We start from the raw sequence: 288,358 nt of genomic DNA, 5'->3' as shown, positions 1-288,358 counted from the left end.
GCAGTGGAAGAAGTTGGAAAAGTAAGGGGCAGCATGATACTCAGAAGAGATTCCCTCTCTTCTAAAATACTTTCCTCCCCTACCAGAGAGCACTCCCTCCCCCTAATTAGTCTTAATCGAAGTAAATAAATATAATTTGCAATGCAATCTGGAGTCTCTGCTCTGAAAGTCCCTATGCCAAGTGAAAACTGTCAAATACAGTTTAAAACAATGTTTTCCAAAAATAGGCCTTACATAATTCATGTTTCTTATACCAAGTTGAGAATTCAGAGACTCCTCCTATATCGCATGATGTCATCATGTGAAACCAAAACAAATATGAAGCTACTATGCTGTGACATTGTTTACAAAACTGTAATATTTATCCTCAAACACAGCCAAGAAGGTAATATGGGGTCAGCAGTGAATCCGAAAAATTAAATGCTATTCTTCCCAATTCCATGTGTACCTTATATTAAATATAAGAAAAATTTGGTATGTTTCTACTGTGATCATTGTGCCTTGAAAGAGAGTAGTTAAGTGACCTCAGTTTTATTTCAATTAGAAGGCTGGCTTGGCCAATGTGGTGGTATTGGGGGAGCCACTTATTCTCTGCCTCACATCTTACCTATAGGATGGGTTAATAAATTCTCTTCATAACTCATAGATGTCCTGAAGACAAATTTGTAACAGAGTCCATCATCATCATTTATTACTCAACATGTAGATATATATCAGACACTTACCAAAAGGCTACATAATTATCATCAGCCTGGACATTTCCTTTAAAAGAACTTCCTCATCCTAACTTTTCTGACAGCACATTTGATTGCCTTTGTTCTCTTTGCTATGAAAGGCAAGAACACCAGCCTGTCCCCACCACATAGATCTCTTAGGGAATGAGACACAGATCCAGACTCTCTTCTGCCTCTCTTTGCTTTGATAACAGTCTGGGATGCAATAAATGTTGGGCTGAAGGTACAACCAGACTGTGTCATTTCTCACGATAGGTTTCCCTCTTTATAACTGTGGGAGAAACAGACCCCAGGCTGTTCTGGGGACTGCTGTGAATTCCTTTAGCCTTCGGTGAGGCCAACCCGCAGGGCTGAAAGGGACTGTGAGAATGTTATTGCAACTTCTTAATTCAAAACATCGCTGAAAAGAGACTTCCTGGGATGGGGCTGGAGGAAATAGGGCTGCTCGCTGGGATGAATTACTGAGACTGTTGGGTTAGTTTTGCCCCCTAGTGGTTAGAGGTTTAGGGACCCCAGGAGCTAAATGGCTCCCAGCATTGAATAAAGGAAGCAGTTGGGTGGAGCAGGGGGATACCACATGAGGTAACCTGAACCTTTAACTAATGGTGTGACCTCAGCTCTCAAGAGCCCAGTCTCCACACCTGCAAATTGAAAATGATGGACTAGATGATGAAGAATTCAATTCTTCTGTCTTTACTGATAGATGACACTAGAAACATAATCCGCGATTCTGCAATTCCCCCACATATTTCCTGAGGGTAACAGAGATAGAGTTTTAAGGTCCTGATGGTTGATCAAGGGGCCAGTAACATCTAAGTGGGGGCTAAGAGAGCTTACTCCTCAAGTGTCTTTGAGAAAAAGACTGCCCAAGAGGATGAATCCATGGTGGCCTTTGGAACAAAAGTTTCTCTCCTGCACGGATACCCTTTGTGCCCTTTCCAAATTTCCTGAAAGTGACCAAGAAGCAGCAGCAGCACAGGGTACCACTTTCACATACACTGCAAGACTTTCTTCCATTCAATCCATTGAATCTCAATGGAAGAATGAATTTCTTCCATTCAATCTCATATCTCAATAACACAGAGATCACAAATTAAAAAAAAAAGTTTCACTCTACCCCGGAAAGGATTAAGGCTACCCTCAACTCCCGCAACATGGGGGCAATAGTGTTCTCCCCTTTAAAGTTATGGACTGAGAAATAAAACAGTTGTTTGAATTGCTGGGCATCAGCCCTATATTGCTCTGTGTAAGAATGAGACTCCTTCAAATGTGATGTTGTATGGCTTGTCTCTCCTTTGTGTAACTTACTCACTGCATCTCAGAACATTGCACAATACATGAGCATGCCATTGCTTCTTTTCTTCCTGTGTCATCTTTTCAGATTTTCTGATGCATTCTCCTATATTAGGCAGATAAATCTCCATAGCATCTGTACAATTTAAAGATTTTGACCAAATCAAGTTGCAGACATGCATTTTTCTGGCTAGTGTTTCCTAACTCAGGGGCTTGTTACCATTTCTCCTTATGTTTTAGCCTAAAAAGAAATGGATGGCATCTTCCTTTCTGGGGCTGTGTCATGTTTGAATATAGTTAAGGGTGCCATTTCATCAAATCAATTAGGTTGAGAGGATGAAATGAATTTGGGGTACATTATTCAAAGAAAGATGATAGTTAATTTTTCAGGGCAGGCAAGTGATTCTGGGTCACCAAGGATCATTAAAACAAACAAACAAACAAAGGAATTCCAGATAACTAGAAAAAAAGAAAAAGGATGGCTCTGTTCAGTTAAAAGTGGCAGAAAAAAGAAATCCATAAACTCCTTTACTCAAACTTGTTTCTGGCTAGAGTGAAAATGGAGACAATGAAATCATTTTCAGCAAATTATTAGTGCAATATATTTTTTTTCCTTTCAAGAAAAGGAAACTAAAGAATGGTTGTGGCCTTTTGTTGTAGATAGCTTTTCAGAAGAGTGTAACGTAAACAGATTATCTGCAGTGTTTATTCAGTGTGAAAAAACAGTTCCAAGAGCCCCAGGTGCTTGCCAAGATCATAATTGTACCTTCTTAAATACTTTCATTACTTGGAAGTACAATAAGCGAAGCAGGGACACATGCTTTCCATTTTCTTGTCAACAAAACACCTCCAAGAAATTAAGCTCTATTTTCTCTAGAAAATTTCTCTAGAATTGTTCAGGGCATATGAAAAGGGAAGGGAGGTGGGGCTTCGGTTTAATTTCCTTATGACCTTGAAAAGAAGCATGTAACTCGTCCCCCCACCCCACCCCACCCTACACAAAAGAAAGGTGGCTCGAGTATGGGGTGCAGGATGGCTCAAAACCAGAATGTTAAATCTATAATGGTTCGTATTTGGTTAAATGTGGATATATGAGGAGAATAGAGTGTTAGGGAAACATGATTTCACACACAGATTTTTCTTTAGCGGCAGCTGAGTCATTCTGGGGTGGGAGGAAGCCGCAGGACAAAGCTCAGCTCATCTATGTGAACATTTGCAGGGCCAAGTCTTCACAGTGGGATGAAAAATACTTGTTGATCCTTCTAGACGAGCTGGCCTTTGCATGAGGGGGAGGGAGGTAATCCACCTCTGCTTTTACATTTTAGTAACTTTTAAGCCAATTGGTCATCCCAAACACAGGTTCTCGGGATGAAATGTCAAATTGGCATGTGTGCACAGGACCTCAAAGGAAGTTTCTTTCACAGGAAGAAAGGCCGTTACGTCTGGCTCTGCTCCTACTGTCTTATCCTTCTCTGTTCTTTCACTCACTGCCTTTTCTCTGAGCTTTTGTCCGTCCTGCCTTCTACTGTGTCCTTTCTCCTTTCACCTTCAGTCACTGTGTTTTCACCAGTTTCATCAGGGCTTGAACCTCCTGGGGTATGTCACAGCTGCTCATATATATGCAAACATTTACTTTCCTGTAGCCTCTGCTACATTTCTCTAAACTTGATCGCCTTATGAAAGTGGGGAAAGTCCTCTTGGATCTGGAGCAACCAGAGAAGATACAGATCAGAAAAGCTGCAAGTCAAAAATTCAACAGTTTCTCTTCAATTTTCCTATGTGTCTTTTTCTCCCTTTTATTAGGCTTACCTCCAAACCACTGCTTGGGGGGATATGCTGGCAGAGAAAGAGAGTGGGGCGGGGGGTGGGGGGAGAGAGAGAGAGAGAGAGAGAGAAATAACTGGAATATCTCTAACCAAAATGGTAAATCAATTTTAACCTTTCTGCACCTGAATTTTAGGAGAAATGTAAAGGAACACAAAATTGTCAACATTAAACTCTTCTGCTAGACACTCCTGTATGCATTATTTCAGTTCGTCTTTATACCTACCCTTCTGGATAGATTTTTTTGAAGGTCATTTTATGGGGAAGGAAACTGAGGCTTAAGAAGTTTAAAATACAGATCTGCAAATTATGGCCTATGGACTAAACCTGACCCACTACCTGCTTTTGTTTAAAAAAAAAAAAAAAAAAAAAAAAAAGTGGCGTTAGAACAATGACTCCCATTGGTTTGTGTCCAATGGCTGCTTTCATGCTACCACAGCAGGGTTGAAGAGTTGCAGCTCAGCAGTATGACTCTTTATGGCCTACAAAGCCATATTGACTATCTACCCTTTTACAGACAAGGCTTACTAATCTCTGGTTTAAATAGTATCTCTCTCTTCAGGTACGTGATAGAGATAGGGGTTGACCTTTAACTCAGACCTTTTTGGTTGCAGAGACCACTGGATTTTAAGACGTGAAACAAGAAGTTACTGTGATAGGATTTTTATTAAATAATCACAATTTCAAACAGCTATTTTATTTGTAGAAACACAAAAACAACTACACTTGGAATGCTCTCAGGTCAGTTTTAGAGTAAAGGCAATCTTTACAAATCACACATCTGTTCCTGGAACTCAGGAATGACTTAGAAATGCTATACTATCTCCCCAATCTTGCAATCAGCCTTAACCTTACTAAGGCAAGGAAGTGGATCCCCACAGTGCTTTCCCAACCTCAAGGTAGACACAATTTACCCAAAATCTGCACGAAATGCAGATTTTAATGTGGTACTTCTGGGGTGGGGCTGAGGATTTGTGTTCATAACAAATTCTCAGCTAATGTTTATTCTACTGAACCTTGAACCATACCCTGAGTAGCAAAGCATTAATATACTTATGGCAAAATCCTGAGTCAAAAGATTGCTGGGTCAGACCTAAATTACCCAGAAAAATCAAATAACATCTACATGTTCCTATAATCCCCAAGTCAGTAGTCAAAAGTGATAGACTCAGTTTAGTTTACACCACTGGTTCTCAAAGTATGGTTCTATGGTAGAGCAGTGTCAGTAACTCTTGAGAACATCTGTGCTTTGTGTTCTACCAACCCGTTCAGGTGATTCTGATGCATGTGACAGTTTGAGAACCATTAGTTTATGCTCTGAATAATTAATCAAGAAGTTTTTTTTTTTCTTTTTTTTTGGTCTGTGAACATCCTAAAAAGTCTATCTTTGTAATATGTGTAGTCTCTGCTTATACAGTGTATACATCCTTACATAGTAGAGAAGAGAGGAAAATGGTAGAATGAGGAGAAACACATTCTGACATTATTCTGGATCTTTCTCCTCCCTTCAGTATGGTACAAAGCATTCAATTTATTTCCCATAGAATGTTAATTGATATTAAATAATGCAGAATGGGAAAGTTTCTCATTTAATTACCAAAGCCTGTTATGTCTACCTGTCCTGCATTTGTTAAGATAAAACATGGCTCTAATATCCCAGTGAAAAACCTGTGAGGGTAAGGAAAGGTGCATTTTGACGTTTGGAAACTTTTGTTCAATGCTTTATTGCTCATTCTTCTAGTACCATCTTTTCTGTATAACAAATGTGCTATTTATTAGAAATAACTTCTTCATTAAATTCAGAGAAAAATGTTGTTATATGAGTCAGACACCTTCATGTGCCACTTCAGATTGTCTTAGTTTATCTGCAAAGCTTTTGTCAACACAATTACTGCTTCATTGACAGTTCTGTGTGCATTTTCTTCCTCCTCCCCCACAGTCCTCTTTCTTGCTATTGGGGATGTATACCATGCTACAGGACTGCCGAGAGCTTGTAAATGCACAACCTCAAAATGTGGGGAAGCTAACGTCCCATGGAGTGAACCTTTGATCAATGGAAGGGTTAAAGCCAGCAGATAGATGCTCCCCCGCCTTTCACTAAGTATTGTGATACACAGCCACTACCCAGCTTCCTTTTAGAAAAATGTCTACACTGCAGAGCAAGCTGGCATCTTTGAGGCCCAGCAAAGCCCAACTCAGTGATGCACTCTCTTTCCCTTCCCCTCCCCTTTTACCTCACTCCACTTACCTGGTCTTTCACTCTCCAATCAAACAGAAGGACATATGATATTGCTCCAGGCTGTTTTCTGTGAAGCCCAGGTTAAGGCATCATTTTACACTACAACAGAGGCCAGAAACTCCTTTTTTAGATTCATCTCAGTCTGTGGTCAGTAGAAATTTTAGGTTATTGAGAACATTTGAAAGGTTGGGGAGGGCACTTGGGTGACGGTAACCAGATTATTTCACGATGGATGCAATAGCTTCTTGTGGGTGGAAGGAAAGTAGTATAAGTCAAGGTGAAGTGCAGAAGTCCACACTTCCTAGGCTTCAGAAACATCTGTGGAGAATAGTCCAAGTCCCTGCCCAAAGATACCGCATCAGAACCTCCTGGGGGTAAATTATGAAATATTTGTTATATTTTTATATTTTATAACATGTTTCTGACGGGCAGTTAGGGTGGTCAGTCTTTAAGATAGGATGGTCAGCCTTTAAGATAGGATAAAAATACACACTGGAATAAACATGTGTTTTTAAAATACTTTATTGAGGTATAAGTAACATACAAAAACTTCTATGTATTTAATATATACAATTTGATGAGCTTGGAGATGAGTATATGTCTGTGAAACCATCACTACGATCGATGCCGTAAACATATTTGTCACCTCCAAAATTTTCCTCCTATACTTTTTATTATTATTAATTGTATGTGTAAGTGTGTATGCATGTGATAAGAGCACTTAAAATAAGATTTACCCTCTTAGCACAATTTTAACTATATGGTACAGTATCATTAACTATAGGCACTACACTGTATAGTAGATCTCTGGGACTTACTCATCTTGCATAGCTGAAACGTTGTACCCTTTGACTAATACCTGCCTCCCCCTAGCTCCTGACGGTCACCATTCTACTTTCTGCTTCTATGTGTTTGACTGTTTTAGATTCCTCATATAAGTGGTATCACGTAGTATTTGTCATTCCATGTCTGACTTACTTCATGTCCCTGAATGTCCTCCAAGTGCATCCATATTGTCACAAATGGTAGAATTTCCTTCTCTTTTAAGGCTGAATGATATTCCATTGCCTGTATACACTACACTTCCTTTATCCACTCATCTATCAATAGATGTTTTGGCTGACTCCATGTCTTCACTATTGTGAATAATGCTGCAATGAACATGGGACTGCAGACATCTCTTCAACATATGGATTTCGTTTCCTCTGGATATACACCCAGAAGTGGGACTGCTGTATCATATGGTTGTTAGTGATACGTTTAACTTTTTGAGACATCTCCATACTATTTTCCATACTGGTTGCCATTTGCATTCTCACCAAAAATGCACAAGGATTCCCTGTTCTCTACATCCTCCCCAGCACTTGTTAACTTTTGTCTTGCTGATAGAGAATGGATGTGGTTATAAATTCCTGAGTCTTTCACTTACCTGCCTCATGGTCTTGAGTGAGTTATTTACCTCTGTGAACATCAGTTTTCTCATCTCTAAATAGGAAAGATGATAATACCTACCTTAAAAAGTTATGATTAAGTTAGCTCATAAAGCACCTGGTGCACAGTCTATGCTCAACAACTGTTGATTTCTTTGTTCCCTCCCGCTCTGTTCTTTTTGGTGTTGTTATAATGAACCCACACTGAGTCCTATCTAAACACAAGTTATTACCCAAACCCCTGTTGCACGTTCCTGGCTCCTCATCCTGTATCCCTCCTTGTTCCATTGCACCTCACTGCTTAGAATTTCCATCCTCTGGTCCTGCCCGAATTACACTCCTTCTATGAGATCCTGTCCAAATTCTGCCCTGCCCATAAAGCCTTCTGTTACCGTTTCAGCTTGCTGTGTTCTCTCCACCTCTGAAATTTTCTGGCATGTATTATCTTTTCCACTTAGCACTGATTCCTTCCCATTCTTGTTATAATTTAGTGTATCTCTGAATTATTCTCTAACAAAATTCTGCTACTTGAAAGAAGGCACTTTGCCTCGTATTCACTGGTTACCCTCAGAGTGGCCAGCATGGCACTTTCAGCTTTGTTTGCTAGTTTCAGTTGGAGAGTTCATTCTGCTTTTTGGGAGAAAACTGAGTGAGTATGAGACAAATGCTACCAATAACATATTCCCAGGTGCCAATCATGAATCAAGCCAAACTGCTTAACAATAGAAATGTGTCTGTTTTTCCTGGTTTGGTTTAATGATTTTCCTGTAGATCCACATCTCTTTCTATCACAAAGAAATCACTTTATCCTGCTGGGTAATTAATACGATTGTACAGTATGGCAAATATATTCCTGTAGCCTGTTTATTTTGCTGGTAAATTACAGGAAATCCTATACAGTACACCTGGGATACCCTGCAGTTTGAAATTAGAATATAAAGTGTCTCCCAGTTCCTCCTACTTGGCCAGGATACTGGTCTGATTGTGAAAATCTTTCTTGTTAGACATGTAATAAACTGGGATGATAGCAAATTCATTTATTTCCCTTTAGCTTAAAATTAATAAAGATTTTAATTCTGAGCTTAAAAAAATTCACCCTGTTTACAGCCTTCTGAGTTACTAAAAGGGCATGTGATATGGTGTTGGTTCCCAGTTGTGGATTCATTCAAAAAACATACACCACATACAAATTTGTAACCAAATCCTTAGAGTCTAAGGTATATTGCCAGTAAAACTCCTTGGCCAAGCTTTAGTTCTGCGTGATGTCACATCTATATGAGCCCTGCGATAGCATTAAACTGGCCACAGCTGTTTCCGATTGAAGCGCTATAGACTTCTTAAAGGCAGAGCTCACCTCTTCCCCTCCCCTTCCCGCCTTCTTCCTGAGTGGCTTTCTTTAACAAAAGGGCTTCTTTATGAACATGGTCATTGAGCTCTAGCTGGTTATTGTCACAGCAAGCTTTTCGTGATTTGGTTCAGCCTTGGAATGGTTTTGTACACAAGCACACAAGTGAGTATGCACAGGCTAGCATACACACACATACACACACACACACACACACACACACACACGTGCCAATAAACATACGTACACACAGAGATAGCCCAGAAAGGTTTTTCTTTTTGATAATTGATGTGTAAATCCTCCCTAGGCCTGTGTGCTGTGTGCTGAATTTCAAAACAAATGCCTTGCCATCTTTGTTTCTGGAAATAATAGTGTAGTCCAGTCCAGTCCAAGTAGCTAGTGGGAAGTCTCAGACCTCATCTATCCTTGGAAGGGAGGAAATAGTGTGAGGGTGGTGAGTGGAATAAACTTTGCTGAACGTTATTTCACTTTTTTTGTTACTTAGAAGGCTCTAGTTCAACAGAGGTTCACAAACTAGTTCTTAAAGGGCCAGATAATAAATATTTCAGGCGTATAGGCCAACTACTCAACTGCTGTGATAGCATGGAAGCAGCCAAGGACAATTCATAAGTGTCCCCATCAAATTTTATTTACTAAAACAGGTGTCAGATGGGATTTTGCCTACTGCATAGTTTGCCAACTCCTGTTCTAGTACAGTGTTACTCAGCGCACAGTGGCCCGGTGCCAGTTTGAAACTACTTAGAACTGTCCCAAGAAATGGTAAGTGTAGAAGTTAAAAGTAAATTGATAGAAACTTATAGCAATGACATTGCCACATCATTCGAGTGCATGAGCCATGCCTTTATCCCCACGAAGAAGAAATAGAGCAGTTGAGATATCAATCTTGTGTAGGGTTCTTGCACATAGTAAAGCTGCACACAAGTCCTGCTCAGTAAGACACATAGTGATTCAATCACAAAAACAATGAATGGGTTGTTTACTACAGGCAATTTGAGAGGCTGCTGTAGCAGGCCCATGAGTGAGAAAGATCTCAGCTTTCCAGTCCCAACATCTAGGCGTGCTCCTCTCTCTTGTGAAGAAAGGTTTTGGATGGCGGTCTCTACTTGGCCTACTTGAAATCCTGAAACAAAGGATCTCCATTTGCCTGTTCATACTTTAGAAATAAAGGAGAGTTAGCCCAGTAGCTGGAACTCCTGCTGTATCATGAAGAAAGTTGGAATTTTTTTCTTTTTTGGTCTTGTGATGAAAATTATTGGTCAGACCAGACCTGAAGGCAATGGGAAAGGAGGTGCAAGTTGCAGAACCTGGCCAAAAAGGAAAAAAAGAAAGCATTCCTGCTTGAACCCAGACTGTTTTGTCTCTTTTCTACTCTCCGTCTAACCGCCCTCCAGTCAAAGCACCCTACCAGCCAGACCTCTTTTATAAGGTGCTATTCATAAGGTTGGCCTCACAGTTTGTAAACACATAGAAACTTATCTGGATGGAGGGTTTAGTCTTCAAAACCCAAAGAAAACTTTGGAAACTTAAGGTTGTTAAATAAAGTACCAAATGCCAAATTTTGGTGGGTTGGGAACATTTTAAGATACTAGTGCCATTGGATTCCTATCTTTAAAAACTATGATGTCACTGTAGAGGAATATGATGTCAGGCTGTAAAAAGATCAGAAAGCTTTTGAAAATTCTTAGGCTGTGTTGGGAAGTTTATACGCAATGCTGAACAGAAAATACAGTGTTCTTTTACCGCTTGCCTCCACCTCCTTCATGAGTACTCTGCCAAAACACGAAGGTGAGGCAAATGCCGCTGTTCCTTTTCTCTCCCTGGAATTGTAGCTGGCTTTTATTACCGGAATTTGTTCATTCTTTGACAGAGTTGCAGTAAAAGTTTTTAAGAAAAGTTTCTTGGTTTAACTACTACATGAAACACTCAATGGTTGGCCATCCTTTTTTAGGATGAAGTAGGGAAGATACTTTCCTCTGTGTTGACTGAAAGCTCAAGCTCTTGGTAACAAGGAAATAATTTGTGCATTTTCATTTAAGAAGGCTCTGGAATTCTTGCCCTAGCTCTCATTAGGAATATATTGGGGCTCTCTCACTTCCTTTCTGTTTCCAAGGACTCAGTACTAATAATGATTTTTTTAAAAATAACTTATATTGATATACTTTCAAGACAATAATCTCACATTTAATGGTAAACTATTGGGCAAATCATCTGTCAAGAATAATTAAGGAGCTGGACAGACTGATTTATGAGGAAAGATTAAAATAACTAAATGTGCAGAGCTTGGCGAAGCAAAGATTGGGGGGCATCCGATAGTCATCTACTAAAATCAGGAAGGGGTGGGAATGCAAGAGGAGGAGAGCATTATCTTACCTAGAAGCTGGCTCTAACGAAGAGTAATGTGAAGAAATCAGGAGCTGAGGATATAAGATGTGTATCACACAAGTCATCCTGACATTGAGATCCATTAGAGGGTGGGCTCATCTCTCAGGAGAATTGATATGAGAATGCACATTAGGGAGCAACCTGGACTGCAGGGAACAATCAGATCCCAGAGTATCTGTGAGACAAGAGGCTTTCTTTTGTTCAGTCCTTTGCATGATTTTCGCAGGGTTGTTGTTCTGATGCCTCAAGTCATTGCAAAGCAATATATAGCAACAGTAACAAGAGTAAAAAGGACGGGCTGAGAGGTGGATGGACTTGGGAACTGTATCTAATGATTCCTTCAGGTCTTTCTTCTAAGAGATTGTCACTTTTCTCAGCTTTAGTCTCAGTATCCCAAAATCTAGTAGGTGTACAATGTGTTCTTCAAGTTTAAAATAAAATAAAATAAAGGTAAAAGTGGAGGAAGAAAACACCCACTTTGCATACCGTTTAAAAGGTGAGAAAATAAGCATTTTTGGAAAAAAGAAAAATAATCACCTGAAATTTCATGGACAAAAATAAATAATGTTATCAAGTCAGTGTGAAAGTCATTTATGGATTAAATAATTTTTCCCTACTCATACTGTTTTAGATTATTTCAAGTTTGGGCTACCTATGCTCTCCTGCCATATTATGTGTTTGACCACCACAAATATAAGCAGAGTGTAAAACTAAGGCCTATGTGATTGCTATCCACCACTAAAAAGAGCTCTTGGTAAGTGGTGGAATTTTAGCAGACTCATTAGGAAAATCCTGGCCAGATTCTGTTGAAATTATTTACATATCAGAGAGGTGAGACCACAAGGTTTTAGGATAACATTTCTTTGAATATTTACTATTTGCCATTTGTTCTCTCCTCCCTGAGTGTTACTAGGGAATTATAAAGGGCGGATGAGGTTATGGAGACACGAGATTAATAGGGGGAGAGTGGAGAATTAAAGAATGAGGAGAAGGAGGAGCAGAGAGAGGAAATAAAACTGATTTCAAGAGATGTACAATCTGGTTAATATTTTCATCCTCTCAAACCCCGAAGTTTCATATGTATTTTTCCCAAGAAACGTAGTATCAGCATAAGGCTAATATTAATTTGAATCTGTCTTAGCAGTAGACATAATATCCAAAAATTGTGATGCTACTTCAACAAGGTCAAGAAAGAGAAGGGCACATATCGATGTGACAAGTCACTTTGAGAAATATAAGATAACACAGAGAAAAGATAATACCTGCTTAGGAAAGAACCTACATTTTCCAAAGTTTGGATCATTCTTCATGCAAATGTTATTAAAAAGTCAAGAGAGTACAATATGAAGACAAATATTCAGCAGATTTTGTGTGATCTATATACATAAAAATGACCACATACATTTTCTGATAAACTGATATTTTTAGTATTAATTTGAACCTCTGCTATTACAAATGAAACAATCAGTTGTTTTCCTGAAAAATCATTTTATGGATTTTAATTACCCAAATACTTAAATTTTTGTTGGAGTTTTAAGCTCTCAGCAAAATTCTTACTATAATGAAGACATAACCTGTATGCCCTTTGTAAGACTTTTCCATAAAATTGTGGAACTAATATCTAAATCGAAAATGTATAATTCCTTTACCAAATTTTTTTCACGTAGGTGTAATATGTAATTAGTGAAGAGAAAGTGCCCAGCTGCACTTTGTCCTTGCATACTAATGCTAATGGGAATAGAAAAATGAACTCTTTCCCCTCCCCACCCTCTCCAAGGCCAGCTGACTTTTGCGCATTTCCCTTCCACATGCATACACCTATGATAAAAGGAAACCAAGAAGATAGATTGGAATCTTGCTTCTGTTTTTTCTGGATTTTCAGTTTCGTTTTTCTCTGCTGTTTGTCACTTTTGTGGATGTTTTGTGTGGGTGAGAGTGTGTGTGTGTGTGTGTGTGTGTGTGTGTGTGTGTACGTGGTTTAATTATATGAAAATTATACTGGAGGTTCAGTAACCAGTGGCTTGAAAATTAACTGAATTATGAAAGCTGAAGTGTTGCTCATAGCATCAGTTAATGACAAGGTCGCCGCCACTGTCATATTCAAAAGAAATGTCACACTTGAATGGGGCTGAGATGGCTGTGTTGTCCCAGGGTCCCAGGTAGAGACAATGAAACAGGGCCTCCTTGGGTACTGTTTCATCCCATGTTTGAATCTAACGCATTCTTCTTTCAGCTCATTTTGGTTCTGCTGTGTTCCCATAACATATGGAGTCCCTGGGTATTCTGCTATAACATGGAAACTTTTGAGGCTGGGAATAACAGATCATGAATAGATTGGAAATTCTCTCTAAGTGCCCCCTTGGGTGGTCGATGTAAAGGCTCGTTGTGTATTGTTTCTGCCTTTTACAAAAATCAAATATGTCTAGAATTATTTGAGTCCAACAGGCTATATTAGAGATCTGAATTCCAGCATACCCCCATACACTACCAGATAAATGATGACAGATGTATGCCCCTAGTATCTCCTCCTATCGCCCCAGCTCTGGGCAACTGTAGTTAATTGAAAAAGAGGAAAGAGGAAATTGAGTTTGGGATGGAATCAGTTGGAGATGAAGGAAAAATCTAAATAATAGACTTTGATGTTTAGCCTGTCCCAGAGCAGTTGATGGAGTTGGGGCAAGTACTGCGTTGGGGCGGCTGGCAGGGTAATAAATTTGCAGAGCAGTAAGCCAGAGAAGGAGCCTGACTGATGATGATTTGGAACGCGAAAGGAGGAGAAGCCCCGGAAAGATCAGAATGGGACTTCAGGAAAAGGGGAGGCAGCTGCCCTCCACCCCCAGATACAACAACCTCCTCTTCACTGGGCGGGAATATATTGAATCTGATATTGTGCATGCATTGTTTATTTTCTCTCTCTTTTGTTCTCAAGATGAGGGGTTCATAAGAAGTAAGACTGGAATACATAAACATGAATATAATTTTCTTCTTTCAATTTTTTCCTTTCCCATTTGGAGCCCAAACTCAATGTGTCAGCTTAGCAGTCCTCACACAGGGGATATATGGTTAACGGCTACTGTTTCCTGTCACTGTAGTAAGCCCTCTATTTATACTGCCTAATTGAAAGTTCACAGAAACCCCTAAGGTTAATAATGTCATACCCATTTTCAAGATGAGAAAACCAGAACTTGGAGAGGAAAAGGAGGCAAGTTGCCAAAGCCTGCCTGATGAGAAAGCAGCACAAACCAGACACAAACCCAAGTGTGTCCAAAGCCAAAGCCCGTGTACTGAACCCGTTTGTGGTCAGCCTCTAAGCTACTGTGGTGCATAGCTAGGGTAACCTTCATTCTTGCTTTGCCCAGGGCAGTCCTCCTTTACACTTTCATCCCAGTTTCCTGCCTGCTTGCCATTTGCCCCAGAAAAATGTTTCCTGGCTTGGATGATGTGGATGTTCTGCACATAACCCAGCTCACTGATATATTGATAGGGTTCACCCCACTGTGGTTCCAGCATCAGGAACAGAGCTGTAGTCCTGAACCCAGGTGTCCAGGGAAGAGACAGTGGCAGTGGGTAAGGTGGGATAATTGCTTCTGGCTGAGCTCTGAGTGCCCACAAGACAACAAAATGATATGCAGAATGTATGGCACCTGCTCTCTTCTCCTTGGTGTCTATTAGCTCAACTTCTCCAGAAATTGGAGAAGGTAAGAGCAAGGAGAGGTAACATGAGCAGGGATGAGAGCAGGGACTCTTGGTTGAGAATTAATCAGTAATTCTGTCTAATTAGATAACTAGGCAATATGTTGCAATTTTCTCTGATTAGTCATGCTGAAACAATAACATATTGGGGAAGGACATTCCTTAGTGTTTATAGTTTGTAGAGTGAGAGAAGTTGTGAGGAACATTTTTGCAACTCTTAACCTTGGCGGAGAAAATGTATAAACATCTGAAGATCTGTCTTAAGGTTTCCACATCAAAGAGTGAAAGCATGCCACATACTTGGGATGTACATGTTGCTCTGGAAATTTGCCTCTAGGGCAGAAAGCAAAAAGGAAACACGGTCTAATCAGAAATTCCATAGGTCTGAGTCTGATGATTCAGATAAAGGTCATGGGTATCTTGTGGGGATAGAGGTGCATTGGGGGTCCCCTCCACTTACCAGCAAAGAGAAAAGAACCTGTACCTGACTCCTAAGTCCCACCCTAATAGCCATACTGGCTGCTCTGGATCAGTACATCAGTAAGATCATGTATCTGGGTTTAGTACAGTTTTTGTTTGTTTGTTTGTTTGTTTGTTTGTTCATTTTAACAGAAATAGTGGATGCTATTTCCTGAGTTGGGGGTAGTAGTGGGTGGCAGAGGTGGCAGCTACATTATATCTTTGAACTGGATTCTATGATAGAGATAAGTCAGTCACTTTTTCAGTGTTTGGAAGAGCTAAGATAGCTAACCTTCTTAAACACTTGCAAGATCATGTTCTGTTACAGGGGTTTTACATGGGTTAATTGATTGAATGTCCTCACTCCACACTCAAAGAGGGTAGGAATCTTGTACTGTCTTTAAAGCAGAGGAAACTAAGATTCCAGTTGGAACATCACCCCTAGAGTTACATCATTCTACATTGCACAGAGTTTGACCTCCCCTGTGGGATAGGTCTGAATAAGATGAGAAATACTTTGAGTTTTCTTGGGCTCAGTTGGGTAATTATTCTTTTAAAAAAATTTTAATTGTACTCAACATTTTGTTTCTAAATTTCCATCATATCTGCATTTCTACTCATACATGTGTAAGTTAGAGGCGTAGTATTGACACTACCTAAAAGTGGAAATAATAAAGAGATTATGTACCAGGAATGTGGCAGAAACTTCTTGTTGCCTACCCAATACACATTCTATTTTCCTTCCTTAGATCACTCACTTGGTTTTGGGTGACCATATGCTCAAGTGAAATAAAATAACAAAAATACAAGTCTACATTTCTCAGATACCTTTGCAATTACATGTGACCACATGACCAAATTCTGACCAAGAGTTATAAATAGATAATTTAAGATGGGTTTTAAGGAAAAGGGAGGCAAGTGCTGCAGGGACATATTCATTATGTATGTCTTTCTTCTTCCTGGTGGCTGGAGTCATCCCAGCCAGCCATCTTACAACTGAATGTGAGGGAAAAAGTAATAGGACTGCAGAAACCTAAAGCTTAGGGTCATTACATCAACCGTGGATCTCTTCAACCTTCAGATCTCTTATTACAAAAGAGAGGATGTCACTAGGGTTAAGTGAGTAAATATTTAGCTTAAGACGATACCTTACACAGTAAGGCTATAAATGCAGCTATTATTTGTTTTATTAAAAGCACTGTCATATAGGTTTCTTATCATGTATAGCTGATATGGTTTGGCTGTGTCCTCACCCAAATCTCATCTTGAATTGTAGTTCCTGTAATCCCCACATGTCATGGGTGGGACTTGATGGGAGGTAATGAAAACATGAGACACTTACCTCCATGCTGTTCTCATGATAGTGAGTGAGTTCTCATGAGATCTGATGGTTTTATAAGGGGCTTCCCCAACTTCACTCTGCACTTCTCCTTGCAGCTGCCATGTGAGGAAGGATGTGTTTGCTTCCCCCTTCTGATATGATTGTAAGTTTCTTAAGGCCTCCCCAGCCATGCTGACCTGTGAGTCAATTAAATCTCTTTCCTTTATAAATTACCCAGTCTCAAGCAGTTCTTTATTAGCAGTGTGAGAACAGACTAATACAGTAAATTGATACACAAAGTGGGGTGCTGCTATAAAGATACCCAAAAATGTGGAAGTGATTTTGGAACTGGGTAACAGGCAGAGGAATGATCTGGAGGGCTCAGAAGAAGACAGAAAAATGTGGAAAAGTTTGGAACTTCCTACAGACTTGTTGAATGGCTTTGACCAAAATGTTGATAGTGATATGGACAATGAGTCCAGGATGAGTTGGTCTCAGATGGAGATGAGGAATTTTTGAGAACTAGAGTAAAGGTGATTCTTGTTATGTTTTAGCAAAGAGACTAGTATCATTTTGCTCCTGCCCTAGAGATGTGTGGAACTTTGAACTTGAGAGAGATAATTCAGAGTATCTGGCAGAAGAAATTTCTAAGTGTCAAAGCATTCAAGAGGAAACAGAGCATAAAAGTTAGGAAAAATTTGCAGCCTGACGATGCAGTAGAAAAGAAAAACCCATTTTGAGAGGAGAAATTCAAACCAGCTGCAGAAATTTGCATAAGTAATGAGGAGGCAAATGTTAATCACCAAGACATTGGGGAAAATGTCTTCAGGGCATGTCAGAGACTTTCATAGCAGCCCCTCCCACCACAGGCCAAGAGGGAAAAATGGTTTCCTGGACCAGGTCCAGGGACCCCTGTTGTGTGCAACCTTGAGACTACGTTCCAGCTGCTCTGGCCATGACTAAAAAGGGCCAAGTTACAGCTCAGGTCATTGCTTCTGAGGCTGCAAGCCCCAAGCCTTGGCAGTGTCCGTGTGGTGTTGGTACTGCAGGTGCACAGAAAACAAGAATTTAGGCTGGAGAACTTCTGCCTAGATTTCAGAGGACATATGAAAATGCCTGGGTGTCCAGGCAGAAGTTTGCTGCAGGGTAGAGCCCTCACTGAGAATCTCTGTTAGGGCAGTGCAGAGGGGAAATATTGGATTGGAGACCCCACACTGAGTCTCCACTGGGGCACTGCCTAGTGGAGCTATGAGAAGAGGGGCATTTTCTTCCAGACTCCAGAATGGTAGATCCATGGAGAGCTTGCACCATGTATCTGGAAAAGGTGACTTTTCAATACCTACCTATGAATGCAGCCTGGAGGGGGGTTATACCCTTCAAAGCCTTAGGGGTGGAGCTGCTCAAGGCCATGGGAGTCCACCTTTTGCATAATCCTGCCCTGGATGTGAGACACGGAGTCAAAGGAAACCATTTTGGAACTTTAAAGTTTAACGACAGCCCCATTGGATTTTGAACTTGAATGGTGCCTGCAGCCCCTTTGTTTTGGCCAATTTCTCCCATTTGGAGCAGGTTTATTTACCAAATACCTGTACCTCCGGTGTGTCTAGGAAGTAACTAACTTGCTTTTGATGTTAGACTTGCCTTGTCTCAGATGAGACTTTGGACTTGGACTTTTGAATTAATGCTGGAATGAGTTAAGAGTGTGGGAGACTGTTGGGAAGGCATGTGAGGAGCAGATTGATATGATTTGGCTCTGTATCCCCACCCAAATCTCATCTTGAATTGTAGCTCCCATAATCCCCACATGTCGTGGGAGGGCCCCAGTATAAGGTAATTGAATTGTGGGGATGGTTACCTCCACGTTGTTTTCATGATAGTGAGTGAGTTCTCATGAGATCTGATGGTTTTATAAGAGAATTTACACATATCCACCTTCTGTCTGCAATCCTCCTTGCTGCCACCATATGAAGAAGGACGTGTTTGCTTCCCTTTCTGCCATGATTGTAAGTTTCCTGAGGCTTCCCCAGCCATGCTGAACTGTGAGTCAATTAAACCTCTTTCCTTAATAAGCTACCCAGTCTCGGGTAGTTCTTTATTAGCAGTTTGAGAATGGACTAATACCATAGCTGAACCTATTAAATGCATAATTTAATATTAGTGCTAAGTGTAGCTAAACAATTTACTAACAATCTAAGAAGTGCTCTGAGGGCAATAACAATGTGTTCTGTAAAAAGATAATTGGTGTTACATGGAAAAACCATTCTGTGGTCAAATAAACTTAAAAAGTCCTGGAATACACACAAAAAAATTATTAGATTTCTCTGTTGCAGTACTTCTTAGAGCTTTTAGTAATTTAATGTGCATTAAGAACATCCAAGTACGAAATTAAATAAGCAGCATTTTCTGAATTTCTTAAGGCAAAAAGCACTCTTTCTGCACGTTACATGACTGACGTTCTATACAACATCCTTTTTGGAATACTAACTTGGATGTTTTAAAAGATGATTTCCATTTCTAATATGTGCTATCTTTTTTTCTGAGAATTCCTCTACTTACAGAATTCCTGAATGCACTGTATTATTTCATTCCACCATTTTGTTCAAACTGCTCCCTTGGCTTGAGATGCAGATTAAAAAATTTAAAACATTAATTGAGTGCTAGCATTAAATGTGTCCAGCATTATAAGAATATACTTCTAAACTGTTCCTGTTAACTAATGAATAGGATATGCTAGGTCATGATGTGGTAGAAACAGCAGACAATGACCCCCAAATCAATGGCATAATTCAATAGGTATTTACTTGCTCATCATACACAGATATATCTGGGTGACTCTTCAAGACATCTGTTCTCTATGTGATGACTCAGAGACACAGGTGGCTTTGAACTCATGGCTTTCTCAACAGGAGGCTCCCTCCAAGTTTGCCATGTCAGGGAAAGAGACTTGCCTCAACCTGGAAGTGAAATGTGTCACTTCTTCTCACAGTTCATTGGCCAGAACTAGTCATAGGGCCTTGTCTGACTGTAAGAGAGCTGAGCATTTCAGAGATCCATGTGCTGGGACATTGGTGAGCCCACAAAAGATCTATTACAAATTCTATAATTTAGCTGGTATTTATATATTTTATTTTATTGTAAATGAGAAAACTGATGCTTTAAAAAAAGTAAGGTAACTTTCACAAGACTACACACCATAGCTCAGGTTTTAATCTAGACCATCTGCCTCTTGGTATCACCTGACCTCATGTTTATCAAGGCTGAATTCCTGTAAAAGGCTCCTCTCTACTCATCTCCCTCTTCTGTGAAGACTGTTCAGAAAAGAGCCAAAACATCTAAAAGAAGCAAAAGTGTCTGCAATCTTCTCCCACCCCTACTTCTGTATGATGCCTCTTTACTTTTCACCAACACTTAATGCACATCAACCTTAAAAAAGAGAAGAAAAAACTGCCCTCAACCCCAACACCTCCCAAGCAGAGACAAGTGACATTCTTCTGCTGCTTTACAGAATAGAGAGAAAACAATGGGTCCCTGTGTAGAGAGTTCTAAGTCTTTTATCTTTCTACAGATTCAACCACAGTATTGATTCTTTATTGACCTAAACTGTCCTAAGCACGGCTGTGGTTTTTTCTCATATAGTGTATGGGAGAGTTAAGGCAGATACTACTTTAATATTGATTTTTGTGAAAAAGATGCAGGAAAGAGGGCAATTTGTGTCTGCAGTTGCTCTTCACTATAAAAGATACCATTGTTAGGAGCTTATAGCATTATATCAAGGGTCTTAATCTGTAGCAATCTTTTTTTACAACTTAGCAATAGGCTTGGGCAAATGTGTTATTGGTGTTAATGATATTTTGAAGTGAAGCAAATTTGTCAGCCTTTCTAAGTAAACTGTTCAACTTAACTATTTGAGGACTTGCCAGATTGACGATGAGTGTGCATAAATCTTACAACTTATTTATTTATTTGAAAGTTCATGAAAGAATGTTTTGTTGTATAAACAGTGACAACAATGTTTGTTCAATGAATCTTTGAGGAATGAGAATGATTATATAGGGCTGAAATAAGCCATGCATCTTTCCCTAGGAGACTATTTCTTCTTATTGTAAGAATCAAAGCATTCTGGTTTTTGGAATATCGTTCTGTAATTCAGGAGAGAAAAAGAAAAAAAATCACTCAAGAACCGGGAATTTTATTGGTCAGAATAAAATGGCAGTTAAACTCATGGGTGGGTTTTCATGTTCTTGAATGAATATCTATTTTTGGAAACTGGTTCTATTTATGTAACAGAAAAGCTTCTGAAAAGGTTTCAATAAAGCCATAAGAAATGGCAGATTTTCTGAATCTGACCAGCTTAATTTGTCTTATTTTTAGCAAGTACATTCAAAATGGGCATTTACCACTCTAAGTTCAGAGAGTTTTTCAGCTATAATTGTGTGGTTTTATTGGAATTATTTGCTTCTCTTCAGGTGGGAATGGCCAGGAAGTCAGTGAGAAGTATGAATTGTGTATCTACTGCACGCAGAGCATTCTCCAAGGTAATGGAAATAGAGGGATAGAAGACAATGATGACTTAGAGTCATGGTCCCAGAAAATGATGACGAGGGACTGGTATGGGATGCCAGAGCACCAAGCTCTTTGGGAATACTCTTCTTATGTATAAAAGCTCAAAGGGTTCAACATACGCAAATCAGTAAATGTAATCCAGCATATAAACAGAACCAAAGACAAAAGTCTAGCTAAGCCTGATCATATTAATTGCCAATTCACCTAACTAGCTTCCTTTGTTATGAGTCCATGTCCACCATGGTTACATTTCGTTCTCTAAGGAGGAAAAAGACTGGTTATGTGGAAGAAATCTAAGTTGTGGCATCATTTTTAGAGTCAGTAAATGTGTTGGCAATCTTTAAAACAATTAAATATATTTCTGATTATGGCTAGGCCTTTTCAAGTAGCTTGATGTACAGATCACAAAGTGGGAATGAGTTGATCATCCAGGCAAAATTACTTTTCTTCCAAGCAACAAATATTTCCCTTTGCAAATTGATGCATCAACATTCTGATTAATTTATATACAATTCTAAGAGATAAGTCCTCCATTAGTGCTCACCAGTTTCTGATTCTGCAAGCCTGAGGTGTGTGGTATGAACAGAAATTTCCCATAAGACTGTAAACTCCACATAGGCAAGTATACTTTCCCCATGGCTTTATTCCCAGTGCCTGAGAGTTCATGGCATATTTTTTGAATGAATGCACAATTCTCTGGAGGAGACAAACTTCTAGATACTCTTCAGGGATGTGCTCCATCTCCACCACCATCATCACCACTGGTTTCAGTCACATCTGTTTTCCTGCTGTTGTTAGCACTCCTGGGACTAGGTGTCCTGACTTTGTTTTTCTGTCCTTTCATCAGACCATAGCATCAGCAGAAAAGAGAGTGAATGTGCCCTGTAGGCTTGTTCAGACTCAGAAACGACAAAGAAGAATGAGGAAATGAGAAGTTCCTGAGTGATTTGGCCTATGGCAGAACTGAAAAGTGGGAGGAATGGGAAATATAGCTATAGGAAAACAAAAATGTTAAAGAGAGTTTTCTCTTCTATTTATACTTCTTTTATTAGTTTCCACCTGGCATTTGGCAAATAGAGATATAGATCATTTAGGCTGAATCTTATGAAATTGAAATTCAGGAAGGAAGATAAGTATATGAAAAACTAAAAGATATCAATTTGATTTGGTCATACAGTACCTTCAGCCAAATGCTGAGGACCTTAAATAATGACTGCTCTTTGACGAGAGAACAAGTGGTGAGAGTATACAAACATTTTTGCTAGATGTATGAATCTGAAGAAAATGAGAGAAGGTTGGCCAGGCACAGCAGCTTATGCCTATATTCCCAGCATTTGGGGAGGCTGAGGAGGGAGGATTATTTGAGGCCAGGTATTCAAGACCAGCCTGGGCAACATAGCAAGGCCCTGTATCCACAAAAATATTTTTTAAAAAATAGCCTAGCATGGTGGCACGTACCTGTAGTCCTAGCTACTCAGGAGGCTGAGGTGGGAGGATGGCTTGAGCCAAGGAGTTCAAGGATGCAGTGAGCTACAATCACACCACTCATCACTGCACTCTGGCCTGGGCAACAGAGCAAGACCAAGACTCAAAGAAAACAAAAAAAGGGAAAAAGAAAAAGCTCAAAGTCAAACAAGGTAGGAGATAGTTGAGCATGCTTTAGCCTTGAGCCTAGATGAACAGCCACAAAGAGTTTCAAATGGAAGATTTATTAATAGTAGAGAAGGAAGAATTCATGTATCATTATTCTAAACTAAATGATAGAGAAGAGTATCTAAAATATATTCTTCCCAAGGCAACTAAGAGATGATTTTCTTAAGATAATTTCAACTTGTTATATACTGGAAATCTCACAAAAATTCTCTTCAAAGGGACATCATAACATAATCTTGCAAAGGAGTTTCATATGTAGTGCTGAGACAGAGAGATGGAGAGAATTCAATCTAAACTTACTTGTGTTACATAACTTCTCTCAAATAAACAGCCTACTTCATATCTGACTTAGTTCACAATATGTAGAGAAACAATGGGAGCAAAATGATCATTACTATTCTTACTTCTTGAGAACAACCTTATTTGTAGAATTGTTTCATACTAATGTTATTCTCCTAACACTCAATGTTATTCACCTAACATTACACTGTGGTGTTTCTGTTTGCTGAAGCTGTAGTATGGTGAAAATAAAATTCTTAGACTTGGTTGAAAAAAAAAAAGGAAGAGTACCACCATGGATGAACCCTTACATAAAACCCTACCATTTTATTTGGGATCTCAGAGATCCCAAATAAAACTCAAAGAAAACAGAAATAACACCCAGGTGAGACTGGCAAACCCTAACAATATGACTACATAAATGCTTAAATTCTTTTTTCTTTGAAAAAGTGACAGATTCTCAATAATTATGTGTCAATGAAAGAAGGAAGGAAGACTTCAAACACATCCACCTAATGTACATCTGCAATCTAAATATAAATATAAAAAGAAAGGGATACAGATGTCAACCATCATGTAGAAAGTCTCAGATATTCACTCCTAACAGCTATTCTGTAAACAAGTTCTCGAACACAGGATCAAAAGACATTGGTAGGCCATTAGTTTGTGAAGATAGTTATGGAAATAGTCTTTATCCTTAGCATATGTGCCTTTCAATTAATAGAAATTTGTAGAAGAATTCCTTTGGGAAATTGCATATCTCAATTCTGTAAAGATATAATTACTAGCATAATACACGAACACTTCTGCTTACAAATATTTCATCCATCTAAAGAGATAAGTTTTAAAAGATTTGAATAAAAATAACTTGCTAAAAATAGTGATTCTGTTCATCTGTCCTTACTTGTTTTTTATTACAAATGTGTGTTTACATATAGATTAATGAAAGCAGAGTAAATCTAGGGAAATAAAAGTCATTCGTACTCCTAACATCCAGAGATACTATGTTACACACAATTTGTAGTCTGATTTACTCACATCATATAACCCATTCCCCTTATTCTATTTTTTTCAGAAACATATTTAACAAATACAAAATAACCTATTGCATATATTGGACTCAATCATATCACTTTGCTATGAGATTTCTAGCAGTGACATAATTGAGTTGATGATAAACAGCTTTATGTACTGTAACTTATATTAGAAAACTCTTTTCAAAATACTGAGGAAAATTTACTCTGGTCAACAACATATGAAAAAGCCTCCTTAATCACATGTGTATAAACATTAAATTTTTTTCTTTTCTCATTTTTTTTTGTAAATTTAATAGAAATGCAAACAAAACAAAACAAAACAAAAACAAAATGATAGTCTACCAACTTGTTTAAATTTACCTTTCTTCTTTAATAGTCAGATAAAAATTTTTCCATGTTTCTTGGCCATTTGAATTTCCTCTTTGGAAATTGCCATCCCCTAAATGTTGTATTTGTTTTGATGACTCAGTTTTCTTTCTAGTTTGAGTTGTCATATTTGTGGGCCTTCCTCTCTTGTTTGTTGCTTGCCTTTGACTTTGTTTATTTGACATGTAAAAGTTTTATACCTTTTGGTTAGCATAAACATTTATTTTAAGTTTTTAGAAGTCATGTCTGCATAGTTCTAAGTCCCTTGAAAAATAAAGAAAAAACATATTTATAGTCAAAAATTTGGATTCAATAATAATGCTATGTCACAGATCACAGTAGTAAATATCATGGGATTTGGATTAAAAACTAAGAAATCCAGTTTAGTCTTTTATTAGCTTTTTGATATTGGCCAGTAACATAATATATAATTTAAAAGATATTTTTGAGGATTAGGATGCTACATGCAGATTATCTAGCACCTGTGTAGCTAGTCTATAGTAAGCATTCACTGATTGACCTACATTAAAATTATTCTTAATATTTAATGAGCTTTTTCTTCTCATGTGACTAAACATTTACCTTAGAAATGATGTCTCTCTACACAGTGAGATAGCCAATTCAGGACTTTCTAAAGAAATCTTTCACTGAATAGAAGATCATTATTTCAGATGGAGCAGGCAAATAAGCAAGACCAATATTCCTCAGTATCATACCACTATATTCTTGTGAAGATAAATAATGCACTTGGTGAAAAATACAAAAAGTAAATCGATTTATAATGGCATTTTATGTGTTATCTTCTTCTATATATCATGCTTCCATATTTCTGCCTCAGTATAATCTAGTTGGAAATAGTAATGTAATAGTAGTAGTAGTAGTAGTAGTAGCAGCAGCAGCAATAATAATTCATTGATTTCTAAATACTGTATATGCCTGATGCTGTTTTAAATACTTTGCATGTATGATTTTCTTAAATCCTCATAACAATCCCATAAGGTATATAATTATGACTCTAGTATACAAAGGAGAAAATGTAAACAGAAAGGTTCACACAGTTAGTAAACTTCCTGTACTTGTTTGCTAGAACACCGTAACAAAGTACCACATGCTAGGAGGCTTAAACAATAAAAACATATTTTTCTTACAGTTCTAGAGGCTAGAAGTTCAATATCAAGGTGTCAGCAGGATTGGTTTCTTCCAAGCCTCTCTCCTTGGCTTGTAGGTGGCTGTTTTCTCCCTGTGTCTTTATATGGTCTTCCCTTGGCATCCATCTGTGTCCAAATTTCCTCTTTTAATTTAATTTAATTAATTTATTTTGTGAGACAGAGTCTAGCTCTGTCATCTAGGCTGGAGTGCAATGGCACCATCTCAGCTCACTGCAACCTCCACCTCCCGAGTTCAAGCAATTCTGCCTTAGCCTCCTCAGTAGCTGGGATTACAGGTGTGTACTACCAAGCCTGGCTAATTTTTTTATTTTTAGTAGAGATGGGGTATCCCTATGTTGCCCAGGCTGGTCTTGAACTCCTGACCTCAGGCGATCCACCCACCTTGGCCTCCCAAAGCGCTGGGATTACAGGCGTGAGCCACTAGGCTCAGCCAAATTTCCTCTTTTTATAAGGACACTCATTATATTGAATTAGGGTACACACTAATGACCTCATTTAAACTTAATTACCCTTTAAAAAATTGTGCCTCCCACTACAGTTCCATTCTGAGATCCTGGAGAGTAGGGCTTCAATATGTAAATTCTTAGGGCACACAACTCAGCCCATAATCCTTCCAAAGTAGTCAACTTCATATTCACATGTCAAATAATGGGCACTCTGGCTCTCGGGCCATATCTTTTTCTTTTTCTTTTAGTTTTGAAAAAAATTCAGACTTATTGAAAAAGTTACAAAAATTGTTCAAATAATTCCCATATATTCTTCAAAGAGATTCCCCAACATTGTCATTCCATCATACTTGTTTTATCATTCTCTGTATATACATAACAGTACAGTTTATCAAAGTTAAGAAATTTTCATCAACACAATACTATTATCTAATTCTCAGAATGTAACAGAAGTTTATCAATTATCCCACTATTGTCCTTAATAAAGAAAGAAAACCAAAATTTTGTTATGATCCAAATTACCATATTTCTTAAATCTCTTTTGATTTTAAACATACTTTCAGTCTTTTATAATTTTTGTTTATCATAACTCTAACAGTTTTGAAGAACATATGACTAATATTTTCTAAAATGTTCTTTGATTTGAATTTGCTGATATTTCTTCATAATTAGATTTTGGTCATGCATTTTCGGCAATAATTTTACAGATGAGATGCTATATCCTTCTCAGTGCATTGTATCAGTAGGCACATGATATTAATTAACCCCCATACTGGTGATACTAACTTGACTACTTGTTATGGTATTATCTGCCAGGTTTCTGTACTGTCAAATTACTATTTTCCATTTGTAATATTACTTGATAAGTGTCTTGGGAAAGATATAGACAATATATAAGCCCTGTTTCTCATCATAATTTCACCTTCCAGTTTTGGCATTCATTGATATTTTCTGTCCAAAATAATTATTATGGTGAGTTTTAAAATTCTATAATTTCTTCTTTATCTATGGATTGGAATTCTGCTGTATGAAGGATATCCCCCTGCCTTTTATTTATATCAATGTTTATACATGGATTATTATTTTAGTCTATGGGGGATAATCTCTTACTATCATTATTTTGTTGTTTAAATTGTCTTGAATTTGGCCAATGAAGGCCACTTCGTTTCTTCTATATAGTTTTACATGTCTCATTATTCTTTAGAACTTTCACAATTTTTTGCACAAAAGATGCCCCACAATCATTTTGTACTCTCAGGTGTCAGCCCTAGAATTATATTTATCTATCCCTTCAAGGACTCATAATTTCCTTTACTTATTTAAAGAAAGATCTGTTACTGAGGTGTAACTGATTCTAAGCCCTCTTATAAAAGAACTAGAAAATATGTTTGCATAAGCATATCTATACTGATTGTATCTATCTATCCATATCTATCTATCATTTGTCTAAATTCATAAACATTTAAATATCTGCATTTTAAGTTGTGAAGACTGTCATTACTTTATAGTTCTGCTAAATCTATGCTTAAAATAATTTAATATCCTTCTGCTAAAATTGTTCAACTTTAATTTCCAAGATTTTCAGTGTGTTTTCCTGACTTTTAATCCTGGAGGTTAATACCAGATGGTGACATCATAAATCTAGGATTACGAGTACAGAAAAGCAACATTTCAAAGGGACTACAGAGGAAATTATTGGAAAACCTATAGAAGGAATCATAGTCTTTTCAATCCTTTTTGATTTGCAATTATGTAAGTATCTAGGGCATATATATTACTACCATAATCATATCAAATCTGATATTTTAGAATTACTAATTCCTTGGAGGCATAGATGGCTGAGGGTCAGGTTCTGTTACAGATCTGATCTCAATTCCATACTCAATAGAGCTTTATGCACTAGATCAGGGATTGGCAAATTGCAGCCACACACATTCATTAATGTATTGTCTATGTCTGCTTTTCTGTGACAACGGCAAAGTTGAGTCATTGCTACAGACTGTAGGACTTGCAAAGCCTGGAATATTTATGGCCTGGCCCTTTACGGAAAAAGTTTACTGACTCCTGTACTAGATATTTCTGAGCCCTAGCATTGATAAGGTTTTTGTTGTCATAAATATGTACACACGCTCATGCACACCACTGCAAGACAATGACATTAAGAGATACTTTATACATAGTGCTAGATGAGAAAAAAATACTGCCAATGGCTGGCTCCATATAATATTGATGCATTGAGTTGGCATGAAGGTCTCTTCTTAGATTTCAAAGTATGCTATACCAGACAGTTCATCAGATTAGTCTGCCTATTCATTCTGTGTGGCATGCAACCTCTTTGATAATTGGGTAAATAAATGTGAGCGTCCATATATGGAAGCCCGTGTCAATTCTGTATGACTTATCAGTTTGACTTTGTGGTGCTGTTAGAAGTTGAACTTTCGTATTTTTACAAATATGTCTGCATTTCTCATTAATTATTTTGAGACCTAAAGAGGAAGGGAGACATTCTTTGGAAAGACTATGAACACAATGCTAAGTTAAAAGCTGTGTGGAATGGTGTGATGTCTGCTGGTAGTGCCAAATTACTGCATGGTTGATCCACTTGCCAAAGTCAATATGAATGCTGAAGCAACCCAATCTCCCTTTGTTCCACCCAGAATCATACATAGAGAGCTATGAATGCCAGCAATATACATTTAATGCTGGTTTATTCTTATTTATATCGGTCATTCAAAGGAAAGAATCTTGATGCTGACTTTTTTTTGGGGGAGTACACATTTTACTTTATGGTGAATTAAAAATATTGAGGCTACGCCTCCAAGCTTCCATGACCCCAATCTTTGTCCCATGTCTCTCTGAACATTCTATGGGTGCTATGAAATAGTCTTTCTGGAGTCAAAATATTCTGTGTCAAAAATCTATCCTTCTTTGTTTTCTGATGACTCAGGTTGCTGCTTACTTTGTGCACCTATTCAGATGTATTATGTTTTTATGTCCATTTCTTTTACCTGCCATAAAGCACCATCACTGTGCTGCCGGCTAAGCTTTTTGTCTTAGGGGTGGTAAGAAGAACACACACAAACACAGGCATCAAGGTTAACTCTTTGACTGCTTGAAAGCAACACTTTCTAGACCTGTCTGAGATTCACATTTAGAAAGTGACAATCTCAGTTTTACAAAACAAGACTTTTTAATCTGTCCTTAGGTCAGTTCCCAAGAACCATGAGTTCCGTAGGTGAAAACTTTGTTTTCTCCTATTATACATTATTAATCTTAAAGGACTGCAGCTTTTAAATAACTAGAGGCAAACACCGCAAGACTGTAAGAAAGTAAGAATGCTACTTTTTTATATAATTGTAGTGGCAGTCTTCCAAATATATTTTAGCATGCAGATATCTATTATTAGCTCTCTTTTTAATATTAATGCTATTGCTATTTTCTGTTTTGTGCTTTGCCCACAAGTCTTAATACAAAATACACACTATCCAAATCATCTGAGTGTCTCTATCTGCAAGTCCACTAATACTGAGTGGCACTTATCATTCATGGTCTTTCCACTCCTACTTAATGAACCTCATACCCCTGAGAATGTTCAAAGATGAAACCTTTTAAAAAATGTTATTTTATCCCAGAGTTTTTGCACCTTTGAACCACCAAATCTAATCTGAAACACTTGAGGCCAGATATTTTTCAGAATTAAGGATATTTTAAAGTTTGGAAAAATGCATACAGAATGTACTGTGTATATTAAATATTATAATAACTTTGGTAGGGTCTGGGACAACTCCCTGTAATCAAAGAAACCAAAATTTCTGTAGTGAATCATATAAATATTTCCTAGTGGTATAAATAAATAGAAACTATAAATAACCTTATATCAATTCAGACAAGTTTATACCATTGAGGCCAAAGGATTTCAGGTCAGTTCAGGTTTTGCTGTCAAATACTTTTCAAAAAACTTTAGATTTGGGCATTACAAATAAGAAATTATTGATCCATACCAGGGGTCAGCAGATTTTTTATATAAAGGGCCAAATAATAAATAATTTAGGTTTTGCAGGTTACACTGTCTCTGTCTTAACTATCAAACTCTGCTGTTTGTCCCTTAGATAATATGTAAATGAGTGTGACTGTGTTCCAATAAAACTTTATTTACAAAAACAGACTATGGGTTAGATTTTGCCTGTGGGCCAGATTTTGCCTGTAGGCCATAGTTTGCCAAGCTGTGATCTAGACTATCTTTATTGTTTTTAATTATGTACCTTGTGTATTAAATACAGTGCCTACTTTGTAATAATTTCTTTGAATTAACATTTTTGAGAATGGGAAGACTTCTTTGAAAAGGGGAAGAGATTTCTATGGCTTGTCATCTCTATTCAACTACCTCTTCTTAATTTCACAATACAAAAGTGCATAAAAATAGTACATAACTCTGGAATAGTACCTAGATCTGAGTGTGATCTAGAATTTAATTTGTCATTGACTTCATTGTTAATATTATGTGATGTTAACATTTAAAAACATGGAGTAGCTAGGATCTAGTGGTGTCTGTGATTGCTGGGTTAGTAATCCTAAAGAAAAATGAAGGTTTTCAAGCTTGACTTTAACTTTTATTGTTCTGTGGCTGAAAACACCAGATTGAGCATTTGTTTTCTTAGTATTCTGCTTGCTTTGTTATGTGTTTATTCAATTACAAATGCCAAGAGAAAGTATATGGCTGAACTAAAACAGATGAATAAATTGTAAACTGTTCATAGGAGTTTGTGTTTTTGTCAACATAATACGGAGCAAGACTTTGCTGGGTCAGATTTGAAGGGCTCCTTTGAATAGGCTTGTTCTCTTGGTGTATGCTATCTGGAACTTCTTAACAGAGTGAGATCAGATAATACAGCAGTATTCACTATAGATGGCCTCCCAGGGTGTATTAGTCTGTTCTCTCACTGCTATAAAAAATCCTTGAGACTGGGTAATTTGTAAAGGAAAGAGGTTTAATTGGCTCATAGTTCTGCATGCCTGGGGAGGCCTCAGGAAACTTATAAACATGGCAGAAGGGGAAGCAGGCACATCTTACATGGCGACAGGCAAGAGAGAGGAGTGGAAACTGCCACTTATAAAACCATTAGATCTCATGAGAACTCACTCACGATCACAAGAACAGCATTGGGGAAACTGGCCCCATGATCCAATCACCTCCCACTAGGTTTCTCCCCTGATATGCGGGGATTACAATTTGAGATGAGATTTGGGTGGGGACACAGAGCCAAACCATATCACAGGGTGCTAATAAATTATGGGCTCTCAATAGCTGATGGATTGATTATTTGAATGAGATTCAGCTTAAAGGACACAATTATACATCTAAGAAGTGGGGAAAAAAAAATACTCTCAACAAACTCAACCATGAAATGCTGATTCTTTAGTCCAGATGTGTGAAGGAAATAATTGAGACCACCTTAAGGATATGATGATATTTTTGCCAGTTATCTGCTAAAGCTGACTGAGCAATGACCCACACTAAACATGGTGTATATTTAGGCATCTTTTCATAACTGTTGCATATGCTTTCTTAAGATGACTTGCTGCCTGCGTGTGGGAAGCTGGCTTCATGACTGGTCTTATGAGAATCTGGACCAGATTTTATAATTTGAGGGACAATAATTTCTCCTCATTGTAGTGATAACCTTTCAGAGCTTGATAAAATTTAAACAATCCTTAAGGGTATTTTGTTCTTTAGGAGCCCCTTCTGCATCTTGAGGATATTTTTTTCATAGTGCTCCTCATATGGCTTCATACTTTGACTTTCATGCTAGAAAATTAGCTTTTTGAGAGCAGGAATAGGGTATTTTTATGTCTGTAATCTCAGCTTCTCTGCTGGTACCTGACATAGGATACACACTAGACTTTAGAATAAACAAATATGTATTATTAACATCCAAACATATTGTAATGACAATCAAAAGATAACCTAGATTAAGGCAATGAGAAATAATATTGGCACTTGTAATTGGAATGGTAGTAGGGAAAAGGAGGACAGTTTGAAGGATAAATTCATTTCTGTTGCTTTAAGCAGATTTGACTTGGCCAACTGTAAAGGAAACTATAACAAGAAAAAAATGATTATGGTAGTAATTTCTGCTTAATTTATCCTAGATTTAACCTGGTTACTAACTGATTTGATTATATAAAGAGACAAGAAACTTACATCATCGATTTATCTTTAAGGACTTTTTACTTAGCAACTGAAAAAAAGGAGAGTCACTTGAGCTTAGCAATCACCTGCTAAGGTACAAAAAGAAACTGGAGTTAGGAGGACCAAGCACAAATAAAGAAGACAATGGGATGTTTCTACATGATGTAATTATTGGCTGAAACAATAGTCTATTAAGATTCTACAGGTATAGATTGTACTATATTCTGTTTCCTTTTCTAGTCTGAACAAGTCAGAGAGACTACCTCTCTTCCATCCCATCTGGAAACAAGGCCCATGTAGCAAGCAGACAATGACATCTACCCAGCTGCCAGGACTGTGCAATGAATGAAGCAGCCCCTCAAAAAACTCTGAATGGATTGCCAATTTTTATTATGTTTAAGGCAGGCAGTAATTTCAGTTTTCAATTCTACTAACTAATAATAGTTATTAATTAGTAAATTAGGCCACTGGGTTCTAGAGGTGAGCTAACAGAATGATTAAAAAGGAGAGAGAAAATTCACAGATAATGCTCAGGTTTCATAGAAGCCTGCCACGATTGAGAGTTTATGTTTGTACATCTCTTCAGAATGGATTGCTGCACTTAAGAGCAACTTACATTGCCTACAGTGCTGTCTGTTCAGTAATTGCAGCAAAGTGAGGTACTGCACCATACATTGTCATAAAGATGTCAAGAAATGAAGGGAGATGTTCGAGGGCTCAGCTTCTAATACTTACATTTTAAATCTGGGGGCATTAAATCCAGGGAGGAGAATCCCTCAGATTTCCCCCCACCCCACATCAACAAAAGGCTTAGACATTTCCTGAGTAAAGGCTTGACATCAACCCTAGGGAGGATTTCTGGACTCCAGGTAGGTCTAATTCATTTTGTAGGCTAATTTTTGAGCTTTATGTCTCAAACATGATAGCCTTCATAGAGGTTTGTGGACTATGATTAAAAGTACTTTTCATGGCTGTACCTGGATAATAAGAAAATCCCTGAAATATCATTTAAAACTCCTTAAAGACTTGAAATGCTAAAACTGAAGTTTATCTTGCAGGGCTCCAGATGGGCAAAAATGCAGGTAACATATCTTATGGCTGTTGGAGTGAATTTCTGATACTAAAAGAAGTAGTTGAAAAGTGTGAAAATGAGTCCAACTCATTCTGAAGATACAAAATAGTAGCAATTTGCTGGAGTTAAATGTGATTTATAAAAAACTGTATGGAGGCAAACCAGATCTATGTATGAATATAGACTATTCCTATAATGGCAAAGTGAATTAAATCATTAAGACTGATCCCTGGCTACTCTTTTTAAGAAAAATAGCATATTCTTATTCTTCTATTAAAATTAGCTATCTGCATGAATTTTGTTGAAATAAAAAATTGATCTATTTTACTATGCTTTTATAGGAATCAGAAATAGGTATTTCTCAAGACTTTAAGACAAATTTCTCATCCAATTGTTCTTTCCTTCTGAATACCCTCTCTCTGCCTTATCATTTTTTGTTTCCTCAATAGAGATTGGTGGTTGAGGGTTTTTTTTGTTCTCCTGCCCTGATTGTTTTCCTTTTCCTTCTGCTTTTAAAAAATTTTCTTTGAATACTTGCCTTTACAGTTAAAAATAATACTTGAAATAGTGTTTTTTTAGTCCCACAGAAACTAGATTAAATGTTTGGCGTCACTACTCACTAGCCATTTTCAACTTGGGAAAATTGATCAACCTCTGAGTTTTCTTTTCCTCATCTGTGATGGGGGAAATGTAATACTTACCTTACACAGTGGTTTTGAGTTTCTCTGATGCCCAAAAGACTTGTTCTTGGAGTAAAGAAAGGAAAAAAAAAATGGAGCTGCTTAGTTGGCACGTAGACAAAACCTTTTTACTGGTATTAGTATTAAACTAGATCAACTAAGATGTAATCTTTCTAGAGGTAGATAGATTTAGTAGCTATGAACATGGAGATTGAGTATTTAACTGTGAAAGTTGGCACTTTGTAAGTATTCGAAATATATTAATTTCTTTCCCAAATCCCTGACCCTATTCTCATCTCAGACGTATACACACATACATGCGTGCGTGCACACACACACACACACACAGCCTTACATCTAATCTGTGACTTTAGGTGTGGGTGGCTTCAGGACCTCCTGTCTATGCTTACCTATCTCTACTTTCTAGATAAGGTGTAAATTTCCATCTTATGCCATGTGACCCCATTCTATTATTTTCTTTTTTATGTTAATTCATTAGGAAATCTTATTTGCCATGACAATGAATGTTAGGCTATCCCCCTGAGTTTTGTTGTTTGGAGCCTTCATCTGATTTTGAGTCTAATATACAAAGAATGTAAGAATCAAACAGTAAATTTCCATTGGTGGAAGACAAGATTAAACACCTACTTAGAGAGAATGTTTTAAGATGTACTGGAAAGTGGCAGAGATTGGGAAAAGAAAGAGGATTGACAGTGTTAAATGGAAACAAGATTTTAAAATAAGATTTGAAATAAGTTCATCCATGTTCATCATAAAAGGTCAATCGAATTTTGTTTTTGAACAACCAACTAACCAACCAACTAACAAAAAAAAAAAAAAAGAAAGAAGAAAGAAAGAAAAGAGAGAAAGAAAGAAGGAAAGAAAGAAAGAAAGAAAGAAAGAAAGAAAGAAAGAAAGAAAGAAAGAAAGAAAGAAAGAAAGAAAGAAAGAAAGAAAGAAAGAAAGAAAAGCAACACCAAAATAATTTGTTAAGGAGATCATGAAACTAGGAGATCATGAATATTTGAACATCAATCCTCTGCTCATCAACTGACAAGGAAAAACAAATGTCTCTGTTTTTATCTAAGGAGGTGACATGTAAATTTCTAATAATTCACACAAGGCTGTGAAGGAAAGTTTAGCAAAGAACATGACTAGATTGGAAAAGCATTTGAAGGTTAAGATACTCTCTGGGAGTTTCTTGTTCAGGCATCGCTATCACTGAACTTTTCTGCCTTTAAGGGTTTGTAATATTTAAATTCAAATTATTCCATCTCTAAAGATACTCAGTGATATTTCTTTTTTGACCACCAGCACAAGGCAGTTTTCTTTTTCCTGTCCCCTCCCATCATCACCTATAACACAGCAGTGAGCACAGAGCACAGCCTGGAGCTTTCATTCAAGGTCATCTCACACCCACCATGGTGAGACATTTCGATAACTTGGAATTATTTTAACTAGATATGTTTGTAGCTGTCAGACTCCAATCTACATGGTTCATGGAAGCTCAGTTTCTTTTCTCTATTAATAGCTCATTGAGCAAACATAGTATGCCAGACTATATATATATATATATGTATTTTTCAATAAACTCTGTGATCCTGAATATCCAATAAAAAATGTTTCTATTATCTTTGCCTGTTTGCATTTCAAAACCTGTAAAAATGCATTGATTTTTAGACAATTATTGGGGCTTATAGAACTTATCCTCTTGCTTAGATATGACTTTTAGAATTAACAGGTTCATCATTTGTCCCAGGGGGAGTTTTCATGTTCCTGGACAGAAAAGGGATATTATGGGTTATGAAAATAACTCTGTCAAATGCAATACAAAATACTGGGTGAAAATCGACAACTGCAGCCAAATATCTGAAGGTGTGATCTACATGAAGTCATGTATAAAACATTCAAGAATACTGATAAGCTGTCTTCTTAAGGTTTCTTTATATTTCATGACTTGTATCCGGTACTTGATTATATTATCAATTAAGCTATTGCACCAAGTAGAATATGTACTCAACCCCTTATAGACACAGTGGGCAAAACAAAGACATTTTGAGGCATTTGCCATGTAACTGAGAAAATAAGCTTTACATAGATGAAACAATTAGAAAATTAGTTAGTGACTAATTGGTATTGGAAGGGATAAATCAAAGTGGTATGTTAATAACAGGGAATAACTTCATGAAGGAGAAGGATTTAAAGTAAAGGGCTTGTATTTAAATAGAGATAAAAAGGGATTTGGCTACATTTCATTGTGGGCAAATAGCAAGAGAAGTATAGAAATAGAAATGGACAATGAAAGTCAGTTTAACTAAATGGGAAGTGAGAGTCGGCAAGAAGTAGGAATAATTTGGATAGTTAAGAAGAAACCAATTTCTGGAATATCTTGTAAGTCAGCTAATGAAATTTGAGATTCATAAAATGGATAACAGGAAGTCTTTGCAATACATGTTTTTCAGGAGTGATGTGCCATTCTATAAAAGTACTATTTCTGTAGTATTGCTCTGACATCACATGCCAGTGTGTTAGACTCTCATCTCTGGTTCTGGGCAAATTATATGGCAAGGTACAGAAAGAATGCAGAAAATATTTACGGAACCTTCACTATTCTTTGGAAAACTTTGTGGAAAATGAGAATGGGAATGGGAATCGTACAAGAAAATAGAAAATCATAAAATGTTCTGGGAACCAAAAAAATAGGAAATGAGAATTCTGGAAAGTACACGTTGGTAATCTCTGTATCAATTTCTTAGAAGTTTCAGAATCAATTTCTAAATTCCCAAGTTGTGAACAAAAAGAAAAAAATAATCTGAGTATTGACATTCACACAGGTCCACTAAAAACAAGTGATGACAGATGAGACATTTTCATTTTTGATAGCATTCATGTCACAGAGTGAACCCCAAAATTGGGTTTCAGCATTGGAAACCATGTGGGTTCTTGACCTTGTGTGGAAGGAATTCAAGAGCAAGTCTATAGAGTGAAGTGAAAGCAAGTTTCTTAAGAAAGTAAAGGAATAAAAGAGTAGCTACTCTGCAGTCAAAGCAGCCCGGTTGGCTATTTTTATGGTTGTTTCTTGACCACTTGCTAAACAAGGAGTAGATTATTTATGAGTTTTCCTGGAAAGGGGCTGGTAATTTCCAGAACCGAAGTTTCCTCTACCTTTCAGACCATAGAGGTTAACTTCCAGATGTTGCCATGGCATTTGTAAACTGTCATGACCATGGTGCTGTGGTAGTATCTTTTAGTGTGCTGATATTATACTTAACACATAATGAGCAGTGAGGAGGACCAGAGATCACTTTCGTTGTCATCTTGATTTTGGTGGGTTTTGACCAGCTTCTTTACCATATCATGTTTTATCAGCAAAGTCTTTGTGACCTGTACCTTGCAAAATCAATCCTGCCAAACTCCTATCTCATTACTATGGCATTAGGTCTTATAATTTTTGTTAATCTTGTGTTGTTGAAAAGGGTCTGATATGTGGTAGGTGCTTAATAAGCAAATGTTGCATTGCTGTTTAAATATATAAGTCAGAGGAATAGATTTGTTTAAGTCTAGATTTGTCAAAATTTCTAGTAATACTCTGTGAGAAAAGACAAAGAAGTGTGTAGAAAACAATGCTATAGTTAGATTGACTCATTCCTTGTTGATTAGCCATAATGTTTTGGTTAATAAATTGATACCAATTGAGGAGGTCATCTTCAACATCTTCAGTGCCAAAGAACAAACTATGTTCTTGCTTCCATCTCCCAATATTTCTATTAAATCTTTCTATGTTGCTAAAAAATGGAATGTATATCACATTTGTCTAGGTGACACCAACTTGTGAGGCATGGCTATACATTTGTTGACAGATTCAGGATGAAAAAATTCTAAACAGGTTGAAGCAATGACTGCCCTGCTACCGCCACCAAATAGTTAAATATATAACTTGAAGTGAAGAGTATGATTGGGCTGCAAAAGCAAAGAGAGGAAGGAAAGCTTCAGGGTGGGCAAAAGGATTAGCTCAGAAAGTTACCTCCCAAGTCAGGGACAAGTCTGGGATTCATATAAGGGCTCACACAGAAAGGAAGGAAGATTTCAGATAAGAGACATGCCAATTAATTATGTAGTATCATTCTTCTTTCTGGAGATGGAGGTGGAGAACCCAAAATTGTCTCTATTAAAGTGGCCACTGTGACTTGTTGCCATGAAGCCCACTTTACACCCTGTTCATTTCTTAAGTGGAGTTGTTCTCTGTTCAGAATTGATTACTATATAAATAATTGAAGCTCCCCCAATGTGAGGATTAAGAGAAGGAAGCTCCAACTGTGTCCCTTCCCATTAGCTACAGGAAGGCATACGTTAGAGGCATGAATTGGTTGAATACAAATGAAAGCCATTTGCATTGACTCCAGGCACTCTTTTTCTATCCCTCTATAAACAAGGGTTGGTTCCAGGCTGTCTTTTAGCAGGTGAATGTCTTCCCAGGGTGGTCGAAGGAAATTTGTCTTTTCCTGGTGAACTAGCGCTAGGTCATCCTCAAAGCCCACTCTCCTGATTGAGAGTCCATTGTCACATTACCGGATAGTCTATTCAAATGTTCTCCATTCCCCTGTAGCAGCACTCCCTGTCATTTTGGAAATCTTTCCCTAGAACATACTCTGCTTCTGAGTTCCAAAGATGTCCTGAGTTTCCTTGTATTATGGCCCATCTCAATCTGCCCTTTAAGAAATATCTCAGGACTGTGCTCAGTAACTCATTCCATTATACCAAATCTAACCATCTTCTCTCATTCTCTCAGGGTTTCATGGGTTGAATGGCTATCTAATTTAAAAAAGTAAATCAATGAAATCCACCCTCTCCACATATACCATTCTCCAGTATGCTCTGCTTTAGAAGAACAATGATGCAGCTCTGCGTGGCAGGACGCTTCTTTATAGTCTTAATAAGCTAGCCCTTTAACAAGTTGTGCTGTGGGGATGGGTATCAAGAGGGGTAGCAATACCTAGAACAAATATGGCACTTGGTGAGCGCTCAGTAAATATTTGTCCAATAAATGAATTATGATTCCTATGCTATTCAGCCCCTTCACCCATGTGAACTGTGACTAATTTCCTTACTAGTTTTCCTAATAATCGTTCACACCAACATAAATCTTAATTTCTTTTTTCAGAAAAAGCTTTCTCCTTAGAAAGTTATCGTAACTTTTATCTTCCCCAATGTGAAGCAGTTGCCTAAACATAATTTTTCTAAAAACATTTGACTATTTTCTGGGCCTAAATAAAATTTCAAATCTATAACACATTCAGGAGAGATGGTCTCACCTCCTTGCTCTGATGGAAGGAGTGCTGAGGCGTCCAGTCTATCCCACTAGGCTAATAATGGTGGTCATTTATTATGCCCCACTCTGTGCCAGTTACTGCACAAGGTGCTTTATACACATAATTGATTTAACCATTAAAACAATCCTATTGGGTAGGATTGGGTAGCATCCTGATTTAAAAGATAAGGAAGCAGTTTTCTAAATGCCTCACCCAAGTTCACATAACTAGGTAAGCAACAGAGTAAGGGTTAGAAACAAATGATCTGACATTTTGATGTTCCCAAGAGAGCAGTGGATCTAAGCCAGGGTGCCTGGATTCAATCCTGGCTCTGCCACTTACCATCTGTGAATTCTGTCAACACATGTAACTCCATTGCACCTCAATTTTACTAAGAGTAAAATGTGCAGGGTAATATATTTATCCACAGAGTTGTCCTAGGATTAAGCTACTTGCTTCATGTAAAATACTTAGAATAGTGTTTGGAACATACTAAGCACTTAATATATATTGAATATTTTAATTCAAATTTCTGTAGAACTAGCCCTCAGTATTTTGCAATTTAGTGCTTAATAGTTTAATACTTTTTGTTTTATTCTCTGTGGTGTTACATCAGGAATTAAATGACTTCATGAAGGAATCATTTAATAAATTGTAATCTCCTTAAGGGCTGGGTCCTTGGTGCACTTTCAAACACTAGAGGATTACACAGTGAATATTAGACAATTAATACTTCCAAATAGGGCTATAAAAATATAAATGATCTAATCCACTACACTTTCCAAACAAAGCCTTTCTTACAGTTGTGTAGAATTTTCTAGTTTGCAAAGTGATTCCCACACTTAACAAGAAAAATTCCTACATTAACGTCTGCAAAATGCATACCTTTATCCCCCATATTATACACATGAAATCTAAGGCTAAGGCTGGTCAACAGATTAAGCAGAATTGGTGTGTGCTTTTCTTCCATAACAAGGAATGCAGAGAAATGTAGTAGCCAGCATGATTTCTCTGACTTGACGAAGTTAGGTCTAGTTCTGCTGTCATTTCCTTGACTTTTCTCTGATAGTCACAATATAGCCACTTCACTTCAAGCCAGGATGTTGGCATTTAAGGCAGTGGGAAGGTGATAATTTCACATGAGCCTCCTTCTTCATTGTCCTTTAATATGAAGGAAGAAAAGCTTCTTCAGGGGCTTCCTAACTCCCCAGAAAACTTTCTTTACATGTCCTGGGCCAAAAATACATGATATGGTAGCCCCTAGTTGCAGGAGAGCCTAGAGGGGGAAGATGCTTGGCTTTTTGAACTAAGGAAGGGGTAGCAAGAGAGAGGGGCTTCACATAGCTTTTGGTGGTCTCTACATAGTGTTTGCCAAGAATCAATTTTTTTTTTTTTTTTTCGCTCTGTTACGCCTATCACTCCTACTCCTACTTCTGGTGCTAAGGATCTTGCCTTAGTAAATATAGTATGCTCATTTGCTATACCTTCAGTTCATCAAGAAATGAGAAATGACAAGACTTTTTCTAGCAGCGATGAACATAAGTTGGTATTTGAAGGTAAAAATAAGTGTTTTCAATCCCCCTGCTGCCCTTTAACAGAAGACATTGATGACTAGTATCAGGGGCCTTTAAGAATACTCCACTCCTAATTTGTATTCAGTCAGGAGACCAGTGTTGTGGCTTGTATGTTTATGAGCTACTGGTTATGTGATAATTGGAATAAGCCATGGTTTGACATATCAAGCTCAGATGACACACGGAGGATTCCTAGAAGATTTGGTTGGGCTTAGATGGGGCTTGAGCAATGCCTGAAAAGGAGAAGGATAGAAAAAAACTTAAAACTAAGTTGTGGCATTACCAGTCACAGATCTTTTACTTTGGTTTCCTGGGAAATTAGCAGAGCCTCTGGGACCAATCTCCCTAAATATAAAAACACCTGTCCAATCCCAGCCCCAGAGGTAGGGCCTAAAAATACTGAGGAGGGAAAGTAACTGAAATATTTCTGTTTCACAAATAAAACAAACTTATGTAGATGAATTGGGTAGAAATACACTGGCATTTGGTCAAAGGATGAGCATCAGATAACTTTTGTCTTATGAACCTGTCATTTCCCCTCACATTGTGCACTAAAATGACACAGCCTAGAGCAGTGGTTGTCAAACTTTTTTGTCTTTCCCCATATTTCCAGGAAGATGATTATATAGATAAGGTCACTTTGGGAAGCAAAGAGAATCCAGGACACAAGAGAAGTCTGGAGGCTGGGGAGGGGTGGGTTAGACAGCTCTGTATTAAGTGGCTTTGTGTCCAACCTATCATGTGCTGGCAACAGAGGCCATTTTGAATCCAATATTCCCCAAGAATCCTGCAGCCACTTTGCTATTTGTTCCCTAAGTCATCACCAGTTTTGGAAGTCAAGATTGCATATTGGAATTGGACAGATAAGGAGAACTTGTCTATTAATTGAATGTTTGGGAATGGGAGAAAATGGAGTGAACACACAAAGGCTCTTTGCTGTTTGGAAAGTTGGAAGGACAAAGGTCATGTGTCTGCATCAGTTATGGTGCCAGTAGACCCAGCTAAACTAGACCTACTGCACTTTGTCTTTAGTGTACATATGAATGTATTTGCAAATAGTTAACACTTGGGAAAATGATATTTGGCCAAGCTTATTTTTCCTTAACATAAAACAACAGTGACAGAGAAGGAAGAAAGAAAGGAACAGGGGAGGAAGAAAGGAAGGAAAGAAGGAAGGAAGGAAGGAAGGAAGGAAGGAAGGAAGGAAGGAAGGAAGGAAGGAAGGAAGGAAGAGAGGGAGGGAGTATGGAGGGAGGGAGGAAGGAATGAAGGAAGGGAGGTAGGAAGAAAGGAAGGAAGGAAGGAAGAAAAGAAGGAACAAGGAAGGGAGGGAGGGAGGGAGGGAGTACGGAGGGAGGGAGGAAGGAATGAAGGAAGGAAGGAAAGAAAGAAGGAAGGAAGGAGCTTATTTAGGGCAAGAGGAAGGGAAATTTAATCTGATCCATCTGCTTTATTTATACTTAACTCATCAAAATGATCAAAATGGGTTAGTGTTTGGCTCTTTACTGTCTAAAATGTAGTGAGCATCCATGGACATTCCTGTTCCCAGACAATAGGCCAGTTGTGACATGACAATATATCAGGATATTGGTTCCAAAGCTAAGATGCACAAAATTTGTCTGAAGGCAAAACCTATTCTCCTCTGCTCATTATGAAACACTTAAACTGCATGCAGTTAGCCCTTTTGCTGCCTTCTAATACCTTGCATTGCCATCTTATAAATGCTGCTGCTTTGCTGAAACACCTGCAGAGTTTCTTGGTTTATAAACACTATTTGATCACATACCAGGAGTAAGGTAGACTCATTTGCCTCTTGGCCAAACAGTTTAAGACTTACTAAGCTGCTGTCTGAGCCCTGTACTGCCCCTTCTTTTAGCATGGCAGTCCTGTCAGTGGGGTGCTTTCTTGCCCTTGGCTTTAGAAGGGGAAAACTAGCAGCTCAAAGCAAAAAGAAGTCTATCACACAGCTGCAGGGTCTATTACAAGTAGACTACTCACTAGCTTAACCAGTCTTTCTTTTTATCTCAATGATGCTACCCCTTAAATATTCTTTCTCCTTGACAATATCCATCCCACAACATTGTCTCCAGACCCCTATGCATTCTTAAAAATGACTGAGGACCTCAAAGAGCATTTGCATGTGTGAGCTACATACAACAAAGTAAAACAGAGAAATTTAGACTCTTATTATTGTAAAACAACACCACAAAGTATACAAAGTTCTTGTTGTGCTTCAAAAAAAGAAAGAGAGGATATATTTCCAAAGAAAATTCATTTTTGGATTTCAAATTAACAGTACTTTGGATTAAAAACAAGGTTTATAGCTAATAGAAACAAAGGTAAATGGCAAGAGCTTGATGTAAATAATAAGAAAAAACTGAGTTAATCTCTGAAAACTCACATTTTTTTTCCCCAAAAACTACTACCTTAAAAAATTTTGGAATATGTGAGTACACATTCCATTAGTCATCAGAATGATACCATCACTATCACTCTTCATGTAAAATTCTTGAGTAATGTACACTTATGAGAGAAAGAGTGAAAAGGCAAAAAAAAAAAAAAAAAAGTAAAGGACAAATTATAGTTTTATTGTAAAAAGAATTTTAACTTTGTGGATCCTCTAAATAGGTCTTGGTAATCTCCTAAATTGACCACATGTTGAGTGTTGCTGGGCTAGAGGATCAATGCACTGAGATGAGTCTGAGATTCGCTATTAACTAGCTGAAGGGCTTTGAATAAATTAATCACCCAATTTCATCACCCGTAAAACCAGATGATAAATATCAGAATGTGAATATTTAATTTGTTTTACTTTGGAAAACTAACTGGAATTGCTCCCTGCTTTCCCCCGCCCCACCTATCCTTCATTTGTTGCATTAAAAGAATTCAGAAGTTTGAGAGTAAATGGCCACTTCTCCACTTCACTCTAACCACTTCAAAATGACTTTTGAGGCTTAATTGGCACCACTCTCAAGTAAAAGTGGGCTAGTGTTCCTCTTGTTAATAATTGGGACTATGGTACAACTGATTTTAAAAGGATTAGAAAGGAGAAAAAGAAACAAAAGTTTCTTGTCTGCAGGAGTAAAGGTGAGACGATGGTAACACTGAGAAAGGAATGGTTATAAAGTGTCAGGGCTTAGAAAAGCAGTTAGGGACCCTGCTTTGTTTGTTTCAGGCAAGTGTTTTTTTTCATTGTTTGCAATTTACTTTAATATACATTAGCATATAGATCTCAAAATGTATGAGTATATATGTGTGCATGTATATAAGATGAGCCTGGAATATCTTATGTAAAAAAGAAAGAAAGTGTTCATAGAATGAAGAAAACATGTTAAAAGGACACAAGCTCTAGTTTGAAGGGGACTTCCACAGGCCAACTCCAGGATGATTTGAACATCAAAATAAATAAAGGCAGTGAGAGATTATAACTTACTGGATAAAGTAAGAATTCCTGAGTTCCCAGTAATACAGATGTATAAAAAGGAAGAGAAAGCTCTCCCTTGTAGTAGAAAGCCAATTAAAAACTGTTGAAGGAATGATGAAATTAGGAATCACCATTTGTAAATGTTAATTTCCCAGTTATACAAAGTTATGTTTTATGAAAATGCACTAGAAAAGATTTTGGGGTAAAGATAGAGATTGAGAAAGAGAGGAAAGAATAAATTAGGCTCAAAGATATGGGTGTCTGGGGATTTTCTGCATTATTCTTGCAACTTTTCTGTAAGTCTTGAAATTATGTCAAATTTAAAAAACCCTGAAAACACTAAATTAATAAAATAAAGTACTTCATCATAAACTGTATAACATATGATATGTATGGATTTGTTGATTTCACCTGATGCCCTAGGGACTGGTGATTAACATCTAAATGCCAAACTCAAGTGATGAGTTTACACTTGGAAGATTCAAATTAGAAACTCATATAGAGACGGCTGCATACCACTAATTAGTACAATGGATATTTAATATTAAAACCTTTTAATCGTAACGAATATAAGTAGTGTTTAGGATGTGTAGATTGGCTAGAAGTGCTCTACAGCACATTAACCTTATCATGCACAGGGTATAAGAATCTAGTCAGTCCTAAGTAACCCATTGTAACAGGACCTCAAGCTGAGGATTCCAAACAGCCTCTCATTGTCTCCAATTCAGAATCCAGTTGAATCCCGCCAATATATAAGACATCTACATGTCTCATCTACATACTTGATCCTTTCAGTAACAACTTAAAAGATTCCATAATTCTTGAATTTATAGCATACATTGAATGACTACTCTTGTGCCTACTTACTGGAAAATATTTATTTAGTTGGCAGTCCACTTTTACTGTAACACACCATCTGTATCATACCACCCAAGAGGAAGGAGACTGCATTAGTTTTCTAGGGCTGCCATAAAAAAATACCACAGATTTCATGGCTTCAACAACAGAATTTATTTTTTTCTAACATTTCTAGAGCCTTAAAAGTTCAAAGTAAAGGTGTTGGTAGGTTCGGTTTCTTCTGAGGCCTCTTATAGCCACTTTCTCTCTGTCTTTACATGGCCTTTCTATGTGCATGAGTACCCTTAATGTCTCTTCCTCTTCTAACAAGAATATATCAGTCACATGGGAGTAGGACCCCACCCTACAAGGGCTCATTTTAACTTAATCACTCTTTAAAGACCTTATCTCCAAACGTGGTCCATTCTGAGGCACTGGGACTGGGACTTCAAAATACGATGTTGGGGGGACACAATTCATCTCCTAACAAAGGCCTACAACCCACATTTTCCTTTAATTGTTGAAAGTGCTATATACCATCAGTTAAGATAATGGTTACTGTAAACTTTCATTACAAATACTAAATTCATGGAATTTCTGTGATGGTTAATATCCCTGGCACATAGCTTATGCATCATTAATACTACATACATCCTGATACTATCTAGGAAGGCTATTTAACCCTCATTTTGTATGGTCAAAGCTCACCAGATCATCCTGTCATCTCCCTAAAACTGAATTACTGTTTATAGCATTGATAGTAAAGTTTAGTTTAACAACAGGTATAGTAAATATTAATGCCAACATTTGGAATAGTCAAAGGTTTTTCAATGTCAAGTTCCTGAGATCTCAAAATGAGCACATTTCCTATTTGTATTTAAAGATATGTAATTATTCCAGGAATATTGAGTGTCCCTGAAGAAAGCAATAAGAAACTCTAAAGACCGGATATTTAATAAAGACTTTTTAATTATGCCCGGTAATTTTACTTTTGAGAAAAAATTTTAAAATAATGCTTTTGTAATTTCCTTATGAATCGGAATCCAACTGGCATAATATCTGCTGAGATATATATACAATGCCCATACACAGACACATATTCATAGGTTCTGATATAAAATGTTCAATTGCTCATAAAGTATACATCAAACATATGAGAGGCTCCTTTCACAGCTATCAAAAGGAACAGGTAGATTCCTGAACCTAACATGTTCTATGCTCATTATAACTTTTAATTCCTGGTTGAGAAGACCATGGCTTCCAACTTTCAGTGATGGATGAGTTTAATCCCAACTTCAAGATGCTTATAATTTTTGTTGTTGTTGTGTTTTGCTTTGCTTTTTGGAAAAAGTGACTAGTTAGATGGGGACTGCGTTGTATGAACCCTCATCCTCAACCCTATCCTTGGCTTTAGGGCTATCTTGCCTCCCAGACCTGTCTTGCCTCACATTTAAGGCTGTTTTGCCTCCCAAGACCTCATAATTGCTGGTGCCACTTTCTATCTGGGAGATCAGTCAAACCCATTTCTGTTCATCAGCACAGCTGTCTTTAGTTCTCAGTTCTATGGCACTCACTCTACAAGCTTTGGGTATTTAGGCATAGTCACTGAGGCTTGTGGTATACATGGAGATGAGTTGCCCAGATTACCCTTCAAGGAAGAACTTGCTGCCCAGCATTGGGGAGTGCAGTGAGCAGACTGCCTCCAGCTATGAGCAACTTCAGGTCCTGTTCAAGTGGCAAGCCCACCTTGTTGAATATCCTGCTTCTCTGATGGCAGCTCACATCCAGTGACTGAGTGAGGCCAGGGCATCAAGGGCCAAGCAGGTTGGTCTAGGACTCATTGAGCCTGCATAACAGTTAGGCTTCTGTCTCTGCCCATTTCTGCATCTTCTCCCTTCTGTTCACAGGCATTCACTCCTGATAAACACTTTGCACCCAAACTTCAGTTAGGATCTACGTCTGGAGAACCTAACCTTTGTCAGCCTCTCTATCTAATCTTTCATCTTACTCATCTTTCCCTCCCAGATTCCCTGGAGCAGTGGAGATGAGATGTCTGCTAATAGCCATCAAGTTAGTATCTTAGAATTAATGTCATAGAATTTGTAAAATGTACAAAGATTTTCATGTGTAACTTTTCTCTTCAAATTTATTCCGTCAACAAACACAGTGGGGTAAGACACACTTCCTGTTAGGAGAAGGCTAGCACTCAAGTGGGGCCGCTGGCATCTGTCATGGGGCATTGGGGCCATTTCATAGATTTTGAGGGTGGAGATGCCAGAGGGCAGTATCTAAGCCAGAGCCCATTCTGTTTCTGAACCACGGTCAAGGAAGAACAGAATACAGAGAAGATTTCAAGGACAAATGGGAGGGAGGTTGAGGAAAATGTACAGCCTTTGTTTTTTTTTTCCCTCCACTTTCCCTGGAGGAAAGAAACGATGAGATTCCAGCAACAGAGATTTGTTTAGGGTGACAAAATGGCCTCTGAATTAAAGCTCTACTGCATTGATTTAAAGAAAAGACATATTGTCTTTCTGTGAATATTCTCTCATACACCAGGCACTCACTGCCAGACACCTGTCTGTTTTTGAGGCATTGTCACCATCCGCTATTGCCACATGTGTTAATTTCCACTCATGTGGGCTGAATCTGTGTTTTGAGAGGTCAGGACCATCTGACACATACGAGGAAGTGGCATGCGTTGTACATGAGGCTTAAATTCCTGTGAAGGAATGAGTGGCTTTGCCCTTGATCTGTTCCGAACTATTTTTAATATTAATGTGCTATTTAAAAAGGCATCATCTGCCTCCAGAGTATCTCGGTGGGGCAGCATAGAGCCCCTGGGCAGGCTATGAGGCCCAGAGTGAAGGAGCTGATTGCTATTTATCACACATTACTGCTGGCTCCCAAGGATCAAAACTTTAAGTGCAACTTGGTGGGGAAGAAAGGTTTCCAGCTATTCCCTGGTATTGAAACTCTAAGATTAATATGACCTAAGCTACCTAATTCTTGGAAAGATGCTAATATAATAATACTTCTTTTTAAAGGTAAAAACTCTGTATTTCTTTCATTAGCTCCATCACGTGTGTCTCCAAGTTGAACACACCTCTGTGGTGTCTTTTCAAACCAGCACAACCATGTTTTGTGGCAGGCTCAAAATACTCTTTTTGTTTCTAAAGAGGCAACACACTGAAAGACACATTTCCAGCCAAATTTACAGACTGCTTCTATCCCACCTTTCTTCTATGCTGCTAAAAAATATAGGATTAGAGTGCAACCAGACAGATGCTATAACTACTGTAGGCAAGAAATATAGATTCTAGGTGGGAAGCTACAGACACCGAGATAGAACCATGAAAATGTAACTTGAATGGTTGAGCTTTAACTCAGCAGAAATACTTGTTCTATTTAGTGTTTGTTACTCTCAAATGGTAAATCTTAGAGAAAACAGTGCTAGAGGAAGTGAAACCAGAGGTTTATTATGAAAATGAGCACAGAACTGAAGACGTGTTACGAGTCCCATATAATTGCCTGACGGGGGCATAGCTAATCCAGCACAGCATCAGGCTGAGGCTAGAAGCTGGATTCAGCACAATTTGGTCTGTTTTCTTCCCCAAAATATTCTTGTAGTGTTTTGTTTGGGGTGCTTCCATATCACTCTAACATGAATAGTGCCCAGGAATTCTGTTGTTTTATTTAGAGTAGGAACTTTTCTGAGAGAGATAAAAAAAAGTAAATCTGTTTAGTAATAGAACATAGTTATTTCCCTCTGCGCTATTAGACTAAAGTAAGTACAATTTTTCTCCAAAAAGTAGCAAGATAGCCCAGCCTACTTCAGAGTGGGACTGCTATTCATTCAGTCATGTATCTTCATTCATTCATGGATAAAGCATTTATTGAGCTTATATCACAGGGGCTGAGATTATAAAATGAGTAAACTGCAGTTGAATTCCTCAAGGTGCTCCATTGACTTTGTAGAGTCAAAATCTCCAGTGGTTGATTAATTCCCCAGTTATTTACCCTCCTGTGTCCATGGCTTTTCCATGTGACTGTGCAGTAGCTTGCCACTCTGAGCCCAGCCATGTGACTTGCATGGCCAATGGGATAACCACAAATATGGAGCAGAGGCTTGAGAAAGGTTGAATGATGGGACTTGCCCATTCTTGCCCTCTGTCATCAGCAGGAGAACATGTCTGGGTCACTCTGCTGGAGGATGAGAGACTTGGAACTAAGCCAAGCTACCCCAGACATCTATGCTGATGTAGATCCTAGATCAGTCAATAGCCAACCTTCCCCCAGACATATGAGGAAATCCAGGCAAGACCAGCAGAACTACCCAGCTGATCTATAGATCTCTGCAAATCCATGAGTGAATACAGTAAGAACAGCCATGTTCAGTCCAGGCCTTACAGATAATGAGCCAAAGTAATATCATTATATACCACCAAGGTCTGTGGTTGTTATGCAGCAATACTGCAACTAGGGCTAACTAATGGACCACCCCAAGGGCTCAGTCTAGTACTCTTCTTGCTGTAGAGGCCTCAGCTGACCTTCAGATGGGATTCTGAGTAGATCTAAAGCTCTTTACAAATCCTGATATTTTTGCCTTTGAAGCCATCCTGGATTTAAAAGCATCTGACTCACATGTGTTACATATACCATATGCTGCCAAATACACTAAGGGTGTTTTCTCTGACCAGTATGGTTGTCAGTGAACACTGGCATCTCTTTGTTAGTGGATTTTCAAATAAGCCTTAGCATACAGGACTCTTTCTTAACTACAGGCATTGGAGGCGTCCCCCAACCTATCTACCTCTATCCAGGTCTGGCTCCCGGCCTCAGGCAGCCCTTACCCAAGGGTTTCCTAGAGATCCCCCAGCTTTCATGATGTACAGCAATCTTCTCAGGCTGTCTAGATGACTGAAGTAAAGTGCATTTGATTAGCTATGAGCTATTAGTGATCAAATCACTTCACCTCTCTGAGCTTCAGTTGTTTTATCTATAAAGAGGATGATAATGCTTAACTCAGAGGTGAGAAATAAAGAGATAAGTATATGGAGCGTATACTGCAGTGCTTAGCAAATAGTAAACATCTAAAAGATGATAGCCATGTTAATTCTCTCCACTCTGCCTAATCTTTAGTAATATTGTGCCCATGATAGGCTGGGAGAGGACCCTCGGCAAATTATAAGGACCATGGAATTAAAATACATAGAAATGGCCTCCTGGAAAACAGCATAAAAGCAAAGTGAGCAAAATTCCCAATCCCAGAACCCCTCAAAAGACTTCATCACCATGTTAGAAAGAGGCTTCATTGTGTGCTAAAATGCCGCAAGAAGGGTGTTGGAGGCAGAAGATTTTCAGCATCTGTTCTTCAGAAAATGCCTTACTTAAAAAAAAATAGATCTGTATCTCTATGAATCTTGAAGCCATAAGAATACAGCTTCAGATTCCCTCCTTCACCCCAGACATATGTACTTAAAAGTGTGGAAAAGGTTATGAGTATTACAAAGGCATCTGTTTAAGAAGTTATGAGGGGTGTGTAATCTGGGAAGGTGACCTGGTCAGGACTGAGGTCAAAATTATGATGTGCAGGTAGAGAAATTCTAGTAGGAACCCAAATCAGTTTTTGATCCTAACAGGACTTTGGGATTTGTGGGTGAAGGTTAACATTTGGCTAACAGTGCTGGGCCATAAAATTATATTTCAAATGTTGTACAAAGGACAATAGCACACAAATCTAAAATCCAAAGCTTGTAGTTACTTTGGAAACTAATGTCTTATAATTTCTTACTGTGAAATAAAAATGGAATTTATGAGTTAATTTTGGTTTTGTTCTTGTTAGTTTGTTTGGTAGAGGGAATCAATCATGAAAGTTATTCCAGAATTGGTTCATATTATTTACATGAAGATAGAAATGACCTGGACTCTTGGTGTCTGTCAATGTTCTTATCAAATTGCGTGGGGAGAGTCACCTTAAGGAATTAAATAGCCACTAAGACATGGCATAAAACATGAACACACAAGCTCATTTCTGTAACAGTAATACATTTGGACACTGCATTATCACCTAGGGCTGCCATAACAAATTGCTGTCAGCTGAGTAGTCAAAACAGAAATGTATCCTCTCACAGTCCTAGAGGCCGGAAGTCCAAAATCAAGGGATCAGCAGGGCTGCACTCCATCCAAAGACTCTAGGGTAGAACCTCCTTTGCCTCTTCCCAGCTTCTGTGGTTTCTGAGAATCCCTGGCATTCCTTCTCTGATAGCTACGTCACTTGAATTTCTGCCTCCATTCCCAGACGACCCTCTTCCCTTGCGTGTGTCTCTGGTTCTGTTTGTCCTCTTCTCGTCTTATAAGGACACCAGCTCATAATAAATTTTGGGCCACCCTAATCCAGTATGACCTTATTTTAACGAATTACATCTATAAAACCCCTATTTCTAAATAAGGTAACATTCTGAGGTTCAAGTGGACATGAATTTTTGGGGAACACCATTCAAACTAGTATAGACACCAAAATGGAGATAACGGACAACAGGTTTTCTATATTGCTTCAAAACAGCCAGGAAACAAGTCAATATTTCTTAAGTGCAGTGCATTGTTTGTAACATTATTTATTATGTGGAGAGCTGAGAGTTTCCTTGGTGGATATGAAATGCCTCTGGGTTTTTTTGCTTGTTTGTTTTCTTTCCTCTCTCTCTCTCTCTCTCTCTCTCTCTCTCTCTCTCCCTCTCTCTCAATCTTTCCCCTCACCCCACCATCTGTTTTGTAAACTACATTGACATCATTCAACTTTTAAGTTGGTGAAAGAAAAACAAAAACAAAAACATATACTTAGCAGAAGATAGAGGCATTTGCTATTTATTATGTCTCAAAATAACAGCCAAAGCAAAGTTTTAATAGAGAACACATGTAACAGATGTTTTATTCATTTCTTTAATTCATTATATTGTGATATTTGTTTTATTACCAAGGAATGTGTTGGGTGATGAAGAGACTAGAGAGAGAGAGAGGAAAAGACTGGGCTAAACAGAGTTAACTTTAGATGAAAAAGTTTTTAAACCCATATATGCATACACAGTTTATGTGGTTGAGTTACTTAATAGAAAGTAATATATGCCAAATATGTCTGCTTCCTTCCCATAGCTGGTGTAGAAAGCAGTTCTGAGTGATTGTAAGTGCCACCACTGGATGTCAATAATTTATCAACCTTTCTATATCTATAAAATGGGGATAATTATACTTGTTCTGTCTATCTTTCAAATTCATTATGAAGATTAAATGTGATCATGGAAATAAAATGAATTCGAATTCTAAAGTAAAAACATATTCTCATGATTGCTGTAATTACTGTTGGTGCACTTGAATACTGAATAGATATTCTTGGCAAAGCCTAGGATTTATTGTCTTGTCCAGTTATGTAACAAGAGTGACCACCATGTATTGAGCAACTGCTATAAAGTGCTGTGTGAGTCACTTTATAAAAACAATTTCTACTGCTCAGAATGACTCTGCAAAATAGACTTTATTGTCCCCATTTTGGACAGAAGTAATTGAAAAAAGGTCTAAGTGAGTTCTGCCTGGTCAACTCAAGTTTTAGCTTCTGAGTAGCACAACTTGCACATGGCAAGGCCAGGAATTTCTGCCAAAGGCAAGTTGGTTTTTCTTTCTCTCCCCTCCAAGATTCCCCTGGGATTTCTTTACACAAACACACACACATGCACACACACACTCACACTCATCTGCATCTTTCTCCCTCTCCCCCATACCAAGGATGTTGAGTAAATTAGTCATTTTTTTTTCAAATAAATCAATCTCAACCATTATTAGATGGCACTTGGGCATAATCAAAAAGAATTGTTTGAGACAATTTTTCGATTTTCATCTGGTTATTAGTAGGCTCTGAGTTTCTGTGGTTCAGTGCAGATGGAATCAAAATGAACCAAGAGTGTTCCACATACAGTTTTGCAAGTCTAAGTACAACCATTTCCCCCCGCTTAATCCTCGGCTTAGTGCTGGTGTTCGGTGGCGGCAAAAGAGGTTTTCCACTTGCATCTCTGTTCCAGTTTAGCTAGACCCAGACCACTCAGGAAAACCTGGGGTCCTGCCAATTTCATTTGCCTCTCCTCTGTTGAGAATGGAGTGTGTTAATCTTCTAGTTTACAGAAGATAGAATTCAGGAAGATAGCGTTGATTTCTAATTACTTTTTATCCTGTCCTTTAACATTTTCTGTTTGATAATGCTTTGTAATGTATCTAATCTAGTAGTACAATTGCAGAAACACTGGAGATGTGTGCTGAAAAATATTTTACTGATGGACAATATTATTTAAAACAATTGTAAAACCACTGAACCAGAGCAGTAGAAGCATTTCACTCCATCTCTGGCTTGGATTGGTGTTTTTAGAATCCTTGGCATGACCTATTTTCTTTGTAAACTCTGTGAGATAGTTCTTAGGGTAAAGAAGGCCAGAATGGTAATGGCATTGCATTTTTTTTTTCCTTCCTGACCGTGTAGCTGGTTTTACCTATGAAAATGAGTTAATGTACTAAATGCCCCATTGCCCATTCTTCATGGTTCACCCTAGTCATAATGGTGCAAGTGGGCTTTATCTAAATGATGGAGGAATTGACAACAATCAAAAAGCAGCTCAGCCTCAACTCTCCTTTCTCATACGGCAACCAAAATCACAGCACAGAATCACAGAAGCTCGGGGCAGGTAACAACCAGACAATGTCGAAAATTTCACTTAAGCTATTATTTTTTATTAAATCTAAGTAATATCTAATAATAATTGAGATGAATTTATTTAAACCAAATGACTAATATTTAATGCTCACTTTTCTAGTTAGTCACCATTGTGACTCCTCATGTGACCCTAAGTCACCTTGGATTCACCTTAATTTCCTAAACAGGCATGCAAATTCTGTGCATTATGCACAAAGCTCTTTTTGCAATGGTGAGCATTGTCTCACCTCCTCTTGACTTTTGTTAATCTGACAGCTACACAGTCCTTTCTTGGGGAATATTGCAAAGCGTCTTCAATTCAATTGCATTTCTGTGGTCGTGGGGTTTTATGTAATTACAGAAGTTCTGTAGTTGATTTGAATGTTATATCCCTGTTGTGGAATTATGTTTGGACTTTATCCTAAAGGACAGGGAAGGGATGGATTGTGTTTGTTTTGTTTGAACATTTCTTATCACAGAACTATGTTGGAGACAAACCCCAATGACACAAACATTCAAATACCACCTTCAGATGTAATATTGATTTATAAAACAACAGTGCACAGCTGCCAAGCTTCACTCTTGAATACAGAGGGTCTTCAATTCCCAACAAATTACTGGCATTTCTACCAATTTACAAATTAGAGTTTCCTCAGAATATCTCACAGTTCTTAATATTCCAGTCACCTTCCTTTTCAGCCTTCTCTCTTGAAATCTGTGTGTGGGGAGGAGGGAGGAGGGAGAAAGTAGAGCATTTGTAAAATTGGAGTTAAAAAAATCTAGATCAACTTTTATCCTTAGGCAAATTATGCACAGAGTTAAATTAAACCACTATATGTACTTGTAGATTGAAGAATCAGAGGTGGAGGAGGGGTCAGAGACACTGAGATCAAAGTTTCTGTTCTTTGAACAAAATCCCTTTGAAAAGCCCCCCATGCCACCTATCCTGCTTGTTAATGTTTTGACTGGGAGTGTCTAGCCGTGTCATCGGCAGCCGAATATTTTTAGTACCATATTTTGTTTCATTTTCTGTGTGCAGCTAGCTCTACTTAGCAAAGCACCAGATCCTTTGCCAGCTCTGTTCTATGTCTCTTAGGGGAATATTTTTGTTAATTGCAAATATTTGATTGACAAACATAGGATGCAATTAGTAGTCAGGCACAGTAGGAATGTGCAGTGAACTGGATCCCTGAACCAACGGATCTCAACTCTCTCAGCTTGATCTGAAATCGACTAGAGCATTTCAACCATATGTTTGCCTCAAACTTTCTCTTTCCTATGAATGTTGCTTATTTCCCCAAACTAGCTTCTTTTCACCTTGGCTCACTGAGGGAGCTAATTCCTCTATGATCAAGCCAAATGAAGAAAGAAAATTCTTCGCAAGTTTCAGTCTAGTGGGGCTATTTGACCATGGCTGTAAAAATTAATGCGGACAAAATTACACTTGCCAGTTGTTTCTCTCCAAAGCCCTAGGTGGAAAAAAGAATCTAATCTCTTCTGAATTCACACATTTTATTTTTCATAGCTATTTAAAACAACCTGGCATCATCTGATTATCTTTATCAATTACATTTTGCTTCTTTATACATACAGCAAGATGAGCTGTTTGTTCTGTCTTACTGCAGTATGTGAAATAAATTTCTGTTTTCAAAATATACCATTTATTTTGAAGGTATACTGTATGCCACAAATCAATGGGAGGTACTGGAATCTGATGCTATCAGATATTCTAAACTTCCTTCCCCTGTGAGAAATTAATTGCAACTCACAAAATTTGAGGGGAAAGAGCAAACTTCAAAGCCTTAAGTACCAGCTTTAAAAAGTCTTAAGAAAATGTACGCTGTTTTCCCAGATACATGATGTAAAAAACAAAGTTGAAAACAAAAAAAAAACAATGTAGTCAAATTGGGGTTGTGGCTCTAAAACACCAGTTCTCAATTTTTTTTTTTTTAACTCACTGATGCAATTCACATGTTATTTTAGGGGGATGAGTTATACAACATGAGTTGCTCTCTCTAAAGGATAAGCAAGGAGTTACCAACATTGTGGGTGAAGAGATAAGACATCTCTCAAAGCTGGAGGAAAGCATACTGTACGCTTATGAACATTCTGCAAGTTCATGGCAAATGATGTGGGGTCTTCAACGAAGATGGGGAACCTGAAACCCAGGGAGATTTTAAATTAGTTCAAGGACACACTGGAAGTGCTCGGTGATATGGAAATACAGGGCAGGAATCCTGACATGCAGCCCATGAAACCAGAATGCTTGTCAAGTCTGTCAATTATAATGTGCCACATTCCAAATAAAGCTTTAAAAACGGGTGTCACAAGGCTGCAAGGCACGGCTGTGGTTCATCTTGACCATCCTCCTGCCTCTAGAAAAGCTGTGATTAATTTTTTAAAACTAGCAGTCTGCTTCAAACATACAAATAAAAGGTGCTCTTCATGTTTAGAATTTAAATAAAACCATAGTAGAGCAAACTAGGAATTTGGAAAAATAAGAAAACAATCTCATGTTCTCTTGTTTTTCTCTCCTTTTTTTCCCCCTTCTTGGAATGATGATCCTAAGCTCAGTGACCATGAAACTATTGGGATGAATCTGGCTTACTGCATACAGCACTGACACAGTAGCTCCTTGGGTGTCTGTGTGCCCTGTGGCTTTTGCCATTAGTCAAGGCATTATCTAAACTGACCACATCAGCTAAGGCCCCCTCACTCACATAAGCTCACCATATGCCTGGATGCCATAGATCCTTGGAAATAGACAAGTTTAGAGGTGGAAGGGATCAGGAAGGAAATGCACCCATTCAACAGATGAGACATTAGAGGCTCAGCAAGTGGTGACTGTTTTGAATAACTTGAAGTAATACCAAAGCCAGCTTCTGAATTCTTTAATGGTTTGAGCCCTGCAAGCCTGGAAGAGTATGAGGTATGGGGGAGAAATCAATAAGAAGAATAAATTGAAGCAGCTACACAGATAGATTTGACTGATCTAGTGACAGTCAAGATGAACATTTTGTATGTGGGGAAGTGGGGCTGGTGAGGGAAGGACGGTGTATGTTTTTTAGATTAGAATAAGCTAACACCTCAGGTGATGAGTCCATAACCTCAAACTTTCTGATAGGAAACCAGATAATGCACTGGATACATTTTTAAGGTATATATTTCCCTAAATGCTGCCTTCAGAGAAAACTAGTGGCCCTCAGACAATCAGGTCTCTTCTCAGAATTTTCTCATTTGTCTCAGTTTGCAGTTCATTTGCTAATGCTGTGGCCTGTAAGTGGGCTCACATCTAAGATTGTAAAGGCTTGTGTATGGGGACTCTTCTCTTTTTTTATAACTCTTAGTAAGTACTCTGCCATTCTACCAGAGGCTGGCAAATGTAAGGGTGCACCAGAAGCACCTTCAAGGCCTGTTAAAATGCAGATTGCTGGGCTCCATCCTCAGAGATTCTGTATAACAGGTTTGAGGTAGGGCCCCAAAATCTGCATTTGTATAAAAACTCACCGATGCTACTAATGCTGCTGTTCCAAGGACCACACTTTGAGAAACACTGCTCTTTATACAGAAGCAATCTTCAGTGTATGTTATTGACTGAAAAATCCTTATGTTAACCTGTATAAAAATAGATAATAAAAGAGTTGGAGAATAAAATAATATTGGCATGTACCAGTTGCTCAATAAATATTTTTGACTGATTGAGTTGAGGATTGATGTTACTCTCCATTTACTTATACTGCTCAAAACAAATTATGAAGTTGAGTAAATTCCAAAACTTTTTTCTCTTTTAGCCATATCCCAGACTGGGTTCAAATACCTTTATCTAACATTTTTAAACTTTAGTTTTCTCAGTTTTACATTGGGGGAAATAGGGATATTGTAGAGGAGTAAATAAAATAACTTTTGTTGCAGTTCTTCTTAGCAGCATGCTTTAGTGTAAACATCCCGCTTTATCTTATATAACTATTGGTGAAAATAAATTTGCCAACTGGGAGGGGCCCTTCTTCTCTTTGAAATGAATTGGGAGGCATTCTTTAAAATAAGAAGTACATCTTAAATTACGCCTCAATATCCAATGATCTAAATGCGTAGAAATCTATAGGAAGCCTGTTATTAATGTGATCTGTGTGAAAAAGAGTATAGAAATCCTCTGTACTAAAAAATATTTTTATTAGAACATTTGAAGCCATTAATCAGTTTGTTTTAATTTATAGGGAATCACTAAATGGTTTAATGGGCTAGCATATAATGAATAAACAATGGGAAACCTTAAAAATCAGGAGACTAAGTGGCCCAGATGTTCATCAGCTGTTTTGGAAGCATATACACCTGTGGCTTAGTATTCAAAAGTTAAGAATATTTTATGTACATTTGTTAGTTTTCTAACAAAAATATCTTCTAAAAAATGTAAACACAAGTAAATAAAAAGAAAGCAATATGAAAAAACATTTCAGAACAGATTTACATTTCTTTATATAAATAAAAATGAAGGATTCTTATATTCCAGATGAGTTTTTATCTTCACATGAAATTAGAAGTAGATGACTCAGTTCTAGATAACAAATATATTATTTACATATTTATTTTAATTTAACTTACAAGAAAATTTACAGAGTTCTTACTATGTTCCTGGTGTTATTTTAAGTGCTTTATGAATATGAAGTCATTTAATCCTCATACCCCACGAGATGGGTATAATTGGGATCACCTCCATTTAACAATTAAGAAAACTGAGGCACAAATAAATTAAGAAAATTGCCTATAGTCACATAGCTAGTAAATAGCATAGCAAAGATTTGAACCTGAGTGAAGTGGGGCTGTGTTCCCGCTCATCCTACACTACTGTCCCAGTGACCCCAGTGATAAATGCTGGACTGGGTGATATGATGCAATGTATAAGTGGCACACCTTCATGGTTGTGAAGACTCAAGTGCTAAAGGACAAGTGCCAATATTTATGGTGTATAGACAGGGCCACAAACTAGAGAGCCCAAGATACAATCTGGCTTGTGGATATGTTTTATTTGCCTCATACAACATTTGAAATTTTTCAGCTAATGGGTTAAAATGAAAAATTATATAAATATTCCAGATTTTTCGTCATTTAAAAAACACAAAACTTAAAGAAACATTGACTATGCCCAAATTTGGCGTGAAACAAACAGATGGCATTCAATTCTCTCCTATTTGCTCCAGTCTCTGACATTCACACAATGTGTATATATGCATTTCTATCAGATGCATGCCGTTCATTTATTTTACTTGCTGAGTCCCTGAGTTGACCTATGTATGTGTGTCCTGAGAAAGGGGTGTTGGATGTCCTGGGACAGGTATTGCCTGGGATACTTGGAGAAGTTTCAGGAAGAAAAGTTATTTGCACTAAACTTCAAAAGAGGAGGACAGGTGGTTGTAACAAGATTGCAGTGAGCCTTCTGATTTTTTCTGACACCCTAGAGTGTATCCATACAAAATAACTCTTCTAAATTCAGCCAAAATAATGAGGAGATGTTGCAGTGTTCTGACACTTATTTTTGTAGTGACTACCATTTGACTAGTCAAAATATTCTTGCCTCATTTTTTATTCACTGTAGTAGTATTGCTAGTCTCACTTCTCTGAATTAGAAAGAAAGCTCCTTCTAAGAAACACACTACACGGAGACAGGGATCTGTTTGTCCTGATCAATACTATATTTCTAGAACCTAGTGCTGTGTCTGGAACGTTGTAAAAGCTCAATAATGTTCTAGGAAAAAAGACACTGGGAAAGACAAAATAAAAGAAAGAGGAAAGGGGGAAGGGAAGAAGGAAGGAAAAAAGGAAGGGAGGAAGGGAGAAAGGGAAGAAGGAAGGAAGGAAGGAAAGAAGGAAGGAAGGAAGAAAGGAAGGAAGGAAGGAAGGAAAAGGAAGAGAGGGAGGGAGGGAGGAAGAAAGGAAGGAAGGGAGGGAAAGAAGGAGAGAAAGAGCAAACAAAGCAAGGCATCTGATGACTTCTCTGTGAGTTCTCTCCCTCACTAAGTGTTAGTAACAGTAACGGCTGTTGCTGATATACATCTAAGAATAGCACAGGAACTTAGTGGGAATTGTAAGATTGTACAAGCTCTTTCTATGTTTGATAAAGGTCAAATTTGCAACTTATTTAAAAAATCAGGTAAAGCCATGATGTATCAAGGCATATTTCCTAGATGGCCCACATTGGGAAGGCCTGCTTGCTGTGAATGTAGACTCCCATGTTCCCCCCACCCTCTGTGATCTAATGACACACAGGGATTATGTATTTATACATGCCAGGTAATTCCTTTGCACATTCAATTTTGCACACCAAATTTTGGTGGAAATAGCCTTAGGTGGAGAAGAGGTCTTAGCAACCTGTAATTTGAGCCTGAAATCACAAAGTTCACACAATCCAATTAAATTCAGTTGAGTTGAAAATTATACAGTTAGTTTTGAATAGATGCTAAATCAATCTGACACTTCTTGATTAAGCTGAATTTTTACCTGACTGGTGGGTGCTTCGTTAATGTAAGTTTATGTGCTGCCATGTATCTGCCAAAGTGTCATTAAAATTCTCTAGACACAGAATTTGGGAATTGGTTGTTTTATTTATTCATTTGTTATTTTAACTAGGTTGATTTAATTACGAAATATGCAAACTACAAAAGTAACAAAATTTTATTTTGTTTGGTTGATACTGTGGTTTAAACAAGTGAACGTGGCCTGGGCGCTATGACTCACGCCTGTAATCTCAGCACTTTGAGAGGCCTAGGGGAGGATGGATCACTTGAGCTCAGGAATTTGAGACCAGCCTGGCCAACATAGTGAAGCTCCATCTCTACTAAAAACATAAAAATTGGCTGGACGTAGTGGTGTGTGCCTGTAATCCCATCTACTTGGGAGGCTGAGGAATGAGAATCACTTGAACCGGGGAGGCAGAGGTTGCAGTGAGCCGAGATTGTGCCGCTGCACTGCAGCCTGGGTGACAGAGTGAGACTCTGTCTCAAAACTAAATAAATATGAGATGAAAAGAAAAGAGTGAATTTAGATGTCCTTATGAACATGCTTTGCCCAATTTGGCCACAGGCTCCATCACTTCCCATTATATTTCACCAGGTTGTATTACACATTGATGGTACTAGCTCAAGTATTTGGGCTTGCAACCTTAAAAACCAAAATAAAACAAAACAAAATTATGAGCTGACAGTCTAGGACATAACTCTACTCTATATGGGATCCCAAATCCAACCATCCCTCACCACCTCCACTACCACCACCCCAGTCCAAGCTATTATTATCTCTCATCTAAAGTAATGTTATAATCTAATTATGGGTCTTTCTGTTTCTCTTACTGTCATAGCTCTATGTTCTCTACACAAAAGCCAGCTCAAACAGCTCGTAACCCTCTCATAGCTTCCCATCTCATTGGAATAAAATCCAACAATTTTACCATAGGATTCATGAATGCTGTTTACAAAATATTTATAGGTCTCTGCATAGTGGACACATGGTAGAATTGTGCTCCCTGCCCACACACACCTGTCCCTTCTCTCCTCCTCCGCCATCATTGCATGTGGTTATATGACTAGAGCTGGCCAGTGAGTTGTTTGTGGAAGTGCTATGTGTCCCTTCCATGCTGGAACATTAATTGCTGATATGAGATCTTTCAGAGATGTCTTTCCTCTGATAATATGTTTGGCAATGATTTTGACAGTGGTTTCTCTGTCCATCTGTTTCCCGGGATGAGGCTGACACAGTACAGAGCCCCCAACCTAACTGTGGTAGACATGATGTGAGCAAAAAATAAACCTTTCGTGTTTTCAGCCATCAAGATTCAGGGTTGTTTGTTACCATAGCATAATCGGGCATATGCTGACTGCTACTCTGACATTTGTCTACAAGGCCTATGTGAGCTAACCTCCACCTATATCTCTCTGACCTCATCCCCAACCTCTTTTATCCTCTCCCTTTCTGTTTGGCTCTATTTGCTTTCCTAGTGAATTCCAGCTTTCTGCCCAATACTGGGCCTTTGCACTGTTTAAGCTACTTTATGGATGCATCTTTCCACGTTCCCTTACTTCATCAAGATCTTTGCTCAAAAGCCTCCTTCTTAGGGGGAGAATCCCTGACTACAGATACAAAACAGCACCCTTTATTATTCTATTTCTATCCTGTTTATTTTTCTCTATACCTGGGATAGTTTTCCTTTATTATTTTACTTTTCTGCTTCTAAAACTGAAATATGAACTCCTTGAGGGTAGGGACATTTTGTTCACAGGTGTTTTCCCAGCAGCATGAGCAATGCCTGGGGTAGAGTAGATAATTAATAAATATTAATATTTGATGAATTAATGAATTACTCATTCATTCTTATCACACAACTATCAGTTTTCTCATCTGAAAGTATGGCTTAACATGACCCTCAACCTACTCTACAATGTTATGTTATACTTTTAGAAGTAGACAGTACAATATATTTTATTTTCTCACCACAATGGTAGGTTAATTCACTTAAGTGTTCCCGTCTAAGGTGTCAAGAGGAAGCATCCAATAAATAATGCATTTGAGGCCAATGGGTTTGACCTTTGGGTTCCTCAAGTAGTTTACAGTCTTACACTTTTTTCTTATGTTAAAATAATTTCAGAAGGAACTATGAGAACTGGCATGCAATGAAAGGCTGCACATACAGTTGAAATCCTTCACTCTTCTCAAAAGTGAATCTGGGTATCATTTATCTTGGAGGCATTGGCAGAGTTTTGCTTTGTCATACAACGTCTATTGATTCTTTTCTAGCAGCCTTGCATGAAAATTAATATGGAATTTAAGCAATGACCTCTTCTAGAAATAGTGAACATGTAATTTTTTATGCTGAGCCTTCTAAATGTCTAGTAATGGAGTATGGGTCACACTGAAATAGAAGCTTCACTTTCTAACCTGAATTTTACACAATACAATTTTACCTATAAAAGCATATCTCAGTAAACTCTAGAAATATAAATTTGTAATTTCTTCCTAGAGTCAGCCATACAATACAATTACCATGAGAAGATTGATTTAAACATGCAATTATAAACTTGGTATGATTCTATAAATTACCTGTAATTTATTTATAAATCTGCTGCAAGGGCTAATGTTTAACACACGCAGATATTTTTTTATGCTCCCTTTCCCTTCAGTTCTGTCATATCATTAGATAAATATACTTAATGAGGGTTTATTATGGAAGTAAAATAATCTAAACAGTATTGTATGGTCTACTGTATTATGAAAGAGTGATTTTAAAAGCCTATTAAAGTCCCTGCTTAGTCTTGTCCAAGTTAGCATAAGTGAGGAATGATAACCTAGAAGAAAATTCCTATTTTGATTATTCAATCAAGTATATTCTCTTGTATTATTCAATCAAATCAGCATTTTTCTCATTCTGCTACTCGATGTCTATAAGTCACAGTCAGATAAAACTATAAAAGTCAAGAGAGTAATTTCTTCTTCATGGTCTGTCTATGGTATTAAAAAGACCAGGTTTTGAGTCAACTTTTTCACCCACCAAAAACACGGGGGAGAAACACAAAACCCTTACAAAAGATTACTGTAAGTTCTAAGCATCAATTTGCTTTTTAAAAAGAAATATGTTAAGTATTAAATATTTGTAGCTAGATTTTGCAAGTTCTGTATATAACAGGCAAATTTGTTGTGATATTATAGTCAAAGAGATATACGTTAACCTTGCTGACAATGACATGCTTCCTTTTGATTGGTAAAATGGGATTCCCCTAGTAAGTGAGACACAGAGGGTAATTCATGACATTTTTGGATCACAGAAAGGTCTTACATATCTAATCCCAATCCAGGTGACGAAATTTACCCACTCTACTATGCTCTCCAAAGAAAATAAACATTAATCAAGCTCTCCCCAATAAATCTCCCCAGAACTTGAGTTTTGGGGTCCTACCCTAATCATCTTTAGATCCTTAGCACTCAGCTGCACCCTTCACCCACTAACTACTTGAGGTATGCTATATAAAATGATAACACAAGTAAGCCAGCACCAGAAAGGTGTTAAAACAAACATGGAGAACTGAAAACAATTCTACCAGGATCCCACACAATATGTATGTATTTACATGTACAAATACAAATGACCAGAGAAAAGTAAGGAAAAGGCAATGCTGGAAATGCTTTATCATTCTACATAAATAACACCGATATGTGTATCATCGAAAAGGTACTGGGCACCCCATAGTTATAGCATCTGGACAGGTGACTGTATTTTTCTGTTACTTTTCTCATAGTCTTTTGAGGGCAACCTAGCACAACAGTTTTCAAGAAAACTCCCCCTTCCTTTTTTATTTTTAATATTTTTTTAAGGAAAATGCTGCACTACCTCCCCCGAAATAAATTATACTAACAATTTCAACAACCTCAATATATGAAGAAGATAAAAGTAAAGGTAGAAGAGTCACTGTGCTGATTTCTTTTTACATACCACATATGGCAGCCATCATGGCAATGTTTAAGGCCATTACAGAGAACTCGAGGGCTCCTAGTTAGGAAAGCAGTGACCCAGATCCATGGGAAATAGATATTTTTCAATTGCACTAGACAGATGCATATGTATCGATGTTGCATGCACTAAATAAATATATAAAGATATAAATTGACTATATATGTATATATATACACACGTATACTCACACACACATATATATATCTCTATATGATAGAGACCATAATTTGGTTCCATATTGTGATTGTGGAAAACAAGTGGTGATATATTTTTCCTCTATTGGACATATTTTCAGAATCATGCCTGGGGATTTATATGCATACCCTGTGCCATTTATAACAGTGCTACAAATAACGAGGATTATGCTCATTAGCAAACATTGCCACTTTTTTGAAGGGGATGCTAGGCAGACATGGCTGAAATGAGAGTCTTTTTTAGACAGAAGCGACAAACCTGGAAATAGGAATCTATATCTTGGTCCTGTGACTGTTTAGTGCAGTGTTTCATGAGCTAAAAAAGAGAGAGAGAGAGCACAAGAGAGAAAAATGGTGCTTTGTATAATATCTTACAAGCACTGCAAGGAAATCTGATGTTCATCTTAAACAGGCACAGCTCTGATTTTGCCATCGAGTTTCTCAGAAATATTCACCGTATCTAAAGAACTTCTGCCTTGAAAGAGGGGAAAGGGGAACTTAACCAAACAGTTCTTTTGAAAAATCTTTTCTCTCTACTGGCAAGTTTGGACAAATAATGGACATGAAGGAAAGACAGCTTTTTGTAAGAAATTAAAACTTCGTTATCAAGTTGCCCTTTGATATTCTCAATCCCCGTCTTACCCCATTTTCTCATCTGTGTAGCCTGTGTTGCGTTTGCAGTTGTTTTTCTTAAGGATAATTTTTGCTTCTAAATACTGAGAAAGAATAATCAGGTGCTTGAGAAGTGGTGTCTCTGCTCATCTCCCCACACGTGACTGCTTTCTCTCTGGTGCTTTGTCATGGTGCCTCCAGAACAGACTTCCTCAGCTTCCTTTGTTATCCTCGCCTGATAAATAAACAGCACAAAATTACCGAACTTATTATGGTAATTGAGAGAAGGGAACGGAATGCTGAGCCTGCCCCCCTATCTGTTACGCTGCCATTGCAAAAGTTGGGCAAACCTGTGCCAAACCTCAGCTGATAGTGTAACATCAGCCCCTCTCCTGTGTGCCCCCCTTTATTGCCGTAGCCCCCCACCTTCCACGATGATTGCTTTCTGTCCATCTTGAGCTGGGTGTCAGTTCATTTAGATTTACATCAAGTAGTAAATTAAAATAATCACTCAGCAAACACTCCGAGCTCAGTTTTCCCTTTCAGTCAGGAGTTGCGCGAGCTGCTCGAAGCATTCAAGCAGAAAATATTGCTGTCTAGATATTTGTCCTCTGGGTGATAAAGGAGGCATTGTCTTGGGACCCACTCAGGCCTCGGAGCCGATCGTGGCTGTGCATCACAGCTGTGAAGTGCGCTTTGTTATGTGTCTGAGGATTCGGGTTCAGGACCTTGTTTTTCTTGAAATACCAGACTGATCAGAGCTGCATATGTTCGGGGGAAATCAGGGGTCGGTGGTTCTCTGTCCACATTTTTACTAGATTATTCTTGGACAGAACTCTGGGAAAATACCCTGCAGCATAAACCATCCCAAGAGTTTTGCTTTGTTTTAATTCATTTTCTTTCTTTCTCTTTCTTGCATCTTTATTTTTTTTTCCCCCTCCGTATTCTGCATTGTTACAGTCCTGGAAAATGCTGGAGTTTATCTGCATGAGTCAGAAACAAAGGCTTACGGCATTGCTGCTTCCTTTTGCGTGGAACCTGGTGCCATAATGTACCGAGTTATAAACCTGCTTCTTTGTGTTCTCATTGCAGTACATCTATCTGCCCATTTAGAAATCAAAATGCAGAGTTCGGTCACCTGGGATGAAATATAGAGTGGGCTAAAGAGGCTTTTCACCATTTGCAAATGATCAGTGGGATCTTGAAACAAAACAAGGAGTCGATAGGAGAAAACAAATTGGAAATTTAGCTCCCAATGAGAATGTTTTTAAAAAGATAATTATCACTTGTAAATCTTAAAGTCATCACATTTTTATTTCAGCTATTTTGTAGGTATGCTATTGCTAAGGGTGTGAAAGAGTGAAATATTTACTACTCTAAGTAGTGATAGAAAAACATTAAATGATAAGGAGCGTGGTTGCAGACATAGGAATAAAAATTGAAATTTTTAGTCAATTATCTAAATTTTTACAAATAGTTCTGCGTGCTTGGCTTATTGACTACCCTTATCAATTTTTGGCTAGAAATTTGGCATCTTTCTATATTTAAGCCAAGCTAGCTACAGTGAATGTGCTATTTGATATATTCCTTATGTCTGTGCTCTGGCTAAATATACATTTTTCAATTATAAAATTCTCCATTCCTACATAGAAAGAGCATTACTATTACAAGCCAAAAAGAAATAAAGGAATGAGATGGACATGTATGTATCACAGGCACATATATATGGTCATGTGCGTGATGTGCTCATGAATGAATGATTTCATGTTTTTGAATTAAGTGAGTTCCCCTTTGGAGTATTTTCATGGTGACCTCACTGTAACCAGCTGCAAAGCTTACCCTTTCGACCACTGTATCTATAGGAACCAGAGGTGCCATTAAAACCAGCAATGCTAAGTCCTTAGATTATGCCAATGAAAATAAATTGAATCGCCAGAGTAAAATCATAGATGGCTTCCAGTCATTTATTGTGGTTTGTGATGTTTTATGTCCAAGTCCCAATCTAGTTCATAAGTATAGGTAAAAGGAACCAAACTAGAAAATTTGGTTCTGATTGGCTTGGGCTCCAGAGCCAGAGTCTTATTTAATTCCCCTCTCTATCACTGGTAGCTGAGTAACCTTGAGTAAATTACCCAGTCACTCTGATACCTCAATTTTTCCATCTGTGCTTTGGAAATATTATTAATGTGTACCTTATAAGTTTGTTAAAATTGTTTAATGAATAATGCATATTAAATGCTTAGAATGATGTCTGGCACATAGCTAATATTCAGCAAATATTTTATTAGTGATAATGATGATAATAATGATAATAATTTCTACAACAAGAATAAAGGTAACACTTATCTAGGAAACACAACTAAGGTGGAATAGATTTGTCCTACTTTTCCAAGGTTGGTATACACATTAATATTAGGTTGTCCTGGGGCTGGGTGAAGTGGCTCACACCTGTAATCCTAGCACTTTGGGAGGTCAAGGCAGGTGGATCACCTGAGGTCAGGAGTTCGCGATCAACCTGTCCAACATGGTGAAAACCCATCTCTACTAAAAATTAAAAAAATTAGCCGGTGCAGTGGCACGTGCCTGTAGTCCCAGCTACTCGGGAGGCTGAGGCATGAGAATCACTTGAACCCAGGAGGCAGAGGTTGCAGTGAGCCAAAATCTCACGGCTGCACTCCAGCCTGGGTGACAGAGTGAGACTCCATCTCAGAAACAAAAACAAACAAACAAACAAACAAACAAAAATTAGGTTGTCCTGAATAACAGTCACAGTTTAACCATTTACTAATTGTGTGCATGGGCAAATTATTTTATTTTCTATGTAATAAGATAATAACTGGTTACTGTGGCTATTGTAAAGATGCAAATAGACTGTACACATCACTTGCTTAGTACCTGTGTGGCCTGAAGGGCTGCTCCTAAGTCGTATCATTCTCCAGGCCAAAAAATAAAAAAAGTATTTTTATATAACCAATTTGATATAAAATAATATTACAAACTTCAAGAGCTAGTTATTAAAAATTTAGAAAAAAGGGTAGAGAAGAAAATCTTACATATTTTTTTCTTGTGTAATTAATGTGTGTGAAAGCTTTTCAGTGTCCAGGCACCATCTGTTCAGGTGCAAGAAACTTCTCTTTATTTTTTTTCTTTTATTTTTTGATTTTCAGAATTACTGGGTCTGACTAAATCACAACTCCCACCATGAAAAAAGCTAGCAATGCTGATATTACTTACTCTGCCATGACTCTTTAGAACTTGTATATATTGATATAATATTGATCTTCTTACTTCTGAGCTTCCCTAGTACTATTTTGTAAAAGTCTAGTTATAATAGGGCTTGTATCACTTCATCATCCATTGTGCTATTCATAGATATTGGTTTCCAGTAATTCTCTCAAAAGTTGCTTTTGTGCTTCATCGATGATGACTACAATTGTAAGTCTTGCCCAGAGGATGCGGAAAATGTGAGGAATAACTTATTCCCTGATCTTGTTAAGTTTACCGTTCAGAATTCTATAGTATTCCAATAGAAACAATATATCTTCAGCCATGCTTTCTCATGAACTAATTGGGCTATAATCATTGCATTTCTAGAATGTGATCTCTTTCAATGTTGTCTGCATCCCTACCTTCCACTCACTTCCACTTTCTCTAGCTAGAAGGGTAGAAAAAGAGGAAGGCATTGAGTGAGAAAAATGGTCCCATTTATACAATAAAGTCTGTCCTTTCTCCAGCATGGCCTAAATCTATCCAGAATTTCATGATGTGGCCACATCAGTTGGAGGCAATGAAGAACATTAATGGGAAGGACCCCTTGTTGTGTGGAGCAGTGGTCCGGGAAGCCTCAGGGGTGATAGTTGCAGCCACCTGGTAGATTGTCTAAATATGGTACAGAGCCTGCAGAAGGAATAGGGTGACTGTTTTGAATGCCAACAGTAATGGTCCCATGAGTAAGTGATGTCCGGGGTTACCCCCACCACCCTCAGGTGCTGTAGCCTAAAGCCAGCACTGTGATTGGTCAGAACATGGGTGTATAAGCATGGATCACACATAGTTCAAGCTCAAGGCTGGCAGAGGACTACAGGTAGTCCAGAGTCCTAAACTCTTCCTGTGTCTGATTTGAAAGTCATACAAAATCAGCATGTCAGCACCATTATGACATGATATTCCTAAAGAAATACTGCACCAACTAGCAGGAAAAATGCATTCACCAGGTCACTTTCCTGGAACCAGATGGCCATGTGGCTCCAGGACAACCCCACAATGATCCCACAGGCTCAATCTCCAGAACTCTTGGGGCATCTGGTTGGCCCTATAAGTGCTGAAATGAAATGGGGTGTCAGAGCACCCCAAAGGAAAAGGATGAGTCAGGACTCACAAGAATCTGTATCTGAGTTCTGTTAGACCTGCTCACACGCTACCTGTGCCCAAAGAGAGACTTAAACAAATTTAAGAAAAATTTGATTAAGAAAAATTTGAGACTTAAAATTTTTGTGACGAATTGGAGTTTCTTTTGGCACAGGGAAGGAGAAGGAAGGAAAGAATAGGTATACAAAGCAGAGGCAATAGCCTGAGCACAACAGAGTGGAATGCAAATGGTCTAGTTTTTGAGGGAAATGCAGGGGCTAGTAGGGGCACTGAAGTAGGTGCAGATAGAGATTAGAAGTGAAATAGAAAAGTTAGGTGGAGATCAGGTTTTGAGGAGCTTTGAGTACAAACTATACCCTTATATATTTAAGGGGCTTACTTTGTGTCAGGCTCTGAGCCTTAGAGACATTATTCCAGGTTTTCGGGGGAGACGAGTAAATTGTTGAAAGGTTTTCAAGCAACACGGTGATCTGTGTTTTTGAAAGATTCCACTGGTAGAACTTTAAGGGTTGGATAACAGTGGATGAGACCATGAAAAAGGAGATTAAAGGGCTATAAAGTTTCTTCTGGAGAGTGATGAAGAGAACCTCAACTAGGATCACAGAATGAGAATGGAGAAGAGGGAAGAATTCAATATTCTTGTAAAGGTAAAGTCAGCAGAATTTGGAGACTAATTGAATGGGTGCTGGAGGAATAGACTGGTCACTTGATATCTCTATAACTATGGTATCTGTTCATTAATTTAGTTCATGACATCTTGTGAAGCAATGTCTCTCCAAGTGCCAGACCCTGTGCAGGAAATACAGAAGATGGAGCAGGCCTGGTCGTGATGGACTTTCAGAGGTGGGATCACTTCCATGTTAAATATGCAGAGAGCTGGCCCTCTCCCTGAGCAGGCATAGGTTCCAGACTCCAAGAATTTGTGTTTTTAACAATCACCCCGAGTAACATGTTTCATCATGAGAGTTTGGGAAATTCTTCACAAAATAATGCATTTGGTTTTGGATGTGTTAAGATAATCTATATAGAGAGAAATTATACATGAATGCAGATACAGGAGATTCTACTACACTCACATAAGCATCAGAGGCAGAAGATGTTAAAAGGAGGTTTGCTAAGCTAATCTATGAGGTAAAACAAATGGAAGAAGCTAAAACCATAAGGAATAAGCTCTCTGGACAGTGTCCCTCTCTGGAACTGAGAAATGGAGCTGGAAACCTCTGCCAATAGAAATGTCCCATTCGTTGACTGAAAGATTGACTCAGCCTCCCATCCAAATCCAGCTTCAGGCTTTAGTATCAATTATGGTGACTGATATTGTGATTTTTTTGTTTTACAGTGGAGTGCCTGCTATGAAGCACACACAATGCTTATCTGCTGCTCCTTTGGAAAGTCAATAGCAAAGAAGGGAAAGGATCTTCTGATTGGAGAGTGGAGGAGTTAGAAGACGGTTTTATGTTTACCGCAATGCCCTTTGTCCTCATCAGAACTGTGAAGTGGAATTTGATTTTGATGCACTCTTTAACAAGGATGCTGTGTGTTATCCATGTGATCCCCTACTACTCTGAACCACAACATACACACGCTGCATCTCGCAAGCCAGAATCCCCCAAAACTGGGTTGTTCCAGGTTTCAGCTTCTAATATCTAGCTTTCTTTCTCTCAGAGTCTCATTTATCCTTTTCTCCCAAAGGCAAAGCTGTTTTTATCTGATTACTTGCTTTCTATGAAAATTTTAGTGCATTCTATTGACTTAGTAGTTTATCTGACCCAGGTAGCATGCACTTTGATACAAAACTTTTAAAGAGAGTGTCTTAACCAAAAGAATGACTTAATGATGAAATTTCAGACAGAAAGAGATGTTTGTTCCGATTGAGAGAGGCTAACTAACCAAGTCAAGAAGAGGATGAACAAGGTTTAGGGAACAGTTCTTTTTACAATTTAAATTTTTAGATTTTAAATATAAGCTCTAAATATCAATGCAGGCCATATCAACTTCTTCATTGGACTACTTAGGACATTTAAATGAGATAACATATATAAAGCCCCAGCTCTAAGACTTGGGATTCAATAAATATCAGTTTTTCCCTTACACCCTCATCCCCATATGGGTGAGTGTGGGTTGCCCTGTAATCTTTTGCTGCAAGTTTCTTTTTTTTAGATTATTCAGTTAAAAATTCTATTTTATCCGGAAGAGATAAGGTTGAAAGAACGAACTAGTATTTATTGAGTGCCAAGTTTTAGGACTGGGGGTTATATGTGTATTACTTCATTTAAATGCTGGCAAATAGTCTTGTAAATAACTTATAAAAATACAGTAGAAACAATTGCTACATGGCACGATTAAGTTGGGGATTCTGGAACAATAATCTTAGGGGAGTGCCATGCTGTTCCTGTGCAAAATAAGTAACTTGATGATTATTAGAAACAATATGACTAGTTTGCCTTAATTTTTTTATATGTACAGAATATTTAAAAATGGATACTTTCTGCTTAGGTACTCTACAAATTGGCACTCCAATTTTGCCAGATGCTCCTAATATCTGTTACTCTGACTGAAATAAATACACCATGAATAAAATGCTCACGTTTTAGAGTATGGATATTATGATATCGTTGTGGTGTCTCAGATGCCTTTCCCTTCTTTCACTTTCCCTTGCTCATGGGTATTCTGAATAGTAGAGGGTTGTCAAAGAACTGTGTGCTGGTGGAATGAAGTTGAGTTGCCATGCTTTCCTATTCAACCCCGACTCAAAGTGAGTGCATATGCTGTGCATTGGAAATGCTGTCACCAGTGTTCTGGCCGTTTGTAGGTATCAAATCACTAACCTTGCCAAAGAATAAGTTTGTGAACCTTCTTTTCAGAGGTTCTGTCTCTGATATTTCAGAACCATTCAATTATAATTCTGATGCTTTCTTTTATGTGGCAGTCAAGGGTTGTCAGCAAGGATAGAATTAAGAGAGGCACGTGAAGTGTGTTACGGCGGCTCATGCCTAAGGATCTCTATTTCTTTTGTTCATGGTGACAAATGACAGCCTTAAAGATATTTGTCCCGATTCCTGACTGTCCCTATGCAGGTAAAAAACTTTCATTGAAGTCAAACAAGCTTCACTGAAGTTAATGGGAAGTAATGCCCTTGTAGGGAAGGGAGAACTAGGGTGATTAATTTTAATTAGCCAAATATAAACAAGCATGTGTCTACAAGTAGAGACAGGAAAGTGATCTGTGACTTTTAACTTAGCTTTGGGGAGCTAGGTATGGCCATTTTGTACAGAATCAGATGAAACTATTTCAACTCAGAAACATAAGAATGCCCATAAAAAATAAAATCAATTTTCCCCAGCTGTATCTCTGAGATTCACCTTCAATACATAATTCAACAAAACTCCTAAAATATTACCACACATCGAACATGTTCCAGGCCTTTGGGAGAGAAAGACGACTACAACTGGCACCCCATATGGGGCTCACTTTTAGGTCATGGAAATACCTCAGTAAACAGTTGTGGTACAAGTCAATCATTAGTGTCTCCATCATTCATTTATTCATTGATTGATTCATTCAAGAAATATTCGGCACAGACTTCCTAAGTATTTTGCCTCTGTTCCTATAACAGAGCATGTGCAAAGTACTATTAGAACCAAATGGGATAAAATTCTTGTTTTGCATGAAATGGTGAGTTATAATCATGGAAAGATTCTTAGAGAGAGTGTCACTTGAGCTTAATTTTGTTAGCATTTAGTTAGGCAAAGTAAAAAGGGAAAGATATAAGAATAGGGGAACTATATAAGGAAAGGTGTTTATTAGGGAAATGCAAATCAAAACCAAATGCAATACCACCTTTCTCCTTCAAGAATAGTCATAGTGAAAAAATAAAAAAAATAGATGTTGGCATGGATGTGGTGAAAATGGAACACTTTTATACCATTGGTGGGAATGTAAACTAGTATAACCACTATGGAAAACAGTATGGAGATTCCTTAAATAACTAAAAGTAGATCTACCATTTGATCCAGCAGTCCCACTACTAGGTATTTACCCAGAGGAAAAGAAGTCATCATACGAAAAAGATATTTGCACAGGCATGTTTATAGTAGCACAATTTGCAATTCCGAAAATATAGAACAAGCCCAAATTCCCATTAATCAATGAGCGGATAAAGAAAACATGGTATATGCATACCATGGAATACTATTCAGCATAAAACGGAATGAAATAGTGGCATTCGCAGCAACTTGGATAGAATTGGAGATCATTATTCTAAGTGAAGTAATTCAGCAATGGAAAATCAAACATTGTATGTTCTTTCTCATAAGTGGGACCTAAGCTATGAGGACACAAAGGCATAAGAATGATACAATGGACTTTGGGGACTTGGGGGAAAGGGTGTGAGGCGGGTGCAGGATAAAAGACTGCACATTGGTTACAGTGTACACTGCTCAGGTGATGGGTGTACTAAAATCTCAGAAATCATCACCAAAAAACTTATCCACATAGCCAAACAACACCCACTCCCTAAAAACTTATTGAAATAAAAAACAAATTATAAAAAGGAAAGGTGTGGAAGCACAGAAACTCATAGCATGTTCAGAAAATATTTGAAAATGTTCTAGTATAAGGGTCAGCAAACTACAGCCCACAAGCCATACCCAGCCCACCATTTGTTTTTGCACAGCCCATGAACTAAGAATGTTTTAAAATGTTAAATGGCTAGGGGAAAAAATGCAAAATAAAAAGACTATTTCATGGCATGTGAAAATTAGATGAAATTTGTATTTCAGTTTCCATGAATAAAGTATTATTGGAACACATCAACAACCATTCATATGCATGTTGTCTATGGCTGCCTTTGTGCTACAAAGGCAGAGTTGGGTGGTAGTAACAGAGAATGTATGGCCCACATAGCCTAAAGTATTTACTATTTCCCGATTAATTGGAAAATTTACCAAACCTTACTCTAGTGTATGAGGTGCTGGTATATTGAGAAAAAAATTATGAAGGTTCTTAAATATTATTTGAGTGAATATAAACTTTATCTTGTGTGAACTGGTGAATACAATAGTTGAAGGATTTATCATTATGTTAAAAAATAACATTTTGGTGAACTTATCATTCATTTGATAAAATCCTCCATTCAAATGTAAGTGCCACATGACCACTGAGCCATACTCAGGTTACTTAACAAATATTTACAATTCCTAAAGAGAATTAAAAGGTAGTTCAAGTATGTCTCAAGGCTTATAGGTCAAAGAGAAAAAATGAGTTTTAGGTTTAGAAAATCCCAAAGTGGTCATTTGGCACAGACAGTTTCCTGAGGAAAAAAGTCTGACTTTAGAGCCCAGTAGCTAAAGACTAAAAAAAAAATTGTCATTTTATTTAAGCCATTGTTTCCAATATTTTTGAACAAGAATGCTCCCTTTAAGGCCAAAAAAAAATTTATAGGCTATTTTGCAACAGTAACAGTTGTACACATGTTGTAAGAAAATGTATAATGAAATCATGCATTTTAAATTAATTTTAATTTAAGACGCTTTTGTATACACAAAAATAGTAGTACAAATGTATGTAAACCTTATTCAATCTTTTGAATAATATTTGGAGCATGTGGTTTCAGAAACTCCTTAAAAAACTAGGGGGAACCAAATGTCCATGTTAAAAAGGCTAGGAGTCAATTGATGTACAATGCCATAGAACTATTTTGACTGAACTTCTTAATTAATTAACTGATTTGCATTTGTTTGTGTGATTCCTTATAGCCTGCTCACGTTTGTTTTAAGCCAAAGGAAAAGAAGTTTATTATTAAAAATATCAAAATCAAACAATTTGGTTAATCATGTGCTAGATAATTTCTGAACCTGATTGGATGATTTCTTCTACAATTATTTCCTCGAACAGCTAATTGGTTTGTTACCACATAAACAGAAAAAGGTCATGCTAAAATCCAGTCATACCACATGCTCCATTTTGGGTTCTGGTACTAACCTATTCACTTACCTTTTATCCAGATAAATTCTAAATTTGACTCAGAGGTAACTTATAGAACAGGTCAGAAAATACTAATCTTTTGCATCGTAAACAACAAAAAGAATGTAGGTATCTCTTCCCTTTTTCAAAGTTTTGTTTTTGTTATTTTTTTTTAATATTTAATGGCTTAGGAGATACATGAAAAATAAAAGAAGAAACACTCCTTGGCAGTAAACTGATAAATTGATGATATCATCAATGCTAATCATGCCACAGAAGCCTTCAACTACAAGATTTAAAAGGCACCACTGAAAATACATTACTCTCTGACTTTCTCTTCAGAAAATTAGGCTGAATTCAGCTTAAAACTGCATTTGGTGACTCCTTTAACATTTTGACTGAGGGGTGATCTGGAGGTCAGTGTGGAGGTCAGGAGTAGGGCAATGTGATGAAACGTCCATTTCATTGTCAACCATGCATTTGAATGAAGTTCTTTTTTATAGGCGGAGTAAGAACTAAAGGCCAGTAGGGATAGCCTGGGTTGTCAATTACTGTGTGTTTTATGTCTTGAATCATTGGCCCTAGAACCTGAAGAACTCTTTCTGTTTGTTTGCTAAGAATTGACCCAAGATCCTTTCTCTAACCCCTGAATATGCAGTAAACTTCAGAGTTACTATGTTTTTTATAATTATGATTACTACTCCCAATGTCATTCAGTTTACATATTGCTTTTAACATTTTTATTACCATCACCTCTAATCCACTTGACTTTTCACAATAGTCCTGTATTGGTATTTCCAGTTGACAGATGTAAAACGTACTTGGTTGTTTATTTTAAAAGACTAAGGCAGACATTTTCTCTATTTCAGCGTAGGACATTTTTATGAGTTCATAAAAATCCAACTGTTCTTAGTTATATCTCCTCCTATGACACATCTTGTAGCCAAATAAAAGGACTATATTTGGTCACATCATACCCCTACCTGATCACCATACTCCTAACTGAAAATTAGGTCAAAGACGGACTAATAATAGTTTGCTTGGTTAATAGGCAGTTTTGTCCAAAGAAATTAATATTGTTTATTAATGAATGATGAATCCTAGATGATAAAGGATAAGGAAACTGAATCAAACACACAAAATTAGAAATTCAACAAATATCCATTAGGAGCCTAAGGCATTTATGCTAGACACTGAAAGATATATATTAAATAATATACTTCATTCATCTTCAAGATGTTTTACAAATCCATTGAAAGAAATGTATTAATTTATTGAAGCTCGTAGAGAACCTTGTCACTGAATCTTCATTCTAATCCAAGCATTTTCAGGGGAAAAAAGTCAAAACAATTGCTACATTGAAAGATAAACAGAGACTATATAATAACTATGATAAATATGTAATTATAATCTTCTCTAAATTAAGCTTACCTGAAAAGTTATGTACTTTCAAAGGCCCCAAGTCTTGATCATAAAATACTCATGGAACCCCATAAAAGGGGCTAAAGATCTTTTGGGTAAAACATTTTATTCAAGGCTATATAGTGGAATAAGAACTAGTTTATCAATCAGAATACCTGGGTCTAGTCCTGGCTTTGTATGAACTACTTGGATCTTTGAACTTAATCAAGTTACTTAATATCTTCTTTAAAACAGTGGTGGAGTTTGAGTAGAAGAACTAGGTTTCTTTTACTTTAAAACCTCCATTACGTTAAAGTTTTGAATTATGAACTGGTAAATAGTATAAGATCTATGTATATGCCAGTTTTATCCATGATAAATAAGGTCCCCACTACTTATTTTCCACTACAGGAGGCCAAAAATGTAATACAGAACCATGGCTTGATTTTCCCAGACTTGCTGAGAGTTCTTCTCTACCGTGGTAATGAGTAGAAGTGACCGGCTTTCATTATTGCGTAGATTAGAATAGATGATGCTAGAAATAGTGGAAACTATAGCAAAGTAGAAGAGGAGGGTAGAGAAGTGAAGAAGCTTGCATAAAAGTTTTGTTTTTCAGCCTATAAAAAGACAATTTTAGCCACTCAGCTGGGCCTTTTACATCAAACGTCTGAATCAGAGTAACAAATGCATATGTACTAATAAAAAACTTCCTGAATAGAGGACCCACTACATTATTTCATTAAATTAGAAATACAAAAATAGCTATTTAATAAATTAAATCACAGTTTTAACAAATATCTACTAAAGAATCATAAAGTATTGCCTTGGCTTCTAAGACGACTAATAGGGATTTTCAACTTCGCTAAGCTTAGTTCTTTGTTAGAGGCAAAATCTTAGTGAAATATCAGCAAGAACGCTAACCCTTGGAGTTCGAAGGGGTCTTTATCTCAATTGCTTTTAAACAGTGTTAGGCATGCCCAACTGGAGGAACCAAGGTGAAGAAGGAGCTTGTGTGGATTGACTGTCGGGCTGACTGATAATTCCTACAGAGATACACTTCAATGCCATCCCACAACAAGATGCTGGGATTGGATTTAGAGCCAATGTAAGCTCTAAATGGAGTTTTACTGTGAAACAAAACACCTGTCTTTCATCCCAAGCTAAATTGACAAGCAATAATTTAGTTGTCTAAGCTGAGAGCTTTCAGTATTCCAAACTGTGTAATGTCAAAAGACAATGTATAAAGTTGCACTTGGAAGTTCAAAGGTAGAATTCCATGTAGGCAAACATATTAAATGACTGGTCTTTTCCTCTCTCTTTAGTCCTTTCTTCTGTCCTCTCTCCCAGTTTCCTTTGCTACTATTTTTGGGGTGGTGGGGGGCTGGTGAGGAATGTGGGGGAGAGAGACTGTAACTAACTATACAAATTTGTGAGAAGGTGACAACAAAAGCATTTTCTCTCTTTTACTTTCCACAAGGTGAGCACTTCCTGTGTTCAATTGAATTAATCAGAGATTGCATCTGCCAAAATAGAAATACAAGAAAAGAAATAATACTTCAGCAAGATTACTAAATTCTTCCCTACATAAATGTAAAATAATATAGCCTGGATTTTGTAGCAACTTTTTCCATACAAATTATTCTGTTTCTTCTATCTTCCACTTCAGTTGCATTTGTTAAAACCGCAGTAACCTGACATCAGAAAGGCTAACTTTAGTCCCCTACACGTGACAACATTTGACACTTGTCCCTCAATAATTTCTTTTTAGGATAAATAGTAAAAGTAACCATGGCCTTTGTTTCTCCAAACTAAAATCAATCTCTTTCTCTCTCATCCACACACACACACATACAGGTATTTCTTTTACTTTTTTTTCTTCTTTAGAGGTTCACAAGCTATCTTTTCTTTCGTCGTCTTTCCCAAAAGAAAAAATGAGGGAAGCAGGGCTGATTAGCAAAGTGAAACAGATGCTGATTCAAAAGTAGTCAGTTAGTTCTGATTGGACTTTGCCAGCTGTCAGTGAGCATTTCTGCATTTTGTTAATGAAGTGGTATTCACTTTTCTGGACTGGCATTGGCTGACATGTTTAGTGTAATGAATGCTAAACTGAGCCTAGATCATTTTTTAAATCATAGCTTAGGGCTTAACAGTCCTTTAAATGAATTCTATAAACAAGATAGTTGTTAATTCTCAATCAATGTATCACTAATCATCAAATAGTATTAAAACAAGAGACTGTCTTTTACAAACTCAATAAACCATATTAAAGTTACCAAATTATCCATTCAGGGGTTATTTTCTCATTCAGAGAATGTCAAGATTTGAACAGAAATATATTTGAAGATACGTATTTCTGTGAGTTAGTAAAGGAGATGTGTGTGTGTGTGCGTATAAATATGTGTGCTTTCATAAACTAATATGGCCTCAAGAAATGAGTAACTAATATAGCCTTAAATCTGAAGTCATTAATAAAAATGTAAACTATATATCACAGTGAGTTCCATGTGTCTTTAGTTTGCTAACACCCACTAGCAAGCATTTCATTAGAGGAACCTAAGTGTGGTGACAACTAGAAAAGTATATGTAAGCTATTCTTTACAACAACAACAACAACAAAATTCTCCCTTTTACTGTCACACTATAACAATATAGTCTATATTATTTTGCAGTTATGTGCAGTGTTTTAAAATTTATCTACAGTTCCATAGACTCAACACTTGGGGAGTAGTTTAGTGATTCTAGCTCACCCCATCTCTTCTACTGTACTACAACTCTGCTTTACTTTCTCATGGGATACTAAAATAGTGCCTGGCATATAGTACATGGTAAATATTTGTTTCATAAATGAACAAATGCAGGTAGAAGATGAAAAGACACGTCAAGGCAAATGACATTTATTAACTCTCTTTTATTCTCAATGTCAAGGTGTGTTTGGGACCTATTATTGAACTCTAATAGCAACCTCATTAGGTAGGTAGTATGATTCTCAGGTGTAATATTTAATTTTGAAATTTAATTATATATAAACTTATATGCAAACACACATGTAATATTATTCTAAAATGCAATTTCTTAATTGAATTAATTTAACATAGTTATATGATAATATTTAATATTTTATGTATATAGCTTTAAAAGTCAAATGATGCTCCAAAGCTTACAATGATAGTTTTCACTCATTTCCCCCTCTTCCTCTCCCTCTGAGGCCAGTTTCTCCAGAAAGGTATTCTTCAGTTTCTTGTCTAGGGATATTATGATGTTCGAAACGCCTTACAAAGGAGTGACAAATTTAGAATATGTCTCCAGAAGAAAGGTAATACTGGAAGTGTGTTGAAGGATAAATGAGATTTATCCCTAGTTAGATGAGGATAGGGAGGGACATTTGTAAGTCAAGGGAGAAGCAAGTACAGGGATTAAAAATTTAGAAGTTTCTGGTATGTTTGTGTAGCTGAGAGTGTAAGATGCCTGTATCTGTTGGCTAGATCAAGGAATACGGGCATCAGGAATGAAGCTGGAAGGATAATCCTTGACTGTTACGTAAAGAACTTAAAATGCTATGCTGATAAATTTGTATTTTGTAATGTATGTAGAAAGCCAAGCAAAAGCTCAACAAGGCACCACATCCATATTTTAGAAAGATTTGGTAACATTGTGGAGAAGGGATTGAGGAGTGCAGGAATTAGAGTTAATCCTGCTAGTCAGGAGGCTATTGCAGTCACCCATGCAAGATGTATCCAAGACCTGAATTGCAACTATGTACTGATTGTGGTCACTGTTGAGGCCCTGGCAGACAGCTCAACTCTCACCCCTTCATTAGTAACTGAATTCCAATTGTGTTTCTGCATCCATTTCTCGATGAGGCACTCATATCCTCAGTTCAGGGATAAATCCAGATTAGTCCAAGGAAATTTCAGAAAATCCACTGAATTTGTTAGTGATTGGCTGAGGGGCATGCATGTGATAGTCTGATCAATGGGATGTGAGGATAGTTTTGTTGAAAGTTTTTGAAAAATATTTCTTCATTTTTTAAAGACACACTGATCTAGATAGTTTTTTTTCTCCCAATGGATATATTCATGCTCAGATGCAATATTTTAAACTATGACAAAATATCTGACCATGTGGGACAGCAGAAAGAAAGAACCTGGACTTTTAATTACATTGTTGTATGGCTGACTGAATTCTTATTCTTTCCATAGCACAAAATTTTCCTTTATCCAAACTAGTACACCACTTCTCCTCCTCCTCTCCAAATAATACCTGGCATTTAGGGAATATTATTATGTGTCACGCATCACCTAAGATAGCCCTATAAAGGACATTCCGTGGTTATCAAGGGATACTAGTAGAGAAAGACAGGGTGCAAGTTTGAAAAACGTATAAGAAGTAACATCAATAAGTTTAGGGACTTCACATATTAGATAAAAGACAAGATATCAAAATAATTACACAAGCATTTGGTTTTTAATTGAGTGACATTGGTGAAAGGTGCTAAGATTAACTGAGCCTGCAAATAAGAGCAGAAGTTTTGGGTTACAAATTAGAAACACTATGTTGTTGAGTTTAGGACTCATTAAGAATGTCTGGAATAAGTTCAATTGTTGGAGATGTGGGATCAAGATTTTTAATTACTGTTTCATCGTCATGTCTGTAGTGGGTACTTAGCAAATGTTTCTGCAATAAACTTAATTAATAAATAAACTATTTCTGAATATATATAGAAAGAAGCATTCTCTTTCACCTACTACCAACTGCCACCACCTCACTCAGATGAATATATAATCAAACGTGAATGGAACAAAGAGTGAGAATATAAAACATCACTGAAGCAGGCTTAATCTGATGCACATGTACTTAATAAATAGCAATGATGAAATCTTTTATTTTTCCAGAGATCCATTGGGTGTATTTTTTACCCATACGAATTCATATGGGTAAATATTCATATTCAAATATGAATTCAAAGTCAAACAGAAATCATAAATATTTTTATATCTTTACTGGTATTTTCAGTTAGCCAACTAACAATTAAACCATCCCGCAAGGTAGTTTTTTCAAGTGCTTTGTGTATTTTCTTCCTGGAAGCATTAGCAGCGAGGGCCAACAGTCCTATGATACTTTGGGGATGACAACTAAGGAACAACATGGTGCACTGATTAATCTGTCACCATCCTTATGTTTTAGGTGCTTGTGGCAGAGATGTAGGTGAGACAACCAAGAAAGGTACTCTTGAAAGTAAAGTGTTTTCTTAAAGTGAGCTAACTTATTACAGTAAACGAGTCAAATTGCCAAGGGAAAATAACTTACTTTAGAAGTGAGACACTTACTCAAGCCTCAAGGGCAGATACAAAGTGAGAATCAACTACTGATAATCAATAATTCAGTTAGCCAACTACTTTGTCCATCTACTCATTTATTCAAATTATTTGTTTATTTGAGTATCTTTACTGATCATTTCTAATGTGCCAAGCACTCTGCCTATGCACAGGTTTGCTAAACTAAAAATGATTTGAAGATAGGAAATATCTCCCAAATTCCTAAAGTGTTATAGAGGGTAAACAACTTTTTAGGGTGAAGTGAACTGCCCTAGACCTAGGGAAGCGTGAAATAGCAAAAACATACATGGTCCATGGGATTCCTGTGTTGCAGTCCACACAAAGTACATGTAAATGGCCCCTCAGTTGAATGACCAGGTGACTCTAACAGAGTTGGTTCTCAAAAGTACTGACAGTTTATTCAGGTAATCAGTAAATAAATTATTATTATTACTGTTGTTGTTGACACAGAGCCTCGCTCTACAACTCAAGCTGGAGTGTAGTAGCACGATCTCAGCTCACTGCAGCCTCTGCCTCCCAGGTTCAAGCAATTCTCATGTCTCAACCCCCCCCCCCGAGTAGCTGGGAATACAGGTGTGTGCCACCAAATGAGGCTAATTTTTGTATTTTTGGTAGAGACAGGGTTTCACCATGTTGGCCAGTCTGGTCTTGAACTCCTGGCCTTGAGGGGTCCACCTGCTTTGGCCTCCCAGAGACCTGGGATTACAGGTGTGTGCCACTGTACCCGGCCTCAGGTTATCAGTAAATAAATACCCAACCACTGGTTTGACAGTTGTTTCATTCAATTAGTTGGTTTTAATGACACTGAATATCTTTGTGGTTAAAAAAAGATCCAGATTCACACCCTGGCGTGACACTTTCCATCTGCATGTCTGTGGTTAAGCTTGCTATTATATTTAGTTACTATACCTTCTCACCTTTAAAATGATGATGAATATGACAACCACCTAGAGTGATACACAAATTACATAGTGAATGTGAAAGGCTAAGCATAGCATGGAGTACAAGTAAGGGCTCAGCTAAAAGTAATCCATGTAATTAGTTCTGTTTTGTCATAAGGTTGGTGCAGTCTACCTTAAACATGTATATACATAGTATTTGACCAAGAATGTCTGGAAGCAGTCTACTTTTGTTTTTGTTTTACCTTAGAATTCACAGGCAGTTAGATATTACCAGTGGTGTGGATTTTCACTATGGCTTTTTCAGCTATTATTATTCTAAACAAGCAAGAACTCTGAAAAAAAAAAAGGCTAGAAATTATTGATTAGTAAAAGTAAATCCTAGGTGATCAGTTTCATTTGGTGGGTATTTCATTTGCTCTGTTTCACAGCCATAGGCAAGATTATGAGTACGGTGCCTTGATCAGAAATATTTCAAGTATGAAAAAAAAAATGAGTACAAAAAAATCTAATAGCAGATTTAGGTAGTCTAAAATTAGTGCTGGAGTTGAACTATATTATTATGGACAAAAGCATTTTGTTTCTTTGTGCTGTGTCATTTTCTTTCTCTTAGCTTTGGGACTTGAGTCTGACGGTTGTGCCTTATGATTATAAGGTGGCTGCTACAGCTCCAGGCTTTATTTCTGCTTTCCAGACAAAAGAATGACAATTCTTTTTAACATTGTAAAGTTTTATATTTTTGTTCCAGGAGTCTTATCCTCCTTGGCAGCCTTTCAATTAAATCTTGTAGGCCAAAAGTGGGTCAGTCAGTATGACCATCATTACATTATGAAATTTCAAAAATTAATTTAGACCAAGGGGATAGGTAATGGCCTATCCAGGGATTGTCACTTACTACCTGAACTGAAAGGGAAGAAAAGCAGCAAAGGGCTATTGGGAATTGGGATGAGAACAGTCTTCCATACTCCCAAGAGAAATTATGTTTGGTTTAAAATTAAGGACAATTAGATCACTTACATTACAAATGGGATGATCTTGGATAAGCTATTGAGCCACTTAGAGCATCAGTTTTCTTATATGTAAAACAGAAAAAATAAAAGGAATCTGAGAGGTTTGAAAGCTTCTGGGCCCATCCCGGCTGATAAATAGTTTCTCAATAAATGTTGGTTGTCCACTGTGAAATGTTGATCAAGTTTACTTTGAAACTCTAAAACTCGGTTTCTTCCTCAGTAACATGGGTTTGATAATAGTGAGGCAATCTTGGAAAGCATTCAACACAGCTTCAAATAGTACAGCTCAATGATTGTTAATCATGATAATGGAAGATGATCAAGATAATGATCCTGATCTTGGCTGGTTAGTCTATTTTTGTGCTCTTTGAAAATCCAAAGAAAAATACTTGGCTGAAAATAGTTCCACATCTTTGAAGCCCTACTCCAAGGAAGATTCCTTGGGGCTTTGAAGGATCCTTAGTCATTGAGAATTTTTTCGTTAAATTCAAAAGTAGCACTGAAGGTAGGTAGTACTTAATTTTGTTGGCTGCTATCAGTGAACACTTTAAAAGGGATGAGTAAGAAGTATTCGAGTCCTTTCTGGAACTATTTATTTACGAGTTTAGTAAAGAGACATGGAAAATATCTTTTTCTCCCTACTGTCTTTCCACCACTCACTCTGACTGTAGATCTAAGAAAATTCATTTACAGGAGCTCCAGTTCTCGTGAAACAAACTCCTTCAAACCCAATTTTTCTCTTATGATTTTAAGAATTTGTTTCAGTAGACCCAGAAGGACTGGCTTCTGCCTCAGGCTAGACAAGCCCACCCAGAATTGTCACAGGTTAAGCTCTGGACTGCCAACTTTGCTAACATGGAATCAAGGAACAATGTCCTCCTAAGGGATGCTAGGAGAGTTCCTCTTGTCTTACTTCTTGGGAAGGTCTGGAAAGTGTTTTGTTTCTTCTCCTTTTCCCCTGGTCTCCTTTTCCTCACATTCCAACAATTATGACACTTTTAAAATATTTCAAACAAAAAGACTCCTTTCATTCATCATGGTGCCTTCATGGTGGGGAGCTCTTGAAGCCTGAGAATTTGGTAGAGGATTTCTCTGAGTGAAATCTGAGAATATGAAAGGATCCCTTAAACTCCAAGCTCAGCTGCCCAGGACTTCTAAAATTGGAGGAAGAACCAGATGGAGTGAAAAAAGGAAAAATGTAGCAAAAAAAAAAAAAAAGACACTTGGGCTTTTTAATGTCCTCAATCTGCTTCTTGTCTTGTGTTTCCTATTTTGCTTTCTTTAGCTTCTACCTTTCACACCCCTCCGCAGGCCTGCAACCCAAATGGTTACTGTTTGTCAATTCTATCATAGTAGAACCACACTCAATCTCTATAGCATTGCTTTCTGGCTGCCTCTCCCTTAGTTCAACTGTGGAGAGAACCATTGCAGCCTTCCCTACTTCCCATCATTCTGCCAGCCCCAGGGCCCCCACCCTGATGGAAGGCATTTTCCTACAAGTACAAGGTTATCCCCAGTCCACAATCTAGATCCTCAGCACCTCCCTCTGCCTGCACGACTGAGGTTGCTGAGCACTACATGTAAGGTTTATTACGATATGTCTCTATCCTGCTTCTCTGTGTTTATATCCTGCTCTTTCTCCAACTTACTTCTACGTATAGCCACTCTCATCTTCTTGATACTATAAGACTTTCCCTGTCTGTTTGTTCTGTTGGAGTCCTGTGCTTTATTGCCTGCTTGGTTCCAGGGATCACCAATCCAATTTAATTTTGAAGTCAGTCTGAGCTCCTCTTTTTATCTAACAACCTACATCCAGTCCATCAGGAAATAACATGAGCTCTACCTTCATAATATGTTCAGAATATGAACTCTTCTCAGAGCCAGAGCAGTCGCCATAAGATGGGCTCCCCCGTCCCACTCTGTCCCCCATACAACCCACATCTGCTTGACCCTCTCCTGCATCTCTTCCCACTGTTCGTTCCAATGTCTTCTCAACGAGCCCAGCCTGACTGACTGACCATCTCATCCCCCATCCCCACATTCCTGATCCCCTTATCCTACTCTACATCTTTTTGTTTCCATAGCACTTGTCATCTTATAGCATCTTATATAGCATTCTATATATGCTGCTTTTTGCCTGTCTCCCCACCCCCTAACTTAGAAGATTATTGACTTTTTGAGGTTGGGAATCTCTGTATGGGTTGAATGAAGGATTGTGCAGGAAGTGATGATAGATTTTTTCTTTATTTAACACACATTTCTATGATGCTGATCATATGCCAGGCACTATTCTAAACACTTGCCAAACTTAACTTATTTAAACTTAATACCAAACCCATAAGAAAGGTTATGTTATGATCTCCGTTATACAGGTCAAGAAAACAAGGTATGGGGAGGTGATGTGGCCTGCCAGGACACATGTCTGGCCAGGACCACAGCCAGGATGTAAACACAGGCAGTCTGCATCCTGAATCCTTGCTCTTCACAATGTCGCCATTGGCCACACATGGTGCCATTCTGAGTAAATGAATGAATGGATGCTACTGTTCACTACTCTTTTCCTATTCAGGAAGAGTTAGCTTCTCCGCCTTAGCACTTACTATATTGTATTATAATTCCCCTCTACCTCTAGGCAGTGAGCCCCTTAAAAGTGAGGACTGAGTTCAGGAATTGGCCCAACAGAGGACACCCATGAACATTTGCTGTCCCAAGTGGAGCTGAAGAGTCATGAATTGTTTGCAGTGTGAACTTTAAAGAATATAAAATGCAAAATGCTCCAAAAATTGGGATCAGCTATTTGGAAAGGCAAAACAGAGTTTTGCTGTTACTGAAGGAGAGACATTTCCTTGCCTGTCTAACAAATTTTTAGACAGATTGTATTATCCTAAACACGAGTTGTTAAAACTTGAATATACTTGAATATACCTAAATAATGAGATTGTCAATGATTAAAAAGACAGGCTGAGTGCAGTGGCTCACGTCTGTAATCCCAGCATTTTGTGAGGCCAAGGTGGGTGGATCACTTTAGCTCAGGAATTCCAGACTACCCTGGCCAGCATGGTGAAACCCTGTCTCAACTAAAAATACAAAAATTTGCCGGGTGCAGTGACACGAGCTGTAATCCCAGCTACTCAGGAGGCAGAGGCAAGAGAATTTCTTGAACCTGGAAGGCGGAGGTTACAGTGAGCCAAGATTGCATCACTGCACTCCAGCCTGGGGTGATACTCTATCAAAAAAAAAAAAAAAAAAGGTTAAAAAGACAGAATGAAAAAAAAAAAAGAGTACATTTCTCCAATAGTACCTGTCTTATTTTTTTTTATTATTGTAAGTTACTGACTATACTAAGTGACTATTTGATATTATGAGGAAATATAATCATGAGATGGGCAATGTTCATTCACTTTTTCACGTTCTTAGCCACCCAATAGGCGGATGCAAAGGGTACAAAGAAGGCTGCTGCACACTCTATGAAAGTGGTAGCCTTCTACTTGGGAAGGTGGAAATAATAGGCATTAGAAGGGATTGAGGAACTCCAAGTAATTATATCAACAATAACAATAATATTTGCAGTCGCTCTACTAATAGCTAGCACTTTAAAACTCTTTTGACTTATCAGATATTGTGCTAAAATCTCTAGATTCACTTTTCCATTTAATTTTTATAGTAATCCAGTAAAAATCCTATTAATGTCCCCATTTTATAGATGAAAAGACTGAGATTCTAGAGAACTTAAGTAATATACTTAGTGACACAGTGTCTGAGCTGGGAAATGACCCAAGATCTAATGGACACAAGAGTTTATGCTTTAAGATTAAATGTATTAATGGAAAACCCAGGAGCAGGAAGAGGGAGGGTTGCTAGGTCATGCAATATATCTCAAACCTAAGCAAAAATAAATAGTTATTAAAGGAATTAATAGAAATAGTCTGAAACCATTATGATTAATTATTACTTTTTTCACAATGATGATAATGTTGAAATAGTGAACCAGAACTTTTTATATTCTTACCTATGTAAAGAAAAGGTATTTGGAGTCTTAGTTGGAGATTATTCTTTTGGATTCTTTTTTGTCCATTTTCCTCTAGCTTTCCTCTTTCTTTCCCTTTTGCTGTCTAATGTTGATGCATTGTACTTCCATATCAGATCAAAAGCATATGGGATTTTGAACTTATTGACACTGTTCTGTTAAAAATTACATTTAGAAGCGTGTTAAAAGGTCACCTCTCTGGTTACTTATTTCTTGACACTTTGCTAGCACGGACTGTAGCCTTGGTTCATTAGTCAAGGATATTAACAGCCAGGGTTCGGCTTTCTGAGGTCATGTGGTACAGTCTGGGCCCACACATATTTTTAAAGCTTGTTAGAGTCTTTATTCTTTAAGAATTTCCCATTAATCTCTGCCCAAGAAGTGCAATAATAGGTTAGTTAGTCATCAGATACAAATCAGAATCATTTCTACAAGTACCTTTAATAGCATTCATTAGTTCTGTGCTTATGTTTTAAGGGAAATGAAGGTAGAGAAGGAAAATACCCCTCTCCAATACAGAACCTTTTCCTTCTTTAAGAGCATCTCATTTTGGAATCATTGAAATTAAGACACAGAGAATGTGCCAAATCAAATGCAGAAAATGTGCTTTTCCTGTGGAAATGAGGGCTCCTACAATTCTGACTTTTTTTTTTTTTTTTCCCAGAGAGGCATCATCTTTGATCATTATCAGATTTTACAACTCATTGTTCCCTTCCGGTCCACAGGGTGAGAGAATCATGTAAATGGTCAAACAAACACTTGGATTATAGAAGGCACTTGATGTTAATAATGACAATAAAAAATGTTTACCTAACTTGGATAGCTTTTGTATATAGATTGGATGTGTGTGTGTGTGTGTGTGTGTGTGTGTGTGTGTACTCCCCCCTCACTGGGAAAGAACATATCAGAAGATCAGGAAATGCATTTTACAATTTTTGTATGCAATATTAGTCCATTTCTTGGCAGAGACCCAAATCTATTGTGGCGAGAAAGTAATAGATGAACTAACTAGGGACTCAGACTTACTGGCTAGTGTCCAAGAAACATTAAAAAATTGAGTACTGAACATAACAAGTAGGATGGTGCATGCAAATTTAGATGTCTTATTGAAAAGAGCACATTTATTAATATATTAGACTTGTAGACGTGAGGGTGTTTTAATACCTACTCAGAAATTACTCATGGGTCGGTTTCACAGAAATATCACTTGCATAAGTGTGAGCTTTACAGAAATGGTGCCAGGCATGAGTGATCATGGCTGGACTATTCTAAAGAAAACTGGAATGCCTGTAGTTAATGATATTATATTTTACAGGTAAAAATTTTTAAGAGGGTAGATATCATGTTAACTGTTCTTATCACAATGAAATAAAAATTTAAAAATAAAACTGAGTAATGGGCAAAATATGTTATTGTCACTGTCAAACTGTCATCTTTCTTCCTAATTCCTTAGAAACTACTTAACATAACTTTATTTGATGCCTACTATGTGTCAGGCTCTCTTCTAAGACACTAGGAATATCCAGATAAATTAAAAAGATTAAAAGCTTTATTATACAGGAACTACATTTTTTGTCAGATTTATTTAAGATAGAATTCACATACAGTAAACTGTACCTTTTAAAATGTACAGCTTGAGGAGTTTTGACAAATATATACAGGCATATGACCATCACTACAATCAATATACAAAACTTTTCCATCATCCCAGAAAGTTCCCTGCTAATCTCTGTAGTCAATGCCTTCCTCAGACCCCCAGCCTCTGGCAACCACTGATCTGATGTTTGTCCCTGCAGTTTTGCCTCTTCCAAAATGTCATATAAATTCATTCATATGAAATATAACCTTTTGTGTCTGTTTTCTTTCACTTAGCACAATGCTTTTGGATCCATCCTAGTTGTTTATATATATCAGTAATTCACACCTTTTTATCACTGAGTAGTATTTCATCTGTTTATACATTATTCAGTTGATAGACTTTTGAATTGTTTTCAGTTTTGGCAACTATGGATAAAGCTGCTGCAAGTATTTGTGTACAGGTCTTGTCCTTTGTGTGGGCTTATATTTTCAGTAGGCAAATACCTGGAGTGACATTGCCAGGTAATATGATATGTTGAACATTGTAAGAAACTGTCAAAGAGTTTTTAAAATGATTCTACCATTTTGCTTTCTCACCACAATGAATGAGATTTTTAGTAGATCCGCATCTTGTTGACATCACCAGTCATTTTAATTTAAGCAATTCTAATCAACATGTAATGGTATCTCATCACAGTTTTCACCTGCATGTTGCTAATGACCAATAATGTTGAATACCTATGCATGTGCTTATTTGTCAACCAGGTCTCTTCCTTGGTAAAGTGTGTGTTCTAATCTTTTGTCCATTTTTAAAAATTGGGGTTTTTGTCTATCTTACTGAACTCTTCTGTGAATTTAAATATTGTTTCCTAATGTGTTAAATGAAGATTATGCCTACCTCCCTGTTATTTGTGTGAAAACAAATGAAACATACGTACAATTGACCATTGAACAACTTTGTGGGTCCACTTGCATGCAGATTTTCTTCCTTCCCTGCCACTTCTCAGACAGCAAGACCAATGCCTCCTTTTCCTCTTCCTCCTCAGCCTTCTTAATGTGAAGATGATGAGAATGAAGAGCTTTATGGTGATCCACTTCCACTTAATTAACACTAAATATATTTTCTCTTATAATTTTCTTAATATTTTCTTTTTGCTAGCTTACCTTATTGTAAGAGTACAGTATATAATACATACAACATACAAAATATATGTTAGTTGACTATGCTATCAGGTCAACAGTAGGATATTAGCAGTTAAGTTTTTAGGGAGTCAAAAATTGCAAGTGGGTTTTCAACTGTATGTGGGGCCAGTGCCCCTAATTATCATGTTGGTCAAGGGTCAACTGTACACAAAAATCTGTAGAACAGTGTCTAATTGTAGATGTTACATAAATAACTTTTACTCTGCTTCTATTATTGTAAAATATAATTCCATTTTTAAGATACATACTGTCTAGTTAAAATCAGTATCTTTTCCTTTCTTCCAGGTAGTGTCCCATCTCAAACCATTCAGCATATTACCTTATCCTCAACTAACCTTTAATAAAGTACTAAATGTTAGCTAAGACATTGCATGGTAACAGATAATCCAATAATCCCTGCAGGGTGATCTTCATCATTCACAGACAGAAATGTCATCTAAAACCTTGAGGAGTGGGGCTGTGTTGGTTGAATGACCATTTGGTGCAGTTGAATTGTAGTGAGATGACTTCAGCAGGTGAATGTTTTTAAAACTGATACACAATAATTGCACATATTTATAGGGCACGTGATATTTTGATACTTGCATATAAAGTATAATGATCAAATCAAAGCATTTAGGTTATTCATCACCTCAAACATTTATTATTTTTTGCAGTGGTAACATTTCAAATCTTTTCTTCTGCTATTTTGAAATATTCAATAAATTATCATGAACTGTAGGTACCCCACTGTTCTATCAAATATCAGAAGTTATTCTTTCTATTGGCCATTAGGGCTTTCCTTTCTTTTTGTTGTTGTTAAACTGCTCCATTTAATTAGTGATTACAGAATTAAAACAACTGCTCCCTACCCTTTTACAAGTTTTAGGCAGAAATTAAAATCTGATAACAAAGTGTTCTTGAAAATGTAAGAAAGTGGAAATTTCTATGCCTTATTGATAGAGGTGTTAAATTGTTACAACAATTTTGGAGAAAATATTGTCAATGATGGAAAACTTTGAAGATGTCCATTTCCTACCACCCATTAATGTCATTTCCAGATATATACTTTGGAGAAATATTCTCATACTATAAGGAGACATGTTCAAGGGTGTTCCCTGAAGCATTATGAACATGAAAAAGCATTCACTGATTTTGTTGCTACTAATATGTTAAAAAACAATTTATATCTCTAATTAGACTTTTAGCCTTTCATTTTTCTGCAAGTTACTTTCCAGAAAAATCTGCCGGGCTCTGTTATGAACTAGTCTTCTTATATGTCATGTTTTGAGACAATCAGGATCACCCAGGAAGGTTTCTACTATCTAAATAAATTCAGCGTTGTGCACAAGAAAATCTGCACTCCACAGGCAAATTTGAAAAAGAGTCTGCAAGAAGTCTTTAAGGAGCAAATTGGGAAATTTAGATAATTTCTTGCTGAAGTGCTTAATATCTGGTAACATGAGTACTTGAAATATCTTTGAAATGCCAGTTGGGAAAGGAAAGAATTAGATTTTATAGAGTATAACCTTGAGTCACCAGGGCCCTCAAATAAAGAGTTTGCACCCTCTGGTTCCCTTTCAGAAAGAGAAATAGTCACATAGTACACAGTAAGTTCATGTTAAGTACTGGTCAAACAAGTGCATCAGTACACCTTCAGAAACATCTTCTATATCTTCCACATTTCCACATGGAGTCTTATATAAAAATTATTGGCATTTAGTGATTTAATAATAAACCTCAGGTCTTGAAAGCGCCTCAATGATTTAAAATCTTTGGTTTTCCCCAATGAGCTAATTAAGCAAAATTTTGAATAACATAGTTTGAGATAATAATTACTGGATTTGGGGGAGTCAACTCTATGTTATCAAGAAAATTTTATACATGTCCATTTAGCACAACTTCAAAAATATAGGTAATATGCATCTCTGGCAAGGTTATCAAACCGATATACCCATACATTGCTAGAATCAAAATATACTGTGATATATTATTAAATATTATTGCCAAGAAATAGAAAATGTGCATGCTATTTTGCCCAATAATTCTACTTGCATGGCAAAAAAAAAGGAACCAGCTATATTCTTCAATATGTTTATGCAATATTATATTACATAAAAAATGTTATGAAGAATATAATGCCACAATATGGTATTAATTAAATTATTGAGCACATCTAATTTCTTGAATATTATGCAGATCTTCAATATAATAAATTGAAACAATATGTCAACAAAAGTGAAGGACTTGATATATCTAAAAATGCTGTTCTGTACTATGATTAAAATTATGCCAAATTTATGAATTCCTGTGGACAGAAATTTGAGAGAAGATGGTAAATAGTAGTTCACTTTTTGGTATGGTTTAAGACCATTGATAAAGTTATTTCTTTTATTTTTAACATTTTATTACTTTCATTTTTCATGCTATTTTAAAAGAAATATCTTCACATACAACACCTTATTCCTTGAGCATATTGGTTTATTTAGAGCTACGCCTCATCCCTCCACACAATGGCCAACATTAATGGGAATTTTCTGCAGATACCCAGAACAGCATAAATCCATACTCTTTGCTTAAATAAATCACATCATTTTTAAATAAAAGGAATATTTTTCTTCTTTTCTTTTGGGCTCCAGCAGGTGGGATCACCTACATAAGATATATCTGCCCCAATGTATTCCCCATGACTTTAGTCAAGCTTTCCCTGAGTTTATGTAATCTGAACAACCTTAAAAACTAAATAAATAAAAATCTGAACAGGTGGACTTCTGAGCAGGAAGAGTTTTCTTAAGCTCTCGTGGCTCTAATTGTTACATGCAAATTGTTCAATAAATAACGTTGGCCATAAAAAGAAAAGATATTAATTAAGAAGAGGATTTAGGCTGACTCAGTCTCATACATGAGACAAAAGGTTAAGTAAATGCCAAGGCCGCTGTGCCTCTTCAAACAATGAATATTAGTTTTAGAATCATTAATGTCTGCTTAGAAAACAGAGTCATATTGGAGAATTGTATGCCAAAATAACCAAGGCCAGAGCTGTTTCTTTTCAATCTGAATTGAAATAATTCTGCAACCAACGGCTAAATGTATGCAGTTAAGAGTGTTAGGCAGGACAACGGGGACCGGCACTTTGAATATGCAGCCAAATTGAGATCATGTTTTTCTTTGAATGTAATAATATGCATAGTTAATACATATCAGCAAAATCTGATCAACTTTGCTGAGGAAAAGCAGGGCTAACTGGTGACAGGAAGCCATTGCATTTTCTGACAGGAGGACAGTAGATTCCCCAGGGCAGGCCAGTGTAGGACAGGATTGAAGACCTGGCCCAGATAGGTCTGCCCACAGCCAGGCAGGTTTCCTCTAAGAGCAGAAAAAAAGTGTCTGCAAAGCAAGATCTTTTGTAGACTCACTTCTATTTCCCCAATAAGTTGAGCCTCTGGTGCTTTCTGTATTGATCTAGAAATTCTGCAAGCCATCTTGCAGTAATCTTTTCACTGGGGTTATTCTTCAATCACTTTCCTACCTTCTGGTCAGAGAAGCTGTCTAGTAAAGTTTATAAACTAACAGACCTGGTGAAGTGGCTCATGCCTGTATTCCCAGCACTTTGGGAGGCCGAGGCTGGAGGATCACTTGAGGTCAGGAGTTGGAGACCAGCGTGGCTAACATGGCAAAACCCTATCTCTACTAAAAATACAAAAATTTTCTGGGCATGGTGGCTCATAGCTACCAGCTACTCGGGAGGCTGAAGCAGGAGAATTACTTGAACATGGGAGGTAGAGGTTGCAGCGAGCTGAAATCGCACCACTGCACTCCAACCTGGGCAACAGAGCAAGACTCTGTCTCAAAAAAAAAGTTTATAAACTAATTTATATTAATTTATATTTCTTCTATTTCGATTGAGTTTTCCAGTTACCATGTAGGATTCTGACATCTCTATTAATTCAAAATAAGCCCTTTAAGATTAATACTTCCCAAATGTTGGCATAAAGTATTTGTGTTTACAAATCTGGAGAGGTGAAGTATACATTCAAATTCCAAAATTTAGAGGGGTAATTTTGGTGATAAATTATTTTATAATTATTGCTAATGTTACTTTGTATAGAATATATATTTAATATGTGGTTTAAAAATTCCTGTTAAATCCCTGCTGTGTATAATGTCTGGGGTATTAAAAACAATTGGGATTCAATAAATGTCTTTTGCCTCTGCTCATATTTCTCTAAATGTCTACATATGAATATTCACTTAAAAGGTATTCCGATCCATTACATCTAATGCATTCATTTTTATGATATTGACTTCTGGAATCAGATTTTTTTAGCTAAATATGGAAAATGTGACTTATAATTCCAGCTTGAACACTTAGTGATTAAAGTGGATTCTGAGGTTTGTATTTCTGAGTTTGGAGGATCACTGAAATGAGGCAAGAAATGCAGATGAAAAGTGAAGTGAGAGGAATTGAAGGAGGGATGCTGGTTAGCTTGCATCCTTGGCTAAGGATGCTTAGCTAAGGCTGCTCGATGGAGCAAGTTCAGTTAGCAGTTCCACCGGGTCCTGCTCTCATTTCTCCACCTTGAAACCGTGTGATGCAACCTGCCTCCCTCATGCCCCCTCTACTACTTTTCTCATTTCTCAGAAATATTTGATGAGGTTAAAGGAAATGTCTAAAGAAACACATCAACACTAAAAGAGTCAGTTGGTAGAGATAAAATCATTAAGTGTGAGATGGCTTAAATATCTTCAAAGCAGGATAAAATTTCAGAGCATTGTTAGTTTTTATTCTCTAAATTGCTAATCATGAATTTGAAAGAGACTATTTTTTTCTTATGATAAGCCCCTTACTGAATGCTTAACTCAATGACCAAAATTTCAACTTACATGTATATATAAAATACACATGAGCACTATGTAGATAATGCATATATACACATTATATACATATATGTATTATGTATATAAAATATATATGTATTATGGATATATAATGCATATATACTTAGATACATATGCTTATATATAACTCATATAAATATGTATATATGTGTGTATATATACATACATGCACACACACATATGGTTGGAGAGTGAAGTTACGTGTGTGTGTGTGAGTGTGTGTGCGTATGCCTTCCAGACAGCGTAGAAACAGAGACAAATTTGTCCTCTGAAAACACCTCCTGAAGCGGCTGACAGGCCATGAAAACTAACAGGTCATAGACAGGACAGTCTTAAATTGGGTCCCTTTGTTAAAATCTGGGTTGAATTTCAAAACCAATTGTTTCTATGCCAAGTTACCCTAACAAAGGTCAGCAGTGAGGTAGGCATGGCCATAGAGGTGGTGAGCGCAGGGAACTTTGTATTTGACAGAAGTTCCTGAGCCCCTGATGTTATAGAGGCAGGTGGGTAAAGAGTGAAGTCTCATGTTGGTCTTCCTCTGTCCTGGAAGGGGTGAGAGGCTTTATGTGGACAGGGATAGATAAAAAGCAAGGTAATTTATCAAGGATGGGTGAAGGGTGTGGTACAGAATGGAAAAGAGTGAGTGAAGTACCCAGAGGAAAAGATAAAAATGAAGACAGTATATGCATGTAGAGTGAAATAAACAAGAGAAAGCACAGAAGGTGGCAGATGCAGAGGCACAAACAAACAAAACTAGGAACCCCAGTTAAGGAGACAAACGGGACAAAATATAAAAACATAGAAGAGGTTGGAACAGAGCCGAAGTATGAGAATGTGAACTGGGGTGGGGAAGGGAAACAGAAAAAGCAGCGGAGTAACTGGTTTAAGGTAAAGATACATACAAAGAAACTACATCAAGTGAGATAGCAAGTAAAGGCAAAGGGAACACTCTGAGGGGACCAGAGAGTCTGATGGCATTGGAGAAGTTACCAAAACGGCAAAGACATTATGGGAGGAGAAAAAAATAGAAGAAACTCTATGTTCAATACAAAGGCAAATTAAGTGTATTAAAATTCCCCTTTACTAAGTAAGCACAGGTACCTGGAATGGGATAGAGGAAAAGGGGACACAAGAATGGATGTCATGTGTCCTTCCTTTTAGAAATCCATAGTGAGAAATGCCAGTTCAGTATGTAAGAATCAACTGTTGAGAAAAGTGAGGAAGTTATTTTTAAGTACTAAATGTTTCTTGGGGACAGTAAATGTTATAGGAGTTAAAAGGTTAGAGAAGATGATCTTGTCAAGTTATTGGCAAAATTTTGATTACAAAAGCCTTGAGCTGGAGCTTGATGGAGAAGCAACTTTTTGCAATGATGGACAGATGGATGTTCTACACTTAGTCCCTCTAAGCCTCCTGCTGGGTTTGATATTTGTAAGAGAAGTCTTGTACCCCAACCTCCATCACTGCTAATGCACCCAAATTGCTCTTCTCTGACCTGGCCCTGGCCTCAGAAGCTGCAACCCCACCTCCAAATATATCCTTCCCTTCCATGCCTCTGTGTTTGGGGCAGCAATACTTCCTCCTATGCTGATTTATCCTACTTGCTCTATTCTAAACGTCTTCATCATAAATCATCTACTCGTCCTCCTAAGCTTAAGTCAAACACCATCTCTAATTAAATAAAATAAATTAAAGTACTGCAGTTAAAGTTTCTGGGACATTGTCTAAACATAGAAGGCTGCAAATAGATGCTAGTTTCCAATCAATACAGATGATTGACCCACTCAGTCTTCGTTCGATCTTTCCTCTAATTGAAGAGATTAGAAAACTAAAACTATTTTCCCAGTTTCCTTGCGGCTAGAGTTTAATGTGAATTAAATTTAGCCATATTTATACCTACATGACTTTGAATGGTGGAATGAGGTGGAGGCTACCTCCTTGCCCCTTTGGCTGTTTCCACAAGGGGACAATGTTCTGAGGAGATGAGGGTCTTCTATGGTGGCACTCCTGATCAATTTTTCGGTTTCCTAAATGTGCTGAGAGGCACTTAGGATGGTAATAGTGGAAGTACCAGCTACTTAATTCCAGTCCCCCTTCCAGCTCCACTGGCAGTCTTAGAGGGAATAGCTCCTTTAGAGGGTCCAAGTCATTCTAGGAGATATTCCTGACAGCTCAGCCTAGAACCTCAGCTCCCAATTCTTCCACCAATTTTTAAGAACCCAATTCCCTGTATTAAATTCCTTTTGCTTAAAATATTTTGAGAATTTTCTGTGTATCCATTGAAATCTGGCTGATATAAGTTCCAATATAAACAGCTATAGCAATTTGAAGACTTGTAAGGCAACAATCATGTACTCTTATGTGCCGCAGTTAATTGTTTATGGATTACACATGCTTTCTTGGCCTTGTATACTGTAAGTCCTCAATATCCCAAAATATATAGCACAGGATCAAATAGGATATCCACAAAAGTGGATTAATCACTGCATTCAGTTCTCAGTATCAGGTCCCAGGCAGCTTGGGGAGTATCTTCACTGTTTATTATTGTTCTTCTCCTGGACTGTTCTTTCTGTACTCCTAAACCAACAATTAGACAGGGAAAGTAAAAAATTCTGACACATCATACCATTCCCAATTTGCTAATATGTTCCTTCTGAATATGCTTTAGTGTCAAGGTTGGCGGTGGGGTGGAGAGAAACAGAGCCTTGGCTCAGTATTCACTTAAGGATTTAAAATATCTTTGAGGTCCTTTCTCCAAAGACTGCAGCTACCTGAAAATGGGATTTCATGTAAAAATTTGCTGGGAGAGAATCCTTAATGTTGATATGAAACAGGTACACAAGAATCAGGACCTGAATTCCGAAAATAGTGCCAATAAAATGAAGCATTAAAATAATGCTAACTAATGTTATTGTTGGCTTTCTGCGAGTCTCATTGTAATTTCTGTAATTAATATATTTATATTTATAGTTAAAACATAAAGCAGAATTAATAAGAGATCACAAGTTTGAGTTTTATAAGCTGCTGCTTTCTACAGCCTTGGGAATTTTGAGATGTTTTAGGTATTTTATGATGCAATTATTATCTTCTTCAGGCTTCAACTCACAAATATTGAATTTGGTTTCATTGTCCAATTTGTAAATTATCTTTGTCTGAACCAACATCAAATAGAAAAGAAGGCAGCAAAATATGTGTTATTACTAATTTTCTTTCCACCATGTTACAAAATTTCTAGTTCATTCCAAGTACTTGCCTAAGAAATGCAAGAACAAAGTACTGAACATTGAGAAAGTTAAAACAATTAGTACATTAATTCATTGTTAAATACCAGTCTTAAAGCAAAAACAAGAAACAAGGTGGTGTATAAAAATACTAGTCTTGAATCTTGTGTTTTTCAAAATGAATGACCAAGACATGTTTATGTGATCCCTCCATTTCTCTTCTTCCCACTCATTTCCACTCTACAAAAGTCCACACATCATTATATTCAACAAACATATGCAACCACTTGGAAAATATATATTTGAGTTTTTCACAAATGCACCAATGTCCCTGTCATGTAGATGCAAGTGTCATTAGAAGAAGATATGTAATGCATTAAGTGCTTTGACATTCTGGGCATGTTGACTTAGCCTTTGGATGTCATTAGTACTTAACTTGCTACTCCTCTAGCTCAAGTCCAATTTCTTGAGCTTGGCCTTTAGTGAGGGTATTACTGAAATTCACCAATGTTACATCCTTTCCCTTAACTGAGAAGCTACCATATTTGCAATTAAGAATCAAGAAAATATCAGGAGGAGTCAATCATTTCCAGATGCCTCTTGCTTCTTTCACAGAGGAGCTAAGCCCATCAAAGAGAAGCCAGACTTTTTTTAACCAAGGAAGTGCCCATCCCACAGACACACGAGATACACATTTTACTTGTTAATTCATTCTTTCACTTTCCATGTGCTAAACAAGAGGATTATTTTGAAGAAGAAGTCTAGTCTCAGACTTGGAAAGCTCATAGTCTCCCGGGGGAGACAGACACATCAATAAAATTTGCCCAGCTCAGTGATGCTTCCTGCCACAAAGGCATCAACAGTGCCCTCTGGGAACACTGGGAAGGGGCAACCCAGAAAGGAGCCCTGAATACATTCTCAGTAAATATGCAAACTTCTTGCTAAATGTGTTGTGGTGGCAGTGGAGGACAAGTTGATGTCATTATATTCCTTTTAGAGAGAGAGAAAAAAAAATTCTGAGATGCAGGAAAAAATGGAAGTAAACTTTTCCACAACCATCATACAGAGCTGAGATTAGAACCGCTTCTGATGGCACAGTGACTCAGCCCAGCAAAATAGATGTGCTGTTCCAGCATTGCTTGGCAAAAAGCCCTCCCTGCCATGGGTAGAAAAGATGCTACATTATGCTTCATATTCAAAATATGTTATACAATCCAGTTGGAATTCACTGAAGCTGAAGTGTTTCTCACTTCATTCTAGACCCTTAAGGGACACCTGAAAGTAAATGATGGGTAAAGTACCAGCTATTTTTCTATGTGTCTTCTCCTTTACAAAGTCAGCTCTTCCTCCTTACATTCCTATTCATGTTAAAGTGGCTACTAGTTCCCTGTTATGCAAAAACAAAGAGTCAGAATTAACTGTGAGCCTTTTCTTTTTCCTTTTTACTCCTATTTAATCAGAACCTAAGGTTTACCCATTTTTCTGAGTATCACATGACCATATATTCTTTTATATTCCCTGTCGCTCCATTCATGTCATGACACCCTCACTCTTCCAGTGGTACTCCACCTGCCTGTCTGTCTCTAAGCTCTTTGGATTAACACCTCTGATTTGTCTTCCTGCATGTCTCCTATGATCAATTTACCATGCACCGAAGTCCCAAAACTCTAGTCTCTCTTCTGCCTTAAAGAAAAAGGATGTTAGCTTGGTCGCCACCACCTTTCTAGACTCAGGTTCACAGGTCCCCTTCTCGCTCCCTGACCCAGCCAACCACTTCCTCACTGTTGCTCAAATTCAACTGGCATTTCCACTTTTTCATTTTTGCCTGGGTCACTGGGAGAATGAAATTCCTGGATTGCCCCTTTCTTTATATCTGCCTTTCTTAAAATCCCACCTTTTGGCAAGGTTCTACTTCATCCCCTTGAAAACTTTCTTGATCATCATAGCTAATCACATTTTCTTTCTGCTCTGAACTCTCAAAGACATTATAAGCCAAACCCCTACATTGGCCCTCAGCATTAACAGAGCTGGTCAGGAAACACTGTATTTTCATGCCTGCACATCAAGTTTTCTCAGATATTTATTGAAGGCCTAATATATGTCAGTCATTGTGAGAAATGCTTTTTTATATCATCTTAATAAAGTCTTCCAAATACCTCATGCATCAGTAGTCCATTTTCAGGTGAGAAAACCAAGTTCCAAGAAAAAAAAAAATCCCTGAAAGACCTAGAGCAACAAAGCTAGCAAGCATCCAACCTGGAATAGAGCTTGTCTGTCAGATGGCGGGTCCATTAGATCTCCATTGATACTATTCAGTAAACACCTTGATAATAAGGACTATGCATAGGATCTCTTTAGAAGCCACCAGTGTTAACGTAATGCAAATGCTCAATGGATATGCATCAATTAATAGCTTTGTTTCATAGATGCTCTGCAACATGTGTTTTAAAAGAGTAACAATGGAGTATAAGCCAACAGCCTCTAAATGTCCAACTATGTTTATATTCTGCAGAAGTCTAAATACAAACCTATTCTCATCCCTCAAGGAAACTACAAGAAAGCAGATTTGTTCATCACTGAGAAAGGGAAAGTCTTAGAAATCACACCTGTCAGTGAGCAAAGAGGCCTCAATATGTCCTGGCAGCCCTTTTGTCTTCACCATTAGATTTGGGGTTAGGGTAATGACACAAGTCCCCTAGGGTATATTTTGACATAGAAGATGGTGACACCAAGTCTGTGAATTTACATCACTCTGCTCTTTGGTATTTGGTCCTCCACAAAAACCTCCCACCAGTTTGCACCAATACAATTACGTGCTCCCAATGGCCCTAGTGAGAAGTGGTGACCTGTTATTTCACCACGGTGCCAGAGGAAAGGAGTGGCAAGTCCTGGCTGGGACAAGATTCCTTTGGATATAGAAAAGTCTTCATTATAACCAGGTTAAAAATAGGAGAGTCGAGCTTCTGAGATTCCTCAAAACACTGAACAGAGATATGACTTGCTTTAAGTTCAAAAAGTTCATGTCTGCACAGCCAGTGATTAAGGAAATTTTTCATAAACCTCAGAGGTTCTGTGAAGATGCTGGCTTCTAAGAATGTCAGTCTCTGTGATGAAAGAGAACTGAAGTCAGGTTAAAGAATAATGTTTGCATCTTAACTGTGTGGGTTCAAGAAGCTGTACCCCACTAGAGTTAGCTAATATTATGCAAGCTTTGAAAAGAGAGAGATGTTTTTGTGACTAGGATAACCTAGGGAGAATAAAAAGTCTGATTTGATGAAAAGCCTCTGGTAAAATTAGAACCTGCTTCTATGCTTATTCAAAAAAAAATGGAAAGTAATGAAAATTAAAAGAGTGGCAAAGGAATCTTGCAAAAATCCTGACAAGATGGCAATCTAGAATTCAATAGAGTTGATTTTGTCTTTCTCTATGGTTTCATCAGATTTTTTTTCTCTTCCTTTCCATTTCTCTCTTTCTGTCTCTCTCGAATAGCAACACATGCCTTCTTCTTAGCAAATTTATTATATTCATAAAAAAAACAATTTTAGAGAGTGCATGTAAGCTTTTAAAGAAGTTTTTTCTTTAAACAATGGGGAAACTATGCATACCAGCAATCTGACAACAGTTACCTGATGCAAAATTAATTCAAGGTGTAGTGTAAGGTTCTACAGAGACAGAAAGTGGCTGATTTTAGGCAATTCTTCAATCTTAAAAATTTAGCCTGGAAAAATGGTATTTTTCTGGAATATCATGATTTGAAAACTGCTTATTTTATCAAGAACCAGGAATAGAACCTGGAACGGGGATTGGAGACATGTTTAACATAGGGGGCCAGGAAGAGGCTGAAGGTGGACGCAAACAAGATCTAAGTGTGTTACCCGCAGAGAACATCCACACGGTTAAGATCAAAGTCAGGAGACATGGAGTTAGCCAATGTTAACCAGCATAGTATTCATTAATTGATCAAATATAATGGGTGCCATAGTCTCTGCTCCATAGGCTTCAGAGTGTGAATACAGTCCAGACCTATGGGACAAGCCAGACCCTGAAGTCAAAGCTGCAAGTACAAGAACAAGAATCGAGAGAGCAAAGTGAACTATAGAAGTCTAAATCCCAGGACATTCAGTAAAACACCATTAGATCACTGTTGAGCCAACCACAGTAAACAGCAATCTGCTTATTGCCAAGGATTAATGATGAATGTTTTATCCCTGGGCAGGGTTGGAACAGGCCAGGGGTTCAGTCTGATCCTGGAAGTCAGGGGCATCCCAGGTGCTTGGGGACCTTTCCTCTTGTTGCCCAGCCTAGCACACAGAAAAGAAATCATGTCATGGAAAAGGTATGGACTACTGAGACTTTTTCCCAGTGCTGATGTAAGAAGTAGTGATAATTACAGACTGGAAGCATATAGGACAGTGCCTGGCAAATACTGGGCTGAAATCTTTATCCTTCAGTGTCTTGTTAGGTGTCCTTGGGTAAACCACACAGCCTGTCTGAGACTCAGTTTCTACTTGTGTAGTGTGGGCATCATGATACACCAGCGCTTGTCCTTGGTCTGCCTGTTCTCACATCTGTTTTCTGCCTTTTCTCTGCTCTGCTCTATATTTCAGGATACAGACCCTACAAAAAGTATTTCTCTGTTTTCTGGCCAATGAGAGGCACTGGGGTGGGTGGTATGGAGGGCAACGGAATGAGAGATTTCCCTCTTGGTCTCACTGCCTTGCATGGCGTTTTCAGAAGTAACTGTCTTTCCTCTGTGGTTCTCTCTGGGCTCTAGGAATTCCACTTCCTTCCCTTTCCTGCCAATATGAGAGTGCCTCGCCATTCCCGGTTTGGCTTCTCAGTCTTATATCGCCTGTGTTAACCATTCACTGTCTTAAATTCTCTGGATTACCAATTCTCTGTATCTAGTCTTCCCTGTTATAAATATTTAGAGGTTTCCTGCTTGGATCCTGACTAACACACTTTCCTCATAGTGTTGTTGTAAGGGGTAGTGATAATTACAGACACGATGCATCTAGTACAGTGCCTGGTGAATAACAAAGTTCTCATTCACTTGCCAAATGTGTGGTTGTAGAAGAAAGACTTGCTGTATGTGAACCTCTCCAGTTCCTGTTTCAGACTCTATCTCTAGTTTGTCTTCATCATGCCTATACTCTCCATGGCATTTGCTTGGTAACAAGACATGCATGGTTTTGCATGTGAGGTTAGTACTTTTAAATTAATGTTTTATTCCATTTATGGCCATAAATGTGCCAGAAATGTTCAGGCTCAGCAGAACCTCCCAGCAGGTTCTGATTAAAGCCTGTTGCTGAACATCTGAGTGTTCACATTTACTTCCCCCTCCCCTCTTAGGGTAGTTTGTGAGAGTGCCCAGTGCCCCAGGTGGTCTCAGGCTGGGCACTCCCTCCTGAGCCCAGCTGATGTTTTCTCGCTTAGCTTGAGAGGACCATACATGGGCCCATGGCAGCTGTGACAGATCCTGGACAGCTATCACAGGCCAGGTTTTCTTGGCCATGGGGTTAGGCATCTGTGTGCTCACCTAGTGGAATAAGAGCAGTGCAATGTCATTGTTGCTTACAGGTGTCTTTTTAGCTCCTACAGGCTACCACGAAACCCTTTTCCTAGAAGTACAATTAGTATCTCTTTCCTGCATACTTCATTGTTAAAACTCAGGAGTGTGGAATAGGCCTTTTAAACCATAAGTTAGCCTCAAGGTCAACACTCTTTTCTTTAGAATTTGGATCATGACTAGGGACATCCTCTGTATGTCTTTGGCATGATATTTAACCTCTTTGAGCCACAGTATCCTCAGCCATAAAACTAGCACAACAGAACCTTCCTAAGACTTTTTTTTTTTTTTTTTTTTTTTTTCAAATCACAAGTATCAGCTGCTTAAAAATCAAGGGATCCCTGAAGTAAACAAGCCATCTCATCTATGTGGATCTAAAGAATCATAGATTGTTTAGATGCAGAAGGTTTAATCTCAAGACTGTAGGACAGACAGAGTCACTTTGATATCCAGTGGCTCCTTGAATAGCCTTTGTCCTGTTTCTTAACTCATCTAGATAACCCAAGACTTACACCATTTTATGTTCTGTGGAAGCTACACAATTAGAATAAAATATGGCTTTTGTCCTCAAAAAGGTTTTAGTTCAGTTGAAGAGAGAGCAGTATAGTTTCTCTTCCATTCTGCTTAGCTGTAGTAAAAAGAGACTCATGCCTGGCAAAGTATGGCCCATTTCTTATAAGATGAGGCCTGGAGATCACTGCTCGCAACTGTCTCTCCTGATAGAATGTTTTGAATAATGGAAGAAAACTAAATTTACCAGTAAAACAAATCCCAAGCTAAGTTGTGAGCCCCCAGGGTATCTATTACAAAAGCTCATTTCTTAGGGCTAAGCTCTCTTAGACTGGCTCAACAGAAGAGTCTCATCATAAAGTCAGGCATCTTTCCTTTTCCAGAAATTAACTCTTTTAAATCTTCCAATTTTTCCCTTTGTGTTTTTCTATGTAAAATCCTGATCTATAAGGCTATGTTGATAAATGTTGTTTACAAATTTCCAATTTTCTTTCCTCGAAAAATTAAGGTAAATAATTTATGAGCCCAGCATCTAGTGTTTCTTTCTATCTTTTGATTCTTTCCTCCTCCAAATAGGAAGACAGGAAACACTTGGACCAAAGGCAGTACCCAGCCCATTATCCATGCTGGTCTTCCTTTAAAAGAAGGGACTCCAGAATCATACTTAATAGAAATCAATGGCAAATGGGCATGGTGTACAAACTACAGAGTCTTAATTGCTGGGTTATCTGATCTGGGGAGCTCATGCCTAGATTCATAGAAATTTGGAGCATTCATGGAGTCATCAAGATAGTTTAGTAGGTCAGGGAATGAACAAGAGTGGAGGGGGTGGGGTGAATGTATTTTTCCCTTTGGCTGGCTCCATAGCATTTTCTTATCAGAAGATTTAGTGATGTAAAGTTTCAATGGCTTTCTCTTCCTACCACACCATCATTTCCCTTTTCCTTTTTTCTTTCTTTGCAGGTAGCTCCTATCTGTAACGTCAGCAATAATCACTGTGGTATTGTTGCTTAGGCAGTTTTGAAGAGTCAGAAGTGGGCTATAATTGAAGAGTTCATTACCAAGATCGGTTGGTTCCCTGATTACAGTGGCAAGGTGAAATATTTATCCTCCCCAAAAAGCTCCTGCACAACTGTTCTCCAAGTCACCCACTTCTCACTCTTTTTTCATTTGAACCCGGATGAGCTTGTCAGCAAAATTAAAGGTATGTCATTCACATCGTGCCTGCATTGCAAAAGACTATAAACCTGCCAACCTCTTTGATGAAATAAAAGGATTTTATTTATGATTCATGTAGGAATATGAGGTTATTTTTATTCCGTCAGTACACTAATAATCAGACGAGGGCTCGGGAAATGAGGAGCCCACTGACAGGGAAGGTTCTGATAAAGGGGAACCCTCTAGGGTGTTTGCCCCTCTTTGTAATATCCTTTCTAGTGTGAGGTTATGAGCGTGGCAGAGTGTGAGCCAGCTATAAGGCTTGGCTGCAGGAACAAAGACAGATGCAATCCAGCAGGACTTGGGATGCCATCCGTTGAAGGGGAAATAAAAAAAGCAGTCCCTTCGACGAAAAAGTTTTTGCTCCGGCCTCAGGTTAGCAATTTGGAGCCTCCCCAGTTTCCTGTGATGTCTCCAGTTCAAAAGACAGCCGATCCTCCAGTCTGCACTCCTACTGGGCATTCTAGCCTAAGTTAAAATAATAATAATAATATGAAAAGATAAGTAAAAGAAAAAGAGAGAAAGAAAAGCCAGTTGGCCAGGTTCCTTCCACAATCATTAACCATTTGTTCTTGTCACCCGATGTCCTTGGTTAAGGTGATCTGACTTAAAGGCAAACAAATGTGGCTGAGTATATTTCAAAGGACACCCTTGTCTTGTTATTTCAAATACTCCCATAATTTGGGGCCCCTTTCATCTTTGTTCCTACTCTAGGAAGTGCTTGAAAGTTATTTTAATTCAAGTTGGGGGTAAATTCTCATTCTTACCCATTACTCCCATTGAGATGACCTCAAGCAATTCTGAATAAAAAGTTATCACGGCATGAACTGGGCAGCATTAAGGCCTGTGATTTTTTCAGCAGTGACATCTTGGCAGAGAAACACAAAGACATACAATCTATTGAGAATAAAGTGCAAGAAAGTTCACTGGAGGAAGGGAAATAATACTAATCCTTTATTCAATAAGCAGTAAGTCAAATGAGGTGCTTTTTTTTTTAAGGTTTAGTAAGTGAAAAGTACATTTAAAAGGCACTGTCAGCTCAGATGGGGCAGGAGTAGTTATCTGATGGGGTCCTGCCAAGAGATTTGTTTTTATGACAAAGTGTCAATGAATGTTATCCGCATGTATTTATGTATTTGCATCCACATATCTTTCTAGAAAAGACACACTGGCAGGAGGACCTGTCTGAAAATCAGGAGTCCTGACTAGTTTTTCAGAATCAGGGGTTCACCGTTTGCTTTCCTCATTCTATCCAGAAGGGTGCTTTTTTCAATGATGTTATTGCATCTTTGACTGAACATGCGTTAAATGACACCAGAACATTCTTGCAGAATGACCTAATCCCTGGAGGTGTTATCTCCAGAAGTAAAGCCCCTGGCTTCACTCCAGAGTAACCAAGGCCTGAGCCATAGATCCTGTGAGAAGGCACGCACAATGCTTCACCCCAGAATCTGTCTACTTGGGCACTGACTGGTTAAACTTCACCTGTCACCCTGTACTACCAGAACAAAGTAAGACAAAAAATGTCTTGCTTGGGAACTATATGGTCGAAATAATTCATCCCTTTAGAAAGCCAAAAAGTAATCTAAAAAAAAAAAAAAAAAAGTTTTCAATGCATAATCTGATAAAGTAACCTCTTAGTTTCAGAGAAATGGCATGTTTAGAAGTGCCCTTTGCTGGAAGCCTTAAATCTGCATTCTAGTCTGTATTCCACACCTAAACTTTGATATGGCTTTAGCAAGTGACCTTACATCTGCACGCCTCTGTTTCATCATATCCAAAACATGACTCTCTCAGCCCCTTTCTCAACTGTGTGAGCAGTAAAGGATATGTTGGGTGTGAATGTTTGGGAAGAGATAAACCTTGATACAGAATCAAGCTATTTTAACTGTGAAATTCTACATTTGGAAATGGGCTTTGTAGTAGTGTGTACCAACCAGTATCTTAGAGCTGTATTCTAGAAATGGTTTCTACTCTAAGACAGGATCTGTCATTTTCTCTTGCCACTTGGTGGATGGAAAAAGCTGGGGAATGATGGGGCCTAGGGAGGCAATTGTTGGGTTATGCTTGGCACTCACTACAGACTTTCATCAGATAAATCAAGGGCCCAGTGGTCACTGTCAGAACAAGGTGGGATAAATCTTGGGTCCCTAAACGTCGTGGAATGATCTAGTTCATAGGATCCAGAGATCCCAAGGTTTTATTTATGTTTTTGTTATTGAAAGAGCACAAAAATGAGGAGTCCTTTATCTAGTTAGTAGTAGGGAATTGACAATATTATGGAGGAACTATTTGAGAAATTATAGCATCTCTCTAGTCCCGTATCATGATCTTTAAATGCAGCCTCTTTCACCATGACAGAGAAAACCCTGAGAGGTAAGGGAGGTGGCCTTATGCCTTTATTTCCCACAGCCACGAAGCTCACCTCTCATGCCTACCCTAGTGCCAGAAGGTAGAGCAGGTAACTACTGCATGGCCCTAGATTTCATTCTCATGGAGCAGCGAGGTTCATTATATTCTCTTTATCAGCAGTGAGGTTTACAGCTGAAGCCATAAGAGAGATCTGTGTGAAACATGAGCCGAGAGAGAGGCACCGCGTCTCACCATTAATAAGCCCTCTTCTGGGATCCGGCATTAGTGAGATTCAGCGGATCATGGAGCACAGGGGTATCATTTTTACATGATTACTCTAAATTCTTAAACCAGAGGCTTAAGAGAGAGGCTTCTCACAAAGGCAGCCGTGGGAATTGTTGACTGATTGGTACAACACTTGCAGTGGGTTAAACCACTTCAGGTAGCTCCACCTGTGGGGCTTACAGTCAGGTATTTAGCAATCTGCTTTCCAAGCAAGGGGAGAGGGAGCTGAGGAAAGGGAGTGATGTCAGGCGATAACAGGTGAGCTTGACTCATTGCTAGCCATGGTGCACTCCTTGTTAGCAGGATCTGCAGCCCCACCCGTTCCCTCCTTCCACCCCTGCTGGATTTGCCTGGCTTCTCACCAGTTTGGTAACTGCGATTATCTGCTTTTTGAACACTAATGCCATTACTTGTCTTTGAAAAGGACTGCACCCTCTTCCTGTAAACTCACCCTCTCTCTTCTTTGCAGAAGTGGGAAGCCTGGTTGGAATGACTGGTTCAGACAACTGGGAACCTGCCCTCTCAGCCCAAACATGCTTCCGTTTTCTGAAATAACAATCATTTTCAGGAAAAAAAAATACAGATGCTATTTCCTGTCTCCCTTTGATCCAAAATTCCAGCAACTCCTGTAGTCTCTAGAAGGACTCTTTGAAGGTAATGTACCTAAATGTGTCTGGATCAAAATCTACTGGGCTTCTCTGTCCATGCATCAAGTAAAGTTTGATTTTTTCAGCTCAGAACAGGGTTACCTGCTTCCATTCAGAACAAGTTAACACTCAAACAAAGAAGTTTTTGCAGGAGAAATTTGATGCTACTTTCTGCTTTGCCTCCGAAGGTGGTAAAAACCCAGAAAATGGTCTCAGCACAACTTTAGTGTTTGAACTCTAAAGATGCATTATTATCTGATTAAGTAGGAGCATTTTTTGAAGCCCACAACTTGCCCTTAATGATATTGGGTTGTGTACTATTCTCTTATTGTTTCAGAGGTTGGCCTCACCTCCTCAGCAATGAATGAGAGGCTATGCCATTGAAGAGCAGGGACTTTGCTTACATACTACTCTTGAACAAACAGGGCTCCAAGCACAGCCCTGGGCTGACTTCCATACAAATTGGCTGACTTCAATGGAAATGCAATCTGCATTTTTCAGGCTCCTTTTCCCAAAGTCATTGACATTTATTTGAAATGGTGTTCATAGTGTTTAAATCTGTATGAGATCTAGATACCATATTGTTATGGGCTGAATTGTGTCCCTCCAAAATTTGTGGGTTGAAGCCCTAACCCCTACTGTGACTGCATTTGGAGACAGAGCCTTTAAAGAGGCAGTTAAGGTTAAATGAGGTCATAGGGTAGGGCTCCAGTTCAGAAGAACTGGTGTCTTTACATGAAAAAGAAGAGACAACAGAGCTCTCTCCTCTCTCTCTCTCTCTCTCTCTCTCTCTCTCTCTCTGCATACACATAGAAGAAAGGCCATTTGCAGGCCAAAGACAGAGGCCTCACCAGAAACCAATTCTGCTAGCACCTTGATCTTGGAATTCCAGAAGACAGAACCGGGAGAAAATAAATTTCTGTTGTTTAAGCCACCTAGTCTACGGTATTTCGTTATACCAGCCGAAGCAGATGAATGCATACACTCCATTTTACAAAAGATTGAGAGAGGTGAGTTCATGGCAGAGCCAGGGTTGAAATACACATGTGTACTCTCACAGCTGATGCTCATTTCACTTTACCACGTTATAGTTGTGAGGTGCAGAAAACACTGGCAGAGAATGGAAGGGAACCAGAGTATACAAATAAAATATTAATATTAAATCACAATGCGTATCTTCTCCTTTTACTTGTCAATTTATCTGAGATGCAACAGCCTTTGGAAACCTATAGATCTGTAGATAGTGAGAAGGAATGGGAAGGGAAGGCTGATGACTTCCTCCAGAAGTGACATATATTAGGAAGTCCCCAAAATCCACTCCAACAGCAAGTTTTCCATGGAGCTAGTGTCAGGGAGCACCCTCCTCAAGAGATGTTTTGCTTCATTTCATTTCTCTCAGACCATGCATATGTATGTAACTGAGATAGCTGTTTAGAACTTTTCTCTCACAGAAAATGAGATAACTATTTGGACAACAGGCTGACAATATGAAAAATGAAGTTATTCTTCCACACACAAAAAATTTCAGATGAATCTAAGATCTAGGTGTAAAAATAAACTACAAAATACTGGAAGAAAATTTGAGTGATTATTTATATAATTTTGAAGCAGGAAAGGTCTTTTCACATATGACATTGAATGGAAATTCTAAAAGAAATATTGATACATTTTTGCCTTATAAAAGGCAATCATACTTGTACAACAATAAAAGCAAACCAGTTAAAAATACTATCAACAATTATTTAAAATGTCTGGGAATATTTGCAAATATGTAGCCAATACAGTGTTAATATATTTAATATATTTGCACATATGCAGTGAACAAAGTGTTAACATAAAATGTTGTTAACAAACTGTTAAGTGTTAGTGTAAAGAGTTCTTCCTACTTACTAAGACAAAGACAAATGTTTCAAAAATATAGTGGACAAAGCATATGAAAAAGCAGCTCATAACGTAAGAATCTTAGGTGGCAAACATACGGTAAGAAAGAAAAGAGTCATTCTCTGAGTCAAATAACTGCACATTAAAACAAAAACAATTTTTCTATCAAAGCATATGGGAATAGTTTTTTTTTTTTAAATTATAATATCCAGATTGGCAAGGGGTGTTTCCTCATTTTTATTAAGTGCTGCTGAGAGAGTAAATCAAGAAATGTTTCTTGGGGACATTTGGCAATTTATCAAAACCTTAAAATCTATTATCCTTTGACTTAACGATTCTGCTACTAGGAATTTGTCCTTAGGAAATGATTGAACAAGTAGGCATATGTACAGAAATGTTCATCACAGGGTTTGTTTATAAGATAGAATTATTGGGAGAAAATCTAAATATTCAATGCTAGGGCACTGGCTGATAACCATACATCTGTTTAATGGAATAACCATTAAAAGTTATGATGAAGATATTATGGATTGGCCAGAATGCAAAGATATTTATGATTTATTAAGTGAACTAAACAACCTACAAAGTATAGACATATACACCAATATGTTATATTATGTCTGTGTGTATAAATTTTTTAAGAATACACACAAAAAATTAACAGTTTAGCATGAGTTATTTCTCTGGATATGAGTTTAATTTTTCATTTTTATTCATCTGTGTTTTCTAATTTTCCAACAATAATCTAATTTTCTTTCAAAGCAGCAATAGTAAAGAGGGTGGGATAAATGAACAGAAGACCTAATTGGAGAAACAATTTTTGGAAATGAAACCTTTTATTCTGCTGCCTTCTCTCGATGTTCCTTAAAGTGTGGTCTGAGCATCATCTGTATCAGAACCATTCAGAGGCTTTCTTAGAAGTGCAGATTCCAGAGCCCAAATGTGAGGCATAAAATGGATTCCTGGGACAGCGCCCAGGAATCTACCAATTTAACAAGCCAAGCCCCAGGTGCTTTCTACGTATTGGGAGGACTAAGAACTATTGGCTGCGGAAATTACCTGGATCCCTTAGTTTCAGTGTTACTGAATGACGGTCAGTCATATTGAGTGATAATTCTGTGCTAAGTAGTTTCTAGTAGCTTCCTTATCAATGCAATAACTATTGGGTGTCCATTAAGGTGTTAAGTGATGCAGCTCAAGGCATTTTTGATCCAAGGAGAAAAGCCACTTCAGTATGCACTCTTTCCTTTCTCTCCCCAGAGCATCCCCTTTCATGATTTGTGGGCCACAGAAATTATCCTGGTCTCTAAGTCTTTTTGCATGTGAATGCCCCAGGGCACTGTCAATGGACAACAAAGTAGACATTATTCTTAGAAAATGAGCTCCAAGAGTTGGAGAGAAAGAGCCCACTCAGGAACTTGCCAAGGAGGCAACATCGGAGTAGAGTGAATAGAGAGGCGTTCAAAAACTTAAGCTCTCATAAGGCTGAGGTTGAGTTGGAGTGGATTGAGGAAAAGAGGAGAAAGCGTTCTTTTTTAAGCTAGCCAGTTTTCCAGGAGTGTGAGATGCCAAAACTAAGTTTTCCATAAGTTTCAGCGCAAGCTCTGCATCTGTCAGCCCTCCAGACTCTGATGATAAAATGATACTCAAAAGTGTGGTTGCTCCCAAATACCACAGTGAGGACGTCAGTCCCTGTCTGGCATTTAATTGCTTTCCTAAATTACCAGCAGGTGGTGCAAGAGTTTCCAAGTCAGTGAACTTCCCCTTCACGTGGCTTCTGCTCTGGGAAGTCTGGCAGGAGCCCACCCCTCCTTCTTGAGTTCCTCTCATAATCCTTACATGGCTCCTCTGTGCTCCAACAATCACAAGGGATAGGGAAGCGCCTTTAAAACGCATTTTGTACCTTTTAAAATGTGTTAAATATAAATGTAGAATCAGAGAAACATGCATTAATTATAGAACTGTGTTAAGGAAAAGAAAAAAAAAAATCCCATTACTAGCAAACCCAGCAGAAACACAAGCCTTCCCCTGTTGGCAAAAGAGGAATGGGGAAAATTAGCAGAAACCTTTAGGATTTAATGCCCTTTACCTCCTACTAAGAAGACTATGAATATGGATTTGGGAAAAGGGGTTGTTGGTGGGGAAGGGATTAAATTAGCTTAACTGGAAAAATCGAAAGGAATGAGAGGATATAAAATTGGCCACATCCTGAATGGCATTGGTAGCTTCACTGGTTATATAAGAAGTGAGGAAGAATCTCTAACTGGGAATTCCCAGAATGTTGTTTTGGAATATTTCAGGCCAAGGAGGAGTGGGGAAAGTCTGTTTTAAGAAAACACCAGGCAGTCAGAAGGAAGTTCATCAGGGTTTCCAGACCTAGCTAAGGAAGAACTGAAAGAAAAGGGGACTGAGGCTTGAGTTTACTTGAAGTGGAATGGAAAACTACATCTCTAGTTCAGAGTGAAACTCTGACAAGGTCTCAAGCCAGGGATTCTATGGGGTTCTAGATTTCAGGCATCTATAGCAAAGTGGTAGCAAATTTGGGACTGTGAGTGTTCACAAGTCACATGCAAGAATTCAGATGGAGAGACATATTGCATCATCAAATAGACACGGTATTAATGCAGTTGTGAGTATTTGTATATCTCTGATTAAAGCTTGGAAATGACACTACGGTCTTGCACAAATAGAACTCCAAAGGAAAAAGAAGGAAAATGATAGGCTTTGATTCATGAGGCAGAATTTAGTTCAGGCTGAATGGATCTGCTTTTTCTAAAGATCATCCCCTTTTCTAGGGAACTTGTTCACAGACCCTTTCCAGGCCTGCCTTACTGTCTCTAAAATTGCTAACTACTCTAGAGAACCAACCTATAAACAACATGACCAAGACCTTGATATATTCTGTGACTTTGGGCAACCTATTTAAACACTATGGGCCATTATGTTAAGGCCACAAATGTAAAGCCCCCAACTCATAGTGAAAAGTTTGATGTTACTCGTTTGATGTTACTCTGGAAACAATAATGAAAATACATATACCATATACAAATATGGGGTGGGGAGGAAGGGAGGACATGAAATCAATTCTATTGCACTCAACTACATTTGCTGAAATCATATACATAAATGTGCTCTAAAATGCAGCTGAAACATAGATTGCTGCTTGAGATTAGGGCTTGTATGACAATTTAGGATACAGTGATTGTCACTAAAAGATGACTGCAGTCACATAATGAAGTAAAATGTGCTAGTTGATAGGTAGGTGCAGGTGACGTATGACAGCTAATGAAACAATATAATGTGTAATTGAAAAATGTACTACCTTGGTTACTGTGAATTTTATTGCCATCTATAATAAAGGGACGAAGATTGTACATCAACAATTAATGTTCCAACATGTTGCAATTCCCGCATAAATATAGCAAGAGAGGTAGGAGCCCAGTAAAGTGTTAAAAACATATGCTAAGACAAGTATTAGGCAAAAGCAGAGTAAAAGGCCACATTCTCTACAAAATGGCTCAATTGTCCTATCCCCTCCCTCCATTTTTGAGCGTCTCTCTAGTATCATCTGACATTTTTACCATATTTCTTGGAGAAAGTGGTATTTCTCCTCCTCATAAGGCTGAATATTGAGAATAGTTCTCTTCCATAACACACATCAGCATCTAAGAAATTTTATGCTTTTCTTATTTCATTTTCTGTCTCTTCCTACTCTAATGTAAACTATGAGAGGCAAAGATCTTTACCTTTTGTTTTTTTCCTGCTACTGCATCTCTAGCACTGAAAAGAGTGAGAGATACATAGTAGTTACTCAATAAATAATTTCACATCTTCCTATACCTCTCAGGATCCTTAGACTTGCCCTCGTCCTAGAGATAAGCCTAGAAATTTATGTTATAAAGATAATAATTCTCCATCAAAGCTACTGTTGTAAATTTCTTTTCCTTTTTTTCCTGCCAGAAACCCCAAATAAGTCTGCTCTTGACCAACATCCCCATCCACACCACCTAAAGCTATGTTTTATCCATTGCCCCTCACTCAAAGACTTTTTCAAATTTTACTTCCAAGTTCAAGGGGTCTTTTTATAGCCACTGCCCTATGCAACTTATCTGCCACAGTTAGCCTGTGAAGGACTCTCTTCCTCTTGAAGTTTCCTCTCTCTTTTGTTTTCTACGACACTGCATAATCTTGTTTCTGTTCCTATTTCTTCAAAGGATCTATATCTGTCGGCATAAGATACCTATCATGTAACAAATGACACCAAAATTTAACAGATTAAAACAACAATGTTTATTATCTCACAGTGTCTATGGCTCAGCAATTGAGGCATGATTTTGCTGGTCCTCTGTGACATGATCTCTACACTCTACAAACAAATTCAAAACCAATACTCTACAAGACTGCCATCAAGATGCTAAAGGATACACAGTAACAGATAGACAGGAAAAATAAGTTCTAGTGTCCTTTATCAATGTAGGATGATGATGGTTAACAATGTAGAGTTTCAAAAAGCTAGAGCTTGGATATTGGGCTGGGCACGGTGCCTCATGCCTGTAATCCTAGAACTTTGGGAGACTGAGACGGGCAGATTACTTTAAGTCAGGAGTTCAAGACCAGTCTGGCCAACATGGTGAAAACCCATCTCTACTAAAAATACAAAAATTAGCTGGATGTGGTGGCGCATGCCTGTAATCTCAGCTACTCAGAAGGCTGAGGTAGGAGAATCACTTGAACCTGGGAGACAAAGGTTGCAGTTAGCCAAGATCACGCCATTGTACTCCAGTCTCTGGGAGAGAGTGAGACTGTCTCAAACAAACAAAACAAAACAAAACAAAAAAAAGAGGAGGATATTGAACTTTTCCAACACAAAAAAAAGATAAATATTTGAGATGATGGATACACTAATTACCCTGATCTGATCTGATCATATAGATTATATGTATAGAGACATCACTAGGTATACTATGAATATATACAATTATTATTGGTCAATTAAAAATTTAAAAAAAAACTTAACTCAAAGTTTTAAAAAGGATATTTGCCCAGGATCTGTGGCATTATCTGAAGGCTTAATTAGGGAAGGATGTGTTTCCAAGCTCACTCATGTGGTTGTTGGGATAATTGAATTCTACAGGACCTGTTGGACAGCGGTCTCAGTTCCCCTCTGGCTGCTGGCTGGAGGCTGCCCTCTTTTCTTTGCCAAGTGTCCCTCTCCATCATGACAATAATGTGAGAAGAGGCAGAGAGAGTGAATACCAGAAAAATGGAAGACACAATCTCTTATGACCTATTCTTGGAAGTGAGATTTTCTCATTTTTGCTGTTTATATCAACTAGAAATAAGCCACTACTATGTCCTGTCTGCGTGCAAAGGGAGGAGATGACAGGAAGGTGTGAAAACCAGGAGACAGGAATTCTTGAGGGCCTTTTAGGACATTGAGTACCACAGTCACGTTCATTGACTTCTTTCCGTGCTTCTACTCCATCAAATGGACAGTCTTCAAGGTTCTGTCCTCACTTCTCTTTATTCTAACAATACTTCCCTGTTTCTGGCAAATACTCATTAATACCATAAATACCCATGCCATAAAGTTTTTATACTCCTCCTGTTCAACTCAGATGTCCCATAGTCACCTAAAACTCAGTTTACATAAAGTCACATGTATTAATTGCTTTGACCTTTACTTTTCTTCATGATTATTACAATTATTTTAATCACCTACCTGAAAATCAGTTTTGGTGTGTGAATGTATCGTAGTCTTAAAGAAAAAAACACAACACTTTATTGAGTTTATTGAGATTCCATTGACATGTAAAAAGCTACCTACAATATATATAATTAAGTGTATCAAATATAATGTGTACAATTTGATATGTTTGGGAATAAATCTATATCTGTGAAACCATCATCACCATAAAGTCCATAAACATATCTGTCTGGGATTCTTCACAGCCCTTTTAAATTTTTCTGCCTTCATATTATATATCAAATACGTCCCCAAACCCTATTGGTTCTTCCTGTCTTACATTTCTCACATTTGTTACTTATTCTTCATCTTCACCCTAGTTGGGGCTACAATGACTTTACCTTCAGGATCTCATAATAACCATGTGGTGCTTTCCAAATTTCTTTTTTTTTTTTTTTTTTTTTTTTGAGACAGAGTCTCGCTCTGTCGCCCAGGCTGGAGTGCAGTGGCACGATCTCGGCTCACTGCAAGCTCCGCCTCCCGGGTTCACGCGATTCTCCTGCCTCAGCCTCCCGAGTAGCTGGGACTACAGGCGCCCACAACCGCGCCCGGCTAATTTTTTGTATTTTTAGTAGAGACGGGGTTTCACCGTGGTCTCGATCTCCTGACCTTGTGATCCGCCCGCCTCGGCCTCCCAAAGTGCTGGGATTACAGGCGTGAGCCACCGCGCCCGGCCAAATTTCTACCAACAAAATGTGCTCTGCGCAGCCATCCTAAAACATTGCTCTCATGGTGCTACTGTATTCCTTGAAGCTTTGTATTTTAAAACAAATGTAGCTTTTGAAACTTTTTGAAACAATTTTAGACTTACAGAAAACTTGCAAGAATTTTACAAAAAATATCCTATATAACCTTCACCTAGACTTCCTAAACATTAACATGTTGTCAATTTCTTTTATCATTCTATCTATATATATCCACATTTCCTCCCGAATTTTAAATGTTCTTTAATTTAATTCCGAATAAAAGGAAACTTCCCATCTTGGCTTTCAAGGCCTTATGTATCTGGTCCCAGACTTAATACCAAGAAGTACTCTATGCCTAACTGATCTGGTTTCTGTCTCCTTAACAGTCCTTGAACATTCCCATTTTTATTATGCTTTGTGCCACTTGCTTTGCAGGAAATGTCTTACTTATACATATTTCTACCTAGCAAAATCTTTCTCATCTTTTAACTTCTGATTCAAAAGGTCACTTATTTATGAAACTCAGAGGCCAGAAGTGATATCTTCCATCTCTGAACTTCTGTAACATTTTGTTTTTTACCATACCTTCTTTTCTTGTGATTATTTGTACAAATGTAAAGTATTTTGTAAGCTTGATTTATTTATAGCCCTTATTATATACACCATCATTATGCTGACATACCCTGGTTTTTTCATTCACTTAGACCTGGTTAAAAGAGAAAGATTTTTAAAAGGTTGTTTTCTTGGATTTAAAATATATAATCAACTTACAATGAGGTTATATGAAATCAACCTAAGGGTAACAGATAGTCTCTATGAGTGGACCATATTTTGAAGATACTAGCATACATAAAGGAAAATATGTCACTCAGAATGGAAGCTGTTCTTGTTAGACATAGAGTGTGAGAGAGAGTCTGAAACAATTATTGGCAGTATCTAAGGAAGCACTGTCCTGGGTGTGTGGGTGGACCTACATTCTCAGCACGGGAGGATACTGTAACAGCTTACTACACACTGTGCACTTGGCTAAGGGCTTTTTAATCCCAGCCTGATTGACTTATCACCTTAACCATATTTAAAAACAAAACAAAACAAAAAAAACCGTACAATTATTCCCCATCTTAGAAAATTGTAGCCATTTACTAAGAATTCTCTTAGGCATGAACATGAACTGGTTTAATTTTCCCAAACACAACTCTGAAAGGTAGCAAGTATTTTCATGATGTATCAATCAGATTCTAAACCTTGCTGGTTAATTTTACTTATTAAAATCGTCCAGTTCAGGCTGAAATAGCAGTTTCATACCAGATTCAGGAATCTCCCCCTCTCTACCATAAACCAAACTGTATGAGTTTAATGATGGTTTATATCTGCATGTTTATTTGTGTACATTTGTGGGGCGGGGTTGAGGGGTGGTTGGTGTTTCCTCCTTTTTTATGTCTTCCACGCTTCATTCTTCTAAGGTCTGTCTCCTTTGTTGTTGGGCACAATGAAGAGCGAATTTTTTTCTAAATATCTCACTTTTTTTGTTTCATATTTGAAGGGAAATGGCTAGCAGTTGATTGCTCACATGGAGGGCATACTGTTAATTCACTATAGCAGTGGTAGGATTTGTTCCTCACAATTATTTGTACTGTTTGATTAAGAGTGTGAGATCCTGGACTTCTCACTTTTTAAATCTCTAAATAATTCAAGGACAACAAGAAACCACCCTCTCAACATTGTTAAAATGATGTGCCCAAGATCTTACAGTTATTAGGTAAGGGGGCAAGAATTTATCTATACCACTACTAAATATTCAAGTCAATATACTCTTGCACATCTGCATAACTGCACATCTTCTCATTGTGGTGGTTCCTTTTTAGATCTGCCTTTAGGAAAAGGGTGGGTCATTCAAGCCACTAGAAATACTCTGATTCTTGTGACAGCTATTATTCTCATTGAAAACTGATCATTCTGGTTTCTTTATCAGACTCTGAGCTTGGCTGACGCAACCCTGTTCCCAAGAGACGGATTCATTATTTCTGTGTTGATAATGTAAACATTTAAAGCTTATAAGGCTGAACAACAGATTCTAGAACTGTGGTGACCTTTCAAAGTCAGAAGCACATTGTGCCGCTTCGTGGTGGTACCACTTACAAAGCCAGCAAGCAAACAAATTATCCAGCATCATCAATATCTCAAGCCTTCCACAATTAAGATCAATAATTGTGTAGGTTTACCAGGATATGATTGACAATTAAAATGAAAATAGCCTTTAATTGAAATAAAATGTATTTTACATAACATATGTGTCTGAGAAGGTCAAAGTCTACTTTAGGTTTCTTTTTTCTTAAATTAACTTAATACTTAAACCTTTAACAGAATGTTTTCTGTGATGTAAACATTTTTATTAATTTATTTGTAGATTACTTTTAATTATCAAGACCTATTTATAATGAAAAATACATTCATTCATCCTGCTAGGTGGCAGTCATCTCTAGTCTTTCATTAAGACAGTTATTAAATGTCAGCATACACAGACATCATGTTGAAGACCAACTTCTTGATACATGTCATATACATTTTTTTTAAGCAATTCATGTCACAAAAACATCCTCAGACTGTCATTAACTATTTGATAAGTGCAATATGTTATTGTAATTTATTGAAACCCAGGTTTATACTTCATTATTCTGGCCGAAATAGAGTAAGCCCATTATACCTATCACTCCCACTGATTTCAACTAAAAACTGGACAATATTTAAAAGGCAACTATCTGAAAACTCTGAAAAGTTAGCAATAGCAGACAAACTAGAGAGAGAGCCAAACTTGAAGAATGACCATAATAGAGATAAATACTTTACCTGAACATGAGGCAGTAAAAACTCTAAGGAGAAAAGAACTCCCTGATACTAGAGAGTATTATGAGAAATCTCAGAAAGAAGAAAGCTGGAGATGACCCCCACTTTATATACGAACTGACACAAGTCCTGGGCTCACTCCTAAGCTGTGTGTGTGAGTAATAGGCATTAACATGAATCAGCATAGTAAAGGCTTCGGGAATTGAACTGTAATATAAACCACCACCCAAGTCTCAGAATTACCTCTGAGATATATGTGCAAAACAGCCAAAACAATATGACAAAGACTTTGAAACTATAGCTGACATTGGAAATACCACACACAGAAGGCAAGAAATAATTTTTTAGTTTTAACCTAACTGGGTTGATGGTTTGATAAATTAAAAATTTGACATTCAACAGAAGGTTTTAACGGCACCCAGAGTCTCTCAAGGTAATATTTAAAATATCCAGGATATAACCCAAAATTATTAGAAAAATAAATAACTAGAAAAATATGACAAATTCTCAAAAGAAGGATAAATAATAAGACTTAAAGGAATAGAAATAGACAAATTCACGAATATACTTGGAGACTTTAGCACTCTTCTTTGAATTATCAACAAATAAGTAGATAGGAGACCAGCACGGATATACAAGATCTGAACAACACTATCAAATAATTTTACGTAATTGATATTTGTTGAACGCTATATCTAGCAACAGCTAATACATATTCTTATTAAATCCACATAAATAATAACCTAGATGAGCTATATCATGGCTCTTATAGCAAACTATAACATATTTTAAAAATAGAAATAATACAAAATATCTTATACGATCATAGTGGAAATCAAAACTAAAAAGATATTGGAAAAGTACCAAAATATTTGCAAATTAAATAGCATACTTCTAAACAGACACAGGTTAAAGAAAAAGTCTGGAGTAGACGATAAAATATTTTGAACCGAATGAAATTGATGAGAATGAAGATAAATTTGCGGAATGAAGCTAAAATAGTGCCTAGAGGAAAATCTATAGCATTAAATGTTTATGCTAGAAATATAGAATGATCTCAAAATAATGATCTAAGTCTTCAACTTAAGAAGCTAGGAGGAGTGGCCGCTGCCGCCAGGGCCTGTGCTTCATGAGGAAGATGCTCGCCGCCGTCTCCCGCGTGTTGTCCGGCACTTCTCAGAAGCCGGCAAGCAGAGTGCTGGTAGCATCCCGTAATTTTGCAAATGATGCTACATTTGAAATTAAGAAATGTGACCTTCACCGACTGGAAGAAGGCCCTCCTGTCACAACAGTGCTCACCAGGGAGGATGGGCTCAAATACTACAGGATGATGCAGACTGTGCGCCGAATGGAGTTGAAAGCAGATCAGCTGTATAAACAGAAAATTATTCGTGCTTTCTGTCACTTGTGTGATGGTCAGGAAGCTTGCTGTGTGGGCCTGGAAGCCGGCATCAACCCCACAGACCATCTCATAACAGCCTACCGGGCTCACGGCTTTACCTTCACCCGGGGCCTTTCCGTCCGAGAAATTCTCGCGGAGCTTACAGGACGAAAAGGAGGTTGTGCTAAAGGGAAAGGAGGATCGATGCACATGTATGCCAAGAACTTCTACGGGGGCAATGGCATCATGGAAGCGCAGGTGCCCTTGGGCGCTGGGATTGCTCTAGCCTGTAAGTATAATGGAAAAGATGAGGTCTGCTGACTTTATACGGCGATGGTGCTGCTAACCAGGGCCAGATATTCGAAGCTTACAACATGGCAGCTTTGTGGAAATTACCTTGTATTTTCATCTGTGAGAATAATCGCTATGGAATGGGAACATCTTTTGAGAGAGCAGCAGCCAGCACTGATTACTATAAGAGAGGTGATTTCATTCCTGGGCTGAGAGTGGATGGAATGGATATCCTGTGCGTCCGAGAGGCGACAAGGTTTGCTGCTGCCTATTGTAGATCTGGGAAGGGGCCCATCCTGATGGAGCTGCAGACTTATCGTTACCACGGACACAGTATGAGTGATCCTGGAGTCAGTTACCGTACACGAGAAGAAATTCAGGAAGTAAGAAGTAAGAGTGACCCTATTATGCTTCTCAAGGACAGAATGGTGAACAGCAATCTTGCCAGTGTGGAAGAACTAAAGGAAATTGATGTGGAAGTGAAGAAGGAGATTGAGGATGCTGCCCAGTTTGCCACGGCCGATCCTGAGCCACCTTTGGAGGAGCTGGGCTACCGCATCTACTCCAGCGACCCACCTTTTGAAGTTCGTGGTGCCAATCAGTGGATCAAGTTTAAGTCAGTCAGTTAAGGGGACTAGAATGGGAGGTTATACCTTCAGGGGGCTACCAGTGTTCTCAACTTGGTTAAGGAGGAAGAAAACCCAGTCAATGAAATTCTTGTAAACTTCCATTAAGACTAAGTGTGTAGATTGAGCAGGTAGTAATTGCATGCACTTCGTACATTGTTGCATTAAAAGATTATTGAGTGCTAAATAAAATAAAATAAAATAAGCTAGAAAAAGAGAAACAAATTAAAGCACAAGAAAAAGAAAAGGAACAATAAAAAATATCTGAAATTAATAAAAAGAAAAAGAAATAGAGAAAATAAACGAAACCAAAAGCTGGTTCCTTGAAAAGATGAATAGAATTCAAAAATATCTGGATGGACTGACCAAGAAAAAAGTGAGGATATACCAATTTTCAGTATCAACCATAAAAGGGGGATATCATTTCAGACCCTCAGAAAATAAAATAGAAGGAAATCTGAAATAATAAGAAAATAATAAAAACATTTGTGTGCCTATACATTTGGCAACTTAAATGAAATGGACCCAGTACTTACAAAGACGGAAACTACAAAATTTATTCAAGAAGAAATAGATAACTTGAATAGCTTTATATGAGCCAAAGAACATTATTCATAATTAAAACTTTGTAGCAAAAAATTCTAGGACCAAATTGCTTCACTGACGAAGTCTGCCAAAATTTTAAGAAATATATAAGCTTTATACAATTTGTTTTTCAGAAAATAGAAAAGGAAATATTTTGTCATTTTGTCACAAAAAAGCCAGATAAATGTAATACAAGAAACAAGAAATTGAAAACCAATATCCCTCTTACACATGGACATACAAATATTCAACAAAATATTAGACAAAAAATACAGCAGTACATGAAACAATATTAATACATCATGACTTAATAGGGTCTATCTCACTAATGAAGAACTGGTTCAACATTCAAAAGCTAATCAATATAATCCATCATAATAACAGACAAAAATGATTATTAAAATAGATAAAGAAAAATCATTTGACAAAATTTAGCATCTAATTTCCTCATAACAAAAGATATTGAGCATTCTTATATGATTATTTGACATCTGTATATCTTCCTTGGTGAGATATCTCTTCAGATATTTTGCCCATTTCTTTTTTGGGTTATTTTCTTATTGTTAAGAGTTCTTTGTGTATTATGAATACAACTGCTTTATCAAATATTTGTTTTGAAAATATTTCCTCCCAGAGTGTGACTTGCCTTTTTGTTCTCTTAACAATGTCATATCAGAGCAAAAAATCAAAAGGCGTATTTTATCATTTTTTTTCTTTCATAGATTATGCTTTTGGTGTTGTACCTAAAAACTCCTTGCCAAACCTAAAGTCATATAGATTGCCTCCTACATTTTTTCTAGAGATTTTACAATATTGTATCTTATATGTAGGATTATGATTGATTTTGAGCTTTTATGAAGGTGTGAGGTCTATGTCTAGATTTTTTTCTTTTGCATATGGGCATACAATTGTTCTAGCAACTTTTATTGAAAAGACTATCATCTCTTCATTGAATTGCCAGTTTTCCTTTATCAAAGATATTGTGTTGGTCTATTTATGAGCTTTCTATTCTGTTCCATTGATTTTTGCCTATTATTTTGATATCTTAGCCTGTCTTGATTACTGCAATTTTTTAGTAAGTTTCAATGAGTATTATTACTCATTCAACTGTGTTCTTCTTCAGTATTATGTTGGCTATTTTGATATTTTACCTTTCCATAAAAATTTTAGAGTAACTTTGTTGATATCCTCAAATTATCTTGTTGAGATTTTCATTGGGATTATATTGACTCTACAGAAAGTTGGGAAATTGACATTTTAACAATATTGAGTATTCCAATCCATGAAGATGGAATATTTCTTCATTTATTTAAAATTGTTTTGATTCTTTCCTTAGATTTTTAGAGTTTTCTACATATACATTCTATGTATATTTTGTTGGGTCTATACTGTTTTATTTTATTTTATTAAATTCTGGGATACATGTGCAGGACATACGGGTTTGTTACACAGGAAAATGTGTGCCATGGTGGTTTGCTGAGTATTTTTAAAATTATCATTTCAAACCAATAGTACTTAACTTTTATCTTTCTCCTTTCTAAAATAGGTGGCACACTTCCTACCATGAACATAATTCTCTACTGTTCCTTCTTCTTGTGGATACTGCATAATAAAAGAAGAAAGTATGAAACAAGATTTGACAATCCTCTGTTTAGAAGAGTACGTTAATGACTCTAAGGCAAAACCTCAGAATAGGAACTTGGTGACTACAGAGGTCTTTGAAACTAGACAATTAATAAGGGCAGGCCTTCAAAAGCAGATCAGAGGGAAAAAAACAATCCAAAGAGAACTTAGACACAAATACCCAATAGCAAAAGAGGTATAGCTATAATAGCAAAAAAGCACCTGAAGATGATTATTTAATGACCAGGAATACTTCCCATTCCAATATGTACAACCTTCGGCAATGTGACATTGGCATGCCTCCTATCCAGAAGTAAAATTTATTTTTCTACCCCTTTGAATCTGGGTTGGTCTTGTAACTTGCTATGTCTAATAGAACATGGTAGAAACAACTTTGTGCAAGTTGTGGAGGCTTATCCTTAAAAGACCATGCAGCTTCCATGTTTACCCAGTTGGAGACCTGCCTTCATACCACCATAGAAGGAAACCGGCCTTGTCTACCAGAGGATAAAAGGCCACATGAAGGAGAATCAAAGTACTGTAGAAAACAGCATTAAGAAGTGAGTGAGGTCTTCTTGGAAATTTCAGCCCAGCCAACTCTCCAGCTAACTGCATTCACATGAGTGAATCCAGGCTAAACAAGAAAGGATGCCATCCAGCCAAACCACTGACTGTGGGAAGCAATAAATTGCTGTTATTTCAAGATACTAAAGTTTGAGGCTATTTTTTATGCAGCAAAAGACAACTGATAGAGTACCATAAAACAGAAAATATTTATGTTTTAAGGTTCACCAAACAATGCAAGAGCCCACTTGTAAGCTCTGAAGCCCTGTTCCTAAGGTCTGTTGGCTTAGAAATTAGATGATAGAATAAAATTTAGATAATTGAATAAAAGAAAGGAAGGTGTTCCAGACAGGTAGAACAACATGAGCACAGGCAAGAGGCAGGACAAAAAGAACAAAAGGAGTCATTCTTTCATGCATTTTTTCTTTACAAAAGAAGTAATTCTGTGTTCCTCTTTAAATCTTCCAAGATTTTCCCCTTTTGGGTTATATTTAGTGTATTCATCTAAAATAGTAGAATTAGATTGCAAGGTCTAAAGGAGCAGGGAAACAAAAAGACCAACACTCAGTGAGCATTTACCATGTACCAGGAACTTGACATTGCCTAATCTCATTCAATCATCACAAAATAGTCTTATGCTACAATTATTTCTCCCCATTTTACAGAAGAGGCAACTAAAGCTCAGGGATTGTAGGTAATTTGCCCAAGTTCACTAAGCTAGTAAATGGTATTACTTTGCTTCTTCCTCTTTCAAAATATATACCACTTCCATAATCACCTACTGCCTCCCAGACTCTTTATTTATCTCACTATCAGCAATGCTTAGTTTATTTCTTCTCACAATGAAGGCACTCAAAATGTGCCTCTGATAGAATTTAGGGGGAAATAAACTTACATGAAACAAAGTTCATTAATCTGACAGAATGTAGAGGAAAACACATGAAATAAATTTCATTAATCTGATAGAACTTAGAGGGAAAAACTTACGTAAAATAAATTTTATTAATCTTTGACTCTAGTGACATTAACAGATAAATAGTTTTCTGTGTGAAGTTCACTTCCTTTATGTAACCACTAAATTCATAACTCAATCATTCACTGATCCATTTAGCAAATAGGTATTAAGCATCTCATAAGTGCCAGCTTTTTAGGCACTAGGAACACAGTGGTGAGCAGAGGGACATCAAACACATTCATACTCACAAAGTCTCTGACCTCTAGATGGAGATTATTGGTCATATTTGTGTCTTCCCTAAAGATATCCTGGGCATGGGTGTCAACCTTGAGCAAGTTGGCTTCTCAGTCATTTGTTTTTATTTCTACATGTCCTCCTAACAAAACAATAAGGGGAAAATAATATACTCCACTCTCTTTGATCCTTACAAGTGAAAAATGATTGAGTACCCCTTCCCAGAAGGAGGAACAGAATTTACTAATGCTTTCTTGTTTATCTTTAAGAGTTACAATGCTTAGAACAACTGTTTGCTCCTTGTAAGAAATGTACATGTTGTCTAGTTAGAATGGTTTAAAATTATATTTAAAAAATTCATTATTCTGTCCAAAGACCCTGGAACTTAAACTTAACTGAAAATGCACATGTAAGTCAGACCACAGTGTCTTGAAGTTTCTATGGCAAGTTTGTCAAAGTTGGAGAGCGTCACTTACTCCCAGCTGTTTCTAAGGTTCACAGCTTCCACCCCCACCCCCGCCAATACTTGTCTGAGATTCTTGGCTGAGAGAGCTGTTTGTTTCTTTATTTAGCAAAATCTAGCACAGCTCTGCTTAGCAGAGGGACAAACTGGAATTTGCAAATTTCTGCATTATCACTCAGAAATTGCCAACTTGTCACAGGTGTACAGCATGCGAATAATGGGAAGAAGAAAGCCGGGGACTGCCATGGACCTGAACGCCGGGGGCTCCATCTGCAATGTCCCAGGCACATTACTGCATCTCGTAGGGGAATCCGCTTTTCGTGGTAGGCAGAGGTGGGGAGTGCAGGTCCTACTCACGGCTTACAAGACATTTTAAGTCAACAATTATAAGCAGAGCTGTTAACAGCACGCTGCTTGATTATTATGTCATGAAGAAAAGAAAAGAATGGCAAGGGTAACTTGAAAAAATAAATGAAGAGCAGTGAGTTTTCCGAGAAGCAGAGAATGAAACTGAGAGATTCTTGTTATTTTTTAAAGCTGCTGAGTTGCTCTCACTTCTTTGCTAAGTCTCTCAAGTACTTTTTTTTCCTCAAAAGGCTTGAATAAATATCTGCCCTGCACTGAAGGGGAAATGCAGAGGCTCAGCTTACCGACAAGTGGACAGGTGGCGAAACAGGTATGGGCATTTCTGTTTCAGGTCAGCTTTTCATGGGACTTAATTGAATAATATCACCTTTCACTTTTTACCTTTTTCCCCCTCATTGATCAAGCTGCTTTTGAGAAAAGTGATACTTTGCATATCTGGCTAAGTACTGTTAACAGCCTCTGCCTGCGGTTTGTTAAAATTAAAAAAAAAAAAAAAAAAAAAAAAAAAAGTGTGATCTTGCCGGAGAAGTAATTTGCTTCTCTCCAACCAATGATGGCTTGTACTTTATGCAAATTGGTATCTAGGGACAACAAATCCCATTTAATACATATGCATAGTTCATAAAAAAAAACGACGTGAGAGAAAGAGGAAAAAAGATAAAGCAACGAGTCAGCAAAAGAACAGGTTCCGAGGAAATTTATTGTCCCAAATTGGACATTTGTAACAGATGATGTGAACAAGTGTTAACTTTGTTTTCAGCAGCTCTTCACGTACGTTCACTAGACATCACACAGATTATGTTTTAAGGATCTGAACTGTAATAAAAAAAAAGTGTCTATGGGCTTTAGAGTGTTGTGTTCCATATGGTTAGGGAAGTACGGAGTTATTGCGACAAGCATCTTGTGAAGCTCATTACGCGCGGTGGTGTTAGATGCGAATTGCCGCGCATAGCTATAGGGTACGTACATGACATCCCACAGTCAGCAGATAGCAACTGGAAATGAAAGATATGAAGGCACAGAGTACAGCTTCAGGGAACATGTTAGACAAAACATCTGCTGGTATCAGAACACTGCATTATCAGATCATTGTGGCCATGAATTTTTTATAGACAGTTTTTTCCCCCAAACCGCAACTTTGAAAGTGACATTTTGTGCAAAAAGTTTTTGATTGAAGTGTGATGTCAGGAGGAAGTCCAGTGCTGTAAGTCATTGTACAGAGAGCCGACACTGGCAGCCCAAGAAAACTCCTTTTTGCAAAGTGGGGCAACCTCGCCTAGGAGAATGTGTGCTGCAGTGCGTGCACATGGGAAGGCATAAGCAAGAAAGTTTTCTAAGCAAAAAAATATGACTGAGATGCTTTGGTCTTTCTATGTCACTCAACATGTGGACAGGTTCATATCCTTCATATCCTAGACATTCACTTAACACTGCCTTTCTTCATGCGGAGAAAGGGTTGGTCAGGAACTCCAATTAAGTGAGGAGGCAATATTCCATCAACTTATCTCTTGTACTCCGCTTGTTAATGGCAGCATTTCTCTTTTGCCACTTCTGCCTGAGAGTGGCTCTTGTAAGAGGTTCCTTCATTGCAGGAAACTTGCATGGATGAAAAACTAGCTGAGTTCTGATTATTCGAAGTGTACATTAGCGGCCCCACAGTCCTTGAGAGACGGTGGCAGGAAGGCCTGAAGAAAGGGAGGCAGTGGGGAGATGGTCCTCACCTTGAGAAAAGTTAATGGTCCTGATATTTAGGCCCCATTCCAGGATGCCATATACTTCATCTTGGAAGATAATGAAGCTCATCTAAAAGTATTATGACTTATGGAAGAATCCAGCTATCGACAGCCACCTTTCTGTTAACATGGTTCTGAGAAATGGAATGATTTCACAGGCCATGGGGTACAGGGATAAACGTATTTCTCTTAAAAGAGCTAATGCAAAAGAAGAGTAGAGGAGAAAGAGCTCAAAGACAAGTGGCAGGTCCTTGAAATGGATTCTGGAGAACTAGAGGAAGTGCTTTTCTCTATAATGCAACCAGTATTCAATTTAACATTCTTTTCAATAAACCATTGGATTCCTCTCTTAGCCCATTAGAAAAGTGACACACTGGATAAGATCAGAGTGTGATGCTCAGAAACCCTCAAGAGAGACTATATTTACTCATGGCAGCAGATATGAAGGAACATCTGTACAATAATTGGCAATAGTTCCAGATATGAAAGAGAAAAGTAAAAGATACTCATGAATGAGTAAGCACCAACTACAGAGATCTGTACTTCACAGCTCCAAGCTGTTCTCTTATCATTCTACATATTTTTTTCCATTTTCTTTTTGTCTTATTTTCATCTTTCTTTTTTATTTTCTTTCAGCGAAAGCAAAGTGAGGAAGAGGATTTCTTTTCATTTTTCATAATTCCTTTTTTCTACTGCTTCGTAGAAGAGATATGAGTATAGAGAAATACCCTCTGGGTATATATTCTCTATTATATTCCCTGAAAGTTTTGATGAGCCATCAACTGTACACAGAAAGATGTGAGAATTCGTTCACTCAATAAATATTTACTAAGCACCGATTACTGCAAGTGGCCCTTGTGCTAAGAAGAACTACGATTTTCAATAACTGTATTTATTTATTTTTAATATTATTTTTGAGAAAAGGTCTTGCTCTGTTGCCCAGGTTGGTGTGCAGTGGTGCAATCATGGCTCACTGCAACCTTGACCTCCAGGCTCAAGTGATCCTCTCACCTCAGCCTCCCAGAGAGCTGGGACCACAGGTGTGCACCAATACACCCAGGTAATTTTTTCATTATTTGTAGAGATGAGGTCTTGCTATGTTGCCCAAGCTAGTCAGGAACTCCCGTACTCAAGCAATCCTACTGCCTCAGCCTCCCAGAGTGTTGGGATTATAGGCATGAGCCAGTGCACCCGGCCTTTATTTATTTTTGAAAAATATTGTAAATAAAAAAATTAATAAATAATACTCAGAGTCAAACATTAAGTAAAAGAGGGGAAAGAGAGAGTTAGGTAACCTTCAACCTGGTTTTGTCTTGAGAACATTTGCTGTTCCAAGTAAATTTAGCTTTGTTTTCCTTGATCTCTAAGGGTATGGAAAATACAAAGTCTAGGGATCATTCTAAGTGAGAAATATAGATGGAGATATCCCTACATCTAATTCCTCCAAAGACTACATGCTCAGTGTCACATAAAACACAAGTAAGCATGTCCTAGTCATCAGCCAATCACCAGCACACACACACACAGCCAACAACACAATAAGACAAAGACTTCAGAAAACATATTTATCAGGTATAAAAGAAATATGTCTAATGAATGCTAAGAAGGTGAATAAGGGACAAATCATAAAAAATAGTTAAAGGTTATACAAATGTAAAAGCATATTTAAGTAAGAAAAAATAGAGCTTATAGAAAAAACATATAATTCATTGGATGGATTTAACAGTTGAATACAAATAAAGACAAAAATTTTGTGAGCAGGAAGATATGTCTGAAGAGAAGCAAAGAGATGCAAAATGTTTTAAAAGTTAAATCATGATGGGGAAGAAAAAAGTTTTAATATACGCCTAATTAAGTTTCAAAAACAAGAGAAAGGGAGCTGCAGTAGTATTTGGAAGCATAACAGCTTAGAATTTTCTAAAATACCAATTCTCAGACTTATGAAGTCTGAGAATTATAATACCAATTCTTTTGGTATTATATGAATATATTATATAATACCTATATAATATATAATTATATGAATTATATAATATAATACCAATATTATATGAATTATAATACCAATTCTCAGACTTATGAAGCTAAATGAATCCTAACCAGGAAAATAAATATCTAGAACACAAAACTGCAGACCACAAAAGACATAAATGTATTAAAGCACCAAGGCAAAAATGAGAACCTTCAATGTTTGATGAATTGACAGCGAACTTCTCAACAGCAACTATGAAAGCCATACACTGTGGTAACATCTTTAATGTGCTCAGAGAAAATAACTGTCTACTGAGACTGCATGTTAATCAAAGTGATTTTCAAGAGAGTGGGTAAGATAGCGATATTTGTTGAAACGAAATTAATAGTTCACTATCAACAGATCTTCTTTGAATGAACTTTTAAGAAATGAAATTCACAAAAAAACGCAAGTGATCCCAGATGTTAGCTTTGAGTAACAGGAATATATTAGGAGCAAAGAAAATGATAACATGTGAATAAATTTAAATAAACTTTGGTGGCATAAAATTATAGTGATAAATTCTTCATGAGGTTAAAAAGCAAATAGAAAAAACTAATAAAAGACACAAAAAAGGTAAAAGGAGGGCATTGTTTTTATTAAGATAGTCTAGGCCAGGTATGGTGGCTCATGCCTGAAATCTGAGCACTTTGGGAGCCCAAGGTGGGCCGATTGGTTGAGTCTAGGACTTCAAGACCAACCTGGGCAACATGACAAAACCTTGTCTCTACAAAAAAAAAAAAAAAAAATTAGCTGGGTGTGGTGGCATGTGCATGTAGTCCTAGCTACCCGGGAGGCTGAGGTAGAAGGATCACCTTAATCCAGGAATTCAAGGCTGCAGAAAGTTGAGACCTTGCCACTGCACTCCAGCCTGAGTGACAGAGCAAGATCCTGTCTCAAAAAAAAAAAAAAAAAAAAAAAAGTCCACAATTTCTGGAATGTTTAGGTTGAAGGGAAAGGTATCAATTTAAATTTGATAAATAATGTTTGCATGCTAAAATAATTAAGGGAACCTTTAAGCTAATACAAATAGGGCATAATATTTATTAATATTTATTTATTAATTTTATATTTATTTATAACATTTCTTAATTTTCCCTAGCCTCCCAGGTAGCTGGGACTACATGCACATGCCACCATACCCAGCTAATTTTTTTTTTGGTAGAGACAAGGTTTTGTCATGTTGCCCAGGTTGGTCTTGGAGTCCTAGACTCAACCAATCTGCCCACCTTGGGCTCCCAAAGTACGCAGATTTCAGGCATGAGTCACCATACCCGACCTAGACTATCTTAATAATGGAAAAATGGAAAATATGGAAATAATGATCAACCATTCCAAACAGAAGCAATAAGAGAGAGGAAATGTGAAACAAAATTTGAGACAAGTAAGAAGCAGAAATTAAAATGGAGTATGTACATTTACATAAATTACAGTAAATGTAAATGGTCTTCATGGTCTAGTTAAAAGATCAAGATTGCCCAATTGAGAGCGAGAGAGAAAGACAGGGAATGAGAGAGAGAGAGAGAGAGAGAGAGAACAGAACAGACAGAAGTAGAGGGAGAGAGAAAGAGGAAAAACAAGAAGAATAAGGAGGAGCAGAGGAGGCTGGGTCAAGAAGAGCAGGAGATTAAGAAGAAGAAGAAAAAATAGAGGAAGGGAAAGGTAAAAAACAAGGATAAAAACAAGAAGAAAAAATTTAAAATATTTTTTAAAAAAGAGAGAAAAGATCAACCAGGAGATTATTAATTGAAAGAAAGACAGTATATAAGGCAAAATAAATATTATTATTATGAAAAATAAAGAGGGTCACTATATAATGATAAAATGTTTAATTTTAAACTTGCATGTATCTAGTAATAGCTTAGAACATGTAGAGTCAAAACTGACCGAACAGTGTAGGATAACTTGACAAAGTCACTATCATAGCAGCATATTTTAAGGCCCCTCACACAGTTATTGATAGAGCAAGAAAATAAAAAACATTAAAATTTGAAGTTTTTAAGCAATATAAAGAGCATGCATGATATAATAGGCATATGTAGACTAAGGTACCAATAACTGCATACTATTTTTAGATACTCATAAACCATTTACAAAAATTGACTATCCTGAATTATGAAGCATGTATTAATGAATTATCAATCATGTATTAATGAATTTCAAACTTTTAGGTACTATATATTCTTTAACAAAAATACAGTTAAGTCATAAATAAATAATTTAAATTTTAAGTAGGGAAACTATTTATTTTGGAATTTAAAATCACACTTCTAAATATAAGTGAGAAAGTGGAAAAGCATTGTGGAAAATAGAAAATGTTTAGATTTGATAGAAATAAAAATACTGCTTTTCAAAAAACTATAGAATACAGCTAAATTGTAGGTTTGGACATTTTATTAGAAAAGAATATATTTTAAAAATTTCACTACAAAATTGATAAATGAGATGATAGATATGTTAATTAGTTTTGTAAATTATTCCACATTGTGTACATATATCTAAACATCACATTTTACCCCATAAATGTATACAATTATAATTTGTCAATTAAGAAAGATATTAATAAAAATAAGAGAATAAAGGCTAACAATTAATTAGTTAAATACCTATTATGGTTAACATTAGGTGTCAACTTGATTGACCTGCAGGATGCCTAGATAACTGCTAAGTATTGTTTCTGGGTGTGTCTGTGAGGGGTTGCCAGAGGAGACTAACATTTGAGTCAGTAGACTAAGAGAGGAAGGCTCACCCTCAGTGTGTGTGGGCACCATCCAATCTGCTGCCAGCTGGCTAGAACAAAGCAGGCAGAGCAGCTGGGATAAGCTGTCTTGCTGTGTCTTCCGGCTTTCATCTTTCTCCCATGGTGGATGCTCCCTGTCCTTGGACATGAAACTCCAGGTTCTTTGGCCTTTGGACTCCTGTTCTTACGTCAGTGATTTGCCTGGGGCTCTCGGGCCTTCAATCACAGACTGAACACCTGCACTGTTGGCTTCCCTACTTTCGAGACTTTTGGACTTGGACTGGGCCACCATACCTACCTCCTCAGCTTGCAGATGGCCTATCATGGGACTTCATCTTGTGATGGTATGAGTCAATTCTCCTTAATAAATTCCCTTTCATATATACACATATCCTATTAGTTTTGTCCCTCTGAAGAACCCTGACTAATACAATACCCAAATAAACACATTCGAAAAAAACACCACTCCCTAAATAAATGGCAAAGGGTGAAAATAACAATAAAACAGTAGAGATTAAGAAACCATGTAACAAAAAAATCCAATAGAGCCATTGACAAATCTTTGCTATTGACAAAGATTGTTTTTTGAAAAGTAAAATGTGAAATTCCTGTAGCAAAATTCATCAAAGAAATGAAGAATAAATTAAAAATATTGGAAATAAATGATCCATAATTCTAGATATTAAATATAGTATGAGTAACTTTATGTCAGTACACTTGAAAATATAAAATGGTCAACCTTTCAGAAGAAAAAAAGGTAGAACTTTAAATCCAGAATGAGAAAGAAAAAAAAAAAATCTGAATAGTTTTATTACCTCTAAAGAAACTGAATTATACTCCGAAAGAAACACCAAACCCAAGTGATGTTAAAATTATGTTCTACCAAACATGCAAGGTATAAATAGTCCTAATCTCATATACAGTATCTCAAAGTTTAGATAAAATGGGAGTAATATGTCACACAATTTGGTGGGCTAGCTAATTCTTAACACTGTAACCTGACAAGGACAACATAAAAAATCAGATTATATCTATAACTTACTCTGGAATAGAGGTGTAAAAATTCCAAACAAAATATAAAATAAACCTAGCATTGTAATGATTTTTTAGATCTACTCACAAATATGCTTATACTGTCTTTTCCTGGGCACGTAGTAGGATTTCACTTTTCTACATACTGATGGTTAGATTTTTCCATGTAGTGTTTTGGCCAATAAAATGTAAATAGAAGGGCTGTGTGCCAATTCAGATCAGATGCTTTCAGAGCCAGAATGCAAGGTCTCATGTTATTTCTCTCTCCACAACACACACCCCTGCCACTTCCATATACTCCCCAAATGGTGAAGATACCATCAGCCTGAGTTCCTGTCAAAAACTAGATAGAGCAGAGACTCCATATGACTCACAATTGACATTTAACATTATTGAGAAATAAACCTTTGTTATTATAAATTACAAAAATGTAGAGGTTGTTTGTTATAGCATTAGATCCCAAACCATTCTGCCTGATGCAAGCATTGTATAAAAAATGAATTTACTTTGTGACCGAAATGAATTTATCACAGAAATATAATTGTTGCTTAACACTGGAAAATCAGCATGTTAAGAGTTCAAGAGAAAAAAATATATAATCTTCTCAATAAATGAAGAGAAAGGTTTGATAAAAATAAAAAATGTATTTATATAAAAGCTCTCACAAGACTATTGATAAAGACAAATTCCTTCATGAAAGATGTACATACACCTTTAGAAAGCCTGAAACCTACATCATACTTCATAGTAAATGTTGATAGTATGCTCTTTAAGGTCAATACAAATGGCAAGCATGCTCTTCATGATCATTTCTAATTGGCATTGCATAGAAGACCTTAGAGCAGTAAGGCAAGAAAAAGAAATAAAAAGTGAAGGATTAGAAATAGAGATACAAGGCCCGGCGCGTTGGCTCAAGCCTGTAATCCCAGCACTTCAGGAGGCTGAGGTGGGTGGATCATGAGGTCAGCAGATCGAGATCATCCTGGCTAATACAGTGAATGAAACCCCGTCTCTACTAAAAGTACAAAAAATTAGCCGGACGTGGTGGCGGGCGCCTGTAGTCCCAGCTACTCTAGAGGCTGAGGCAGGAGAACTGCGTGAACCCGGGAGGCGGAGCTTGCAGTGAGCCGAGATCGCGCCACTGCGTTCCAGACTGGGCGACAGAGCGAAACTCCCACTCAAAAAAAAAAAAAAAAAAAAAAAAAAAAAAAGAAAAAAAAAAGAAATGGAAATACAAAAATGTATTTACTCACAAATGAAAAATCATATAATTATCTTGGTAGAAAATCCCAAACAATCAGTAAGTAAATTATTAGAAATCATAAGATAGCTTAAGAAGACCTCTGAATGTAAAATCAATTCAAAAACTAACTAAAAATCTATTCAACAGAAAAAAAGTGTGTAAAATATGATTTTAAAGGAGATGCCATTTACAAAAACATCAAATATACCATATATATGGATAAATCTAACAATGTTATGAAGAAAATTAAAACATAATTGGAAAGAATCAAATAGATCTCAGTAAGTGGAGAGTAATGTCATATTCAAATATAAATATTTATGTTCAAATATTGGGGAAATAATAATTGCAGATTTAAATTCAGTCCACATTGATTTATGGATTCAATACAACTTATCTAAAATTTAACTCTGTGTGTCAATGAACAAGCTGGTTCCAAAGTAATTTGATACAAAAGTAATTGCAGTTTTTGCTATTACTTTCAACGGCAAAAACCGCAATTACTTTTGCACCAACTTCATATAAAGAGCAAAAAGTCAAAAACAGTCAAGATATTGTCAACTATCAGGAATTGTCATAAAGCTACCTATATGTATATGCCAATGTGATATGTGATTTATTTTCCATTGCAGTTCAATGGGAAATAGTAGATTTTAAAATAAATGGTGCTAAACCAATTGATTTTCCACATTGTAAAAGACATAATTTAGACCCCAACCTCACACTACACATAGCAAGACCCTGCCTCTAGAAAATAGCAATAATAAAATTAAATTAAATTAGTTTGAATTTAAGACTAAAATGGGAAAGACAAGCTTATAAAACATTTTTAGAACAATATAAGAGGTAGCAAAGTCATTACCTCAGGGTAGAGAATAAAAAAGTAGAAAGCACAAACCTCAATGAAAAAGCTTCATAAATTTAATTATACTGAATTAAGAATTTAGATTAATTATAGAGAAACCAGAGAGTGAAGGAAAAGTCTATAAAAATGAAAAAAAAATACATTTATGACATATGTAATTCAAAAAGGATTATTTTGTAGAACAGCAACTAGATTAGGAATCAGGCCCCTCCCTGGAATATTCCCGGCCCCACAGTGATTCCAATCAAGCATACACAAAACACTTCCTAAAGTGTAGGAGCTTATCTTGACATTTGGGGTTGGTATATCTTGATTTTGGTGGCTGATAAAGAAAAACTGGGGATTCATGGACAGAAAAAGAATTCTTCCAAGATCCTCTTTGGGTCAGAGAAGCTGAAATAGTGGGTCTACGAGAACAATCATGCAAAGGAGTCAATTACACAAGAAGCAATGGGAATCTGGGTAGGGCAGCAGAGGAAGAGACAGTCTTTAGGATATGAAGGTGAAAGCTGACCCTGGCCCATCCTCTTCCATAGGTATCTCCTGTAAGATATGTGCATAGGTCATTAAAGGTCTTGCACATGTCATTAAAGTTTATTCCTATGTATTTATCATGCCTGTTGTTATTGTAAATGGAAATTTTATTTTACATTTCTAATAGATTGTGCTTTTTACATATGAAATATGTACATTGTTTATTGTACCATTTTACTACTGAATTACCTTTGTTTGGGGTATATTTTCACTTGATTCTTTGGAGTTTATTTAGATGTTCAATCATGTTATCTGTAAATTGGAGTAGTTTACCTCTTCCTTTTCAATGTTATCTATTTAATTGGCTTTTTTCTTGCCTTTTTCAAGCTTAATGTTAGTAATTGTGATAAAAATAAGCATTCCTTGCTTTTTTTTTTAATTTCAAAGGAGACTCCACTTACATTTGGGCAGGGAGAGATAAGTTTTAATTGTTTTAAAGTATTATCAATAAATTTCTATTTTAGTAAATTTTTTCAAAAACATTAAATTTTATCAAACATCCTTTGGAGTCTGTGAAGGCAATCATATGAGTTTTATCCTTATGTTTATTCATTTATTTCAAAAAATTTTTTAGACACAGGGTCCCACTCTGTTGCCCAGACTGGAGTGCAGTGGTACAATCACAGTTAATTGCAGCCTAGAACTCCTGGGATCCTGGGATCAAGGGATCCTCCTGCGTCAGCCTCCCAAGTAGCTAGGACTACAGGCATCTGCACAATACCAGGCTAATTTCTTTTAATTTTTTTGTAGACATGGGGTCACGCAATGTTGCCTGGTCTTGAACTCCTGGCCTCAAGTCATCCTCCCACCTTGGCCTATGCAAGTTCTGGGATTACAGGTGTGAACCACTGCACTTGCCCTATGTTTATTTATATAATAAATTATATAATTAGATTTATTGGTATTAACTAACCTGCTTTCCTGGCATAAGAGCCACTTATTTATGAAGTACTATTTTTTAATGTTATTCTGAAATCTGTATGTTGATATTTTATTTAGTATATTTGTATTAATATTCATGAGTGGCTTTGGTCTGTAGTTTTCTTTCTTAATAAAATCATTTTTAGTTTTGGTGTTAATGTTACACTCAGTACATATGAATACATAAATAAGAAGAGTGTCAACATATTGGAATTTTCCACTCCTTAAAGTTTCTTGTGAACATGTCTGGACCTAGTGCTTTTGGGATATGGGGCATGGACACATGTTGAACAGGAAAAAAGATATATTTTATTTTTTTTTTCACTTTTAAACAGCTTTGTTGAGATAAAATGTACATACCATAAAGTTCACCCACTTAATATGTACAATTCAATGATTTTTAGTGCATTTGCAGAGTTATGCAACCATCACCATAATCTAATCATGTAATATTTTTAATATGCCCAAAGGAAAACATAAACCAATCAGCAGTTACTCTAACTTCCCCATTCCCAGTTCGCGATGACTACTAATCTCTTTTCTATCTCACTAGATTTTCCTATTGGGACATTTTCAGTAAAAGGTTTCACACAACACATGGTGTTTCATGACTAGCTTCTTTCATAGCATAATGTTTTCATGGTTCATCCATGTTGTAGCATGTATCAGTACTTCATTTTTTTATATTAACAAATAATATCCATTGTGTGGATACACCATGTTTTATTTATCCATTCATCAGTATATGGGCATTTGGATTGTTTCTACTTTTGGCTATCACGAATAATGCTAATATGAACATTGGGGTACAAGTTTTTCTGTACACATATGTTTTTATTTTTCTTGGTTATATACCTAGGCAGGTGTAGAGAATTTGAAGAGCTTGGTGGAAGTTCAATGGGAATTTTAGAAGTTAAGATCCTTTAGGGAGAAATTAAGAGATTTAAAAACACTGAATATCAAAAAAATTTTTGAGGATACACAGAAAGATATCAGGTGGATCACCTGGATTATATGATAGCTCTAAATTTAACATTTCAGCCACTTGAAAACTGTTCTCCAAAGTAGCTGCACTACCTTATATTTCTTTTAGCAGTGTGTATTTCTTTTAGCAATGTATTTCTTTTAGCAAAGTATATAAGGTATATGTATACCTTATATTTCTTTTAGCAAAGTAGCTGCACTGCCTTATGTTTCTTTTGGCAAACTTCAACCAATTTCCCACATCCTCACCCATACTTGTTATTATTGCTTGTCATTTTGATTGGAGGTTTTGAAGTGGTATCTCATTATGATTTGCTGTCTACCCAGTGACTAATGGTATTGAGCATCATGTTATGTTTATTCACAATTTGTATATCACTATATCATCTCTAACAATATCTATTTAAATATTTTGCTCTTTTTAATTGGATCACTTGTCTTTTTAATAAACACTTTTTAAGTTCAGGGGTACAAGTGCAGGTTTGTTACATAGGTAAACTTGTTTCATGGGGGTTTGTTTTACAGATTATTTCATCACCCAGGAATTAAGCCTAGTACCCATTAGTTATTTTTCCTGATCCTCAACCTCCTCCCACCTCCACCCTCCACAAGACCCAGTGTGTGTTGTTTCTCTCTATGTGTCCATGTGTTCTCATCATTTAGCTCCCACTTATAAGTGAGGATATGTGGTATTTGTTGATTTGTAAGAGTATTTTATATATTCTGGATACAAGTCCCTCATGAGATACATTATTTGCAAATATTTTCTCAGTACATAGGTTATCTTTTTATTTTCTTTTGAAGTCCTTTAAAGAAAAACATTTTTAATTTTGAGGAAGTTCCATTTGTAATATTCTCTTTTATCACTTGTGCTTTCGGTAGCATATCTAAAAAGTCATTGCCAAACCCAACATACAAAGATTTACTCTTATATTTTCCTCTGAGTTTTATAGCTTTAGATTTTATATGTAGGTCTATGATCTACTTTGAGTCCATTTTTGTGTATGATGTGATGCAGGGGTCCAAATTCATCTTTTGCATGTGGATATTCATTTATCTCAGATATAAGTTTTTGTTGAATGTTAATATTTAAACTATGAGAATGTATTCAAAAATATTTGGATAAATGAGCAGGAAAGAGAACCACCCTATTCAGAGAAAATGCCGAGAATAAAATCCTTATTCTGTTGATATTTGTAAGATAATAGATACAATCTGGTGATCCAGAAGTAGATTTTATTATTTTTTTCAAAATCCCAAAACTATCTATGAAAGGAAGGGTTATCTGGTGATATAATTTTTTAAAAGCACTTATAATATATCTGTACAATGAAAGATTCTATAGCTACTAATAAAAATAGCTTGTCTCCACATGCATGAATATGGAAAGGTTCCAAAATACATTAGGTAATAAAATTAAGTTACAGAAATGTGTTTATATCTTGTAAACATTTGTGTAAATACACACAAACACACACACACACACACACACATCGACTGCAGGCAAATGTATAGAACGTTTCTTGAAGGCTATATCTAAAACAATAGTCAAGAAATTGACAAAATGTTTGCACTAGATGGAATAGTGGGTGGTTGGGTGGTCAAAAGAGAGATGGAAACTTACTTTTCACTCAATGCCTTTTTCTGCCTTGTAAGTTTTGAGCAATGCATATGTCTTACATATTTAAAACTCAATAAAAATAATAAAAATGGCTTATTAACTTTACTAAATTTTCCTAGAAAATGTCTTTCTCAAGTTGCCTGTAAGATATTGACTGTAGAACTCTAATATATTTCCTGTTAAATAATATGACTATACAAATGATTCCACAAAAGTTACCAATCCAAATTCCTTGATCATGATAACACTGCAGCCAGAACCCACTCAATATGAAGCAACATTCAGAAATTACCCAGAAAGAATTTATTACATAGTATTCTTCTTAAAGAGAATGTGGCACATTAGCATATATGACATTTGATTGTTCACAAATCTCAGAACATTCAAACAAAAAATTCTCCTTGAATTTTGAGAAAGGTATAACTACATGACACATATGAAATTTATAGAGGCCAGGGAGTCATAAATCACATTCTTTATCAAGAAGATATTAGATAAAGTTGTTGATTTCAGTGAAGGGATGCTATGGATGTTTGGGAGAGCATTTTCTAACATTATTTTGATGTTAATGCCAGAGAACAAATCATTTACTCACAATAATATGCTTTACGCCCATCACTATCCCTTTAAGCCAATGGGTCGAATGGACTCACAGATCTGACTCTACGTGGCATCCTCTGATGTTCTCAAATCAGCTTAGAGATGGTGTCTAAATAGTCCTTTAACCATGGCCATTTCATGTGATACCTCTGTTACCCTTCTGAAAAAAAGAATCCAAATCTTGATGTGTTTATTACAGTGCCTTAGCTGCCTCAGGAGATTTAATCTGTCTGACTGACTGTACATGGAGAAACATTCTTTGCTAATCTGCATTTTATTTTAAAGTTTACAAAACATAAAGATTAAAATGTCAATGTAAATTGAGCATGCTTGGCTGTAAAAGGCCAGTTGTGTCTGTTTCAGACATTCTTATATTTTGTTATCAATTTGTTCCAAAGTCCAAAAATGTTCATATATCACAGTAGATACTTAAACAACAAACGGCTAATTTCTTTCCATTGGAACCCTGACCTCCTCAATGGCAGATTGTGGGAACATAGGCTTCTTAGTTTTAAAGAAGCAAATAAATTTACAAATGAAGTTACCTGTTGGTAAGTTCCATGGTGGGAACAAAGAGAGGGCCTCTGTAAATATTATTCACCCCACTGCTGAGTCTATCCATCTAAAGGCCGTGATTGATGATGTCACCAAAACAAAGGAGTGCATTTAGTCTAATAAGCCAACATGATGAGACATTGAAAGGTTGGAATTATGTATGGCAGAAGACAATTATGCAAGCCAAACGATTCTTTAATTAATAATGAGATCCCTCACAGACTGAAGAAAAAGACTCACAGGATGGAAAGCATTGTGATTTACTCTGTGTGTGTCCATATGTGTCTGCAGTGTATATATTTTGGGATATAAATGATATATGCACAGTGTGGGTGCTGTGGCATCTGAATCTATGTGCTTATTGTCTGAGATCATGACTCATTTGTACACTGGGTAGGTGGCTGTCTAGAATGTACCAATTGTTTCTTAAGAGATAGAAGGCTTTGCCTGATTCCTAAAGCCATGTGGTTTAATTAGAAAAACAGTTGAATTTCACTGATGTCATGTATGTTCCCCTATTTTCAGAATATAAGTAGTTGCCTTATGCTGTCCCAATTTAATTTTGTTAAACATTAAACCAAACCATGGAAGTACCAAAACATCAATATCAATGTAAATGCATAAATTAACAAAATGCCATTTAGTTCATTTTTAAATATTTCCCAGTGTCCCACAGATTTTGCTGTGTCCCATCCCAGTCTCACCTTGAATTGTAGTTCCAATAATCCCCATGTGTGTCATGGGAGGAACCTGGTAGGAGATAATTGAATCATGAGGGTGATTACTTCCATGCTGTTCTTGTGATAGTCAGTGAGTTCACACAAGATCTCATGGTTTTATAAGGGGCTTTTTCCCTTTTGCTCAGCAATTCTCTCTGCTGCCGTCATGTGAAGAAGGACGTGTTTGATTCCCCTTCATCCACAATTGTAAGTTCCCTGAGGCCTCCCCAGACATGCAGAACTGTGAGTCAATTAACCATCTTCCCTTTATAAATTACCCAGTCTCGAGTGTGTCCTTATAGCAGTGTGAGAATGGACTAATACATTCAGTCTCTGGATTAACACATGCTTCTAACTAACTAGTGACGTTTGTTTTAAAATTTTAGATATTTTGGAACAACATTGGTTTTCAAACTGTGTTATATGGAACACTAAGTATTCAATAGAGCTATCCCCCTCTTCCTCTCTGCCCCCATAGAAATGACAAAGTGTGGGAGGTAAGGGAAACAAAGAGACAGAACTCTAACCCAAAGAGCTGCAGTTTTATTTGGGGGAAAGGGGGATTTATTTTATGGTTTTGTATAAACAAAGATTTCTATGGCTATAAACAGTTTTAAAACCATCATTAAAAATGCATTTGAAATAAAACTAAAGCTAGTTTCTTAATACTATATATGAGAAAATTTCACATAAAACATAAAACTCATACTATGGAAGTACAAGAAAAGATATCTGGAGAATTTTTTAAATAATTTTGAGTTATTAAAACAAAGCCTATACCACCCACCAACATGCATACATGACACATACACACACACATATCTGTGTGTTTCTAATCTGGCCTTGCCAGATTAGAAAAAAATTAAACTTCTATAGAGCACAAAACAGCATTAAAAAGTTAAAAGAGAAAGTTATAATAAAAATAGCATACTGGAGGAAGTATTTGCGGCATTTATAACAGACAACAAATTAGTATCCATAGTAAATACAGAATTCTTAAACATGTATTCAGAAGTAACTAGATTTAAAACAACAAAGGATATTAATAAGAAATGTGTTAAAGATTATAAATGGGCAATAAACATAGATGCTAAATTCACCAGTAACCAGGAAAAATACAAATTTTATAAAATGTATTGTTTTTACCCTATTAGACTGTCAAAAATATAAAAACAAATCTGCTTATGTCAAATGTTCATGAAAGTGTAGAAAAACAAGCAGTATCTAAGGTCTTTGTGGAGTTTTAACAGACTTTTTGAAGGACAATATGGCAATACCTTTCAACTTTTGAAATATGCATAGGCAGTTATTCACCAATTCCATTTCTAGCAATGTATCTTAGAAATACTTCATGTCATTTACTTATTTGTTTACTTGTTTTTTTTTTTTTGGTGGTGGTGGTTTTAAAACATTTCAGCAAATTATTTGACACTCCTTCATTTAAAAGGTGAAGTGTAATTCACTTCTCCTTGAATGTTGGCCAGACTTTTTAAATTGACATATAACAGATGTGCCTATTTCCAGGGTACATAGGATAATCTGATACATTCATATAGTCAAATCAGGGTAATTGGGATAACCGTCACTTTAAATATGTATGTTTTCCTTATGGTAAGTACATTTGAATTATTCTCTTCTAGCTAGTATGAAAGGTGCAACAGAGTCATGTTAACTCTAGTCACCCTATTAATTCCCTTCCCCTTGAATGTTGGACAGAGTTTGTGACTTGCTTTAACTGAGAAAATGTGATGGTAGTGATGTGGGTGACTTCCAAGGCTAAGTCACAGAAAGGATAGCTTCTACCTGGCTCTTGCTTTCTTGAATTGCTCATGTTGGGGACACCAGCTGCCATGTCATGAGGACACTCAAGCAGCCCATGTTGGAAAGAAACTGAGGCTCTATGGAGAGGTGTATGCTAAGAAGAACTGAGGTCTCCCACTAACATCTTGCATCAAACTATCACCATATTAGTGAGCCACCTTAGGTCCTCCAGCCCTAGTCCAGTCTTCAAATGACTGTAACATCTGGAATGCACCCTAACGAGAGATTCCAATCCTAAACCAGCCAGCTATGCTGCTTCAAGATCTCTGACCAGCAGGAACTATGAGCTAATAAAGATTTCTCATTATTTGAGGCCACTAACTTTTAACATAATTTGTTATGCCCGAAGTGTATGATTGAATTAATTGTGGTTAACCCATATCATGAAACACGCAACTGTTAAATTCATACAGTATCTCTATGTATTCTAAAATAAAAATATCTTCAGGAAATATAAAACAAATGATTCAAACAATATTAATTTTATTAATTTTTCTTATTAAGATACATTTGGATATATATAGTTTACATACACACCTCTATACAGATGTCGTAACTTCTTATGTAAATGCTTTCAGAAACCCATGGAACAGAGGATTGGACTAAGAAAGAGAGCAAGGGAACTTGTACCTTATGAATTTCTGTGTATTTGAAATTTTTAAATTATAGACATGTTTTATGCATTCATATTTACTTTTATAATTTTATTTTTTAAATTTTAACTAATGAAAAATGAATGAAGTAGTATACTCTTCTTTGAAGGGCTTTCATTGTTGATATTAGTGAATTATCAGGTAGTAGAAGACAAGAAAATAGGATGAGTTAAAATGCATAATTTAATAGCTTTGTGGCTGAGAGGAAGCAAGTAAAATGATTGTTATAGTTTTGATTCAAGGCCAAGTGGCTTTATGTCATTCTATGGCCACAGCCTACCTGTGTGTCAAATGGGACAGTGAGTGTGGAGAGGTAAGCTGGGGAGGCAATGAGGATGACTTAGTCTAAATACACCCCTACCAGTGGACAAAGTCCAGAACCCACACCAGATGCCAGATGAATTTTAGGTTGATAGCGACATCTGCATGTACAAAGGACAGCACATTAGAGAGGGGAATGAAATAGATATCTACCTGTGGGAGCTATTGATTGGATTTAATGCTAGGGCTTTTATCCCATTATGCTGCATGTAATATGCTGAGGATTTCAGAAAAAAATAATACATGGGCTGTCCCAAGAACTATAGGTCAAAAGGGAGTGGATAATAGAATTTGAATAAAAAGGAACAATTGATTAGCTGATAGTGATTATTAGGCAAGATTATAGAAGGCAATATTACAACTAGCAGAGCATCACTAAATGATGCCTGTACCTTAATACAAAGCCATCTGAATCAACCTGAAGTACAAAAGATGAAGACTCAAGTGACCAAGGCAAATTTTAATTGGAATTACAAATATCGCTTGGCAAAACGTGGCAAATAAAAGGCTCCTTGAGAGTATTTATGTAAAATCTTATGTCTTTCTTTCAAAGATTTCTTAAGAGGAGTTCCAGAAAATATCTTTAATTCCAGTTTATAGGTTTTCCTTATTTTAATGTTTGCATCTGTAGTGTAGGCATATTATAAATGGAATTAACTACATTACTAATGCTTTTAATCTGATTTTACTGGTGCGCCTAGGGCTGATGACTAGGAATCAGCATGTGTGTCATTAAAAATATATATAAAGTTATATAGAAACTAAATTACGTGTCCAAATAAACACATTTATCTGTGTGCTTTATTTATTATCCCAAGTAGCCAAAGCACAGAGTCCTGACTGCCTGTCTTCAAAAATAAAGTAGCTACAAAGCAGTTAGTCTGGCTGCTGGAATAAAAAACTCTCACTGATGAAAGAACTGGCACGAATAGTCCACTACGTTCTGATGTATTCCTTCGTTTATAACTCCCGGATCTCAGGCCTGGAACTAGACATTTGTGGGGCACTGCATGCATTTTTGTAAGACTGTTTATATGCAGGAAATAATTGGTAGTATTTTAGTCACTCAAATCGATTGCTGAGCAATCCATTGGATTGCTACTCAGTCAATCTAAGTTGGCTCTTCAGACAAGTGAAGCTTCAGCACTTACTGGGTACTGTTAATTGAAAGTCCTCTCCATGAGCCTATGATTTGGACCTGATGGAAGATACGTACAGAAATGCTAGAATATGTGGGCTGAGACTTTTTTATGAAATAAGTAAAAGGGAAGTGAGGCACTGTCCAAAATGTCAAAACTGATTCCTGAAATCCCAGGGGACTTTTTTCTCAAGGTGCATGTGATTATATTTACTTTGGAATGTTTTTAGATTCTGTGCTATGTCAATCATAAATCAATGCATGGCTGCCCCTTCTGCCCACTGTCTACCAAATCTACTGCAAAGACTTCCCAGTGACCTTGCCACCTGCTAAAAACCCGCCCTGACCACCTCTGGCTGAGAGGCGCTGGTTGTCTTCTGCCCTCTGATTACAATTACTTTCTGAGCAATTTAATGGGAAGCACCTCCCTTTGTTTAGTCATTGTTTCTGATGTTATTTTGGATTATTATTTAAATAGGTGTGCTGTCATTTGACTTTGTACATTGTTTATAACTCAGCTACCTAAGAAGCTTTCAGAATGCAAATGATTGCATTTTATCTTGTTTCCTTTTCTTTCTTTTTTTTCCTTCCTCACTCTTCCCTCCCCCAAACAACCACCTGTGCCTTCCAGGTCTATCATAGTGCTGTACACTTAGGAAATTCTTGTACACATTTGTTGTTTTGCAATTTGAAATTCATGAGACATTCTGCCCTCAGAAACTTCAGATCTTAGTTGTGTCAGGACAACATGTACACTCCAAAAAATCTTTATTACCAATTATAGAGACAAAGGATTGGGAAATATATTTAAGAATAAGAATGTTTTCACAGTACAATTTACTCTTCCCAATATCTGCATAATGAGGTGGGTATTATTGTCATTTTTACTTTACAGATAAACCAGGCTGATAGATCTTAAGCAATTTGCCTAGCCGAACTGATTTTAAGAGGCAGAGTTGATTCAAACCCAGATCAGCTGGGTTCTATCCTCTGGACCAGTTCAACAATAAACAACATTAAAGAGGCTGCACTAATATCCCTACAAAGCAGGGTAACCACTGAGGGAATTCCTTGGAAGAGTGAGGGAAGCATGTTGTTGTGGAATTGGAAATGGGTGCGTCATGAATTTGGGCAGCAGGCTTCATGGCCGGGGCGGTGAGGAGGTGTGATCAAAGCAGGGTAACCACTGAGGGAATGTGGAGTGAGGGAAGCATGTGGAAATGGGTCATGAATTGGGAGAGGCTTCCTGGGTGAGGGAACATTGAAAGGAGCGAGAGAGAGGGAATACAGCTCTGAAAAATAGAGGATGGGGTAAGTGGAGCAAGGTAATAACGAAAAGAAAAAGCCTTTGCCATTAAGGCTGTGGAAATATTTACAGTTGGTTTCCAATTTCCTCATATTTTTCTATCTAGCCAAACAGCAATAAAGGTATGTGGAAAAAACATATATATTAAATTACTAGGTGTCAGATTTCTGATTTGATAACACTTGGTGTAAAAATAACAGTTATTATTACTCTTCATTTATCTAGCTCTGAGAGTGTACACAGCACAGTATAATAAGTAGAATTTATCAGAAGAGGGACAAGATTGGTGCCCTGAGGGCTTTTCCACTTGAGTAGAGGCTCAAGTGGAAACTGTGACACCCAAGAATCAGGGCACTGCCCTCACAGAGATGTGGAGTCTCCTGCTCTCACCGGCTGCAGCTGAAGATACATGGTCTTACTGTGGGTGGCATTTTTCTTTTGTGGGAAGATATGGAAAGAAATTTTAATGTCTGTCTTCTAGACAGAAGATGTTAATTGAAATCTTTTTCTAACGTTATATGTCTCACATTACTACATGTGAAAAAAAAAAAGAGATGCATTTTTTTTTTTTTTTTTCTCTAAGAGCCTGCTTTGTGTATTCTGAGCAGTGGGCAAGGTTCAATCATGATCCAGTGAGACCGAACACCTGGGAGCAAGGGCAGATGGACAGCTGTCTTCCTCAGGGTGCCCAGGAATAAAAATTTAGACTCATAACAATTCAGTGTTCTAATTACAGAGGATGCACCTGTACTAGTAAATATGTACACAAAAATATCTTGCTTCTGCACTGTCGCTCAGACATCCAGAAGATAATCAAGAAATAACGATTAAGCAAAACAAAGATAAGAAACCTAAAGTTTCTTCACTCAAATTTGAGCACAGAGTCTCAATCTTAGCTTGTTAACTTTTACTCTGGACACAAGTTTAATAACTGTTGTTTATAGTTGCCTAGCTCCTACTCAGTACTTTAGCAGCAGCAAATGAGAAGTATGGGGGACATGACAGAGAGCTGGACGACAAGGGAGGAGACATAAACGCTGAAAACGTATAGCTAGAACTGGGGAGAGGTGGGGAGGCCACAGCATAGAGCAGACAACCCTATAACATCAGTGGTTTCTGAGGGCATCAGCACTTCTGCAAAGGGTTGTAACTCAGAATTCAGTGTGTTAGTTCCAAATGCTATCTATTACATATTATCTGTAATAAGATAATTATATCTTAATTGAATAAAAGAATTGTGATATTCTGCAAAAACAAACATGAAACCAACTACACCATTTGAAAGAGAAAACTAAAATAATTGAAATATATACATGAGAATATAGAAGTCATGGTGTAAAATAGAAGTGGCAAGTAAAATTTGGATTTAAGTTTAAATCATTGTTGTTAATTGTTATGAAGATTTAAGGTAAATGTTATTAAAATTTCTTAAATTAGCTTGCAAATGCAAAATTCTAATGACCAATTGGCAGAAAATTCAGGTTATTCCAAAGACATTATGAGGTAAGAGATGTCAGAAACTAAAATCATATTAAAGTTTATTTAACATTGAATAAATATTTATTGAATCCTATTTTGTGTCAGAAGCTATACCAGGTGCTAGGATCTTAGTACAAAACAGTAGAAATTTACAAGCATAAGCATGACATTCCATATGTGAACTGGACAATAAACAAATAAACAAATATGTAAATATATAATTTCTGCTTGTGATACATGTAATGAAGAATAAACCAGGGTAAGAGTGTCAAGGGACAGGCAAGTGGAGGGACTGCTACTATGTTAAATGTGGTATTCTCAGAAATCCTCTCTTTGAAGGTCACATTTGGACAGAGCCTGTGAACACAATATGGCCATCTAGAGGAAGATAATTCCAGGAAAAGTGCTAGGTGAGTGCAAAGGACCTGAGGCAGAGTTGAGTTTGATGTATTTTGCAAGCAGTAAGAAGCAGAACAAGAGGGTGCAAGGAAGTAGACGACTTTGACAGCACAGATGGTATTCCAGAAGAACAGGACCTACCATTGAATTAGATGCGGGACATAATGAAAGGGGAGAGGAATAAAGGAGAGAATTACATATTCTCCCTACTCTCACCATCCCCATCACCCTGATCCCAGATACTGGGTAAATAGGGAAACCAATTGCTGTACTGAAGAAAACTAGAAAAGAAGCACATATGTGAGGAAGTTGAGGGGTTTGGACTAGAGGGTGATTCCATTGGAGATCTGAAAAGAGGTTGGAGATCTGGAAGGTGGATTCCTGGGATCCATCAGAGTACAGAGGATACATAAAGCTAGCAGGCTGGATATGAGGGCTCAGGCAGAGGGCATAGATACGAAGACAAAAGGTCTAAAGACTGGCTCACAACCCATGCATTTAGAAATCAGCAGAGAAGGAGGGTGCAAAGAAGTAAGAAGAAGTTCAAGCATCCATGAAAAGATAGAGACTTAATCCTAAAAGTGGAAAATGAAAGTATTTAAGAAAGGGTGAGTGATCAGCTGGGGTATCACCTGAGAAGATGAGGAAGTCGGATGTGCACTGAGAACCCAAAGCTTGTCAGATTGGGCAATCTAAGGCCATTGGCAACCTAGAGATGGGGCCTGGGAGATGGATTTATAACTCATACATAGTTTAAATGCTCGAAAATGATAGAGGAATGTTGTACAAAGTTTAAAGATAAAACAAACTTCTAAAATAATAAATAAACCTTAGAGGGATGACTTCTACCCCACCCTTCCCTGGTGACCCCCTATTCCTGATAAGAGAATGTCACATTCTTGTATGTAACGGGGCACAGAATTTAGGGCAGAATCATCTCTTTTTGTTACAGTGAGTCATCAATGGGAGCTAAAACCACCCATAAATCAGAGGAGAGCTAATTCAAACAATTTAAAGAAATAGAAACATTAAGAACCTCATATTGGATTACTGAGTCAAATGCAAAGGCATAGCTGGGGGATTGGGGGGAACCCTCAGTAGTCCACCCATGACTTGCCTGAAAGAAAACCATTTCTAAAAAATAATGGATTTGATTTTATTGTTTTTGATTTACGCATTTTACTTTTTTCTTCATCAAGTGAAATAAAATAACAGAGAAGCTACACTGCCTGTTTGGAATTTTGTAGGAAAACAGAGGAAAGAGATGTGGGTGCTTGTGGGACAAGGAGTGGTGTGGGGCCGCTCCTTTACAGGGAATGATATTTCCCCTGCAATTGTCAAAATTTGATATAATTGCTCATTGGGAGAAAATCTAACCATCATCACCATGCTTTTTCTTTAGAGCCACCTATGTCTTATTGTATGTAGTTGTGGAATTGATGTATGGTAACATTCCTTTTTCTTTTTTAAGTACACCATGAAGGAAAAAGAAAAGAAAAGAAAAAAAAAAAAAAGAATTCCATTGTGATAGTGAGGCAGCCAAGATTTAAAGGTTGTGCTGGACTTACAATTGAAATGCAAATCACTCCTTGCAAACAGCCTCCTGCTGAGGCCCAAATTTTTACAGATCAGGTTCTGCTGTCCTGACGAGGAATCATTGAACAGCATTTCCCAGGATTCACAAATTAGTTGCCGTCTAAGGTATCATTTTCTACGTTATAATTGTAACTTACCAGAGGAAACTTTGTCACAAAAGACAGTACCCTGTGCTTCCATTATTTTTCCAGCTGCACCGCCACTAAGGATTCTTTCACACACAATAAAAATACACACATCACGACCTCCCTCTCTGAAATATACACTCCTTGAATATAAACATTTTGAGAATATTGGTGTGCTTTTCTTCCCCTTCTTTTTTAGATGTGCAGGTGGTAAAATACTGGTTGCCATGAACTGCAGACAATAAATAAAAATTGCCAGCTTCTTATGGCTGCCTGATAGAAACGTGCCAGCCTGGAAAAGCCTGATTCTCCAGGCACAATCATTCTCTGGGCAAGACATCTGTCACTAATAAGGCCCATTTGCTGGGTGCTCTTGAATGTGCAGGTAAGGGTGGTCCAGTGCAGACGTGCTTAGTGGCCCCCAGAAATAGGAGACCCTTAAAACCCTGAAATGTTACCTTTCCTCTCCACATTAAAAAATGCTAATAATACTCTAAGAGGGGGCAGAATTATACACAGGACAGGGAAAACCAACACACAAAAAAGTTGAGAGTTTAAAAGCCGAAGGTGAGAGATGAAAACAATTCCAAGAAGTAGAGCTGTACTGTGGGAGAATCAGTAGCTAGTACTCTTACACTTGGTCTTGTCATTGACCCTTGTTAGCTGAGTTATCTTGGCAAATCCCAGAAATGTCCGTGGACATCACTGTCACATACAAATGTTCTGGATCAGAATTGCTCAAAGAGAGGTCTGAGAATCACCTGTCCCAGGAGTACACAGAGAATTTGCTCTGAAAAAAGGTTCAAGGGATTCATCTCCAGAGATTCTGATTTATTATATCTGGGATAGGCTCCAGGAATTTATAATTTTAACAAGTTCCCCAGATAATTTTTAATAGATTTTATTTTTTAGAGCATTTTTAGGTTCACAGCAAATTTGAACAGAAGGCACGGAAATTTTCCATAGTCTCCCTGCCCCTACACATGCATGGCCTCTGCTATTATCTACATCCCCCCCAGAGTGATATGTTTGTTCCAACTGATGAACCTACATAAACACATTATCCCCCAAGTCCATAGTTTATATTAGGGTTCACTCCTGACACTCTATTTTCTATGGATTTGGACAAATTTATAAAGATGTGCATCCACTATTCTAGTATCACACAGAATAGTTTCATTGCACCAAAGATGCTCTGTCCCCCTCCTATTCTCCCTTCCTCTCTGCTAGCCCCTGAAAACTACGGATCTTTTTACTACCTTCCATAATTTTGCCTTTTCAGAATGTCACACAGTTAGAATCACACAGTGTAGACTTTTCAGACTGGCTTCTTTCACTTGTTAGTATGCATTTAAGTGTCCTCCAAACCTTTTCATGGTTTGAGAGCTCATTTCTTTTTAGCCATGAATAATAGTCCATTGTCTGGATGTACCACAGTTTATTTATCCAGCTCCAGAAGACATTAATGCACACTAAATTTGAGAAGAACTGCAGTAGATGAACTCTGAAATTCCTTCCAGTATTCAGGCTTGATAAAGTCATAGGTTAGTCGAGCATACGCACCATGAAGACTGAACCCCTTAATCAGAAATCTATGTGTCTGTATGTCTGTCTGTCTGTCTGTCTATCTATCTATCTATCTATCTATCTATCTATCTATCTATCTATCTATCTATCTATCTATCCATCCATCCATCCATCCATCCATCCATCCATCCATCCATCCATCCATCCATCTATCTATCTATCTATCTATCTATCTATCTATCTATCTATCTATCTATCTATCTATCCATCCATCCATCCACCCATTCATCCATCTGTCCATCCATCTGTCTATCTATCAATCTATCTAAAGAGAAATAGAAGGCAAAAAGCTCGCTCCAGAAGAGGTTACTAGCTACATCTAGAGAGAAGCTACTAGAGGTCAATTCAGTCAAGTATGTGCTAAGAACATGATCAAATCCCAGAGATCACTTTCCACATCCTACTGGTAGATGAAAAGAGATGATTCTTACAACAGCAGTCTTCCTCCTGCCAGAGCAGGAGAGACTCCTGAGGAATAAAGAGGGGCCCGAGGAGAAATATAGTCCTACCTCCAGTCCCTGCGGTTTGGAGAGGAGGAGAAAAACTGAGGAATGAGGTTCCTACTCTTCTCCCAATATATGTTTTTGCCTTCAGTTTCATTACGGAAACTGCGGTTCAGTTTCTGTGATGAAATTGGAGGCAAAAACATATTGGGAGAAGAGTAGGAATTAAAGATTGAAGAAAAGGGGTTTTGGGGTTATTACTGAAGGCAGTGCATGTGAAATCTGTGCAAAGTGAAGAAAAAGTTGTGGTGAGTTAAGCGCTTGAGTCCCAACTGTGGTGATAGCATGCTATGGTCTTAACGACCCCCCAATTCATAGGTTGAGACCTAATCGCCAATGCAATAATATTAAGAGGGGGGACCTTTCATGGGTGATTAGATCACCAACATGAAGCCCTCATGAATGGAATGAGTGCTCTGATAAAAAAGGTGTGAGGAAGCTTGTTTGACCCTTCCACCATGTGAGAGAAAAGGAACCATCTGTGAAGAATTGGCCCTCATCAGGCACCACATTTACTAGCACCTTGATCTTGGGCTTCCCAGCCTCCAGACTGCAAGAAATAAATTTCTGTTGTTTGTCAGTAATCTTGTTTAGCAACAGACTAAGATAGAACCTTTGGAATTTCATTAATGCTAATCAGCTGAATTGTGAGATTGTTTATATCAACATTACATTCTATGAAAACTAGGGAAACTGGATATTTCTTTACATCTTCATTGATTACATACCATTTTTATGCATGATGAATTGTTGATTAATGTACTTAGTTTATATGTTTTCTTATATTTTCTTCTTTAATTTCTTTGACCATTTCATGTGCTGAATAAAGTAACCCTTCATTCTATGTGCTGCAAATAGTTTATTTTATTGTGTTTATTTTTAAAATGTGCATGTTTCATTTGTATTTACCCAAATCACTGAACTTCTTTTTTATATTTTCTTCCATTTCTATCAACCTTATTGAAGAAAGTCAAATATTTCTAGGATTTTTCATTTTTTTTTTTGCCTTAATTTTTGGTTCATCTGATATTTTTCTTTTGTGGTGCCAATCTTTATCTTTTTGTCCTCCAAATGGCTAAGGAATTGTACAGACAACTCTCAATTATTCACAAGTTAGGGAGATTGGCATAACATGCTTGGTTATAATACTATTAATTCCCCCAATGAGTACAGAAAATTCTCTGTTTTCCTTCTGTAAAGCTTTCACTTCAATAAACTCTTGACCCAAACCATCAGCTTGCAATAATAACACTTATCTTCTTTGCAAAAAGATAAAACTGGTTCCATTGGTTGACTGTGCTTTACTGGGTCTTAGTCTTTCCACCCATGATATAAGACATGTTTTAGGGGATTCTCAAAGACTATCTCAACTTTGAAATTGTGTTATTCTTATGAGCACAGTTGACATCCATCACTGTATTAACTAGAAACATAAACCAAACTGCCTTCCTGAGAGCAGGGGTCAACACGGCAGCCCTCGGGCCATATGTGACCAGTAGCCAGTTTTATAAGGCCCTTGAGCTAGTTTTTACATTTTTAAAGAGTTGCTACAGCAGCAACAATAATATTTCATAGAGATCCAGAGATCATATGGGGCCCTTTAGAGAATCATCTTATTGACCCCTGCTTTAGGGTCAGCAGTTATGTCTTTTGTTATCACCAGGACCTCTTCAAAAGTACCATTGGCAGAGAAGGGTATGTGCGCCATTCTTCCTTTTCTTCCTGGTCACAGAATTAGAACCTATTTCCCAGCATCACTTGCAATTAGGGCAGGCCACTGGCTGAACCTTGCAGAATGGGATGTGGGCTGGTGTGAGGAATGCCACCTCTAGACCTCTACTAAACCTATGCCCTTCTGGAGATGCATCACACTCCCTCTTTTTCCTGCAAGCCTGTTGTATACAGAAAATTCAGCAGAAGAAACTAGTATTTTAGAAGATGATGGAGACATAAGGTAGAGGGAATGTGAGTCCCTGACTGACTTCATGGTAGGTTATATACTGACAAAGAACATCCCATCTGACTCAAATATAAACTCATGTTGGTAGAGACACTGAAATGTGGCCATTAATTACAACAGCTGCTAGTATTTAGCCCAGATAATCTTCCCACCACAGCTCAGCTACTGTGTTACTTCTGTCTGCTTCCAGCTTGGAAACCAGAACACCAATACTGTTAAAAACAGAATTGTGACACTAAGGACTAGTCAGCGTCTGAGTGAACGAGTCTATTACATTAATTAAGAACCGAGATTTGGGGAGATGAAAGACCTTTGTCGATTTCCAGTTAGTTTGAGACCATTTTTTTCTGAGAGATAATTTTGATTAAAGAGTGATCTTCAAACAAGTAGAGTGTCAGGCTGTCATCATTATCTGTATTGAGTTTCCCTTCTTCCTACCTTAGGGCTGGTGCTAATCACAGGTGAATGGCTTAAAGTGAGTATAAGTACATTGTAACTAACCACTCACAATGTTTAGTTCTAAAGAGATATGAAGAAAAACTCTGTTTGAAGATATTCATATTGTCTGGGAAGGTCACAGAAATAATTCTAGTAAGTTTCTAAAACAGAGTGCCTCCATTACAGTATGGGACATACTATATCCAGAATATTTGTACATCACAACAACAAATAGGTGTTGACTAGTAAAGCGAAATTGTCCTGTTTGGATGAATTAAAGAGAATGAAGGAAGTTAGCCATTCTAGTTTTGAATTCTTGCTGCCCCCTTTAGTAACTGTGTGCTTTTTTATGCACACAATCTCTCTGTTCCTCTGTTTCCTCACTTGTAAATAGAGAAAAAGTATAATAATGATATCTACCACATAGGGTTGCAGTAAAGATTAAATATATTATTATCTTTAGTTTAAAACAGTGCAGGCACATGTAAATGTTCATTTATCCTTATTATTGCATGGATGCAAAATAAAGGAATTAGTTCTATGTGTGAGATCGAATGTCACACTTTGAAAATCTCCATTTCCTTTCAGTCATGCATTTCTGTGAACACCTCCCTAGTATTTCACTTTTGTCTAAATTATCCAGGAATTTGTTCCAAGCCAAATTTTGAGATTAGGCTTGAGTTATAGTTATAGTTGTAATAAGCGGACAGGAAGTGAAGGATATTCCACTTAGATGTAATAACAGGAGAAAGACATAGAAGTCGGAAAGTGGGGTGTGCTTGGTTAGATTAGTTTTGGTGGCTATCTTTATAGTACAGTATATTTTTCTGGTGGTCCGACGTTCTAAAAACGAGATTTAGAGACCAAAAATACAAACAAACAAAAATCCAATTATTTTTGTCTTATCTGAAGAAAAGAAGAAAGTAGTCTTTCTTTCAAAATGCCGTAAACCCTAGATACCTTTAAGACTTCTTTACATTTTGAATTGGAAGAAAAGAAGGAAATTCATGATCAAAAGAAAAAAGTCTAGTTTGAAGAAAATCTTTAAGTTGCTACTGGATATACATTATTTCATTGCTTGCAAATGAACAACATTTGGCAGTTTGGATTATCTTGAGAATCTGGGTCTTTGCACATTTTTTAAAAATAAGGGTATCTGTTTTTCCTTTGCTAAAATTTATAGTTGCTCGGAGAGCAGTATGAGGAACTCTATTCTTATTCAGTGCATTTTGAAGGGCTTGCTTCGTTTTCCTCAAGGAGAGGGAGATACTTTTTTTTTTTTTTTTTTTTTTTTTGTCAGAAGGCTTGAAGTCACCTTGTTTTCAGTCTCTCAAACAAGTGATAGTTTATCGTGAAGAAAAATATATTCAGATACCATATGCAATATGAACATACTAGTTCCTACTATTAATTCATTATTCTTAGTCCATGCTGCATGCTTCATAGCCTAACATAGTGAAATGAAAGAAATTTTATATATTTTAGTTCTGTCCCTCTACTGGCAGTGGGAGTAAATCCCAAAGTATTTCAGCAGGTGCTATTAATATGCAAATAACAGAGAATACACTATTTCTAATAGACCTCCCAACTGCATGGGAGGCATCGCTGTTGCAGCAAATTAGCTTTCTGTAATTTGCATGCTTTTCACTACCTCCTGGGATTATATTTTAGATCAGAGACAATAAACGCATATGCAGTTAGCTTAAAATGTAACTAATTTTAGACTTTGAAACAATTTTAACCTAACTTCTTTGTGGTGTTAAACAGTTATTTGCAAAGAAACTTTTATAACAGTCTATAATTTTCATAGCGTTGATTTGCCATGAATGGTCCCATTTCTCTAGCGTAAAAACAAATGTGGGAACAGACCAGGTGTATGCATTTCCCAATTGACTGAAAAGACACAAGAGAGTGGTGAACTGGAAGCCTGAAGTATGGATTGTTTGGGCAATTCCAAATGACAGTATTAAATTAAGAGAGAATATGAAATCGGCCCAAATTGAGTAATCAGCCATAATAGTTTATGGCCAGAGGAACAAGCCATAATGATGAAGCCTATTTAGTCCACCCATGAACCTCACACTGTCTATATGTCTAAATACATTAATCAAAATCTCAATAAACCAATAAATATTAAATTAACTGATTTTAGTGATGCCAACCTGGATCTTACAAATAATGTATTACTGGAAATTTTAACCCATGTTCCAACACCCCTTCATGCTAAAAACTCTCAACAAACTAGGTATTGAATGTATCTCAAAATAATAAGAGTTATTTATGACATACCCACAGCCAATATCATACTGAATGGACAAAAGCTGGAAGCATTCCCTTTGAAAACTGTCAGAAGACAAGGATGCCCTCTCTCACCACTCCTATTCAACATAGTATTGGAAGTTCTGGCCAGGGCAAACAGGCAAAATAAAGAAATAAAGGGTATCCAAACAGGAGGAGAGGCAGCCAAATTGTCTCTGTTTGCAGATGACATGATTTTATATTTAGAAAATCCCATCGTCGGCTGGGCACAGTGGCTCATGCCTGTAATTCCAGCACTTTGGGAAGCCAAGGTGGGCGGATCATGAGGTCCAGAGATTGACATCACCCAGGGCAAAATGGTGAAACCCTGTCTCTACTAAAAATACAAAAATTAGTTGGGCATGGTGGCATGCACCTGTAGTCCCAGCTACTGGGGAGGTTGAGAAAGGAGAGTCGCTTGAACCCGAAAGGCGGAGGTTGCAGTGAGCTGAGATCATGCCACTGCACTCCAGCCTGGTGACAGAGTAAAACTCTGTCTCAAAAATAAAAAAAGAAAACCCCATTGTCTCAACCCAAAATCTCCTTAAGCTGATAAGCAACTTCAGCAAAGTCTCAGGATACAAAATCAATGTGCAAAAATCACAAGCATCCCTATATACCAATAATAGAGAGCCAAATCATAAGTGAACTCCCATTCACAATTGCTACAAAGACAATAAAATACCTAGGGATACAACTTGCAAGGTATGTGAAGGACCTGTTCAAGGAGAACTACAAACCACTGCTCAAGGAAATAAGAGAGAACACAAACAAAAGGAAAACATCCCATGGTCATGGATAGGAAGAATCAATATCATGAAAATGGTCATACCTACCCAAAGTAATTTGAATATTTAATGCTATCCCTATTAAGCTACCAATGACTTTCTTCACAGAATTAGAAAAAACTACTTTAAATTTCATATGGAACCATAAAAGAGCCCATATAGCCAAGACAATCTTAAGCAAAAAGAACAAAGCTGGAAGTATCATGCTACCTATCTTTAAACTATACTACAAGGCTACAATAACCAAAACAGCATGGTACTGGCACCAAAACAGATATATAGATCAATGGAACAGAACAGAGCCCTCAGAAATAACGCCACACACCTACAACCATCTGATCTTTGACAGTCCTGACAACAAGCAATGGGGAAAGGATTCCTTATTTAATAAATGATGTTGGGAAAACTGACTAGCCATATGCATAAAACTGAAACTGGATGCCTTCTTTACACCATATACAAAATTAACTCAAGATGGATTAAAGACTTAAATGTAAGACCTAAAACCATAAAAGCACTAGAAGAAAAACTAGCCAATACCTCAGGACATAGGCATGGGCAAAAATCATGACTAAAACACCAAAAGCAATGACAACAAAAGCCAAAATTGACAAATGTAATCTAATTAAACTAAAGAGCTTCTGCACAGCAAAAGAAACTATCATCAGAGTGAACAGGCAACCTACAGAATGAGAGAAAATTTTTGCAAGCTACCCATCTGACAAAGGGCTAATATCCAGAATCTACAAAGAACTTAAACAAATTTACAAGAAAAAAACAACCCTATCAAAAAGTAGGTGAAGGATATGAGCAGGTACTTCTCAAAGAAAGACCTTTATGCAGCCAACGAACGTATGAAAAAAAGTTCATCATCACTGGTCATTAGAGAAATGCAAATCAAAACCACAAGGAGATACCATCTCACACCGTTAGAATGGCGACCATTAAAAAGCCAGGAAACAACACATGCTAGAGAGGATGTGGAGAAATAGGAACGCTTTTACATTGTTGGTGGGAGTGTAAATTAGTTCAACCATTGTGGAAGACAGTGTGGCAATTCCTCAAGGATCTAGAACCAGAAATACCATTTGACCCAGCAATTCCATTACTGGGTATATACCCAAAGGATTATAAATCATTCGACTGTAAGTACACATGCACATGTATGTTTATTGCAGCACTGTTCACTATAGCAAAGACTTGGGAGCCAACCCAAATTCCCATCAATGATAGTCTGGATAAAGAAAATATGGCACATATATACCATGGAATACTATGCAGCCATTAAAAAGGATGAGTTCATGTCCTTTGCAGGGCCATGGATGAAGCTGGAAACCATCATTCTTGGCAAACTAACACAGGAACAGAAAACCAAACACCACATGTTCTCACTCATAAGTGGGAGTTGAGCAATGAGAACCCATGGACACAGGGAGGGGAGCATCACACACTGGGGCCTGTTGGGGGATGAGGGGCTAGGGAAAAGATAGCATTAGGAGAAATACCTAATGTAGATGATGGGTTGATGGGTGCAGCAAACCACCATGGCATATGTATACCTATGTAATAAACCCGCCTGTTCTACACACGTATCTCAGAACTGAAAGTATAATTTAAAAAAAATAGAAAAGTTTTTTGAAAAATACTCAGCCAGTCAGGGGGCATCCCAAGTCATTGGGAATTTAGCATAATTTGTCAGGACCACATTTTTCCATTACTCTCATTAGTGAGAAGATGAAAATTGTACCAACTAATGCATATTTCACTGAGAAAATAAGTTATTTTGATCCCTCCTTGAGCTTGATAATCCTGTTTTTTAAAATAAAAGTATTTAGATGATTTTTTAGCTTTTTTGCTGCCTTAAATCCACATATGAAAATTAAATTGAAGAAATAAAATAATTAGATGTTTAAAGCTTAAATGTCATCTTTGAGTATGTGATTTTGATTTGGAGCACAAATTATCTAATGACTATATTATTCTGCATTTCGTTTTATTTCTATAGACACCACTATATCAATTTAAAACATATTCATATGAGAATATCTCATAAATGGGAATTACTTATGAACATGTACTGTCTAAATATGTTCCTACCCATCAGTCCAGTAATGAGTAACTTATGACAAGTAAAATCACTTAGAGAAAAAGAAGAAAAAAAAAAGATAACTTTCCTATGAGGAAAGAATATAATGGCCATTCTAATATTTCTGGTTACATTGTGGACTAATGCAATTCAAGTTATTTCTGTCCATTAATTTTGCGGATATGTGTGAATCAACTTGTAATAAATAATTCAACCATTCAACATACTCTGAATCTGCAAAGTAAAAAACTATTAAATATGTCAACTTCGGCTAAATCATTAATTCCACATATGCATATATATTTACATGTGAGTATAATATTATTTTTATCTATGAATTAAAGCTTTAAATATGTTATTTTGTACTCAATGATTACATTTTGAAAAATTATTCTTCCATGTCAAATGGAAAGATAATTCATGTATGGGATACACAAGAAAAGCAACACATTATGAAAAGAAGTTATTTGCAAAAAGACACTGAGAATAATAATTTTGCAATAAAACTAAAATCTTATAATATCAAACAATTATAAAAAGTATAATTATATATGCATAATTTTACTCTATTATTTGTATAATTACTCCCAAATACGGCACAGGTTATGTTTGATATCATGCATCTTCTTCAACTTCTGTCCCTCCAAATCAACCCTCTTAAAGCTGTGCCCCGGCCCATCATTTTTATCTTCCTTGTCTAATCATATTACCCAATGAATAGCTCTCTTTTTACCTTTCTATTGATAATACAGTTATTATGCTTTCGGTTTTTCTCTTAAGCTGAAGATTTGAATTCAGTCTATGCATTAATGAAAGTCTAACTCAGATATGGACTCTACCAATGAAGTTTCAACATTGCTGCTGACTCAAATCCCTCTCTCATTCTCGGGAGTCCCAGGAAGATTTTGACTATGGGGTCCTCAATTCATCCTATTCTTAACATATGTCATGTCCTCCATTTTTAAATTGTATTACAAATGTCTTATTTCATTTGACTAAACTGTATGCATCCTGACAGCAAAGTGTGTTATCGTGTGCTAAGACCAATTCCTTAAATATAGCATGAACTCCAGAAATACTTGTTAAATAATGTGTAAAATCTTTATCAACATCAATGTATCCTCTTACCCACTGTGTTAGATATGGGGAGAGCTTTATATTTTCTATCTCCCTCCTCTTCACTTCTTTCCACAGGTATTTACTCTTCCCATGGAGAGTGATTAACTATGTAAGCTGAGAACACATTTTGAGACTCAACTGAGTTTGTATTGCTTAAGTGACCTTAGGTACATCATTTACCTCTATTTGTGAAATATTAAAGGTTTAATCTATCAACCCCTCTGAGTTGCTGTGAAGATTATCTAATGCAATTTGCTTTGCACAAACATGTTCTGAAGAAAGGTTTTTATAAACAGACACTGGCGGTTCTTGGTATTCCAGTCAGGGCCAGCAATGCCTGAAGTAGTTGAGGAGCCTGGCTGCCTCTCCACTGGGACAACATCGGAATGTCCTCACTTTTAGTTACTTGGCTAGCACCTTCATGAAAAGAAGTCTTTACGGTCTCTGCTTTTCTCACAGAGTGATTGTTTGGACATAATCTCCTTACCGGCTGACTTCAAGTCACGGAGAACTTTTTCGGCAGCTGATGTGAAACATTCTAGTCAGACATGTTTGGGGCCTCAAGTCACAGACCTGTGTTTATTTTTATTGAAAAAGAGCAGACCAGGGAGACTTGGCCCCATGGCCTTTATTTTAGTAGCACACAACAGCAGGGCTCTGAGTCCAATGATAGAAAAATGTTTCAAGTTTTTTCACCAAAGAACACAAGAAGATTATTAGGTTTTAGTTCAAGCAAAAGATTGCTCTTCTAGGTACATTACACAGATATAAGCCAATGAAGAGATTTCTTTTATGAAAAAGGTCATACTTGTTACTCTTAAAAATATCCTAAACACATTTTAGCTTAAATAGTCTGGGAAATTTTGCCTTCTTCTAGAAATAACTGACTCTATCCCCCATCCCCAACCCATGCCTTACCCTTTACAAACACCAGAACTTTTCTTTTTTAATGATATTTTGAAAGATGATAGTGTGGAATATAGGTTTCTTTAGTGAATTTTGCGTATTTTTTCATGTATATTCATGGACTATATTTGATACCTCTGATTAATACTGGTGACTCCTTTCTTTGTGACAAGAAATGAGTCTTCTTACACATCCTTTCTTAGGCCTTGCTCATGCACTGATCATTTTTATTGTCATAAAGAGATGGGCCACAGGTTGCACATATTGACCACTTTCTGTGAGCTCTTCACTATGCCAGGAGCTTTACATCACCTCCTTTCATCTTCACAACTACCCTCAAAGGCAGATAGCATTATACTGATTTTAAAGATGAGAAGATTGATTATCTACAGGCCCAAAGAAAAACTGCTAAATAACAATGAAGCCAACATTTATATTTAAAGCAGGCTGATTGTAGTTTTCACATTCTTTCCATTATACAACAAGAATGAATAAATAAATACCCATAAATAACACACAAACACACATATGTATTTCTACACACAGAACACTTGTTGAGACTTCACGGCACATAAAATAATCTGATATTAGACAAAAACCAATTTGTCATTTCAGTGATTAGCAGATGATGTAAGTACTACTGAAACAAAATATTTGTCATATTATCACTGGCTGTTTTTTAGAAAGTCATAGGCACAGATTCATATACAGAAACATTTCCATGGCTCGTATATACAAAGGAAGACCTGTGGAAAAACTATTTCCCCAGTCTGCTGATTTAATCTCTTTTCTTTCATATCTCCAGGTGGCTCTAATCCAGCAGACTATGGCACTAGAATGACAGGCTGGCAGATGCTCCATGGGCACAAGTGTTCAGGCTGAAAGATGTTGAGCAAGCATTTGGAATGGAGATGGGGTAAGATGTAGTTACTGTCTTTGAAGGAAGAAGATGAAGTCGCAGATTCTGGATGGAGAGGCTCGGTCCCAAGCAGAACTAGCAGCCATCCTGACCAGTAGCTCAACCACTGATGGACTGGAACAGGGTAACTGATTATCCCTGACCAGAGATTGTTTGCACAGTCTACAGCAAAGTTGAGCCTGTAGATGATTAAATGCTCACAGCTTCAAAGATTAGAGAACTAAAGGGTGCAGGAGTAATTCAAGGAACACCAATCCTGCTCTTTGCTATCTGTATTTTAGCCTTGATGTTTAAGCCTTCCAGAGCATGATTACTCTTCAGCAGACCATGGTAATATGTGCTTGGGAAAAAACGAAATTAAACTAGTGTTTCAGGAATTCTTTCATAATGTAATCCGAACCAGTCCTTATTAATGAGCCCAAAGTACTTCCCATCCAACTGAAGTCCTGCAATTATTTAAGTGTGTAAGTGAAACCATTCTTTATACCTTCATTCACAGTCCATTTAAGTCAGAAACTGAGTTTACTTGGTTTACTAACTGGGCATTAGTCACCATTTGAGCAGCTTAAGAGCTATCAACAATTGCAATGGCCCATAATAAATATATATACAATTATATCTATATAGACTGTCCTTCCTAGTTAAAAATGATGTTGCTGATTCAGTTACTAATCACATGCCTCAATATAACTGTACAGATAGAATTTAGTGTATATATGCATGAGGATTTACCATTTATAGAGCATTTACATTATCTCATTTATTACTCAACATAACCCAGGTAATTTGGTGGTGTTGTTATTATTACTACTATTTTACCATGAAGGAAACATGATTCAGAGATACATACTGATAATTGTGGGTTATTTGAACTCAGGTAATGTGAGATCATATAATCAGGAAGCAGGAGACCAAAGTGCTTTACATACAATGTATGTATGTGTACCATAAACAAGCATGATTATTTCTTTCATAATTACTCTCCAAAATTCTGTGTTCGCTATCATACTTGAGTATCGGTCATTTATATGAAATACAACGCCTATTTTAAGAATGGTTATTTTATGTCATTAAATCTATATGTAGATGAATTATTCTTTTATCAATTCCTTCATTGGATTATTTAAGTTATTTATTTGAGGCATTTAATTATAACTTGTGAATATAATAGAATTTTGCAGCAAAGGATATAAAAATAACATTCTTCAAGAGTCTAATGTGATTCACATTTTATTTTAAATTTAATCATATGCTTAATTTAAAAATATACTATACAGTACATGCATATCAACAGAGTTTTCTTCAATTCACAGTATATTAAAAGTAGGCATTTTAATTTAAGTGTATTCTTAGAGGTTGAAAAATACTGGAAAACTTTAATATTGTAATTTCATACCTTGATGCCTAGTATTCAAAGCCTTGTAGATTTTCACTGTTATAAAAGAGAGCTCATGAAAATTATTTGATTATGTCATTTTGGACAGAGAAGAAGAAAGGTTTTTATTGACTTCATTCCTTTCAAATCACTTTGCCTTGGAAATATTTCTGAAAGATTGCTCAGAGTAATTAATCTGAGGGAAGAGTAGACTATAGTACAGCAGAATTGAATAGAAATTCCTAATGCAGCCTCTCCCCAAATCCCAATAAAGATCCATAAAAGCCTAAAAAAGGTAAAAAGTCACAAAACTTTAATAACTGAAAGTTAAACTATTGCCAAAAGTTGGGAGCATATTATATTACCCACAAAATCTATGTAGTTGTATGAAACAGCACAATTTGCCATTATACATATGGTGCTAAAACAAGAATCCTATAGGCCTGATAAAAAAGAGAAACATAATTTCTCCCTCTATCATTGCTTGTCTTAGAAGCAGAGAGCCCTGCCCTAAGAAAGCTTTGCTCCATAGGTAACTTATTTTGACACAAGTTACTGTTTATAATTTTTCATCTTTAAATTTCCCCTACAATTCAGAAAGTAAATCTCCAGAAAACAAAAAGGCAAGAAATAGGGAGATGCTGATGAAAATCTATTTTATCTTTGTGTTATAACTACAATAAATTTAGCACTGTAGATGGGAGCAGTGACAGGAGGATGTTTGTTGGTGGGAAATACTGATAATTGTAGGTTATTTGAACCTAAATGGTTTCATGTCAGTGAATCATATAATGAATGCTGGAGACAAACCTAACTCAATTCAGCAGAGACATGCTTAAAATCTGTTCTACAGGCATAGATTGGGAATGGGATTTTAGTGATATTTAAATATAAGTGGTACCTAAGAAAGTTGTGTATCTCAACTGTTAGAAAAATACTGAGTGTGATTCTATCACTTACAATTTCAGAACCCGCAGAAAATGTTAGGCTACTGTTTGGTATTGAAACAATAGGCAGGAATATGTGATTTATGTCAATCAAGAGAACAGAGAGTCATATAAGAATCATACTGAGTTGTAAAGAAAGTAAGATAAGGTAAAACATGAGATCAGTAACATAAGAAAAGGGAATAGGTAAACTAAAATTAACAATAGTCAAATTAAAATCTGGACTGTGAATATTAAAGCAGAAAACTGGCTTACTATGTAGGAAGCAAACTTTAAAAGTTTTTCTTTTTGGAATAATAGAGAAATTAAAAAAAGTATTACAGAAGTTGATGGAAAAAAGATGACACAAACATGGAAACTAATATTTTTGAGAGAGAGAGAGAAAGACTAGGAAAAACACATATCAGAAGCAATAATCAAAATGTTTTAAAAAGAAAAAAATGCTTTTTCAGACTGGAAGTACTTCATGCTTAGAAGCATTATTATAGCTAAAATTTAAATTAGAGTTTATAAACATCTCCAAACATCTAAGCTAAAAAAAAAAAAAAAATGGTTACCTACAGATAAACAAAATTAAGTCTTGCCTGAGACTTCTCCTTCACATTATTGAACAACACAAGGCCCTGCACTTTAATAGTCTACAGCAATCTTTGGGGAAATATTTGTGATTAAAATTTGAATAACATTTCAAGTTTATATTAATGGGTGAAAAGAATTCATTCTCAGATATTTGGGGAGGATAAATTTAGCATCCATTTTACTTCTTGGGAAAAAATTATTTAAAGACTTATTGGAGACCTATTTCAGGCAATTGAGCAATGAATCAAGATTACAAAGTCAAGATAGAGAGAAAGGATATTGGATTTTTCTTAAATGTTATGATTCTGAACACCGAAATCAGTATTGCAATGATTATGAGTCAAAAAGTAATTCATGCTACTATAACAAAATACAAAATATAATGCAGGAGTCAAATATTTTTGAAATAAAAATCATAATGCAAAATATAATAATTGATATTAATCTGTCTAAAAGTATAAGCAACAAATTCTAAAAAGGAATTGAGAGTAAAATTTTACAAGGCATCCTTCCCCATATATATCATGGCTTGGGAGCTGTTAATGAAATTTTGTATTTACCAATCTTAGACAGTAAATATTTAGTTTTATTGAGGAAGCCGGTGCAATGGATAGTAGTGATTTTTATTACAAATCCTTATTACAAATATCCGCAAAATAGATGAGTAAGAACAACTATAATTTGGAGAAAATGTTTTAAAAATTATAAAACAAACAATAGAATTAAGAGTAATCAGGCTGAACCATGATAGAAAATATATCCTAAGAAAACAGATGTAATGTAGGAAATAAAATAATTAAATTTATGTCCCTAGAAAGATTCAATGATTCATTACAAACATAAAGCAAATGTATGCTGATATGAACCTCAAGCATACAAGAAAAACAAAATATAAAACAACATGGTCATGAAACAAAATAAATAGGGGTGCTGAAAAGTTGAACTAATACTACTTGATATTACTTAAAACTGAAATAATAATGTAGATTCACACTGCAAGGGACAATAATAGCCAGATATCAATCAATACAAGTTATAATTAACTCTAAAGAATATTTAATGTCTGATATGATTTGACTCTGTGTCCCCACCCAAATCTCATCTCCAGTTGTAATCCCCATGTGTCAGAGAGGGACTAGGTGGGAGGTGATTGGATCATGGGAGTGGTTTGCCCCACGCTGTTTGCATGATAGTGAGTGAGTTCTCACAAGACCTGATGGTTTTATAAGTGGTGGTTTCCCCTGCTCTTCTCTCTCCTGCCACTTTGTGAAGAAGGTGCCTGCTTTTCCTTCTTCCATGATTGTAAGTTTCCTGAGGCTTCCCCAGCCATGAGGAACTGTGAGTGAATTAAACCTCTTTCCTTTGTAAATTGTAAATTCCTGAGTAATTTACAAAGGAAAGAACTTCAGGGAAGTTCAGGGAAAGAACTTCAGGGAAGTTCTTTATAGCAATATTAAAATGAATTAATACAATGTCACAATTATTAACTGTCAGTTTTAAATAAGGATAGGCATAACATGAAATAAGTTTTACTATCTAGGAAAGAATTTCCAAATCGTTTCCATAAAGCTGAACAATGAAGAAAGTTAAAAAACGGGGGATGGGGATGCAAATAGTACTGTCTTCATTGAGGAAGAAATTATAGATACTGATTAACTTCTTTTAGTCAATTTTATTGAGGTTATAATTAACATACAATAAGGTGTTCCCTTTTAAGTGTATTTTTTGAGAATTGATAAACACCTGTGCAACCACCACCACAATAAAGATGTAGAACATTTCTTTTACAAAATACGTTCATTTTGTCCCTTTTGAACCTCCACTCATACATCTAACTCCAGGAAACCACTGACCTATTTTCTGCTACTGGAGATTTGATACCTTTTCTACAGTTCCCCATAAATTGAATCATACAGTATGTGTACTCTTTTGTGTCTGGCTTCTTTTGACCAGTGTATGTTTTTGAAATTCATTGATGTTTTCGCATCTATCAGTAATGTGTTTATATTTATTTCTGAATAATAATCCATTGTATAGATATACCACAATTTGCTCATTCCCCTCTTGATGGGCATTTGAGTTGATTCCTATCTCAGGGCTATTAATAATACTCAAAGCTTCTATGTAAAGGTGTAAAAACATGTGGTCATTTTCAGAAGAGGAGGACACAGTTTTACCAATGGGTATAAATGGTGGATTATAGGTATCCTATTTATTTAGCTGTTTTTGAACATACCAAACTTTCTTCCAAAGTGGTTTCAACTTTTTTATTATCATCAGAAATATATGGGAGTCCTGGTTGCTCCACATTTTCATCAACACTTAGTATCATTAGTATTTTTAAATATAGGCATTCTGATAAGGATTTAGGGTCTACATATCTGTTACAGTATGACCATAAACATCTGTTATAGTATGGCTTATTAGCCATACATATATCATATCATCTTTGGTGAAGTGTTTAATCCAATGTTTTGCTCAGTTTAATTGGGCAGTTTGGTATTTTTAAGAATGAAAGAGTGTTTTATGCATTTTTAATTGAATTCCTTTGTCAGATAAATTAATTATAAATATTTTCATTTTCTTAAGGGCTTCTTTTGTAAAGCAGAATCTTTTTAGTTTAGTGAGGTCTAAATATTTTTTTCTTTCATGATTCATGATTTTTCTATTTTAAGAAATTTTTGTCTACTCCAACTTTGAAAGATTTTCTTTTTTTCAAGAAGTGTTTTGTAACCATCATCATTATATTTTGTTTTAGATTACATTTTAAGTTTTGTAGAGGTATGAGGGAATAGTCACAGTTTATTTTTCTTCAGTATGGGTATCCAATTTGTTGAAAAAACTGTATATCCTATTGAATTGCTTGAGCAGATTTGTTGGTAATTGATTGACCATATTTGCATGCGTTACAAATATATTGTCTTTCCATTTATGAATATGGTGCATCTTTTCATTTAATTAGGTTTTTCTTGACTTCTCTCTGCAGAATTTTGTAGTTTTCATTGAACAAAACTTATTTACATTTATCTCTATGAATTTCAAGCCTTTGGATAGTATTTAAAATGATTATGTTATTTCAATTTCCAGTTGTTTGGTGTAATTATATAAAATAAAAATTGAGTTTTGCATATTAGTCTAATGTCCTGAGATCTTACTAAACTCACTTATTAGTTCTAATAACAGATTTTTTATAGTTTCTTTAGGATTTTCTATGTATACCATTAAGTTATCTATGAATAAAGACAGCAATACTTATTATCCAATTTCATATTCTTTATTTTTTACTTATCTTGTTGCACTAGCTAAGACCTCCAACTGAATGTTGAATAGAAGTGGTAAGAGTGGACCTTCTTGGCTTGTTCTTAATCTTAAGGAGAAAGCATCTCATCTGTCCCTGTGAAGTATGATAGCATAGTTTTGTTTTGTTTTTCAATAGACGCTCTTTCAGGCTAAGGAAGTGGCTTTCTCTATCTAGTTTCTAAATGGTCTTATAATAAATGAGAGTTGAATTTTGTCCAATGCTATTTCTGTATCTATTGAGATAATTTTTTTTGTCTATTTTATTCTGTGAGTATGATAAATTACATTCATTGATATTTGAATGGCAATTCAAAATCACATTTTTGGGTTAAAATTTAGCTTGATTTGATGTGCTAATAATTTCTTAAAGATTTCTAGGTATATGTTTATGAGAAATATTGACATGTTTTGTAATATAATTGTGAATTTAAAATATAATGGTGAGTGTGACTTCAAAAAATAATGCTAGATTTTTTGAAAATCTAAATTTTTTGAAAATCTAAATTATTTGAAAATTTTTTTCTATATATATTTGAAAGCTATCACCCAGGAATCAGACATCAGCCCTCATGTCCTCAGTTTTCCATAGAGTAAATATTTCTGTCATGGCAGATTTTAAGCTTCTAAAGTGACATCCCTGAAGGCAGAGCTGCAAAAATACGTGCAGTAGCATATACCATTATATAGTGTTTTCATCATATACAGAAAACAGCTATAAATAATGTTAAGAGGATTGATAACAGAAAAAATATATTAAGGTAATTAAAAGCTAATAACACTTTTTGTATTTCTTTCCTTTGGCTTCAATATAATCTATTTAAGTGTAGTTTATATAACTTAATTATTAAAGATGGTTATATTTAAACAATCAGCTTGCACAATTTTTGAAAATTTTCCATTATCTGTCCCGAGTTGCAATGCTGAGTATAGAGTAGCTATATTAATTACCTATTGCTACTATTATAAATTACCAAAGTTTGGTGACCTAGAAGACACAGTACTTATTTTCTTCCACAGGTTGAAACTCTGAAATGGGTTTTAATAGGTTAAAATCAAAGTGTGAACATGTCTGTACTCCTTTTGGAAACTCCAGGGGAAAATCTGTTCTCTTACCTTTTCTGACTTCTAGATGTCATCTTCTTTTTTAGCTTGTGGCCATTTTCAAAGACAGCAGCAGTGAATCTTTCAATTTGTTTCGTTTGTTTGTTTTCTGATTGAACTGTATTGCCTCCTCTTTCACTTAAAGAAAGCTTCTGGACCAGGCGTGGTGGTTCACACCTGTAATCCCAGCACTTTGGGAAGCTGGGGTGGGCAAGTCACCTCAGCTCAGGAGTTTGATACCAGCCTGGCCAACATGGTGAAACCCTGTCTCTACTAAAAATACAAAAAATAGCCAAGTGTGGTGGCAGGTGCCTGTAATCCCAGCTACTTAGGAGGCTTAGGCAGGAAAATTGCTTGAACCTGGAAGGTGGAGATTGCAGTGAGCCAAAATCGCACCACTGCACTCCAGCCTGGGGGACAAGAGGGACCCTCTGGAAAAAAAAAAAAAAAGGAACTCTGGTGATTGCATTGAGCCTATGTGTCTAATCCAAGGTGATCTCCCCATCTCAGAATCTTTAACTTAATCTTACCCACAAAGTTTCTGTTTACCTCGTAAGGTAACATATTCACAGATTCTAGAAACTAAGACATGGGCATTTTCGGAGGCCAGTGTTCTACCTGCCACAGCAGCCTTTGCTATTACTATGTTTAATTCACTGATATCTCCATTCTGGCAAAGGAAAATTTGAATAATTCTCAGCCCTCTGTGAGTTTTTACAATATTTCTGCTTATAGTTCTCTTGTAATATTCTTCTTCCACAAGTTAATTTTTGTCTGGCCTCATGGAGTTTTATGGTATGCGTGTACAGATTAGTATTCAGCCAAGGATTCAAAGGAATACCAAGCAGCTTTTGGAATCTCTTTATTTTTGTAGTCAGCTTCTTTCTAGTACTTTTCCTCTCAAATTTTAGCTACCTCCACATTCCTGAATACTAATCTATCTCCTCAACTCAATGAAGTCTCTGAGTACCGTTTGAGATTCCTCTTCCTTGTGGCCCATTTTGGAAACTGACTTCAGACAGAAAGCTGAGGCAATGATAGGACTAACCTCATTTGTTTGCCTTCTCTTTGAAATCATAGTCCAACTCTGCTTATAAACTAATGTCTAAAAACAGTTACTTCATAGATTTTGTCTAGCTTTTTGTTTACTACAGGATGTTAAGTTTGGATTGTGTTACTCTCTTAAGCGAGGAAATGAAAGTTGATATAAATTTTTAGTTGAACATTTACTTCAAGTTTTATTTATACATTTAGAGAAAATTATTAGAAAATAAATTTAAACTATTATTTACAAACACTAGAAGAAATGAAATAGAAAGAAAAGAAAATTCAAAATACAATACATTTAAAAAGTCAGAAAATGAAAACAAAATAAATAGACGATAAATGTGAAGTGAACAGATTGAGTTATCTGAGAAAAGTCAGTCATGCTTAGATTGGACTTAAAAATAAAACCACATGTTCTTTAAAAGATATAATGGATATAATCAAAATAGTAATCAAATGGTTTGAAAGTAAATGGTGAAATAATCTCATTCTTAATTTTGCTACATAGAAATATAGTCTTGTGTTATTTAAAAGTTAACAGTAAATTGAACAAAAGTCATGTTAAAACAAATAATATTATTGGATAAGATTAAAACTAAGTTACATTTCTCATAATACAATATACAAGACCCTTATCTCTAAAAAATAAAAGAAAAAATATTAACAAATATTAAGAATTATAAAAATATAGCAAACATACCAATTATTACAATAAATGTAAATGGACAAAGCTCAAAACATCTGTGTTTGACATTAATAAAAGGCCATGCATATGCTACCCACTCCTAAAAGATGCCACAGTAACTAGAGGTGTATAAAAAGAATGTTGGGTAAAAATACACCAATCAAACAAAAAATTTTAAATGGCAATATTAATATCAATAAATAGAACTCTAGAGAAATCAGGACAATAAATAATAAGTCAGTAAATTGCATGTAATTTCAAAAATAACAAAGATAGGGCTATTGCATTAAAAATATTAAAACTATGATGCTTTCTTTTTTTAATATTTATTTTAGGTTCGGGGTATATGTGCAGTTTGTTATATAGGTAAACTCATGTCACAGGGTTTTGTTGTATAGAATAGTTCATTACCCAGGGACTAAGCCTAATACCCAATAGTTATTTTTTCTGATCCTCTATCTTCTCCCACCCTTCACCCTCAAATTGGCCCCCGTATCTGTTATTCCCCTCTTTGTGTCCATGTGTTCTCATCATTTAGCTCCCACTTATAAGAGAGAACAATTCATGATGCTTTCTAATTCAAAATACAACCTTACTGAAGGCCAAGGGAAGGCAGATATAATACACTGCAAACATTAATAAATATCTAATTTCTATACTGTAAATTTATACAGTACTACCAAGATGAGGAAGTTACTATTTTTGAAGAGAATAAGACATAGCAAATCAAAACACATAAGAATGAGTTCCAGTAATTACGAAGATTTTGAGAAATAGTTAATAATAGCTAACACATTTTGAGTGCTTACCTAGTTTCATACAGTGTTCTAACCCTTTAAATGAATTTGAATTAAACTATTTAATTCTCAGGTAAAATAATGTAAGAAAGGAAGATTTTACATAAGGAAACTGAGGCAGTGAGATGTTAAGTAATTTTTTTCAAGGTTAAACAGATGGTAAGTGGCAGAACTGCAATTAGAAGAAAAATCTGGCTCTAGAGTCTCTGTCCTAACCATCACACTGCACTAATTCTCATTTAGAAGATTTTATGTGAAATTAAAAAGTAGGAAAAAAGCCAATTGCATAGAAAAATATGTGAAAACTTTATGTGCTAACTCCAAGAAAGATTTTAAGATAAGACAAATCTTACAAATAATTATTTTCCCAAACTTGCAAGGCTCTACTGTCATGTGATCAGGAATTAAACAAGCACCCAGAGAAAATCAATGCTATATTGGAAGAAAAGAAGCAAGGAGAGAGGGAGGGGGAGAGAAGAAGGAAGAAGGGAGGAAGGGAAGAAGGGAGGAAAGAAGGAAGGGAGAGAGAGAGGGAGGGAGAGAAAAGAAAGAGAAGAAGAAAGAAGAAGGGAGAAAGCGATAAATAGGGGAAGGCAGAGAGGTAGGAAGATAAGAAGTGTACCCACAATAGCTAAATTTTAGTGTCAATACATTTTGTTGTTGAAACAGTGGGGAGGAAAAATAATAAAGATGATGGAAATGTATAAGAAATACATTCATGAAGTGATAGGAAATTAAATAGATTTTACAGGAACAAAAGTCAAATGTAAGTAATGTCAGGATTTTCTTCGTGATGCTCATATATTATAAGTCTGCATTCATATTTATGTAATTATTATTAATCCTCCAGTGTAAAAAACATTAATTTAAATCTGAAAAATGTTTAACCAGTAAGTACTGCTTTTTAATTGAAATAAATGTTTAAGTAATGGAATCTATAAAATCATAAGATTTCTTAGGAAGGCAACTGTGGTATTATGCAGAACAGAATGTGTATGTCTTTACCATAAATAAACAGCTATACCTAAAACTGACAGCAAACATAATACTTAAAAATAAATACCAAATAAGGTCATCAAAAAGTTTATTGAGGAAAAAAAACCCAACCATTGCCGTCATTATTTCTGAACACTTTCTGAATGAGCCATGCAAAATGATTAGAAACCAGAATTAAAAGCGTAATCAATGATAAAGCACAGTTGTGGTTTATTATTTATAAATGTCATCTTTACAACATAGAAAAATCAGTAGAAACAAATGAAAATTTATTATTAGATGAGAAAATGGCCAGATAAAAGATAAACACGCATAGAAATATTTACTTTCACCATGCCAATAACGAATTGGAAAGCAAGATATAGAGTTTTCTCCACAAAAAAATGTTTGTTATGTTTGTGTCTGTGTATGTATAAATGTCTGTGTGTTTACACATGCATGTGTGTGTATGCATCCAGAAATAATACTTAAACAAAATCTCTTTCCCCATAATCACTTGTTGGTCACTTACCGTGTTTTTTCTTATAGCACCTAACATGTCATATAATTATTTAAAAAGTTATAATCTTTCTCCCCCAGAAAAACAAAAGCTCCAAGAGAAGATGATGTTTTTTCATTGCTGTGCTTAGTGACTGCCACACAGTGCACATTCAGTAAATAATTGTGATGCTGGTTATTGTAGGAGGAAAAAAGAAAACCTTACAGATTTGTTCATCACTACCCTAGTTGAATAATCTAAATATTGCAAAGATGCCAATCTAATATATTTAAAAATAGTTCTTTGGTATCTCAAGAGATACTTTATTTTTCAAACTGATAAAAAATATTCAGTATTACAATTAGAAAAAGAAACAGAAAGAAACCACTAAGAATAGGCTGGAAAAGAAGCAAGTTCAGACTTTCTCTAGTAGATTTTGAGGTAATGTTTTCATTTGTGTCAAAATTAGCAGATGCATCAATGGTGTCTAATAAATAGCTCTAAAATTAATTCTAATCAAAATAAGAATTTAGCTAATGAAAAAGGAAAGATCACAGAATAATAAATGAGTAATTGCTTATTCAATACCTAGAATCAGGAAAAAATTGAAGAAAAAATATTAAAGTAAATCCTAAATATACTGAAAAATTAAACATAAAATGAATATCATATAACATAAGGAGAAAACACAGATGAATATGTAACTACTGGGGAATAGGAAAATGCATTCTACACATTCAAAAAGGCAGAAACTTTATATCAAAAATACCATAAATATTAAATATCAAAGAGGAAACTGAGAAAAATTTATTCTCATCAAATATTCAGAAAAGAGTTACCATTCTTAATATCAAATGAGCTCTTAAAATTAATATATTATCACAAATTAATACAGTAAGCATTATAGTGAGTAGAAATGTGAAACAATAGTAGAAACAAATAATTTGTGCATACAAAAAATTGAGATATCCAATAAATACATAAAAATTACTCAGCAATGTCATTTTACTTTTAATTTGTCAAAGAGTAAATGATTTTTAGAATTATTAATATTCAGTAATGGTGAGTGTATAAGTGTGGGAGATGGGCAATAGTAGGCTAATAAATTTTAACAACCGGCTGTTATTGACTGATATTTAAATTTAAAGTTAATAAGACAAGAGTAAAAAAAGGACAAAAGTCAGAATGTCACTCAATAAGAAAGCAAATTCTTTACATAGGATAATCCATTGTTTAAATAGTGGAGTAGAAGAATTATCTGATCAAAGTTTACTACTATTCATAATGTAACCACTAGACATGACATATTTTAAATGTAAACCTGCATTATTAATATTTTCTCTATTGCTCTATTAAGACTTAACAATCTGCAAAACAATAATTTAGACTCTGGTTTGTAGTGTTTGTTGTATTGCTGTAGTGAAATGATCCCACCATAGTTGATTTCAAACTGCTAATATGAAGTTGCTAAAAGAACACCATACTACATCATTATATAGTATTTCCACCAAACAGAAACCCCAGATGCAAATATTAGAAAGTGATGGCTTTTATCCTATTATGGGGGAAACTGTGTGTTTTATTTAAGCCGGAAGGAAATTGTATGTTATTTGAACTTATATTTGTAAATTATGTTGCGTGTGTGTGTGTGTGTGTGTTTATTCGTGTGTGTTTTGGAGTATGTATGTTTATATTTGTTTACCTGGGTAGTACATTTGTATACAATTTGTATGTTCCTATTTCCATTTTTCTGTTATTTTTCAAATTTTCTACAATTAGCAAGTACTTTTCAGTTACCACACAAATATTTACTATCTTGCAGCTCTTTCAATGTAAGCCAGAAAGAACTAATTCCTGTTAAAAATATTCTGCTTCACGTCTTCCAGGTTTTAAGAGGGAGAGAAAAAGGGAGGATACCCCCAAAATAGTATGTTGTTCAAAAGATCAATTGCTGTGAAATGTGTACATGTTGCTTAATTTTGCACAGTCTAAACAGATTATAAATTCAATTTAAATAGCACGCCATGCCCAGTCCAGTCTCTAAAGTCTTCCAAACCACATTTTTAGGTACCTTACCAAATTAGAAGTGGTCTTGAATCACCAAATTGAGGTTTTTTTAATCCATTAAACTAAACACTGCCTAACAGTTGTTATCCCTGAGAATGGTATGTATTCTGAATCTGTATTTCCATATGCGTTTCTCCACATACTGACTATAGAGAAGGCAGTAAGCTCTACTTTGATTCATTAGTTCAGTAAAAGAAGTGTTCAGAATTATTCAGTATAATTCACAGCACTTAAGAAAGCATATATTTTCATAATACTCTATTTCTTTCAGTAGTAATTCAGGCATATTATAACTGGTTTGCTGTAGCACTGTCATTTTAAAATTGTGGTGGTACTGTTTTCCCTCATTGTAACTGACCGATATAAGAATTGATTTAGTGTAGTATTTTTATCAAGCACCTAACATACAATGTTGTGATTGTTTGTACTGCTGTCATAGAGGAGGTATCAGTACTTCTAAATCAGTTGTAACTTGAACTGTTTTTAAGCTGAAAACTGGTCAGCCAACACACACACACACACACACACACACACACACACACAGGCTTATGTGTGTGTATATATTTATCAGGTATGTGACTCTTGCTTAGTTAATTTTATCAAATGGCAGAATTTAGGATTTATTTATTTTTACAGTCAAAGAGATCAAATGTAAGTATTTTAATATTGTTAAATATTCCACTTCTCCATAGGCAGATGATTTTCCAAACCTATATATGCCCCTGTATTATTAAAATTGCTGGAAACACATGATTTTCAATCTCTTATTACTGACAAGTTAGTTTCTCTGACACCCAATAATAAAAAGGATGCTGTTAAATATATTACTGACATAGTTGTTCCTGGCGGAAGTTTTATCGTAAACAGAGCTATCCATTGCAGAATCACAAACCAACATCCACTACATTAAAACAGAAAAAGTCTATTTTATCAGAGTTGCCCTGTGTTCTCAAAATTCACATCTAGTTGGCTGATGCTATCTTAGATAGCTACAAAGTAACTAGAGTATTCTTGAACATTGTTTAAACCTTTTTAGTTATTGCTGTTTAATCAATTTATGTTTTATTTTCATGTTTTCTACAGAGATCACTATATCAGAAAGCTTGAGATATAATCTACTTTGTACACAGCATGGGATATGTATGTTGTAGTTTTACCTCTAGATATTTCATGCTTTTCAAATTAACTCTGCAAAGAGCAAGTGATGAAGGAGATCTGACTTCTACAAAATGACAAATACAGGTGAAGTGTTGCAAGCAGACAAAATTAGGGAAAACCGTTATGGTCATGACTTTCTTCAAGAAGGCTTAGATATGCCTCTGATTTTGGACAAAGGCTCAGTCTAACTAATAAACTAAGGTAATTTCATTAAAATTTAATAGATTTTTTGTAAAAAGTTGATTTTGGTTATTTGGAACTAAATAAGTAAAATAGAACAAAATTGACAAAACTCAACATGGTAGCCAGAACTAATGGTTTTCTTGAAAGTTTAACATTCCCAATGAAAATTAAATGTACCTGGTAGCTTATCACTTGAATTGTCCCGTTAATTCCATACCAATTATTTATTTCATAGCATTTTATAGCAGTGAAATGATGTGCCCACCATTAAATGTATGACCAAAAGTTAATTAAATGTGTTTTTGAGTTAACAGATGACACAAGAGCCAAAATAAACTGAAAAGGCAAAAAGTTTAATTTAGTACTGGTCATTTAATTGAGTAGCGTCTATGAGTGAGAAATTTGTTTTTTATGGATATTCATTTTTAAACTCCTGGTAACAGAGAGACATCTAATTTACAAAATGTGAAGTCATCACATTTTAGCTTGTATTGCCTTCAAAGCATCAGCCCGTTTTATTCCATTACAGTCTTGCTCAGCCCCGAGATAAAGAAAAAGACAGGTTGTGAAAAGCCTAGGAAATGACCTACCATGCAGATTTCATGCTGTTGCAGAACAAGTTTGCAGTTAAGGAAGAGGAATTAAAAGAAAATACTAAAAATACATACACATATAACATCTATATAGTAGATAAAAAACTCACACATGCCCAGCAACAACGGAAGCACCAGGTTTGATAATGAACAAAGAAAAGGAGAATTTGATAATTGAAAATGTAAAATGCCAATGGAATGTTCAAGTACCAATACCTAGAAAGTAGTTGGTATTTTGAGAGAGAAAATTGGGCACATTCGGGAGCACAAGATATATATAAGGGATACATTTTGAAAACAGAGATAAGTTGCAGCCTGGAGTTTTATTAAGAGTGATAAAACTCTTATTAGGGCTTATAGAAAAAGAAAAGCAAGCCATTGGCCCACTCTTTCATTGTACACCCCTACATGTTTGGAATGATATATGCTATCAATTACAGTGATATTTGCAAGAGCAATATATTGGAAACAAATGAAATGTTCATCAGTAGAGGAATGGTCAGGTAAACTAGGATATAATAACAAAAGGACTCATTATGCAGTTATTGGAAAGGTGTAGCAATATGAAACAATTACCAGACTATATACTTAAGTAAAAAAAAAGGCATGGAGTAGAATAGTGCATGAAGTACATGACCCTTTGTGTAAAATGTTTGGGAAAGTAGAATATATATTTTATTTACTGGCATCTGAAAAAAAACACACAAGAAATATACAAAACTGATAAAGGTAGTCATACATAATGGAAAGGAAAAACGGGAGAAATAACGACAGATTGGAAGAGAATCTTGTTAGTATACACCTTGTGACTTTTTTTTTTTTTTTTTTGCTTGTGAACCATGAAAATGCATTTTTTAATTAAAAAATGATAAATAAGACTTAAAAAACATATTGAATGTGAGAGACATGGAGACAACAAGAACAGATTCTCTAGGATGAAAATAAAGCATGAAGACATGACAAAAACCTCACAAAGCTGAGGGGTAAGAAAAGAACCAAGAGAATGAAATGTGTCAGGGTAGGTAGAGAATGTCTAGGAGGAGAAGATCATTAGTATTTTCAAATGCTGCCAAAAGAATGTGGATTATGAGACCTAAAGAGATCAAAGAGAACAAGGGAGGGGTCACCAATGACAAGCATTTTCCTTCCTATAGATAACACTGCTGGTGGCGCAGTGCATCTACCTGTCTGTGTTGCCACTGGCATTTTAATGTTTACCACAAATATTTAAAAAGCTTCTTTAAGACTAGTCACTAGATCCTGGTCTCCCTCTATTATTTTTATTAAAAATGCCTGACTTTAAAGTAAAAAAATAATAAACCTGACAGATCAGAAAATAATTCTTACAAATAAAATCTAACATTCATTTCAGCCTTTTCTTAAAAATAAAAAAAAATAAAAGCTTATTTGGCATAAAAAAAAGTATTTTACATGAATGTTTTCTCCTGAAAGGTGCAGTTTTTTAGGAATAAAAAAATAAACATTTTGGTGGAATGTTGAGGTCAGAAAGTTGAAACTAACTTTAAGGTAAAATTACCCTTTGAAAAGTGAATTTTATCCTTGCATAAGGTTGATTAAAGTAAGATGGGGATTTGATGAGGCTCTGGAATTTTAAAAGTGTAAACTTAAAAAAAAAAAAAAAAAAAGAATCACTGAATCCATTTTCTTTCTGAAAATTTTCAGAAATTTATAAGCTACCAAAGATTTTAAGGAATTTATAAGCTACCAAAAAAGTAATTTTGATTCTTTAGTTGAATGACCTATGATTTTTTTAATGCTACTATTGTTTTATTGTTGCTGTTTTTAATTTTTAGTCTTTAAAATTATTGAATTTTTTTGTGGGGAGAGAACATTTCCCTTTGAAGCCATAATCTTGCTAAATATATGCTCTCTCTTCAGCATGTTTTATAAATGGTGAAGGCATTCACTAACTAGAAAAGGTGATACATAAAGGATTTCTTAATTAAGTAAAGTTTCCTAGATAATTCTCCTGGTCCATCAAAGTAAACTAGAGCTTTTCCAAACTCAATCTCCAAAGGCAGGAAGTTATGAAATCATGAAAATATTTGCACAATATTTACATTTGTATTGTTAATTTTCTTTTGATTGTATTTTTAATATTAAGTTAATTTTCTAAAAAATGTATTAAGCATAATAATTTTTGCATTTTAAAAAATGCTTTGTTGTTAGGCCTGCTCCGCGCTTAGATCTTCAAGTTCAAAGCTGTCTGGAACAGTTTGAAATTCACTGATCTGATCAACTGATTAGTCCTCAGATGTGAGTACCTCTTAATGGTTGAACTACTACCCTTTCTAGAGCAGCTGATACATGGTTTGCCTGACAGAAAAGACAAATGTTTGAAATTTATTTTGAAAGATTTGGGTATCATATAAACCATGGGTGGGAGATACACTTTTGTTTTTTTGGAAACAGACTTTAATTCAAAATCATGGGAAGCCATGCTTAAATGCAGACCTTCAGATGACATTAAAGCAGAATCAGGTGGGAGGACTTCTGGGAAGTAGATACACTTTTCCCTATTCTTTCCACTAAATAAAACTAAACCCCTGGACAACATATATGAAGCAAACTGTAACACCTCCCCAAGCAGGATAGGTAGAGACTACATGGCCTAGAGCGCCACACTCAACCAGAAGTAGGGAAATTTCTGACCGCTCCTCATTTCTCCACTGGGAAGGCTTTTAGAGCAGGAATAGCGGAAAGTCATGACTTTCATCCAGGAGTAATGAGATTTCCCTACCTACTCGGTGTGAGTGGAAGCCATGTGGGAGGCAGTAAGGAGGCACTCCATCCCCTGACAGCCAGGGGAGTATCAGTGGAGACATAGTGGAGAGCCAGAATGCCTACCCATACCCAGCAGTAATGGAGTATAATGAAGCATACTGCCCATGTTGATTGTGAAAGCAAGGTGAGTGAAGAACTGAATTTCTATCCCAACATGGCAGTAATAAGGCAGCACTCTCATTTTCCTATTAGAGCACTGCCAGAGAAGTCAGCTAAAAGTTTTAAGTAAAATTCACTCATGATATAACACCCAACATGTCAATGATTCAATTGAAAATTACTTGTTATACGTTATACTAAGAAGCCAGAAGATATCAAACCAAAGGAAAAATGACCATGAGTAGATGCCAACAAAAAGATGAAAGAGATGTTAGAATTACTTGACAAAGATTTTAAAGCAATCATCAAAAGTGCTTCAATGAACAATTACAAGCACACGTGAAACAATGAAAAAAATAAAGACACAGCAAAGAAACAAAGTCTTGGCAAATAAGTAGACAATATAAAGAAGAAGCAGATGGAAATTTTGGAACTGAAAAATACAATAAAAATTCTAAACTGAAATTAAAAATTCAGTGGATGTACTCAATAACAGAATAAAAGGCCAAAGGAAAGAATTACTAAACTTAATGATGGAACAATACAAATGACTTAAGTTGTGAAGAACAGAGAGAAAACAGACTGGAAAAGGAAAATGAACAGAGTCTCAGGGATCTGTAAGACTATAAAAAAAAAATAATGTTCATGCCATTAGAGTTTCAGAAGGAGAGGAGAAAGAGGTGAGGTTAAACACTTCTCAAAGAAATCACGGCTAAAGATTTCCAAAATTTGACAAAAGACATAAGCCTGAAGATTCAAAACACTAAGCAAACCCCACATAAAATAAAGTCAAAGGAATTCACACCAAGACACATCATAATAAACTTCTGAAACTAAAGACAAAAAAAAAAAAAAAATCTTGATAATATCAGGGGAGAAATTACACCTTACCTATAGAGTGAAAAAAAAATTGAATGGCAAAATTTATTGTCAAAAATCGTGGAGGCAAGAAGAAAGTTGCACAACTACAATAGCTAAAACAATTTTGAAAGGGATACAGTGGAAGAAAGCATTCTACTTGATTTCCAGACTTATTATATGGCTATAGTAATGAAGGTACATGTAATTGGCAAAGAAAATAGAGACACAGATTAATGGACTGGAATACAGAACTCAGAAATAGACCCACACAAATATGCCCAATTGATTTTGACAAACGGGCAAAAGCCTTCAATGGAGTCAAAATAGACTTTTCAACAAGTGGCCCTGGGGAAATTCAACATACCTTGTTTAAAAAAATAAACCTTTACCTAAGTCTAACTCCTTACACAAATAAAAACTGAAAATGGGTCATATAATTGAATGTAAAATATAAAATCATAAATTTTTAGAAAAAAACAGAAGATAATCTTCTAGATCTATGTCTAAGTAAAGAGTGTTTTTGACTTGACAGCAAAATCACACTTCATGTAAGCAGATATTGATTAGACTTTATAAAAAATAAAGACTTTTTTTTTATGTGAAAGACCCTGTTAAAAGAATAAAAAGACAAGCTACAGATTAGGAGAAAATATTTGCAAAACCATCTGAGGCAGGAGAAAGGATGATAAATATTTGAAAATCATCTGGTAAAGGATGATTATTTAGAATACTTAAAGAACTCTGAAAACTCAACATTTAAAAAAAATGCCATTAGAAAATTAACAAAACAGAGAAAAGAGTATGCAGATGGAAAATAAGCACATGAAAAGATGTTCAACATCATTAGCCATTAGAGAAATACAAATTAAACCACAATAAGATATTACTACACACCTATCAAAGTAGCTAAATAAAATAATTAGTGACAACACCAAATGCTGAAGAGGTTGTGGAAAACTAGATCACTCATTCATTGCTGGTAGAAATGTAAAGTGGTACAGGGATCATGAAAAATAGTTTGGCAGTGTCTTAAAATTCTGAACATGCAGCTACCATATGACCCAGCAATTACACTCTTGAACATGTATCCTAGAGAAATAAAAACATGCTTACCCAGAAATCAATTCACAACTGTTTATAGTTTTCTTTTTAATAACCTGAAACTAGACACAACTTTAATGTCCTTCATCAGTTGAACAGTTAAACTAACTTGGTGTGTCCCTACCATGGAATATTAGTTAACAATAAAAAGAAACAAACCATTGACATATGTAACAACTTGGATGAATCTCCAGATAATTATGCTAAGTGAAAAAACTCAATCCCAAGATTTCACATATATAAATTATTGGACTGACAAAGTTATAAAAATGGAAAAAGATTAGCTTTTTTCAAGGGCTAAGAAGAGGTGGTGATGGAAGGTAAGTAGACGTGGCTATAAAAGGACAATATGAGACACCCTTGTATGATGAAAACATCTGTATCTTAACTAAATTAATTTCAAAATACTGGTTGTTATATTTTACTACAGTTTTTAGACATTACTGGCTGGGTCTGGTGGCTCACGCTTGTCATCCCAGCACTTTGGGAAGCCAAGGCGGGTGGATCACGAGGTCAAGAGTTCCAGACCAGCCTGACCAACATGGTGAAACCCCGTCTCTACTAAAAATACAAAAATTAGCCAGGCATGGTGGTGTGCACCTGTAATCCCAGGTACTTGGGAGGCTGAGGCAGGAGAATTACTTGAAAGAGGGAGGCAGAGGTTGCAGTAAGCTGAGATCGCGCCATTGCACTCTAGCCTGGGTGACAGAGGGAGACTCCATCTCAAAAAAAAAAAAAAAAAAAAAAAAAAAAAAAAATTGTGTGGAATAGCTAGGGAAAGGACACAGGAGTTCTTGCTATCTTATTTCTTACAACTGCATGTGAATCTATCATCATCTCAAAATGAAAAGTTTAATTTAAAAAAGAAGAGAGTTCCTGCCTGGCTGCCTCCAAACTGGGACATTAGCTTTTTCCAGCCTTTGTACTTGAATTGAAACATCAGCTCATCCTGAGTCTTGAGCCTGCTGACTCTCACACTGGAACTACATCTTAGGCTTTCCTGGGTTTTTAACTGATCAACTCCCTCTGGTGATCCTGGGAATTGTTTGCCTCCATAACTGGGCAAGTCTAACTGCAGCATTCCGGAGGTCAGCCTGTCTGCATGCAGACTATCCAGAAAGGAAACTTGTTAGTTGGTATAAGATCTTAAAAAGGAAACAATATTCCACTGAATACTTACCAACAAAAGGAAAACATCTATTTGTCAGAAGGTCCAAGGTATTGTGGGAACAGAGACCTAGACCCTCCATTGCACTGATAGGCTACAAGACCTAGAGGCACAAAACACTCACCTCCTCCACAAAGAACCAAAATAGTGAGTAGATAATCACACATTGAATAGAGGACCCAAGAGAGCATTAGAATTCAGCAGAGAAGTGATGGAAAACACATGAGGCAGGAAAGGAGAGGGAAGCAAGGCAGCAGCCTTGTTGGGATCAACTGAGTGCCTGGAGAAGCTCCCCATTTGGGGAAAGAGTAAAATATATCATCCCCAGAAGTCCACCTTTACACTGTGGATTCCAGCAGTCCTAGCCATGGGAGGGTCTCTCGACCATTGAGGGTGCTGAAACTAGTATAGGGAGCTGCCTGGAAAATGTTTAATGGCATTGTTTTAAGAAGAAGTTCACGCTGGGTCCCACACGCTCCTCGAAACACAAGCACCTGCAGTATGGTACCATTTTGAGAGCCCAACCCTACCTACTGCATCCTGTCCTGGGGCCCAACAACCCCTGAATCTCCACATCCCTGGAGCCTCACTGATATCCCCTTGTGTCCACCCAGAGGGCTGCAGCAGTGCAATGCCAGTTGAACCCAGGAGTATGATAGGGACCCCAGCACTCTAGTCTAAAGAGTATCCTACACTCTGGGTAATAGGTGATGAAGTACAGCAGGGAGGCTGTCCCTGAGTCAAAGGGAACCAAAGTATGTGCTTCCAGAGCCAGAGAGTCACCTGCCTGGGGCTGCTGCCATTGACAGCAACACTGCCCCCATCAGCAGCAGGGCCCTGCCCTCTTGCACATGCTCTAAGGACAGGCTCTCTTTGCCCACTGTGACTACTTCTATTGCCTTCTGAGCATACTGCATGGGGACCTGAGGATAGCCCCACTGTGCCCATCACAGCCTGTACCTATGTGCACTGCCAGGGTGCCTGAGGGCATGTTTGCCCAGTCGGGCAATACTCTTCACTTGTCAGTGCCCAAGCACACTATTTGTGGGTCTGGGTATTACCCTGCCCCACTGGTCACCTTGAGTGAACATGCATACCACCAGAGAGCTCAACAATAGGCACAGAACACCTGCTGCCAGCAGCCAAGCACACTATGCAAAGGCCTGGGGATTGCCCTGCTCCATCCACCACTGCTGGCATCTGCGTATTCCTCTGGGAATCTGAGGATGAGCCCGTCTAGCCTACCACCACTACCATTGCTGGTAGCCACCTGCATGTACCACCTGGGGGTCTGAGGACTGACTCACCCATGCTGTAGCAAGAGCTGCTAACACCAGCACATGCTGCTGGAGAATCCAAGGGTTGTCCTACAACCACTGCCACTATTGCCCACACCATGGATTCTGCCCAGGGACCTGAGGTCTTGTCCACCCACCCAGTTCACCACTGCCACTGCCAGCACCTGGGCAAGCCTCCTGGAGGCCCAAGAATCAGTTCTCTTGGGCCTCTAACATAAATGACTCTACACTGTGAGGTGGTGCCAAGGACAGGCATGCTCAGCCCTCTGCTGCCATCACTGGGGCCCAAGAAATGGCCCACCGGACATCCCCATTCCCAGCAAAGCCTCATCACAGCCTCCACCAACAATTGCAGCCTAAGCCACTGAGGAAATTGCAGACACCACTGATGCTGTTTACAGCTTGAGAAATCATAGAGAACCTACATTACTGCAAGTATCCAGAAACAAAGTCAAAGTGATCTACCCAACCAACGCCATAGATACATTTATGGGAAAATGTCTTTCCCTACTAAAGCCAATCCCCAAAATTGGAAGAAGCAATTATTATATCAAAAGTACAGATGTCAATATAAGGACACAATAAACATGAAAAAGCAAGGAAATATGACACGTTCAAAGAAAAACAAGAATTCTCTAGCAATCGATTCCAGTAAAAATTTATGTAATACCTAAAAAAATTCAAAATAATGATATCAAAGTAGTTTAGTGGAACACAAAAGAACACAGATAAACCAGAAAAGCAAATCAGAAAAAAAACTCATAATATGAATAAGACGTTCACCAAAAAAGCAGATATTGTTAAAAAAAATTAAAATGCTAGGATTTATTGAATGAATTTTTAAAAACACAATTGAGAAATTCAGCAATAGTCTGGATTAAGTGGAGGAAAGAATTTCAGAACTTGAAAACAGACCTTTTGAAATAACCCAGTCAGACAAAAATAAGTAAATAAATAAGAATAAACAAAGCCTATGTGACACATGGGACACCATAAAGCAACCAAATATTGAAATTTGGGTGTTTTGGAAGGTAAAGAGAATAGCAAAGGCATAGAAAATTTGTTCAAAAAAATAACAATTGAAAACTTCCCACTTCTCATATCCAGGTTAGACATCCAGATACAGCAAGATGCAACATTCTCAAATAAATACAATCCAAAGAAATCTTCTCCAATGCACATTATGTTCAAATTGTCCAAAGTCAAAGACAATGAATGAATTCTAAAACAGCAAGAGTAAATTTTCTAGTCACATATAAAGGAACCCACATTAGACTAACAGCAGATTCCTCAGCAGAAACCTTATAGGCCAGAAATAATGGAATAATATATTCAAAGTGTTAAAGGAAAAAAAAAGTCCTGTCAGTCAATGATACTATACCCAAGAAAGTTACCCTTCAAAAATGAAGGAGAAATAAAGTATTTCCCAGACAAGCAAAAACTTAGGGAATTCATTACCACTAGACTAGCCCTGCAAGAAATGCTTACACCTGCAAGCAAAAGGACAATATCTACCATCAATAAAACACATGGAAGTATGAAACTCACTGGCAAAGCAAATACATAAATGGAGAAGAGAAAGAACTCAAATGTTACCACTACAGAAAACCAGTGAACTGCAATGATAAACAATAGGAGAGAAAGAAAGGAACACAGGATATTTATATAAAACAACCAGAAAACAATTAACAAAACGACAGGAATAAATCCACAGATATCAATATTAACCCTGCATATAAACAGATTAAACTTTTCATGTAAAACATATAGACCAGCCGAATGGATATAAGAGAAAACAAAAAGCACGCCCCAACAGTATGCTGTCTACAAATAAACAAACCTCAGTTCATCTGTAAAGACACGTATAAACTAAAAGTAAAGGAATGCAAAAAGATATTCCATGCAAACAGAAACCAAAACTGAGCAGGAGTAACTATACTTATATCAGATAAGATACTTTAAGTTGAAAACAGTAAAAGGGGCAGAAAAGATGATTATAGAGTTATAAAGGTATAAATTTAGCAGAAGCATATAAAAATTCTAAATATATATGCACCCAACACTGGAGCACTCAGATATATAAAGCAAATATTAGACTGAAAAAAAAAACCACAGAGATCGACTCTATTCTCAGCATTCACCCCATTGTCAGCATTAGACAGATCATCTACACAGAAAAGCAACAAAGAAATACTGGATTTAAACTGCACTTTAGACCAATGGACCTAACAGACATTTACAGAATATTTTATCCAACAGCTACAGAATACAGATTCTTCTCATCAGCACACAGAACACTCTAGTTTAGACTATAACATTAGGCCACAAAACAAGTCTTTAAAATTTTTGAAAATCAATATCATATCAAGTATCTTATCATACCACAATGAAATACAATTAGAAGTCAATAACAAGGGAAACTTTGGAAACTATACATACATGTACGTTAAACAGAACTATGCAAAATCGAGACGAAAAAGCATACAAATGATCAACAAAATGAAAAGTGTTCTTTTTCAAGAAGTAAACAAAATTGATAAACTGCTAGCTGAACTAAGAAAAAAGGAGAGCAGTCCCAAATCAACCAAAGGAAAAACAAACAAACAAACAAAAAAGGAGACATAGCAACTGATACCACAGAAATATAAAAGATCATCAGAGGCTATTATGAACAACTATGTGATAAGAAACTGGAAAATCTGTAGGAAATGAATAAATTCCTGGACACATATAGCCCAGCAAGATTAAGTCAGAAAGAAATAGAAAATCTAAACAGATCAGTAATGAATAATGAGGTTGAATTAGTAATAAAAATGTCTCCCCAAGATGGGATGACTTCGCTGCCAAATTCTGCCAAACTTACAAAGAAGAACTGACATGAATTCTCTTGAAACTATCCAAAAAAATGGAAGAGAAAAGAATTATTCCTAACTCCTTTTATGAGGACAGCATTACCCTGATATCAAAACCAAAGACACAACAAAAAAAGAGAGAATGCTACAATTCAATATTCTTGTTTATCATGGACACAAAAGTCCCCAGCAAATGCTAGCAAACCAAATCCAACAGCACATCAGAAAGATAATATGCCATTATTAAGTGGAGTTTACACTAGGAATGCAAAGATGGCTCATCATAGACAAATCAATGAATCTGATACACCAACAGAATGAAGGACAAACCTTATCATTTCAATAGACACAGAAGAATTATTTGGCAAAATGCAATGTCTCTTCATAATGATAAAAGAAAAACTCTCAACAAACTACCATAGAAAGAGCATACCTCAACATAATAAAGGCCATACATGACAAGTCCACAGCTAACATCATACCGAATGGAGAAAAGCTGAAATCCTTTCTTCTAAGAACTAGAACAAGACAAGGATGCCCATTTGCACCACTCCTATTCAACATACTACTGGAAATCCTAGCTAGACCAATGAAGCAAGAGAAAGAAATAAAAGGCATCCAAATTGGAAAAGTAGACGTTACATTGTCCTTCTTTGCAGAAGACATAATTTTGTACTGAGAAAAAACTAAAAACACCACCAAAAACCACTTAGATCTGATAAAAAAAATTCAGTAAAGTTGCAGGATACAAAATCAACACACAAAATCAGTAGCAATTCTACACACCAGTAATAAGCTAGCTGAAAAAGAAATCAATAAGTCAATCCAATTTATAATAGCTATAAAAAGTAAAATAAAAGGCCTAGGAATAAATTTAACCAAGAAAGTTAAAAGCTTGGTTGGGCACAATTGCTCATGCCTATATTCCCAGCTCTTTGGAAGGCTGACAGGGGAGAATTACTTGAGGCCAGTAGTTCAAGACTAGCTTGGGCAACATAGTGAGAGTCCATCTCTTCAAAAATGTTTAAAAATGTTTTTACAAGGAAAACTATATAACACTGATGAAAAAATTGAAGAAGACACAAACAAATGAGAAGACATTCCATCCTCATGGATTAGAAAAATTATAATATTAAAATTAGAATACTACCCAAAGCAATCTACAGATTAAATACAATCCCTATCAAGATACCAATGATAATTTTCACAGAAATAGAGAAACAATCCTAAATGTGCATGGAAGCAAAAAAAAGCCCAGATAGACAAAGCAATCATAACCAAAAGGAACAAAGCTGGAGGTATCACATTACCTGACTTCAAAATATATTACAATGCTATAGTAACCAAAACAGCATAGTATTGGAATTAATGCAGACATACAGACCAATGGAATAGATTGAAGAACCCAGAAATAAATTCATGTATTTACAGCCAAATGATTTTCAACAAAGGCACCAAGAACACATGCAGGGGAAAGGACACTTTCTTCAATAAATGGTTCTGGAAAAAAAATGGATGTCTATATGCAGAAGAATAAAATTTAGTTCCTTTCTCTCAGCATATATAAAGTAGATTCAAAATGAATTAAAGATTTAAGTGTAAAAACCTATAATTATAAATGTATTAGAAGAAAACACAGGGGAACTCTTCAGGATATTTGCCTAGTCAAGACTTCAAAAGTTAGCTAACAAAAACAAACACAGACAAATGGGACTATATTGAACTGAACTTCTGCACGGTAAAGGAAACAGTTAACAGAATGAATAATGTTGAATGGGAGAAAATATTTGCAAACTATTCATCTGACAGGGGCTAATATCCAAAATATACAAGGAACTCAAAATAACTCACCAGTAATATAAACCAAATAATCTCACTAAAATGTGGGCAAAAATCAGAATAGATATTTCTCAAAAGAAAACACACTAATGACCCACAGGTATATTTTAAAAATGTTCAACATCACTAAACATCGGGAAATACAAATCAAAACCACAGTGAGATATCATCCTACCCAGTTAGAATGGCTATTCTAGAAAGACAAAATACAATAGTTGCTGGTGGGGATATGGAGGAAAGGGAACTCTTATGCATTGATGAGAATGTAAATTAGTACAATGATTATGAAATACAGTGTGGCGATTTCTCAAGGAAACCAAAAATAGAACTATCATATGAACTAGCAATCCCACTACTGGGTATTTAGCCAAAGGAAAGAAAATCAGTGTATCAAAGGGATACCTCCCTGCCACTCACATGTTTATTGCAGCACTGTGCACAATAGCAAAGATATGGAATCAACTTAAGTGTCTATCAATGGATGCATGGATAAAGAAAATGTGGTATATACACATAATGGAATACCATGAGGCCATTAAAAAATAAAATTCTAATTGAAGCAACATGAATTGAACAGCAGGTCATCATATTAAGAGAAATAAACCAGGCACAGAAAGACAAATATTGCAATGTTCTTACTCATATGTGTGAGCTAAAAAAGTTGATCTTGCCAAAGTAGAGAGTAGAATGATAGTTACCAGAGGCTGAGAGGGTGTGTACGTGAAGGAGTGAGGGGATGAAGAGAGGTTGGTTAACAGGTACATTCAATTAGATAGAAGGAATAAGTTCTAACGTTTGATAGCAGAATAGCATGACTATAGTTAACAACAATGTATTGTATATTTCAAAATAGCTAGAAGAGAGGACTTAAAATATTCACAACAAATAGAAATCATAAATATTTGAGGTGATGGATATCCTAAATAACCTGACTTGACCTTTACATATTGTATGCATGTAACAAAATGTCACATGTACCCCATAAATGTTTGTACATATTATGTATCTATAAAAATAAAAATAGAGATCAAAAAAGAGAAGAAAGCATACTAAAACATAAGCAAAAACAAAACAAAACAGAGTGAAAAGAGTTTTCTTAGAATCTTCCAGCTTGGAAAATAATTCACTTGCCACCTGATTTCTCTATACAGATCATGGAGAATCTACAGATAGACCCTGCAAGATGCATCATCTTTCCTTCTAGGATTGTGCTGTCTTGCCTCATGATGGGACTCATTGAATTCTGTTTCTGAACACACCAACAATTTTTCTGGATTAAATTTTTGACATGTTCTTTTAGCACTGCAAGCAAGCTGCTTGGGCTTCCTAGTATTCCAGCATCTTGCTTGTAAAACAGCTAACAACATGGCCAAATCCATTAGAGCATGCCCTTGTCAACCTCCTGAGTTTATTGATATTTACATTTATGATACAGACAAGTTTTTTGAGAGCCTCTTTTTCTGCTGCCTGGTGTTTGCTTTCATAGAGAGAGGCCAGACAATTGAGAGGGAAGGAGGCAGCACTTGTGCTAGATTTATTGGCACAGCACACTGAAGAGCAAACACACCACCAAATAGAGGATATTGATAAGGAGACTAAATTCATTTGAAATCACTAAAACTCAGTTAGGGGCATATTGTATTAAGTGAAATGCCATTACTGAAGGGCCAAGGGAAAGATTGTATGCCAAGTCATGAGAGCTTTTCAGCTCACTGGAAGGCAGCCATTGCACCCACGCACTACATTCAATGGTTTGGAAGAAGAGATAATTTCTGCATAGATCATAAAGGGACTTAAATCTCTCAGTCCCTAGGAGCACAGACATGAGCTGAATTGTCACCAAGTAAGAGCGTACAAGAGAGGATCCCCATGCAGTAAAAGCATACACTAAGCAAGTATAAATTCCAGCTTTCCATAAAGGCATTCTTTCCCCACGATTGTGGCACAATAGTGTATTAAAAAATTTCACACTAAGGAGCATCATTTGATTCTGTGATTTGTGTGTGCATGTGTGTGTGTGCGCGTGCATGTATGTGTGTGTGTGTGTTTGTGTAAAGCATCTCACTCTTTGTTGAGAGGATGACAGAACTCTGGCTTACTTAATGTATTTTAACCATTTTAAAATGGAAAGTTCCTCCAACTAACTTAAGTTCCTGCCCAGGCCAAAAGAGCAATTTGGGGTCTATTCTGGGTGCAGGAGAGAGGCTGCTACCTGCCACAAGTAAAAGAATAGATTCATAAAGGCTGTTTTCTCCTCAGCAGCCTCCTAGCACTTCCCTGAAGGTTGTTTGAGGTTTCCACACTTGATATCTCTCATGCTGCCCTTTCACTGTTAATCCTAGTGAGCAAGGACGGGTGGTACACAGGAGTCAATTTCAGTGATGTGTATAAATCTTGTTCAGGTTACTCAGACCAAGGCAGCCCCTTATCTAACAAGCACCAGAGCAAACTTTGGAAAAGACTTTTCACCTGTGACAATAGTGGCCCAGTTTTGTCCTCGTCAACAATGGAATACATGTAATATCTCATGTCAGCTAACTCTATGTCTTATTTATGCCAAATTCTTCTGGGTTCAGCATTTTAAGACAGCCTTTGCGTTAGGATTTTATTCTAGCACAGACTCCTAGAATAACATTGTTCTGCAAAGACAGAAGATACTTTTAAGTACAATTTTATAATGACCCGAATAGAAATGGATTGTTGTCTTTGCTATGCTATCTCACCTGACTGTTTGTAAAGAAGAATGTTGGCTAATTAGGAGACATCATACTTCGAACCTTTGATAGTAAGTACATTGAAAACTATCAGAATTGTGCTGAAACACCAGGAAATAATTCCAACTGTCATAGACGGAACCATGGCTAGTTGGAGGAAGATTAATGAGGGCTTCCACCTAAAATTAAACTTTTTGGAGGGCATGCATTTGAATGCAAGCTCCTAAAAGGAATATGAACACAATAAAAAATGCTCATATTTACAAGAAACACATATTCCCTTCTCTGTGGTCAAAAATGCATATGGCTGGCCTTTTGGCAACATGATCATATTTTTTCTTGATTCAGTCAAAGCATGAAAATGAGCTTCATTCTACTGAACTAATCTGCATATGGCAAAATAATTAAAAATTGCAAATGTTTGTAAGATTATCAGACATGATTTGCCAGCATGTGTTTTAGTATATCAAACTATCAAATGAACCAATTTTGAAACAACCAAATTCACATTCTTTAATTACGAAGCTTTAATTGAAGGAAGAAGATAGAGGTCCTGAAAATTAAAAACAAGAAAAAAAGCCTAGATCATCAGTATTTGTATTTATCCCTCTGATATACACTCTATATAAAACCTGAGTGGTCTTTCACCATTCCCATCTGATGATATCTCTTTCCTGGCAAAACTCTTCAATTATTGCCCAGTTTCTCCAGAATAAAGGCTATGCAAATATGCCATGTGAATGGCAACCCTGCATATCTATCAGTCTGGCCTCTGTCTAGCTCTACCACCTTATTTCTAGATTTTTCTTTGTTACTTTTTATGGTTCAGCAACACTGAACTACTTATTCCCTAAACATGCCATGTTCTCTTGGCATCTGTGTTTTTGCATTTTCTATGTTTTGCATGTTCTCATTACTCAATTGGCAAACTTCTATTTATCATTTTAAACCTGAGCCTAAATGTAACTCCTTCTTGGAAGCCTTCCTTAATATACCTAGCAGACTATTCTTCAACTGTGATGTGGCCCCATTTTATTTTGTGTATACACACATTATTGTCATTACCAATACTTGTCTGGCCGGGCGCGGTGGCTCACGCCTGTAATCCCAGCACTTTGGGAGGCCGAGGCGGGCGGATCACAAGGTCAGGAGATCGAGACCACGGTGAAACCCCGTCTCTACTAAAAATACAAAAAATTAGCCGGGCGCGGTTGTGGGCGCCTGTAGTCCCAGCTACTCAGGAGGCTGAGGCAGGAGAATGGCGTGAACCCGGGAGGCGGAGTTTGCAGTGAGCCGAGGTCGCGCCACTGCACTCCAGCCTGGGGGACACAGCGAAACTCTGTCTCCAAAAAAAAAAACAAACAAACAAAAAAACAAAAAACAAATACTTGTCATCATATCTGGTTCTTAAGGGCAGAAACTATGTAATTTCTTTCTTGTTTCTTCAGTGCATACTATAGTATTTTATATATGTGCGGTCTTAAAGTGTGAATGAATAAATGAATCAATCCATACAAGAGTTAATGAATGAAAGTAGCTGTAGAGAATACATTTGTAACTTTAAACACATTGCAGCGTGTGAACCTGGGAGGCGGAGCTTGCAGTGAGCCGAGATCATCGTGCCACTGCACTCCAGCCTGGGTGACAGAGCCAGTCTCCATCTCAAACAAACAAACAAACAAACAAAAAACAACAACAAAAAACATTGCAGCAAAACAGATGTTAAAAAAGAAAAGGTAAGTTCCCAATTCCTCTCTTTTTGTGATTTGTAATATAATTTAGGGAGTCCTAGAGCTGGACTTCCCAGAGCTGATGGTATGATGGTTTTCCTTACCACAGTGAACCACGCTAAAATTTTCTCAGAGGCACAATATTTGTCTACTCCTCATCTTCTCCCTCCTCCTCCTTATCATCAATGTATACATATACAAAATTGTACTCTTGTTCAGAATCTTCTCATTCATCAAAACAAAATTAAATAAACTCGTATACATAACCATTCATGGCTCAAAGAAAACCACTGTTTCCCAGGTCAAGAAAAACCAGCTTACAGAAGCAAAATAAATATTAAGCTTATCACAGAGCCAAAATGATATACATGTCCAGATATGTGCTGTTTTTAACTTTTAAAATAAGCAAGGTACTATTTTCACATGATGGCTTAATACTTGAGTCTCTCAAATTTTACCCTGAGAAGAGATCCCTGTCTGGCCAAGGGAGTGTGTCCTATTGCAAAAGGATGAGAACATGCTAGGGTTTTCTAATGCCTTTTTCGCATGCTCATAGGCAGAGTATCAAGGTCCGCATTTAAAAATGCCATTTATTTAAATATTTCCTTAATGGTGGTACCCTCAAACACAGTATTCATACCTACCTCACAGTAGTATTGGTAGCTACACTGGATACTATTTACAAAAGGTATAATTTCTTTCTTAGAAGGAATTGTATTAAAAATTAAAAATGTTAAGGATGTAGTTGAGCAACACCATATTAATAACTCCAGTGTCCAGAGAATGAAGTGTGCTAGATACTTGAATTTTCTGGTTAATAGAGTATTGTACTTTCTAAGAGAGCAGATTAGGAGGATAGGCTTGAACTTAAACTGCTTACGTTCAAAACTGAGCTCTGCCACTTCCTAGCTGTGCAAGCTTGGGCAAGTTTATTCCCTTCTCTGGAAACTCAGTCTTCATTTTTTGAAAAAAAGAACCATGATGATATCTGTTTCCAGTGCTGTGCCAAGTCGTATTCGAGCCTGAAGCAAAAAGGAAAATGGTGTGCTACTACACACACTATAAAATATCCTCTAATATTTTTAATCAAGTGGAAAAAGTTACTAAGTTCCACAATCAGAAAAGCATGTCAATATTTAAAGCTTTGCATTGTCCAATCTGTTAACAGCCATTGTCAACCCTTATAAATTTACCCTGCAGGGTGTGCAATGATACCCCAGGACCAGAACCTTGGGCTGATTGAAAATTACTGTTCAATTGCATGATAATACAGGATCACAAAAGACAATGACCTATCTTTATTTTGAATTCTGATATTTTATTCGTTATGAATTTTTAAATTTATTTTTATTTTAAAAATATTTTATTAAAATACGATTTATTTTGATTACTGAGATTTTTGGTATTCACTTTAATTTTGTGCACTAACCTCACCTGAGTCATGCCTGTGTCTAGCTGGTGGGATGTTCTGAGGATGAAATGAAATAATTATTGTAAAGACCTTAGCAGTAGGCCTGACACATACTTAGTGCTCAGTAATGTTGTTAATTAACATTGTTCTTGAAAAGGTAATAGGCATAGGAAGTATAGGTTTTGACCCTTTTTGCCCTTTGTGGGATAATCTTCTCAATATGTCAGTGCTCTCCCTTAATTCTCTTGAGTCCTATTAACTTATAACCACCAAACTAACCACATTAATTCATTTTAGAACCCATTAGATATCCTTTAAACAGAGTAGTTATGGTACAAATACCTTAATTTCTGCCTTTTGTCTTTCTGAACAAACTCACCATTTGGATTGAGGAGGTTGGTTGATTCAGTTCAACACTGAAGTTCACGCTTTTGTATGGAATTGGTCATTTGTATGGTTTGGTTGAATAGTCAGTCCGTCATAACACTTAAGCCAGGTGTTTGTGCAGATTTAGTGCCAAAGCTACGGCCCATGTTGCGAGGCTAAGTAAAGGTAGCCTCCTAGAAAATACAGCTAATTGAAGACTGATCTCTCCAATCACATTGTTCTTTGTGTCTTCACAAAGTAACATCTATGACAGTCCTGCCATGATCTGAATGTCTACGACCCCTGTAAGCAATGCCCTCTGCTGCCTTCTGAAATCAATCCACCTGACCAGATTATGATGCTGATTGTGATGTGACACATGAGATATTTAAAAAGTGTTTCCAATAGCAACCTTGTCAAAATACATTTGCCCTCTCAAAAAAGGAATACAGCGACTGCATGGCTGGTTCCAACATACACAAATGCATGGTAAATAACCAAAAAATAAACAAATACAAGAGGAAACTTAGCTGATGGGATTTTAAGTGAGTGATATTTTGGAAGGGGTTAAGCATTCCTACAACTAATATATGACTGAGAAGATTCAACCTTAGTACCTGCATGAGAATATTATAAACCAAGCCCACACAATATTAAAATTAGTTAAAATATATGCAAAATTTATGAGAGAATGTCAGGTGTAATGCTTGATAAAGTAAGCTTAATGCTTAAGAAATTTATCTTTAGGCTGAAAAGCCAACTCTTGCAATTCTGAGTTAGAGTATAATTTTAGAAACTCTTTTCTGTAAAGTCATTCTTTTATTAATGAGATCAGCTCTAGGTGAGCTGAAAGAGGTAACTTCCTAAAGCATCCAGTAGGATAAACAAGACCCTCAAAAGCACTGGGACATCAGTAGTACCTGTTAAAAAATACTGGGGAAAAAATATGTCCTCAAAATTTGTGTCTGTTCCGTTATATTTCTTTTGTTGTTTGGGATATTGCTGAAGCTTGTGAAAAATAAAAGTTTGGGGACTGACAGAGGCTCTGCATTACCTTAGACTTTTCTTCTTCACTCTGGGTGTGTCACGTGTTACACTGGGTGACACCTTTATTATCAGGCCAGAATTCAATGTAAATATACCACCAGAAAGTCCAGAGAGCAGACTTCCATTGGCTAATTAGTCACATACTACAGCTCCCAGTTGAAATAATGTTGTGGATGAAAGAAGAGAAAAATCTGCTTATTGCACAGTCTCTCTGCAGGATAACTCAATCTCTTCTTTATAATCCAAACACTGTTATTCACAAAGCAGGCAAGTATAAACTCAATCAGTCAGGGTAAATTATTGACAGCAGACATTGTTGAAGCATCCAGCAAGGGTTAGAAAAGAACATCAGACATGTTTAAGCTTGCGAAATCATATCATGTTTAGGAACACTAGTCATTTTTAGATGACCTTAATCTCCAGGCTTTTGGCATGCTGCCCAAGAGCGGGGATTTGGTGTGTATATCCTTCGCAAGGGTCTGAATGGGTAAGAAGTTTCAAGGAATTCAAGACTTTTCGTGCACCATGAATTTGAAAACTGTCACTTTGTAAATATCTCAATTCCCGATTTTTGTCTCTAATGCACAAAGTATTTCTGAGCAAGTATGGCATTCCGAAACAAAGTTGGAGTTAAAGAAATACCTAAGTGACTTATTTTATACCTGCCACAACTCTTTTCAGTCACTTCTTCAATTCTGCAACTCAATATCAAAAACAATAATTAAAACAAAAGAAGAATGTAATGGTTTGGTTAACCTTTACTGTAATAGCTAAACTTCTTCTTGGCACTATAGAGTGGTTGGATAAAGGATTACCACTATTGTAGAATGATGTTCCCAGCAACACACCATTAGGAAATACTTGGGTTGGTAATCCTGCCTAAAATGTTCAAATAAGGCCAATTAACTTGTTCATAGCTGCTTTACATGTCTTATTACCTGATATAATTGTTTTAATAGCTGTCTTACCAAAGAATAGCATTAGTTCAATATTAACTTCCCTTGCTCTGAATTCAACTGTTTTTCTTCTTTCATTGTGTCATGTCTCTGTCCTACTCCTCCCTTTCCATTTTTCTTTTACTTTCAACTTCTCCAAACGTTTTTTACTAGATAGTATTTTATACGGGTTGTATTTCTTGAAAGCTATTCTAAACCTTTCTTAAAAAATGAGAATGATCAATAAATTGTCCACTTGCCAATTCTTAAAGAAAAAGAGAGAGAGAGGTTTAAAAAGTGAAGAAAATTGCTGTGAAGGTGTGACTGCCAGATGCCAGAAGAGTTTAGATGAGTCGATGCAAATCTCTCTATATGTGAAGAAAGAAATCTGTAGATGGATTTCTATATTCAGTGGAATTAGGTGAAGCTCTTACATCAATATTAGGTATTGAATCTGACCTTTTTTGAGGAATAGTTTATGGAACGGATAACCAACATTATTTAAGGTTGCATAAGTTACAAGGTAGTATACTTACCGTAAGCATTAAAGGCTTCTGGAGAAATAAATGAGTAGCCTCAGAGGATAACAGCTCTCAATATTCATGGCCAGAGGCCAGAATGTCAGAAAGAAAGTGATCATCTTCTTTTTTAACAGTGACTTCCCCTGGATGGGGAATGGAAAGCCTCTTTGGTATTCACTGCTCACCAGCAAGGAGTGTGGATCCTTCTGGGTTTTGTACAGGGCCCAGCTCTATGCACACTCATTACAAGGTTATTACTATCATTATGGTGGACAATGCAATAATATTTTAAATGGGCCAAATTTGGCTCCTAGCTATTCATGTGCTGCTCTTGCAGGCCTTAGGGAAAACAGCTTATGAGTGCAGGGAAATCGAATCTGGCCCAGATCCCATTGCTTCCTCTACAACACATTGAAAAGAGCCTCTGTGAAGAATTTCCATGGTTCTGGTTTGCATGAGCTCTGACGATAAGAAGTGGACATTGTGGATAACTCTCTGGGTCTAATGGAAGAACTTATTTGAGGCAAAAAATATAAAACAAGTGAAGTTAGTTGCCCAAGCCATCCATTATCCCTTTCTGATGCATTTCCCTGACAGCTGTATGTGTTTCTCTGATCCTATTCTCATATTCCATTTTTCCTCTTGTGAAGAAGAAAAAATTCAAAGAAAGCCAACATCTGCCAAAGCATGTTTCATGGGCTAGTGGTTCGTCAAAGTATCTTGCCATAAAAATTTCCGGAGTCAGATAGATTTTGGAGAAGTCTGTCTTGGAGAGTCATAGGGCACATATGAACATGCTAGAGATTTTGAGTGGCTCCAGAGGAAAGGGACCTGTAGAACTATGTGTAGGGCCCCTGTTTGTGACATAAGATCTAATACTTCTTAGAATTAATATTGTTCTGTGGAATTATGTTTCAAATTTTACAGGTCTTATGGAAATAATAATGTTTAATGTTGAGGGTGTCATGTTAAGTTCAGCTGTCAAACTAAGCTATACCAACTGAATATTTAAATGAGAAAGAGTCTTTCAAAACCTCATATCCAAAGCAGTGAATCTAGATGAGAACTTCAAAAAATTATAAAGGCTTTTTTTTTTTTTTTTTTTTTTTTTTTTTTTTTTTTTTTTTTGCAGACACAATTCTGTATGAGAAACAAATTACCTGGTATGAGAAAATTCTTGGTATCATCCAGTGTAACTGATGTTTATCATAGTTTTAGCAACTACAACTCATAATAATAAGACAGTGTGTTAAACACGGCATACCTTCCCTGATTTAGGAGATAGCTTTGCCATCAGTTGAATGATTTCTGGGAATCAATGCTAAATTTTGAACATTGTTTTGGATTTATTCCAGATGTAAAATCTAAGACAATTAACTATATAGAATATGGACCCTTGAAACTTCAAAATGGACATTTCTTTTCAACCAGATTTCTGGTAACTTTTAGTCTTGATGAAATGATTAGCTAACTGATTTTCAACTAATTTAAGAGTAGGATTCCAGCAAAACAGTTTGTGCATACAACCACCTAGGCAAAGATGCCCCTGGCAATTGTTAGCTTGCTCTCCCTCTGCAGAATTCCTGGGGAAACATGATCCACAGTCAACTAACCATTTTCATTAATAAGCACTTATTCCTGTAGAAAGAAACATAACAGGCTACTCCATCCACAGACTTTAGGCATGCAGCTTGTGTGCAAGTGAAGCTTCCATAATGTCGTTATACTCTCATTCCTCTGCAAGGTGGCATTACTAGGGAAAGTTTAAGGGTGGGCAGGAAATGATGCAAAACTTTTTCCTGTGGAAGTGATTCTTTATCTGGATTAAGGGCAGTACACAATTTTACAAGAAACAGAGCTTTCTGTAATTGTTGCATTGGGGTACATGTAAGGAGACAGATTGCACTACATATACGTCACATGGCCCTTTTGTGGTATTGATGTTTCTTGTGATAAAAAGTAGACAAACTGAACATTCAAGGGTACATTTTAGAATAGGATTTTCAGCTAAGCAAACAAGAAACCTGCACAGAATAACAAATTTATCCAATTAAAAAAATCTTACACATAAACTAAAAAGAGCACTGTATTAATCCATTCTCACTCTGATATAAAGAACTGCCCAAGATTGGGCAATTTATAAAGAAAATAATTTTAGTTGACTCAGTTCTGTATGGCTGGGGAGGCCTCAGGAAACTTAAAATTGTGGTGGAAATGGAAGAGGCATGTTTTACATGCTGGCAGGTGAGAGAGAGCAAGTGTGTGAAGAAGGAACTGTCAGGCACCTATAAAACCATCAAATCTTGTAAGAACTCACTCACTATCATGAGAATAGCAGAGGGGACACCATTCCCATGAACCAATCACCTCCTATCAGGTCTCTCCCTGAACATGTGGAGATTATGGAGCTTACAATTCAATATGAGATTTGGGTGGGGACATAAAACCTAACCATATCAAGCACTATCTAAGATCAAGAATTTACTTTGGAAACATAAAAGTCAGTGTTCCCCTTTATGTTGGGTTGTTTGCAAAGACAGGATCTAAGATCTACTAAAGCAGAATTTTCACTATTTAAGATCTATAAACAAAAATTTTAGTGGACAGCAGGGCAAAGAATTCAACTGAAAATAGTCAGGTTTTCTAAGTAAATTGGAACATTTTAAATTATCCCATAAATTTAATAAATGTTTACTAATAATGTATTAAAATCAAGTGCTGCTCTAAGCTGGTTGAGGAAGTTCTTTAACAAGTTTGAAGGCACTACTACCTGTTTACAGAGTGACTTGAACCTAATCTTCAGCCCAGAAATAATGAGTCCTGTGGAGAAGTAATCCTGTCCATTTACATGGCTGTGAATACAGTAAAGTCAGAACAGGAAGTCTGTGCAACAGAATAAATGTACACTCTGATTCAAGGCTTATTGATTCAGTATTGATCCAGTATTGGTGTAGAGTCAGTTCAAGTTAGATCAACCTCTACATTAGGTGATAAATCACTTTGCCTGGTTTTCAATCACCTTTGCCCAATTCTCACTCAAAATGCTCCTTTGCTCTTGTCTCATTCAAGTCTACTATTCTCAAAGCTCATTCTCTTCATGAAATCCACAGATTGGCTGCTTTTTTAAAACTATCATTTTTATCAGAATTTTCCTGTATTTGAAAACTTACAATTATTTCTGATTTCCTGCACTCAGGTCAGTGCTTAGCATAGATTTGAGGTGAGCCAAGTTAGTGCAGGCCACTCTAGACCTGCTCATTTGCATCCTTTCTTCTTGATAGCAGCTGTCCCTTTTAGTGTACCTCTTTGCTGCCTTCTGCTCTAATTCGTGATACTGAAGACTTCAGAATGCTACTACCTTACCTAGTGGAATTTGCAACTCCCAAGAGGAGCCACTTTTAAACTAAAAAAACTGAGCTACAAGTGGAAGGTTTTCATGGACCAGTTATCAAGCAAAAGAAAATTTGAAGACCATGTGCACCTTCTAGTTTGCAAGGCATCACCATATGATGTGTAAGGCTGATTAATTGATGTCTCTTTGTTATAGTTTCTGAACTACTAAAATGAGAATGAGAGTTTTTATACAGCTGTTATATGCATAAATGACTGAGTAGTTGTTAAATGCTTAGGTCATAAATACTACTTAATTGTTTAATCATTAGCTAAAAATTGGTATCCAGATATGTCAACGTGTGAGAATAAGACTTCATGATAAATTTGAACATGGAGTTCAAGGTCATCCATGTTATGATTTCTATCCCTTCCTTCTGTATGTACTTCCTACTTCCTGCCCTGGGGAGAACTAACCTCTTCCATTTCCACTTCTCTATATAGGAGAGACTGAGGCTAACTGACAACTCAACTTGCTTGTCTCTCTTTTGTAACTGTGGATGAGCATGCTCAGCCTGGAATTGCCCCTTGATATATGTATCTACATTTGTCATGACCAGCCCTCTTCACCCTGCTATCTATTCCAAACTGCTGTTAATGTACTGCATATTCTTCCCTCCAGAAAACGGAATTCAAAGGCAAACAGGGAAATACAGAAGGGCACCCTTGTTAGCTTTCGGTTGTGCTTTTAAAAAACAAATTTCACATAGTCTGTTGGTCTCTGAGTCATAGCTGTTACAATATTCAAGAAATTTTTACTGAGCATCTACTGTGCAATGCCCTAAGCAATGAGATGAGGCAAAAAGAGGGGAGGGTGAATAAGACAGTTCTTGCCTTCAAGGAGCTTTCTTTTAAAACACTCATTCTGTAATTTTCACAGCTCATTAAAATAAAACAAAATATCCAAATAAAGATATTTGGAAAGCTGATGCATAGAAAATCAAGAAGAATTAAAAATGTTTATGAATCCCAATAATTCTCCCAGGAGGAAGTTTTAAGAATGAAGAGAGAAATATTTATCATTTCGTTAAAACTGTTCTAACATGACTCCCTTTTTCTGCTTGGGCAGAGTTGAAGGGTCAAACCTAAGTCAGCATTAATCGATTTGAAAGAATATGAAGAACTAAGAACTAAGAAGTATATATATATATATATATATATATATATATATATATATGCTCAAAAGCAAATTCAATAATTAGCACTGACAAAAGATGTAAATCAGAAAGAAAGAAAGAAAGGAAGGAAGGAAGGAAGGAAGGAAGGAAGGAAGGAAGGAAGGAAGGAAGGAAGGAAGGAAGGAAGGAAGGGAAACTTAGCCAAAAGCCTTTGAAGTCATTAAAGTTTGGAATGACAATAGTGGTAATGCTGAGGTTTATGACCTGTGCAGGTCCATGGCATAGGCAATCTCCATATGTTGCAACTACTATGAATAGCAGAGCTTACCATCAAGTCAATTCTGTTAGACTCTAGAAATGTAAATAGCGTAATAGTTCCTAAAGTTAATTAATTGGTTGAATCATTATTTCACTCATACCACAAATATTCATCTTGTGTCTGCCCAATAGATCAACTGGTCTGTTCCGAAACAAGCCCACCATGGGTTGTTGCACTATATGTAGATATTACACAACTATTACGGAAAAATGAACTCCTCTTCCCACTTTTCTAGCAACTAAAGCTCCCGCTCAAACACGAACATGTCTCATTTTAACGACATTTGATGTAAATATTTTTAAAGTGTCCTAATTTCCTTAGAGTATACTAATATTCTTTAATCACTCACAAGTCAATCACTCACCATGTTTTAATCAATTCTGAGATGTACTAAGGAAATATCAGTGTATAAATGGCAGTCTGTTTGGTTTTGGTTTCTGTATTTGTTTTTAATAATTTTTTCACACACTCTCATCCTTTACTTCCATCAATGTGGCTTCCTACTACCTCTACTCCCTTTAACATGCTTCTCACCTTTGGACCAGAAAACCACATTTGTAAAAACATTTTCTAAAATAGCAGTGAGCACCTGACATATTGTCTATGAAAAAAATGACATAAAATTTAATAGACCAATTTTAAGGCATCTTTTTTGACTACTGGAGATCAGGTTTGATTATTTAATGTTTTGCAGTTGCATTTAGAAAAAAACTTGTATAGTGACTAGTTAGCAGGTAAATTAGGTATTATTGAAATATGCTATGAGACATGTAATAAGATAACTGACTAGTTGAGAAAATGTGATTTCTTAAAAAGAGGTAAATTCAATGAAAGTAGTTTGATATAATTGACTATCAATCAGATCAATTCACTCAACTGCCTGTGTGTTTGCATTAGTGTTAAGTATTTGTTTTACTTTCTAAATGCTTTACAACTCAAACTGGAATATCTAGAAAAACTATTAAAAATAATTAAAATAGGTTAAAAGATCAACTTTCAGCATGACAGTATGAGGAACTATGCTAGCCTGCTCCTCAGCAAAACTGGAGAATATATATATACATATATGTTTCTGGAAATTGTCCTATTGGTGAACAGCAAATGAAGGAACATCTATTCAATAATCTTTACAAAAATGTGTTAAGAAAAGTAAGAATTTGTGGTATTTTGACCAAAACCACTTCCTCTTTCTCTCACTCCCAACTCAGTGAGGTAGAGACTCTACTCCAGATTGATGCCACAAAAAACACAGGGCTTACTCTCCCCCAGCACCCAAATAGAGGCCTTTTTTATTGGGGCTACCGTGTCATAGTATACAGGATGTCATTATTTCTCATTCTGTGCCCAGTTTCCTGTTACTGAGGCTAAGTCCTGGGCAAGTTTGGTTGAGTGGTAGGGGTTTCCTTTTTGTGCCAAGCTCTCACTTGTGAAATGGAGGTTCCCCACTGGGCACAGTGTGCTCAGAACACTGAGCGCCTGATGACTCTTGTGCCAGCTTGTGAGGCTATGGTTTCACATTAGGAAAGGCAAGCTGAGAAAACCCAAGGTCTGTGCCACCTTCTTCATGAGGCTTTTGACTCCTGTATTAGTCTGTTCTTGCATTGCTATAAAGAAATACCTGAAGCTGGGTAGTTTATAAAGAAAAGAAATTTAATTGGCTCATGGTTCTGCAGCCTGTACAGGAAACATGGTGCTGGCATCTCCTCAGCTTCTGGGGAGGCCTCAGAAAATTTACAATCATGGTGGAAGGTGAAGGGGAGCATGAACTTCACTGGAGTATATGGCTGGAGTAGAAGCAAGAACAAGAGCAGGGGAAGTGCTACACACTTTTAAATAACCAGATCTTTCAAGAACTCACTGTCACGAGAATAGCACCAAGAGGATGGTGCTAAACCATTCATGGAGTATCCACTCCCATGATCCAGTCATCTCACGCCAGGCCCCATCTCCAACATTGGGAATTACAATTGAACATAAGATATGGGTGGGGACACAGACCCAAACCATATCAAGCTCCTAAATCAGGGATGTCATTAAGAAATCAGCTTGTCATTGTCTCCATCCCAGCTTCAGAACTCTGGTTCATAGATTTAGCCTGGAAAGAGAAACAGGCTATAAAGCACATAGGATAGATTCCAGGAAGTAACATCAACAAGATGGCAAAATAGGAAATCTCAAGCTCCACTTCCCACTACAGAAAGTTCAACTATTAGGTCAATGCAAAAGTAATTGCGGTTTTTGCCACTGAAACTAATGACAAAACCGCAATTACTTTTGCACCAACCTAATAGCAACTCTTCTCAAGATAGGACATCTTTTTGAAAACCACAACACTTGGAAACAAGCTGGAGGTATCACATGTTCTGTAGAACTGAATGAAACAAAAATTAGAAGGGTAAGAAGAATGATCTCACTCTATGTCAACCCACCTCCCATCCCACCCCATGTCTGCAAGGCCAGATGAAGATTTTCCTGGTCCCACAGTTTCTACATGGACAAAAGAGAACTGAGAATTAGAGGCAGTCATCCAGCTTCTCTAGAATCCAAGATACTTCTCAGGAAGCCCACTCTTATCTCATTTCATGGGGAATACTTGGAAAAATGTTATGGCTAAAGGGCCTGGGGTCAGGTAGAAACAAAGAAAGGAGACAGAGGTCATTACCCACCTGCAAAGCTGATCTAGTTGCCTTCAAAATCCTGGTAGGAAGCAAAACTTAGTTTGAGTTTCTAGAATGCTAGTTTTTCCACCTAGCCTCAGGGTCCACCTCAATGACCAGACCCAAACAAGGAGACACTGGTCTCTGCTCATTTTGGAATAGCAAAGTAGCTAAACCACATCATTCAGATAGAAGATTGATAAGGAAACATTGGGCTTAAACAACACTTTAGACCAAATGGACCTAGTAGACATATACAGAGCATTTTATCCAACAGTAACAGAATACACTTTCTTCTCAAGTGCACATAGAACATTCTTCTGGATAGATCACACGTTAGGGCACTAAATATGCATCAGCAAATTTAAGAAGAATGAAACTATGTCAAGTATCTTTTCTAACCACAATAAAATGAAACTAGAAATTCGTAACAGGAAGAATTTTGGAAAATTCACAAATACATAGAAACTAAACAACTCGCTTCTGAACAATTAATGAGTTAATAAAGAAGTTAAAAGAAAAATGTAAAAATACCTTCAAAACAATTAAAATGAAAACACAACATACCAAAACTTGTAGGATACAGCAAATGCAAGTCTAACAGGAAAGTCTACAGCAATAAGAACATCAAAAAGCAGAAAGATCTCAAGAAAATGACCTGAAGTTACATAGCAAGTAACTGGAAATTAAGAACAAACTAAGCTCAAAGTTAGCAGAAGGAAATAATAAAGATTAGAGCAGAAATAAATAAAATAGAGACTAAGAAAAATGCAAAAGACCAACACAACTAAGAGTTGGTTCTTCGAAAAAATAAAATAGACAAATCTTTAGCTAGTCTAAGAAAAAAATGAGAAAAGACTCAAATAAAATAGAAGACATTACAATTGACACCACAGAAATACAAAAAAATTACTAAGAAAAATAAAATGCCAACAAATCTGATAACCTAGAAGAAATGAATTTTTAGACACATACCTATATTATTCTCCAAATGAATAAATTTCTAGACAATCTACCAAGACTGAATAACGAAGAAATAGAAAATCTGAACAAATCAGTAATAAATAAGGAGATTGAATCAGTAATAAAAGTCTCCCCCCAAAAAATCTCAAGACTTGATGGCTTCATGACTAAATTCTACAAAACGTTTAAAAAGGATGTAACAATAATTCTTCTTAAACTAATTTCAGAAGAAATACTTTTAAACTCTTTTTATAAGGTCAGAATTACCCTGCTACCCAACACAAAGTCATTACAAAGGAAGGGAAAGGAAGGGAAGGGAAGGGAAGGGAAGGGAAGGGAAGGGAAGGGAAGGGAAGGGAAGGGAAGGGAAGGGATGGAGGGAGGGAAGGGAGGGAGAGAGAGAAAAAAGAAAGAAAGAGAGAGAGAAAGAGAGAGAGAAAGAAAGAGAAAGAAAGAAAAAGAAAGAAACAAAGAAAGAAAAGAAAGAAAGAAAGAAAGAAAGAAAGAAAGAAAGAAAGAAAGAAAGAAAGAAAGAAAGAAAGAAAGAAAGAAAGAGGAAGGAAGGAAGGAAGGAAGGAAGGAAGGAAGGAAAAATAAACTAGTGGCCAATATCCTTGATGAAGATCTGAAGATAGATGGAAAAATCTTCAGCAACATGCTAGCAAATCAAATTCTCCAACACATTATATCAAGTGAGATTAATCTCTGGGATGGAAGGAAGATTCAACATACACAAATCAATACATACGATATATCATATTAACAAAATGAAAAACAAAGACCATATTATCAATTCATTAGGTGCAGAAATGGTAATTTGACAGAATTCAACATTTTTTTGTGTGTGATAAAAACTGTCACCAAATTATGTATTGAAGAAATGTACCTAAACACGATACAGGCCATATTGAAAAGTTCACAGCTAACATTAAATTCAACAGTGAAAAGTCTTTCCTTAAACATCTGGAACAAGAAAAGGATGCCCACCCCATCTACTTCTGTTCAACATAGTATTGGAAGTCCTTGTCAGAGCAATTACTCAAGAGAATGAAACAGAAGGCATGCAAATAGGAAAGAAAGGAGTAAAATTGTTTACTTTGAGAAAACAGTCTTTCAGAAATTATTTGCTGATGATATGACATTATATAATAGAGAAAACCCTAAAGACTCCACCATAAAACTGTTAGAACTAATAAATGAATATAGTAAAGTTGCAGGATACAAAATAAACACACAAAAATCAGAAGAGTTTTTATACACTCTTGAACTCTATGAACCATCTGAAAAAGAAACTAAAAGAACAATCCCATTTAAAACAGCTAAAAAAATTATATACTTAGAATAAATTTAACAAAGAAGGTGAAAAACCTGTACACTCAAAATAAAAAAAAGTCAATGGGAAAAACTAAAGACACAAATAAATGGAAAAATACCTTGTGTTCATGGATAAAAATAATTAATATTGTCAAAATATCCATAGTGCTGAAAGTGATTTAGAGATTCTATGCAATCACTAGCAAAATTCCAATATCTTTTATTTATAGAAAAAGAAAAAAAATCCTAAAATTTGTATGGAGCTGCAAAAAAACCCCAAATAGCTAAGGCAATCAGAAGCTAAGAACACAAAGCTGGAGGTATCACACTACTTGATGTCTTTTTTTTTTTATATTATTTTTATTTATTTTTTATTTTTTTTTATTTATTATACTTTATGTTCTAGGGTACATGTGTACAACATGCAGGTTTGTTACATGCATATACATATGCTATGTTGGTGTGCTGCACCCATTAACTCGTCACTTACATTAGGTATATCTCCTAATGGTATCCCTCCCCGCCTCCCCCTAGCCCACAATAGGCCCCAGTGTGTGATGTTCCCCTTCCTGTGTCCAAGTAATCTCATTGTTCAATGCCCACCTATGAGTGAGAACATGCGGTGTTTGGTTTTCTGTTATTATGATAGTTTGCTCAGAATGGTGGTTTCCAGCTGCATCCATGTCCCTATGAGGAGAGGAAATCATCATTTTTTATGGCTGCATAGTATTCCATGGTGTATATGTGCCACATTTTCTTAATCCAGTCTGTCATTGATGGACATTTGGGTTGGTTCCAAGTCTTTGCTATTGTGAATAGTGCCACAATAAACATATGTGTGCATGTGTTTTCATAGCAGCATGATTTATAATCCTTTGGGTATATACCAAGTAATAGGATGGCTGGGTCAAGTGGTATTTCTAGTTCTAGATCCTTGAGGAATTGCCATACTGTCTTGCACAATGGTTGAACTAGTTTACAGTCCCACCAACAGTGTAAAAGTGTTCCTATTTCTCCACATCCTTTCCAGCACCTGTGGTTTCCTGACTTTTTAATGATTGCCATTCTAACTGGCGTGAGATGGTATCTCATTGTGGTTTTGATTTGCATTTCTCTTATGGCTAGTGATGATGAGCATTTTTTCATGTGTCTGTTGGCTACATAAATGTCTTCTTTTGAGAAGTGTCTGTTCATATCCTTTGCCCACTTTTTGATGGGGGTGTTTGTTTTTTTTCTGGTAAATTTGTTTGAGTTCTTTGTAGGTTCTGGATATTAGCCCTTTGTCAGATGAGTAGATTGCAAAATTTTTCTCCCATTCTGTAGGTTATCTGTTCATTCTGATGGTAGTTTCTTTTGCTGTGCAGAAGCTCTTTAGTTTAATTAGATCCCATTTGTCAATTTCGGCTTTTGCTGCCATCGCTTTTGGTGTTTTAGACATGAAGTCCTTGCCCATGCCTATGTCCTGAATGGTATTGCCCAGGTTTTCTTCTAGGGTTTTTATGGTTTTAGGTCTAACATTTAAGTCTCTAATCCATCTTGGATTAATTTTTGTATAAGGAGTAAGGAAGGGATCCAGTTTCAGCTTTCTACTTATGGCTAGCCAGTTTTCCCAGCACCATTTATTAAATAGGGAATCCTTTCCCCATTTCTTGTTTTTGTCAGGTTTGTCAAAGATCAGATGGTTGTAGATGTGTGGCACTATTTCTGAGGGCTCTGTTCTGTTCCATTGGTCTATATCTCTGTTTTGATACCAGTATCATGCTGTTTTGGTTACTGTAGACTTGTAGTAACTTTGAAGTCAGGTAGCATGATGCCTCCAGCTTTGTTCTTTTGACTTAGGATTGTCTTGGCAATGCGGGGTCTTTTTTGGTTCCATGTGTACTTTAAAGTACTTTTTTCCAATTCTGTGAAGAAAGTCATTGGTAGCTTAATGGGGATGGCATTGAATCTATGAAATACCTTGGGCAGTATGGCCATTTTCACGTTATCGATTCTTCCTATCCATGAGCATGGAATGTTCTTCCATTTGATTGTGTCCTCTTTTATTTCATTGAGCAGTGATTTGTAGTTCTTCTTGAAGAGGTCCTTCACATCCCTTGTAAGTTGGATTCCTAGGTATTTTATTCTCTTTGAAGCAATTGTGAATGGGAGTTAATTCATAATTTGGCTCTCTGTTTGTCTGTTGTTGGTTTATAAGAATGCTGGTGATTTTTGCACATTGATTTTGTATCCTGAGACTGCTGAAGTTGCTTATCAGCTTGAGGAGATTTTGGGCTGAGACGATGGGGTTTTCTAAATATACAATCATGTCATCTGCAAATAGGGACAATTTGACTTCTTCCTTTCCTAATTGAATACTCTTTATTTCTTTCTCTTGCTTGAGTGCCCTGGCCAGAACTTCCAACACTATGTTGAATAGGAGTGGTGAGAGAGGGCATCCCTGTCTTGTGCCAGTTTTTAAGGGGAATGCTTCCAGTTTTTGCCCATTTAGTATGATACTTGCTGTGGGTTTGTCATAAATAGCTCTTATTATTTTCAGATATGTCCCATCAATACCTAGTTTATTGAGAGTTTTTAGCATGAAGTGCTGTTGAATTTTGTCAAAGTCCTTTTCTGCATCTATTGAGATAATCATATGGTTTTTGTCTGTGGTTCTGTTTATATGCTGGATTACATTTATTGATTTGCACATGTTAAACCAGCCTTGCAGCCCAGGGATGAAGCACACTTGATCATGGTGGATAAGCTTTTTGATGTGCTGCTGGATTCAGTTTGCCAGTATTTTATTGGGGATTTTTGCATCGATGTTCATCAGGGATATTGCTCTAAAATTCTCTTTTTTTGTAGTGTCTCTGCCAGTCTTTGGTATCGGGATGATGTTGGCCTCATAAAATGAGTTAGGGAGGATTCCCTCTTTTTCTATTGATTGGAAATAATTTCAGAAGGAATGGTACCAGCTCCACCTTGTCCTCTGGTGGAATTAGGCTGTGAATCCATCTGGTCCTGGACTTTTTTTGGTTGGTAGGCTATTAATTATTGCCTCAATATCAGAGTCTGCTATTGGTCTATTTAGGGATTCAACTGCTTCCTGGTTTAGTCCTGGGAGGGTGTATGCGTCCAGGAATTTATCCATGTCTTCTAGGTTTTCTAGTTTATTTGCATAGAGGTGTTTATAGTATTCTCTGATGGTAGTTTGTATTTCTGTGGGGTCGGTGGTGATATCCCCTTTATCAATTTTTATTGCATCTATTTGATTTTTCTCTCTTTTCTTCTTTATTAGTCTTGCTAGTGGTCTATCAATTTTGTCAATCTTTACAAAAAAAACAGCTCCTGGATTCATTGATTTTTTGAAGGGATTTTTTTTGTGTCTCCATCTCCTTCAGCTCTGCTCTGATCTCAGTTATTTCTTGCCTTCTGCTAGCTTTTAAATGTGTTTGCTCTTGCTTCTCTAGCTCTTTTAATTGTGATGTTAGGGTGTCAATTTCAGATCTTTCCTGCTTTCTCTTGTGGGCATTTAGTGCTATAAATTTCCCTCTACACACTGCTTTAAATGTGTCCCAGAGATTCTGGTATGTTGTATCTTTGTTCTCATTGGTTTCAAAGAACATCCTTATTTCTGCCTTCATTTCGTAATGTACCCAGTAGTCATTCAGGAGCAGGTTGTTCAGTTTCCGTGTAGTTGAGCAGTTTTAATTGAGTTTCTTAGTCCTGAGTTCTAGTTTGATTGCACTATTATCTGAGAGACAGTTTGTTATATTTTCTGTTCTTTTACATTTGCTGAGGAGTGCTTGACTTCCAACTATGTGGTCAATTTTGGAATAAGTGTGATGTGGTGCTGAGAAGAATGTATATTCTGTTGATTTGGGGTGGAGAGTTCTGTAGATGTCTATTAGGTCTGCTTGGTGCAGAGTGGAGTTTAATTCCTGGATATCCTTGTTAACATTCTGTCTTGTTGATCTGTCTAATGTTGACAGTGGGATGTTAAAGTCTCCCATTATTATTGTGTAGGAGTCTAAGTCTGTTTGTAAGTCTCTAAGGACTTGCATTATGAATCTGGGTGCTCCTGTATTGGAGGCATATACATTTAGGATAGTTAGCTCTTCTTGTTTAATTGATCCCTTTACCATTAGGTAATGGCCTTCTTTGTCTCTTTTGATCTTTGTTGGTTTAAAGTCTATTTCATCAGAGACTAGGATTGCAACCCCTGCCTTTTTTTGTTTTCCATTTGCTTGGTATATCTTCCTCCATCCCTTTGTTTTGAGCCTATGTGTGTCTCTGCACATGAGATGGGTCTCCTGAATACAGCAAATTGCTGGGTCTTGACTCTTTATCCAATTTGCTAGTCTGTGTCTTTTAATTCGACCATTTAACCCATTTATATTTAAGGTTAATATTGTTATGTGTGAACTTGATCCTGTCATTATGTTAGCTGGTTATTTTACCCTTTAGTTGATACAGTTTCTTCCTAGCTTTGATGGTTTTTACATTTTGGCATGACTTTGCAATGGCTGGTACTGGTTGTTCCTTTCTATGTTTAGTGCTTCCTTCAGGAGCTCTTGTAGGGCAGGCCTGGTGGTGACAAAATCTCTCAGCATTTGCTTGTCTGTAAAGGATTTTATTTCTCCTTCATTTACGAAACTTAATTTGGCTGGATATGAAATTCTAGGTTGAAAATTCTTTTCTTTAAGAATGTTGAATATTGGCCCCCACTCTCTTCTGGCTTGTAGAGTTTCTGCTGAGAGATCTGCTGTTAGTCTGATGGGCTTCCCTCTGTAGGTAACCCAACCTTTCTCTCGGCTGCCCTTAAGATTTTTTCCTTCATTTCAACTTTGGTGAATCTGATAATTATGTGTCTTGGAGTTGCTCTTCTCGAGGAGTATCTTTGTGGTGGCCTCTGTATTTCCTGAATTTGAATGTTGGCTTGCCTTGCTAGGTTGGGGAAGTTCTCCTGGATGATATCCTGCAGAGTGTTTTCCAACTTGGTTCCATTCTCCCCGTCCCTTTCAGGTACACCAATCAGACATAGATTTGGTCTTTTCACATAGTCCCATATTTCTTGGAGGCTTTGTTCATTTCTTTTTACTCTTTTTTCCTCTAAACTTCTCTTCTCACTTCATTTCATTCATTTGATCTTCAATCACTGATACTCTTTCTTCCAGTTGATCGAGTCAGTTGCTGAGGCTTGTGCATTTGTCACGTAGTTCTCATGTCATGGTTTTCATCTTTATCAGGTCGTTTATGTACTTCTCTGCATTGGTTATTCTAGTTATCCATTCGCCAAATCTTTTTTCAAGGTTTTTAATTTCTTTGCGCTGGGTTTGTAGTTCCTCCTTTAGCTCTGAGAAGTTTGATCGACTGAAGGCTTCTTCTCTCAACTCGCCAAAGTCATTCTCTGTCCATCTATGTTCCATTGCTGGCAAAGAGCTGCGTTCCTTTGGAGGGGGAGAGGTGCTCTGATTTTTTGAATTTTGAGCTTTGCTGCACTGCTTTTTCCCCATCTTTGTGGTTTTATCTACCTTTCATCTTTGATGATGATGGGGTTTTGGTGTGGATGTTAGTTTTCCTTCTAACAGTCAGGACCCTCAGCTGCAGGTCTGTTGGAGTTTGCTTGAGGTCCACTCCAGTTAGGCTACTCCCAGTTAGGCTCTCCCAGTTAGGCTACTCGGGGGTCAGGGATGCACTTGAGCAGGCAGTCTGTCCATTCTCAGATCTCAAACTTCTTTCTGGGAGAATCACTATCTCTTCAAAGTTGTCAGACAGGGACATTTACATCTGCAGAGGTCTCTGCTGCTTTTTTTTTTTTTTTTTTTTTTTTTTTTTTTAGCTATGCTCTGTCCCCATAGGAGGAGTCTACAGAGCCAGGCAGGTCTCCTTGAGCTGCGGTGGGGTCCACCCAGTTTGAGCTTTCCAGCCACTTTGTTTACCTACTTAAGCCTCAGCAATGGCGGGCGCCCATCCCCCAGCCTCACTGCTGCCTTGCAGTTAGATCTCAGACTGCTGTGCTACCAATGAGGGAGGCTCCATGGGTGTGGGACCCTCCAAGCCAGGCATGGGATATAATCTTCTGGTGTGCTGTTTGCTAAGACCATTGGTAAAGCACACAGTATTAGGGTGGAAGTGACCTGATTTTCCAGGTGTTGTGTGTCACGGTTTCCTTGGCTAGGAAAAGGAATTCTGTTCCCCCTTGCACTTCCTGGGTGAGACGATGCTTCGCCCTGCTTCGGTTCTCGTTCGTTGGACTGCACCCACTGTCCTGCACCGACTGACCAACACGCCCCAGTGATATGAACCCGGTACCTCGGTTGGAAATGCAGAAATCACCCATCTTCTGTGCCGCTCACTCTGGGAGCTGGAGGCTGGAGCTGTTCCTATTTGGCCATCTTGGCACCCCCTCCCAGGATTCCTGATTTCAAACTATACTAAAAAGCTACAGTAATTATTTGTATTTATCTTATTTTTATTTTTTATTTATATATTTATTTATTTTCATTGAAGAGGGAGTCTTGCTCTGTCACCCAGGCTGGAGTGCAGTGGTGTGATCTTGGCTCACTGCAACCTCTGCCTCCCAAGTTCAAGTGATTCTTCTACCTCAGCCTTGCAAGTAGCTAGGATTACAGGCACCCACTACCACTCCTGGCTAATTTTTGTATTTTTAGTAGAGATGGGGTTTCACCATGTTGGCCAGGCTGGTCTTGAACTCCTGACCTTCAGTGATCCCCCACCTAGGCCTCCCAGAGTGCTGGGATTACAGGTGTGAGCCACCATATATGGACTTATTTTTATTGTTTTAAAACAGTGCCTCTCTCTGTTGCCCAGGCTGGAGTGCAGTGGCATGAACATGGCTCAATGTGGCCTCAATTTCCTGGGTTCAAGTGATCCTCCCACCTCAGTCTCCTGAGTAGCTGAGACCACAGGCACACATCACTGTGCCCAACTGATTGTTTCATTTTTTGTAGACATGAGGTTTTGCCATATTGCCCAGGCTAGTCTTGAACTCCTGGGCTCAAACAGTCTTCCAGCCTCAGCTTCCCAAAGTGCTGGGATTACAGACATAAGCCACAACCTCCAGTCAAAGCTATAATAATTAAAACAGTATGCTATTGGCAAAAAATAGGAACATTGACCAATGAAACAGAATAGAGAGCCCAGAAATGAACTCATGCATGTACAGTCAATTGATTTCATTTCATGCAAATGGACACCAAAACCAAGTTGGAGTAGCTATTGTTATATCAGACAAAACAAACTTTAAAGCAAAAACAGTTAAAAAAATACAAAGAGGAAAATTATATGATAAAATATCTTGTCCAACAGGAAAACATCACAATCCTAAAAGCTGCCAAGAACATGCAATGGAAAAAGGACAGTCCCTTCAATAAATGGAGTTGGAAAACTGGACATCTATATATAAAAGAACAGAATTGAACCCTTATCTCACAGCATATACAAAAAAGTCAAAGACAAGGTCTTCAAATTAACACAACTCAACAAAGACCAAAAAGGATAAGAAAATAGAAACAATGTCTTCAAAAAGACTGGAATTATGGTCCATGACCAAACCTAAGAATAATTGATGTTCCTGAGGAAGTAGAGAAATCTAAAAGTTTGGAAAACATATTTGGGGGAGTAATTGAGGAAAACTTCCCTGGCCTAGCTAGAAACTTAGACATCCAACTACAAGAAGCACAGAAAACACCTGAAAAATTCATAGCAAAACAATCATCACCTAGGCACATTTCATCAGGTTAAACTAAATTTAAGATGAAGGAAAACATTTTAAGAGGTGTGAGACAAAAGTACCAGATAACCTATTAAAAAAAAAAAAAAAAACTATAAGATTAACAGCAAATTTCTTAGCAGAAATCCTACAAACTACAAGGGTCTGGGACCTTATCTTCAGCTGCCACAAACAAAACAATTATCAGCCAAGAATTTTCTATCCAGCAAACTAAGCTTCATATATGAAAGAAAGATAGTTTTTTTCAGAAAAACAAATGATAAGAGAATTCACACTATCAAGCCACCACTACAAGAACTGCTAAAAGGAATTCTAAATCTTGAAGAAAATCCTGGAGACACATCAAAACAGATCCTCTTTAAGCATAAATCTCACAGGACCAATAAAACAAAAATACAACTAAAAAACAAAAAATCAAGGAATACAGGCAACAAATAGCATGACGAACAAAATGGTACCTCACATCTCAATACCAATGTTGAATGTAAATGGCATAAATGCTCCACTTAAAAGATACAGAATTGCAGAATGGATAAGAATTCACCAACCAACTATCTGCTGCCTTCAAGAGACTCAACCTAACACATAAGGACTCACAGAAACTTAAGGTAAAGGGGTACAAAAAGACATTTCATGCAAATGGACACCAAAACCAAGTAGGAGTAGCTATTCTTATATCAGACAAAACAAACTTTAAAGCAAAAACAGTTAAAAAATACAAAGAGGAAAATTATATGATAAAATATCTTGTCCAACAGGAAAATATCACAATCCTAAACATATATGCACCTAACACTGGGGCTCCCAAATTTATAAAACAATTACTATTAGATCTAAGAAATGAAAGAGGCAGCAACACAATAATAGCGGGGGACTTCAATACTACACTAAGAGCACTAGACAGGTCATCAATACAGAAGTCAACAAAGAAACAATGAATTTAAACTATAGCCTGAAACAAATGGACTTTATATATATGCAAAGAACATTCCATCCAACAACTCCAGAATATACATGCTATTCAACAGCACATGAAACTTTCTCCAAGCTAGACCATATAATAAACCACAAAAGAAGCCACAGTACACTTAAGAAAATTGAAATTCTATCAAGCACTCTCTCAGACCACAGTGGAATAAAACTGGAAATCAACTCTAAAAGGAACCCTCAAAATCACTCAAATACAGGAAACATAAATAACCTGCTCCTGAATGATCACTGGGTCAAAAACGAAATCAAAATGGAAATAAAAAAATTACTCAAACTACATGACAATTGTGACAATAAACATATGAAAACCTTTGGGATACAGCAAAGGCAGTGCCAACAGGAAAGTTCGTAGCCCTAAATGCCTACATCAAAAAGTCTGAAAGAGCACAGACAATCTAAGGTATACCTCAAGGAACTAGAGAAACAAGAACAAACCAAACCCAAAACCATCAGAAGAAAGAAAATTACCAAGATCAGAGCAGAATTAATGACACTGAAACAAAATAAACAATACAAAAAACACATAAAACAAAAAGCTGGTTCTTTGAAAAGAAAATAAAATTGATAGACCATTAGCAACATTAACCAACAAAAGAAGAGAGACAATACAAATAAGCTCAGTAAGAAACAAAATGGGAGATATTACAACTGACACCATAGAAACACAAAAGATCATTCAAGGATACTATGACACCTTTATGTGCATAAACTAAAAAACCTAGAAGAGATGCATAAGTTCTTGGAAAGATGCAACCCTCTGAGCTTAAATCAGGAAGAATTAGATACCCTGAACAGGCCAATAACAAGGCACGAGATTGAAATGGTAATTTAAAAATTACCAACAATGAAAAAAAGCCTACGACCAGATGTATTCACGGCAGAATTCTACCAAATACTCAAAAAAGAATTTGTGCCAATCCTATTGACACTATTACACAAGACAGAGAAAGAGGAACCCTCCCTAAATCATTCTAAGAAACCAGTAACATCGAAATACTGAATCTAGGAAAAGACATAAGAAAAAAGAAAACTACAGACCAATATCCCTGACAAACATAGATGCAAAAATCCTTAGCAAGATACTAGCTAACCGAATCCAACAACATATCAAAAAGATACTACACCATGATCAAGTGAGTTTCATACCGAGGATGCAGGGATGGTTTAACATATGCAAGTCAGTAAATGTGATACACCAAATAAACAGAACACAAAATAAAAATCACATAATTATCCCAAATGAAGGAAAAGCATTTGACAAAATCCAGCCTCCCTTTATAATTAAAACTCTCAGCAATATTGGTATAGAGGGACATAATTCAATATCATAAGAGCCTTCCATGACAAACCCACAGCCAACATAATACTGAATAGGGAAAAGTTGAAAGCATTCCCTCTGAGAACTGGAACAAGACAAGGATTTCCATTCTCACCACTCCTCTTCAACATAATACTGGAAGTTCTAACCAGAGCAATCATACAAGAGAAAGAAATAAAGGGCATCCATATAGGTAAAGGGGAAGTCAAACTGTTGCTCTTTGTGGATGATATGTTTACCTAGAAAACCCTAAAGACTCCTCCAGAAAGCTCCTAGGTAATAGAATTTAGCAAAGTTTTTGGATACAAAATTAATGTACACAAATCAGTAGCTCTTCTATACACAACAGCAACCAAGCTGAGAATCAAATAAAAACTCAACTTTTTTTCCAATAACTGCAAAAAATAAATAGATAAGCACTTTGAAATCCACCTAATTAAGGAGGTTAAAGACCTCTACAAGAAAAACTACAAAACACTGTGGAAAGATATCACGGACAACACAAACAAATCTCCTCTTCCTCAGCAATGCCATTTTTTCTTAGGTTTGGTCATATAACAAAATCCCAGACTTCTTGGAGCCTTTGTTTATATTTTCTTATTCTTTTTTCTTTGTCTTTGTTGAATTGGGATAACTCTAAAACTTTATCTTCAAGCTCTGATGTTCTTTCTTTTGGTTGTTCAGTTCTGTTGCTGAGATTTTCCAGAGCATTTTGCATCTCTATAAGTGCACCCATTGTTTCCTGAAGTTTTCATTATCTTTATTTATGCTCTTATTGAAAATTTTTTGCTTCACATTTTGTATCATTTTTTTGATTTCCTTAATTTGGGCTTTACCTCTCTCTTGTGTCTCCCTGGTTAGCTTAATAACTAACCTTTTGAATTCTTTTTCAGGTAAATCAGGGATTTTTTTTTCTTGGTTTGAATCCATTGCTGGTGAGCTAGTGTGATTTTCTGAGAGTGTTAAAGAACCTTGTTTTGTCATATTACCAGAGTTCATTTTCTGGTTCTCTCTCATTTGGGTAAGCTCTGTCTGAGGAAAGGTCTAGGGCTCAAGGTTGTTGTTCAGATTCTTTTGTTTCATGAGTTGCTCCCTTGATGTAGTATCCTCTCCCTTTTCCTAGGTATGTGGCTTCCTCAGAGCCAAGCTGTGGTGATTGTTATCTCTCTTCTGGATCTAGCCACCCAGCAAGTTTACCAGGCTCCAGGCTGGTACTGGGGGTTGTCTGCACACAGCCCTGTGGTGTGAACCATCTGTAGGCCTCTCAGCTGTGGATAGCAGCACCTACTCCAATGGAGGTAGCAGGGGGATGTTGGTTGTGTCATGCACTATTTTTGTGCTAGTAGGCTTCCTGCCAGGAGGTGGTACTTTCCAGAGAGCATCAGTTGTGGTAGTATGGGAAGGAATAGGTGGTGGGTGGGGCCCTAGAATCCCAACAGTATATGCCCTTTGTCTTCAGTTACAGGGTCGGTAGAGAAGGACCATTAGGTAGGGGCAGGGCTGGGCCTGCCTGAGCTCAGACTCTCCATGGGTGGGCCTTGCTGCAGTTGCTATGTGGGGGATGGGAGTAAGGTTCCCAGGTCAACAGAATTATGTTCCTATGAGGATTATGGCTGCATCTAGTGTCATGCAGGTTGTCAGGGAAGTGGGGCAAAGTCTGCAGTCACAGGGCTCACCCAGCTCCCATGCAACCCAAAGGGCTGGTTTCACTTCCACCATGCCCCCGCAACAGCACTGAGTCTGTTTCCAGGCAGTGGGTGAGCAGGGCTGAAAACTTGCCACAGGCTACCCACCCCCAGCTGCAAAAGCAAGTAGGGCTTTCATTCTTCCCCCAACCTGTGGAGTCTGCACATCAGATTTATGCCCTCCCCTGAGTTCTGGCCAGGAGACTTCTTGATAGATTCAAATTGTTACAAAGCTCTGCTGGAGGTTTCCTTCTCCCTGTAGCCTCTTCCCAGTGCCTCTGGCCACCCTCCCCAAGGACACTTGTGAGGCAAAGGAATCTTAGAAAAGACACCAAAAACACAAGCAACAATAGAAGAAATACATGTAAATTGGGCTTCATTAAAAAAAAAATTATGCAGCAAAAGACCATTAAAAAAGTGACACCCACAGAATGGAACAGAATATTTACAAATCATGTATCTGATGAAGGGCTTGTAATCAGAATTTATTAAAACAAAAACTCTTATAATAGAATTATAAGTGGACACCTAACCTAATTAAAGAATAGGCAAAGGATCAGAATAGAAATTTCTCCAAGAAATATTTGCAAATGGCCAATAAGCATATGAAAAGAGGCTCAACATCATTAGTTATTAGAGAAAGCAACTCAAAACCACATGAGATTCTACCTCACACTAATTAGGATAGCTAGAATCAAAAGCCAGATAACAACAAATGCTGGTAAGGATGTAAAGAAGTTGGAAGCCTCATACATTGCCAGTGGAAAAGCAAAATCGGTTCAGTCACACCCAACAGATTCCCTGCCCTTATTAGAATACAGATTGTGCTCACAAAGAAAACAACCAGAGAACAAGACCAAGAATTAGGTAAAAGCCATGACCCTTCCCTCCCCCATGAAAGCAGAGTTTGGCAAGAGTAATCAGGGATGACTGGTTTGTTTGTTTGTTTGCTTCTTTTTTAAGTGAAAATAGAATTTGTTTGTGGAATGTATTAGATAAGAATGGTATAGAAAAGAATAAAAGGTCAGAAGCAAGAATCAACTTGACCTGAAGGAGGGCTATCTGCTTGTTGGGAAGAGTTTAACTCAAGGGGTGGGAGAGATGGCAATAGATATGCAAGGTGGGTGCCCTGAATATGAGAATTATACTTTATCACTATTGAAGAGTGGCTTCTGATAGAGTTGATCCTAAGAACACTTTCACTGGGAAGTGATTTTGCTTTGAATATTCAGAGAGGGGAAATTAGGATTTTTATTTTATATCAGTAGGCTATACCTTGAACCAACAGATAAAGTAGAAGACATTTGAATGGATTATCAACATGACAGGATCTCCTTCAGAGTAAATGCCTGCATACATAACTAAACAAAATTAGTTTTAAAAACAAAGGTATATGTTAAGGGAGAAAAAGTAACTAGCTGTGAAACCTCTCACCTCTTCTTTTCTGGAGCTCACAGAGAGCCCTAGGGCTGTCTTTACAACTACCCAACAAGCTCTTGAAAAGGAGCTTTTTGGACGGGCGCGGTGGCTCAAGCCTGTAATCCCAGCACTTTGGGAGGCCGAGATGGGCGGATCACGAGGTCAGGAGATCGAGACCATCCTGTCTCAAAAAGAAAAAAAAAAAAAAAGAAAGAAAGAAAAGGAGCTTTTCCTGTGATTTAATAAGACCATTCCCAGAAAACAAAACCTAACTTTTAAAATACTCACTAAGAGAATGGAGGCAAAGGGATATGTTGGTAGCCAGCAAACAATTCATTATCTTTGTGAAAACAAACATGTAAATAATCATTTATTTAATTTCATGAATGAGGAGTGGGCAACAGAGAAAGTAAATCCTTTTCAGACACTATGCTGGTGGCTGTAAAAACCCCTTCACCCTACCCTGTAGTCCCACTAACATCGTGGTGCTAAAGTGAAAATACTCTACCAATTCTAATAGGCTGAAAATAAAAATAAACAGCTTAATTACATAGTGGGTGTTTGTGAATGGCTTCCTGAATTTTAAAGTGCTCATGATATGTCTCTATTATCTTCACACACTACAAGCCTTCCTCCCTTGAAGTACTCAATGAATTGAGATTAATGCAACAGATAGGAAGCATCATGTTTTGACCTCTGGTGTCTGTATTTGTTTTCATCATTGAAAAGGTGGGGAAGTGATAAACACCATGGCAACCTTGTTTCCCATATATTTTCTTGAATGTCATGCTTAGCTCAAAATTTGTACTTCAAATCAGGGGACTGAGAAGAACTAGCATAGAAATATTCTATCGGTTTTCTTTGGTTAACCGAGACTAGGGAGTTGTAGGTTTTGGTATATGTTACAAGCTTTTGGAGGGTAGAACCATATCTATTCCACTTGGTATGGTGCTGCACTGAAAGGAAAGTCTAAGTAACAGCTTCATGAAAACAATGAAAATACAATGTCATGTTACTAAAAAAAAAAATTAATTTTTTTTCCTCTAAAAGTTAATTGTGAGCTGTGAGCCAATTGGCCACCATTTTTTGGAACGATTTTGGCATTAAAATTATGGATGAGGAGAGAAGTAGGAGAAAGACAAGGAGGAGAAAAAGAAAGAGGAAAAAGCAGAACAAAGAGAAGAAGGGAAAAATAAAAAAAGAAAGTCATAAAGGAAAAGAGAAAGAAAGAAAGAAAGAAAGAAAGAAAGAAAGAAAGAAAGAAAGAAAGAAAGAAAGAAAGATGGAAGAAGTGAAGTCCAGAATTTTTACAATTAAGCAAATGTGGTTTTCAAAACTTTCCACCAGGAGTTTATGCATAAATTTGAATAAGTTGATAATTGCAATTTCTCTTTTTAAGTTGTCTTAGAGACAATTTGCTTGTCATAAAAGACAAATAGTCTTATTACATCATACTTTTTTTTTTTTTTTTTTTAGATGGAGTCTTGCTCTATTGCCCAGGCTGGAGTGCAATGGTGCAATCTCGGCTCACAGCAACCTCTGACTCCTGGGTTCAAGTGATTCTCCTTCCTCTGTCTCCCAAGTAGCTGGGATTACAGGCACGTGCCACCACACCTGGCTAATTTTTGTATTTTCAGTAGAGATAGGGTTTCACCATGTTGCCCAGGCTGGTCTTAAACTCCTGACCTCAAGTGACCCACCCACCTTGGGCTCCCTAAGTGCTGGGTTTACAGGTGTGAGCCACTGCACCAAGCCTATACTGTTTTATAACTAAAATGTGTTACTTACCATATTCATCTGTCTTAATTGTGAATTACATTTTTTCCCCCTAAATATCAATCTGGGATGGTTTTTTGAAAGAAAGAGATGCAAACCTGCAGAAGATATACAAAATTGAATTCTTACCATGTGCACTGAAAAAACAAAACAAAACAAAAAAAGCAAAACAACAAGTAGGTCTGCTGAGAGAGAATAGAAAAGCAAATGTACACAGAGAAAGGAGAGATACAGATGGAGGAAAAGCTCCCCCTGGATTTTTTTTTTTTTTTTTACTCTTTCCATTTCCTGTTTCCTGAAGTCCCTTGAGTTCTAAGAGACATCTTTGTAGCTTTTACTTTGTTTTATCTCAGGTACAGAAGCTTTTCTTATTCATATTTCTCAGTTCATTGCATTCTCTTACTAGTTCATGAAAGACCCCTCTGTTTTATGACTTTATGTATAAACAGAAGTAAGAATGTAGATTTTATATATATGTGTATATATACATATATAATGTGTGTGTGTGTATATATACATATATACTTTTATTTTTAGTCCCCACTTTTATTCTTCCAATTTCCATGACAACTACTCCAATATATTTAATACATAAGATTGAAATTGAATTTAACATTGTAAAATATATGGTATTTATGTCTATAGAGTGTTTTGTTTATGTGAGTGACACCGTGCTACAGTTTTAATTGTATATTTTTTTATTTCTGTGATTTTAAGATCTATTCATGTTGCTGTGTGTATCTATCCACTTGGTTACTTCTAACTGCTGCATAGTTACATTCTCTAATGTGTGTGAATGTACTTCTTTTTCTTTTTTTTTTTTTATTTTGAGACAGAGTCTCATTCTGTCACTTAGGCTAGAGTGCAGTGGTGTGATCTCTGCTCACTATAACCTCCACCTCCCAGGTTGAAGTGATTCTCATGCCTCAGCCTCCCAAGTAGCGGGAATTACAGGCAAGCACCACCATGCCCGGCTAATTTTTGTATTTTTAGTAGAGATGGGGTTTCACCATGTTGGCCAGGCTGGTCTTGAACTCTTGACCTCAGGTGATCTGCCTGCCTCGGCTTCCCAAAGTGCTGGGATTACAGGCATGAGCCACCGTGATTAACTAATGTACTACATTTTTCATATGTACTTCCTCAATGTACAACTAGGAAGTCTTCCATTTTCTGCTACCAAACATAAATTTTACAGTAAACATCCCAAAGCATGTCCCATTATGGAAGTTCACTGTATTGCATTGATGAAGCATGAGGTTTATGAATGTAACAAAGTTCTGCTTATGACTCTCCAGGGGACTACAACAGCTTCACATCTATTAATATTAAAAGCATAAGAGGCCTTCTTATCTCCAACTGTATTAATATTTGGCATTACACAGCTCTAATTTCTATAAATCTCATGGCTTTAAAGTAACATCTCATTCTTAGTTTGACTTTCACTTATTACTAATGAATTTGAACATCTTTTCCTTTTTCTGTTACCATCTACTTTTTTTCTTCTGAGAATTGTATGCTCATATTCATTTCCTTTTTCTCATTTGGGGGCTTATATTTCTTTTTCATTAATTTGAGTATATGAGTTCTTTATGTATTCAGGATACTAGCCCTATTTTGCAGTATATTCCTTATCCTTAAACAGATTATTACTTTACTCTGTGGTGTATTTCAATAAACAGATATTCATAACATTGAAATACCTTACTTTGTTATTCTATAGGACTTTCAAAATGCTTTATAACAGTTGCTTCCCCAAAGGGAAAACCATACAACTCACTCATGAGATTAGAAGAACATTAAATCAAATAACCAGATATGGTCATTACAAAAAAGGATAGTCCCACGTGACTTGTATGCATAGATGATAAATGCCTAACTACAATATTAAAGTGATAAATGTTTTATTAAAGGAATTCAAGGATAGTTTAATATCAAATAATTTACAATGAATCTACATATATTAAAGGAGAAATATCATAGGATTTTATCAAACAAAACCATTGCTAATTAAAAAGAAAAACAAAAGCTCTAAAAAACTAGGAAGACTATTTCCTTGACAAATGGTAAGTAACAAAAACCTACAGAAAACATATGCAGAATAAGAAAAAAATTATATGTATTCACTTGAAGACTAGAAATAAATATTCCCACTATCTATTACAATAGTCTAGGTTTCTAGCATCTCCATAAAGCAATAAACAAAATATGAGGTATAAGATTAGAAAAGCTAAAACTTTATTAACGTTCCTAGAAAATTAAACAAAATAAAGCAAACTATTAAAACTAATAATACAATTAAACTAATTTGCCTGGCAAAAGATGATTACTCTCCAAAAGCTGATAGCATTTATTGACTATATAAAAAAATCAAATAGATATATAATTTTAAAGAATAAGATTCAATTGACAATTTAAAGAAAACTCTAAATTATTTGGATATTACATTAACAAAAATATACAATATCTCTGTGGAGATCATTTTAAATGTATTAAAGGACATAAATGAAGAACCAATTAAACTACATTCCTCATCAATAGGTAAAGCTATTAGTTCTGGTCAAATTATCCTATAATTTCAAAATGATCCTTATCAAAACATTGGCTGGATTCTTTTTAGAAACTTGACAAATATTGTAAAATTAAATGTAAGAATAAATAATGAATCCATAAATACTAAGTCAACTTTGAAAAAGAACAGTCAGAAGTGGGGACTTGCCCACTACATATTAAGAATTTAAAGCCATTGTACTAAAAATGGTTTTCTAACCCTAAAGGGACAGACAGGTAAAATTATGGAACATAATTCATTGCTCATAGTTCACAGTCCCCATATGGGGACTTGATAAGTTATAAAAGGGGCAACACAAATCAATGAATATAAGACAAGTTGTGAAGTAGAAGGTCCTAGAAATAACCTCCTCTGTTGCAGTATTTGCAAAATTGGACTCTGGATGGATTAAAAAGTTATATTAAAAAGTTGAAACAAAGTTTTTTGGAAAAATGTCAAGTAATAATTTTGTCATCTGGTGTGAAGAAATGTTAAGGATCCCCAAATCTAGAGAGTGCATCCAAAAATTAGATCTTGTATCTTTGTAATGTATCTTCATTTAAAAATAGGACAAACAATCTTGAATGAGTTTCTGTTATGTACACCTTTTTCATCCAATTATGTCAACTCTCAGAACATAAAGATGTGCTACCTCCTGGGATATGCAGCAGACTGAAATAGACTCTGAAGATCTTTTAAAAAGCAAGAATTACAAAATAAATACAGCATCATTGGATTGAATATCTTAACTCTAAAAGAGACCATTAGGAAGAGAAACCCCTTATGTGACTGTAGACCTTCTGACTTACTAGCATGTGAACCTTTAGATAGCCATTTACATTATTTTATGACTACTCTCTTAGGACTTGGAACAAAGAGCCTGCAGTCAGTGTCAGGGCCCTGGACAGTGCTGACCATGGCATATTGAGCAAGTCATGAACCTTTCAGAACCAATTTTCTCACCCTAGATGAAAATTGTAAGACCTGTCTTAATTCTACTCACGAATGGCTTTGAGACAGGCATATGCGAATTCTATGTAGCACAATGTTGTAAAGAAAAATGTTAGAGTTTGGGCCGGGTGTGGTGGCTCCTGCCTGTAATCCCAGTACTTTGGGAGGCCAAGACAGGAGGATCACGAGGTCAGGAGAGCGAGACCATCCTGGCTAACACGGTGAAATTTGGTATCTACTAAAAATACAAAAAATTAGCTGGGCGTGGTGGCAGGCACCTGTAGTCCCAACTATTTGGAAGGATGAGGCAGGAGAATGTCATGAACCCGGGAGGCGGACCTTGCAGTGGGCTGAGATCGTGCCACTGCACTTCAGCCTGGGCAACAGAGCAAGACTCTGTCTCAAAAAGAAAAAAAAAAAAAAGAGAGAAAAGGAAAATATTAGAGTTTGATGCATTAAAGAGACTGGAAGATGACTTTTGAGATGAAACCTGAACAAAAGTTGTTGACTGTTTCATCACTTATATATCATTTTATTTCCTTAAAACAGATTATTCAGGTTCACTTGCACTTAAAAAAAAAATGGGTTTCCTCCTGTGGGAAGAGTCCATGTACATTACTATTTTTATGCTTAGTCTAATTCAGAAGAAAGAGATCTTGAACTGATTTAAAAATAGTTTTAGGTAGAAAAATATCGCTGACCCCATCATCAAAGCAAAAATCACTTGATATGTATTAAGAGGATGAGAGCAACAACAAAGGCACAGCAATACACAAAGCCCAATGTGTGGTACTGGCTCTTGGTCTATAAGGGAAACAATATACAATAAACAATTAAGAGTTAACTAGGAAAGCTATGCAGCACATAAAACAGTAAAGCAATGATCTAAGTGCTTTTGGAATTTAGAGGTTATTATAAGATAAGACAGCTTCCTGGAAGAGTCAGACATAGGAGGAAAACTTGAGGAGAGAAGGAAATACGTTGAGGATTCCAGTGTAGTTGAATAAAGTCACTGTATCACCTTCAATGCACCTGTTTGTTTGTTTGTAGCACAGGAAATAGAGAATCTATGTTTGGAATCTGCCCTGTCTGTGGCAATTCCAGGAACCATGGAGAGGGGCAAGGAGAGGAGCAGGTGGGGCAGGCTAAATATGTTGCTATATTCTTCAAAAAGAAGGAACACATTTCATGATACCTCATTTTAGCATTTGTCCAGAAAAGAGATAATATGACTCTATGAGTTCAGTCATAGGTTAATTCAAGTGGCAGCAATAGTATAAAACTAAGAGAGTCATTTTTTATTTAAACTGTTCTCAGGGCCAAGTAGTGCTTAGCATGACTCTAGCAGGTTCTTCTTAAAGTCAATAGGAAGAGAAGATGATTTCAGGTCAAGAAATTGGGCTTTGCCCTTTTTAGCTTAAATTTTTATTCTGGGAAAGCCATGAGAGGTGGAAAAATAAAAGGACTGACTCTCATCGTGTTTAGACTAGGATGAGAAGGAGATGCATCGGCAAGTCTTCATATTAGAAATTAGTTTTGATTGGTGACAGTTTATTTATATACACTGTCCATTCTGTCTTCAGCAAATCTTTTTATTTCCCCTTTCTCTCTTCCTACTTCCTTCCTTCCATCCCTTCCTCCTTCCCTCTCTTCTTCCCTCCTCCCCTTCCTTTAATTATTTGATACTTCCTAAGTCATTGTTCTCAGCATGATGAATAAAAAGAAACATTTGCCTAAGACATGGTAGCTCAATGAGACTATCTCTTTTCTCATTGATAGCTTTGACAAAGCAATGCAGGATACATGTGCATGGAAAAGTGGTAGAATGTCCTTCTAATCCTCATCAGCTAGTTTTTGATTCCTGCAATTGTTCTGAAGAAGAAGACTGTAGTAATGCATCATGAGGATGTTCTAAGACTGAAGCCAGCAACAGTGCCTTAACATCTTTATTCTTCTTATCTTAGGTTGTTAATATTTCTTTATCAGTGCCAAAGGAGGCAAAATTTTCATTTTTCTTTTTACACGCTCCAGAATGACATCTGACTTTTTATTTGAGGATAGTAATTCAAGTTCCTTGAGAAATGGTTATATTTTTAAGGCCATTAATTCTACATGCAGCAAATTGTTGACTGTGGAGCTGAAAGGGACCTTGGGGTTGATCATCTTGGACAGTTAGTGAGGTAAACAAGGAGCATCATGCTTACTTTAAAGGTTGTAGATGCAGAGCCTATGTAATCACTCAGTGTCTCTAACTTTTTTTCTTTTAACAGATGGGGTCTCCCTATGTTGCCCCAGCTGGAGTACAGTGGCTATTCATAGGTGCAATAATAGTGCACTATAGCCTTGCACTCCTGGGCTCAAGCGATTGAATTCCTCATCCTTGAACTCCTCAGCCTCCTGAGCAGCTGGCACTATAAGCACATGCCACCACAGCTGGCCTTAATGCCTCTAACTCTTGAGGTTTAATCATTTGCCCCTATGTTGCTTTGACAACCTCCAGTGGCTAGTAGCTTATGTACTCCAACTCATTATGTGGCTATTTCTATTGCCAAACTACTCTAGGTACACATAGTACTTTTCCCATGTGCAATAAACGTTTCCTTCCTCATTTTTCTCATTTGTTCATTGATTAACAATTTTTTTGTTAATAAGAGTATATTTACTATATAATTATAGCCACTGTTCCAGGTTCTGAGTTTCAGAGCAGCAAAAATGAAGCCTTTCTAATATCTTGCACAATTTCAAATGCTGGTTTGAATTTGGATTTCAATTATTTCAACTCTGGCTCAATTTTCAAACTTTCCCCATCTTAGTTTTCTTCCTCTGGATTAAGTGTCCTCCTTTAAATATGGCACCCAGAACTGAATAAAATATGCCGGATGTGGTCTGAGCTAGAGAGTATAGGAAGATTATTACTAGCTGCAATTTAGAAAAAGGGCTTCTACTATTGCAAACTATGAATGTGATTTTTTTAAAGCATCTGCCTCACACTGATGGGTCCTATTAAAGTTGTGGTCAACTCAATCCTCCAGATCTTTTATACATGAATTTCTGCCAAGCCAAGCCTCTCCATCCTGTACTTATAGAATTAATTATTTGAACTTTTATAAAGGATACTGTATGTATCCCTGTTAAATTTCATCTTATTGGAATTGGCTCAGAATTCTGGCCTGTCGGAACAATTTTGAAGGTTGATTGTTATATTTACTATCCTTTCCAGCTTTGTGCCTTTCAGATTTTATAAGCTTCCTTTCCATATTGTCATCAAAATCATTGGTAAACACTCTCCATGAGGCTGGGTCAGACAGAAATCAAGTGGCCATCTACTAGATGAAGGAGGTTAAAATAAATTATTTAGGTTAGACTGTTGAATTCAGTTAACCCACATTCACCCAGCTTGCATTTCATCACATACATTACTGTTAGAGGAAATATTATTGAATATTTCATTTAAATCAAGATATTTCTGCAGATATATCATGATTTGCCAACTTTATAATCTTAAGGGGGAAAAAGTTCATCCATTCATGTATTGTTCAACTCATTTATTAGTGTCTACTATGTGCTGGACATCATTCTGTGTGGAGATATACTGTAGGCCATTGTAAGAAATTTGGATTTTAATTGCCATGAGATATTATTGGAGAATTTATCAGGAATAGTAAAATGATCTGTTTCACGTTTAAAAGATCACTTTGATATTGTATATAGAATGAATTATAGAAGGGCAAGAATGGAAATAGGGAGACTAGATATGGTGTCATGGAGATTAATTAAAGGAACGCTGATCTCAGAGACGGAAAATCTAGGTTCTGCTCCTAGCTGCACCACTAGGAGAGACTTTTCAGCCCCCTCACCTGCGTTCCCTTATCCATGAAATGAAGAAATAAGGGAGCTTTGTGAAATAACTTCTACAGTACTTACTTACTAGCTCTGACATTACATGTATATGTGATTGAATCATTACTAGTTGATTTGTTTATGGCCAAACCCAGAATGTTCCATGGCGCAATAACAATATCAACTTCCTTCAGTTTCTGAGATACATATACTTCCCTTATTTCAAAATTAGGAGATCCTCTGGTGTGAAGCCTCCAAAGTTGTAAGGGTTGGATCTTTGAAACAATTTCAGCCAATTCTCTACCTAGACCAAACAAGTGGAATTTACTTCAAGTAGCTATGTTCTCCTTTACTAACCCTGACTTAGACAATATTTTATACCATTCAATTGTTTCTCTCTGAAGACCATGCCATTTGTCTGGAAGGGTATATAGTGAATTAAGAGTTAAACAGTACTGCATTATTCGGATATTATTATATGTTAGCGTCACAGCAGATATATTTACTGCTAGCATTGGGGTTACACAGGGCATAATCTGAATGTGGAGCTATTTTAGCCAGAAACAGTTAAAGTGACTTTCTTGCTGTGTAGGCCTACTCATATACCAAGCAGTCTCTACATCTTCAGGAAGAAGTGCATTTTATCCTGGGTTACATCAGCAGCATCCACATCAGCAGCAACATACTGTCCCTGAAAACCATTCAATGTACAGTATATGTCTGGCACTGAACTAAGAGATTTATGTGCATTATCTTATTTTACAGGGCAGTTTATTCAGACATCCACTCACTCATTTGATTACTATTTATGGTGCACCTCTGATGCACCAGATATTGAGTAAGCACTGGAATGAGGGGGGGTAAACCAAGCAGTCATGTTTTCTGCTTCACGAAATATGTGGCCTGAAGGGAAAGAGAATCATTAAACAAGTGATCACAATGAAGTGGGTATTTTTTTTTTTTTTGAAAATGCAAAGTTTATGGGTACTCACATAAAATGTACCTACTATATGACTCCAAATTTTGCTGTTTTCTGAATATGCCAAGCATTCTTCTGCTTGAGGGTTTTTGATTTCCTGTTCTTCTTATCTAAGGTTCTCTCCTAGATATCCGCATGGGCCAACTCCGATATTTTATTTGCAAAAATGACACCTTAGTGTTGGGGGCTTTTCTTGCCACTCTACCTAATGATGCAAGTTCTCTTCCCAGTGATTTCTTTATCTTTGTCCTACCTAATTTTTCTTCATATAATTTATTAACACCTAAAAGATATGTATGTCTCCCCTCAATCTACTTTCTAATAAGTAAGTTATACAAAACCAAGAACTTTATTTTATTCACTGCTATTTCCTGAGGGCTAAGAACAATACTTGGCCCATATTAGGTTCTTGCATAATAAATATCAGTTAAATGACTGCTTGATTGAATGAATGATCGAATGGATGAATGTTACATGATTACCTAAGTGAAAGGCTCACATTTGTCATACGGTGCCTTAGATCAGTGCTCTGTGCTCTGCCAGGGACAATATGAGTAAGACTTAAGTATCTGGATAGCTTGTCTCTGGCTGAAACAAGGGACATTTGACATCTGTGTTGGAAGATGACTGTGTAAGTTTAGGATACCTGCACATCTAGGAGAAATAATTGTGAGCAATCATGTAAAAAGAGACAACTAGAAAGTAAAATATTTGTTCCAGATAGGCATTGAGTTGATGAACAAATGCACACACATCTAAGTGACTGAGTGCAATTCAATCTTGGTCTATTTCCTTTTGTTAGAATGTGTACAAAATTTCCCTCTTCTTATGTCCTGTGAACCTCATACCCTTTCCTAGCCAAATCAGTCTCTCTTTTATTTTTGACTCTCTTTCTACATTACTCTGGCCCAGATACTTGCCCCCAGAGTTAAGAGTGGAAGAGGCCAATAAAAAGAGGTCAGGTTCCAAAGTCAAATAGTAGCAAAGGTCACAGAAAGAGAATTACAAATTAAAGAGTAGAAACAAAGAAAATCAGCCAAATGAGAACCAGAATGTGTCCCTAAGAAAGCAACATTTGGGGAAGGGCAGGAGCAAGAGCAGTCTCTTCTCCTAGGCACAAGCTGGCTAGAAAGCAAACCAACTTGTTGGGGAGATAGTATCTCCACGGAGAAAAGGGCAGAACCAAAAGTGATGGTATCAACACTTGGAAAAAAGCAGTCCTCAAATGAGAGGGCACATCTGGCCTTAGGAAATCAAAAGAAGCAGAGGAACAGCACAGTCAAAATGAAGTCTGCAGGGACCCCAGCAGTCCACTAGGGTGACCCAGTAACCAGAAAGAAAAGGCAAAGGGCTGGTCTGGGGGAAGGAGGCGGTTTGGGAAATTCAGAATATTGGAGAAAGCATAGCAGAGCCCCTGCGGGATGACAGTCATCTTTCCACCATTACAGATCCAATTTTTCCCTTTGCATAAGAAGGTTCTCCATACATCATTATGTTTTCAACAAGAGGTAACACAAAATGCCTTAGAAGCAGCATTGTTCTTAGGCACCACAGAACAACTGACTAAAAATACTCAAACTCATTTGTCGATCTCATGAAATTAAAAAAGGAAGTCTTTTTTTTTTTTTTTTTTAACGAAATCCCCACAAATTTCAGCTATTTTGATATGTACATGTGGACAGGGCCCCAACTTGTAGCTTCATTGACCTAAAAAATGCTACAAGCAAAGCAATAGCAGGAAATTATGCCCAAAGAGTGTTTTTAATTATGCAAATTTACAAATGAACCTGGGAAGTCAGCAGAGGAAGCTCTCTTGGCAGGTAAACATCAACACGAGGCCTTCTAAGTCCATTCCTTGTTTCCTCCTTTAAGAAATATGAGATAATGTTCAGTGAATCACCAGATGGAGAATTTGTTCAGGCAAAATGGCTTTGCAAGTTCTCTTGTAAATCGCCTCTGGCTTCTAAAAAACAGTAGCAAATGTGCCGAAGACTGAATTAGCTAGAACAGAAGTTTCACTTTTTCACTACAAGAATTATCTGGGACTGAGCTAAAACCCGGACTCGTAAAGCTGGAAGGGATGTGAAAAGACTTCGTCAACAAGGCCTCTGATTTCAGTCAGGAAGACTCAAAAAATATATGACATTTAGAACAGGGTAAGGTCCCTTCCAGACTTGAGAGAAATTCAATCCTTTGAGAACCCTAAATTTATAGGAACTGACTATCTGTAGGATATGGACACTGAGGGAGAGATATTGCATGATACACACTGCTAAGCCCTTGAAGAGACTCCCACATGGCTCAGGAGGATTGGAAGAGGAGAGACAGCAAGAGATGAGAATCTTCCAGAAACAGAGAAAATTTGTCTTGCTTTTGACATCTTTCAAATGTCCTGGAAGATAAGATTTAATCAAAGAGCCTCCAGCTGAATCGCACAAAGGACAAAGTCCAGGCTGAGCGCTCCATTGGACCCTCAATTGACCCTTGACCCTTGACCCTCAGGCCATCAATAGCTGCAAGATTTGCATCTTGAGAACATACCAGATTCTGAAGACTCCTCAGGAAAGGATGCCTTTCTAGAGTACAGTCTTGGAGGTTTACCCTACCTTTCCTCCCACACAACCCCATGAGTTGGGACTTGGATGAGTGAGACCCCACTGAGGAAAAGGCTTCTACATTTACTTCTACAGAAGTAGAAAAAGGACTTGGCGAAGAAGTGAGGACAAAGGGGGAAGAATAGCATTTGGTTATTTTTGAGCCTTACCTTTAAACAGCTTGAATTAAAATCAGGGCATTGAGTCAAAATTATGGAGCCCCCCAGCCAAAATTGACTGAGTTTTACATGTGTTTCTTTCCTTGAAACTAAAGCTTGCACTTTGGGGTGGAGGAGACTGAGGGGATTATGGAATGTGTGCAATTTAAATTCTTTTGCATTTAGTGACTTTTTCTGGCTAGGGAGGGATTCAGATATTTGGATAATTTCATAAACCATTGACTTTTAAAAAGAGGAATATGAAGAAACATATGCCAATTGAGTTACAAGCTGGGCATAGCTGTGAGATAGATATTAGTTCCTTTTACCAAAATGTGCTTTATGAGGCTTTTAATAGAGATTAAATTGGTGGAAACCAGGTTTTACCTTATTATGGATTTGATAGTTTCCACATTTATCTCCCCAATGTAATGCTGAACTGTTGGACCCAATGCAGAATATTTAACTCTGCATAGATCACCTGTTTCAATTTTAAAAATCAGAAATAACAAATGTCTATATAAATCAAAATAATTCATCAGTGATTAGTTGGTCCCCTCTATACAAACTCCTCCTGATAACCCTGGTTCTGTTAATGGCCCTAGGGACCATGGTGAGTAATGTGGAGTCACATTCACCTCTATACCCAATACCCACCTTGAGTTATTCCTCACTTAGCAAAATTTTACCCATTCAGCAAATATTATTGAGTGTTTATCAGTGCTAAAAATTTCTCTCTAGAGGTGATAAGTACTATGAGGAAAACTTAAGCAGACTGAGGAGAAATAGAATGCCTGGTTTGATGGGATGTGAGCTTTATAATAGAAGAATGATCAGGAAGACCTCTCTGAGAAGGTGAGAAGTGATACGATTTTTTTTTTTTAAAGGGAAACAGGACAAAAGCAGAGTTGGTATGCTCATGAACGGTAAGAGACCTCACTGGAGGGAAGTGAGAAAAAGAGTGGTGGAGGACAAAGGCAGAGAAGCAGGCAGGGGCCAGAATATGCATAAATTTTGCTTTAAGTGTGAAACCAGTGGATGATTATGGGAATGAGAGTAATAAACATGCAAAGTGCTTACCCGCAGGGAGCTTAAGCTCTAGTGGAAAAAGAAAGATGATTAACAAGTAAACCAGATGTGAGCTAGTTCCTGTTTTTTTTTTTTTTTTTTTTTTTTTTTTTTTTGAGACAGAGTCTCGCTTAGCCTCCCAGGCTGGAGTGCAGTGGCGCGATCTCGGCTCACTGCAAGCTCCGCCTCCCGGGTTCACGCCATTCTCCTGCCTCAGCCTCCCGAGTAGCTGGGACTACAGGCGCCCGCCGCCTCGCCCGGCTAATTTTTTGCATTTTTAGTAGAGACGGGGTTTCACAGTGTTAGCCAGGATGGTCTCGATCTCCTGACCTTGTGATCCGCCCGCCTCGGCCTCCCAAAGTGCTGGGATTACAGGCGTGAGCCACCGCGCCCGGCCGCTAGTTCCTGTTTTAAAAGATCATACTACACTGACATTTTACAAAATCTTGAACTCATGAGGCCCTAAACTAAGTTTCTAACAAACTTTAGAGGAACATTATCCATCTTGAACTTTCATCTACATGTTACTTTCTTATCACTTTACAACATGAATTTAATGCTCAAGATGGCATATGTGTTTTCTAATCCACCTTTGGCTAGAAGATAACATTTGATTTTAAATGGCTTCATTAAATATTGTACAGAATTAATTTTAAGAAGGCTACATTTTCTTGAAAAAAATGTTTTATCTATATTTGCTTTTCAACATTGGCTTTTAAGACTGATGAAAATATGACTTACGCTATCAGATGGTACGTTGATCAGCTAGCCTTCCACAAGAAAATACTACAGACTGGGTAACCTTAACAACAGAAATATTTTTTGAATTTTTATTTTCAAATGTTTTATCTCATTCTTTTTTTAAATACTTTAAGTTCTAGGATACATGTGGAGAATGTGCACATTTATTACAAAGAAATACACATGCCATGGTGTTTTGCTGCACCCTTCAACCCATCATCTACATTAGGTATTTCTCCTAATGCTATCCCTCCCTCAGCCCCCAACCCCTGACAGGCCCCTGTGTGTGATGTTCCCCTCCCTGTGTCCATGTGTTCTAATTCTTACACTCCTACCTATAAGTGAGAACATGCAATGTTCTGTTTTCTGTTCCTGCGTTAGTTTGCTGAGAATGATGGTTTCCAGCTTCATCTGTGTCCCTGCAAAGCACATGAACCCATCCTTTTTTTATGGCTGCGTAGTATTCCATAGTGTATATGCGCCACATTTTCTTTATCCAGTGTATCATTGATGGGCATTTGGGTTGGTTCCAAGTCTTTGCTATACTGAACAGCACTGCAATACACATACGTGTGCACATGTCTTTAGAAGGATTTATAATCCTTTGGGTATGTACTCAATAATGGGATTGCTGAGTCAAATGGCATTTCTGGTTCTAGATCCATGAGGAATTACCACACCATCTTCCACAATGACTGAACTAATTTACACTCCCACCAACAGTGTAAAAGCATCCCTATTTCTCCACATGCTCTCCAGCATCTGTCATTTCCTGACTTTTTAATGATTGCCATTCTAAATGGCATGAGATGGTATCTCATTGTGGTTTTTACTTGCATTTCTCTAATGATCAGTGATGATGAGCTTTTTTTCATATGTTTGTTGGCTGCATAAATGTCTTCTTTTGAGAAGTGACTGTTCATATCCTTTGCTCATTTTTTGATGGGGTTTTTTTTTCTTGTAAATTTCTTTAAGTTCTTTGTAGATTCTGGCTAATAGCCCTGTGTGAGAAGGATAGATTGCAAACATTTTCTCCCAATCTGTAGGTTGCCTGTTTACTCTGATGACAGTTTCTTTTGCTGTGCAGAAGCTCTTTAGTTTAATTAGATCCCATTTGTCAATTTTGGCTTTTGTTGCCATTGCTTTTGGTGTTTTAGTCATGAAGTCTTTGCCCATGTCTATGTCCTGAATGATACTGGCTAGGTTTTCTTCTAGGATTTTTATGGTTTTAGGTCTTACATTTAAGTCTTTAATCCATCTTGAGTTAATTTTTGTATAAGGTGTAAGGAAGAGGTCCAGTTTCAGTTTTCTGCATATGGCCAGCCAGTTTTCTCAACACCATTTATTAAATAGGGAATCCTTTCACCACTGATATCACAGAAATGCAAACTACCATCAGAGAATACTATAGACACCTCTATGCAAATACACTAGAAAATCTCGAAGAAATGGATAAATTCCTGGGCACATACACCCTCCCAAGGCTAAACCAGGAATGAGTCAAATCCCTGAATAGACCAATAACAAGTTCTAAAATTAAGGCAGTAATTAATAGCCTACCAACCAAAAAAGGCCCAGGACCAGATGGATTCACAGCAGAATTCTAGCAGAGGTACAAAGAGGAGCTGATACCATTCCTTGTGAAACTATTCCAAACAATAGAAAAAGAGGGACTCCTCCCTAACTCGTTTTATGAGGCCAGCATTATTCTGATACCAAAACCGAGCAGAGATACAACAAAAAAAGAAAATTTCAGGCCAATATCCCTGATGAACATCGATGCAAAAATCCTCAGTAAAACACTGGCAAACAGAATCAAGCAGCACATCAAAAAGCTTATCCATCATGATCAAGTCAGCTTCATCCCTGGGATGCAAGGCTGGTTCAACATACACAAATCAATAAATGTAATCCATCACATAAACAGAACCAATGACAAAAACCACACGATTATCTCCATAGACGTGGAAAATGCCTTCGATCAAATTCAATACCCCTTCACACTAAAAACTCTCAATAAACTAGGTATTGAAGAAATGTATCTCAAAATAATAAGAGCTATTTATGACAAACCCACAGCACCTGAATGCACACAAACTGGAAGCATTCTCTTTGAAAACTGGCCTAAGACAAGGATACCCTCTCTCACCACTCTTATTCAACATAGTATTGTAAATTTTGGCCAGGGCCATCAGGCAAGAGAAAGAAACAAAGCGTATTCAAATAGGAAGAGAGGAACTCAAATTGTCTCTGTCTGCAGATGACATGGTTGTATATTTAGAAAACCCCATCATCTCAGTCCAAAATCTCCTTAAGCCGATAAGCAAATTCAGCAAAGTCTCAGGATAGAAAATCAATTTGTCAAAATCACAGGCATTCCTATACACCAACAATAGACAAACAGGGAGCAAAATCATGAGTGAACTCCCATTAATAATTGCTACAAGGAGAATAAAATACCTAGGAATACAACTTACAAGGAATTTGATGTACCTCTTCAAGGAGGACTACAAACCACTGCTCAAGGAAATAAGAGAGGACACAAACAAATGGAAAAACATTCCATGCTCATGGATAGGAAGAATCAACATTGTGAAAATGGCGACACTGCCCAAAGTAGTTTATAGATTCAGTGTTATCCCCATCAAGCTACCATTGACTTTCTTCACAAAATTAGAAAAAACTGCCTTAAAGTTCATATGGAACCAAATAAGAGCCTGTACAGCCAAGACAATCCTAAGCAGAAAGAACAAAGCTGGAGGCATCACACTACCTGACTTCAAACTATACTACAAGGCGACAGTAACCAAAACAGCATGGCAATGGTACCAAAACGGATACATAGACCAATGGATCAGAACAGAAGCCTCAGAAATAATGTCATACATCAACAACCATCTGCTCTTCGACAAACCTAACAGAAATTTATTATCTCGCAATTCTGAAGGCTGTAAGTACAAGATCGGGGTGCCAGAATGGCTGAGTTCTTGTGAAGGCTTTCTTCCTGGCAACCATCTTGCTGTGTGCCCACATGACCTGTGCTTTGTGCAGACAGGAAGTGGGGGGTAGAGCAAGCTTTTTGGTGCCTCTTTTTAAGAGGGCACTAATCTCATCATCAGAGCCCCACCCTCATAACTGCATCTAACCCTAATCACCTCTTACTGAAGGCCCCATCTCCAAATATAATTCCACTGGGGGTTAAGGATTCAACATATGAATTTGGTGGGGGGATAAAATTCAGTCCATAGAAGATGAGAAATATTGATTATATTCTGTTAAAAAATTAGTATGTGTGTTCATTTCAGTGTTTGCCATCATATATGCTGATATGATTTGTATGTGTGCCCACCCAAATCTCACCTTCAATTGTAATAATCTCTATGTGTCAAGGGCAGGGCCAGGTGGAGATAATTGAATCATGGGGTCAGTTTCTCCCATACTGTTCTCATGGTAGTGAATAAGTCTCAAGAAATCTGATGGTTTTATAAATGGGAGTCCCCCTGCACAAGCTCTCTCTTGCCTGCCACCATGTAAGACATGCCTTGCTTTCCCTTTGCTTTCTGCTATGATTGTGAGGCCTCCCCAGCCATGTGGAACTGTGAGTCAATTAAACTTCTTTTCTTTATAAATTACCCAGTCTCATGTAAGTCTTTATTAGCACTGTGAGAACAGACTAATACATATGTGAATAAATTAATGAAGGAGGATGTGGGAAGGAATGAGCTAATGCTGCTATTTCTGAACTTCATTTTCTACCATCCTTCTTATCTTGGTTTACTTAATGTAATTAAGGCAAAGGTTTAGAAGAGGCATCTCTTCCTTCTTCTATCTCATGTGTCACGAACTCTCCAGTGATGATCATGGAAGATGAAGGCCTCATGTTCTGTCACACTGGAACTCTCAGACCACTTGCAGAAGAAAGGATGGCACTAGCTTGCTAATTTCTTGTGTTGTTCCTGAACATTCCACATACTTTAGCCCTATCTCTTTCTTTCCAGATGAAGAGGCAAAAATCAGACAGTGCTGTATTAAATAAAAACCAATTTAAATTCTCATTGCTCTCCAAATCACAGAGATGAAACTGGGTCAAACCATTTGGCCTGAAGCTGCTACTTCTGGATAAAGGGTTAAAAGGGCTGCCCTGAGACCCATGGTTCTCCAAAGTCCTTGCAGCAATGTTTACAGGCAGGAAATGGCAGGACTCTGAGACAGATGGAGGAGGGACTGAGTGAGGAGGGACAGCAAAAGACAAAGATAATTCCTGCAAAAAATTACGTTTTTGCCAATCCTTTTGCCAGTGACTTTTTTTTTTTTTTCATTTGCAGGTTTATTACTTTCTTTCCATGCAGCTGAATCATTATTCTAGCTGGGAAGAACTAGAAGGTTCCTTTAAACAAAGGAAACCATAGGAGTGGAACTTGGAGGTGTTTTGAGTTCTCTGACACTCAAAGAAATGAAATACCAACACTTTGCTTTGGTTTGAAGATGCTTATGTGTTTTTGTTTTGTTTTAATTTTTGGGGGGTTGTGGTGGAAAGAGAGGTTGAATGAAGAAGGAGAGGAAGGCAAGCACCCAGCTTACCCTAAGCCCAGGGAATTAGAAACCCTAAGCACTGACAATCCTGTTCAGTTCACCCAAGTGAGAGCCAAATAATAAAATCACATTACACAATGCAGAAGTCGACTCAGAGCAATGAATACAGAACAAAGGTACTTTGGAATATGCCATCTTAATATTCCTGTATGCACACTTTAGTGTTCTTAAATGTGTTTTATGTTTAATGAAAGAAAAAATGACTTTCAGTGGAGGAAAAAAATAGATATTTAAAGATAATCAGGGCCTTAACCACCTACCTTAGGTAGCTGAGAAAAAGCTATAGTACTCTTTATTTTTTAACACTCCAGATACGTAATTTAATGCAGGTCTAATGACAGTCTCAAACATGGGGCTTTAATCGAAATTGTTCAAACTCAGTGCTGTGACAGGAACTCACAAGCCCCCAACAGTGCTGTCCATTTTCTCAGGTTCTTTAATAAAAAAGGAAAGAAGGAAAAAACCTCTTGAACTTATGTTGCTATTGATGTGTAATATACAATAAAAAAACAGTTAAATTTCAATTACCTACAGGTAATTATAATTTTATTGTTTGACTATACTACAGGGATTTTTGTAATTCCCAAGACTAATAATTTTCTATAATTTTACAGGTTGTCAAATAAACTATTAAAGATTATCTTTGAAAAGGCGTCTGCAATTGTAAGGACATATCATACTGTTCATGTACTGTATTAGTAATTAGAGATTCCTGGATAGTGAAAGATCTGCACTGGGAGCTCACTACCAGGGAGCACATTTTCTCACAGCCGCCTCTAATCTCCCACGGAAGCTTTCAAACTTCTCGAGTATTCTCTTCACTGCCGCAGGATGCACGCTCGCATTTTAATATTCCCTTAGCAATTCCAAACAGTTTGTCAAGATAAATCTCTACCTCCTGGTAGGAAGAAGTTAAAATCAGAAAGATGGGTCCCACCTATTGTTAAGGAAAAATCTCAGGACCAACTGCAGAAGAGGAGGAGCTGGTTTGGAGAGGGTGAGCGGCGAGTGAAGAGTGCTGAGAGGTATTGGTTAAGGGAGGTGTGCATGTGTGTCAGAGGGAGGGAGGCATTGGGACCAATAACAGAAAGGTTTTGAGTCCAAGAGAGTTATATAGTTACTTCTACCAATAACTGTTATACTCTATGCTATCAAGTTAGCTGAACTGTAAGGTTCTTTCTGAAACTTTCTGTTTTGCAAGGCAATTTATTTTTGTGATTTCTCTCTATATACATTGTGGAGTGTGGCCTCTGGACCTACAGAGATAAATCCTGTCCTTTTGGATTGGGTGTCAATGATCCTTTCTTAGGAAACAGACAGGTATGACTTCCTTATGGAACCTCTTGTTCCTCTGTAAACATACCAAGTTGGTCTCCCTGTTTTTAAGCATATTGAACCCTCAGCCTAAATGCCTCCCTCCCTCTCTTTCTGTCAAACTCCATCTCACTCTTCAAGACCGGAGGAAATGATGCCTCCTTGGAAAAAATACCACATACTCTTCTATTTCTATAAATTACTTTCTCTTCTGGGTTCACGGAGGATTTTTTTTTAATATCTTTATTATTGAGGCAGGGAGCACTATATCAGGAATACCATGTGCAACTCAGGAAAAAGAAAATCTGGAGAAAGTTCTCTGGTGGATACACGAAAGAATCAGGAATGACTTTGAGGAGTCCAAATCAGAGAAAATGATTCTGGTATATGAGCTAGGGAGAGCTAGGACCAAAACAATGGTATTTACTTGGTATCAAGGATAAGAAATTGAGAAGTAGAGAACAAAGATGATTTATTAGAAGACAAGGCTTTGGGGGAAAAAATGTTACATTATCTGCTTAAATTATTGTGAAGAGATGTTTGAGGAAGGGATGAAAAGCACCATCAGGTATTTTGGCCTGTGCCAAGCCCTACATGGGCCTGAGAGTACAGACGTTGCATTGTCTTTTAAATCTCAGCTTCTGTCCACCTCTTCCACTAACCTGTGAATTCCTAATGAGGAAGGATGGCTACATTCATTTTTGTTCCCCTAGCACCTTGTCCAGTAGGTAGTCATCTAATAAATGCTTACTGTCTATAGTCTGAAATGCATAGAACTTGAGTCCTTTTCCTGGCCCTACCATAGTCTGTCTCTACAACCTGTACCAAAATTGAGCCTCAAGTTTCTATATTGTATTGTATACACCCCATTTCCTACCCTGGAGAGAGAGAAGAAACCATTCTTTACTAGCACCCTAAGACTTCTGCTGCTTGGGTACTTATTGCTTGCATTTCTATAACAGGAGAGTGAAATCATAACTCTTCAACCAGAAATAAGTGCAAATACAACAAGGGACAGTAACTAGACAGGTCTTTCTTACTATGGAATGAATAGTTAATTGGAAACCTTGAAGGAGAGCCTAGTTCAATGAGACAGTAGAGTTCACTGGTGAGACAAAGTGGCCTGTGGGTATGCGAAAGGGATACGGAGGGGGGAAGCAGGTTATGGAAGGGAAAACAGATCAGAGATAGGTCTTGGGGACTAAGGCATATTTTTCATCTGTACATTTTGCCCAGAGTTTGCCTTGGTAAGAGGAACTGATCAATAGCTTGATTTTTAGGTTGAAAAAAAAAGGACAAAGAAAAGTCAAAATAAGAAGTAAGGCAATAGTTGTATTCACCTTATGAGATAACAAAGCTTTAAGAAATTTAAAGATGATTGTATAAAATATTTTTCCAAGGCCACACTGCATAGCAACAAAGTGAAAGCCAAGAATGAAATCTCTTGACTTTTAGCCCAGTGCTCTTTCTGCACTTATCTGTTTCCAGTCTTTGTGGTGATGCTTAAAAAGATACGCTGCAACCCACTGAAGAAACATTTCACAATAAAATAATGTTGCTAAGATTCAAATGAACTAGGTCAAAAATATCAAAAATACTAGTGTTTAAACAAAGACTGCATTTTTTACCAATGCATAATCTCAACATGAATTTCATTTCGACACAATGTAGTCTCCTATTGGCCACAACAAAGGTAGTATTTGTCCTTGCAGTGTAAGGGTCTGGTAGCTTAAAATTCTACAAGGTAGAGTTATTAAACGAATAGTCCTTATTGCTCCATGCCTTACGTCTTGATAAGTCATTTTGATAACGGTTTTGTGTCCTGAGCTGAAGGCAATGTCAAGGTCAATTATTTCATTCAAGGACCCTAATTAAGACTACTTTTTTGAGGTCAGGATAATGCATTACTTTATTTTAATACGAAGAAGATCAAAGCTCTACCTTAAATTTTTCTGATGCAAAGCAAAGCTTCTTTAACCTGGGTTATATTAACAAGGGAGAAAAACTGTTCACTCATTTTGTAGCTCCCCCTCCGCGCTCTACCCCAAAGAGAGTGTTAGGCTCAATGGAAATGAAGTTTATTTAGCCATAGAGACCGCCCAATTTCTGCTCTGATTGCATGTACTTAATCCTTTTTTTAAAAGCTCTATCAGAAACTTGATTTCTACGGAATAAGCTTGTGCTAGCAAAACCAGTTTACCCAGAAATGCACAAATGAGCTGCTTAGCATACTTCTGAGATCTTGATTCCCACAGTCCCTGTGCTGTTGTTGCTGTTGATATTGGACGGAGACTGTAAATGGAAGGTAGACACCCCCAGATGTGCTTCCCAGAGCCCAAATAAATTCAGCGTGTAGAGTGTTTAAAAATCAAGATATTTCCCATAAAATCTTGATTTTTGGATTCTCACAGAAGGAAACCCGAAGATCTAACAACATTAACCCACATTCTTGAATGGTAACCACTGACTGGAGCCCCTTTCAGCCCCCTTCAACCCCCTTCAGGACATGGCCCCTTCAGGACATGCACTCAGATTTGCCCTCTTTCTACTGTTCATTGTTGCAAGGGTTACAAACTGGTGATTGTATTTTGCTTAGATTATTATTGTCATTATTATTATTATATTGCAATGCCTTCAGGTAGGATTTAAGTTTGGCAGTTCCACAGGTTCAACATTCCCTACTGCTCTATACCTGGCCAGCTTCCCCCATTTATTTTTCCAGTCTGGCATCTGTAGCAGTGCTTCTTTATGTTCTTGTCCCATGTTTCCTCAGCCCACCTGACTTCCCTTGACCATGAGTAGACAGTTTGCAGCAGCTCACCGCTCTTTACCTCAAAAGCCTACATCTCTCTGCTTTGCCAGAGGTTTTTCCCCAACACCTTTATGCTTATTTTGCAGCAAAGCGTAAAGAAGAAATGCTGGACATTAATGTCCCTGTCGTGGCTTTCTCCTAGTTGGGGAATGAGCATGGGTGGATACACACCTCGGCCTCCCAGCACCTGCAGAATGATTCTGAGGTGTGTTCCACATGGTTTCTCAGAGGGTCGCCAGTGTAATGGAGCCCCATTGGCCACAGCAGTAATCAGCTCATTAACACATACTTTATTGGCTTTTCTCCCTTCTCGCACTTTTTACCCTTCTTCACTTGAACTTCCTGGGATCATCTCCCAAATAAATTATATGCACCAAGCCTTTGACTCAGGTTGCTTTCAGAGGAAAACTAACCTAAGACAATATTTACATGTATTCCATGATGAGGCCGTCCTAGTAAATATGCACTGTGAGAATGGTTGATGAGGATTGTGAGGATCCAGGATCCATGTCACGGAAGGAAAATTGGTAGGAACCGTACAGAAGAGACTTAAAAGAAGTCAGATAAAAATAATCAAATTTGGAGAAAATGTCCTAAAAAAAAAAAAAAAGATACAACTAACAGGTTAGCTCCAGACAGCAAGATTAAAGCTAGTAAATTTGACCCTAGTGGATGTGGGTTCAATATAAGGACACATTTTTAAATCTTTAGAGCACACCCAAATGGAATAACCTACTTCATACAGAGGTTCGCATTTCCTTTCAGGGATTTAAAGTAACTAAATTACCTTCCTTTACACATGCACATGTAATCCATGTTACTTACACACGTTTGTTGTTTAGTATCACAAACACGGGATTACATGCAGGGGAACATTGCTGTTTATCAGGTTGAGTAGCTTTTCAGATGTTTCTTTTGAGGTTGGGGAAGGGGGGAAAAAAGAGATAAAGCTGACATTTGGTAATGGGAGAAGTCTTTAGTTTCCCCACCATTATAGGGATATAATTTACCACCCCCATAAAACCTGGAATGCCTCAAATCAAAATGCATTTTTCTCTTCACACTAAGAATCTCTTAAGTGCACAGGAATGCATAAGATCAGGTGAATTATCTATTATCTGAAAGATATTTATGATGCCCAAGGTTGGAGGGCACGGATTCATATCTCCTCCTCACAGGGACTCAGACACGATAGTGAGCCAGTGGGGAGGAAATAGCTGAAATGTATGGAAGAACAGACCCTCCTTGCCAGAGGTTACTGTGAATTCAAGTGTTTTCCACTTCTGCCCTTCTTCAAAGCTACAAAGAAATGAGGTAGTCAAATTAATGAAGTATTGTAATAGAAATGGAAAGATTAGAGTGTACCAAAGAGTGGAATACAGTTTTGTTCTTAAGGGGCACGATAGGAAAGAAGCACTTTGATGTAAGAGGCTGGCTGGAGGGGCTACTCAGTTTCAGTGTCAAAAAAAAAAAAGAATCGAATGGATTAGCATGATTTTGTTATCATTACCGATAGGATAATGCATGAGAAAATAGATATTACCAGGCTGTAATTCAACAGAAAATTTCTGATAAACGTAAGCTGCAAGAATCTAGTTCTAGCCAGTGTACGTTTTGTCAGAGCCTCCTGTGAATTGAATTAACACTCTCATAATGGCCAGAAGCCCTTCCACTTATGTTTATGGATTCCAGTCTACGCAACAAAAATAAAAATTAAATGGGAATTCATTACAAGGGGCCATAAAAGCCCTGATGTGACTCACAAAGTGCTGGTCAATTTTCAGAGAAGGAGCAACTCCAATTGCTACTTAACTCAATATCACACAATAACACTTAATGCATGTTCCCAAGAAACTTCGGCCTAACTCCAAACACCGAGATTTGTAAACCTGAGAATGAACATGGTGCTTTGAGCATAGATACAACAAACTGCAAAGTGCCACTCACATCATTCCTCCAGCACTAAGGGCTGGCTCACAGTAACACAACCACTAGAACAATTAGGAGATGGGGTGTCAATCATCTCATTCTATCTCCTCAGCACGCCTTGGTGACGTCTCCAGCAGAGGGTACTCGCTTCAATCCCCATGCTGCTGTGGGTGGGCCACAACAACAGATGACTTTTTAAATGACATGCTGTTTCCTGTTCTGCTACTTATGTAAGTTGATTTCGCTGGGATTTTCTTTTGATGATACTAATTCCGCCAAAGATAATTAGGGAACAAGGAAGTCTGCTTTTGTATTCGTGCCTTTGGTATGTACAGATTTAGCATTGGAAGGAAAACGAACTTCACTGAATGAGAAAAGGGAGGAAACTCTATTTTAAAAGAGAAATTAATGCAACTTAAGCTTTGGAATCATCTGCAAAAGAAAACCTTTTTATTATGATCTCTCTGGTGATACGAACTTTGCTTCATTTCTTCAGTGTTTCCTGCTCAGATACAGCCAGCCAATGAAATGGGTTGGTGTTTGTGAAAAGAAATGTATTTTTTCAATCATCAGTTTCTAAGTTGGTGGTAATGATGTTGATGGGTGTCACTCTGAATTATTAATTTTAAAATAATGTTTCACATGTAACCTATTTCCTGAAGAGAAACCCTAGATACAATAATAATTCAACAGTCCATCCTCCTTTTTGGGTAATGTCTTGCACAAAACTTTCTGATTGAAGTCAAATAAGTCAGTGGTTGTCATAAGACATTCCATGTGCTAAGATGGACAGTTTTGTTTTTTTTTTTTTTTTTTTCAGATTTTAGGACAGAAAAAGTGGTTATAAAATATCACCCAAATGCCATGTTTTTGTGGGAAGAAATATCACAACCCATCCCAGCAACATCTCCATCTTTTATCAATGTATACATCAGATTGAAAATTACTTGAAAATACTCTGCTTATTCTGTATATGTGCGGTGGCCTCAAATTTGCCCAAGGGATATAATAGTCTATTAATTAATATTTTTAGAATTTAATTTTTTAAATTACCAATTAGAGATTGGAAAATTTGCCTCCTTACCTGATAAAGCCTTTGCCATAAGTATTTTAATGTAGCTATTTTACAGTAATACTGAACCTTCAACAGTGAATGTGACTTGTAAAATATGAAAGAATTCAGAAAGTGTAGGAAGGCAGTTGTTCAATGTTGTATGGTTATAGAATTGGGATAACACAAACAAATTCTGCCCAACAGACCAGATATGATGATGTTTGACAAACGTATTGATATTGCAACTCCTCTAAGTACACACAGATAATGCCAATGAGTTTCAATGAGTATGTGGGTCTGAAAGAGAAGATGAAATTAATATGTAGACAGAGAGACTTCAGAGAAAAGTCAATTATCTTCTCGGCATACCGGCATACTTTGCATATACAAATTAAATATTATGAGTAACTGAGAATTAATTTTATACTAGAATCAATTCTGAATATTGTACTCTCACATACCTGTTATACCAGTGTGGCATTTTTCATGGCAAAAAATTACTGAAGTTGGCTATTTCTCTCATATTAGAGTTTCTGAAGAACCAAATTATACAGAAAGAAGAAGAAGGTAAAGGCTGTGAAGGAAAAAGAGAAGAAAGTAACTGCAACTAAAAAAAAAAATGAAGGCCATATATTTGTTGCTATGATCTGAATGTCTGTGTTCCCTCCTCAAAGTATACGTTAAAATCCTAACCCCCAAAGTGAAGGCATTAGAAGGTGGAATCTTTGGACAGTCATTACGTCATGAGGGCACAACCTTCATGAATGGAATCAGTGTCCTTATAAAAGAGGCCCAAGAAAGGTCCCCAGCCCCTTTCACTATGTGAAGACATAGCAGGAAGGTGCCATAATGAACAAGAAAGAAGGCCCTTATAAGACATTCAAGCTGCTAGCAACCTGATCTCAAACTGTCAGGTCTCCAGAACTGAGAGAAATAAATTGATCTTGTTTATTGTGCCACTCAGTTTATGGAGTTTTCTTATAACAGCCCAAATGGATTAAGATATTGCACATGAAATTTAAAAAGCACTTTTTCTCTCCAAAACCAGCTATTGTTCCCTTTTATATAACATTTTATACTTAAAAACAATGACATTTTAATCTATAATTCAGTTTAAAACATAATAAAATGAATATTTGTAAACTCATTATTTGGCTTAAAAACTAAAACATTAACAATTTCATTGCTTTTACATGAAGGTCTTCCTCGCCTTACTCTCATCTTCCCACTGTTCTGAGTTTTATGTTCATTATTCCCTTACTTAAAAAAATTAGTCTTAGTCCACATGTGTATATACCAAAATACTATATTTTAACTCTTTCTTGTTAAGCTTTATAAAAATGATATAATACTGAATAAAGTATTTTGTAACTTGATTTGATCAGTAAATATGTTTTTAGGATTCATCCTCTTGCTGGGTACAGCTATTGTTTATTCACATTCATTGCTTTATAATATTCCATTGTGTGTATATATCATAAATGATTTATGTATCAAATTAGACTGCTAGAGCTGCCATAACAAAATACTGCAGACTGGATTGCATAAAAAATAGAAATTTATGTTCTCGAAATTCTGAAAGCTAGAAGTTCAAGATTAAGGTGCTGGCAGGGTTGGTTTCTAGTGAGGTTTTTTCTTGCTAGATTTCAGAAAGCTGTCCTCGTTGTGTCCTTACATGGCCTTTCCTCTGGGCACACCTCTGGTGTCTCTCTCTTCTTATAAGAACCAGTCCTGTTGGATTAGAGCCATACCCTTATGATCTTATTTAATTTTAATTCCTTCCTAAAGCCTCAATCTCCAAATACAGTCACATTGAGTGATAGGGCTTCAACACATGGATTTGAGGCGACAAAATTAAATGCATAAAATGTATCATCTTCTTGAAGGAATTAGGGTTTGTCCCAGGTTTTTGCTCCGACAATCAATGCTTCTCTGAACATCTTGTATGTATCTCGTGGGACTAAAGAGTGAGAGTTTCTCTAATTCACATAACTGGATATGGAACTGCTGGCCCACAGGCATGAAAATTCACAAACTAGTATCAAACAATTTTCCAACATGATTGTATCAAGTTTTAGTTCCACCAGAAGAGTCTATGCATTCTCAAGGGTCCATGTCCTCACCACTAATAGTCATTATCAAACATCTTAATTGTTTCCAAACTAATGAGCATAAAATGTGTCTTATGAAGATCTGTAACATTATTTCCTAAATTATAAATAATTTTTATCATTTTTCATTTATTCCAATTTGTGTCCTACTTCCTATAAACTTGCTATTTTATTGTATTTTCCTTTTTTTTTCTGTAATCTTTTTTCTCTTTTCTTTCTGTTAGTAGACATTTTCCCTACATTTTGAATAAAAATTATTTGCTGGGCTGGGTGCGGTGGCTCATGCCCGTAATCTCAGCACTTTGGGAGGCCGAGGCGGGCAGATCATGAGGTCAAGAGATTGAGACCATCCTGGCCAACTTGGTGAAACATCGTCTCTACTAAAAATACAAAAATTAGCCGGGCGTTGTGGCAGGTGCCTGTAATCCCAGCTACTCAGGAGACTGAGGCAGGAGAATCACTAGAACCCAGGAGGTGGAGGTTGCAGTGAGCCAAGATCGTGCCACTGCTCTCCAGCCTCATGACAGAGCTAGACTCTGTCTCAAAAAAAAAAAAAAAATGCTGATTATTATATTATTCATATATTCTTATAATTTGTATCTTGTCATTTTACTCACACTTGATGGACCAAAATTTTAATGCAGTCAAATTTATCAATTTTTTCCCTGAGTTTAGTACTCTTTGTATATTGGTCAATAATTCTTCCCCACCCTAAGGTGATAAAAACATTCTTTGTGTGTTGTATTTCTTAAGCCCTTTATTTCAACCCCACTACAAAAAAACAAAACAAAACCACTTACTTTTAGCTTTTACAAAATCCTCCCCTCATTTGTGTCACAAATATTTTAGATGAAGTACATAAATTGCTTGTTTGAATAAGTTATTTTTGCCTATTTTCTTAGCAACTGCTGAAGGAAATACTATGATAAACTGGATATGGGTCCTTGCTCTCAAGATGCTTACTGTCTAACTCAGGAAAGCATGGGTAGAAGCCTAATACTAGAGCATATTGTTAGGGTTATAAAGGAGAAGGCCCCAAGATCCCAGAACTCTAATTACCTTTAAAATAATTTAAATGTGAAATTTATTGGATTTGTACAATATGTGAAAATAATCTCACTTGTTTCTCCAACAACCTTATGAGATTTTTTCCTGTACTGATGTATTTTTAAAATGGCAAAACCACTCTGTATCTTGGAAAGTTGACCTCACTTGCCCTGAAGGACCTGGACAGCAAGGCACACATTGGGATTTGATTTAAGGCTGTCTGATCCCTGAGGCCTTCCACGATATTCCTGCTCCTGCTCCTCTTCCTCATTAAGGAGAGAGCTAAAGCAGGGTAGGACATAAGAGAATTAGCTAGGGCTGTGACATTGGGAATAGGACTTAAAAGATGGAAAGATTTCAGAAGTCAGTGAAGAGGGTCTTCAGAATGCATTAAAGTCAGAGAGGTGGTAAGACACATGTCCAATTTTGGAGAGAGCACATTGTGACAAGTCACTCTTTTTTCAGAAGATGTTGGAATTATAGATACAGGAGCGACGGGGAAAGGAATATCATTCCAATGACACTACAAGAGTCTATAGCAGCAGTCTCTAATCAGGGACCAGTTTCATGGAAGACAATTTTTCCATGAACGGGAGTTGGGGGCCAGTTTCGGGATTAAACTGTTCCACCTCAGATCATCAGGTATGGGATTCTCATAAGGAGTGTGCAACCAGATCCCTCACGTGCACAGTTCACAATAGGGTTAACTCCTATGAGAATCTAATGTCACCACTGATTTGACAGGAGGTGGAGCTCAGGCAGTAATGCTGGCTCGCCAGCCGCTCACCTCCTGCTGCCGGGTTCCTAACAGGCCACGGACTGGTACCAGTCCTGAGCCCAGGGGTAGGCTACCCCTAATTTATAGGGCCCCCCAGATTCCCTCAATTCTCTTGTCTCAGCACTCTGTTCTACTTCAGTCTCCCTGGCCTCCTGGCTGCTCCTGAACAGGCTCAGCACAGCCCTGCTTTAAGTACTGTGCACTTGCTTTTCACTTTTTCTTGAATGCTCTTCCCCGTTGGCCTAGAATACATCCTCCTTCCTGTTGCTTGGGGACATACTTAAATATAACTATTGCAGAGGCTTCTCCTAATTATCTCATCTAAAACAACAAATCCTCTCTCTCTCTCTCTCTCTCTGTCCTATACTCTGCTTTATTTTTCTTAATAGTACTTACTACTAGCCAAGATAGTGTTGTATCACTATTTCCTAACTTATCATTCACTAGGCAAGAGCTTTGGATGACTTTTTAACCTTACCATATCCCCAGTGCCTAGATTTTGCCTGGTACATAATGTGTGACTCACAAATATTTGTTGAATAAATGAAATAAAAGAATGAATGATAAATGAATGACCGAATGAATAAATGATGGGCATGAAGGTACTATCAGAGGTTTTGAAGGTTGTGGTATGAACCATGGTTTTGTAAGCAGTCAGTGGCATAAATATAAAGAGGAATAGGAGACACAGGACAAAGCAATCAGGAAGATCATTTATGAAGGTTTTATAATAGCTGGTGGGGGTTCTGGAAGGGGAGAGCCTGGTGGTTCACAGCCTCATTTCTGGTGCCAGGGTTCAAATCCCAGCACTAAGGCCTCCTAGCTGAGTAACTCTGGGAAAGTCACTGAGACTTTCTGCCTCCCTCTTTGTCTGTAAAGTGAGGATATATTATCACCTGATTCAGAGGACTGTTGGACAGCTTAAATGAAGTAATGCATTGATTAAATGATTCGTACATAAGTAGTGGCCATCAGTGATAATAAACAAATAAGCTAGGGCAATATCAGTGGGAATTGAAGAAGGAAATGAGTAAAGAGACATTGAGTAGGAAGGACAAGAAGGCCTTGAGATAGCATTGAAATAAAATGCCTGAAAAAGACTTCAGATTTCTGTTCTGCCTATAGAGAAGGACAACAACTTTAAGTGAAATCCAGCATGCAGATAAGAAAGGAATTAGATCTTGAGTATGTCAGAAGGTAGAAATATGAAATAGCACAAAGAGTGAGCTTTGTTTTACAATGTTTGCATTGAGATGTACCCACTAATTTTACATGGAGAGGTCTAACAAAGATGGAAATGTATATTAAAGGGTGATGGCAAACTTTAAAAAGTTATTTTTTTCTGTTCTACAGAAAGATTTACAATAGAATTTGCATAGCTTTCTTCCCTTTATGTTTGAAATATATCTAACCTGGATATTACTGTCTCTCTAAGCTGTATTACTCTAACAAGTATTTTACAAATTCTGCAGCATTCTATGGGCAAGCTCAAAGTTTAATAGTTCAGACTATATGACCTGACACCTATTCCTAACCCTGTCCCTATGCCTGCTCCCAACCTTTCACTACTGAAGAACTGAATAAAGGATCCTCTGGTCCCATGTAGATTCTGAAGACCTTAAATGTATTACAGAGCTGAATAAAATAGATGTGGAAGGAGCCACCAAGAAGATATGACCAACCCTCCAATTTGCAAACCAGAAAGCTCTGGTTTGCCACCTCAATTTTAACCACATACACTCCTATTCAGACAAAACAGCATGTTCATAGTCATTCAAAAAGCAAAAAAGGGATAGTTAGAAATCTGTAATAAATGTATATAAGTGAGACAGAAAATTAGAAAATGGCCACCTGCCAGCAGCCCCATAAATTTTGGAGGAAATGCATTTTCTACTGGGATGCTTTATCATAGGAATTGCAAATATTTATTAAAAGTATTAAAATAGTCAGAATGTTAAATGCTTCCTCCAGTGGTGAAATTTCACATTGCCACATTAGAAGATGGGATATTCTGATACAGCGTTTATTAAACTGACTTCATTTTATTAGTCTGTCATCTACAATTAATGGGCAGGTACCTTTAAAGCAAGATCTATTGTAAATAAAAGAGATGTGGGGAAGGAGCAGCATCTCATTGTGTGAATGTAGCATTGATTATGTAAGTGCTTATCTTGTAACCTTTCCCAAAGGAGGCCACAAGATTTTTGTTGTTCTAATATATTTTTGTTGTTTGTTCGATTTTGTTATCACATGAAAATCAAAAGTAGTGTTTGCTACTAATGCTCATGCTGTCTCATGCAAGGCCCAGTTGAAAACTATTTGAATGGTTAGCGCTTCATGGGCTCTCAGATGTAATTACCAAACATATCTAAGTAAAGATGCTAAATGGACTCCAAACGAACTGAAGATAGAAAGAGGCAGACGAACTTATTGCATAAGGATAATAGAGATGACAGCTAGAGCACATCATTACTGACTGGCACTAAGTTGAAGGGTGACAGGATGAGCTGGACAGATTACCTCCCTAAGAGGCTTGTGGCTCATGCAAGGCACTGACCTAATAAAGATCTTATGCTATCACCCAGAAATGATAGAAAGAGCCTTTTTCCATCATAAGACTCTCTTCTGTGTAGGTCACAATATTTTCCCCAAGTTCATCCCATGAAAATGCTGACAGTACTGAAGGAATCTAGGTTAGCTTCAATATGGGGTGGGGTGGAGTGGAGGGAAGGAGATGCAGGGCCTGTTGGGAAGCCAAGTACTTCCTGGAAAGAATAATTAAGAAGCCATTAGCTTTCAATAGGTGGTTAGAGTGGCCACTTTTTTTCCATTGGAATAGAAGCATTCTCAAAGGCAGGATGGTTGGCATTCTGTTTAAGGTATTTTTCCGGATTAATTAATGTATTCACTAGATATTTGGGGGAGTCTCTCCTATAAACTAACCACTAATCTAGGTGCTAAACATCAAAGGTGAACAACAGCAACTCAGCTGCTGACCCAAAGATGTGACATTCTAGTGGAGAGCAAGTGGGTGTTTACACATCAGTATATGATAATTCAGGGGTAATGAGTGCTTTGAAGAAAAGAATAAAACAGGGTCACTGCGTAGAAAGTGACAGATGGGACCAGAAGCATCAGCATCACCTGGGAACTTATTAGAAATACTAAATCTAAGACCCCACCCAGTCTGCTGACCAGAATCCACATTTTAACAAAGCTACAGGGCAATGTACATAAGCTTCAAAGTTTGAGAGGCCCTAAAGTAGAAAACAATGCATAAAGACTTAAATCTTTAGGCATGGACTTGGCTAGTCCTCTCTCCAATGCTGATAAGATGGCAATGGGGTAGGTATGGGAGGGGATAGATGGAGCTTGTTTCTTCCTCTAGCTCTGCCAGTTCCATGGTACACTCAGACTAAGAGTCCAGGGAGGAATTTTTTTTTTTTTCGTTTGACTGAAGAAAAAAAGGCATATTTACTGCCTGATGTGGTGTCATTTATATGACATTACTCTTTCAGTTTCCTTAGAAAAAAAATGAATCATCTAGTTAAATAATAATAATTATTTAAAATAAATAACATTGGCTTTTTAAAGAGTAAAACAAATATTTCATAAGTGAATTATAAAAGCTGATTACTTACATTAAAATGAAGTAACACAAAATATTTCTTTTGCAACTTAGTGTCTGTGCATCTCAAAACCTTTGAATTTAAATCGTGACTTTGTCCATTCCTAGTTGGGTGACTCAAGAGTAACTAATTCAAATGTTCTGAGCTTCAATGCGTTCATCTATTTTTCTTTTAATAGTGAATGCAGAGAGACCTGCAATAAGTGTACTCATGGAAAGATGGAGCCACTGTGGCTTTCTCAAGGAGTAGGTCTGACCTACTACTTCATCTTCCCCAGTCATAGTCCTGCATACTAAAGGTAGGGAATGTGAAGGACCAGCAGGTGGCATGTTGTAACAAGAGGACCTTGGTGGCAATCAGCTGACTTATCTTAGTATCTGAGAACTGTAATTACTGGGCACTGTGGTTTGAGAAACCAAAGTCTGTATGTTGGAACTTAAACTTCAAGGTAAGGATATCAAAAGGTGAGACTTGATGGAGGGGAATCAGGTCATGAAGGCTCTGCTCTCGTGAATGGCATTAATACCCTAATACAAGGGCTGGAGGGAACTAGCTAGACCCTATTGCCTTTCTGCCCTCTTGCCATACAATGACAAGGCCAGAAGGCCCTCACCAGACAATGAATCGGCTGGTATCTTGATCTTGGACTTTCCAGCCTCCAGAACTATGAGAAATACATTTCTGTTTGTTACAAAATATTCAGTCTAAAGTATTTTGCTATAGTATCAGAAATGGACTAACACAGAAACTGGTACTGAGAGTGGCATTTGGCTATAACAAATACATAAAGATGTGGAAGTGACTTTGAAATTGGGTAGTGGGTAGAGGCTGAGTCTCAAAGGGACTATTCTTAGGGGGCTCTGAAGAAGAGAACAGCTATAGAGAAAGCCTTAATCTTCTTTGAGATTACTTAACTGGTCATGATCAGAATGTTGGAATGTGCTGCAAAACAACATTTCAGTTAACAATAAAGCATGTACACAACAGTGGTCCTGTAAACTCCATTATAATGGAGCTAAAAAAAATTCCTGTATTCCTATTTCCTAGTGATGTTACAGCCATCAGAACATTGTAGCAGAACACATTACTCATGTGTTTGTGGTGATGTTGGTATAAACAAACCTACTGTACTTTCAGTCATATACAAGAATGGGACATACAATTATGTACAGTATATAATACTTGATAATGATAATAAATAACTACATTACTGGTTTGTGTATTTACCATACTATACTTTTTATTGTTATTTTAGAATGTATTCCTTCTACTTATTAAAAATAAGAAAGTTAAATGTAAAACAACCTCAGGCAGGTCCTTCAGAAGGTACTCCAAAAGAAGGCAGTTTTATCATAAGAGATGACAGTTCCATGCATTTTATTACCACTACAGAGTTTCCAGTGGGACAAGATGTATAGCTGGAAAACAGTGATATTGATGATCCTGACCATGTATAGGGCTAGGCTAATGTGTATGTTTATGTCCTATTTTTATCTAAAAACTTAAAGAGTAAAAATAACAAATACATAAATAATGGAAGCAAGCTTAGAGAATAATTAATAGAAGGAAAATATTTGTGTACAGCCGTACAATATGCTTGTGTTTTAAGCTGTGTTATTTAAAATGAGTCAAAAATTAAAAACAACAAAAAGTATATAAAGTAAAAATTTTACAATAAGCCAAGGTTAATTTGTTAGTATAGAAAGAAAAAATTTTCAAATAAATTTAATGTAGTCCAAGTGTATAGTGTTTATAAAGTCTACAGTGGTATACAGTAATCTCCTAGGCCTTCATATTCACTCACCTGTCATTCACTGACTCACCCAAAGCAATTTTCAGTCATAAAAGCTTCATTCATGGTAAATGTCCTATATTTTAAGTGTACCATATTTTTGTCTTTTATACCATATTTTTACTGTATGTTTTCTATGTTTAGGTATGTTTAGATACACAAGTACATACCATTATGTGGCAGCCACCTACAGTATTCAGCACAGTAATACGCTGTACAGAGTTATAGCTTAGAGGCAATAGGCTGTACCATATACAGCCTTGGTATATAGTAAGCTATACCATATAGGTTTGTGTAAGTGCACTCTGTGATGTCCATACAATGACAAAATTTCCCAACAATGTATTTCTCAAACAGTATCCCCATTGTTAAGTGATGCATGACTGTATGGAAGGTAAAGGCCATTCTGATGAGTTCTTCAATGGAAATGAGGAACAAGGTATTGGAAATTGGAGAAAAGGCTATACTTGTTTTAAGGTGGCAAAAAAGTAGTCTGAATTGTGTTCACGTTCTGGTGTTTCCTGAAAGACAGAACTTAAGTGAACTAAGGTACTTGGCTGAAGAAATCTCTCAGGAAAGTGTCAGGATGCTTCATTGCTTCTTTCAACTTCTTACAGTAAAACAGAAGAGAGAAATTAAAGATAGGTTTATAATCAAAAGGGAAGCAACACCTAAAGATTTGGAAAATTCTCAGCCTGGACATGTAAAGAATAAAATAAGTATGCTCAACAGAGAAAACCAAGGGTGTGGTCAAGGGAATGTTTGATAAGGAGATTAGTATGGATATAAGGAGGCCAGATGTTATTAATCAAGACAATGGAAGAATGATCCTGAAGGCATTTTGTAGACCTTTGTAGCTGTCTCTCTCATCATGAGCCTTTGAGGGCTGAATGATTTCAAAGGAGAAGCTCAGGATACCCATGAGACCTTGGGACCCTCTGTCCAGAGCTGCCTCGAGTTTTTGCTCCTGACATTCCAGTGTAGCATTCCTTGGACACCCTAGCTGTGGCACAAGCCAGCACAGGTACAGCTTGGGCTGTCCCTTTGGAAAGTACAAGCAGTAAACCTTGTTGGTGTCCACAGGGTGCCAACTCTGCAGGTGGACAGAGTGCAAGAGCTGTGGAGGCACGGCTACCTGCACCAAGATTTTAAAGGATGCATTGGAGAGCCCTGGGGCCCAGGCAGAGTACTACCACAGGTTTAAGCCCTGCAGACAGCCTCCATTAGCTCAATGCTTATCAAAGCCATAAGGATGGGGCCGCCTCGAGTCTCCATAACTGTACAGCCACCAGTATGCAGTACCAGTCTGGGGGAGCTGGAAGCACCTGACTCCAACTCCTGAGAGATTCTGCATGGGATGTGCCCACCAGAGCAACAAAAACCCCCCTAAAATCCTGGAGACACCTGCCCCAATGTCAAAAGGCAAGACATGGAGTTGGAGATTATTCTCAAGTCTCAAGATTTAATGTAGGTTGCATTGTTGGTTTTGAACTTACTTGGAAACTGATTCTCCTTTCTTCTTTCCCATGTCTCCTTTTTGGAATGAGAATGTTTATCCTATGTCTGTCCCATTATTGTACTTTGGAAGCACATAGTTTGTTTAATTTCACAGGCTCACAGCTAGAGAGAAAATTGCCTCAGGATGAATCATGCTTTGAGTCTCACCCATATCTGATTTAGATGATATTTAGATGAGACTTTGGACTTAGACTTTAAAACGGATGCTGCAATAAGTTAAGACTTTGAGGGCTATTGGGATAAAATAAATGTATTTTGTATGTAAAAAGCACATAAACTTTTGGGGACAGGGGCAGAATGTTATAATATCAATATGTGTCCCTCCAAATTCATATGTTGAACGTAAACCTTGAGGTGATGTTGTTAAAAGGTGGGACCTTTGGGAAGGGATTAGGTCATGAGGCCTCTACCCTGGTAAATGGGATTAGTGCCCTTATGAAAGGGCTGGAGGGAACTAGCTAGGTTCTTATATTCTTCAACCCTTCTGCCATGTGAAGATGCAGCAAGAAGATCCTCACCAGATGCCAAATCTGCTGCTACCTTGATCTTAGACTTCTCAGCCTCCAGAAATGTAGGAATATATATTTCTTTTCTTTATAAATTACCCAATCTCATGTTTTTAAAATAACTTCAGGAATGGACTAAGGTGTTGTGTGAACTTAAAAGAATCCATTGACCTCTGCAGTTTTCTTTCCGGTAAAATAAAAAGATTGAAATGTGTCATCGTTTGGCTCTAAAATGCCAAATTTATTCTTTTAAAAAAGTATCTCATTTATTTACAAATAGTTTTGTTGTAGATACTGTTTACTATCCATTCCAGCAATATTCCTTTATGCCAGCCTCTATCGTAGAGATTAGAGTCAAAGTGCCTCATTCTTCACTTCCATCAGAGCTGGGGTAGCCATGGAACTCCGTCCTGGTCAATGTGTTCTAAAGAGGAATCTGCTATTGCTCTTTTCCCCTTCCTCCTTCTCCTGGTCTGGATCACAAGGAATTCTTGTAGATGCTGCATCACTAAGATGCCGTTAGGCCGTGGTACCAGTCCTGGATGATCTGTCACTATACCTCTAGTCATATGAGACTAACAAATTCCCTTCTGTTTGGTTTACACACTGTAACTGAGTTTCTATGTAATCCAAATTGAGGCCAGAATTAGCTGTTTTCCAGGCATTATTCTAAGTTCTGGAACTTCTGCAGTTGTATTTCAGTGTTGGCCAATCTGTTACCTAAATTTGCTTCAGTCTTCTCACCAGGAAATACTAGAAATAATGTCTTCTCAAAGCCCGAGAAAGTAAAGGCTTCCACCTAAACTAAGATTGCCACAATACTGAAAAATATCTGAGTTAATTTTCCCTTATGACAAAGTAATATCAATCTCTACCTGAACACATGTGTTCATTGCAGTGTTTCATGTAACCCCTTAGACTACATACTGTTGTCATGGCACAAAGGATGAAGAGAAAAATAGCCTCTATCCGTGAGTGCCCCAAAGAAGTAGTCTATGTTGTGATTCTTAGACAGCTGAGAAAAATTTGGGGTCTGCAAAAAGTTTCAATGGAGAAATACATGACAATAAAGGCAAATATTTTGTTAAGTTATGTTGAAAAAATGAGATATGGTTCTGTGCAAATCTTTCAAAAAGCTAGGAATAGGAGCTTTGTGTGTGTGTGTCTTGTGTCTGTGTGTGTGTCTATGTGTGTGTGTTTCTCTGTGTGTGTCTGTGTCTGTGTATGTCTGTGTGTGTTTGTGTGTGTGTCTGTGAGTGTGTGTGTCTGTGTGTGTCCGTGTGTGTGTCTCTGTGTATGTGTCTGTGTGTGCATGTCTGTGTGTATGTCTCTGTGTGTGTCTGTGTGTGTGTGTGTCTGTATCTGTGTGTGTCTCTGTGTGTGTGTGTGTGTGTGTATGCTTTGAGAGGGCTATTGAAGCAAATGCAGAATGGAATTCCTCAGGTTATCTCCACTCCTAATACAGAAGGACGGAATGGATGCAGGAAATGAAGAAAAGGATTGACAAAAAATAAGGAGGGAAGGAGAAAATGGAGGATGTGGGAGCAAGAAATTAGGAGGAGACAGAAGGAAACTAGCAGCGCAAAAGGAGGGTGAGAAAATAATCTACATTTGCTAGATACTTGCTGTTGTAGACACATGCTCCTGTGAGCTTCTCTCAAGCTATTCCCACCACCACTCTAAAGAGATCAATGCTATTATCTCTCCTCAGAAGTTAAGAAAACAAGCTTAGGGAGGGGAAACTTGGTCATGGTCAATAATGGGATCCAAACCTAGGACTATGGGACTATAGGACTCCAAATCCCAGAAATTCAACAGATTCCTTTGTGAAATCACAATAAGGCCCCTAGCCAAGTATCTCTGAAAATGAGTTAGTTTATTAAACATATATTTGTTGAATACTTATAAAATGGTCTGAGATATACCCATGTATAGGGGTGGGTAGAAATAAACAATAGGGAACAGTTAAACAGGGTATGTTTGAAGTAAACATTGCTCTTTATATATGGAGGTTAAGAAGAGTTTAATGATAGGGCAGAATTTGAGCAGGGATGTAAAATAAATAAGAAAAATTAAGTTATGAGGAGATCCTGGGAAGACTATTTCAAGGAGGCACAAAAACAAGAGCAAAAGCCTGTGTGTGGCCTTTAATAACTTAGGATAACAGGGTAGCAGAAAAATATGAACCTATCTGTAATAGTAATTGTTATGCACAAGGAGTGACCAGTTCAGTTACATGGCTACTCAGTGGGTGTCATTTTCCGGGAAACACTACAAAATGTATAAAGTATACAAAATGCTCTCAGAATAACTGAGTTGGAGAGAGAAAGACTGGGTCAGAGACATTGTGAAAAACAGTATTTTCTTAAGTCTTAAAAAATATCTTCTAGTGAACCAGGCTTCCATTGTCTCCAGAGAACTACAGAGAAAGAATACCAAGTAGAGTTATCCACTAGAATTTGAGGCTAGTATTGGGTCAGGTCATATTTTGTGTTTTTGTTCCATTTCCTGCTTGAAGGGTTTCCATATTGTGGTGAATCTGTGCATGGCTATAATGGGGGCTTCCATCTGTGATCCTGGAAGAGGCAGGTACCCAAGCATAAGCCTGGTCACTCACTGTCTTGGGAGGAAAACCAATTCAGACCCTGGGCAGAAGGACATCCATATAGCACAACAGATAATCTTCTCAAGACCAGCTGCTCCTTGCTTTTTGGACATGGAATAGGACCCAAATTACTGAATCTGGGAGCAGATCTGTCCTGGGTGCCACATATTGTTTTCCCTCCTGGCAAGAGCAATTCGATGTAGCCTTTTCTGCAAGCTGTGCACCAGTGTGACCCATCAAAAGAACAGGTCCATCAGTGTGAACCTGGGTTTTTGGTAACTACTGAAAAGCCCTTGTCAAAATTACTCTTAGTAATCTGAATCAAATTCCAAGAAACTTACCTTCTGATTTTGATGCTTCCTGTATTTTCTTGCACCCCTTTCTCCTTGAAATGTGACTCCACCAGAGATCATTTTCCAGAGGTAAGCTCCTTGAGACAAAGGACCACGGCTGATTGTTCTCAGCATCCCCAAGGCTTCGCAGAAAGTCAGGCACATAATAGGTGCTCAGTGTATTCATTGAAGAGAATTAAAACATGCTTTGAGGGTCAAATCAGTCTGGGTTTATTTGGTTTTGTCAAAAGATGAATCATAAACATTTTGCAGGACCCTGAGTGCTAGTTAGATTTTTGAAATCTAGTAAAAAAAAAAAAAAAAATATATATATATATATATATATATATATAGTGATGGGCATTTTGGGGGGAATTCAAAGAAGAATAAGACAGAATTTTAGGAAGAGAACATTGCAAGGAGAGAGTCAAAACAGAAGCATATGAGGATGCAAATGGAAAAGCTTAATTTGAATAATGGTTCCAGCACAACAGAAGAACGTCACCAGGCAGGTCACCTTCCATTGCCAAGTGAATGGAAAAATAATAAGTGTTAGAGAAGTTTGGAGGAGGAAGATTTTGGTCTCCTGGATGGTCAGAAAAAGACACAGGGATGGGTGGTGGGGGAGAAATACTTGACCTAGCTCTTGGAGGAATGAGTAAGCTTTCTATAGCTGGAAGGGAGAAGATAGGGATAGAACTAGCTTAAGAAAAAGCACAGAGGAGAGAGCATTTATCTGTAGAAACTGTGCATCAGAGAACAAAGCAGGGTGGTTAGAGCAGCGTGTCCACGCAAGGGGGATTTGTGGGAGAGAATGGGAACAGGAAGGTGAGAACCATATTGCCAAGGAACTCGAGGGGCAGTCTAAAACATTTATCTTAAGCAAACTTTGAGGAGGCCATAGGTCTTTGTCTTGACACTGGGAGAAATTTAAAAAGAAACATATGCATGGCATGATTTCACTTGCAGCCTGATTTAGAAACGTATTATCTAGTTTGCCTCTGCTGTTGCTTTTCCTAATTTCCTCACTGCACAAAGAAAATAAATAAATAAGTGTACTATAGTCTTATTTATCCTTCTTTGGACATTTCTTTACCAGGCAGATGGTCAATTAAGAGCACTAAACAATGACACTGTTTTCTCTGTAAACATTTTTTTTTTTCTAATAGCCTAACAAATGTAAGTCTGTGCTGCCATACTGCTGAATACCATCTTGACTTTCTAATTACAAAGAACTGTGTCTTGATAGTTACAATTACAGCTGTAACAATGATGCTGGGTCCTGAACAATACCATTAGAGGCAAAGTGCTTATCCGAATATTCACAAATAAAGTCTTAAATTTATGCCAGAGATGTAGATAGAGGTTAAACAATTGGGAAGGGGGAAATAAAGGTTGAAAACACTGGTTTAATGCTACAGATGTGAATTTGAATCCAATTACTCTCAAAGAAAAAAAAAAAACTTGAAAAGGTACTGTTTTCTTCTGTTTTATTAATCAATAATTTAAGGAGTAGTTCAACTTAGCACACTAATACCTCTAATTTTGATGTTTGGCTACACTCTAGTATTCTCAAAGCATACTATCTTTTCAACAAAGTGGTTTTTTATAAAGTGCAAATGAGTTCCTCCATGTTAGAATAAAAGGTAACCATTTTTTCAATCAGTTAACTCATGCATTAAATAATGCATAATTTTTGAACAGCTAGTTGACATGTCTAGTGCTACTTTAATGAAGACAATATAGCATAGTGATTAAGCTCTGTAGGGCTTTGAAGTCAGATGACCAGGCATCAAAAACTCTTTTCTCTCTCACTTTTCTCATCTGCAAAATGGTGATAATAATGGCACCTACTTATATAACCATTACCACTGGATTGTAATGAAGTTCAAATGAGTAAATATAAAGCATGAAATAAGGCGTCTGCTTTAGTAAGCATTTAAAAGAGCACAGCCAGTGTTGTCATCAAGGAAAGGCACACTTTAGAATGAGCTTTTCAAACTCCAGAATAGGAAGACAAATGCAAGATGTGTTGTAAGAGGTCACCTACGTTGAAGAACACCAAGGGTCATTCAGTGTCTCTGTGTGTGATCACATTCATAAAGAGAATGCTTTCCTATAACTTATGAACGAAGTTATATATAATTGGGCCAATTCAGAATTGTACTTTTCCATTCACTGCATTTTAAAATTTCAATAGGGAATTTTCTTTCCAGCTCAGGGATGAGAGCTAAGATTGGGAGGTAGCAGTGCTAATTATACATTTTTTTTCTTCAAAAATTATCTACAATCTACGATAATATGAAGACATCAAGTGGCCTGAAAAATGTAGCAACAGCCACATTCTCAGCCCTGGTTGGAGTAAAAAATGTGATTGTTTATGAGCCTCACTGTTTAGTTAAAATAATATTAACTTATGCTTAATTGTATATGAGGTACATGCCATGGCTAAGCCCTTTACACGATAATACTTATTTAGGCCTCCCAAAAGCTTTGTAAGAGAGATAATATTTTATTTTCTTCATTTTATAGAGGAGCAAACCAAAACAGACAAGGTAAGAAACTTGATCAAAGACAAACCATAAATAAATGACCGTAGATTTTTAAATCCCATGAGCAAACTAATAATGTAAAACCTTACAAAGGCCTTGAAGCAAATAGACAAAGATTAAGACCTATTATGTACGTTAAATGCTAAATATTTAGTTCCAGGCTTGGCTATGCCCAGTCACATTGTGAGGAAGACTGCCTCCCTCCTAATCATGTCCAGTTCACCTGCACACAGCTGTCACAATGATTTGCATTCTTGCCAATCTAATTACATTATCTTTTCTATGAAAGCCTTCACCAGCTTTATTTGTACAGGATAAAGGCCAAGTTCTTTAGCTTGGCACACTCGAGCCCTGTGACCTAATCCTCATCTTACCTCTGAACATGCCTGCCTCACCGTCTCCTTTCAAGCTGAGAGAATCGCAGTTTCATGAATAGGCCCTGCTGCTTCACACCTTCTTGCCTTTGTCCCCGCTTTCCCTGCTGCCCAGAACAGAGGACAAACATCATTTTCTTTAGAGACCCGCCTTGAGCCCACCAGGTGGCACAGTCCACACTGTCAGCATGTGTTCCCCAACTTCACTCAATGCATCTGAGCCCTGCTACTGCACAATTTATTTTCTCGGGTTTCTCCCTTGATTAGACTTTTAAACTCTATAGAATGGAGAGTCTTCTTAATGGCTATTTTATTTCTAGCATCTAGGTCCATGCAAATAAGTACGTACTCCTTGAATGTTGAGTGAATGTAGGAGATTGGAAAGAAATGTGTTTAAAAGGGTCCCAGAAGACTAGAGAAAACCCCACCCAACCTGATTTCACAGTCAGTCTGAAAGAAATGTAAATCAGTGGAGCCACCACACTCTCCCTGCTTATCTAAAATAAGCATTTAGAATACTAACCTTCTGTCTGCCCCTCCTTTCCTCAGAGTGATTCAAGACCTGAAGATGAATGCTCAGGGTATATGCTTTAACATTTGATTGGATAAAAAACAGAGACCAATCATTATCTTTGAGATATTAATTTTGCATGGGGGGGGGGGATTTTATTGAGTTAGTTGGAGAACTCATGAGTTTTCTGGTCTTTGAAGTAGCAGTAGTAGTTATTTCCTTAGGTATGTCATTGTAAACTCCGCCAGACCAAGATGTGTGTCTACTCCATCTGGGTCTGAATCCACCCATGTGTACCATGCCCAACAGCTATTTGTCAAATGAATGGGTGGGTTAGGCCACTCGTTATTGAGAGGAGGAAGAAAAACAACCTGTAGAGTAGGGGTGATAGTTCAGATTCTCTCTATGCAAAGAATAATCTTAGCTCTTCACACTTTCCCAATTTAGAACAAAAATAGAACTCCATGGGGAGAAAAAGTGAATGCTGAGGTTTTTATTCTAGTAACTGAGGGTAGGTGGTGGTATCTACCAAGATGGAAAGACTAGAGAAGAATGGTTTGGATTCAGTTAAATTTGGCCATGTTGATTTTGAGAACTCTATTAGATATTCAAGAGAGAGATGGGGTAGGCAGCTGGACACATAAATCCAGGGCTTAACGGAGAGATTAGGGTTGAGGTTAGAGATGTGAACTGGGGAGTCAACAGCAGCATAGCATTTGTAGCATGGACTGGGTGCGATAGCATAGGGTATGCATGCAGACAGAGGAGATGGGTAAGGCTGGGAGCTGGAGTGTTCTAAAATGTAGAGATTGAGAAGAGAAAACATTCAGCAGAAGAATCTTCTCCCATTTCCATATGAGATGGGTAAGACTGGGAGCTTGAGCATTCTAAAATTTAGAGATTGAGAAGATGAGAAAATATCCAGCAGAGGAATCTTCCATTTCCAATTACAAAAGTCCTTTTGGCTTCCTAGAGTTTCAGTTAAGATTTTCAAATCTCTCAGCACTGATTTTTAAACATTCATTTTCCCTGGGACAATTCTCTTCAGCTTGGCTTGCCTTCAGAAGACAATCAGGGCACTTAAATACCATAAAAGTCTCTTCTCTTTCTGATTCCATTCCATCCTGTGCACCATCTCTAGTTCAGCCCTTCCAGAACAGCATATGTATAATGATAATAGCTACAATTAATATGCTGTGTGTTATTTACCTCAATCTCATGCACATAGTAGGCACTTAGTAGTTTGTGATGTGGCTTGGAGTTTGATTACTTTCCTAAATGCATTCTTAAGTCTCTTCCTCCCTATTGATTAGTAAGATTTATTTCATTTCTTTTCTCCTCTGCCTAGCTATTTTTAAATATAATGAGAGACTAGTATCTCTAGATAGTGTGTGAAAGCATTTTAGTACTTTAATAATTTCATATAATTCCAAATGATCATTTTCCTCCCATACTTTACAATAAATAATAAGTACATAGATGAAAAATATGTGTTTTGTATCCAAGGGAAGAGCTATTAAGTATTACCAAAAGATGGAGAACAGTTTTATCTTAAGTCAGCCACATAAATACCCATTAATTTTTGAAATGATTTTATTTGGTTGATGGAGTATTACATCTTCAAATTACATAGTTTAGATTTCCCATTACATGCTCCTTATAGATCATATGCATATTCACAAAGTTATACAGAAGATTCTACGATGGGAAGGAGCCAATTTTCATTTTCTCTGTTCTTGTTTGAAGAACCAAAACTGTTAAAGGGATAAAGCACTCAGAAGTGCCTGTTCCAGGTTAATTGTCTCAAATTGCTCATTTAAAGCACCATTATAGTATAGCAAAGCCAGTTAATCTACTCTGAAGCTTCCTTTTTTTTTTTTTTTTTTTTTTTTATGACCGTAGCTACATTTGGTGAAATGGCACCTTTGGCAAACACCCAAATTGGATAAAATTGCCATTTTTCTTGGAACCTGTAAAGAATAACACATGTTTTGAAACCACTTCATATCATGCAGCTCTAAATGGTAAGCTGCATATTCGTCTTGCTCTGGAATTCACTGTCTTTGGCATTTTCTGATTTGACTGTAAATTTTCTTTACTAAATTTTCTTTTAATTTGCTTTGCTGATGTGAGTGAATGATATGCTTTTGCACACAATACACAGGTAAGAGTTGGGAGGAAGTGTGCAGAGGAAACTGGCAAGAAGAATTATGCCAGTATTTTTAAACATCACAACTGTATAAAAAAAAAAGATGCGTCCCTGCATTGACACTTGTGCACAACTTTCAGCTGATGGTACCTTTATTATTGGAAACACTGTAGTTTGAGAGCCTCTTCAATGTCGACATAACTAGCAGGTGCCGTGATCATAATGGTAAAAACATTCACTTATTAATCAGCGCACATAATTCCTCTCTAATGCTGTCAATTTAAGATGGCAACCTGATTTTTTTTTTTTTGGAGTGGGGAGGAGGGTCAACAATTTAATGAATCTCGTCTGCATTTTAATTCCAACCTAATAATCTGCCTCCGGCTCTTTTCCCTCCCTCACTCTGAGAACATTTCTCAGGATCCTGCTATTAAGCACAATGGGATATTTACCTCCTTACCTCAGTTACACATTAAGATAGGGAAAACAGTCAGATAACCAGACCCCCAATCCAAGTAGAACTAATGTTAACCTGTCACCCAACCTCACTGGCATCATCCTTAAATTCTTTTCTCTCCATTAGTACATACAGAATCTTCTCATTCCCAGATTCTGACACTGTAGTGCTTTTCGGGTTTCTTTTATTAAACACCACTGGGACCCAGAGTCAGAAATATGCAGTATGTTGACATAGTTAAAATAAATAAATACAGCCCATTGCCAGCAATATTAAAAAATTCATCTAAATGTGCTCCTGTCAGAGATGATTTGTTTGCATCCAAACAGGGAAGACTGATGGCTTCAGGATAGACTGTGTAGAGAGTCTTCATCGATTCATTCATTCCTTCATTCATTCATGCCCTCATTGATTTCCTTATAAAAAAGCAACCCACCACCCACCCCTTGCTCACCATGTCAAATGTAAACAGAATAGACTTTGTTATTAGGAGAGATGTGACTCCAAGTGTCTGAGCCGCAGAGTGACAGCCGGCTCCTCTCTGAATTTCAGGCAGCCTCTGTCACTTGCCTTGACAATGAAGGAAGTTAATATATTCATGACATTACCACACATGCATTCGCAATGCACAGCATATTGTATTGTTTACCCCTGTTCTTTTGTACTACTGCATGTAGTAATTTGCCTTCTAGCAACAGAAAAATTCCTCAACTTAAAATTTTACCCTCATTTTATTTACCCTTAATAGAAAAACCACTGCTTCCTGGCCCATCTATGGTTGGCAAGACCACCTTTCTGCAGCATTGCAAACAGATAAATGTCAGATTTTACATTTTGATCAGATGTGTCTACAATCATTTCCTATACATACTCCTCATCTTCTGCCTCCCATGCCTTCCTTCAGCAGTCATTGCTGCCCTTCCTGTGTGCTCTTAGCTCTTTTGGCACTAGGTGGCCAGCTGTTATAGGAGTGAGAATGCAGTGAGAGAAGTGTGCCATGGACTAGCTATCATTCCCTAACAATAAGGTCAATGCTGGTGAAAGTGAAGGGTACCATGAAGGGCCACACTTTTACACCGTATGCCCAGGGTGCTTGTTGTTTTCATCCACTGTAACACGTCCTGTGGTTTATTTATCACTCCCAGTGAACTGGATACATTCCCCAACAGGCATAGATCATCACCATTCATTGAAAACCATTTTTTAAAATCAATTTGTTAATAGGGCATTGATTACTCAGCCTCTTAGGCCTAACCTATTTATTCTGATGGGGTGCAAACTTGTAATAATGTCGAATTTAAACAGATTTTTTTTTTTTTTTTTTTTTATGATGAGTACTGGATAGAGTGAGTTGTTAGTCTCAGATATTGTACTATTGTTTTTCAGAATTTTTCTGTTGGGGGACCAGAACTGAAACATGCTTTCATGGCATAGGGCAACTTTATGGAGATGGCTGGAGGAGGCGAGCAGTCTGGGTTAGCAAGACACAATGGCTGTTTCATTTTCCTCGCAGTGATGAGCTGTCTGCATTCCAATGCATGTCACAAAATTCCTGGGCTGAGAGAGGCTGTGAGGGGTCACTCAGCCCAACGCCCTGCCTTTCACTAGAATCATTTCTAAAATACCCTACGTTAAGAGTCTTCAAGACAACCTATGCCCCTCAGTCCAACAGAATGTTGAAACCCTTTCTTAGAGTAGGCATGATCTCGTCTGCAATTTAAAAGCATCTCCTGTTCTGTTAGGGAAAAAGCATTTGGTGGCTGGCTCTTTATATTCAAACCCTTTCACACTTAAGAATTATAATTGAGTTACATTCTCTGAGATTCTGCTGCTCTTACAGTAGGCTATGTAATTCAATGTTTACTTTTGAAACCTCCTGGTTTCTTTGTACTAGTTCTTAATTGTTTTATCTGTGTATGTCTACCCAATTAACTTATAAGCTCATATTGAGCAATAACTTTTATAAACTCTTATTAAGAATAAAATAGAGACTCTAAAGCAGTGATTCTCAATTTTGGTTGCCTATTACCATCACTTGGAAAGATATTTTAAAATACTGATGCCTGGGCTGCAACCCCAGAGATTCTGTTTTAAATGGCCTAGGGTACAATGGGTTATGGTAATTTATTAAAAGCTCCCCCAGGTGATTCTGCTGTACAGCCAGAATCAAGTCTGATCTTGGGAAGATTGCTTAACACCTCTAAGCCTTGATTTCATTTTGCAAGAAATAGAGATAATACAGCAACCACGTATTTCCTGGAGGATGAAAAGAGTTTATGTATGTAAAAGCCTTATGCACCATACCTGGACCAGAGTATACACTCAAAATACTAATGTTAGTTAGTATCATTGTAGTTCAGGTCGTTATTATTATTTGACCTAACATACTTAGCATGTTATTGGAAAACTAAAAGGCACTTAGTAAATGCATATTGACTAATAGCTTCAGGTTATTATGCCAATTAATTCACATGTACAAGGGGAAAAATTAAGCATATTAAGTAAGTATCCAAATAATTCAAGTCAAAATACAATTTACCTTTCATATAAAAATTCTTGAGAAATATGTGCTTTGGGAATTTATGTAGGTAATTGTGTCTGTTCACAATTTCTTCATGCATACAGAATAAATGAATTGACTGTGGCTTGGAAGATTTGGAGTGGACAAATAAAAGGGTAATAATATCTGAAGAGTAAGGTCTAAATACAAAGAATTACAAAATGCTCAGGAAAATCAGATGTTGCTCTCACTATTTCAGTGTTATAAGGATGACAAGATCATCATTAGAATAACAACAACTACAACTTCCCATATAAAATATCTTATTTAATTGTAGTAGACAAAGCTTACCAGTTATCTGAGAGATCTAGCCACCTCCATCTTCCTGTTTTACCGATGAGCAAGCTAAGGCCAAAAAATGTAAAATGATTTGGCTACAAATAGCTATAATGCAAGCTATGATAAATTAGAACCAAACCAAGAAACTTGTAAGCAAAACAAGGGACCTGGTTGACTCAAGCATAATGTGCACTAGAAGGGCAATGGATGATAAGATTGGAATAGAAGTTTGGGATCAAATGTTAAAAGACCTTGAATGATAAGCATGGCAGAGATCTTGGAAAAGCCATAGTATAGGCTAATTCTAAAGTAGAAGTTTCTTTAAATTGGCCATAAAACAGATTCAAAACCAATGTTGAAAGGATTGAACTGATACAAAAGTAACTTAAATTACCACCATAAAAAGAAAAAGAAAAGAATTCAATACTCTTTTAAAAGAAGACAAGAAAATTCACTCACTAAAAAAAAGTTAATGATAATTTTCAGTATTCAATTAAAAAAAATCACTAAACATGTAAATAAGTAGGAAAATGTGACCAATAATCAGAGAGAAAATAATTCAATAGAAACAAGACCTAGTAATTACAGAAATGATGAAAATATCAGACAGATACTTTTAAAGAGATTTCTAAATATACCTTAGTCTTTAAAGGAAATTATGATCATAAAGAAAAAAAGTAGAAGATACATTACTCCCTCCTTATCTATGGGGGATACATTCCAAGACCCTCAGTGGATGCTTGAAACTGTGGATAGTACTGAAAATTATATACACTATGTTTTTTTGCTATACATGCATATTCATGACAAAGTTTAATTTATAAATTGGGCACAGTGAGAGATTAATAACAATAACTAAAAATTAATTTTAATAATATACTGTAATAAAAGCTATGTGAATATAATCTTTCTCTCTCTCTCAAAATATCTGATTTTACTGTACTTGCCCATCTTCTTGGGATGATTTGAGATGATAAGAAGGTCTACGTGATGAGATGAAGTGAGGTGAATAACCTAGGTCTTCTGTCTTAGTGTTAAGCTACTACTGACCATGAACATGAGCACTGCAATTCTACAAAAGTCAATCCAACTAAACCAAGATAGCTACTAAGTTACTAACAGGTGGGTAGCATATATATGATAGAGACACTGGACAGAGGGATGATTCATACTCTAGGCTGGACAAAGCAAGAAAGCTCAAGATTTCATCAAGCTATTCAGAACTGTGCACAATTGAAAACTTACAAATTGTTTATTTCTAAGTTCCATGTAATATTTCAGATCACAATTGACTGAAGGTAACTGAAACCAGGGAAAGTGAAGCTGCTGATAAGGGGGACTACTGTATAAAAAAGAACAAAATGTAAGTCCTAGAGCTGTAACATGTAATATTTGGTATAAAAAATTCTGTAGATTATCTTAATAGCAGATTAATCACTGAGGAAGAAATGATTAGTGAATTTGATGACATAGCAATAGAAACACTAAAACTAAAAGGAAAAATAACTGAGGAAAACATTTAAACTAAAATTACTGATCTGTGAGTCATTTTAGAGTGTTCTAAATTAAGTGGTATTGGAGTCCCAAAATGAAGATCTGAAAAATATTGAAGAAATAATAACGGAAAAGTGTCCAAAAATTGATGTTAACAATATAAATTCAAAGTTCTAACCCCCCATTACTGACCTCAAGAAAGATAAACACAATTAAAATCATGCCAAGACCAAACATTGTGATGAAATATAGGCATACCCTAGAGATGCTGCAAGTTTGGTTTCAGACCAGTGTAATGTGTGTTACAATAAAGCAATTCACATGAATTTTTCGTTTTTGATTTTCCAGTGGATATAAAGTTATGTTTACAATATACTCTATTATATTAAGTGTACAAAAGCAATATGTCTGAAAATCGATATACATATCTTAGTTGAAAATGCTTTATTGCTAAAAAAGGCTAATGATCATCTAAGTCTTCAGCAAGTCATACTCTTTTTGCTGGTGGAGGGTCTTATCTGGGTGTTGATGGTTGCCAACTAATTGGGTAGTGGTTGCTTAAGGTTAGGGTGGCTGTGGCAATTTTCTTAAAATAAGATAACAATGAAGTTTACCACATTAATTGACTCTTCCTTTCATAACAGATTTCTCCACAGCATGCAATGCTGTTTGACAGGATTTTACCCAGAGTGGATTTCTTTCAAAATTGGAGTCAATCCTTGCAAACTCTGCTGCTGTTTTGTCAACAAAGTTTATGACATATTCTAAATCATTTGTCTCTTCTACACTGTTCACGGCATCTTCACCAGAAGTAGGTCCCATCTTTAAAATACAATTTTTTTTTTGTTCATTCATAACAAGCAACTCCTCACCCACTCAAGTTTTATCATGAGATTGGAGCAATTCAGTCGCAACTTCAGACTTCACTCCTAATTTGAATTCTCTTGCTATTTCTACCACATCTGCAATTACTTTCTTCTATGAAATTACTTTCTTCTATCTTAGACCCCTAAAAGTCATCCATTAGGATAGGAATCAACTTCTTCCAAACTCCTGTTCACGTTAATATATGGACCCCCTCGCATGAATCACAAATGGTTTTAATCACATCCTTGATCCATCAGTTGCAGAATAGATGGAGTACTACTAGCAGGCATGAAATAAACATTAAGTTCTTGTACCTCTCTAGCAGAGGTCTTGAGTGACTAGGTACATTGTCAAAATTGAAAGGAATATTTTATTCTGAGCAGTAGATCTCAACCATCGGCTTAAAATATCCCATAAACCATGCTGAAAACAGAAGTGCTGTAATCCAGATTTTGTTGTTCCACTTATAGAGCACATGCAGAGTAGATTAAGCATCATTCTGAAGGATCCTGGGATTTTTAGGGCAGAAAATGAGCATTGGCTTCAATTTAAAGTCACTAGTTGTAATAACCCCTAACAAGCAAGTCAGGCTGCCTTTTGAAGCTTTGAAGCCAGGTATTGACTTCTCTGCAGCTCTGCAAGTCCCAGTGGCATCTTCTTCTAACAGAAGGCTCTTTTGCCTACATTAAAAATTTGTTGTTTAATGTAGTCACCTTCATCAATGATCCTAGCTAAATTTTCTGGATAACTTGCTGCAGCATCTACAGCAGCACTTGCTGCTTCACCTTGCACTTTTATGTTATAAAGGTGGCTTCTTCGGCCGGGTGTGGTGGTTCACACCTATAATCCCAGCACTTTGGGAGGCAGAGGCAGGCAGATCACCTGAGGTCAGGAGTTTGAGACCAGCCTGACCAACATGGAGAAACCCCATCTCCACTAAAAATACAAAATTAGTCGGGCGTGGTGGCACATGCCTGTAATCCCAGCTACCCGGGAGGCTGAAGTAGGAGAATCACTTGAACCCGGGAGGCGGAGTTTGCAGTGAGCTGAGATCGCAACATTGCACTCCAGCCTAGGCAAGAAAAGCAAAACTGTGTCCCCCCGAAAAAAAAAAGTGTCTTCTTTCCTTAAACCCCATGAACCAACCTCTGCTGGCTTTACACTTTTCTTCTGCAGCTCTCACCTCTCACAGCCTTCGTAGAAATGAAGAGAGTTAAGGCCTTGCTCTGGATTAGACTGGCTTAAGAGAATGTTGTGGCTGGTTTGGTATTCTATCCAGATCATTCAGACTTTCTACATATCAGCAATAAGGTTGTATTACTCTCATAATTTGCAGGCTCACTGGAGGAGCACTTTTAATTTCCTTCAAGAACTTTTCCTTTGCATTCACAACTCAGCCAACAGTTTGGCACAAGAGGCCTAGCTTTAGTCCTATCTGGGCTTTTGATGTGTTTTCCTCACTAAACTAAATCAGTTTTAAGTTCAAGGGAGAGACATGTGACTCTTCCTTTCACTTGAATACTTAGAGATTATTATAGGATAACTGGCATGATTTCAATATTGTGTTTCAGGGAATGGGGAGGCCTGAGGAGAAAAACAGGAATGAGGGAATGACCAGATGGTGAAGCACTAGTTGAATATACACAACATCTATTAAGTTTGCTGTCTTAGATAGCTGTGGTTAGTGGTGGGTCTGAACAATTATAATGCTAACATTAGACATCATCAATCATACATCATCACAATAGATATAATGACAATTTTAAAGTTTGAAATATTGCAGGGATTACTCAAATGTGTCATAGAGAAACCAACTGATTATATGCTGTTAGAAAAATGGTGCCCACAGACTTGCTGGATGCAGAGTTGATACAAATATTCCATTTGTAAGAAACATAATATCAGTAAAGTGCGATAAAGCAAAGCACAATAAAATAAGGTATACCTGTAGTTATAAACCAATGAAATGAGAAGACCTTAAATAAAACAGCTAGAATTAAAAACACATTAATTACATGGCATCAAAGGTAAAAATAAGAGCTACATTTTCATCAGAAGCAATGCAAGACAGGAAAAATCAAACAACATTGTAAGTGAAAAAGAGAATAAAACTGGTCCAACTAAAATTCAATATCCAGCAAAAATATTCTTAAAAATTAAGTTTAAATAACGAAGTTGTTTTCAGTCCAAGGTAAGAGAGAATTTGTCACCAACAAACTTGAAGCACAGTCATGTTTAAGAAAGTTCTTTAGGTCAAAGTCATAATAATAATAATATCAGTTAGAAATTCAAATCTACACAAATGAGAAGGACTGGAAAGAACAATATGAGACACTAGTAATGATTTTTTCTCATTTCTTATTTATTTAAAACATAATTTACCATTTAATGCAAAAATACTACAGTATTTTGGAAATTACGGATGTGTATATTTAAACTTTATGACAATAACAAGACAAAGAACAGTATGGAAAAATATAAAAATATTGTTAGAACGCATCTATAGAATACTTAAATTTCCCCCCTTATTCATGGAGAATAAATTCCAAAACCCCCAGTGGATGCCGGAAACTTGAGGATAGTACCAAACATTATATGCACTATGTTCTTTCCTATGCATACATACATATCACTAACATTTAATTTATTAGGTACCATAAAAGACTAATAGCAATAACTAATAATATATTGTAATAAAAGTTATGTGAATGTGGTTTCTCTCTCTCAGAACATCTTATTGTACTGCTCTGCAGGTAACTGAAAACAGAGAAAAGCAAACTGTGAAGGGGGCTACTGTACACCTAATGTTATTTAAATGTAGGATTTAGCAAGTTTCAAATGCATATTGTAAACCCCAGAATATTTACTTATTAAAAATATAAAACACAGATACAGCTAAAAGGTTTTAGAAGATAAAATGGGCCGGGCGCGGTGGCTCAAGCCTGTAATCCCAGCACTTTGGGAGGCCGAGGCGGGTGGATCACGAGGTCAGGAGATCGAGACTATCCTGGCTAACATGGTGAAACCCCGTCTCTACTAAAAATACAAAAAACTAGCCGGGCGTGGTGGCGGGCGCCTGTAGTCTCAGCTACTTGGGAGGCTGAGGCGGGAGAATGGCGTGAACCCGGGAGGCGGAGCTTGCAGTGAGCCGAGATCACGCCACTGCACTCCAGCCTGGGAGACACAGCGAGACTCCGTCTCAAAAAAAAAAAAAAAAACTATCATTAAAAAAAAAAAGAAGATAAAATGAAGTATTAAAAAATATGTTTGTGTAAGCCACAGGAAGGTTGAAAAAGACAAAAAAGGAACAAAGAACAGATTAAACAAACTGCAAACCACAGCAAAGTAATAGAATAGTAGATCTAAACCCAACTACATCAATAGTTACATTAAGTTTAATGGTTTGGCACTATAATTAAAACACAAGTATTGAGGGATCAGATAACCAAAGCTAAATTGAACTATATGCTATGTACAAGAAATAGACATTAACTATAAGAACAGGGATAGAACAAAATTTCAAAGATAGTAAAGGTATACCATGCAGTCACCATTCTAAAGAAAGATAGTGTTCCTATATTAATACCACACAAAGTACACCATGGTTAAGGAATAGTCGAGGCATAAAAAGGGATGTTTTTAAGTGATCCATTCATTAAAAAGATATGAGAATCCTACATATGTATGCAATTGTACCATAGCTTGAAAATATATGAAACAACAGTCACAGAACTACAACAAGAAATACACAAATCTACAATCACACAAATTGTATTAAAAGTGACAATTTTAATACCCCTCCCTGAGTTTAACAGAATAAGTAGATGGCTAATCTATCAATCTATATGAACTGATTGATATTTATAAAGCATGACACACAACAGCAAATACACATTCTGTTCAAACACACATGGATTATTCATTCAAATACACTATATACAGGGTCATAAAAGAAGAATCAACAAGTATCAAAGGATATAAAGTTTGTTATTTGACTATAAGAAAATTAAAATGGAATTCAATTTCATAAACAAACTGGAAAATCCACAATTATTGGGAAAAACATATTTTTAAATAAGTCAAGAAGAAATCACAAGGGAACATTAAAAATATTGTGAACTAAACAAAATACAACATATCAAAATGCACGTCATGCAGCTAAAGTAGTTTATAAGGGGACGTTTTTTAGCTTAAAGTGTTTACATTAGAAAACAGAAAAAATCTAAATTAAAAAATATGGGTCTTCCTTATTACAAAAAAGAAAAAGTTAAACCCAAATTAAGTAGAAGAAAAAAATAAAATTGAGAGTAAAAGCAAGAAAATGCAAAATATATAAACAATAAAAGATTAATAAAATCAAAAGCTATCTTACTAAAAAGACTAATAACTTTGTTAGATGCTTAGCTAGAGTTATCAGGTGAAAAAATAAAAAAGACATACTTGCCAATATCAAGAACGAAAAATGAAACAATACTAGAGACGCTACAAACATTAGTGAGATGCTATGGAGAAATTATAAAAGACTTTAGGCGAGAAAATGAAAATCACACATTGCTTGAAACAAATAACACAAGAAGAAATAGAAAAGCTGAAGAGCTTTCTGGATGTTTGTGATTACAATCTTCTCACAAAGTTCCAGGCTCAGATGGATTGACTGGTGATTTCTACAAAATACTAAAGGAATAATGCCATTTCTCCAGAAATTCTTTCTGAATACAAAGGATGAAGCCACACTTCTTAGCTCATTTTATAAGGCCACCATTACTCAAATAATAACACCAGGCAAAATTATTGTTTTAAAAAAACTCGTATCTCCTGAATATAGACACAAAAACACCTAACATAATTCTAGTAAATACAATCCAGAAATATTTCAAAAGGGTTACCTTAAAGCTGCAAAATTAGTTTAAAATTTGCATACCGATCAATATGCAGTATTTTTCTATTTTAATAAATAAAAAGATAAGATATATGCTTATTTCAATGGATACAAAACAACATTTGACAATTTTAAACACTGAATTATAATAAAAACTCTCAGCAAATTTAGAAGGAAGCTTTCTCTGATAAAAGGTATATGTAAAAAAAAAAAGATAAAGCCATCATCATATTTATAATTGAAAGAATGAATATTTTCTTCAATATTTGGGAAAGACAAGTTGGATTACCACTTCTATTGGCTTCACAACTGGAAGTCTTAGTTAATGAAATAAGCCAATAAAATAAAAGGAACAAACATTAATATAAAGTAAAACAGTCTTCATCTAGAGATGGCATCATTATGCATGAGAACAGCTTAAGGAATTTACAGAAAGGTTTCTAGAAGTAATAAATGAATTTAGTAAGGTTATAAGATAGAAGGTAAATATACAGACGGGGAACGGTGGCTCCTGCCTGTAATCCCAGAACTTTGGGAGGCCGAGGTGGGTGGATCACGAGGTCAAGAGATCGAGACCATCCTGGCCAACATGGTGAAACCCCATCTCTATTAAAAATACAAAAAATTAGCGGGGCATGGTAGCCCGCGACTGTAGTCCCAACTACTCAGGAGGCTAAGGCAGGAGAATCACTTAAATCTGGGAGGTGGAGGTTGCAGTGAGCCGAGATCATGCCACTGCACTCTAGCCTGGCAACAGAGCGAGAATCCATCTCAAGAAAAAAAAAAAAAAAAGGTAAATAGGTAAATACACAAAAATTAATTGTACTTCTATATATAAGAAAAGGACACTTTAAAATTAGATTTTAAGGATTTCATTTTATCTGTCTTCCAAATCATAAAATTATTAGGGATAAATTTAATAAAATGTGTTTAAGACCAGCACTCTGAAAACGACAAAGCATTGTTGGGAGTAATTAGAAAATCTAAATATAAAAGAGACTCACAATGTTTGTGAATTGGGAGGAAGACAATCCTTTTAAGTATCAATTCTCACAAAATTGGTTTACTAATTCTATACAGTTCTAATCAGAACCCATAAAAATCATAGCATGCTATTTGATCAAAATTGACAAGCTAATTACAAAATTTATATGAGAAATTTAAACAGAAATGCAAAAAAACTATAAAAGCCAAAACAGTGTTGAAGAAAAAGAACAAATATGAAGAACCCATATCATTTGATTGAAAGCTTATTTTAATTAAATATTTTACTTAATTGTAATTAATCTGAACCCTTTCCTCATATCATACACAGAAATTACCTCTAGAAAATAGATAATATCTTGATACCTCTAGATAATAGAACTAAGCATAAATAAGCTAAATCTCTTAGAAGAAATCAGAGGAAAAAATCTTTGCAATCATGTGGTTGAAAAAGACATTCTAAATACTTCCTAGATAAGATGTTAGGACACACACACACACACACACTTTGACCATTAAAAATAATAAAATTAATTGGACTTCCAAAAATTTCAACTACTGTCATTTGCAAAACGCATTCGGAAAATGAATATACAAAAAACAGGCTAGAAATAATATTTGCAATACATATATCTGATAAATAATTTGTATCAAAAATGTAAAAAGAAATCTTTCATTTCAATTATAAGAAGACAATCAATATAAAAATAGGAAAAATGAGCTGATCAGAAACTTCACATACAACATGCATGAATGGCCAATAAGCACATAAACGATGGTCAACATCATTAATAATCAAGGGAATGAAAATTGAAATCATAATTAGCTACCTCTACATACATCTCACAATGGCTAATGTTAAAAAGGCTGATTACTATTTCCCGGTGAGAATGTGGAATAACTGGAATTGGAATTCTCATATTGCTGGTGGTAGTGTAACATGGTATAATCACTTTGGAAAGCAATTTGATTACTTCAAAATCATTTACTTATTTTATGGATCAGACAGTTCTATTCTTTAAATTGCTTACCTAAGAGAAATGGAGCATATTTCTACAGAAACACTTGTATATGATAATCATAGCAACTTTTTTCATAATATCTTAAACCTGGAAATAAGACAAATGTCTATACACAGTTGAATGCTAAACCTTGTAGTATATCCATATAAGGGAATACTATGCAGCAATAAAAGGAAATACACTAAAGATAAACTTTATCATATTATGCTGCATGAAAGAAGCCAGATACGAAGGATTACAAACTGTAGAACTGCTTTTATATAAAATTCTAGAACAGGCAAAAATAATCCATAGAAGCTAAAAGCAGATTAGTGGTTGCCTGGTAACTGGGTTGGTATGTTGGGGTGGAGAAAGGAATTGATTACAAATAGTCACGAGCGATTGTACTGGTGTTATGAGAGTATTCCGTATCTTAATTGTGATGGAGGTTATGCAAATATACACATATAGCAAAACTTACCACATTGTTTATTGAAAATTTGTGCATTTTATTGTATATAAATTATATATCAACTGGTTGGGTAATGTTAATTTTAATGATTTATAAACACCTAGCATTCTGTTAAGTTTAGAAAGATATTTTTGCCTATAAGGAGCAAACTTTTTAGGAGACTTTAAGAAAAGAAGGCTACTGTAAATATACTTTGATTGGAATTTGAACCAGAACTGATTTGAAAATCTCTGTAATGGGAACAAAATTTAGGATTAAGAAAGTATGGGGCAGGTAGGCAACTGAACTCAAACTCACTATTGTTTTACTCTGTCAGACTTCATGCTAAGAGTAGTTCATATGTTATCTTGCATACTTATCAAAACAATTTAAGATAAGCATTATTAAAGTTTTTATGCAACGTGCCCAAGTAACAAAGTTAAAAGTAAAGGTGTTGAAATACCAGTGTATGCCTGTATGCCTGTTTCTTTCCAAAGACATAGTAGCCCTTTTCACTTAAATAATAAAAAACAATTGATGAGGCAGCTTTCATTAAAGATGAAGGGGGTTATTTCTGGTCCATTTTTTAGAGTGATTTGCCTTAAAAGTGAATAAGAACTTTTTCTACCTCTGACAGCAATGTCAGAAACTGAATGTAAAGAAAGTACTTAACATTTTTGAAATAAAAAAAAATTTAAATGAAAGAATGTTGAGGAGACTTGCTCTCTGTGATTAAATTCACCGCCTGAATTTCAGTTTCTAGACTAACGGACTTGAGGAGATCTCTTAAAATTTCCCCAATTACTAAACAAATCAGTGTGGCTAAATAATACTCTTACATTCACAGTCTCTCAAAATAACAAGTCCAAGATCATGACCCTAATGAGAATAATTATTTTGGCTGGTGGTTTCTAGTGGTATTATGCAAGGGTTTGGATTGTTCTACATTTTTATAAATCATTCATATATAGGTTTATGAAGAAATACCAGTATAACTTACTCCTTTGAAAATAGTAAAAAGTTTGAGAGAATAATGCAATGAAAGAATAAAATAATTTAAAAATTAGAAATACTGAAGAGAGAAGAACAATGAGAGATGAAAACAAAAACACAACCTAGTTGTAAACATGAAAGTCCTTTATTTAAACTGAAAACCTGAAAGACATTTGAACGTGAATAAACTACAGCTTATTTAGGGGAAGGCAATCAGAATGGCCAAATATTCAGAAAACACATTTTAGGAAAAACATTTGAAAAAGTTAAAAATGAGAAGGTTTTGTGGTGGCCCGAAGGTCTGATAGATGAAGACTTATTTTCATTTTGCCCAAGGATGATCAGTACATGAAGAGTGACGTATGATAGACATACTTGTCCACAAATGCAACAGACTGCTTCATAGAGGAATGAACTTTCTACCATTAGAAGTACAGGAGAAGACAAACATTTAGTTGGATTAACTGAGATAAAGTAAGAAACCCCAAATAAATAAAATGAAAGCTGAAAAAGGAGACAGTACAACTGACATTAGAGAAATACAGAGGATCATGAGAGAGACACTATTATAAATAATTACACACTAACAAGTTAGAAAATCTAACAGAAATAGATACATTCCTGGACACATAGAATCTACCAATATGGAATTATTAAAAAATAGAAAATCTCAACAGACCAATAATGAGTAAGGAGATTAAATAAGTAATAAAATATCTCCCATGGAAATAACATACAAGACCTGATGGCTTCGCTGCTGAATTCTATAAAACATTTAAAGGACTAATCCCAATTATTCTCAAACTATCCCAAAATATTTAAGAGGAAGGAATTTTTCCAAACTCATTCAATGGGCCCAGCATTACCCTGATACCAAAACCTGACCAGGACACACAAAAAAGAAAACACCTGGCCAATATCCCTGGTGAACACAGATGCAAAAATTTTTGGGCAAACCCTAGCAAACTAAATTCAGCAGTGCATTTAAAAGATCATTTACCACGATCAAGTGGAATTTATCATAGGAATGCAAAGATGTTTCACACATGCAGATCAATAAAAATAATCCATTACATTAACAGAGTGAAAGACAAAAACTATGTGATCATTTTGGTAACTGTAGAAGCATTTGACAAAATTCACTATCCCTTTATGATAAAAACTCTCAACAAATTATCTATAGAAGGAATGTACCTCAATATGATCAAGGCCATATATGACAAACCCACAGCTAACATAATACTGAATGTGAAGTTGAAAGCTTTTACTTCAAGATGTGGAACAATACAAGGATGTTTACATTTACCACTTCTACTTCACATAGCTCTGCAGGTCCTAGCCAAAGCAATCAGGCAAGAGAAAGAAACAAAAAACATCGAATTCAGAAAGAATGAATAGATTATCCCTATTGGAAGGCAAGATCATCTTATACACAGAAAATCCTAAAGACTATACCAAAAATAATCTGTTAGATCTAATCAATGATTTCAGTAAAATTGCAGGATACAAAATTAACATACAAAAATCAGTAGTAGTTTTATATACTAATAGCAAACTGTCTGAAGAGGAAATACAAAAAAATCCATTTACATAACTACAAAAAATACCTAGAAATACATTTAACCAAGGAAGTACAAGATTTCTACAATGAAAACTACAAAACACTTATGAAATGAAATTGAAGAAGATACAAATAAATGGACAGATATCTCGTACTTATGAATTAGAAGAATTAATAGGGTTTTTTCTAATTCTATGAAGAAAGTCAATGGTAGTTTGATGGGTATAGTATTGAATCTATAAATTCTTTGAGCAGCATGGCCATTTTAATGATATTGATTCTTCTTATCCATGAGCATGGAGTATTTTTACATTTGTTTGTGTCTTCACTTATTTCCTTGAGCAGTGGTTTGTAGTTCTCCTTGAAAAGGTCCTTCACGCCCCTTGTAGGCTATATTTCTAGGTATTTTATTCTCCTTGTAGCAATTACAAATGGGAGTTCTCTCATGATTTGGCTCTCTGTTTGTCTATTGTTGGTGTATAGAAATGCTTGTGATTTTTGCACATTGATTTTGTATCCTGAGGCTTGGCTGAAGTTACTTATCCACTTAAAGAGAATTTGGGCTAAGAAGATGGGGCTTTCTAAATACACAATCATGTCATCTACAAAGAGAGATGATTTGAGTTCTCTCTTCCTGTTTAAATACCCTTTATTTCTTTCTCTTGCCTTATTGCCCTGGCCAGAACTTGCAAATACTATGTTGAATAGGAGTGGTGAGAGAGGGCATCCTTGTCTTGTGCCAGCTTTTGTGCATTCAGTATGATTCTTTTTCCTTTTCTTTTCTTTTTCTTTTTTTTTTTTTTTTTTTTTTTTTTTTGAGGTGGAGTCTCACTCTGTCACCCTGGGCTGGAGTGCACTGGCGCAATCTCAGCTCACTGCAACCTCCAACTCCTGGGTACAAGCAATTTTCCTGTATCAGCCTCCTGAGTAGCTGGGATTAGAAGTGCATGCCACCACAGCTGGCTAATTCCTTTTTTGCATTTTCAGTAGCGATAGGGTTTCGCCATGTTGGCCAGACTGGTCTTGAACTCCTGACTTCAAGTGACCTGCCTGCCTCAGCCACCCAAAGTGCTGGGATTACAGGCATGAGCCACCACACCTGGCCTGGGATTTCATATGAAACCAAAAAAGAGCCCATATACCCAAGACAATCCTAAGCCAAAAGAACAAAGCTGGAGGCATCATGCTACCTGACTTCAATCTATACTACAAGGCTACAGTAACCAAAACAGCATAGTACTGGTAACAAAACAGACCTATAGACAAATGGAACATAACAGAGACCTCAAAAATAACACCACACATCTACAACCAACTGATCTTTGACAAACCTGACAAAAACAAGAAATGAGAAAAGGATACTCTATTTAATAAATGATATTGGGAAAACTGGATAGCCATATGTAGAAAAGTGAAACTGACCCCTTACTTACACCTTATACAAAAATTAACTCAAGATGGGTTAAAGACTTAAATGTAAAACCCAAAACAAACCATAAAAACCCTAGAAGAAAACCTAGGCAATACCATTCAGGACATAGGCATGGGCAAAGACCTCATGACTAAAACACTAAAAGCAATTGCAATAAAAGCCAAAATTGACAAATGGGATCTAATTAAATTTAAGAGCTTCTGCTCAGCAAAAGAAATTATGTCAGAATGAACAGGTAACCTACGGAATGGGAAAAAATTTTTGCAATCTACCCATCTGACAAAGGGCTCATATCCAGAATCTACAAGGAACTTAAACAAATTTACAGGAAAAAACCAACAACCCCATCAAAAAGTGCACAAAGGATATGAAGAGACACTTCTCAAAAGAAGACATTTATGAGGCCAACAAACATATGAAAAAAAGCTCATCATCACTGATCATTAGAGAAATGCAAATCAAAACCACTGTGATATACCATCTCATGCCAGTGAGAATGGCAATTATTAAAAAGTCAGGAAACAATAGATGCTGGTGAGGCTGTGGAGAAATAGGAATGCTTTTTCACTGTTGGTGGGATTGTAAATTAGTTCAACCACTGTGGAAGACAGTGTGGTGATTCCTCAAAGATCTAGAACCAGAAATACCATTTGACCTGGCAATCCCATTACTTAGTATATACCCAAAGGAATATAAATCATTGCACTATAAAGCCACACGTACACGTAGGTTTATTGCAGCATGACTTACAATAGCAAAGACTTGGAACTAACCCAAATGCCCATCAATGATAGACTGGATAAAAAAAATGTGGTACATATACACTGTAGAATACTATGCATCCATAAAATGGAATGAGATCATGTCCTTTGCAGGGACATGAATGAAACTGGATGCCGTCATCCTCAGCAAACTAACACAGGAACAGAAAACCAAACAACGCATTTTCTCAGTCGTAAGTGGGAGTTGAACAATGAGAACACATGGACACATGGAGGGGAACAACACACACTGGGGCCTGTTGGGGGCTTGGAGGCAAGGGAAGGGAGAGCATTAGGACAAATACCTAATGCATGAGGGTCTTAAAACCTAGATGAC

At 36.9% G+C, this 288,358-nt stretch overlaps 1 protein-coding gene and 1 long non-coding RNA gene across 4 annotated transcripts; one reads left to right on the top strand and one right to left on the bottom strand.

Moving 5' to 3' along the window:
- Window positions 1-54,247: 54,247 nt before the first annotated feature.
- LOC126933528 (uncharacterized) lies at window positions 54,248-199,095 on the bottom strand. 3 transcript variants are annotated; one of them, XR_007718652.1, is made up of 5 exons: window positions 198,641-199,095; window positions 197,731-197,872; window positions 127,275-127,390; window positions 65,397-65,601; window positions 54,248-54,783 (listed from the first exon to the last, which is right to left on the bottom strand). It is a non-coding gene; the product is annotated as an uncharacterized LOC126933528 (long non-coding RNA). The 3 variants fall into 3 exon arrangements; XR_007718651.1 differs by lacking the exon at window positions 127,275-127,390; XR_007718650.1 differs by lacking the exons at window positions 127,275-127,390; window positions 197,731-197,872.
- Window positions 122,091-123,469, top strand: LOC126933527 (pyruvate dehydrogenase E1 component subunit alpha, somatic form, mitochondrial-like). Its single transcript, XM_050753285.1, is given in 2 exon segments — window positions 122,091-122,686; window positions 122,689-123,469. Coding segments are annotated over 2 exon segments (1,170 nt in total). The 5' UTR covers window positions 122,091-122,118; the 3' UTR covers window positions 123,291-123,469.
- Window positions 199,096-288,358: the final 89,263 nt, after the last annotated feature.

This window comes from Macaca thibetana, chromosome 13, assembly GCF_024542745.1.
Source record: "Macaca thibetana thibetana isolate TM-01 chromosome 13, ASM2454274v1, whole genome shotgun sequence".
Taxonomy (NCBI): domain Eukaryota; kingdom Metazoa; phylum Chordata; class Mammalia; order Primates; family Cercopithecidae; genus Macaca; species Macaca thibetana.
This window is presented reverse-complemented; position numbering and strand designations above follow the sequence as displayed.